The sequence below is a fragment of the Mytilus edulis genome, chromosome 3 (assembly GCF_963676685.1).
Source record: "Mytilus edulis chromosome 3, xbMytEdul2.2, whole genome shotgun sequence".
In the NCBI taxonomy this organism is placed as follows: Eukaryota; Metazoa; Mollusca; class Bivalvia; order Mytilida; family Mytilidae; genus Mytilus; species Mytilus edulis.
In genome coordinates, this window is record NC_092346.1 from 7,696,423 (window position 1) to 7,964,097 (window position 267,675).

The 267,675-nt window shown below is 32.2% G+C and overlaps 10 protein-coding genes across 17 annotated transcripts; 4 read left to right on the forward strand and 6 right to left on the reverse strand.

The window, feature by feature from the left end:
- Positions 1-8,914: 8,914 nt before the first annotated feature.
- LOC139515705 (lysoplasmalogenase TMEM86A-like) lies at positions 8,915-12,732 on the reverse strand. Of its 6 annotated transcripts, none has more exons than XM_071305360.1 (3): positions 12,503-12,732; positions 11,492-11,545; positions 8,915-9,744 (listed from the first exon to the last, which is right to left on the reverse strand). In XM_071305360.1, exons 2-3 carry the CDS (start codon positions 11,492-11,494, stop codon positions 9,046-9,048), a joined length of 702 nt encoding a protein of 233 aa, XP_071161461.1. In that variant the 5' UTR covers positions 11,495-11,545; positions 12,503-12,732; the 3' UTR covers positions 8,915-9,045. The 6 variants fall into 6 exon arrangements, with proteins under 6 accessions (XP_071161461.1, XP_071161466.1, XP_071161463.1 ...); XM_071305365.1 differs by having other exon boundaries at positions 11,463-11,545; XM_071305362.1 differs by lacking the exon at positions 11,492-11,545 and having other exon boundaries at positions 12,503-12,731.
- A 3,724-nt stretch (positions 12,733-16,456) lies between these two features.
- LOC139515706 (ADP-ribosylation factor-like protein 1) lies at positions 16,457-20,566 on the forward strand. Its single transcript, XM_071305367.1, has 4 exons — positions 16,457-16,610; positions 18,581-18,760; positions 19,311-19,445; positions 20,145-20,566. Exons 1-4 carry the CDS (start codon positions 16,526-16,528, stop codon positions 20,297-20,299), a joined length of 555 nt encoding a protein of 184 aa, XP_071161468.1. The 5' UTR covers positions 16,457-16,525; the 3' UTR covers positions 20,300-20,566.
- Positions 20,567-24,119: 3,553 nt separating this feature from the next.
- Positions 24,120-38,907, reverse strand: LOC139515707 (cyclin-K-like). Its single transcript, XM_071305368.1, has 9 exons — positions 38,806-38,907; positions 32,226-32,364; positions 31,569-31,650; positions 31,054-31,185; positions 30,164-30,269; positions 29,173-29,230; positions 28,316-28,491; positions 26,477-26,601; positions 24,120-25,476 (listed from the first exon to the last, which is right to left on the reverse strand). Exons 2-9 carry the CDS (start codon positions 32,360-32,362, stop codon positions 24,700-24,702), a joined length of 1,593 nt encoding a protein of 530 aa, XP_071161469.1. The 5' UTR covers positions 32,363-32,364; positions 38,806-38,907; the 3' UTR covers positions 24,120-24,699.
- A 179-nt stretch (positions 38,908-39,086) lies between these two features.
- LOC139515708 (actin-histidine N-methyltransferase-like) lies at positions 39,087-55,974 on the forward strand. Its single transcript, XM_071305369.1, has 16 exons — positions 39,087-39,215; positions 42,965-43,106; positions 44,548-44,643; positions 45,536-45,681; positions 46,454-46,526; positions 47,750-47,860; positions 48,593-48,673; positions 49,473-49,537; positions 50,001-50,059; positions 50,580-50,694; positions 51,312-51,386; positions 52,363-52,462; positions 52,821-52,887; positions 53,820-53,905; positions 54,162-54,322; positions 54,777-55,974. The coding sequence occupies exons 2-16, from the start codon at positions 42,992-42,994 to the stop codon at positions 54,963-54,965; spliced, it is 1,539 nt and encodes a 512-aa protein (XP_071161470.1). The 5' UTR covers positions 39,087-39,215; positions 42,965-42,991; the 3' UTR covers positions 54,966-55,974.
- A 10,877-nt stretch (positions 55,975-66,851) lies between these two features.
- LOC139514751 (homeobox protein unc-42-like) lies at positions 66,852-85,977 on the forward strand. The gene is made up of 4 exons (XM_071304391.1): positions 66,852-66,969; positions 69,069-69,325; positions 80,424-80,726; positions 84,962-85,977. The coding sequence occupies exons 1-4, from the start codon at positions 66,852-66,854 to the stop codon at positions 85,058-85,060; spliced, it is 777 nt and encodes a 258-aa protein (XP_071160492.1). The 3' UTR covers positions 85,061-85,977.
- A 2,141-nt stretch (positions 85,978-88,118) lies between these two features.
- Positions 88,119-102,590, reverse strand: LOC139515710 (lymphotoxin beta receptor inhibitor-like). Of its 2 annotated transcripts, XM_071305372.1 has the most exons (6): positions 102,488-102,590; positions 99,624-100,042; positions 98,975-99,132; positions 95,504-95,536; positions 92,258-93,142; positions 88,119-90,478 (listed from the first exon to the last, which is right to left on the reverse strand). In XM_071305372.1, the coding sequence occupies exons 2-5, from the start codon at positions 100,031-100,033 to the stop codon at positions 92,907-92,909; spliced, it is 837 nt and encodes a 278-aa protein (XP_071161473.1). In that variant the 5' UTR covers positions 100,034-100,042; positions 102,488-102,590; the 3' UTR covers positions 88,119-90,478; positions 92,258-92,906. The 2 variants fall into 2 exon arrangements, with proteins under 2 accessions (XP_071161473.1, XP_071161474.1); XM_071305373.1 differs by lacking the exon at positions 95,504-95,536.
- Positions 102,591-102,648: 58 nt separating this feature from the next.
- On the forward strand, positions 102,649-170,870 carry LOC139515709 (TATA box-binding protein-associated factor RNA polymerase I subunit A-like). Its single transcript, XM_071305370.1, has 12 exons — positions 102,649-102,776; positions 116,917-117,010; positions 118,069-118,223; positions 120,655-120,716; positions 121,524-121,629; positions 124,158-124,296; positions 130,352-130,473; positions 130,932-131,084; positions 131,527-131,590; positions 133,472-133,589; positions 169,844-169,998; positions 170,528-170,870. Exons 1-12 carry the CDS (start codon positions 102,738-102,740, stop codon positions 170,602-170,604), a joined length of 1,284 nt encoding a protein of 427 aa, XP_071161471.1. The 5' UTR covers positions 102,649-102,737; the 3' UTR covers positions 170,605-170,870.
- A 5,637-nt stretch (positions 170,871-176,507) lies between these two features.
- On the reverse strand, positions 176,508-177,020 carry LOC139514752 (carboxypeptidase O-like). Its single transcript, XM_071304392.1, has one exon. It carries the CDS (start codon positions 177,018-177,020, stop codon positions 176,508-176,510), a length of 513 nt encoding a protein of 170 aa, XP_071160493.1.
- A 7,892-nt stretch (positions 177,021-184,912) lies between these two features.
- On the reverse strand, positions 184,913-220,739 carry LOC139514775 (carboxypeptidase B-like). 2 transcript variants are annotated; one of them, XM_071304405.1, is made up of 2 exons: positions 220,693-220,739; positions 184,913-186,182 (listed from the first exon to the last, which is right to left on the reverse strand). In XM_071304405.1, exon 2 carries the CDS (start codon positions 186,168-186,170, stop codon positions 184,983-184,985), a length of 1,188 nt encoding a protein of 395 aa, XP_071160506.1. In that variant the 5' UTR covers positions 186,171-186,182; positions 220,693-220,739; the 3' UTR covers positions 184,913-184,982. The 2 variants fall into 2 exon arrangements, with proteins under 2 accessions (XP_071160506.1, XP_071160505.1); XM_071304404.1 differs by lacking the exon at positions 220,693-220,739 and adding an exon at positions 219,058-219,146.
- Positions 220,740-230,676: 9,937 nt separating this feature from the next.
- LOC139515711 (carboxypeptidase B-like) lies at positions 230,677-234,181 on the reverse strand. The gene is made up of 2 exons (XM_071305374.1): positions 234,160-234,181; positions 230,677-232,052 (listed from the first exon to the last, which is right to left on the reverse strand). Exon 2 carries the CDS (start codon positions 232,043-232,045, stop codon positions 230,825-230,827), a length of 1,221 nt encoding a protein of 406 aa, XP_071161475.1. The 5' UTR covers positions 232,046-232,052; positions 234,160-234,181; the 3' UTR covers positions 230,677-230,824.
- Between the last annotated feature and the right edge of the window lie 33,494 nt (positions 234,182-267,675).

Here is a 267,675-nt window from a genome sequence, read left to right on the forward strand (position 1 = left end):
CATAAGAAACGACACAAAAAAACTAAACACTGAACAACACGAATCACTACAAAAGCTGGTGGGGGATCCCAGGTGCTCCGGAAAGGTAATCGGATCCTGCTCCACATGTGGCATCCATCGTGTTGCTCATGCTATTACAAACTCTGTACATAGTCTCATTCGGAAGGTCACATTCATGAAAAGGAAAGCGGTGTGTAGTTCCGACGTAGTAAACATAACCGATATCATCTGTGAAACGTAAATTCCATAACGGTCAACCAACTCATGATAAAATTTATGAAGAGGTGATTTCAATTTGTTTTTGTTTAATAGCTTCCTTGTGAGCAGCAACCTCCATCGAGGAAATCATGATAGGAAATACTAGCGCGGGAATATCTTATCAATTGGCAGATATATACTCTGTATGCAGGTTCTGCTGGAATGTTGCTACATAACATAGAAATGGAAAGTTCACAATTGGGAAGCTGAAATCATCTCGTTTTTCGTAAAGTTTTGTTTTCAACCGACCCTCATTGTCAATTTTTTTTTGTTGTGTACTATTATTTGTATGTTTGTCTTTTTCATTTTTAGCCATGGCGTTGCCAGTTTATTTTCGATTTATGAGTTTGACTGTCCCTTTGGTATCTTTCGCCCCTCTTTTGGTCACCACTTCGGAGTTATCATGTATATCTATTATACAGTCATTTTTATAAATTTACTGTTTGCAAAAGTATGAATTATTCTTAATACTAAGGATTTTCTTATCCAAGGCAGAAAAACCTTAGCCGTATTAGGATTGGCACTTTTGGTCCTCAATGCTCTTCAACTTTGTACTTGTTTTGGCTTTCGAACTTTTTTTAGCTGAGTGTCACAATTAGTCTTGTGTAGACGAAACGCACGTCTGGCGTATTGAATTATAAACCTAGTACCTTTTGATAGTTATTATTTGTGTGTTTCTCTGTCCTATATGTTCTCCAATTTATTTGTATTGTAGTCCTTTCATGTAATGTTGTCATTTTAATGTTTTATTTAACATTGCTATAAAAGCGGGAGGTTTTTTTAGCCACAAAACCAGGTTCAACCAACCCTTTTTTTCTCAAAATTTCCTGTACCAAGTTAGGAAATGGGCCATTGTAATATTATGGTTCGTTTCTGTGTGTGTTACATTTTAGTGTTGTGTTTCTGTTGTTTCGTAGTGCTCCTTTTATATTTGATGTGTTTCCTTCAGTTTTAGTTTTTTTGTTTTTTTCTCAATCGATATATGAATTTCGAACAGCGGTATACTACTGTTGCCTTTATGTATCCTTGTACAACTTCCTCTAGCTTGCTGAATATTGACACAAATCATAATTCTTGAAATTGAGAATGGAAATGGGCACATGCCAAAGAGACAACAACCCGATCAAGGAGCAGAAACAGCCGTAACATATTAATGAAAAAATTCAAAGAGTGTCTGTTTATGATTAGATTTATGACTAGTTTACAATAGCGGTTTCTTCGTTTGTGTCAGGCGACCAATCGCAATTTAATATAGAAGTTGTAAAATATTAAGATGTAGCTCCACGAATTTGGGTATTCAAAAATTTCTAGAAAGCTTACAAATATCTAAATTATATGTACATGAAGTTCAAGACTGTTGGCAGGATCGGATAATATAATTAAGAATAACTCAAGAAAAGCACACGATTTGCTGTTACCCAGGCATGGATTACCTTAGCCGTATCTGGCACAACATTTTGGAATTTGGGTCCTCAAAGCTCTTTAACTTTTACTTGATTGGCTTTCTAGCTATTTCGATCTGAACGTCACGGAGTCTTCATGTAGCCAAAACGCGCGTCTGGCGTATTAAATTATTAACCTGGTACCTTTGATAACTATGTACACCACTGGGTCGATGGCACTGCTGATGGACGTTTCGTCCCCTAAGGTATCACCAGCCCAGTTGTCAGCACTTCGGTGTTGACATGAATATCAATTATATGGTCATATGGTCATTTTTATAAATTTACTGTTTTCAAAAGTATGAATTATTCGAAATAATACAGATTTCTTCTCCAAGGCATGGATTAACTTAGCCGTATTTGGCACAACTTTTAGGAATTTCGGTCCTCAATGCTCTTCAAATTTGTGCGTGTTTAACTTTCTAATATTTTTTTATTTAAGCGTCACTGATGAGTCTAATGTAGACGAAACGCGCGTCTGACGTATTAAATTATAAGTCTGGTACCTTCGATAACTTATTACCATTGCATCAAACAACGCGTTAAGCATAAAAGATTTATCTGAAACGACTATTTCTAATGTGGAAAAATTTCCTATGTGTCATATTAAGATATTGATTGGTTATTTAATTGCCAGGATAATTAAAAATGATGTAATCGGGTAGGTGCGGCAGATTTCTATGAAATCAAGGAACTCGAGATAGTTCGTTCTTTACATTCACACAAACGTATTTACAATTTGACATAAGATACGATAGAACAAAATATTGAAACACAATCTGATAAATAAATATGGAGAAATTCGTTACAGGATATATGGGGCTGATCTTGTCTTTGATTGCCACATAGTGATAGCAAAATAAAAAGTCAAACTAAAATGGTAGGAGGGAAAAAAAACAACAAATTACAAAATACAATATTGGGAGGTAAAGAGGCATTAGTCAAAGCAGAACTTTAAGCAGGGCTTTTTAAGGCTTGTTAAGCGGTTTGGCTTTCGTTTTTGTTGAAGGCCGAATGGAAAAGTTGCTGAATTTGTACGTCGTTTGGTCTTTGGTAGAGAGTTGTTTCATGAACATCATACCATATCTTCTCATTTTCATATTAAAGTAGTTACAATCTAGAAATTGTCAACGAGGGTCGGTTGAAAACAAAACTTTACGACAAAAGAGATGGTTTCAGCTTTTCAATTGTAAACTTTCCTTTTCTATGTAGCAACATTGCAGCAGCGCCTGTATACGGAGTATTTATCTCCCAATTGATAGTACGATATTCACGGGCTCGTATTTCCGATAATGATTTCCTTGATAGAGTATTTCTGATCACTAGGAAGCTATTAAACAAAGAGTTTCAAATGGTGAAGTTGAAATCTTCACTTGGTAAATTTTACGGACGCCATTACGAGTTGCTTGGCCGTAATGGAATATCCGTTCCACAGATGATAGCGGATACGTTCATATTGTCATAAATACAATCTCCTTTTCACAAATGTGACCTACCGAATTAACCGGGTTTGTACTAAATAGAGCACCACGACGGTTGCCCCATGTGGAGCAGGATCTGCTTACCCTAACAAAGCACATGAGATCATCCCAAGTTCTAAATGGGGTTCATGTTGCTCAGTATTTAGTTTTCTACGTTATGTTTTGTGTAGTATAGTTTTTCTGTTTTACTTGGCTAATAGTGAAAAAGATCAACAGACAACCAATAAGGGACTGTGATAGTTATGTTAATTTGATTTGGTCTGAAGTGATCTATAACAGTCTTGTTACATTCTCTAAATTGCGCAGTTCAATTTTTTTATTCCACCTCGGAAATATCATCATGATCAAAACGTTAATTCCCAAATAACAGACAGTCGCATCAATTCCATTATATTGACAACGATGTGTGGAAAAAAATCCAGACATAACAGGTAAAGTTTTAACAATGGGGATATCAGTTTGTTGTAATCTTAATCTTTAAACAAACACATATTTCAACAAAGAAATACAAATAATTATATAGACAAAGAACTTCAGCAAAATTGAAAGACAAGAATACAAAATATGACCACAACACAACAACACATTGGCGGGATGCATAAGTACAGAGCCACGCCAAAAGTATACATATATTACCAAATATTGACTAAACAGTAATGGTTTGTATATCAAATTTACTAGATTAATAAAGAACACCAATACCACATCTTCTTATTTCTAAAGATAGGGGTTGCCTTTTGACGATATTCAACTGGTGCCTATTGTGGTGAGACTGACTTTTTAACTGATCCGTTTGTAGCATATTGCAATACAATTATTTGTCACCGGTGAACTATTTTGTTAATGACAGTCTGTTTTTACACTTTTTCATTCGATCGACGCAATTTGAAGATCCTCTCTGTTGTAATGATTGTCAGTCTGTTCTCATTCCCACTATAAATGAAACATTTGCAACGTGATGTAAAGCAAAATATAATAAATCTTAAACAATTAAATTAACACCAATAATCTTTTTCGGCAGATGCACGTTTAGGCTAATTGGAGTAGCAATTTGGCTAAAAAAAATACGTTACGTTTGTGTCATAAAGGTATCATGCTATTTTAATTATAAATTAAAAAATGGGCAAACGATAACAGGGATTCAAACACATTAGTCGAAAATAAACTGACAAAGTCATGTCTTAAAGAGAAAAAACCACAGACAAACAATAGTACACAAAACACAACATGGAAGACTTAGCAATACGAACACCATCAAAAACATACAAAACTAAGCCTTGTAGCAACAACAATGGGGTTGGTATCAGGGAAGGGTAATCATATAGCTGCTCCAAATGTGACACCAGTCATGTTCTCATGTTAACACAAACCCTGTTTAATTTTGCAGGTAATAGTTGTGTCATGATTGTATTTTTAAATGATTTTTAAGGGATTAATATCAAATACTAGTATTCATATAAAATAAAATGTGTCATTAATTTGCCTGTTTATTAGGGAAACTTATTTCCTAGTAGCTTAAATGTAATTTTGACCCGACAATGACAGCATAGGCTCTATCATGATTAAATCCAAATATATTGTGCTCTTTTTCGGTATCTACTAGTTTACAGTCGTCATGTTCCTCCATTATAATTTTTCTGTGTAGTTTTGTCTTCATATTGCTTTGTAGTCGTCGTGTTGTCTATTTTTATTGGTCGTATAATTTGTTTATGCCTTCTCCTTTTTCTTCTAAATGCAATACTTGTTCGTCGTTTCAGTTCTATTTCTATTTTTATGAAAACCATGCGCTCTTCTCTCTCTCACACCGACATACTTAGTCAGTCCTCTCACTCACACACTATATCTGCTGTACCTATCACACACTATGTCTACTTTCTCACACACACTATCTCCTCTCACAACCACACACATGGACTCTTTCCTCTAACATACTTCATCCTCTTTACACTCTCTCCTCTAACACGCTCTCCTCTAACTCTGTCCTATCGGACACTCTCACCACTCCTCTCACACTCTGTCAACTCTCTACTCTCTCCTCTCACACTCTGGCCACTTTCTCCTCTTTCCTCTCACACGCTGTACACTCTCTCCTATCACACTCTGTTCACTCTTTGCTCTCATTCTCTGTCCACTCTCTCCTCTCACACTCTGTCCACTCTCCTCTCACATTCTGTCCACTCTCTCCTCTTACACTCTGTCCACTATCTTCTCTCACACTCTGTCCACTAGCTCTCCTCTTTCTTCTTACACTCTGTCCACTCTCTCCTTCCACACTTTCTCCTCTCACTATCTCTCCTCCCACAGTCTCTCCTTTCACACTCTCTCCTTTCACACTCTCTCATTTAGCCCTGCCCTTAGCACCCTTCGACCTTAATTAACTTACTTCACCCTTCACCATCTTTACCTTTAACCAACTTCACCATCATACCCATTATGCATAACCCTCTCAAACATTCGCATACCTACCCGAAAATACCCCTTACTATTTCTCTAAACAAAATTGGCAAAACAAAATAATAATAGAATTCTTTGTAAACGATCTTTTGTACAACAGCTCAAAGATCCTCCAATAGCCGACATTACGAATGGTTATATAAAATACGTGTATTTTAATTTTCAATTGAACCTGTAGCCATGTGAATTACGAAATTTTCAAAATGCAATGGTATCAAAACAGAAAGGGATTTTGTCGCTAATGAATCAAAGATTTTTGTAACAAATCCACCGACTTTATGAAAGAGATTTTTGTTATAAAATTTTAATCAATATCTAAATTTATAAACTTGTTTTAGGGAAATCATTGCTAGCGCTGCATGCAATAATCCTATATCTATCAAGAATCGAATTGCCAAATATGAGAGTAAAAGGGGAAAGTACTATGAAAGCTTATTTGGGTCATTCTATGCCCTAGAGAAAAAAATGTAAGTCAGGGCTACGACATACTTGTCCGTGGCCACGACTTATTTGTTAGTGGTCACGACTTACCTGTCCGCGGCCACGACTTATTTGTCGGTCGCCACGACTTATTTGTCCGTGGCCACGAATAACTTGTTCGTGGCCACGAATCACTTGTCCGTGGCCACGACTTACTTATTCGTGGCCATCGGTTAAAGGAAAATTTCGAAAATGTTTACAGAACTGACGAGAAAACCTATTGCTACTGATATTCAAAACTTTCCGCATATTTTTTATATAAACATTCCTTTGAAAGAATTAATGGTTCAATATAAATACACTGATGGAGATCTAATTCGATTGTCCAAGTGAGGGATGTAATGTGTACGAATCGTCTGCGTCAGGTAACGGAAAATTTCGAAAATTTTACCTAGATGGTCAAACGAATATTTCTTTTCTATATATTGTTGTTAATAATAACTAATACTTGGGTGGACGTATGAATAAATACACTAATAATTAGGTATTGACAATAATACTTTCAAATACATGTTTTTCACACAATCAGCTTTTCCTACGAAATTGAAAGCTACCGACCGTAAATGATACCTTGATTCTCTGTTATTTCCGTTAATGTTAGTGCCTTCCTTTGGGTTTATATATATATATATATATATTCACACTATTGATTTACTAATCTGATCAAGCAGTTTTATAATAATCTGGATATAAATATTAAGACTTCTGGTTTAAATATAGTCGTCATGGCATGATGTAACACTTCAGGTCATGGAAAGTTCATTTGTATTTACATTAAATATCCTAAGTCATATGTACATTGTTATATTTTCTGTTTTCGACCAGTATCATGATAGTCAAAATCTATAAATTCACAAGAGGGCAGGTGCTGCAGGAGGGTAAGCAGATCCTGTTCCATATGTGGCACCCGTCGTGTTGCTCATATTATTCTTACAAACCGGTTAATAGTCTAATTCAGAAGGTCACATTCGTGAAAAGGGAAGGGGATTGTAGTTACGACGTACGGAACATATCCGATAATCATCTGTGAAACAGATATACCATAACGGTCAACCAACTCAGTGATCAGTGGCGTCCGTAAAATTTACGAAGGAATGATTTCAACTTCATCATTTGGAAAAACAGTTCGTCATCATAATGCGTACCTATATGGCATTATAAAGGAAAGGCATTGTATTTTAAGTTCATTTTATTCTAAAATATAATTGAAATACATCAAGTTCTTAAAAGTGAAATTGCTCGAACATTTTGCTGCACGTTATTTTTAAAAATATTTAGTTAGAATTGGTTTCGTTCCGCCTTTTTTAGTTCCAAAATATGTTTTCGATCGGTATCACGAAACAAAGAAATACTTTAACATTTTGTCAAATCTTATAACGGTTGTTTGACTTCGTATAATATGTATTGTTTGAATTTATTTGTTGTTGCTTTTCTATTGTTCCAGAGTATATAATTAGAAAACTCCTTATTTTCTAACCTGCACAGATAGAAATGACAAATAAGTATGTGTTTGCTTTATAACATGTATGCATGTATAAATTAATTGTTCCCAAAACTTCAAATCTTCGGATATATTACTTTAGCTGAATTGGGCAAACACCTTTTAGAATTTTTGGTCCTCAATACCTCAATACTCTTCAGATTCATGCTTTATTTTGCAGTTTTAGCCTTTTTGATTCGAGCGTCACTGGTGAGTCTTTTTTAGACGAAAGTTTCAAACGGACGTCTGATACACTAGTATAATATGTTAATCGTGGTATCTATATAACTATCAAATCCATCAGTCACGTCTCAGTCATTACAGCTGAACGGACGTGCTGGGCCAGCTCTCCTTTACCCGCTATCTTCGATGAGGGTTTACAGTTAGATATCAACGACTTACTACTTAAGATGACAGAAACCGATCCATGCCGTACAGATAGACGTAGTAGTTGGCGTACCCGCGTTAACATGCACTCCAAAACCATTGTATTATGGGGAGTGTTATGCCGATTAACGTCCGAGGGCTGTATCCTAGGCTGTTGGGTGATACGACCTTCATTTCACTGCCTCACGGCTTTGGTCCTGATAATGCTTCCTGTCATCTTTCGAACTACGTCCGAGATCATCTACCAGTACTCCATCATCGAGGCTAGCGGGCTGCCAAGCTGACCAAACTGGCCCTGAAAGCAGCCGTTAGTGAAGAATAAACAACAAAATAGTCAAAAACCAAAAACAACTCACCAAAACCAAGATGGCGGCCTCCATATTGCAACCTCCACTACTTGTTCCTGACCCATGGCACCAGAATATTTAAAGCTCACCAAACGCCTTCGGGCACCGAGCCGACCGTGCGAGGGCTGAAAGGCCAGTCAAGGTCGTTAAACACCACCACATATATATATAACTATTTAGTCAATTGTCCATGGTCTGATTAACATCTGCATGTTAGGTAGCTACCATTTGATTTTTATTGGGGGGGGGGGGGGGGGGGGGGGGGCTAGGATGAAATTTGAAAAAAATATGCAGGACAGGAATTTTGATTTCAAGCCCCCCCCTCCCCCATAAAAATCAAATGGTAGCTCCCGTACTATTATTCGTCTATTATATGCATTTTAACGTTACGTGTATTATCTCGGTTTTTTTTTACCCAAATGTACTTAATAATGAAGGTTTTAACCAGAAGCACGTACCATAATCGGTATCATTTATTTACATTATACCTTCGAAGAACATATAAATCTGATAGCTTGTGCTTCTGTCGACTTTTTCCTTGTTATCTGCAAGACAAGTGTCTGCTGTCATAATGAATATAATGTTTTTCACTTGATTTTATTGTTATAACATGTATAAAGCTACATATGATGTACCAAAAAGCTAAAATTAAGGTATACGTATCATTTTGAAATTTGTTTTTGATTGTCTGTAGTTTAAGCTTTTATATTTTATAACTAACTATCTGTACTCAAAGCAAGAAAGAATTGTGCAGAATAATAAGTTATCATCACAAAAAACTGTGTACATGGTACGGAAAATTTCCATTTGTCAACTGCTATCAGGAAATCTGAGAGGATAAATAACATGCTACCAACACATGCAGCAAGTGCTGGAAATGTTTTTGTTCTTTCATATGTATTTGTCGCTCTCCAAGACATAACAAGAATCAATGTCATATATATCATCACAAGACAAAACATTATAAAGCTATCAATGTCTGCTTGCAATGTCACTGCAAGAGCTAAATATCCCAGAATATACAAATTCTGTAATCTGCTTTTGCCACTGGACGGTTCAAAGGCTAAGATATAGAACAAATGCGCAACACCAAAGACCAGCATACCTGGAATAAAGAGAGAGGTTCGAGCCACTAATAATGCGTCTCCAAGACTTGATGTTAGTAATCCAATGAAAATGAATTTCTTATAGTCATTGTCCATAAGTGCAGACAATTTTCCTTTAACGGTGGACCGCACAAAATATGCCAACGACAACACTGGCAGAATTTTAAAGAATGCCGCGAAGAATGTTATAGGGGGATACCCTATAAAGGGTTGGTATAACACGAAGTATAAAAGAAGTGTCCCATAGAAGGGATAGAGTGTTGGTTTAGGAAGATAACCTAACAGCTTTGTCTTCATCATATCCATGTCCTGAAAAAAAGAATAGCAATAAATTATTATTTATATTCCGATATGGTTTATCTAAAACATATGCAGATAATCACGAATTTGATTCGCTTATTTTAAATACCATGGGCCTGAGTGGATACTCCTTATCTTAGTTCGCCTTAGATTGTTGGTGGGTATTCCTTATCTAAGTTCGCCTTAGATTGTTGGTGGGGTTAATGTGCCGCTCAATCTGAAATTTCCTGTGTTGTGTTTTATTGACTGGGGATAACTGTGCATGATGTATAAATACGCAGCCTCATCAGTTAAAAATAGGGACGGAATGCCACGTTTTCTGTACGATAAGAACCCATGCAACAACTCTTTTAGGGTTCCGTTAATAGCCTGTTGCAATGGTAAATTTTTCCATATGCAATATACACTCATTTTTTAGTAGCCCTTTTCACAAAAAATCTTAAGTGTAAAATTAATCTTACGATAAAAATATTTAGTTGAACTGTGATGAATATTTTAGACTTACGATAAATTTTACACTTACATGTTGTACTTATCATTTATTAGTTCTCGTCCTGAATATGCAATCAGTCAATTTGAAACAAGCTCCGTATGTTCATTTCAAATGTTTGCTATTGGTCAATATGTAGATAAAATTTACACTTACCGATGACCATTGACTCTGATAATGTGTTAAAGTTATACACGAGAAATACATTAATCAAGATGTCTCAATAGGCATATTTTTAAAATCTGATTTGAATATAGACTTCATCTGAAAATTTAACCCTACTTGCAAGCAGCCAGGAATCAAACGCATTCGACTTTCGTGAACCATTTCTTGGAGTAATAATGGGTGACAGTGAAACCGCTTGTAGTTCTTTGAAGTTGCAATTGGAGCGATATCGGACTAATAAAAGGCTAACCGAAATATAAATGCATTAAAAAAGATTGAGATAAAAATTGCAACAGTTGCTTATTCTAAATAGTGAACCCGGAAATATAGCTTCGATTCTCTATAATATGACAATATCAATATGTGATACCACTTCATTGAAAACTATAAAGCTCGTCCTTTGACAACACGTAGGCAAATACGAGCGAATAAAACGCTTATTGACATAACATTTTCTGAGTGTTACACAATACCGAACAAGTACCATTTCACGCGGCAAAAGATCTTTAACGTTTGCACATTGTACAAATAATCAATCATCGATATTTTTTTTATGAATGTTTTTAAAAAACTGTTAAACTACAAAGATATAAAATTTCACCTACCATGTTTCAAGTACGGATATCCTTGATATAATGTGTACAATGGGGTGTGTCACACTCAGACAGACAAAGATAAAATTAATATTTACTCACCTTGAATATATTATCAGCGAATCTCTGCAGTAAACTTATAAATATATAGTCATGTGGTTGCAAATAAGGTACAAGCGAGATTTAAATACATAAATAGCTTTACCTTTCACTTTCAAATAAATTTAAACTAAATCAAACTTAAGTTCGAATTGTTATTAAGTCGACTTTCATTGTACAAAGCTTACATATTGCACAATTGCGTATTATAAATATTAAACAGGTGGCAACATATATTTGGCACTGTTTGATATTAAACTTATATAAAAGTATGATCTTCTGATCTTTATATCGTTCAAATTTTACAGTCGGTATATAAAATTATTAAATATACTATGTCATAAATATCCCAATAAAATAGTAAATATGGATTGTTTCACCTCTTAGTAACGCTGAACTGCATACGTACCATGTGGATAAAACCATTTAACGTTCAGCTTTAAAGGGCATTGCCGTTGAAAATCTGAATAATAAAAGTATACTTATTCTGAAATTTTCTTATTTAAATTTTTTGTATGCCTACTTAACCTTAACTGATAAATATTAAGTTCTTAACTTTGAAAAAGATAATATTAAAAGTCCATACAATAACCCTTTTATGTTTTACGCATGATAATGAACAGCAACCCAACACACAGAAAAACCAAAAGAAATCAAAGGTCAACACAATGCTAAGCGCCAGATATTTCCCTTTAAAAATAGTTACAGGCAGACGAAGTGAGTTAGTTTTCCCAATACCGGCATTCCCACTTTAAACCGAGTTTTTATCGATCGTTGGTTATCAATTGTCACGTGTTATATCGTCAATAATCGATTGTAACATGTGGATCGATGTTCAGTCAGAATGGGGAAGTTAAATCCGATGCCTCATATAAAGAGAATGTTGAGCTCTTAACACGTTCAGAACCCTTGCAACAACCCTTTTAGTGCTTCGTTGGTGGTATTTTGCGAGGCTAAATTTCTGTCCCTATCCAATTTAACCTCATTTTTCCATGGCAGTCAAAATTTCCAGAACTTATCCTGGAAGGTCTCTATCACAGGACCTTTTTTTTTTGCATGCATTGTTAAGTTGTTTTCTGCCTGAATATGTATGAAATATTTTCCACTGGATGTTAAGCAACCATCAATCAATCAATCGATGTAATACATGACAGTCAGTTGCCAAATGCAAATTATGACGAAAACATTTTCAATAAATCCATATCATTTTATGTAAATCTAATAAATACATGTATAATATCATCTCTCTTCGATTACCAACGTGACTTCAAAACATATATGATTCATTTTCCGTTAGATTTATAGATAAACTGTCATTCAAAAACATTTTAAAATAGTAAATATAACGCTCTGCAATTTCACTCGTTAACAAAAAAAAAATAATGTACGTAACAATTCTAATGCATTGCTAATGACTTACCTTTGAATGTCGCTATCAGGTACTATCATGACGGCTTCACTGTTCAAGGCTAGCATGGCTAGTGCAACAATGTCCTTGATTCTGACAACTAACCTGCGCAATGAAATTACATCAGGAACAATTATTGATTGTACTGGCAGTACTTAACTTTCTCAAATCACATGCTATTAAGCTTCACAAAGTAAGCTCATTTGTCAGCGGTTAAGTTACAGTTGTCTAGATTATTGATTGAGTATTTCTACATCTCATATAGATCTTAGAAAGATAAGAACGTGAATAAAATAGCACGTGGTTTTACTTGTATATGTTTCATGTTTTGCTGTCTTGTTAATCAATATGTAGTTATGTCTGTATTGTAATCATTTACATAAAGAAACTGGATATGTCTTTAAAACTGCATCCCATCAGAGGAGTGTGTCTCGCGTTTCAATTGAAATATTACATACATGTACTAAACTAATTCTCAAAGTAGTTAAATGGTATGTGCATACTTTTATCAACTATGGAAGGTCCTGATGACATGCTGTTGTATACAGGATCAGTTAAAAGGGTTATCAAAATTCAATATTTTTGGCAATTTGATGTTTTAGAGCGTTCAATGACACCAAACGCATAACGAATGATTGATGCTGGTCAAACATCTAGCGGCAAATATTACAAATTTTGGAAGCGATCAGATAAGCAAAATATGTAATATGTAGAATATTGATGAGTTGGCATGTAGGTAAAAAAAAGTTGGACTGCAATAGGAAAGCGACAATATACCGGTTCAGCTGCTTAAGCATTGTCATTTAAAAGACCACCGATAGACCTAACAAATAGTTTTAAACTTTTTAATGGGCTCTTAAACGCACATGTAGAGAATGTTGCACTCACTTACCCTATACATCGGATTTAACTTCCCTATTCTGACCGGACGTGGCTTCGTATATGTATCTCCATAGCCAAAACGGTGGTCTTTTTGTGGATTTGGCAGCCGTGCATGAAAACAGTACGAATGATCATCACCTTACCTCAGTCAATCCATGGAGTGCCAAAAGATTAATGAAAAATGTCGACTGTTTCTCATTGAATATGAACTTGTTGTGTAACTATACACAATTCATCAATTATTGAAAAAAAACGAAATTTATCTTAAACACCATAGCTAGGCAGTTCGGACGCCGATACGATTGTTCAGATGATTTTGCGGTGACTACCAGTTATTTTTCGGAGGTTTTTTTTACCATAGCGTTGTCGGTTTTTGGTTTGAATATCACTTTGGTCTTCCTTCCTTTTTCGATATCGTTAAAGCGCTACCGAATTTGTGTTTTTAAAATCTTCTGAAAAATTGCTAGAAAGCCAAATACCAAAAAAATATACGATTTGACGATTATTTAAAACGAAAAGAAAATTTAAGAAAAATAAATGGTGAATATATATACTAGTCAACAAAAGAAACGATACACGACTTTGGAATAAATTTTCTCAAAAAGTATTAAATATTAAACAAAATGAGATAGACTATTTTAAAAAACTTTCATTTGCAATGTATGCGCACATGAAAATCAAAATCAAAACCTGCCGGAAAGTAACTAAATTCTGTGTAAACGATAATAGGGTGCAAATTATTTTTGCGGAAAGTTGGATAAAAAATCGACACAAAATTTTCTATGTTTCCATGGCCGTCATTAAGTAGTACTACCTTCAATATTAATGGTCCTATAAACGAAAAACTTCATCTTTAATTTGAAAAAAAGTCGTGTATCGTTTCTTTTGTTGACTAGTATAGGTAAAAGGGTATAATCTGTTTATCTAGTGATGTATACAATGTATCTAAGGTATCATGGAAAAAACGGAAGATGATGTGACATCACACTCGACAATGTAATCCACAACGGTATCAGTCAGCTTTAAATTCTTAAACGTGCAAAAGATATGTATAATATGTACATGTATCATAAATTTTTATGAGGCAATCATAACAAAAACTTTGGGTTTTATCTAGTCTATATTTACTATACTATTCTGTATGTGCAATTGAAGGATTGACATATTGACAGAACGATGTAGCTTCTAGTTTAATCATGATTGCCCTTTTCTACTAAATTATTGATACCATTTTTTTATTTAAGTATAGAAAAAAAATTATATTTCGTGACAAACCACATTGATTCAACAATTAAACAGTTGATATTCCAATCGATACTAAATGTGACAACATACTAATGATTGACTTGTTAATTCACCTGGCCGGAACAGTGAGCTGTTGTTTTCACTTAGCGTCCGTCGTCCGTCCGTCTTAGTATACTTTTTTTTTTTAAATGTTCTCTAAAATTACTTTGCCAAATGTTACCATACTTTGCCTGAATTTTCATGAAGGAATATAGTTTATAAAGCATATCTAGGGATTTAATCCATCAACAAGGAGGTTGTTGTAGCAAAATAATGAAACACAGGGTGAAAGATTTGCCTATTATCTGAAAGACTATAGTCTGATCTCTAAATTAAGCGCGAGTATATTTGGACTGCCTGGATTCGCATTACGTCGAATGATGCATGTGGCAGTAAATTATTGACAAAACTCACGGTAAATCCAAAGGGGCACATCTCCCAGAAAAAAACATTGAATCATAATTTCCTGTGGAACACATATACATAATATGTCCTAAGTATCAACAAAGTTTCATGAAATTCAGTTGTCGTTTTCTTAGGAACTGCTATGGCAAATTGCTGCAGTAGAATATTTAGGTCAAAATTCTAAGTTCAAAGGGCATAACTAGACAAAAAATGAATCATAATTCCTGTTGATATGTACGTCTACATAGTATGTCCTTAGTATCTACAAAGTTTTGAGAACTTCTGTTGTGTGGTTTCAGAAAAGAGTTGCGATGTCAAAATGTTGCAGTAGTATCTTTTTGACTAAAATTTTAAAGTTAAGGGGTATAACTCAAAGAAAAAATAAACCATAATGTCCTGTCCGGCGATATGCGCATCTGCATAGTATAACTTTATTATCTAAAATGATCTACAATTTTTCGTGAAATTCTGTTGTTTGGTTTCAGAGCCTTGAGTTGCATGCGATGAGTTACACAGAATAGACGAATTGACAGCCAGATCAACGAAAACATAATACCGACTAACACAACTTGTGTATAGTTAGGTTATTCTGTTTCAGTGTAGTACCTTGATATACTATTATTAAATAAAAACTGATACCGTTAATCTAAGCAATCCGATTAAACAGACACAATTTGTAAATTGTAACAGTATAAGCCGAGACGGTTAATCAAACGCTTGTCATCGACAAATATAGAAATGCAATAAATAAAAACAATCCCGACATGATTTCTCTCAAAAATATCATCAGTGAAATGTATCCTTACTAGGTGTGGGTTCAACATTTAAGATACTCTGTTCTTGTGTTGACAAGTATAAGAATATCAATGACATTTCATCTAGTAAAAATTGCTTGAAAATGATGATAAAGAGGATATTTTTCCTTGCTCCTATTATTCATACGATTTCCCGTTTGTAACACTTTCTTCTCTATTGTTAATTTTCCTTTTCGTGTTGATGATGAAGTTACTATATGGCACTCAATTCAGTTCAAAATACTTTCCAAGAACATATCCGTTTTCTTCAATTGAATTCTTTGTGTTTGGAAATAAAAATAGTCTTCTTCTTTTTACCAAAGCTGATTTACACTTTTGAAAACGGTAAATATATAGTGATGTTTGTTTTTCACTGATTTATTCTGCACAAAGCAATCTTCATGAGTAAACTGTTAATGACATATTATATATCACAAAGTCTGAAATCGTACATTCAATGATGTGTGAGATATGTATCTGACACTGCATTTGCATATAAAATTGCCTGTTCATCGACTTTATATATGACTTTCTAGGACCGTGGCTATTCATCATAATAAACATTCTTTTGGGCTTTAGGTAGTATTGTAAATTCGGATTATCTCCCTTGCGTTTCCAACATAAACAAATTTTATCTGACATATAAAATTTAGTGGTTATTATAATGTAGATGGGACTGGCATGCACAAGACCTGATATTAACAATGCCATAGACTTCCCACAAAAAGTATTGTTGCTCGGGAAAAGCGGTGCAGGTACAATGAAAAATAATATGAGTCATACAGAACTCGCACCCCCCTTTTTATATTTTTAATATACAACATGTACGTTATTAACGTGGAAAAATTAATATAGAGGGGTATCATATTGTAATATGCTGTGTATTGATAAATAGTACAGATAAAAACAAGAACACATATGATAAGTTTAAATAATATTAATTATTCTATATTGGAATTATTTTAGTAGGTTTCTCTATATGAATTGGATTTTGAATAAAAAAGCATATTCACTTGAGAAAGTGTTATTCACCACGTTAAACGTCACGCGCTTTTACATGCAACGTTATGGTAAAATGTTTCGTGTAAAATTTGTTTTGGTATATGTTATTCATTAAATACATTTTTTTTCTCGGAATATGGAATAAAACAATTAGTAAATATTATACAATTACTGTCTTTTGTTTCGGTAAATATGGGGTTTAATTGACTTTTGAAAAACTGATATTCACTTCGGCCCTCGGCCTCAGTGAATATCATTTTTTCAAAAGTCAATAAAACCGCATGTTTACCTCATCAAAAGACAGTAATTGTATAATATTTACTAAAAAAATAATCGGCACTACAGTAGTGTCTGTGAGACACTGGCAACACAGCATGAGGGGAAGAATAGATAAATTTGCATTCATGGGCTACATGTACCAGCTTCCAATTTTATTTAAGGAATGACTGATATATTTTTTCTGTCTATGAAGAAATAACATAAAAAATTTGGTGCACACTGAATAACATGGTAACGGGTTATTTAACAGTGTGCACCAACTTTTTTATGTTATTTTGAATGAACAGAAAAAATATTACAGTCATTTCTTATAATTTAATTCTAAATTCCCTTTTAAACCGTAGAAAACCATGAAAAAACATTGATCACATGACTAAATTATGTCTATGGGCTGATAACAAAATAACGTCAGCTGCCAACCAAAAGACGTGTTACATGCAAAATTTAATTATTATTGAATGTCTTTAAATCGGGAATAAAATGTGAAATAAAGGCAAAACTATCACAATTAGTAAATAAATTGATTCGTTTAGCATGTTTTATTAGTTTTTAAATATTTTTAATATAAGTATTAACTTAAACTATAATAACTTATGATAGAATTCTGCTTCTGCCAGAAAATGGCCACAATCAAAAAACTGATTATATTGCCATGGATTTGGTAAGCATACTACATGTAGTCTACCGTACTATACCACCACCCTTCCCCCAAATTTGTTTTTTTAGTTTAGCTATGTCATCACGACTTTAAAGGCCTTAACTGACGATGCTGATATGATCCACAGAGGAAGAGCGTTCCACTCACGGATGGTTATTGGGAAGAATGAGTGTTTGCGATAATCAGAAGATGCTGATGGTACTTGAAAGCACATGTTGTGCATCTTTAGTGTCAGTCAGAGTCTTTTCGGTGAAATGAGATGACCTTCCTTTGACATGGCCACTTTGTGCGTCTCACTTCTTTCCTTCTTTGTTAAAAATTAAATTCTTGAAATAAGTTTATGATTAATAAAATAAATGAAAATAGATTTAGGTTAAAGTATAGATAAAAATATTTAAAAACTAACAAGGGAGATTTATTGTGTCGTTTCACGGTTTGACTGTGATGACATTCAAAATTGATTTAAATTATAAATCTAGATGCTGGTAGATATAGATTACAAATGCCAATTTGGATACTCATCCCTGCATCTGAGGAAGCAAATTAGACACTACCAAAATTAAACACACACAAAAATTACAGAAAAATGGAGATCCACTCCCCAAATACCTGTGACAGAAACCAGTAAGGACACTTGTCACTGATGTGTTAAAGGGAAGAGTTTGCGATTTTGGTTCCTTTGAATTGTTTCCATGTTGATTCATTGATCTTTGCATAAACATGTCAGATAAAGAAATCAATTTTTAATAATGAAGTTTATGAATATGAATATAAATTTATTCATAGGTAAGACAAGCTTGCTGTATGGTTGGAAGCTGGGATGTGAATCTGTCATAAAACCAATACCTACAGAGGATTTTAATGTTGAAAAGATTGAATATAATGGACAAATCTATATAGTATGGGATCTGAGTGGTGCTCCCAATTACCATCCAAGATGGAGACAGTTTTACCATGGAACAAATGGTATTTATTTACACCATAATGAATAATGAATGATACTTATACTAATAGTCTACCTACAGATTAAGAGGGACTATTGGCAGGTTTAGAATGAAGTTTGTAAATAGTCTGCCTTGATGTTTAGGAGATCATGTTATTTCTAGGACAATTACTTATCACCAAAAACTTGAATGTAAAATAATATAGTCGTAACATGATAACACATTACTTTAAGGATACACAGATCGTTGATTTAATACTTTTTTTGAGAGAGTTTTGATGAATCTTTGCTGATGTCTTGGCCATTGATTGCTCAAGGTTCAGTGGCAAATATTTCATGCATGTCAAGGACAACATAAACATATGGACAACTGATGTCTGAATGATGGGAGATTTTTGTATCCTGTAAATTTAGTCACAACTTTCATAAACTAGATGATTTAGAGCTTGACATATTGTATAGACATCTGTCTATTTTTAAGGACTGTATGTTGATTTTTTGGTGTCTTTAATTTATTTGTGTTGTTGGTTTGCTGTCTTATTTAATTTATATTTACCCTCCCTTGTTTTGCAGTGTTAGTTATAGTCGTAGACAGCAGTGATAAAGACATCATGAGATCATTGAGGGAAGATGTAAACTCCATTCTACAGGAGAGAGATTTAGATGACATTCCATGTGTACTAATACTCAACAAATCTGACATAGCTGGTAGGTATAATTTACTATATATATATTTAACCATACAAATAAAAACAGTGAGTCATTTTTATTAACAAATATGAAAATGGTGATTGCATCAAAGTGAATGCAAATTTGTGTGTTGTAAATATGACTATAAAAATGTTGAGTTGACTTTAATAAAGAGTCAGTACATAATCAGATGTATTTTGTCAAGCATCTTCACTATTGGGTCAGCAGTCATAGGACTCATTCATTCATAGCTTAGTAATTTGTGAACAAAGATAACACAAATAACTGAAGATCTGACTCAACACAAAATTACCACAATGACAAAAAAAAAAAAGAAAAAAGGAGGAACTATGAATCTTGGCCTAAAATAATATGTATAGTTTTTCAAGTACACATAGCTAAGGCAAAGTCGACATCACAAAAATGATAATTAAAACTTCTATTTAAATTTCTTTTTACATAAAATCACACACTTCTGCAAAATATATTCCCTGCACACATGAGGTCTAGGTTCAGTTTCAGTAAAAACAAAATATGTTTTGTGTTTGAATTCTTAACTTAATATTTACCCATTTATTTGCCACAGGGTTTCCTCTAGAAGCTCCAATTGGAACTTCTATTATCTAGTGAACAGTGATGATGACCACACATATTTCAGTCACAATTTTTCTTCAAAATATAGCACTTAATTATTTTTCAAAAAAATTCTATGTTTAGATGAGAAACCAGAGACAATGGAGAAGACTATAGACTTCCCAAGTTCACCAAATCTTCATGTGATCTCCTGTTGTGCCAAAGATGACAAAAGTTGTAAAGCTGCTTTAGAAAAAATATCTGATGTGTGTAGGAATTCAAAACGGCCAGAACAATAGATAACGTTTACGTTTGAATCAAAGTATTGTTTATTATATTGACAGTTCCTCACAATACTCAATGTAAAGATCTGTATTTTTTTTTTTTAATCAGTTTATATATTAAAACTTCTCAAAAAAAATAATTTAAGAGCTGTTCCTCAATTGATTAGGTATGGGCATTTGAAGGCATTTTTGTACATGAATGTAAAATTTTCATAATCCTTACAAAATTCTGAGGAATACGCAACCTCCAACAATTTATAAATTCACAAAAAAAAAAAAAAATCACCATCAAATTTAAACAGCTCTCAAATGATAGACAGAAGTAAGTTGAGTATAAATATTAAAGCATTTAATGTAATCTTTAAACTTAAAATGATTAAAGAATAAAAAGATTTTTGGTTAATGAAGTTCAAAATGAAGTCTTTTTCAACAGCTGATGTATATTTTTCAAGATAGGTTTGTGTGCTTATGTTTGTTTTTTTGAAATTTAGTTAGGTTTATTTTTAGATTTAGGTACTTTTTTAAATTAGAACTTTTGGCAGAAAAAAATGTCTTGATTGTCAGATATATGTTGAAGTGTATGCAAAAGTATTAGAAATAAACAGGACTAAATATTTTGCCAGAAGTGTTTTGAGATGTAGGGACAAAATTTGTTTCATTGCATTGCCTTAAAAAGATCTCTAACAAAGTAAGAGTTGAAAATATGAGAAACAAACACAATTTATATCATTAATAGAAGAAGCCTGGGTGCAAAAATGAAAGGGACAGCAACCCAATGGCACACATAAAAGACATCTTGAGTGATAATTCATGGTCTAATAACTTCAGTAGTCAAGTTCAAATCTTAAGTTAACAATGGTTTTGAACATTCAATTTATGTATAAAACAAATGAGACTGAATCAAACAGTTTTGTTGAACTTGCAATGGTATGTCAATTTGATAAATCTTGGTATCTAAGGTATCAATATTTAGGTTTAGTGTGGTTAAATATTTTAAAACATCAATAAAAGTCAGACCTTCATAATCAACAAAAAGCATCTTAAAAAATATTATTAAAAAAAATCCATAATGATAAATAGATTAAGATTATTGTTAAATCTTTTTTCTGACCACATGTGGCATATTTTTGTTTTTCACTGTATATTGATTGCAATTCAGCTTGTACTTTAATGTATGAAAAGCTTTACAGTTACGCAGCATTTTTATTCACATAAGACAAAGACTTATTATTATGTTTCTTACTTATTGAAATCAGGTTGTATTTTATTTTAGAGTTGTTTTGTTTTACTTTTTTTTTATATACATGATTTCATTTGTTGTTTTAGAGCTAATACACACATTGTTGTCTATTTACATGTATTGTGTAAACATTTTGCAAATTTTATATTAAAATTTTATTAATTTTGTGATGCCAATTACATAAAGCCATTAGAAATCACCAAATTTATTATAAGGTGTATATGTCTCTCAGAATGTTCATCTGACCTTGACCTCATTTTCTTGGTTTATTGGTCAATGTTTTCATAGAGTCTGAATATTATCTCAAGGTAAAGTATATTAGGTGTATGCAATGATTGTAAGTTATACAAGTCCGTCTTGCTAAGTTATTCTGACCTTGACCTCAGTTTTCAAGATTCATTGGTCTACCTTTAATACCTACCAGTAGCAAAACCTGGATCTTAAAGGCTTTCAACTTACTTCAATATTGACCAGTAAAGCAGCTAAGACATCTCAATGTGTGTACTTTTGTCTAGGAATTTTGGAGAATAAGATCTCATCTTACGGTTATGCCGGTCAGATTGGAATTCCTACATCTGATTGGTAAAACAAAAAAGTATGCAACACTCTAGTATATTTAATTTCCTTAAAATATCATGTTCTTGATAAAGGCAGTACAGTGACCTATAACTGCTATAATCCTTGCTTGTTTCAACTCAATTTTTAATCTAGTAGATATTTTCTGATTGACAAATATACCGGGTACCACATTTCCTTATGTTTGTAACATAACTTCTATGTCTCCACTATAATGAAAAGCTTCAGGATTTCATTTTTTCATGCACATCCTCAGATTTATGTTCTACAACTGTGTTAAAAAAGTTATTGATACTCCTGCAGGGTTTAAGATTTGTTCTTACAAGATACTATTAATTTGGAAAGAATGTTCCATTACTTCCCCTTTAACAGGAACAACTGATATATATTCCTTTATACACATATTCCGGTATTTAATTTTCTACACCCCTGTCAAGCTTCATCATTTCCAACAAACACCTTCAGAGGCTTTAGACTTGCAAGGCACATGGACAGACTGTATTACAGGGAAAGTTAGTTTCATAACTCCCCTAAAACAAGAAGGATTGGGAATATACTCCTAAATGCACATTCTTAAAAGTTCTGTTCAACAACTTTGTAAAGTTTCATAAATATCTCTCTAGCCTGTCAGGAGTTGGTTATTAGGTTCATGGACAGACAGATGAAGCAAGATTGATTATCTCCCCTTAAACAAGTTTAAACTGCATTGTATTCATGCAAACACATCATTAGTAAATAATTTTTTTAAACTGTGATAATTTTCATTAAATCCATCCAGGGTGTATTTTGGCTTTTAAGTCAAATAAGTAGACACTGATAGAGAAAGTAAGTTGGATAATCTCCCCTTTCACCAAAGGACCCGAAATTATATTTGTTGAGAATAGTACGAAGTAATAACGTTACGTTTCCCGTATTTACATTCGCATGTTTGTGAAGTTACTTTCACCTTGTATGGGCTTCGCCATTGTAAATATTATACCCAAAGTAAACATTATACCCAAAGTAAACACAATGCAAAGTACATATACAACTTACTTAGTTTATTCCACACAATATTGATGTACACTCATTGTTAGGTAGTAATCTACAACTGTGTAAAGTTCAAACAATATCAGGAGGAGTTGTGTTATAGGGTGCATGGACAGATAGATGGTACAAAAAAATAAAAAGTAAATGAACAATGCCTTTAAGCACTTGAAAAGTTTCTTTGAAAATACACCCAAACAATTACAAAACTACAATCCTCCAAGATCTCTCAGCTTAACCATCTGAAGAAGAAATATTTTATCACTCATTTGATTGGTAGACATAGGCGGATCCAGGGGGGGCCCGGGCCCCCCCTTTCGTGGGAAAAATTTGGTTGATTATATAGGGAATCACTGAAGCATGACTGGAGCGGGCCCCCCCTTAGGTCAGCCAGAGGGCCCCCCCCCCCTTATGAAAAGTTCTGGATCCGCCACTGGTAGAATATATATAAAGCCAACTAATCTTGAAGTTGTAATAAATAAAAAGCTGGTATCAGTAAGAGTGGTAACCATGTGCTGTTATACATGTGTTTAGGCATTACCTACTCTTTATTTGTCATAATTGTTTTTCCTCTGATACACATTATTAATATGGCTTTAACAAATGAAAGCTCCAATGGTGCTAATATATTTAGAGACAGTCTTTATTCTCTTTATTATAAATTGTAGTTTTAACATAATACTACAAGAATGTGTCCCCAGTACACGGATGTCCCATCCGCACTATCATTTTCTATGTTAAATGGACCGTGAAAATGGGGAAGAATCTCTGATTTGGCATTAAAATTAGAAAGATCGTATCATAAGGAACATGTGTACTAAGTTTCAAGTTGATTAGACTTTAACTTCATCAAAAACTTAAACCTGAAACAGGACAGACAGACGGACGGACAGACCACAAAACATAATGCCCATAAATGGGCATCATAAATGGGGCATAATAATCTCTTTAAACCACAGTTGAATTTGGCAAAAGGAGAAATCTTAAAAATATTATTTTATATTTTATATCAAGAACTTTAACGTACAATCATAATTGACTGACAGTCAATATTCAGTATAAACAATTTGTCAACTAAAAAAGTAAGACTGACTTTATTTTAAAAATGTGTTTTTCTAACAACTTCAACAGTACCATTCAAAGAAACATTACATTTCTTCAGTTTTAGTAAAATTGTAAACTACCGTATTTAGATGCTGGTTTATGCTTTCATATACACACACTTCAGAAACATAAAATTTCCAATTGATGTAAAATTAATCATGTTTTTACATCTACAGTTGGTATAAAATGTTATTATTTCATCTTTAAAATATGTATCATGTTTTCACATAAATAAAATGAATATTCAAGTTTTCCACTAAAAAATTAAGATGATTTTATTATTGCTGTACATTTATCCTTTTTTAGCACTTCATAAGTTCATTTAACATTCAATAAACTGTTTTGATTTCATTACATGAAATATCGTCACATTTAACTTTCCACCATTTAAAGAAGTGTTAAGTTTCTTCCATTCTTTTTTGAGTGCTTGATTTAATTATGTCACTTTATATCAAATGAATTTATCTGTTCATCTGCCCGTAATTCGTACCATTGCTAAATTCTGATTTTGACCTTGCTGTGATGATTGGGTCTGTGACTTTGATGAGCGTGGTGTACTTGTGCCACGAGGTACATTTGATGTGGCACCACGTTGTTGGTTTATCATTTGCTGCTGTTGTTGATAACCCTGTTGACCTCCTGCAGTGTTGTAAGGACTTGGAACTGATGATGTGGGAGGATATTGACCTGGGAACTGTTGTTGTCCCTGCTGGTACTGCTGATAATTAGCACCTTGAGGATAAACTTGCTGTTGACCAGGAACCTGTTGTGATGTAGGATAAGCTTGTTGTGGATATCCAGGATATTGGCCCTGGGCAGAATACTGTTGTTGAGCTGCCTGTGCATAATTTGCCTGTTGGTAGCCAGGAGGATATTGAGAGTAGTGGGCCATGCCCTGAGGTGTTTGTTGGCCTGGTGGATAATTCTCAGCAGAGTTTCCACCACCTCCACCACCCCCACTCATTAAATTCTGTATAGATTTACTACCCTCTCCTGACAAGAATGATGAACTGTACATGCTACGTGACATATAAGGATTATAGGATGAGAATTCTGTTGTTGGTGCAGCACCTACTGTCTGTATAGTTTGTATACTTGATTCATCTGAGGAATGTGATTTAGATGCAGCGTTTACCATGGCAGTTTGTCTGAGATCAGAACTAGAATTAGATTCTTTGACTTTTGGTGTTGTTCGACTATCTACTCTCGCTAATTTACTATCTGGTGCACCATCTGCTGGAGTGGTCTGTAATTATAACATTAAAACTACATTAATTTTCTTTTATAACTGGTAGAGAAAGAAACGGGTAAACATTTTCATTATCCCAGATCCTCATCTTAAGTATCAGTTTATCAGTAGAAGTCAGTTTAACACATACTATGCAATATTATAACTCAGTAAAGTACTTTTTTTTTTGTTTCTTAAAAATATCAACTCCTTTTAATACTTTACTTCCACTTAAAAAGCATGTTACCTAACTATGAATAAAAGGAAATGAAAGGTACATGTTTATGTAAATGAGACAATAACACAACCCCAAACAAAGAACATCTAGACTTTAACACCGTCATATACTGAATGTTCCAAAGTAGAAAGCTTGCAATTCAGTGGTTGTCATTTGTTGCTGTATATCATATTCGTTTTTCGTTCATTGTTTGTACATAAAAAATGCAGTTAGTTTTCTTGTTTGAATTATTTTACAATTGTCATTTCGGGGCCTTTTATAGCTGACTATGCTTTATCTCATTTTGAATGCTGTACAGTGACGGTGAGTGACCTATAGTAGTAAACTTCTATGAGAATTTGGTGTTGGTGGGGAGTTGTCTCGATTGGTAATATCATTGGCAATCATACCACATCTTCTTAATTTTTACGGTTAACCAGAGACAGGTGCATATACAATATGTCTTTCAGTTTCAGTTTCTATAATAATTTTTTTTAAATGTATAGTTTTTGTAAGCATAGTTATAAATAACATTAGCCTCATTAAAATATTGCTATGAATTTTGTTGTTGCCGAAAATATAACTAGATGTGATTGTCTGGAACTCACATTTTTATTTCACTTAGTTCATTTCCTTTTATGTATTTCTGCAATTACGAGGTACTAACAATTAAATTATTTCAATATATATTTAATAAAAGTTTAAATGTAGGTATAATTCAGCATTTCAGAAAAAAAAAATTAACGTCCATATCAGGTTGGGTATGTATAATTTTCCATATAGTCTGTAAATCATACTTACACTACGTTTCTGTGGAGGTGGTGGTGGGGGTGTTTGTCTGTGTGATTTACTAGGCGTGACTGGAGGAGAATCTTCATGTTGCTGGGGATTTTTACTGTACAGATCTAACACCTTATGACATATATCTGAAAACAAAAGGTTAATGTTAATAAACATATGTTTAGGGACCAGTTGAAGGACGCCTCCGTGTGCGGGAATTTCTCGCTACATTGAAGACCTGTTGGTGACCTTCTGCTGTTGTTTTTTTCTATGGTCGGGTTGTTGTCTCTTTGGCACATTCCCCATTTCCATTCTCAATTTTATGGATAATAAATACATAATTCTAAATGTTATACATCTTTGAAATGCAATTGATTTTTTTACAAATCATCTAACCATAAATCCTGGTTATAATTCCATTCATATTTGAGCAGAGTAATCTATTATTCAATATTTTTCTGTATATATTTATACACATTTTAGACACATTCTAAGAAACTAAAATCCAGTTTTGTATGGGAAGAGTTACATGAGAATAATTTTTTCTTAACATTTGTCTTGGTGCAAATGTCATAAGTACTTTAAAAAAAACTATTAAGTAAAGTAAAGTAAAATATTTTAAATTATTGTCTGGTTTTTTTTAGTTTCAATATTTTTTATAAATTTGGTTAGATTTGTTATGTAGCATTCCTAACAACACATGACAAAATTGAACCTCTCTTTTTTCTTATGTCAAATGAATAGATTTATGATATTTCTGTTTAGTAACTACCAAACAAATTTCATACTGTAAATTCAGAAATTATTGTGTGCATTTATTATTGCGATTTTTGTAAAATTGACAAATATGCGAGATTAATTATTGCGATGACAGAAAAATCTGCATACAGATATATGTATCGGATTATATAAGAATGTAGGTTCTTATTATTGCTATACTCACTCAGTCCCATTATTCCCATTAATAAAAACCTCGCAATAATTTCTGAATTTACAGTAGTAAAATGTTAAACGAGCTGACAACAGAAATATATTCAATATATATGTTGGCAAACAAACATGTCAGAATAAATGAAAATGTGGGGTATACCTAAATCTGATGACACAAGTATAAACCAGTCAGTGAGCCTCCCCCTTGAAAATTTCTGGATCCACCCATATAATGCTTACTTCTTCAAAAAGATCACAAATATTTACTTAGTTGATTTTGGTACAGTGCAATTTCTAACTTTTATGAAACTCTTCTATAAAGATTTTTATGCCCCCGCAACTGTAAGTTGGGGGGGTCATATTGTTTTACCCCTTTTTACCCATTATGGGTATATAGTTCTTCCGCATAACTCCTCCTACAGTTTAAACCCTAGGAAGTTTTCTCTTTGCTGTTTGTTTGTACATATATTGATGGTTTGCATGTGGCAAGGGTTTTAATTTTTATCAATATTTGCTCTTTTGGGAGAAAATTCAACTTTGTCATTTTTTGGAGTATTTACTTGCATAAGAGGAGGGTTTCCAGATTACTCCTCCTACAGTTTGAATAATAGGAAGTTTTCACTTTGCTGGCTGTTTTTACATATATTGAAGGTGTGCATGTGGTCAGGGTTTTGATTATTATTAGTATATGCTCTTTTGAGAGATAGCTGAACTTTGTAATTTTTAGGGTATAAATGGATAAATTTTATAGTCATGATACTTATTTTAAAATACACTTTGCATCTGCGAGGGCATCAATTGTGTCTCAGACACAATAATATCTCAAAGAAATTTCTACATTGACTTTTTTATAATACAGTTTCTTCAGAGTGAAGGGTGGAGGCATCACTTTGTCTAGTTTTCTATATTGTATATATAGCTCACTCTTACCCTCCATTAATTCCACTGTGATGTCTTCTACAATCCCTTCCCACCATTTTAATTTACTTCCCGGTGGCTTGCCTTGCCAGTCAGATATCTCAAACTTTGCCAGGCGTGTTGCCAGATACATCAGTGATATACCTATTACCTCTGGTTCCCATTGTAAACATAGAGTTGTGCATAAACTGAAATATATATTGAATAATGTTGTTTGTTGTAAACACACAAGATGGAGGAGTTTAAAGGTCCATACTAGCCCAATATTGGGTACAAAATTTGAAGTAACCATACATGATATGATCATAATATAGCCTCGATTTAGCAACATCGTTTTCAGAAATTAAATAATATGATGGTGTACAATTTGTAAATTTAATTATTTGAACGTATTGTTCCCACTTTTGAATATATAGTTTTGATGAAAAATATCGTCATATGATACCCAGAGAAAACAACTTTATATTTGGTGAGATTTAGTAAATATCTAAAAGAAATCTACTCTTAAATTATTGTGTTGTCTCTTGGTTTTTTTAAAACAATGTTTCAACAAGTTAATTTGGATCAAAATTGCATTAAATCAAAAAAAGTTCTAATGTTTGTTGTCAATTTGCAAAATATAATAATGTCATAACTTTGAAAATCTGGTCTTATTCATAACTTTTTATTAATTTCCTGCATTTCAATATATTTTGTGCAAATATGAAGTAAATCTCTTTATTGACTGTAAATTCAAATAAAGGTGAAAACCCATATATTATGTGCATGTGATAATTTTAATCTACAGATATAAATCTAACATATCCTTTTTAACATCTTTCATTGTCCTTTAGCAATATATATTTTGTAAACTCCTAAACTCAACTAACCTGTCATTTATAAACGTCCAAGCCATCTGTACAAGTTTTTGTGATTTCTCCTTTTCAACTGTAAAATAAAGTATTAATACAATACAAATAAAACCACTTGTACAAAGTATTAATACAATACAAATAAAACCACTTGTACAAAGTATTAATACAATACAAATAAAACCACTTGTACAAAGTATTAATATTTTTTGCAAAAACCATTGAATTTAGGAAAGATTTATATTCAAAATAATAAAAAGATCAAATTGAAAAGAATTTTGAGCAAATTGATAAACTGTGTTATTTACAAATACAAGTGTGAAACTTAATTATATTCAAAATCTTTTGAAAATATAAAAAATTCATTTGCACCATTTATCTTATATACATGTTAAATATTTGCTTAATAAAACTACTCAATCTCAATGTTCTTAGAAAAGAGAACACATGTGTTTCCTATTCTGTCTCTGTTCTGAACTTTATTGCCTTCAAGTCATCATATGGTATTCCTAGTATTAGAAAACAAGTATATTTTAAAGATGAAAGAAGAGTTTCTTATCAGTGTGTTATTGCATTAATAACAAGAATGTGTCCATAGTACAAGGATGCCCCACTCGCACTATAATTTTCCATGTTCAGTGGACCGTGAAATTGGGGTCAAAACTTTAATGTAAAATTAAAATTAGAAAGATCATATCATAGGGAACATGTGTACTAAGTTTCAAGTTGATGTGACTTTAACTTCATCAAAAACTACCTTGACCAAAAACTTGAACCTGAAGCGGGACAAACGAAGGACGAACAGAGGCACAGACCAGAAAACATAATGCCCCTCTACTATCATAGGTGGGGCATAAAAAGCATAGTGTGAAAGTCAGATTGTTGGTGTTGCACCCTTCAAGTTAAATGTACCTGTTTTCATATCAGCCTTTGCACTTTTATTACCCTTTGTTTCAAATGAAAAAAGAATATAAGCAATTTGTTGGAAGCAATGTGTAGAACAACTTACTTTTAACTTGTTTGGCAAATTTTAACAAGCAAGCATAAGGATGGTCCACTTGTAAATCAAATTTGATTGTCTGTAGAAGTATTCTTTCTAATGTCATTATTTCTTCCTGAAATATAAAATACCAGTTTTTATAAGAAATGGCATACAGCAATATATTCTGTTATGTATATAAAATTCATCTTTGTATCTGGTTTAAAGGCAAAATTAACAATGACACTTAGATCATAATTTAAACTAGAAACTGTCCAAAAGCTTCTTTACTTTTGTGCTACCATCAACTGGATTTGTTTAAATTTTAATTCATACACTCGAATTAACTGTATAATTATTTTGTCTATTCAGAAATTTTATCATTATACCGGTAGGTTTTACTAAAAAATTAGTATTGTAATTATTATAATTGGAAGATCCTTTCATTAAATTTTGAACATGCTAAAAATAAAAAGACTGTTTTTATCCTTAATAATTATCATGTCAGAACATCCTTTCTTTTCTTTTGATTAAGCTTATTTCCCAACAATATTTAAAAAAAAAATACAAGATGCTCATTCCATTCCAGTCAACAACAAAAACATTTTACAAGTTTACACAGAAAACATTTAACATTTTTTATTAAATCAACCACTCCATTCTCCATCACAAATTGTTAGAAAGGGTATATGTAAGAGAAGAATTTACAAATTTTAATAAAGTTGAGAATGGAATTGGGGAATGTGTCAAAGAGCCAACAACCCAACCAAAGAGCAGAAAACAGCCCAAGGCCACCAATGAGTCTTTATTACAAAGAGAAAATGTCTTCATAAAATTTAATAAAATGCAAATTATATAATCATTATTTAAGCAGCTAAATTAGTGTATATGTTTCAAATCTAAGTAATTTACAATCTTACCTTAGGGTCTTCAGAAAACACAGAAAATAATTGTGGAGACAGTATACTCTGTGTTATCTTTACAATGTCTTTACATTTCTTTGGTGTTTCTTCTACTTTACCAGCCAGAAATAAACAACCAGCAGCTGTAATCTGTAACAAAAATAAACAAGTTTAAGTCATTATATTTTTCAGGTGGTTGTAACTAGTAACAATAAAGAGAAGGATATCATTGCTTAAACTAATGAAGAAATGGTTGTATTTTGAAATTCACCAATAACTGCTAAGTAGTCTGACAATATTAAATTCAATTTTGATAATTTATTACGACAAAAGCACAGTCTGCACTGTTAGCCACAAGTCTGATGGCCCAGACTAGTAAATATAGATTTGGACTAGTAAAACTTTTCAAAATTAAATATAGGCATATAGGGAACAATCTGAATATTTTGTTTTCGGATTAGTAGATGAAAAAGATTTTAGCATAGACTGAAAGCAAAGAAGGTGTCCAAAAAAGAAGAAAAACAAATACTTACATATCTGTGGAAATCTTTGAAAGAATGGAAAAGATAAAATCTGTGAAAATATACTACACCAGTTGCACATGTATCATATCTCCTAAGGCTCTGTTAAGGAAAATAAGGATTTTTGTCTCTGATTTATATATTTTGTTGTCCTGTAAAATTGTGTTGCTAAATCTGAAAGGCTTACTGAAGTTTTGTCAAACATTACAAGGCAAGCAGATTAATTTTTCATCTGGTTCATGTGGTTACGTTTTTTTGAATATGAACATAGTAAAATGCTTTCTAAATTCTACATGTTTATATATATATATATATATCCACCACATTAACCTAGCAAAATGCTGTGTTTTGATTCTTTGATTTTTTGGTTTTCAATGCTCTTCAACTTTATTTGGCCTTTTTAACTTTTTTGGATTTGAGCGTCACTGATGAGTCTTTTGTAGACGAAACCCGCTTCTGGCGTATATACAAAATTTAGTCCTGATATCTATGATGAGTTTATTTAAAGTTATAGTCTGCAGAAAATCTTACACTTATTATTTGCAAGATTCACTAGAACTACCAGTATGTTATAAAAACGTAAAGTTTGTGGTCCTCTTCACAAAGAAAACAGACAAACATAAAATTGTATGACTTAATTAAAATATTAATATTTTTATACAAGGATACAGTCCCATCTTTGTTCCTGCATCAATGATAAATCTTGCCCCTTCTCTTCTGTACCTAGCTTCTGTTGTTGGATCAATTCCATCTCTGTGTGTTGGTGTGTTTCTTATCTCTTTCTTATCAAAATACCAGCAAGGCATATCTATAATTATAATAATAATAATAATAATAATAATAATAATAATAATAATAATAATACAAGTTATGCTGAAATCAACATAATAATATTGTAATTTACATATAACTGCAACTTAATTTAGAACCAGGTGCTCCGCAGGGCGCAGCTTTGGTATCTTTCGTCCCTCTTTTATACGACCGCAGAGGTCGATCCCTCAACAGTTGGGGCAGGTATGGACAAAACATTTAAGCGTGATACAGCTCTGAATTTGGATTGTGATCAAATTTTTGACATTATATGGGTTTTTTACACAACATAAATGTCAAGATTTTACAAATCAATTAAAGATTTCTTCTTCAAACTTATTTAAATCTAAAACTAAATAGTTGACACAGCATAGGTTTCTGACACAGAATGAATGTGGTCTAATGAACTTAAAATTTTTTTTGCCTTTGAGCAATTCAGTATGCTGTTGAATATTAATCCTGTCAAAAAAATGTTTGAAGAAATTTTCTTTTTATTTATGAAATCTGAAATTTATGAGGACAAGTATGGACACAACTTTTAAGCTAAAAATATTTTAGATAAGATAAGGAAAAAAAAACTTCATCAGCAACATTTTATATTGGCAAATTTCCAATGAAATTATTTACATAAAGTTATTGGCAAATAAAAATAGAAAATGACATCATAGTCATGTCTGGCAAATGTCCAACATACGTTATCTAAAAACATTTTAGATAAGATAAGGAAAAAAAGCTTCATCAGCAACATTTTATATTGGCAAATTTCCAATGAAGTTATTTACATAAAGTTATTGGCAAATAAAAATAGAAAATGACATCATAGTCATGTCTGGCAAATTTCCAACATATATTATCAACTACTATTCTATACAAAGAAAGATAACTCCAATTGAAAATTTCTTGCTATTGCACAATATTGTGCAATTAGATATTTCTTGCTATTGTGCAATACTGTGCAATTGAAAATTTCTTGCTATTGCACAATACTTGATATGGAATCCTGATTTGGTCAAATTGGTCTACATTAAGGTCCAAAGGGTCCAAAATTAAACTTAGTTTGATTTTGACAAAAATTGAATCCTAGGGGTTCTTTGATATGCTGAATTTAAAAATGTACTTAGATTTTTAATAATTGGCCTAGTTTTCAAGTTGGTCCAAATGGGGGTCCAAAATTAAACTTTGTTTGATTTCATCAAAAATTGGGACTCATAGTTTTCCATTTTTTTTTTTAATAATTGTCTAATTGTTAAAACAACAGCTTGGGTAAGGGCTTCGTTGTTTACCTTTATACACAACAACATAATTTCACTTTGGTTTCGTTGTTTACCTAAATACACAACAACATATTCACTATGTACTTGGTAACAGTTATTAATTAATTGAATAGAAAATATTATAACAAATATTATTGGATGCCGAATTGACGTCAAATAGGTGCCGATTTGACTAGATGCCAATTTAACCAGGTGCCGACTTGACTTGTACGTTTCAATTTCTCTGCGATCGTTTGCGGTATTTTCTTGAGAAAAACCTATTTTCCATCATCAAAGAGAAGAAGAAACTGCTTGAAAATGATTCTGGAACGCTTCATGATTGTTAAAATAAGTTAAATTCACTCAAAAAACAATTTTAAAACTTGCGATGTTTAAACAGGAAGTTTCAAAAGCACGTGTAAAAAAAGAAATTAACCGGTGAGAGTGGAAATCCGTACATAACAGATATCACTATAGTACGACTTTGAAAGCAAAACAGTTCCATCCTTTTGTAAAATAGTCTTTAATATACCTATCACATTAATGTTTGAAGGGTCTTAAGCTTATTCAAACCATAAAAGTCGGTATGAAACACCAAAACGGAATGAACAATAACCGATTACGTTTTGTAGTTTACAAATTCTAAACTGGTTCCCGTCAAACTACAACACTTTGTACGAGTGAAGTGGAATACAAGCAGAAACCAGTTAGTTTGTAAACTGGTTCCTGGCTGATTACTACACAATGACCTCTCATGCATAATTAATGATAACACAAGCAGATTCCAGTTTGTATAGAAAATAGTAAATACGAAACCAAGCGCGGTAGGCAGAGAAATGTAATGAAGTTCAGGTCGCCAGTAATAGAACAATGACTGCGTCATTTTCCAAAAATCAAAGTACATGTTTAGATAAAGCATATCAAATAAGCCCAATAATTTAATTTTTGTTAAAATCAAACTTAGTTTAATTTTGGACCCTTTGGACCTTAATGTAGACCAATTTGAAAACTGGACCAAAAATTAAGAATCTACATACACAGTTAGATTTGGCATATCAAAGAACCCATTTATTCAATTTTTGATGAAATCAAACAAAGTTTAATTTTGGACCCCCATTTGGACCAACTTGAAAACTAGGCCAATAATTAAAAATCTAAGTACATTTTTAAATTCAGCATATCAAAGAACCCCAAGGATTCAATTTTTGTCAAAATCTAACTAAGTTTAATTTTGGACCCTTTGGATCTTAATGTAGACCAATTTGAAAACGGGACTAAAAATTAAGAATCTACATACATAGTTAGATTCGGCATATCAAAGAACCCCAATTATTCAATTTTTGATGAAATCACACAAAGTTCAATTTTGGACCCTTTGGGCCCCTTATTCCTAAACTGTTGAGACCAAAACTCCCAAAATTAAACCCAACCTTCCTTTTATAGTCATAAATCTTGTGTTTAAATTTCATAGATTTCTATTTACTTAGACTAAAGTTATGGTGCAAAAACCAAAAATAATGCTTATTTGGGCCCCTTTTTGGCCCCTAATTCATAAACTGTTGTGACCTCAACTCCAAAAATCAATCCCAACCTTCCTTTTGTGGTCATAAACCTTGTGTTTAAATTTCATTGATTTCTATTTACTTATACTAAAGTTATTGTGCGAAAACCAAGAATAATGCTTATTTGGGCCCTTTTTTGGCCCTTAATTCCTAAACTGTTGGAACCAAAACTCCCAAAATCAATCCCAACCGCCCTTTAGTGGTCATAAACCTTGTGTCAAAATTTCATAGATTTCTATTCACTTAAACTAAAGTTATAGTGCGAAAACCAAGAAAATGCTTATTTGGGCCCTTTTTGGCCCTTAATTCCTAAAATGTTGGGACCAAAACTCCCAAAATCAATCCCAACCTTCCTTTTGTGGTCATAAACCTTGTGTTAAAATTTCATTGATTTCTATTCTCTTTTACTTAAGTTAAGAGTGCGAAAACTAAAAGTATTCGGACGACGACGACGCCAACGTGATAGCAATAAAATTTTTGCGGTCGTATAAAAAAAGACATGAATGAATTGCTATTTTTTAGTTAAATGTTTCTTCTGATTTTGTCATATCAGCAATGTACATTGTACATATGTATCATAAAGAAGGGGTCTCACTAATTAGCGACAAGAATCGACAAGAAGAATTATTTTAGCGACAAGAAAACATTTTTTTTATTAACAATTAAATATACAGAAATAAATTGATAATTTTTTTTATTATATTGATAGATGAAGAAATATAGTAAACATTTGAGAGGAAGAAAGGTATTGTATAGTTTTTTTTATTTATTAAATGTAAAGAATATGTTTAAGATAATGTATGTATCTGTTTTTAGCAAAGTCAGAGTATGAATAAACGAATGGAAATAAAAATGGAGTGGGATAATCTCTTTATTCATTTGCTTAATGCTGTGCTCTAACTGTACTCTTGTTATTTCAGTGCGATGCAGCTTTATTTGTAGAACTCTCAGCCACCCTAAATGCCATCTTTACTATAACAAGAGTGCACACGCTGAAATGTCTTGCCTTCTTTAATAATCATTGATATTATGTTGATAGTTCTTAATATAAAGCTATATTACAACTGTCACATAGACCAAACATTAACCAAGAAAACTATACATTGACCAATGAACCATTGAAAATGAGGTCAAGGTCAGATGAACCAAGCCAGGCATTCTTCCTGAGTTCCATACAACAAATATAGTTGACCTACAATGTATTGCTTATGGTTTAAGAAAAACAGACCAAAACACAAAAATTTAACACTGAGCAATGAACCTTGAAAATGAGGTCAAGGTCAAATAAAACCTGTGCGACTGACATATGATCACATATACATGTAGATCATAAAATATTTCAATACACCAAATAGAGTTGACCTATTGCATATAGTATTAGAAAAAAAGACCAAAACTCAAAAACTTAACTTTGACCACTGAACCATGAAAATGAGGTCAAGGTCAGATGACATCTGCCAGCCCGACATGTACACCTTACAATCATTCCATGCACCAAATATAGTAGACCTATTGCATACAGTAGAAGAAAAATAGACCAAAACACAAAAACTTAACTATAATCACTGAACCATGAAAATGAGGTCAAGGTCAGATGACACCTGCCAGTTGGACATGTACACCTTACAATCGTTCCATACACCAAATATACTAGACCTATTGCTTATAGTATCTGAGATATGGACTTGACCACCAAAACTTAACCTTGTTCACTGATCCATGAAATGAGGTCGAGGTCAAGTGAAAACTGTCGGACAGGCATGAGGACCTTGCAAGGTACGCACATACCAAATTTAGTTATCCTATTACTTATAATAAGAGAGAACTTAACATTACAAAAAATCTTAACTTATTTTTCAAGTAGTCACTGAACCATTAAAATGAGGTCAAGGACATTGGACATGTGACTGACGGAAACTTCGTAACATGAGGCATCCATATATAAAGTATGAAGCATCCAGGTCTTCTACTTTCTAAAATATACAGCTTTTAAGAAGTTAGCTAACGCTGCCGCCAGATCACTATCCCTATGTCCAGCTTTCTGCAACTAAAGTCGCAGGCTCGACAAAAATTTCCTGTTTTATTAAATCAAAGGTTAACCTAGCAATTGCGCAGAGCACGTACTTTTGCAAGAATAAGACTGAAATGCTAACAATTTACTTGATACATATACTATAACTAAACATAAAAGTTGAATGGATTCAGTCAGCTTGGTAGAGCAAAGGAAATGCACACGCTATAAAATGGAAAGATTTTTCAACTTTCCTTTGAAGGATATATTGAAACAAAAACATGAAATAAATATTTTCTTTTTAACAGTTCAATTCATTAGTCTTGATAGGAACATCAAATGAGATTAACGAGGCACGTGTTCCTTGTTTTATTGCTACAATAACATCCAATTAACACCTCCAACTTTGTACACGCGTCAGACTATACAATTACAGTGGTACACGCGCCAGAATATACAATCATTATTGTAAAAAGTGAACACCTGTTGAAAACTCAAGATTGTCATTAATTTCCTTTAATCTTCAATTAATATGCATATTGTTAAATGAGGCAATACACAAAATAAAATGATGAAAAATATTCCCCATTTTAATTCTGTTTTCTTCTTGTTTGATTTCAGTTCTTTGTTTTTCACAATTTAAAAAGACTAATTTTATGATAAATATATTATTGTTCTAAAACACAAGTAAAAGTAATATCATAATATGACAGGTTAAACGTGAACCGGTAAACGTAATACTTGCTGTCATACATAATAAATGATAAAAAATGTTTCAATCGTTTTCTATTAATATTAACTTTCTTGTCGCTAAAATTGTTTTCTTTTACATATTCTTTTAATATTTATTTGGAATATTAAAGTAATTTTAATAAAAAAAAATGCATATTTCTTTATATTTAATTTAAAAAAATGTTTTCTTGTCGCTAAATAGTTTCTTGTTGCTTCTTGTCGCTAAAATTCTTCTTCTTGTCTCTTCTTGACGCTTCTTGTCGCTAAAATCCTTCTTGTCGCTAATTAGTGAGACCGTAAAGAAGAATTGAAAGAGAAAGAGAAACTTTATCCTGTCCCCTTTACCATTTTTACCCTACATTGTGCCCTAAGGATGACCTACCGACTTGGACTTAATACCACGTTTTTCCTCACATCAGCAACTACACAGGTGTCGCATGATTTGCTTACCCTCCGGGAGCTCATGAGATCACCCCTAGTTTTCAGACTTTAGTTTAGGCAGTGGGGTTCATGATGTTGCTGAGTCTTTATTTTTCTATATTGTGTTTTGTGAACAATTGTTTGTCAGTTGGTCTTTTTTAGCCACTTTGATGTCAGTTTATTTTTTAACTTCTGAGTTAGAATTATTTTCCTCTGGTATCTTTTTACATTATCAAATAAATTTGGCAGTGTCAGACCAAGGATTTTTTGTATCACTATACAAATCCTTGATCAGACTCCAGAGTTATTGCGTCTTTTGCCAGTTTTGGGGATAATTTTAGTGGTTTTACGACTAACATACTCAGAGTCAGAAAATCTGTGTCATTATTCGACCCAAATCTTAAAAAATCTGGTAAACTACTTAAAATACCGTTAATAACTTAGTTTTCAATGAATCATACCTGTTTGAAACGTAATTAATCTGTTTTTACTGAAATATATCTTGTTTCTAAAAAAAAATACCAAACGTAACGGCTCAGACTAGTTTTCGGAATGTCGTAAATGTTTGTAATATTTTTTATCAGTAGTTTAAAATGATTTTTTCATATTTTTTTCACTCTTTTTTAATACTTTTCTAAACTAAATTATGGTGCATTATATTTTATTTGTATATAAAATGATCATCAGATTTTCACGACATACGAAATGTGGTGACGTAGAACACAGCGGAAGTTGAAATTAGTGAGATACTACTGAAATTGAAATTTAATATCACATTGTCAGCTTGTGGTAAAACCAACCATATCCTTTGCCAAAAACTTGTAGCATTCCAATCGTCCAGTTTCAGCTTTCATTCATTATTTCTTTACTGGTAGGTAAATTGTTTGTGAAGTCTCTTTTTTTACCCAACACAGGCTTTAAGGTTCATCATAACCTTTTGGCTAATATGGCCGTTTTTACACCCCAAATTTCACTCTGAGTACAGACTAACCTATGCACCTGCAACAGTTTTAAGGGATGGCAGGAACTAGATATATAAATTTTAAATGCATTTTATGTTTTAGAAAATTATAAACTTTTCTAGATTTTGACTTCCAGTTTTTTTCGTTCCTGCAGAAGGTGCAAAAATTAACTAAGTAGTGAAAACGATTGAGAAGCTCCCCTCATATAATCAATGTTGTGAGTAGTATTGATTTAAATGGACAATGGATGGACAATAGACACCTGTAAACAATAGGTGATTTAAACTGTGTAACTGAGTGGACCGTATCAAATGAAACTCGGGTGTTTGTTGATTTTGCTATCTTCTGCAGACTGAAAAAAACTGGACATGAAAATCCAGTTAAGTTTTTAATTTTCTGAAACGTAGACATCGTGTAACTTTTATATATCTAGTTCCTGCCATGCCTTAAAACTTTCCTGGATGTACCAGTTTGTTTGTACTCATAGTAATTTTTTAGGTGTAAACACGGCCATATTTTTCAATTCCTTATGATGAACCTTAAAAAGGGTATTGCCATTTATGGTAAATTTTAAGACCATTTACTTTGATTACAATAAGTGTACCAATGCTATTTTAAGAGATATTTTGTCATTTAAAGGAACAAGTCTTAACAAAATATGCTTATTCATGTTATATTTATGCCTGTAAAAAATAATGAACCGAGGAATTTATTTTCAAGCAAAGCAAATTCATAACTGGGGAAATGTAACACTTAAAGGTAAATTACCGTTTTGCCAAGATCTGTTTTTTTTAAGGATATACTTTAAACAAAAGGACAATTGCATGATCCTAAGCAAAGATTTATATTCAGGCAATTGTGACCACACCCTGCACTCTGCTGCTCTGGGCATCAAATAATTGGGGTCTCACTAATTAGCGACAAGAGGAATAATTTTAGCGACAAGAAGACTGTTTAGCCACAAGAAAACATTTTTTTTTATCAAGCATAAAGAAAATATATGCATTTATTTTTGTTTAATATACGGGCAGAAATAAATTGATAATTTTTTAATTATATTCATAGATGAAGAAATTAAACATTTGTAAGTAAAAAAGGGATTGTGTAGTTTTTTTAGTATTATTCTATTGATAGATGAAGAAATTAAACATTTTTAAAGAAAAAAGGGATTGAATAAACGAATGGAGATAAATATAGAGTGGGCGTTATAGAATATAATCTTGATTCATTTGCTTAATGCTACATGTATGTTCTAAGTGTACTCTTGTTATGTCAATGCAATGCTTTATTTGTAGAACTCTCAGCCACGCTTTTCCATCTTTATTATTTAACCCTTTCACCGATTGCTGCCCAGACAGAAGCTACTCTGAGACGATGGCTTCCCTGGCTACTATTGCTCAAGTGGGAGATCTTCATAATAAATGTCAATAAAAACTTGTTTGTAGTTATTTGTGTATTTATTTAATTCACTAACACCATGTTCACAGTTTTATTCATGTTTTGGTAATTTTTTCCTCATAAAATATTCAAATTTTCAAATTTTCGGCATTATCTAGGTGAAATTCTCAAAATTCTGCTCTTTGACCCCAAATCGTAATTTTTTAACCCAAAACGGCAAACTTTTTGAAAAATTTTATGAGGCTGTACAAATTCTTCACACTGAACGATGTCCATTCCAAGTGTTTTGTACATAAAACGACATTTTATGTCATAAAAGTATACTAGTTTGGCTTCAATTCTTCCATATCCTTTCAAAAAAAATGTTTCCTCATTTCAAATTCTCGTAAATTCCGTAAATTTCCTCTGATTTTGACACGGTTTTCAATAAACGGAAGCGCCATGTTTACACTTTCATCCGGGTATTCATCAAAGAAAAATAACTCTATGTTTGCACTGTTTTGAGCGGGAAATATAAAACATGTATTCTGATCCCAGTAAAACGGGACTCATCGTCAGCTGTCTGAAGCGTGAATCCCGGTAAACCGGGACTCATCGGCGAAAGGGTTAAGAGTGTCTCCAGACCCCACGACGAGGACGTCACAGTGGTTCTACCTTGGGGTAGGCATTTTTTTTTTAAAGAGGCGCATGTCCCTTGTTTTATTGCTACCATAACATCCAATTAACACCTTCAACTTTGTACATGAGTCAGACTATACAATTACACGCGCCAGAATATACAATCATTGTAAATAGTGAATACCTGTTGAAAACTCAAGATTGTCATTAATTTCCTTTAATCTACAATCAATATGCATAAACATGATAAATATCGCTAAATGAGGCAATACACCAAATAAAATGATGAAAAATATTCACATTTTAATTTTGTTTTTTTCTTGTTTGATTTCAGTTTTTTGTATTTCACAATTTGTGCCTGTATTTTCTGGACAATAATGCACAAGCAATGCATTTTGCAATTTTATTATATACATGTATGTCATATATTGTACAAAGAGAGTTTAAAAAAATTAAATATAAGATAAATATATTATTGTTCTAAAACACAAGTAAATGTAATATCATAATATGACAGGGTAAACGTAATACTTGCTGTTATACATAATAAAATATCATGTAAATAAATGTAGCAATTAGATCTATGTTTCAATTTTTTTTCTATCCATATTAACTTTCTTGTCGCTAAAATTGTTTTCTTTTGCATATTCTTTTAACATTTATTTGGAATAAGTAATTTTAATATAATAAAAATGTATTTGTGTCACTAAATAGTTTCTTGTCCCTAAAATTCTTCTTGTCGCTAATGAGTGAGACCGAATAATTGTTAATTTATCATCCACATCTTAGGTTTTTTGTTCTCTTTGAGCTTCAGTGTATGTGATGCTACAGCCCTCAAAGTAGCCTCTGAAATTAAGTAGCCAACTGGCCACCAGAGATGACAACTTAGTGGCCTACTCAAAATTATTGTGGCAAGTAAAAAATTTCAGGTCGCCTTCATATTTTTTTAATTTGTATAAATCAATTGTGTAAAATAACCACATGATTTATTTAATTTTATATTCATTGTACATGTTTTTAAACAGTTTGCGACTTTAACCGGTGGTTCAAAGCCCCAGTCTAGTAAAAATCTCTTCAGACTTGTACAGAAGCACTGGCGATTGCCCCATCGGTCAAGTAAACATCTGACATTGTTGCCAAATTGTAGCCTGTATTTTATTGAATCTTTAAAAACAAATTACAAATTGTGTCCGTCATTGTTTCTATTCGTTTACTGACGAAATCAAGCATGAGGTTCGACCATGTGCTTTCAATAAACCCTATCTAAAAATGACAATGGTTTTCTTTCAAACGACACGCAATAGTCATGTGACTGAGTGCGGAAATATGAAGATAGATACAATGCAAGTCTGTGCCATTTTCAGTCAACGACAACAAATTGCTTACAAATAAACTACAATTACATGATGCAATAAACATGATAAAGCTCTTTCAATATCAAGCATAAATCCAAAAGGCCCTTGTAAGATATATTTTGAATAAAAAAATTGTTGATTCTTTTGGTCAACCTTAAATGCCATCATAATTATGAGAAATGGAAATAAATGTCCTTGTACATGTATGTATATATGTAATTGAATTTATTTGATTAAACTAAGTTTATATCTAGTTTAAGTTATATATATTGTACATGTATCTATAGGTTTTAGAGGGAAGTGAATAATAAGCAATGGGAAAGAAAAGTAAAAAGAATAAAGAAAAGCCAGCAGCATCTCCTGAACATAAGGAATTATCAAAAGGTGAAAAGAAAGAAGTCTTGGATACAGTCAATCAGCTATTAGAAGGTAAAATATTCTGTAACATCATGTACAACATATATATACAGTCAATCAGCTGTTAGAAGGTAAATATTCTGTAACATCATGTACAACATATATATACATATAAATAGCTGTTGTGGTTGGGAGATCTAGAGAACTGAACATGAGGCTAAGCAATTGGTGCTGTAGTGTATCAAAGGTGTGAGTTCAAATTTCATTGAGGAAAACAAAATTGTCAGCTTAAAAATACAATTCTAACATTTTTGGGTTTAATTTTCAGACTTATATATATATAAAATAGGGCAATTGTTTTTGGCCAGAAAGATTGATGTCTAAAGCCATTTCCAGCACTGTTGGCTATTTCCTGGCGGCAAGTTTTTATGAGAATGAAAGAGAGAACCACAACCTTTGGTAGAAAACTGACAATCCTAGTCAACTAATATTGGAGTCAAAAGCACCTGTAACCAAGTCACAACCTCAGTGTTTTCAGGCTAGTGATACTAATTTGACCTCTTAGACCACTTGGCCATTTAGGCCTCTCAAATCAATGAAACCTGTTTACAAAAAAAACCCAGAATAAATGTACATGTAGAGTGACTAACTACTGACAAATGTAAAACTCAGGAGTGATATCAGATTCTCAAGAAAGGTTTATGACAAACTAACTACTGACAAACGTAAAACTCAGGGGTGATATCAGATTCTCAAGAAAGGTTGTATGACAAACTAACTACTGACAAACGTAAAACTCAGGGGTGATATCAGATTCTCAAGAAAGGTTGTATGACAAACTAACTACTGACAAACGTAAAACTCAGGGGTGATATCAGATTCTCAAGAAAGGTTGTATGACAAACTAACTACTGACAAATGTAAAACTCAGGGGTGATATCAGATTCTCAAGAAAGGTTGTATGACAAACTAACTACTGACAAATGTAAAACTCGGGGTGATATCAGATTCTCAAGAAAGGTTTATGACAAACTAACTACTGACAAATGTAAAACTCAGGGGTGATATCAGATTCTCAAGAAAGGTTGTATGACAAACTAACTACTTACAAACGTAAAACTCAGGGGTGATATCAGATTCTCAAGAAAGGTTGTATGACAAACTAACTACTGACAAACGTAAAACTCAGGGGTGATGTCAGATTCTCAAGAAAGGTTGTATGACAAACTAACTACTGACAAACGTAAAACTCAGGGGTGATGTCAGATTCTCAAGAAAGGTTGTATGACAAACTAACTACTGACAAACGTAAAACTCAGGGGTGATATCAGATTCTCAAGAAAGGTTGTATGACAAACTAACTACTGAGAAACGTAAAACTCAGGGATGATGTCAGATTCTCAAGAAAGGTTGTATGACAAAGAATTCAAATTTTTCATCCATTTTGAAACTGAATTTATCAAATATTTGTATTTAATCAGCAAGCTTTTCATGAATATTACATTCATTTCAGTTTGTTCTAATCCTGTGAATGCAGCTGGTCCTAAAGAGTTGGAGGAGTACATGAAGATCAAGGCTCTAGTTGAAAAAGTTATAAATTTACAATCAGGTTTGTTTAAATCTCTTCTCTCCATGCTCTCATTGGTTATAATTATAGTAGAACTAATCGCCGTATTTGAATATCAAAAATAAGACAACGCGTGACCGAACGACGCATGGATTAAACGATTGCGCAGCACGAGTTTAATCCATAGCGGCGTTCGGTCACAAGTTGTCTTATTTTTTATATTCAAATACGGCGATTAGTTATTCTTTTTATTACATTGGCAAATGGCTTTTTTTTTATGAAATTAATGTAGAAAATGTAAGGAACTATATCTTTTTCTTACGCATTGACAATTTGTTTTGATCCGACGTTATCGACGTCTTGACAACGCCTATTGTTGTTTGACGTCAGAGAGTGAAATAACCACGTTTATTTCACATGTGAAATTATTGGTTTTTATCTAACTGGGAAATCAATGTAATTCATTGCAACCAATGTAATAAATTACAGTAATATTGGTCCCAAAATTAGTTTCCTTTTTCTAACTTTGTTTGCCTGAACTAAATGTTTTGAAACTAATACACAATGCTTATTACCACAACAAAAATGATCAAGTTTGAATATAGGTTACGTCACTTTTACCATTTTGAGTTATACCTTTTATAAATGAAAAAAGTTCTGAATTTTTCGTTTCCATTCTTTGACTTTAGTTTGCCTCAACCAAATGTAAGGAGACTTATACACAATTTTCATTACAAATGTACCACAAAACTCAAATCAAATTCAAAAAATGGAAAAATTGATTCTCTAATAATGTCCCCTTATAACTTTATATGCAAGGTTTGGCATCATCTGTGTGCCATGGACACATTCTCCTTCTATGTTAATAGCAGTGAATCAGTACATATTTAATATTTATCCAGGCATGAAATAATGAGTTGTATTTTATTTCTAGGTCTATCTACTCCTGCAATAGACAGAGAGAAGAATTTCCCAGGATTTATAGAATGGTTACATAGTAATGGAGTAGAAACAAGCGTGGTAGATATAAAGAACTTCCCTGGTTGTGGATATGGCTTACAAGCAACAAAAGATCTCAAAGTTAGTGGTAAATTAATGAACAGATGATAAAATTAAATTGATAGTTTTTAGAACAATGGTAATTTATTAGCAATGATGATAAATTTAATAAAAATATTAAAACATTCAATAAAATAATAAGCAATCCATTAAAAAAATGTTAAAGAGCAGTAATCATGGTTGTAGCCAAATAAATATCATTTCAATCGGTTGATTTTTTGAATAAGAATGAAATTATTTTCTTCTGAATTGTCTCCCCATAGATGTCCTTAGGTTCAGTATATTGTGTGATTTGGTGATTAAATCATTCGCCACGACAGGGTCAGTGACTGTCAGTCACCGTCTACTTGATAGGTCACATTAATTTTTACAAAAAACATCCATGCTTATTGATATTTTATATCAATCATTCAAACAGATTGATTGATTTACAAATGATTGTGTTTATTGAAATATATATATATGATGAAATTTCGAGCTGATTCATAATTTGTATATGATGAATATTATTAAATGGTTATTATTAAACCAGCCCTCGGCTCTATCGTGTGGTATTGCACTTTACTCATTTTTGTTATTTATAAGTATGATTAATACTATGGTTGTGATATATGGGTGTTAACCGAAGAAGAAATGGCAAATTTTGCTTCAGGTAACAAAAAAAACCAATATGGATCATGGTGTCAATGCAATATTGAATAAATTTTCTCGTCTATATTAGGATTACACTCCTTCTTAAGTTTTGTGTGGAGCTATAAATGTGTACATTAACCAAATATATTTGTTTTTCCAGGAAGCTGATCCATTTTTAACCATACCTAGAAAAGTCATGATGACAACACAAACAGCCAGAGATTCAGTATTGGGTAATATTATTAATTCGTATATTTTAACAAATTTGATTCGTTTAGGGATAGTCACATGTTAAACTATATTTTCGAAGGTAGAGAGAAAACGGCGGATAGCAAAATGCATATTGACCTGCAAAAAGCATATTGCACGGTTATTTTTAGAATATCTAAAAACCAATATACTTTGTGACGTCATGTAATGAATTTCAGGATATTGCTTAACGTTTTGAAACACATGATATCTGTGATCGATTATTTGACTAAAAAAATCTTCAAATAACATAAGATGTCCAAAAAAAAAGTAAATGAAATAACAACTAATATGTTGTTATTGTCAAGGAGACAATGTAATATCTATAAAATTCCAACAAACCTAAAGGACGATTTTGATTCAAATATGGTCAGAAATGAATAATATAACAAATATAGCCTTTGTATGAGGTCAATACAGGATATATCGACCCAAAGAAGTATATCGACCTCGGACTTCGTCCTCAGTCAATATACTTCTTTCAGGTCAATATATTCTTGTATCGACCTCATACAAAGGCTATATTTGTATAATATAATTATAGGTTATCGCTGATCATTTCAACGAGATTGATTTTCTCGCTTGAGTCTGGACGGTGAAAGTGAGAAAAGTAATCGAGTTGAGATGACCAATGATAATCTGTTTATCACTATTTTACCTATGACGACATTGTCAATTTATGCCAAATTCATTAGAAAAGCCATGTGCCTCCTTAGTTTCTAAAGATAATTTTCCATCTCAAACGAGTAGCATGAAAAATTATCACCAAATAAAAGATGAAAGGAAAAATGCACAAAATAGCGATAAATATAATTAGAGGCTGTTCCTTTTAAACATGGTACCCAGGAAGGCACTTGGAGATACCTTCTGTAGATGCAAATTTAGAATGTCTCTTACACTTTCACTGTACAAAATTTTTATTTATGATATACATGTAGATCTGTCTGGCATTTTATGATAGAAATTTGACAACTAAAACATTGAACGGTTAAAAAAATGTTGTTAACAGTGCTTGTCAGCTCAATTTTGGGGAAATAAAATTGATCTGATTATAAATGAATGAATGGAAAGAGAAATATTAATGATGACACAATAAGCATAAACTTTTCTGATATTTTATATTTGTATTGATTAGTGTTTAATATTTTCAAATGATTTATTAAAGAACAAAATATGATAAAAAGGTATATGTCTATATTTTTTATAGGACCATTAATTGGGCAAGATAAAATGTTACAAGCCATGCCAAGTATACTACTAGCATTACACCTGCTCTGTGAGAAGAAGATACCTGAATCATTCTGGAAACCTTACATTGATATCCTTTTACATATTTTTCACTTAGCTGAAACCGTCTTACACATGGTGAATTATTCATATAAATAAAATTGAGAATGGAAATGGGGAATGTGTCAAAGAGACAACCACTCGACCATAGAACAGACAACAGGAGAAGGTCACCAACAGGTCTTCAATGCAGTGAGAAAATCTCGCACCCTGAGGCATCCTTCAGCTGGCCTCAGGATTATTATCTCATGGACCTTTCTCAAACATATACACTCTATTATGTCTGGTAATATTTCAGAAGCTACATAATTCCCGAAGCCTATTTCCACTTTTGATTGACTTTTTCATTGTATAAATAATACACGGGTTTGTCTCCCTTTTACCATGCCACACAAAAATCTTTTAATTTTAATCTTGCAGAAAAGATACTAAATACTTTGTATAGCATTTATAATACATTTATTCTAAGGGTTATGATTGACATAAGTGACAGAATTTCCTTTTGACTTTAAAATGCAATAAAATTGAAATTTTATACCTAATTTGCTTGGATATGTTAAGCTAAACTTTTTTATGTTGTTGTTCAGTTGAGATTTTTTTCATCCTAACCAAGATTGAAGAATAAATATATAGAAGACCTGATTCTCAGTAATTGAAAAAAAAAATTGGTCCTTACATTCAAAGGTCCCATTTCACTTGTAACTTGAGACATAATTCATAGACTGATTAATGGCTGTATACTTATAACCTTAACTTATGATAAATGTATTACCAGATTCCTATTGCACACCACTCTACTTTACAGAGGATGAAATTAAACTTCTGAAAGGTTCTCCTGTACAAAGTAAGTTATTATCTCCCTTGACACAGGTAGGGTTATCTCCTATTAGTGGCAAGGTACAATTTTAAGGTGGCATGGTAGTATTTCCTGGCCCATAAGGGATAATGATAGCCTTTTTAGAATTTTCAGCACTGCAAAAAATTCTACATTCACAGTTAACTGAAGTACTTTCATTTTACTATTCAGAAATGAATTTGAATATGTATCATGACCGTTTAGTTTTTTTGCTATTTTCAAAAACCTAAGGCCACTAGTACTTTTGGGTCTTTTATGGTGCAGTGAATACAACATTTAAAAAAATTCTCAAAAATCCATTTTCATCTGTATGTAAAATTATTTTATATTTTTCTACACCTGATTCATCCCTCAGTTTGGGAAAGTATGTTCAGTTGATACTGTATTTTTTTTCCAATCACACTGTTTAGATACATTAACCTAAGTAGGGTACACAAAAGAGCAACCTAAATTCTGGAATGCAAATACTACCGTGCCACCATCAATAGCCCTGTTTTGTTTTAAGAATCTGAATAACATTTTGTTAAGGGATTATTCCTTAGAAAATATGTTCAACCTTTATATCATGTAGCAGTTCTTGAGACAACAATACATGGAGAATGATTTGGGTTTATCTGATATTTGTATCTATTAAAATCAAGAAAAATAATTAAATGGACCAGGAAGATAAGCATAAAATGATTTCACATTAAACATTAAATACTTGAATTTTTTTTTTAATATTATGACTTTTTTATGAACTTAATGATATAATTCCTGTTGTCTTTATTATACATATCTTTTCTAGGTGATTGTTATAATCAATTGAAAAACATAGCAAGACAGTATGCCTACTTTTACAGATTATTTCAGGTAAAAAAATGAAGCTTCTATGAATATGTTATTTTTATATGGTAAAGTCATCATTGCAGTTAATCATTGTTGACTCACATCTTGAATTACAATTTTTAGCTGTTCCAAAGATCTGATGTTTATAATGGTTTGTGGGTGAAGAATGCAGATTCAAACTTTGAAATATAATTGACTTGCCTCCTCCTGGCTTGATAACAGAACTTTTCTTAAGAAATTTTTAGGTTAAACCCTGTGTTTAAACCTTGAATAAATCTTTTTTTTAAATTCCTTATATTTTTTTAACTTGCCACAAAAAAGTTAAATTGCAAACATAACTAGCATTATGTTAAGTCAAAATAGATACTTCTTGTACACGATAACAATTCTGTTATTAGTCTTAGTAAATTCCTTGGAAGTTTTAAAATTTAATGTCTAGGCAAGCAACATTACTTGCACATTTAATAATTGTGTTGTATTTTTGTAGAATTTGCCAACAACATCAAAGCTGCCAATCAAAGACTGTTTTACTTTTGAAGATTACAGGTGAGACCTTTTTATACTTACTTTTTATGCCCCACTTAGGGGCATTATGTTTTTCGGTCTGTGCGTCAGTTTGTTCGTCTGTCCCCCTTAAGGTTTAAGTTTTTGGTCAAGGAAGTTTTTGATGAAGTTGAAGTCCAATCAACTAGAAACTTAGTACCTATGTTCCCTACAATCTTTCTTATTGTAATGCCAAATTAGAGATTTGACCCAAATTTCTCGTTCCAGTGACCAATGAATATGATAGTGAGAGTGGGGCATCTGTGTACTATGGACATAATCACCGTCTATAAGTTTTTTCAAAATAGACTGTTATTAACTCAAGTTTAAAGCTATTAGCTATTTTTCTTTGTAAAAGATTATTCTTTGATATTTACATAGGGGAGACAACTAGTCTTTTACAATATATAAAATTTTGAGTTAGTCACAATGTGTTCATGGAATTACAAAATTATTAATTATTACCAGTTTACAATGTGATTTATTGATGATTTTAATCAACTTTTTCAATATTTTTTTGCAGATGGGCAGTTTCTACAGTAATGACCAGACAAAATCAGATTCCAACACCAGATGGCAGTAAGATCACATTTGGTCTGATACCTATGTGGGATATGTGTAATCATTGTAATGGAACAGTAAGTTTGACTGGACGCTCATTTATTTAAATAGATTAACTTTTACACATCCAAAATAATAAAAAAATATATTTTAAAACAAGGCTTTCATAGGGTTCTCACTAAGGGGAGTCCATAAGTCCTGGCCTCATCATTTTTAAAACTGGTGAGTCCAAAGATGCATTAAGATTGTAAAATGTTGAACATTGTATCAACTGAGCACAAATATCAGCATTTTATGGCTAAAATGATTTAGACTAGATGCCATTGCCTTGCTCTATTTTGTCATGGGACTGAAATAAGTAATGATATTGAAAAAAAAATTATTATCTAAATGTAGGACTAGCCATGGGGACAAAATGACAAGTCCCTGGACTTGCCTTCAAAAATCCTTATGAAATGAGAACCCTGGGTTTACTAGTAATCAACAATTAAATAAGTTTTTTCATAGGACAGGTCCATAAATATTGATTAAATTAAATTGAAAAAAAAAGTTATTCCTTATTAGGGGTAGTTTTTAAGCAGGCCACCATATACATTTCAAATTGTATTGAATTACAATGTTTCTCATTTGTACTTTGTATTTATTTTATATAATTGAAGAAAGAAATCAATAATTTCTAACAATCTACTTTTAGATAACAACAGATTATAATATGGAATCAGACTGCAGTGACTGTTTTGCCTTGAAGGAATTTAAACAAGGTGACCAGGTGAGTGAACTAGTATGTGGGAAGAAAGTGTTTATGAGGTCAGATCTTATATCATCTTTGATTTCTTTTACAGACAGGATGCATTGAAACAACTTGACAATGCTAAAGTAAAGGGGTTTCTTGTGGGGTTCTTCTTACTCAGTTCTTAGTTTTCTATTTTGTGTATTGTGCACTGTTTTTGTTTTGTTTTGCCATGGCATTGTCAGTTTGTCTTTAACTTATAAGTTTAAATATCAATTAGGCATTATTTTTCAAAATATTTATATAAGTTGATTATAAGTATCAGCCTAACTTAATCCTATTTTACTGCTATGTTGTTATTATAGTTCAAAGTGTCTGCATTGTTTATTTTCATTGTTTTATATATGTTAACTGTATATTATGTATAATGTTTTAAGCCATTGCCCCATATGGGCGTACAGTGCTTTTTAAAAGAAAATTATATTGATTCAGATAATGACATAATTTACTTATTGATGACATAGTGTATTTATTCATGACATAGTGTACTTATTCATGACATGGTGTACTTATGGATGACATGGTATTCTTTATATTGATGTTGATAAACACAAATAAAAATGAAACTATGATAGAAGATTCTTATTTGCCACTATAAAGTTATGTATAATGAAGCAAATTTTCAAATAACATTTTATTTTGTATATCTTCCTGTGTTATGTATGATAAGACTGTATAGTTATCAAAGGTACCAGGATTATAATTTAGTACGCCAGACGCGCGTTTCGGGATTTCGTCTACATAAGACTCATCGGTGACCTCATATCTAAATATTATAAAGCCAAGCAAGTACAAAGTTGATGAGTATTGAGGATAAAAAATTCCAAAAGTTGTGCCAAATACGGCTAAGGTTATCTTTGCCTGGGATAAGAAAATCCTTAGTTTTTTCGAAAAATTCAAGTTTTGTAAACAGGAAATTTATATAAATATAAATATAGGTCTTGTGGTTTTTCAGATCAGTATATTTTACGGGGCCAGATCTAATGCAGAGTTACTAGTACATAATGGATTTGTTTACCCAGAGAATGATATGGATAGAACAGCTATTAAATTAGGTATAATTTATTGGATAAAAATATTAAATAGGACTATAGTTTAAGTTAAATTTATAAACTGAATTATCTGAAACTGAAATTGATTGATTGGAAAATATCCACCAGAATTATTATATGTCTTTCTGGTAATGAGGAAAGTAATGAAGTTTTCATAAGAAAAATCCAGAGACATCTTTTCCCTACCTTAAATTCTAATTTTTTAAATGTCTGCACTTATTCTTATGTTACGATAATTTTGATGTTGAAGACATTACATATTGAGAAACACTTAATTTATAAGAACGTTATGATGATGAATTCAGCAGCTAACATCGTTAACATGTATGTATGATCATAATCAAATAAGGATTTTTTTCAGGAATTAGTAAAAGTGATAGCCTTATTGACAAAAAGACCAAATTATTAACAGCTCTTGGTTTAGCTCCGTAAGTAAAGATTAATTTTTTTATAGATGTCAAAAATTGAAGAATGCACTTTACTTTATTAACTGATTAAAACAACAGTAAAATTTTAAATTGGGAAGGAGGGTTAGGGGTCATGAATTTAGGAAGTACATATGTTCAATGGCCTAGAAAGGAGTTAACATAAAGTACCACAGGAAAAGAACTGTTCTACTACTCTTTTGAACTCGGGGGGGAAAAAAAATATCTAGTCGAAAACACAATTTAAATTTTTGCTTTCATGCTCTAATATGACTCATCTATCTCAAAACAGGATATGGATTTTGTCAATCATGAAAAAATTGATATAGTTTATAAATTCGTGACACAATATCAAAACACAAACAAATCGGACTTCTCTTGAACTGAATTTTAATGTGTGTATTGTTATGCGTTTACTTTTCTACATTGGTTAGAGGTATAGTGGGAGGGTTGAGATCTCACAAACATGTTTATTGTTTAACCCCGCCGCATTTTTGCGCCTGTCCCAAGTCAGGAACCTCTGGCCTTTGTTAGTCTTGTATTATTTTAATTTTAGTTTCTTGTGTACAATTTGGAAATTAGTATGGCGTTCATTATCACTGGACTAGTATATATTTGTTTAGGGGCCAGCTGAAGGATACCTCCGGGTGCGGGAATTTCTCGCTACATTGAAGACCTGTTGGTGACCCTCTGCTGTTGTTTTTTATTTGGTCGGGTTGTTGTCTCTTTGACACATTCCCCATTTCCATTCTCAATTTTATTTTAAGAAATTATAGAAAGAGGGCTTTTATTGCTGTTTTTCATCTCAAAGGCACAGTTAAGCTTTCAACAAGGAGCAAACACTCACAAGCTTAAAACAGCATGCAGAAAGTAAACTCTTTATACTAAAGTAAAATACTGATAAAAAAAATGACATTGTTATATATATTTTGTAGGTCCAGAATGTTCTTTATTTACTCAGGGGAAATCCCTGTAGATCCACACCTTGTGTCTTTTCTTAGAGTTTTTAATATGACTGAAGGTACGTATTTTATATCTATATTTAGAAAGTCTACCCACAATGCTTTATTCATTTGTTACTGGGTTATTTTAAAATTGAATATTGCTCTGATAATTTTGAATTTAAAAATACAGCAGTAGACTTTGTGCATATCTGCTTTATTATAAAGTATGACAAATTAAGCAATGCAATTGCAAAACTTAATACCACTGGAATTGTTTTTTTCATAAAATATGCAAGACATTTGACTGATACATTGTGATTAACTTGATTGTAGATGAAATCTCTTGTTATGACTGTGAGAACATGACCGAAGAAGACCTAGAAAAAATGGGGGACGTCAACACACCAATTAATGTAGAGAATGAGGAAAAACTGTGGAAATTCTTAGAAACAAGACTGGCATTGCTACTGAGGGCTTATGATACCACAGCAGAGGTATGATAGTGATTTTTTAGGTGTTTTTTTTATATTAAATAACTACATTTATATTCAAAACATTCTTTGGATCCATAATTGACCAAAGGGTTGCTAGAAATTTTAAATATGATGTTGATGATCTTCTGATTTTATCTGAAAACTTCAGGAAAAGAGCATATTTTGTATATTAAGTGATCTGTGATATGATCTTGTTGCTCAGCATTTCAGATATTCTTTATTATTTTTCAAATGTTTCCTTGATTTTTTTTGTGATAATTTTCAATATCATGCCACTCGTTTAATATTGGATTTTTCCTGACACTCTATGGAACATAGGAATAAATTAAACATATTCTCTGACTAAGAAGTTAAACCAATTTCCATAAAAAAGAAAGATATTAATGTTGCAGTATCATATTGTTTCATACACAGCTTTTTCTTCAGTATCTAATATATTCTTTCTCAATTGCAGGAGGATGAAAATCTATTAAAGGAAGCTGGTATTACAGACAATAAACTATTTATAATACAGTTAAGAAGATGTGAAAAAATTATCCTGCAAAATGCTGTTAAATTTGCTACAGAGAAAAAATGTGACATTGTTCAAAACTCAAAGGACAGCACACAGACTGAATCTAAAGAAATAGATGTGGAATCTTAATAATTATTATAAAGAAATGTACTGCATTTTGAAACATATATAATATGAAAACATTAGAAGATACAAATACTGTTAAAAGTGCTTTAATTTGCTGATTCCAATTTTCATTGTTAGTGGAAAATAACTTGATTTTCTGAAATTTGAAGAATCCATTTTGTCATATTTTGCAAAAGCAAAAATCATTTTAAGGGATAATATGTGTGATGATTGGGAACAAAATTTCTATTGACCACATAGTCTGAGAAGATTTGTATCACAAAAATTAAACTACTTTCAAATTACAGTGAAACCATCTTAATGGCTCGACTATGTCAGGACATGCTGTGAATATTATTTTGTATACATGTATATGTATTAACCTTTCTCAAGGGAACAAAATTATTTGAAACAGGTTTCTCTGTATTTGTTGGCTTTTTAATGTTTGTTTTTTTGTTTTTGTTTTACATCTGGAGATGATGATTGCTTATATCACGCTTAGGCAGCTCTTTTTTGTTGGCATTAAAATCATGATAAAAAAATATGTACAAAGAGTAGGTTAATTAGTATAAAACATGTAGTATGCATGAAAAAGTATGTACAGAAGATCTGTTAGACAAAATGATCTCTCAAATCTCGCATCGTATATCTGTCTAATTATTTTTTTTGGTCACAGTTGACATTTTTGTCCATTTATTCAAAATATTTCAATTTTCCAATGTCTAAAACTGTTAGATTAAACATAACTTCAGTAAATTTCATACATATGCAAATGTCACCTATATCAGGCCATATGCATTTAATAAAACTATATTTGAAGATGTAGAGGGCTTAAAGTTTGGCATCTCTTGACCAAACAACTTTTGGGTGCATTCAAAAACATATTTATGTCCAACAATATTTGAATTTTTCATTGATTGGTTCCAAAAATGAAAGTGTTTTAGAGTATTTCAATATTTGTGGCAAAGCGGATTGTTATAATGATTGTGCAATAATTTTTATGAAGAAATTGTATAATAAAATTTTGCTTCATTGTGTGTGTTTAAATTTGTTATTCTAAACTTTGACAAGGAACTGACTTTGTGAAGATTTTAACGGTTATTTGTGATGTAAGCCTGGTGAGCTTGTTATTCAACAGACAATCAATATACATCTGGTAAGGGCTATTCCATTAAAACGTTTGAGGGAGGGTAGGAAGAGACATTCAAAATATCCCTACAACCAAGAAACATTTTTTAGATAATTTTGCATAATGGTAATAGATGATGCATACTGAAAAAAGACCCATGACCCACATTCAATAATTAAACTTCCCTTTCTAACCTCCCACATACATTTTAATGGAATAGCCCTAATCAAATGTTCTCCTCTGGTATAACTAAAGACATTATTCAGATGGACCAGTCTTTCTTCTTTATGTTGTAAGCTACCCCACTACACAGTAGTGAATCCAAGCAGGGGGGGTGGGGGGTACCCCCTTTTTTGGGACGATCAAGGCATTTAAATGGGGACATATGGTTAGAATCCGGCCCTTTATCTTCAGTTGGGAACCACCATCCCCCTTTTTTTAAATGGCTGGATCCACCCCTGGACAACAAACCTATCTCACAATTGTACTCTCAAAGACATTTACCTTGTGTTTCAATTCATAACTGCTTATGAAGTATTTTGAAAACCCGCAAACACAATGGATCATGACTGAGGAAGAAAAGGGGACAGGGTTAAATAATATCTACGGAAATGTTTAAACAACTACATACCAAATTTAATGATTCTCCTTTGAATTACCATTTGTGGTTCCTCTTGACTCTAACTAATGTATGTCCTATGAACAGTCTAGGACTCTTCCTCTTGAATTGACTCTAACTTAATGTATGTCCTATGAACAGTCTATGACTCTTCCTCTTGAATTGACTCTAACTTAATGTATGTCCTATGAACAGTCTAGGACTCTTCCTCTTGAATTGACTCTAACTTAATGTATGTCCTATGAACAGTCTAGGACTCTTCCTCTTGAATTGACTCTAACTTAATGTATGTCCTATAAACAGTCTAGGACTCTTCCTCTTGAATTGACTCTAACTTAATGTATGTCCTATAAACAGTCTAGGACTTTTCCTCTTGAATTGACTCTAACTTAATGTATGTCCTATGAACAGTCTAGGACTTTGGTTCCTCTTGACTCTAACTTAACGTATGTCCTATGAACAGTCTAGGACTTTGGTTCCTCTTGACTCTAACTTAACGTATGTCCTATGAACAGTCTAGGACTTTGGTTCCTCTTGACTCTAACTTAACGTATGTCCTATGAACAGTCTAGGACTTAATGTACGTCCTATGAACAGTCTATGACTTAATGTACGTCCTATGAACAGTCTGTGACTTTTCAACCACTTATTTTGGAGAAGGCTCATACTAAAAGTCATCAAAAATGAATGAGGTCAAGGACAAATTATGTGTGCCTGACGGAAACGTCTTAGAGAACAGGATATTCCCAAACCATCAATGATTATTTGTTATGTCTACAATCCAAAAATCAAGCTTTGGATCCCAATGTCTTACTTTATAGAGGAAACAGCAAGCAAAACTCACAAATGATACCCTAGACCCAGATATTAATCTTTTATTAATAATGATATACAAATATTGACTAGATCTAGCTGACAATTATTTAAACCTAATCTCCCCCTTTTGTTTGATATTATGAAGCACCATCATGAATATCCTAGAAGTCATTCAATAGTCGAAAATGTGTATTCGCATATGGGGTGTAAAGTTGAATCATTTCCATGTGTAACCATGTATTTTTATCTCTACTGCTACAACTCTTCTCCATGTGCCTTTATGTCTTTCAGGCTTTCTTGTTTCTTGTGGTGTCCATGTCAGCACTTTTTTCACATGCCGGTTGTCATTCATTATCAATATATTTCCACCAACTTCTCATGATCTCATTCACTATACTCATCACACCTGTTATTTCTGATAGTTCACTGTTTGAAATTACATTTGGCCATCTGATGTTTTAACAATTGTCCCAAACAGCATCCTTCAAATCCTTTAATTCGACTTTCTAATTGTTTGGTTGTTTTCCATGTTTCTGAACGGTACAGCAGACCTTATTTAACATTGCTCACCTACCTTATTTTAGTCTTACTAGAAATTCTGCTGTTTTCCATATGTTTTGAAGTGTCCCTCATCTGTAATGAAGAAATGAAATATTTTACTAATACAATGTGTATTAAAAATTCCCCGCTGTAAAAAGATTGATTGGTTGCTGTTTGTTTAACGTCCAGTGGCAAATATTTAATGTAATATTGATACAATTGGTAGGTCTTATAATATTGATACAATTGGTAGGTCTTGTAATATTGATACAATTGGTAGGTCTTGTAATATTGATACAATTGGTAGGTCTTGTAATATTGATACAATTGGTAGGTCTTGTAATATTGATACAATTGGTAGGTCTTGTAATAGGAAATTTAGAGGCATAATGGCGGTAAATTTGGACTGACTGAAAAGTTGTGGTGGGACCAAAATTTAGCCTTACAACAAGCCACCTAAAAGAAATGTTGTTATGGATCCTAATGAATGGATTGATTGGCTCTCTTTACGGTTTACACGAGGCATCAGATCGATTTAACGTCTTAATTTTGACCGAGCTTGACTGCTTATTTATACATCCTGCACAGCTAAAACTGACGGTTGTAATAAGACCAAAAGTAAACATATTTCTATACCCCAGTCACACTTGGGGATAAGAGAATTTGAAGAACAGTCTCTTGTCGTAAAGAAAGATGTGCAGACCGCAATATACATATACACTTAACTTAAATTTTAACTAAATCGAAATATTTATTTTGGTAAACCTTATTTGGTATTTTAACCTATTTTCACTTATTTCATGTTTTCTTGTTCATATCCTTATGCTATTAAAATAACAGTAGTTTATATATGATGCCTCTCTATTTTTATTTTCCATGACCAAGAAGGCATTAAATAAGTGAACACAGGTTAAAGTATTAAAGAAAGTATTAGTACTTAAGTAATAAATAAACTTAAAAAACAAACAATTTTTTTTAGAAAAAGAAAATGGGGTATATCCCACAAGTTCCTTCCAATATACCACATATTCTTATTGTCGAGCCTTCGACTTTAGTCAAAAAGCGAGACTAAGCGATCCTACATTCTGTCGGCGTCGTCGTCGGCGGCGGCGGCGTCCTTAAATATTCACTCTGTGGTTATAGTTTTTGAAATTTAAATAACTTTCTTAAACTATCCTGGATTTCTACCAAACTTGGACTGAAGCTTGTTTATGATCATAAGATAGTATCCAGTTTTTCTGCCGGGAAATATTACATTCACTCTGTGGTTAAAGTTTTTAAAATTTTTATAACTTTCTTAAGGCTAAGCTGGGAACAATATATATGTTCCTGGGCTAAGCTATCCTGGGTTTGTACCAAACTTGGACAGAAGCTTGTTTATGATCATAAGATAGTAGCCAGAAGTAAAATTTGTAAAAAAATTAATCCATTTTTCCGTATTTTACTTATAAATGGACTTAGTTTTTCTGCCGGGAAATATTACATTCACTCTGTGGTTAAAGTTTTTAAAACTTTTATAACTTTCTTAAGCTATCCTGGGTTTGTACCAAACTTGGACAGAAGCTTGTTTGTGATCATAATATAGTAGCCAGAAGTAAAAAATTAAAAAAAATAAATCCATTTTTCCGTATTTTACTTTTAAATAGACTTAGATTTTCTGCCAGGAAACAACACATTCACTCTGTGGTTATTTTTTTTAAATTTTGATAACTTTCTTAAACTATTTTGGATTTGTACCAAACTTGGAAAGAAGCTTGTTATGATAAAATGCTAGTATCAAGAAGGAAATTTTGTTTTCTTCCAGTTAACAAATACATTCAGTATGCAGTTAAAGTTTTTAAACATTTATTAGATTCATAAACTGTCCTGGATTTTTACCAAACTTGGACAGAAGCTTCTTACAATCAGAGACATTATATGTCTCTGTTATAATGTCTCTGTTACAATCAAAAGATAGTATCAACCGGAATATTTTATTGATTTTTTTCTTTATTTTTGCTGAGCCTGCGATTAACAGAAAGAATAGGCGAGACACTGGGTTCCGCGGAACCCTTACGATTTATTTTGTATTTGGCCGGAAATACGCAGACGGAAACAACACACTAGTCTACGTTTGACCAATGTTCATATTGTTGCCTATTAACTTGAAAATTATAATTGATAGTAAAAAAAAACTATACATATAGTAAAATGATCTACATACAAGATCTACGATAATGTTAAATGACTGAAACCATAAAATGCCTGCTTGCAGAAATTATTGTCCTTGAATGGAAAGTTTCGCGAATTAAAGCAATTTTGTATATCATGCAATGCATCTTGTTAACGGAATAAAAGATAGAGAAAACGCTGTGAAGTTCACATTCAGTAAAGTTTTAGGATAATATAAGAGAATTGAGAAGACAGATGGTTTTTGTTATGGTTAAATAAAAGACATTTACGAATACGTTATTTCATGATGCCTATGCACTACATGAATATGAATCCTGGCCGTGATATCGCTAGTGGAAGAGAGACTATTGACTCTTTCTGAACACCTCATTTTATTGCATGGTTGTGACTCCTCGATGGATATTGCTAATGTAAGAGAGAGAATATTGACCCTTTAAGAGCACATTATTGTATACCAATATCTATGAATTGTTTTATTGACTATATATCGCCGTCTTTCTTTTTAGTCATCGTGTTGTTGTTCTCTACTAGTAGTCTTGCAACAAATGTCCGCCATGGCCTAGGAACCTGACCCAATCTCTGTTTCGAGTCAGCACTAACGAACAGAGATCTATTTGATTCTTGGCAGAAATATACGCATGTTTTACATTGATGTTATAAGCAGATAGTAATGTTGGTAAAAAACCGGTATCTAATTCTAATCATATTTAGGACTCTGTTCATATTTCAACATTCTAGATGCTATAAAACAGAGTGTTCTGCAAAATGTGGTGAGGTTGGTTTTTTTTTTTTTTTTTTTTTTTTGCATATTCACTTCAATTCTTACAGTGAGTGAACATTTTACACAATTCAGAGAGACAAAATCAAATTATTTTATACCAATATTAATAAATATGTTTCACCTACAAGTAGGCTAGCCAGTTGCAGAGTAGAGTCTTCGACTTCCCTGCACTGGACGGATATTCAATCCCTGTGGTAGTTTATATGTGATGCCTCTTTATTCTTATTCAACAAGCACCTTTCAATATACCACTTATTCTTATTTTATATTTGTTTTGCATATTCACCCCAATTCTTACAGTGAGTGAACATATTACATAAGTCAGAGAAACAAAATCAAATTATTTTATACCAATATTAATAAATATTTAAAATTAATTTTCAGTCAAATTTCCATTTCGAATTGCGTAAACAGTTTTGAATCTCATGATCAATGGTAGATTTATAGACAATCGTCACTTGATTTTGCAGAAGTGGATGTTTTCTTCATTTTTTTTAATTTTATTTGAACATAGAATATACCAATGTATTACTATTAAAGACATTTTGAAATTTAAATGCTTAAGTGGAACATTCAACTTCCGTGTTCTGTATATGACCTAATTTTAATGGTAGTGTTGTGGATTTTTAATCAAATTAAGCATTACGTATAAGGCCTTAAATTAATGGAATATTTTCAAATGTGCAGATTCCATTATAATTTGAAAACTTGTAGGAAAAGTTATTACATGAATGCATGTGTTCATCCAAAGATACTCAATGATAGAACTAAAACACTGAAAATGATATAATCATAGAAATTATAAAAAGACTCATCAGACTGATACAAATAGAAATACATCTAACAAAACAGAAATTGGACGCGGTCGGGTACTTGTACATCCCAATTACAAATATAAAATCGTATTTATTAAGATATAATTCAGTCAAATTTTCAACACTAAATCAACAACTGAAATGATTCCATATTTTGTTGAAACATCGTACAACCGGAGAACAGAAATCGCAGGTATGAAAATGCACTTTTTTCACTGGTGTTGAAAACCCAAAACTAATTTGACTAATTTATGCATGACGGAAATTTAAGCGATAACAATACATCGGAGTGACCTCAAGGTCATCCTCTGTAAAGGTCATCCTCTGTAAAAAGTACAGATCTGAGAGTACTCCCAGTGACTGGCAGCTTGTTTCAAACCAATAACAACTAATAAAAAATGCCTTTTATTTTTTTCAACAGCAAAGACTATTTAAGTGATATACTCATTAATTCAGTTAATTTTGTTTAGATGTGCAGATTCCATTATGATTTAAAAACTTGTAGGAAAAGCTAGGGCATGAATGTGTTCATTCAAATATCGTTTTTAGTAGGATTCTTACATGCTATATCTATGTATTTATATTAAGGAGGGCCCTCATGGGGTTTTTGATTATGTGATTACTTGGCCGTTTTTTTAATGATTATTTGATTATTAAGCCAAATATTTCATGATTATTTGATTACCTAGGACTGTATTTTTAGTTTATGATTATTTGATTACTGAAGATAAGCAAATATTTAATGATTATGTGATTATATTGGCAAAAAAATGGTGATTATGTGATTACTAGGACCCCCCCCCCCCATGAGGGGCCTCATGCTATATCTATGTATTTATATTAAGGATGTTCGCTCCTCTTGTTTTTTTAATTTTTGCCAGATTTTTGGAACCACTGATTTTGTCCATCCTTTGGCATAAAAAAAATGTCCACTAGCCCCTACTTTTCTTTTCACAATTTTATTTCATATTGTTTAAAAACCTTATTTGAAAATCTATCATTTATTCATTAAACTTTAGTTATTGTTAATCCTACAAAAGACTGTGTTAATTTTGGAACAAAGTTTCCCCTTTTGTAAGATAAATGCAACAGTCTTTAAAAAGAAATACAAAAAAAAGAATGATAAAAATTATCAGATAAATATGCTAGCAGTTTGTTCACACTACGCGAAGAACATAACTTTGAGTGACTTTTGCAGGGGCGGACCCAGCCATTTGTAAAAGGGGGCTCCCAACCCAAGATAAAATGAAGATCAATGAAGTGTTCCAACTATATTTCAAATTCAAATGCATTGATTGTCCAAAGGGGGGTTCCGACCCCCCCCCCCCCCCTAAACACAGCCCTGGATCCACCACTGCACTTTTTAAGTTGCATAAGCAGATGCCATGCACTAAGATTTCTGTTTCCTTATTGTGAGAGCAAATTGCACAGGAATTTGAACTTAATTCTTTTACAGGATTTTAAAAAGTATCCTTGTCATCAAATTTTGTGTACCTTAAACTAATGACCATAGTTAAGGTCTTTTTTACAATTTGACTACAGTGAGTGTGCTTTTTAATTGCTAACTAAAACACGGTATGTGTATTGCTCATTGCTAAAGGTCGCTGACCTGTAGTTTGTTTTAGTCCCTTGTTTATTTGGTCAGGTGGATGGCAATAATACAACTTTTGCCATTTTTAATATTATTTCTATAAAATATATTCTTTTCATAAAAACAGATGAAATTTTGTCCACACCTTTAACTAAAAAAGATGAAATCCTATAAAGTCAAACCAGAAAGTGCAAACCTCTTACAAGTTGTTTTTTTTTCGTAACCAGTTTAGAGACTATCTTGATGTACGACAACATATTTTAACTTTCTTTAACCGTAATTGATCGGTCTACGAATAGTTGTAAAATTATTCATTTCTTCAAATATGTTATAAATTGTATTATCTTTCGTCAGAGAACATCATTACAAGTTCGACTGTGGGGAAATTGATATTTTCACAAATCACAGATTTTCATCATACTTATCATAATTTCATTTCGAAACTTCGGTTTGTTTTTCTCTCTGTCATTTGCATTCAATTTTAAGAAAGTATTGCTTGAATGATCTTTGCTGACATAAAGCAGAGCTTGTTCATTCAGTTGGCAATATTTCTATAATTTCTACAAATAAACTGTTATACAGCTTAATTGACAATACAAAAATGGTAATTGAAATATTCTGACTAGTCCTGCTGCGTTTTAGGTTTTTGTTGACTTTTAACATTCTGTCCCAGTTGAATTTGTTTTGTTTCAGTTTTTAACGTGTCCCGCTTTTGTTTCCATTCATGCAAATGATCAGAATTTAAAAGAAAAAAATCTTTTGAATAAAACATGTTTAACCTCTGCATTTGGAATTCGCATGTTTATGCCTTTAAGTAGAAATTGTATTGCAATATTATTCAAAATGATTTAAACAACAAATGCAAGACTGTGTCAAAAGAAGAGGGTCATATCAATAATGGAAATGTGACGTAACCGTTTATGAGACAGCAACCTTACATCACAGTTAAGCTTTTGCAAAACCAGGCCAGCATACAAATAACGCAACTGTACATATACAGATGTAGGAAGATGTGGTGTGAGTGCCAATGAGACAACTCTCCATCCAAATAACAATACTAAAAAAGTAAACCATTATAGGTCAATGCACAGCCTTCAACACTGAGCCTTGGCTCACACCGAACAACAAGCTATAAAGGGCCCCAAAATTACTAGTGTAAAACCATTCAAACGGGGAAACCAACGGTCTAATCTATATAAAAAAAAAACGAGAAACACGTATAAATTACATATTATACTTATTCTCACAATTTCAAATATATTTTTTTTCCATTCACCCTCGGACGATTTCTGTTGACATAATGGATTGTAGAATTGATCTGATTTTCAAATGCATTTATCATTTAAATGTAGTGTTTCAAATTGAAGAAGACAAATTTAAAAAATATTTATCTTTTTAAACGTAAACTTTAAATTATAAGAACTGTTTTGATTGTGACAAATAAACTAATGCTGGTTGTCAAGAGTCTTCTCGGCTAAAGGAGATTCTAGGGAAAATGTAAAGGGGCAGGGGCGGATGCAGGAATTTTCGAAAGGGGGGTGCTAACCCAGGGCACCCAGGGCAAAAAGGGGGGGGGGGGGTGCAAAACATATGTCCCGATACAAATGCATTGATCGGCAAAAATAAAGGGGGGTCGGAACCCCCCCCCCCCCTGGATCCGCCACTGAAGGGGTAAACAAAGCTTTTATATTTGATGAGGTATCAAACATACATTTTTTACTGGATATGCCCTTACATAAAGCAGACCACGTACAGCAACATTGGATTGAGTATGAGTAGTTCAATCAGAGACATATAATATTATATGTCTCTGATTCAGCTATAATATTTTTAACTGTTATATTTCAAGGTACATTTTAAAAATGACTTACGTACAACTGTAAAACAATATATATCTAGATACAATTTTAAGGTTTTCTACATTTTCAGAATTTAAAATTGTTTTGATTGTTCTTTTACTAAATAATTACAAAAATCATTGTTTTCATAGAAGACCATATGGGTGTTTTGGTTTTATCGGTATATTTGTCTTTGATCATTGATTAATTAATTGAGGTGTTAAAGGTCAAATGTATACTACATACACCTTATAATAACACTGACCACGCTTACCAAATTTTGTGACAGATTGCTCCTTCTCAAACTCGAACGATTAAAAACAACAAATATAAAGAGATACAAAATTACAAAACTTTGCTTGAAAATTTTAAGGATGACCCTAACTTCTATTTTTGACCATTAAAGAAAGGATTGTCCCCTTAAGGTCATGGCATCGCTTTCATTAGACCCTCATCGAGGCTAATTACTCTGTAGTTACCTAATTGATAGTTGTGAAAGCTCATTACGTCCACTTCCCGGGGCACAAGAGTGACCAGAGATATCTATGCAACTTTCTTCACTGCCATCTGGTCTATAATTTTGTAAAACGTTTTTATTCTTGCTGTTTTGTTTAAAGTACCTGTTTGTGTTATTATTACTAGTAATAATGTTGTAAACTTTAAGGTTCCTATTAGCAACACCACAAAACTTGTCACTATATGTAGCAGAAAAAAACCTAAGCAGAGTGAGAGCTAGGGGAGATAGGGGGTTGGACACACTTTTATTCTTGTTTCTTTCAAAATGAACAATTGACTGTAAAACGTGTAATACTAGACCAACTAGCCATTTGTTTAAGTTTGTTTGAAAGAGAAAAGAAGCAGAAAAGAAGTCAAACGCAAACCTAAGCTATTGTTACTATAAATTTGTTTAGACAAGGAAAGTAAACCTAAAACATATTTTAGCGTTTTAAAAAAAAAAAAAGTAAAACGGAAATAAATATAGAAAATAGACAAAGGAGTCCAAAGGAGTATTCTAAACACAATGAATATGTCTAACGAAATAATAAAAAAAAAACAACACTTAGTATCTTAATGAATTGCTGACTTTTCTATTTATTCTACTTAACTAATAGCACTAGCTATATTCAAGCAGCATAGTCTATAGGACAAAAAAGTGAAGTATTTGCAAAGCTAGAGACATATACAATCATAGCTCTGGCAGTACCATCAGAGACATTTATTATTACTGAGTATGTCCCTGAAACTAAGCAGTTAAACATTGTAGATTTTATTATTAAGCCACAGCCAAATCTCGAAAACAATATTAAGAACCCGTTAACTTTTATTTTTTATTAAAATTATATCTGCTTCTCTATCGATATGCAGCAGTTCTGTGGTTAAACGCGGCATGATTGATCTTTTTGACCAATCAGCGAACGTCTTGGCACGCGACTACATAAGGTAGAAATAACTTAAGATAATACCAATCAAAAACACTTTTGATTGGTTAAGAAAATTCCGAAAACTTCTTTAGGCTTTGATATAAATGTAAACGAAAAGTAAATCTCATTATAGAGTTTTAATTTTTCTTAGAATCGGGCATATCTTTTTCCTTTTATTCTCATAAAAAATGGCTGATGAAAATAGGATTTCAGTTAGCGAAGAAAGAGTTGAAAAAAGAAAAGTGGATGATTTTGCAGCTTTATACAATCTCGACAGCAGCGCTAGAAACTTAACGGAAACTACCGGTAGGTCTCTAATTCACAAAATTCAATTTATTACGACGAATAATTCATTTTATTAATTAATCTCATTTCCAATTACCCAATAATTGAAGAATTGGAATAAAATTTATTAATTTATCAAGGTAGGGGGATGTAAAGGGATCGGAAATGTTATTACATACGGACAATAATTCTATTTTGTTTACAATGGTCGTAAATAACTAAATATATTATTCCTATTTATCTTCGACACGTATGGAATATGAAATAATGTTGCGAACGCTTCATACAATTGTACTAATTTACTATTGATAATGATTCTATCAACTTCCAGGTAATTTACACCAAGCGTAATTTTGTTTTCTGGTAACGAAATTTTGTACTCCGGGAAAATTTCATTTGTTATGTCTGCGGCAATAAAGTTAATATATATGATTAAAGGATGTTTCTATTAAATTACTCCAGTCTTAAACCTAATATAAAGGGAGAACGTTTTTATTTTATGCAACGTATAGGCAATCATATAGAAGTGATCATAAACAATACGGGATTACATATATGGTAAGAATTATTAGTAAAAAATAAATCTTTTTTTACTTCTTTTTCTTTTCAATGATATTAGTTTTCAGATTACATTTGTAAGATTATCAAAACATGTATCATGACATTCGACGAAGTTAACTTATTAGCAAAACTTAAATTTCGTAAACTTCTAACTACTAATTTATAAGTTTTCATGTTCAAAATATTTCAGCATCGTTTTCAGGGAAAGATTGAATTTAAACGCAAATCTTAAGGATCCTGTACTATCAAGAATTGTTTTGGAAAAAGATATGTTTTTCTTTCCCTATAAATGTTCAGCATCGCTTTTAGGATAAATAGAACTTTAATGCAAATCTATAGAATCTATTTTAAACAATTGTTTTGGGATTACATGAAAAAGATATGTTTTTCTTTGCCTACAAATTTCTAGTTGAAATAATCGGACTCAAATAAAATCGTTTTACCTTTTTTTGTAAGCTGTTTTTTTTTAAATGTTTTGGGTATTTAAAAGTAAAAACATCTTAAATTTCAAAAAGTAAAACTCAAGGATTTGTAAAAATTAATGGTAAGATACTAGTCAATTTCTCTTTCATGATTCCAAGAAAAGAAAAAAAAATTGAAATAATTCTATTTGAAGTACTATCAGCATCACAAACAGTGATCACAAATTCAATAGAAACGGCTATTGTCCTATTTCTAAAATTTAAATATAGTATATTTAATTTGAAAACTCTGTTTTTGTATCTTGAATTGGAACTAAATAAAATCATACGCAAATACAACACAAATTTAAATAAAATCATACGCAAATAGATTTTAAGTATTTTTAATAGTGCATGTGTTTTTTTTTTCTTCGCTCGTATTTAATACAAATTTAAGGGAAGAAGAGAAAAAAAAGAATTTTCTTAAAAAAGTTTATTTTTTTCTTATTATTACAATTTTAAAAGAAATTGTATGTGAAATTCTTATACATATCATGTATTTTCAACTACAAGCTAGTACCCTTTCCTAAATAAAATAAACCCGATTCCGTGACTCTAAACGATTAAAAAGGTGATAATTCGGATTGAAATATTTGTTCGCGTGTTGCTTCTAAAATGTGTGTAAATATAGAAGATAAGAAAATAGCAATCTTTTAACAAGCTTTCTGAAACGTCAAAGGTGGCAAAAGTAGGTGTCGAACAGAAATTCGGAATTGTTGTTATACCTGGCGTTAAAATGAAATTGTCCGAAGATGTGGCCGGACTTGGCCATCTGTTGACACCTTCTTGTTAACATGTGATTCTGTAAATAATTAATAAAATACAAATTACGTAAAAACATCATTGTTTGACCACCGATATTGACCACTGATTTGTTTTTCTATAATTTTTACATCTACACGGGGGTGTTTTGATTAAAAAAAAAAGTTATTTTTAAAATATGGAGTACTATGCAATGGATTCGGATTTCTACGGTAAAAAAAAAGTTTTAGTTTTTTTTTTTCAGAGGAAAATAAATCATAACAAAAAATCTACAATATGTATTGTATAAAATATAATTCATTGTTGCCTGTTAATATATAATATATGTATTTACAGTACAAGAGGGAGCTTTTAAAAAGATAAAACCTGAGCCTGGGAATGGCGGCTCAAGTTCCCTTTTGAGCGGAGGGTCTGGAAGTGGCAGTCACAACCCTAGTTCCTGTCCGACCCCCGCGCGGAGGAGACATCGGACAACATTTACGCAAGAACAACTACAAGAATTAGAATCTGCTTTTGCCAAGAGTCACTACCCAGATATATATTGTCGGGAAGAACTTGCGAGGATTACCAAATTAAATGAAGCCAGAATACAGGTAAGTTTTGTTTGTTTCTTTATTTTCTTATTAGTATATTTTCTTATAAATTTATTTTCTTATAAAAATAGGTTCTTATAAGTTTATGCTCTTATTAGATTATTTGGTTAATCATTATTTTTCATTTATCCAAGATGGAACTCAGCAGATTAAATAGAATTACAAAATTGTTTTACCACATCGGTAAATTGTTGCCGCCTCAAGATTCTGAAACGGAATTATTAATTTCCGTGAAGTAAAACGGACATTTGAATCTGTTTATATATTCATTGAGATATGTTCTTTATAAAAAAAAAAAAACACCATTATTTTCATTTGAAAATAGTGTATACAATTTGTACGCGTTGATATTTTATTTGTATATACAAAAAAAATAGTTCACTTTTATTTACTTAATCAAATCCGGAATTTATTTTCTTCAAATATGCTTCACTAAAGAAAGTATTTCATAAAATAAAATAATAAACAATCGAAGTTGAAATACTTGAGATATAATTTTATATGGTAATGAAAAAAATATATGTACTACCAAATGATAATGAGATATAACTTGTTGTGAAAAATGTGAAGAAATAAATAAAAAAAAAACTAATATTCATAACGCTATGATTGGTTAAACAAAATAGCGGTTTATTTTGATGAAAATACTTTTATCGGAAAATATATTCGAAATATGTCAAATGCTGATTTTAAAAAGAATGAAGAAAACGAAAGAAAAAAAAATCCCAAATATGCCCCATATGCGAACTTTACAATTTGAAATAAGTAAAAAAATACTAAACACTCGCGATGATTTTTAAAGGAAAGGGAGAGAAAAAAGAAACATGCCCCCCGATAAATAAAATTCGAAATAAGTAGAAGAGAATGAATGTAATATGCTTACTTTAAAAGCAGGAAATAGAAGATAAATTTGAAGTATGTCATCAATGCAATTTATCAATTTGAAATAAGTAAAAGATAGTTCATGCATACGTAAACTTTTGAAAAGAATATAGAGAGAACACATGTCCTCGATGCAAATTATCAATTCGAAATAAGTAAAAAAAAAGATAAGGGATGCATGCAATGAATTTAAAAAGAAAGGAAGAGAAAAGAAAAATATGCCCTCCGTGCAAATTATCAATTCAATTTAGAGATTTAAGGAACAGATGGAATATTAGCGATAGTAATGTCGCCGCGGGGGGGCACCAACTAAATACACTAAACTGAACTATTGGAATCATTATATTCACTTGAACAAGTCCGTTAGAATTCCTCAAAAGAAAACAGAAAATGCTTGTAGTTTTAAACATGAAATGTCCATATGTCTCCTTGTTTACAATGTCAATGAGAGATTCGTACAAACTGTCGCTGTAGTCTTAAGCAGCAGAACCAAGAGAGAGTTAACAGCATCCTTTCATAAATGTTAAAATTTATTTATTTATCCTAATTAAGGTTATCTGATGGTGTTTTTTTAATTATTATAATGTTGGTTTTTTTTAATTATTCGCAAATATATGTCATAAAGAGTTGAAACGTAATAGACAGATTCTTTTTTCAAATTGTGTTTAATTATTTTAAAACATAAAAGTAAAATAAAGCAAAAAGTTAAATTCCCCAAGTAGTTTCTCGAGCTCCAGGCTCTGAAGAATTCTTAATTTAGTAGAGTGTATAACCGTGAAAAGCTGTTTTATGTGACTATAGAAAGAAGAGTTAATGGTATAATTTCGAAATGCAATTTTAGAAGATAGCTCTGATGAAATGTGGTCAACATACTAGTTGTCTTGCTACATGACAAATTAGATATATTTTTATGCCCCACCTACGATAGTAGAGGGACATTATGTTTTCTGGTCTGTGCCTCCGTCCGTCTGTGCGTCATTTCGTCCGTTCGTCCCACTTCAGGTTAAAGTTTTTGGTCAAGGTAGTTTTTGATGAAGCTGAAGTCGAATCAACTTGAAACTTAGTACACATGTTCCTGATGATATGATTTTTCTGATTTTAAAACAAAATTAGACTTTTGACACCATTTTCATGGTCCACTGAACATAGAAATTAAAAGTGTGAGCTTCAGGTTAAAGTTTTTGGTCAAGGTAGTTTTTGATGAAGTAAAGTCCAATCAACTTGAAACTTAGTACACATGTTTCTTATGATATGATCTCACATATTTTTAAACTAAATTAGACTTTTGACCCCATTTTCATGGTCCACTGAACATAGAAATTAAAAGTGTGAGTTTCAGGTTAAAGTTTTAGGTCAAGGTAGTTTTTGATGAAGTTAAAGTCCAATCAACTTGAAACTTAGTACACATGTTCCTTATTAGTTGATCTTTTTACTTTTAAGGCCAAATTAGATTTTTTTACCCAATTTCACGGTCCATTGAACATGGAAAATGATAATGCGAGTAGGGCATCCGTGTACTTTGGACACATTCTTGTTTATAGCTTATTATCAACTGAGTTATCTCCCATTTTAAAGTAAAGAATTTAAAAATATCAACAAATCTGTTTTTGTACAAAAAGAGACATTTAAACATTATTAAAGATGCATAAAATAGTCTTCTTATAAACGAAAAATGTAACAGATTAATTGCATTTTCCTTTCAAATTTGCCAACTTAATTAAAAATCTAAACCAATCATTCGCGTTCGTTTCACTTTGCGTTCCGAAATGTCGGAATACCATCATGACTGCCCTAAATTCTAATTCTTTTAATTTGAACTGAATTTAATCGTGGATTACTCGGTGTACCACATCATTATCGAGAAGCAAGGTCAAGAGTACTGCAAATACTAATTAAATTCCATCATATATTCATATTCCTATTTCAAGTCAGGTTCTCTTTAGTTATATTTGATTTTTATTATCTTTTGTTCAGTTCAAACCAATGTGGATATTTTTTACTGAAAGTCGATTTATTGACTCCGTTGTATGTTTTTATTTCGAAACAAATACATGCCGTATGAAAGCAACCCATGCCGTATGCATGATGGAACCCAACTTTATAAAATTATTAGCACCGCCTGTCTAATTATTTGTCACTATTTTCGCATAGCCTTTAAAATTTACTTCGTGAAAACAATTATGTTTTTGAGTGAAAAAGAATGAATTTAATAAAAAAAAATATAACAATAAACTATATTCCTATTATATATATGTGTTCTGTAACAGTCTATTGATTGATATTTCAAAATATTTTAAGATTTATTACAGCCATGATTTGTTAAAATAAATTGCACGTTGAATGATTCGGTCTTCATCTCACGAGACAAGTTTTGCCAAAGTTTTGTGTTTACAGTTTTACTATCAAAGAACGTATATTTCATTTTAAAATCTATGAATACAAGAACTGAATGCTGTTATACGAAATGCAGCAAGTAAGAGGTCATCACATTTTTTGACAGTAGTGCTTCGTGCAAAAAGCGATGGTAACTTGCTTTCGTTTCGTATAAAAAAAAATGCATTCAATTCCATAGCAAACTTTGTATTGATGCAACATATCTCATAGTTTCTCGGCTAAATTTATCCTCAGCTTTTGTAGACTTGAAATAATTTGGAGATTGTCATATTTTACTGAGACGTTTTAGTTGAGAACTGTGTTTTGGTCTCTATGTTTGATGTCATTGGATTGCTGTCTTATTGACCCATATCTTGTATATAATTTTATCTGAACTTGAGGACAAAACTATTCCAATGGGTATATAGTTCAGCATTAAAAGGAGTATGTTCAGTAAGACCCCTTTTTGTCCCCAAAATATAGCAGTTTTAGAAAATTGTGAAAATGTAATCGTTACGATATTTATTGGAAAGTAAAATGCTTCCACTACAAAAATATGGGCTGTTTTTGACAAAACAATGCACATATATCGGGAAGTAGCATCATTAAGTCATGCTAAATTACCGAAATCTTCCCAATTTTAGCATTTTAGTTAAATTTTAGACGGTTTCCGTGTTAAATGAATGTGGCCGCATTAATTTTGTGTTCATTCATTATATTGAAATGTAAGTTGTGTTTGATGATAATACATAATATATATAAGGGTTGAGGATGAACACGGATGCGGCCACTTTCATTTTTGACAAAAACCATCTGAAAAGTGACGATTTTTGGCATATTTGATAGATTTTTCATATTTAAGCTTGAATCGGAGCGTTTTTAAAGACTTAATCAGTTAAAATCTTTCACAGAAAATAATTGAATCATTTGAAATAGACACTTCTAGTTTAAAAAGTGTCTAAAATCTTTCGTTAGATGAACTTGAAAATTGAGGCCGCAATCGGCCCTTACCGGGCCTACTCCTTTGCTCATGATATTTAAAGTTTTAGAAGTTACTTTTTATATCGTCTTCTTGTTCGTTTATTCTGTCCATCATAAAACGTTACTGACATACCTTCCTATTGACCTCGATTGATAAATGTTACTCTTTAAAGTAAACCAAACACAAACTAGTACCTTATAGTTTTCTTCAAATAATAAGGATTATATTCTACACCTTAAAATTGAAGAAAAAAAATACTTCAAATTTTCGTAAATGATGTGTCCTGTTGTTCTTTAAAGGTCCCCCGGGTCATAAAGCTCTTTGTGCATTTACAGATCCTTGTTTTACAACGTTTTGGTTTTTAGTGTTCCCGATGAAAAACCAGAACAGCCATTCGTATGCACAAATCACAAAGTACTATTGTCATATATCTGATAATTGGGAATATTTAATGTACTAGTTCATGCAGGTACTAGGTTTATAAAACAAAACCAATCTTTCAGACCGCAGGTTAAAAAAGACTATCGGCAAAATAAATCAGCCCTTTATTTTTGATTCACGGGTTAGATTAATGCACAATAGGCCAATAAGTCAATAGTGAACCAACAAAAGACTATATATATAATAAGAAAAAGAAAAAAAGAATCACTGACTTGTCTTTTTTGTTTCGTAGTGGTTAAAAATGTTTAAGTATTTCATTTATAAGAAGGGTTTGATTTCCAAATAACTGTATTTCACTTTTCCAATTATTAATACATATTTTCGAATTATTTGTCTCAATAGAAATGTTGTGCGGTTATCTCTTGAATTGTGTAGTGATGATTGTAACTTTAGCCCCTTTTCATCTTAAACTCCAATGTAATAAAAAAAATCTTTGTTAATAATTTTCAGCGCCTTTTCATCTTAAACAATTTTGTAATGTTTCTAAGGAATAAGACTGAATTATATTTGATAGCCGTTTTAGGATCAATCATCAGTTCAGGGAAAGTACGGTAAAAATTTATGAAACAGTCTGAAATTTCATTTACTTGTTAACATGCATGTGTATATATTAAATATAAATGATGATAAAAATGACATCGTTAATAAAATTCAGAATGGAAATAGGGAATATGTCAGACACAACGACCCGATCAAAAAGCAGACATTGAACAAAAACGAGAATGAAAATGCAACTTTATAATAGATCTAATGGCCTGTACTCTTTATGCCCTTTTATGTTTTTTGCCAAACGTTTTGATTTATTGCCTACTAAATTTTCGAATCGAAACTATTCTAAAAACAAGTGTTTTGTTCAAAGCAATAATAGCATAATATTGTAGTGTTTTAACTTTAGAAACTAAAGTAATTCAAACCCAAGAAGAGTTGTAAGATTGTGTGTAGGACTTTAATCTTCACTTATATTGTTGAAACAAATGAGATACTGTCAATTCAGAAATATTTGCATTCACTTAGGATTGAGTTTGTTGAACAATGGACAAAAATACGAGATAAATTATTGCGATTACTGCACATTCTGCGTATGAATAAGAATAGTAGAACCAAAACCCCCGTCGCATTTTCGCAACCAAAAAAATAAAATCGTAAACATTTCTGCATTTACAATAATTGATTTGTTATATTATTGTGTTGAGATTGGGAAGATTCAGAATTATTTTACAAACACAGCATTCAAAATCATATAATAAAAAAGTAATTTCTTGCTACATTTTATTTTAAAGAATGAATATGTCCCCTTATGGTCCGTATACATAGTTTATTGAATCAACACGGAAAATCCTATTTACCACAGCTTAATATTTCTGGAACAATTTTCAAAGACTCGACCCTAATTACCTATCAGAACTAATTCTATAATGCTCAAATGACTACCATTCTAATACTGCAATGTTTCGGTGTGTTTTCTTAGGCTTACAAAGTAACGAAGTTGCCATTTTCCTCCATGAAAAACATTAAAACTTAGCACTGCTTAAGGGAAAATCAAAATTGAATTTAGCAAATGAGTGAAGAACGATCAATGGTATTCTAACATCGATGTTGATGAATTTTTGCCTGCCGCTAATGCGTCGAATGTAAAGATGCTAGAGACTGCTCCATTAAAAGATATGTCAATCCTTATTACTGGCACCATTCTCACGAGACAGAATAACTTCGCTTAAAAACCTCCTGACTATTCTCTCTTATACCACGTCTCTTAATATAAAAATTCATAAGATGTATAGTCACGGGACAGACGAGAATATAGCGAGCTTCTCTCAGGGTAGTGACCATTGTGTCCAAATATTCACATTTTATATTCATCAAATAGTTTTGCGTCTTTGGTTTGTCAAAAAAAGTGTAGAATTCTGACTTGTTATGTTAATAATATTCAAAAGGGATGGAGAAAACTATGTTTCGATTCCCTGGATATATTTGCCTTTTGTCCCTTGAACTGTCAAAGCTGTTTGTGTTACATTAAGAGCGTAACAGTAATTCCCTTTTAGCAAAATTGCTGTATATATATCATGAACATGTGGGCTCATGTATTCAAATTCTTTTTCTCTTAAATTTTAAGAGAGAATTTTACAGGAATGAATACGTGTTTTTTTTTTAATTTACCTGTCGCCTCGGAATGCCTATTCAAAACGTTAACATTTTGAGATAGAAAAGGAGATCTTTTGCCAAAAAGTTTAGCATAATCTTTATCAATCTTTCATCTGTTTTTGTTGTTGCAATGTGATGTCGTCCTAATCTAAACCTATTTGACCATGAGGGAACGTAGAATTTCGGAAGTTTTGTTGTTAAAATATATTGTCATTCTTTCTTTTTATTAGCGCGACTCATGCCAGGTTTAAATCAGATCTTTACTAAAGATTGTCTACATAAAAAGGGAACTCATTTCAATTGAATTAAAACTATGCTTGCACACTTTGAATACTCCGTTGCCTTCTTTCACTTGATCCGTCCAGTGGTTGTGGGTTACATTCACAGCATGTCATTATTTTCTTTATTTTTCAATTTAGAAAAATACTATTTATTAAAAAGATGTGGCCACATTTTTACAAATTATTTTGTAGAGAGAATTCAGGGTTTTACCTTTATGTCTAATTCCTAACCGCAATTAAGCAAGAAAAGATAAATTCTGCAAGACAGTCACAAATACACTTTATTTTCGTCTTTTTGTTGTAAGGTGTCATCTCAATATACATTTTTCTGTTAATAGAAATGACCGGTCACAAGAGAAAACATCTCCATATTTAATAAAAAATACATGATATCAAATATATCTTTTTGTAACACAAATATACTTTTCTTCTTACTTTTTAAAGCGCAAATCAGTACTTTAAAATGTGTTGTCTAGCTTTCATAAAAACAAAATTCAAAAAAATCAAATTCAATTATCTCAACGGGTTTTATGAATGAGCCAAAATTATTCAAAAACATTCGACTGAATTTCAAATTGACAGTGGAGAAGACAGTATAGACATTTTCTATTGGTATCGGAAGCTGTTGGATTGTCATCACGATAGTCAACACAAAGACACTCTAATTGCTGTCCTCAAATTCGCATTCTTTATTCAAGACGCATTTTAAACCTTATTAAATTATAAGACCGCGGACTATGCTGATGAACACAAAATGGCATCTCTTTTGGTAGATTTTCTTCGATCAGGCGAGCGCTATTATGTCACTATAAAGACTTTGTTTGTGCTCATGCGATCACTGAAACGGCCTCATCTTGCATGTAGAATAGAGAACCAAATTCTTTCAATTTTACCAATGTTTAATGCATTGATCGGTGACGAGTTGTTCGTGCTAGATGCCGGTACTAATTGTAATCAATTCCGCTTCTTCGATTAAAATGCTACTTGGATTTTGTGCGGAGTAATTGACAAGGAACATTCTTGCTTCATTAGATGTTGTAAGAGTGTTTGCCCACTCGACTCATCAGGACCTATTTAATTTCAATTACATATTCACAATCAAGACTACCCAGCCCATACTTGAACGCACCGAAAGAGGACTTCCATTTCATCATTTTACAAATATTTTGTCGAAAAAGAAATTATTTCATTCGGTCAGTGAACATTAAAAGCATCCATTTGTTACAGTTAGGTTATTAAATAAAAGTAAGCATTACTATAAATGGGTGATAAAATACAGAAAACGAACTAAGATGACAACAATTTCAAGACGATTTGAAAAACACAAATACAAGAAAATGCTTATTTAGAATTGTTTATATATGAATAAAACCAGATGCTCCGCAGGGCGTAGCTTTATACGACCGCAGAGGTTGAACCCTGAACGGTTAGGGCAAGTATGGACACAACATTCAAGCTGGATTCAGCTCTAAATTTGGATTGTGATTAAATAGTTGACACAGCATAGGTTTCTGACACAGAATGAATGTGTTCTAATGAACTTAAAATTTTTGTTTCTCTTAAGAGCAATTCACTATGCTGTTGAATATTAATCCTCTCAAAAAAATGTTTGAAGAAATTTTCTTTTTTATTTATGAAATTTCAAATGAGAAAAATTGAACCCAATTTTTTTAATCACATCCCCCTTTCCCTTATTCCAAAACTAATCTCAATTAAAATTTCTAATGGAGTTTGCAACAATAACTACTCATTTAAATACATCATAAAATATTAAGATGTAAAAAAACTGCTTGTTATCACTGAATGGTAAAGATTATTTTAATTTATCAGTTGGTAGTAAAAAGTGAATATACATTGTATATTGTATATAACAAAGATTTAAGTTGATTCTGGACAAAGAAAGATAACTCCAATTAAAAAAAAATCTTGCTATTGCACAATATTTTGCAATTAGATATTTCTTGCTTACTATTCTGGACAAAGAAAGATAACTCTAATTAAAAAAAAATTTGATATTTCACAATATTGTGCAATTAGATATTTCTTGCCATTGCGCAATACTGTGCAATTGAAAAGACTTGCTATTGCACAATACTTAATATAATAATTTTAGATCCTGATTTGGACCAACTTGAAAACTGGGCCCATAATAAAAAATCTAAGTACATTTTTGGATTCAGCATATCAAAGAACTTCAAGATTTCAATTTTTGTTAAAATCAGACTAAGTTTAATTTTGGACCCTTTGGACTTTAGTGTAGACCAATTTGAAAACAGGACCAAAAATGAAGAATCTACATACACAGTTAGATTTGGTATATCAAAGAACCCCATTTATTCAATTTTTGATGAAATCAAACAAAGTTTAATTTTGGACCCCGATTTGGACCAACTTGAAAACTGGGCCAATAATCAAGAATCTAAGTACATTTTTAGATTCAGCATATCAAAGAACCTAACTGATTCATTTTTTGTCAAAATCAAACTCAGTTTAATTTTGGACCCTTTGGACCTTAATGTAGACCAATTTGAAAACGGGACCAAAAGTTAAGAATCTACATACACAGTCATGACAGTTAGATTCAGCATATCAAAGAACCCCAATTATTCAATTTTGATGAAATCAAACAAAAGTTTAATTTTGGACCCTTTGGGCCCCTTATTATGTTGGGACCAAAACTCCCAAAATCAAACCCAACCTTTCTTTTATGGTCATAAACCTTGTGTTTAAATTTCATAGATTTCTATTTACTTATACTAACGTTATGGTGCGAAAACCAAGAAAAATGCTTATTTGGGTCCCTTTTTGGCCCCTAATTCCTAAACTGTTGGGACCTAAACTCCCAAAATCAATACCAACCTTCCTTTTGTAGTCATTAACATTGTGTTTAAATTTCATTGATTTCTATTTACTTAAACTAATGTTATTGTGCGAAAACCAAGAATAATGCTTATTTGGGCCCTTTTTTGGCCCCTAATTCCTAAACTGTTGAGACCAAAACTCCCAAAATCAATCCCAACCGTTCTTTTGTGGTCATAAACCTTGTGTCAAAATTTCATAGATTTCTATTAACTTAAACTAAAGTTATAGTGCGAAAACCAAGAAAATGCTTATTTGGGCCTTTTTTGGCCCCTAATTCCTAAAATGTTGGGACCAAAACTCCCAAAATCAATACCAACCTTCCTTTTGTGGTCATAAACCTTGTGTTAAAATTTCATAGATTTCCATTCACTTTTACTAAAGTTAGAGTGCGAAAACTAAAAGTATTCGGACGCCGGACGACGACGACGACGACGACGACGACGACGACGACGACGCAGACGCCAACGTGATAGCAATATACGACGAAAATTTTTTCAAAATTTGCGGTCGTATAAAAATGTTTTTCAAAAAGCAATTACTTGTAAATTTTATTGAAAGGTTCTGCTGAATTTTAAATATTGGTGAAAGTTGATTACGTACAAGCAGTTAAACGATGCAAGTTAGTAGACCTGATAGCAGTGATCAGCAGTTGTGGCATCTAATATAGAATTGAGACGTATTTTTCTTCTCTTTTTTGGTTGGAATGGGGGTTGGTGGCGTATGGTGGCACTGACTACCATGTCACAACATGGATAATTTTAAAGGAACATTAGAATTTGAATTTTCAAGCAGTTAAGTTAGTGTTCGTACATATATATATCGATTTAATATTGTGCATATTTATGTGTACTTTTCCCTTCCCTTATTTCTACATATTGTAGATGTGCCTTAATTACATCTTGTGAGCCACGTAATATATTGAAAGAAAAAAAAATTGATGAACGGTTTTAGAAAATCTTGCCCTATTCCTTGCTGAATTACTGAAAGGTTTTCATTTAAATAAACTCGACGACTTTTTGGGGCTTTCTTTTTTTTTTTTACAAATAATCGTAGTTTTTTTAGTATGCCATTGGACATTTAGCAAATAGCAATCAATATAACTATCATTTGTAATAATTGTGTTTAATTTTTACAGGTTTGGTTTCAAAACAGAAGAGCAAAATACAGGAAGCATGAAAAACAACTCGCCAAGTCTTTGTCTCCAGTAATGAACCCAGCCTGCAACGGAATGATGAGGAACTTGTACCCTACCACATCTCGGCCCTATGCTGCTTACTCGCCACATACCAATATGAATTCCATGGCGAGATATCCACAGATGAACTCCTCGTACCCATCAATGGCTCAGTTTTCAGGGATGTCCAGTATGGCAACTTCTAACATGGCCAGTATGCCAAGACAAGTTCAACAATTCCCCATGTCTTCAGACTATAGTTTGGTAAGTGTTTTTTCAAAGATAAATTTTTTTTTGTAAAAACACCCACTCTTTATATAGCCACAATCATGGTTTTCGTTGAACATTTGTTGTTCACTGTTCTGCTTTTATTATTATTCTATATAAAGGGGGGGGGGGGGGCAATACCTTTTTATGTTAACCTGTTTTGGCCCTTTTCAAGGTGTTGTTAACTGTTAACTGAGATCAATTTCAGCTGTTAACTGTTTTTAACCCACTTTGTCAACTGTTATCAGCATTTTTGCATTTTTTGTTAACTGTTTTGGCAAAATCGAGGTGTTGTTAACATGTTAACGGACCCCTATTGTCCCCCTCTATATAGCGTTATCACCATCCTTTAAAGTTAGAATTTTAAATTGAACATACACATAACTACTACTTTGACTACCAAGGCAGGTCTCACACGGTCCATGGAACATTCAAAAAAAATATCAAATTAAAATAATCAAAAATACACGGACAGCAATTTTATAGACTCATTTGCATGAAAACACTTTTCCTTTTTTCAAAAATTCCAAATCTCAAATAGAATTCGATATTGATAATATACCAGGCGAATTTTTTGTACATGTGTATATCACCCCGTATAACCCCGATACAAATGAAACCGGACGTTGACGCGTTCGAAGCGATAATCAGGACAATATTTAGGATGACAACAATTTGGAATGCCTCTCTAGAACTTATTTGAGTATATATAAATATGTCAATGTGCATGATAGTTTATTTATTCAATTATACAATTGTTGTTAGTTTTAGATATTGCATAGAACGATTGATAAAACTGCTAGATGCACAGACATGGTGCAATTTCATACGTTTTATGAGATAAACAATGCTGAATATCTTTTCGTGCATACACCTTTGCGTGTTAATACCTTAAGCAATAACAAATAACTATACTTTGAATTACTACGTGCCTTCAAATGTTCCCTAGAACTAAGAATAAACGCAATATCACAGTAAATAAGTTTTCTCTTACTGTATTGTTCGTTCCACTAAATGTGTCGCGTTCGTTGTGCGTTTTAAAAAAATCACTGTACAGTTCGTTGACAAAAACCGTCACAAATCACTTTTTTGTCAAGGTATTCGAGATGATGTCGGCGTCCCTTTTTCTATATTTTGTTGTAAATGTTTATCCGTTAAATTAGTCAAAATAGTTGAACTTGAATCACCAGTCACCCAAAGCCAAAACTGCAGTGTTTAACCAGCGTAGGCCTACATCTGATAGAATGTTTCTATTGAAAATTGGGACTTTCAACGTTATTCCAGATGAAATAAACTGTTAATAAATATATTCCAGAGGAAATAAAGTTTCAAAAAGTATAGAACAGTCATTAAAACATTAATGACTTCCTTTTCACAATTTGAGGCTCTTCAAAATGCTGATGTTGGTCCAAATTCGCATAGACGAAAGCAGACATAGAAGCTCGTTGAACTTAGTTTGCCGAATGCCTTAGATTGCATTCCAACTGCTTTATCTATGGGTGGGTTTTTTTTCCTCTTTTTTTTTAACACATAAAGCTTTTTAGATGTGGTGTGATGGCCAGTGATACAACTTTCCACCAAAGTTTAAATGAAGTGGGTGAATAAAGCAATTATTATAGTCCAATGTACAACATTTAACAGTGAGGAAAACCTATACCATATAGTCGGCTATAAAAGACACCAATATAAAAAAAAATGTGAAAAAATAAAAACGAGAAAACTAACGGTTATTTATTTATAACTTATGGATTAATTATCAAAGAAAAAAATATGACAGATCTATATAACCTATGTTATACAGGCCCATGACGTAGGACCGACACGAAAAAAATGCGGCGGGATTAAATATGTGAGCCCCCAACCCTCTCCTTAACACCTGGGACACTGGTGTAACAGCACAACTTATAAAAAAACCCATAAAAAACCCTGTACAGTTGCAATTGGCTCAACTCAAAATGTCGGTACAAGGCACAAAAACCATATACATAAAATATCGACAAAGGAGTAATTGAAGTAACTGATAGTTATTTAAAAGCGAATTAAAACTAAGAGGTAAATCATGTGTATCTAAAGTATTAGTCAGTGATTATGTTCCAGAGCGTATGAGTATTTGGACCGTACGTGTACGGTCTGGGCCGTATGCGTACTTTTTCAAAATACTCATACGCGTACGGTCTGACTTATATTAAGAAGTATACATAAAATATCGACAAAGGACGAATGGGAATATACGATCCAATGTCTCGTGTACTTTACGAACCCTTGAAAAACTTTTTGAGAGGTCCATAAATGGCCTGTTGAAAGGCAACATTTGTGTCCTTATTCAATATACCTCATTTTATCCAGTAGCAGTAATTCCGGAGGGCCTCCTTCCAGGACCTACATGTAGTATATGTTGCTACTTTGTGCTTATCTTGAACGTTAAGCAGCCAACAATCAGCTATTACGTACGCGTGTCATTAACAAATAAAGGGGTCCAGAAATTGTTAAGTATCAACTGTGAAACGTTTCAATTTTTTATTGATATCTATTAAGACATGATAAAAGAAATAAAGCAAATGTCTATGGTTAGGTTGATGGTTGATGATTGATGCTTTGCTCAATTGCATAATTTACCGATGACGCCAAAGGTAACTAAGGAATATAAATATGGTCCCTTTGGTCTTCTCCGAAATAAGTCAAAATTTGAATGAAATGCATATGTGTGGGTATAGACTTCAAGGTGCTTAAAATACCAGAATTACCAATCATGTAGATTTTGGCATCACAGTAGAAAGACTGTAATGTTCGAGGAAACTAAACATAATCTTTATACCTTAAAAATTAAACAAACAAAAAAAACATATTCGAAGAAAGCAATTCAGTTAATATTAAGAAGTATCTCTTCATCTTTATATCTTTACATTAAAGAAACTGTATTACTATTGACGGTTATAAGTTACATGTTCATTGTATACACATATTATCTAGCCTTAATGTAACTCTGTTGTACTCTATGGATTAGGACCCTTGGACCCGCCTCTGAGATTCAGGCCAAAAGCCTATAATCCATTAATTGTTTTTGATTGCCGTCTACATCAAAAAGAAGATGTGGTATTGAAACAACTCTTCGCAAGAGACCAGACGACACAAAAATGAACAACTATAGGTCCCCGTACGGCCTTCAACAATGAACAAAGCCCATACCGCATAGTCAGCTAAAAAATCACACAGAAATGACAAATGTAAAACAATTCATAAGAGAAAACTAACAGCCTATTTTTTGCAAAAATAGTGAACACAAAAATATATATAACCACTGATTACAAGCTCCTGGCTTTAGACAGGCACATACAGAATATGGCGGGATTAAACATGTTAGCGGGCACCTAACCCACCCCTAACCGTACAATGACTGTCGTATGGTAAACATTTTCTAAAATGCTATCAAATTAGATATTCGGACGTGTGTATCTGTATGCTTAGTCATATTTGCATCTGTCGAATTAATGTATTTCTACCAATTCAACTTTCATAAGGATTTTTTTTACATGTACAAAATACCTCCAAGAGTGTTTCGACAATATAACGGATATTATGGGTTGCTGTCTCCATGTTATGTGGGTAAATTATTTATTTTTTAAACATGCATATTGGTTATAATCATATCAAAGCATTATTTCATACACGCAAAATTCATTGAAAAACGCAATATTGTGTCAACGAAGCGTACAGTATAAAAAGGTGTAATGACAACGAAGCGTACACAACATGAAAATAAAGACACTTTAAAACGTGTATTTTTTTGTTTCTAGACACAACACAAACATACGACCTTTATAAGTTTGTTAATTTTAACTATCAAATTTTCAAAAATGTATGTTATAAAAACTATGAGGTACAAGAAACGTTAAGTTTTGAATATTTAAAAATACCAAGCACGTTTTATCATTGATATCGTCGTGCGTTATTTGATGTTTGTATATAAAAATTCAACATATTTGAAAACCCTTTTAGTAACTTATGAGTATTATGGCAAAGAATATATTGGAGCAAAATATCCGAAGAATAGATATTGGATTTTCTTTAAAAGTATTAATTTCTTACTGTCTGAACTCAGTGTTACACGATGTGTTCGATTCGAACGCGTCAACGTCCGGTTTCATCTGTATCGGGGTTATACAGGGTGTATATAAAAAAACTGGATTATGTTTTGGAAACCAGTCTCATATTTACGTTTTTGTTTTTTACAGGACAACCACGAAGATGATTGGTATAACAAAAGTTTGACAGCACTGCGCATGAACAACAGCCACCACTTATCAAATCCGGTCCTACAGTACCAAGCATGACTAGAGTCAGAATCAGGAAAAATGGACCATTAAGGGCAACCATTGCTTCATCATCATTAAAAGTGCTGACATTTTAACTATGAAATGAACATGATTATCGTCTAGTCTGTATTATTTCTCTTAAATTATGAAGTTTCATCAATATTTGTAAGATATTCAAATCGATCTGGAAAATACTGCAACAGTTTGAAGTACTCAGCTGGTATATTTGTATTCAGGGATCATTGTCCAATTTCGAATGAAGCATTCATCTGTCGAGACGGGAGCCAGTGGAAAGGACCAGAACCTAGGAACTTGCTTTGAAATAGTTTGGCTTGCAAATGCTTTAAACTACCAAAAAAACCAAGACATTCCAAATAGAAATTAAGCTAGATATTTTATTTCACTCTCTCAACGTCTAGAGTAATTTGTTTGAAGCATATATACATTGGTTTAAATCAAAACCGATGATGCAACATTTTCCAAATTGATTCCGATATGTGTGAATTTTTGTTTAAATGAAAACTATAAGCTTTATACTTGAAGAAGTGAAATTTTCAGCTTCTTTATAGAAGCAACTTCGGAAAAAGAGAAATTCAGGACAAAACAACTTGGGCATTGCTATTCACAGTATATGATATATCCAGAGATTTCTGCTTGTTATTTATATTAAATGAACACCATTTTGCCATATGATGCTGGTGAAACTGGCTTTGTGCCATAATAACGGATTTTGTATATATAAATTATTGTAAATATTGATATTTATATTTCAGCTATTGGTAAAACCAAACTCAGTATTACTGTTGTGGTGCAGTCTGCACAACATAATAAAAAAATGTGAAAAAGACTTAAATTCTTTGTATCATTTGGCCAACAACTTTGCAAGTTGATAAAATGGCTAATAATTGCAGTCAATAAAATGTCTCATAAAATTCTGTCATAGTGACAACCAAAATTCTCTTATTGGAATAATTACAGAGTTTGTACTAAAGTACATGACATAACAGTTTTCACACAGGATACAGAATCTGCTTACCTCTGGGGCACATGAGATTACTATCTTTTTTTGTGATGGGGTTTGTGTTGCTCAGTCTTTAGTTTTATATGTTGTGTTCAGTAGGCTAAAGTTTGTTTTTGTAGTAATTTTTACAGAGGATGACCTTGAGGTCACTCCGATGTATTGTTATCGCTTAAATTTCCGTCATTCATAAATTCTAGTCAAATTAGTGTTGGGTTTTCAACACCAGTGAAAAAAGTGCATTTTCATACCTGCGATTTCTGTTCTCCGGTTGTACGATGTTTCAACAAAATATGGAATCATTTCAGTTGTTGATTTAGTGGTGAAAATTTGACTGAATTATATCTTAATAAATACGATTTTATATGTTTAATTGGTGTTTCAGAAAGAGGTCAGGTGCTCTTGTTCATTCATAAAATTATCGTTCATTCATAAATTTATCGTAAAATAAAAATCACTACACAGGTTATACGTGTAGTGTAAATGACCACCTGTAATCTAAAAATAGCGGTCTCACTAATAACGACAAGAAGAACTTTTAGCGACAAGTAGCGTCAAGAACGGTCAAGAAGAATAAATTAAGCGACAAGAAAACTATTTAGCGACATGAAAACTTCTCGTACCGCATGAGAATGACACATATCAAATGAACTATTATGTGTGGGACTTAGTAGAAATGATGTCAAAGTAACACTATGAAAATATTTTTAGTAAGCTGAAATATATATTTATTTTTTACATGTTTATGTCTTGTAAGTTATTTTATTTCTGTCCCATTTTTCAACATTAGCGTCTCGAAAGGTGAAATGTTTTAAATGAATATTTAATTTAAATTAATTATGAAAATTGTTAAAATTAAATAAATAAAAGTAATTATTGCCCAGTTACAAACACTACCAGGGGATAATCCATAATTACCCCAACTTTAGCCTGGTAAACTTGTTGTCTCCTTGTGAAATATAAAACATATTAAAAATGATTTCCTGCTTAAGTCTTTTATTGATATAAAGTCAAAACCTTCTTGCTTTTCACTAGACAACCATGTCCTGTCAGGTTTAATTCTTATATATGTAGATGAAAAATAAAAGTGTCCCAAAACATTAACATGGCAGCAATTGCTTTTACAGCCTTTAAGGCTTTGATTTTTTTTTTACAGAAGAGTGTCCACCATGCACTTGCACTGCACTATATTAATAGTAGAATAGAATTATCATATATACAAATAGATGAAAATGATATTTATCGGTCGTCCAACTGTCTATATCAATCTGCTCAGCTCTTAATAAAACTCCATAGCACGGCTTTGTGACGTCAAATACGTTGACCTGGCCTTAATAACTTTGACCCGGACATATCAGCGACGTCATAATGTTTGAACCGACGTTGATAAGTTTGACCTTGACCCAAACTTATCAAGTCAACTTCCGGTTGCTGGTGAAACTAAGACAATACTTGTCCAAAAGACGCAAATGCAGCCCGATAAATCGATTATCAGGTTATCGGCGTATTAATATTGTAAAATATCAGCTGCTCGACATAATATAAAGGCTTTTGATCTCGTTCGCTGCGCTTACTCGACAAAAAGCTTAATATTATGTCTCGCAGCTGATATTTTACGATATCAACATGCAGACAACCTGATAATCGGTACATACATGCAATCGTAATATTAATAATATATATAACAACAAACCAGTGTATTCTCTACGACTATTATTATACAAGTATAATAGTCCAAGGTATACTGATTTCTTGCACTACAATATAATAGTTATTACGGTGAGGTTGAATTTCCTGTCATTTATTCATCATCCAAGCACGAACTTGTATCAGAAAAACATATCTTTGTAAATTAACCCAAGTTTCAGGTATAGAGATGTGATCTGTTTCTGTGACATGTGCTTTTGACCATCCACAAGAACCTGCGGTCATCCGATGTTCAGTACTTCAGTACTTTGATTTACCATGGCATTGTCAGTCAACTGACGAGTTATGAGTTTGACGATCCCTGTGGTTTCTTCTGCATATCTTGATGTTATAAACAAGACAAAAGAAAAGTTTACAAATATATCTCTCCATTTATTAAAAACTTTTACAATATCATACTTCCACCACATATATATCAATTGCACAATGATTTGGTAAAATGAGCATAAAATGACAATAGCTAATAATTAGGTCAAACAATCAAATAAATAAGGCTATGTCTGGGAAATGTAGTGAATATGCTTAATTAACAAGCCCCTGTGAATCGTCTCTCATTAAGAACTCATCACAATGGTATTACTAATATTTGGGAGACAGATTTATCAAAGTTTTTCCAAACTTGTCTCAGAATCCAATATGTGAACTTCATGTAACATTGTAATTATCTTATTCTTGTAATTTTTCATTGATAAATACTGTTTTAATATTTTTAATTAAATAGCATCATATTGAAATTTGTATCTACAAAATCATCCAATAATAAACAATAAATTATTCATCTATTTGAAATATTGTTTTAAAATCATTAAAATTAAACACATTAAAGATTATATAATGAAGGGAATTATGGAAAAACAAAAATAAAAAAATTAAATTTTCCTTCTTTTTTTTTTATCAGAAAGAAGCTTCTGAACAATTTTCGACAAATTTAATGAGATTTTGACAAGTTTATAGATGTCTCAAAGAAGTTAACCACAAATTGAAACTAATTGTTAGGAAGTTGTCAATGGAATGTAGGATCACTTGGTTTTTCTACAACAATATTTGCCGCAGACAACACAAAAAGGGAATGTTCCTATAGAGACAAAAATAAATAAATATTTTAATTCATTAATTTCAATCATATAAAGATTGAAAAAGATAAAAATAAGAATTGAACTTTTCATTCATACATGACATATTTTCAATGCTTTGGTCATCATTTTCATTAGGTATTTGATGACAATCTTTATCAATGTTGATCTATCAATATAGGCATGGGAAATTGACAAATCTTCAAATAGGTCTGTTATAACATCCTTTTATTTTAATTTTAAAGCAAAGATCATTTAGAATGTAAATTTGACAAATCGATGAATAATTTTGCATTTAAAGTTTGAGATTTTGAATTTTTTTTTTTTATCTTTGAGCTTGGGACTATAATATTAAAAACAAAACTACTTTATTACTTATAAATTGTTATAAAAATAAGAAATCTACTGTTTTGAATCAACTTTTTATCTATGCTGCACTATAAAATCTATTGCAGGACTATGTCCCTAAACTTCCTACATTCTAAAACAGATACTGTCAATCTGAATGTTATTGTGGGTTTTTTTATAAATGCAAATAATGTGACTGGGTGATGAGAATTGCAATAATAAGTAATCACATTCTCATATCTTATGCATACATGACATAAATCTGTTTTCCAATAAACACAATTATTTATCTGCCATTTTTGTCAAATTCTTCAAAAAATTGCAATAATAAATGCACACAATGAGTTTACAGTACTACTAACTTACCAAATTTTGATTTTGATAAAGTTATGAAATTCTGCATCATTTTAATAGAAACATTTTGCATTTCACTGAAATTATAAACAAATCAGGCGGAAAAATAATAGATATTTTCTATATTTTTTCTACGGGTAATTTTGTTTATAAATTTTATAAGGTATAACTGATTGTTATAACTTGAGGTGAGTTGGTATACCTTTAATGTTATTTGTGAAGACTTTATGTATACAGTTTTATTTATGATGCACAAGAAATATACATTTTTCCAATATCCCCCTTTCTTACAAGGGGGGCATAAAGAGAGATTAAATTCATTGATTGTTGATTGCCGCACATCTAAGTGCTATTATTGCATGCACATATACACGATTAAAGCTTACATAGTAAAGAACAAAATTCAGCACAAAATAGCACTTCATTTATAAAAGAAGAATTTTATAAAAGATCTTTATAATTGTTTTAGTGGATTTCTTCAGATCACAAAACCAAAGATAATACATTTGTACTTCAATATAATACCATAATATAACATATGATCATTGCCTCATTGGACAGACTTTTCAATTGTCCAAGTAACAACTATAACATGAAATTTTCCAACAATTCATTCATGCAACTCACAAGTAAAATCATCAATGAATATTTTTTTAATTGCCCTATTAAAATAAAGTAACAATTAAAACATGAAATTATGCACAAACAATTTTTTTTTTAGCTGAGAAGTTATTTGTGCGACTTGTGTGTCAAATATAATGCAAATACTTCAACAAAGTCAGAAAATTGTGAAAAAAATCATTGTATGATCAGCCCTAAAAAGAACTAAGCATGAAAAATAGTACATGTACGTTGGTTATGAGTACATACATTTTATACAGTTTTCAGATCATGATAAAAAGTTTAAGAAAAAGCAGAATGTAAATAAAAATTTACCTCAGGCCACTTTTTTTTTATTAGTTGGTTTACGGATCCGCCGACCCTGTATTTCACGATATTGAAATAAAAATAAAAACGATTTTGAAGATTTTTTTTAATTCCGCCGACCCTTTTCTGTTTGAAGAAGTACAAATAAAAATAAAAACATGATAAAAAAAAGATCGGTCTTTCTTCTTCCAGTCGGAATACCCTCGGAGTCGATTCGAAAATCCCGTGCGGTTCCCTGTTCAGTCAACGTTTCATCATGATCTAATGTGGTGAAAAGGAACCAGTTGAAAGGCGGTTCCCTGTTCAGTCAACGTTTCATTATGATCTAATGGGGTGAAAAGGAACCAGTTGAAAATGGAGGACCAGATACGATTTTACAATACGTACTTGTAAAGACTAAAGACTACGTACTTAGATTTACCCATTAATTGTTGGAGATTTTCGGTGTAAATCTAGCGGTTGAACAAATTGAACATCGCAGTCATGAATAATAAAAATGAAAATTATTTTTGAGATCGTTTGGGTATTCTGGTTTAAAAGGTCGGACCATCGCTAGTTTGAACCCACAGGCACTTGTTTCTAGAAGTTCTATTTATATGGATAGTCGACCTTCCTATGGATAGAAACAAGTGCCCGTGTTTGAATCCCTGTTTCAGACAGTCAGTGAGGTTGACGGCGGGTCAACTTTGGTTCAAGTGTTGATCAGAAAGTCTGAGACCCGTTGAAAGGGGCTGTTTTAGTTCCATTACAGGTACTAGTCCAAATAATTATGACATCTGGCAAGGCTTCCTGGCATCCCAGATTTGCCAGACGTCACTAAAGGGAAGAATCTTTTAACTTGCTGCCAGGGATGGGTGTCATTAATTGGCCTTATTATATAAATACCTTCCCACGGTACCCATTAAGATTTAATGGAACAGAGATGGGGTATGGTGAACAATATCCCAACACAAAATCATTGTATTACTGTCATAGAATGCAGGACAATTAAAATCACTTCAACATTTATAAAAAGGGACAATCACAGGACACTTCGAGATATAAGCTAATACTTATAGCAGTGTAAAATAGCATAAAAAGCCTAAAAAGGGGGTCTCATTGGGGGGTTCCGATCCCGGATCCCGCTTACTGTTTTGTCAGATTCCCGTATCCCGCTTACACTATGTACGTAAGCAATTCTAATTTTTTTGTCATTTCCCGGGTCCCGCAAGACCTCATTTCCCGTTTTCACGACACAATAATTTGACTTTCACGTTTCACGCTTACGAAAAATCGGCAATCCCGCGTCACGCTTAGACCCCAATGAGACCCACTAAAAAGGACATGTTTTCATGTACCACATATGAAGGCATATGACCTGCAGAGCGCATATGGTATTTCCTCAATAAAATTATATTGTGTTATGAGGAATTTTGTCACTCCCTGATCTAAATTTGATAAATAAATACACAGAACAAAGAGAAATGCAATTGGAAAAGACACTTCCCTTTCATCAGGGACATTTAATATATATCTTCTTTCATTAATCTACATTGACATTTGACTCCTTGTAACACATTTAATTTAAAATAAACAGCAAGAATTAATACCAAATTATGAAACGATCTGCATACATTGTTAGTATAATACACTATTATATAGAGTAATGTCATTGTTTGTTGTTTCTCTCCATTGTTGTTAAAAAAAAAACAGCATTAATTCCAATTTTTATTTTTATTTTTTTTTCGACCTCCTACCCTTCCTTTTTTAAGAAGAATCCCGTAAACCAACTAATAAAAAAAAAGTGGCCTCACAGGTCTATGTGTCGAATCAACATACATTTTTTATAAAAAAAAATATCAAATATTGATTATAAAAACCCACATAAAGATTACATTTAAGTCCATACTTTAAAATATTCTTTGTGAATCTAATGCAAATAGCATTTGCTTTCAACCTCATATAGACATAAGAAAACAAATTTTATTTTTCAATTCAAAATGACGAAAGTTCATAATAAGTTAATTTTCTGTGACCTTTGAACAAGCAGTATAAAGAAAAATACTTTCCTGAAAACTACAATACTACATCCCTACCACCCTGTTAACAAATAAAAGAAAGGCCAGTGAAGTAAAATGTTCAATTAAAGAAAAGCCAGTGAACTGAAATATTCTATTAAAGAGAAGAAGCAGATATACTTTTCATTTTCTGTATTTCTCATATGAAATTAAAGGGGATGGATTTACAGGAGACAGGTATCATATAAAAATTCATCCTTAAATACAAGATAATTTCATTATAACAAACAAATATAAATCATCCATTTCCCCATTCTTTAACTTTGCGTATTTTAGTTCCCTAATTTTTTTATTAATTCAAAATTCTCCAAATCAGATCTCAAATGCCCATTTGGTCATAAATAAAGGGCCTAAGTAACAAAAACTTCATTAAGAAGTCTTTAAGCTGGTGGCTTATTCTCTCCCCCTTCTTTAGCTTTTCTCTGTGCCGTTACAAATTCAAAGTATTCTATATAGCCATCATCATTGAGATCATCTTCTTTCATCACCATGTCTATAATACTAGTCAATTCATCGTCCGAGTAAACTTTAGGTGGTGTTTTCTGATGATTTTCTTTTCCTTCTCCGGCCCCATGTTCTCCGGTCCCATGTTCACCTTCTCCCTTTCCTTCGTCTTCTGTAAATATACATTAATATAATATTTAACTAGATTTGCATTGCTCTCTTACTACTACAATGCCATTCCAATTTGAATTCTTATTTCTTGAAAGCACAGGTTACCAGTAGGTGACTTTTATGTTACTTTCTTATTAGATAATGTTACTTTTAGTGTTTTTTTTATATCTTTTAATGTTACTTTTTGGCTTTTTAATTTTGATTGTTATACTTTTTGATTTTTTATTTTTCAATGTTATTTTTTTTTTTTTTTTTTTGAAGTTTTAATGTTACTTTTAGACTTTATAAATTTTAAAGTAACTTAATAATGTAACCATGTGATTTTGATTCTTTTTCAAATTATTAATGTTGCTGTTTTTACTTTTTGAAGTTATTTTTTTATTTTGTTTTATTTTACCTCTATTACCAAAATACTAATCATGAAGAAGGTGTCATATACTAAGGGTAAAGTTGCTTATAATTTTAAATTTTGTATTTTTGTTTAATTAATGTAAACTTTTCGAAGCATTTTGCATATTCATTTAATTAGTATTTGATAAAAAAAAAAAAAAAAAAAGATGGGATTGTCAAATTGTTGTCTGCAACCTAAAGATTTTTTTAAATGTTTGATGAACAATTAATGAAATGCAGCCTGTCTTGGAATTTTACTTACATCAATCATTATTGTTTAATGTGCTGCAATTTATCTTGCATACAAATGTACTTCTCCTATTCAATGCCTTTCTTTCTTATGAAAATCAGTGTCTTAAATGTCAATTGCAATTAAAAAGTAAATCATGAACAATATTTAAATTTTCTCTCAAATGATTTTGTAGTCTTTAACCAACTGTTATTAACCGAATATATCTAAGTTTGAGAAACATCTGTTCAAATAAATGTGTTCTCAAAATTATCTTAAAAATTAAAGATTGAAAGAATAACGCAACTTCCAGCTTTAATCAATTTTATTGTGAAGGAATAAAATAAAAATTGAACAGAGTTTAATTTGAACCTTGAAAACAGAAGATAAGAATTTAAAACTTTATTTAAAGAACTTTAAAGAAGGGATTGCTTTTAAAAAATGTCTTACTTGTTAAATATTATAATGAAAAAAATAGTACTGATATTTTATTCACAAACAAAATTCAAAATTCAAACAAAAAAAATAAAGCTGTAAAACATTTTTGTTGTTGCTAGTAAAAATGAAATCAAAAACAAAAATTACCAACAATATTTTTTTATGTGGTTTTATATAAAACAAACATGTAAAGTAAAAAAATACTTGAGACGACTATAACACATAGTATAAATGGTATATGTAGTAATCTCAGAAAATACCAAATAACCCATTTCCATACATTTTTACATTGTACCTGTAGAAACACAGGAAAATCAGAAGAAAATACTGTCCACCTTGAACTACCATAAAAGCAATTAATGGGATAAAATGGGATAAAATGAAAAAGGCTTAGGGCAGTATAAGCAATACACACCAATAACATTTAACGGTAGGATTATATTGTAAAAGTTGACAGTAATCCGGGATGATAATTACCCCTTCTCTCGAGAATTATTCATGCATAACACGCTTTAAACAGCCATCCCATCAGGCCTGTAAGATTGCTGGCATTTACTCAACGAGCTCGCGATCGTCAATAATTAAAGAGTTACCACCTGGCTGTTTCAACGAGGAAGGCGGAGATTTTACACCTCTAGGGTCTTCTCAAGACAGTGACGGGTTAGAACAACATCAAAGTTTTCTATCCCAGAGGTTTTAATGAATTGTGTTAAAATCGATGGCTTACACGGAACTTAATGCAACGAAATATGTTCCTAAATTTTGATTGACTTTTATAAGGTCAAAATTTGCAATATGGCCATACAATATGACAATTAAGATAACAAATTGTAATTAATGAGTACACCACAATGTATAAATTTAAAGGAGAATTTGCATTCAACATCTTTTTACTGTGTAATTATTCATTTTAGACAAATTGTCAGAAATTTCAGTTTTTATTTAACACGTGAAAATTTTTAAATAGCTACAGATTTTTTATGGGAATAAGAAAACAATCTCTCATTTATATATAAGTGTCTCAAAAAGAAGACAATAAAATTGGATTCCTAAAAAAAAACTCTGACTAAAGTAAATGCAAGTAAAACTCAACCTTTTTTGTACCAAAAAGTGAAAGACTGAAAATTGAGAAAATAGCAAAATTGTAAAGGTTCAAAAGAAAAAAACGAAATAAAACTTTTGAAACTCCAATATAGAATTGAGATTCAAAATAAAATGGACCATTTACCAACATAAAATTTCCAAAACCAATCATAAATAATAGAAAATAAAAATATAAAGAATAAGCAATTGTAGGGCACTTACTCTCTGTGTTGTTATCATGGGTATGATTTTTGTCTACAGAATAGTAATCATATATAATAATGTGTGTTACATCAGTGGCAGATCCAAGGGGCGAGGGGTGGTTTCTGGGGGTTGGAAGTCTCCTTTTTTGAACATCAATGCATTTGAATGGGAAAATATTGTTAGGACCCCCCCCCCCCCCTCTTTTGAAAAAGCTCATTCATAAAATTGTTATCACAAGGAAATTATGTTCTCTTTTATTTATTAATATTCATACTATAAAATGATCCATTTTTCAGTCCTTCATTTTAATTCAAATTTTAACCTGAAAGAGAAGTAACCTAACTGTTCTTAAAACTTCTAACAGTTTTCTCCCAAGTACTTTTTATAGCGCCATGATAAAGAGTGTAAGATAACACTATGTTGCAAAGTGATGTTCAGTTGTAAGTAAATTGCATTCTGTATGTTGTGTTAGATTATTTTATCTTTTCTGCTTTACCTAACACGAGGTGATCCAGTTGAAAATAAATAGTGGTGAATGTTGATGATTTCGTGTAAAATTTCTCTCAATATATTCAACAAAAATATTAACAAATAGCTAGGGTCTTAATTTTTGGTGAAATACCTCCAAATCAAATATTATCTCGTTTTGCACACATTTTTTATGCTCTACTGTGAATATTAATGACATTTCATTGCAATATGCACTTTTTCATTTATTTATTTTTTAACTTCCCACTGCATTGAATTTGTATCAATGAAGTTGTCTATTTTTGTACAGTTTTATAGAATGTTAAAATACAAAAATCTTTCTTTTTCTTCCCTAAATTTAAAATATAAACACAGAATATAATGAAATTCATGTTCATTTTACCATTTCATGGGACGATAAATAACATACAATAATTTTCGTGATGTAAAGTTTCCAATAAAAAAGATATCCCCCATTCATATCAATTTTATTTATATATTTTTTTTCTTCTGAAGTATTACATGTACTTTAAATCATCACACTTTTAGAAATTATTTGGAAATTAAATGAAAAATTGACTATGTAAAATTTATCCGTATGAATGAAAAATTATGTCACATACGGAAGTCTTTAAATTTGGATTTCAAATGCACATACACTTGTATACTATCAGTAATAAGTTTTTCAATAAAGTTATAGATCTTTTATCCAATTAAACACCTACACTCAAGTTTTCAAACAAGTGCCACATAAATTGAACCCTAAAATGGGTATGGCTCAAACAAATCCAGAAATGAGCAAATGCTCAAGTTCTGAAAATAAAATATTTCATTTATATATAATGATATGAAATTCTAATAAAAAAATAAATATTCCAATAGTGAATACTACTGTTTCACTCAAAGAAAGTGAGTAGGGATTTTATATGTATTGTCCTCTTATACTGTTAACCAAATCAGTTTTGCACGAAATAAATTTTGCAACTTTTGAACAATTACCTGATGTGTGAAAAATAATTTGTTGCAACACAAGTAAAGGTTTTTTTCCCTTCATATAAATGTATCAAGAAAAAAATAATTTCTAAAAAAAGATATGCAATATTGGACAAAAAGATCTAAATGCAAAATATCAGCCAAAATAAGTTGGTTTACAGTTTATAGTTGTGTATGCCATGCTGACTTATGTTAAATTAACTTCTTGACAGAAACCCAACATGTTTAAAAAGTTCCCTCATATCTTTCTTACCTCCCTCGGATTCTGCAAGTTCTAATTATTTTCAGAAAAGCATTTTATAAATAAAGAATTCATTTCCACTTAAAAAATGCAGCATAAAGTTTTCAATAATATTCAATCAAGAATAAGAAATAATTCAGAGTTTACAAAGGCGCTGAATGATTTACTTGTCAACAATCATTTATTATAAAATGTAAATTCAGAAAGTTTTGCAGTGTTTTTATCATTTGGAAAATAAGATTTGAAAAGTTTCCCAAATACAAAAAAAATTGCATTTGAAATTTTGAAAACATTTCCTAAACTCATAATAACTAATCTCATATTTTGTCCATAGTACAACAATTGCAAGCAGCAATTTAAAAATTTACAGAAAATTCAAATGTTTCATTAGAAATTTAATTGGTCAATTTAAAATCTCAACATCAACCATTTTACTGATGTTGAACAAAGGTTTAAGCTTGGATTGATAGATATTTAACAGACAATGAAAGGGCTTAATTTGAAAGATAAGTTAAAAACACCTTATCACTATTTGTCCGCAATTTCTGGACATAACAAAGGTTCTTGTAAAAAATGATGTCATAGTGCAAAATATCTGATGCCACAAGTGGTGCAGATTCTCTGATCAACCAGAGCAGATTTTCAAATTGCAATAAGGTGTATCTATCAATACCACAATTGTATGGCAGGGGATAGACCGTTTGTACTCAAACAACTTGTCAATAAGACAGAAACCAAGCTACGAAAAAAAAAAGAGCTCAACATACAAATGTTTCAGTAAGTTTATCAAATATCTCAAGCTAAGCTTACAACAGTCATTTATCCAATCATACAAATAAAGGGAAGTAACTCAAAATGAAAAATAACATTTTCAGCATAAGAAATTTATCCAATACATTTTGAAACAAGGATTAAAATATTAAGGCATGTTTACAAGTAAAAACAATACACATTTACTTTTGATGAGATTTAAATAATTATCAAAATATATCTGGTACTGATTTTCCTCGTAGTATGAAACTTTTAAGAAAATCACTCCTTAATTTTGTGGAATTTTAATGGATAAAGGATTTTAGTGTTTAATGATCCAGTCAGGTCTCAGTCCTTACAGCTGAAAAGATGTGCTGGATCAGCTCCTATAAACTATCTGCTAAATACACAATGTTAAGCTGACGGTATGGTTCAAAGACACACTTATCCATGTTGTCAGCAAACTAACCTAATGCCCCTTTATTCTAGATACGCTAAGGATCATTAAGATTAAGTTTGGTTGGAATTAGTTCAGTAGTTTCAGGGCAGAAGATGTTTGAAATAGTTTACACTGGATGGATGACGAAGGAGGCCAAGTGACGTGATGATAATAGCTCACATTTCCTATGGCAAGGTGTGCTAAAAACGTGGTTAGCAGGCTGACCAAACTTACCTAAGTCAAAAAACCAAATCGATACACTTCAAGCAAAAAATGGCCAACTTTTTTCCAACTTGATGACCACAGCAGAAACAGTTTAATGTGTACAAATGCCGTAGGGCATAGAGCTGACCATGCAAGGGCTTCACAGCCAGTCAAGGTTGTTAAAAAGTAGATGTGTTGAAATCATAAAAAAAAAAATATACATTATAAATGAAAACAAAAATTATGAATTTCAATCTCTTGGTATGGTTCAACTTTGTGGCAGCTATTGAGTGCAAATAGACACAAATTTTTAACTACTAAAGATGATATCAACTTTAAAATAAATACAGGAACTATTCTACAATATATACTACTGGTGACTAGATAGACTTACCATCATGAAAGTGAGTTATAGCTTTGGTTACTTCTACACCATCAAGTTTATTGTTACCGTCATAATCATGTAATTTAAAGTAATGGAATTCTAACTCATCATCTGACATTTCTTTCTCTGGTTTGTCCACCACTTCTTTTAAATGCTCTTTTATATGTCTGTAAAAAGATAATTTGTTCTATCATGTCCTATTGGAACAAGCTTCATAGTCATTTAATAAATACATATTTATAAACAACTTCATCATGTTCATCAGAAATATTCATGGCAAACCGTTTCAAAAAGTGAAATATTCTATATTTCTAAAGGTTAAACATCTTTTTTTCTGCCAGAGTTTTAATTTACATATATCATATAATCCTTTTCAATCTAATTAAGATATCAAAGATTGTTCACGTACATGTGATGTGATATCTAAGAAATATATGAATAGGTTATGATTTTGTTGTGAAATATATATAGGAGCCTGTTGTTCAGTGGTTGAACTTAAAACTGTTATTTAATGCAAAATGTATAATGTATACAATTTCTCCTTCTTAATTAGATGCAGATTTTCTTAAAATGATTGTAATTTACAAAACCTTATGAACTTTAATCAAAATTTACTTTCTCCGTTCACAAACATGGTAAAGCTTTTAAACAAACTTACTCTTGATTATGTACATTTTCTCTCTGGTTGAAAGTATGTTGACCTTGATGACCTGCATGATGACCTCCTTGACCTTGATTTTGATTTGGTGGAGGCTGCTGTTGAAATTGCTGTGTATTTTGTTGTCCTTGAGGTGGTTGTTGATACTGTTGTTGTTGCTGACCTTGACCTTGTTGATACTGTAAATTTTGTTGTTGCTGGCCTTGACCTTGTTGATACTGTTGATTTTGCTGACCTTGACCTTGTTGATACTGTTGATTTTGTTGTTGTTGACCTTGATACTGTTGATTTCCAGGTGGTTGATGCATGTGTTGTTGCTGTGGAGGGACTCCAGGTGGGAAAGCTTGATTCTGATGTTGTGTTGTTATGGTAACACACAAAAAGAGAATGGACAATGATTGGAGAATCATCTTTGATATCTGTAATGTAAACAAAATTGTACAATGTATGTTTCAAGGACTACATGGTATACAGGTATATAGCACAATCTAAGAAGACACAATGTATAACAATTCTTTTTTTAAAGTACACATAATAGTAACCTACATTATTTTAAATAAAAATATCTTTAATGTAAAATAAATTGTATGTTTATAATTTAATCATGTTGATTAAGATAGGTTCGAAGTATATCACTATAACATTCATGCTTGTAACAAAACCATATTTCTCAACATGTGTTTTTCCCTAATGGTCATTGAAGTTAATGTGCTGGTCCTCACTATTATTTCTTTCCAAATCGTGTCAGTCATTTGCATAATTTTCGTGATCAAAAACTTTGATTTTTGAGCAATTTTTGAAATATAATTGTTTTCAGTTTTGATAAAACTACTGATGAGTGATCACTATAGATAAACTACTAATAGATATAGGAAGATGTGATGTGAGTGCCAATGAGACAACTCTCCATCCAAATAACAATTTATAAAAGTAAACCATTATAGGTCAATATACGGCCTTCAACCACTTGCCAGTCTAGGCCACTAAGATCCCAAAAATGTGTTGAAATATGCATTGTCAATATTTCTAAGACATTACAGGATATATATCAGTGAAGATTTATGGAGAAACACACAATTCTAATATGACGCGCTTCTTTCACTTTGTGAACAAACCCACGCTCTAAATCCAATAAAATTTGTTTGCACATGCATATGTTAACTTCCTCAAAATAATGAATTTCATCAAATTATCATGCACTTAATATATTTCCTTAACTTTAAAACACTTTCAAACTCTTAACATGATGTTACTAATTCATTTATTATGACTGATATGTGTTGCATTCCGAAATTGAGATATTTGACCTAGATACGACAACCGTTCATGCTGGCTGTTCAAACTCCTCCCTCTAAAAAATCACAGTGCCAGCCTTTTGCTTCTTTACAAACAAAATGGGAGGTTCATGGAAGAGCCTACACAAACGCTTTTACACTTATTATACTTAACGGACATAAAAATTACTTTAATTATCCTAATCAGAATCGAAATAATTGATCAAGCTATACTTTATTGTAGTTAAAACATGGGTAGGCAATATATTGGTGTTATTTTAGCCCTCACTTTTGCTTGGGCAAAAATAATCACAAATATAATACCTACCCATGTTAAAACTACAATAAAGTATAAAGCTTGCATCAATTATTTCCTATTTCATCTTTATAGATGTGTAAAGAATTTCAGATAACCTCTTCAAAATACTTCCAAGTTATATATATATATGTATTGTTCATATATGTATGATGTCATCATCATGTTATACTATTATTTGTTTGAATTTCAGGAATCTTATTATCATTATACATTGTACATACAATGTATATATTATACTGTAATTTGTAAATTGGTTTTCAAGTACATGTACATGTAGTAAACTTTAATTTAAAGGCTTATATATACAATTGTTGGCCAGAGAAATCAATGTTCCTTAAGTCAAAGGTTTAAATACTTTCAAAGTAAATAGAAATCTTGTCAGACTATACATTGTAGGTATGGTGAGGAAAATTAAAACAAGCAAAAAAGGTTTCCGTAGACCGTATTTAATTTTTTTTTTATTAAAACGGTTTAGTTGGCAGGTCTGAAAACCATCGTACCAGAAACAAGAACTTTTGGCCAAGGAGCTAGCTTTGGCGATGTACCATTTTGGCTATGTAATAAAAATTGTTTGGACCATACAATCATTTTTTATCATGGTGTTAATACTTTTTTTGAAGATTGATGAAACAAATACCGTCATGACAGTATGACAGTTTTCTGCAAGCATACTGAATAAAATTCACAAATAGGGTTTTCATTGGACATTTTCCGTACACTGCATCATACATGCAGTTATATTTGTCAATAAAACTATTATATTCCACCAACCTAGATGTATAAAATTTTTATTCTAACATTGATAAGCACATGCAGACATCATGTACATAAAGAAAAATGTATAATGGCATTAATGGACCCAAATGACCAGGACAGAACTAGTGTATGGACACAACGACAAACGGCTGAACTGGTTCATGGCCAAAACGTCAGGAAAGCATCCAACATTGCAGCTAGCCGATGCTGTAATCAATCTTTTTTTTCCAGCCTTTACCATGTTTACTGTGAATGACAGGTGTCTCTATAAAATTTCTTTTTAAAATAGCATGAGTCTGATGTCACAGTATGTTTGTCAATTTGTCAAGTGTTACAGAATCGGAAATAACATTTTTTAGCATTATATATTTTTTGTAACATATGTTGGGAGTGAAAAATGAACATACATTTGTAAAGAAGGTATTTAGCTATGTATTGCATAATTTAACAAATGTTTATAAGCTGTCTCTGAAAAGATTGAATAAACCTGTATTGAGTTTGAAGGTAGTGCATACCTAAATATTATAATAGACAAACGCTGTGGTGTTTATTGATGAGTTGGCCAAAGCCGAATGGAGATTAAATTTTTTCTTCAATGTCAATATTTACTTTGCTTCTAATCTAATTTTTACTTCGGATAAAACGTTTCAACGATTTTGCTGTTCAGAACACCTTTGTCTCAGTACAGATGTTTAAAGAAGAGGATAGAAAAGCTCGAAAAAATGTAAACAGGAAGTTGCACGTGTTTACGTGTTTAATTTTAAAATGCAGACCACAGAACCTAACCCTCTAATAGAGACATTGGTATTGGATGTTTTAATTAGAATGTTTAAATCAATTGTGTTATTAATATTGTAGGAAACCAGTGTTTCATGTGGAAGAGGATGTAAGACAACTCACCCCAGACCAACTCGCCCCACTTTTCAGTTTTCACTTTTTAAATAAAATTTCAGTCTTTTGAAATCCAACTTACCCCTCTATTCAAGAGGAGAAAGTTTCGAATAATTTAGTCCTACCAACTAGCCACACTTAGTCACTTGGGAAAAGGAGTCCCAAATTTAGCGGGATTTTACTCTTTTAATTATTAGCGGCTTAAATTTATTTGGATTCAAAACCCTTTTCATCACTGAAAAACAAACAAGATTTGGGCTCATGCATTGGTATGGACAGGAACATATATCATGTACATTTTGACAGGACTTGACACTACCTAATACACATTATCGCTATTTCCGGCTGACCCGATAATCTGACCAACAATCACCTTTCCATAATTTGTGGCTTCAGATATTTTGTATTATGATGTCAAATTTTTACAGGAACCTTTGTGATGTCCAATAATGGTGGTCAAATAGCAATAAGGTGTATTATCGCTATTTTGTGCATTTTTCTTTTGATCTTTTTTTGTGATAATTTTCATATCATGCTTCCCGCTTGAGATGGAAAAATTATCACTAGAAACTAAGGAGGCCACGTGGCGTTGCTAACGAAATTGACATGAAATTGACAACGTCCTCATAGGTAAAATAGCGATAAACAGATTATCATTGGTCATCTCAACTCGATTGCTTTTCTCACTTTCGCTGTACCAGCTCAAGCGAGAAAATCAATCTCGTTGAGATGACCAACGATAATCTATAATTGTAGACGATAAAACATGTGTAAAATATATGTACATTTGTACTTTCAATTATCTAAATAATTTAATAATATGTCATTTAAACCAATAATAAGCATTGATAAGTGATGCCAATGTATCGTACTTGTAATTTAGAATCCACTTAAAATCCACAATTTAAATTTGTTTGATTTCAACTGAAATTAATTTTTTTTTTTTTTTTTTTTTTTTTATCAAATGTTGAATTTAACCATGTTGTTAGATTTTGGATATCATATTTCTCATACATGTAGTAAAAATGTAAAATTCCAGTCTTTAAGATCTTTGATTACATTTATTTTATGTCAGAAACCTAAATTATGTCCAAAATATGATCACAATCCATATTCAGACATATTCTTTGCCAACCGTAGCCTGATTAGACCTCCCAGGTCTTACCCTGAAAGTTTGGACACAGTAGACAGTATCAATCTTGAATATTGTGTCCAAAGGAGTAGGTCCGGTAAGGACCGATTTTGGTCTCAAATTTCAGGTTCATCTTACGAAAGATTTTGACCACTTTTTAAACACTTAAGTGTCTATTTCATTTGAATCAATTAATTTATGTGAAAGATTTTAACTGATTTAGTCATTAAAAACAACCCGATTCAAGCTCAAATATGAAAAATCTACCAAATCTGCCGAAAAATGTCACTTTTCAGATGATTTTTGTCATAAATGAAAGTGGCCGCATCCGTGTTCATCCTCAACCTTTATATATGTTATGTATTATCATAAAATACAACTTACATTTCAATATTAAGGATGAACACGAATGCGGCCACTTTCGTTTCGCACGAAAACTGTCTAAAATTTAACTAAAATGCTAGAATTGTGAAGATTTCAGTAATTAAGCATGACTTAATGGTGCTAGTACCCGATATATGTGCATTGTATTGTCAAAAACAGCCCATATTTATGTAGCAGAAGCATTCTACTGTCCAATAAATAACTAAAAGTTTACATTTTAACAATTTTGTAAAACTGCTATATTTTGGGGCCAAAAAGGGGTCTTACTGGACCTACTCCTTTCCACAATTGTTCAGGGTTCGACCTCTGAGGTCTTATCATAATCAGACTGTGCTCAGCGAAGCATTTTATTTATAGTTTCTCATAAATATTCTCAGAACTGTTTTAGAACTTGGGGAAAAACACATGAATTGCCATGGCTCATTATACGACCCCAAAATTTGAAAATTTTTTGGTCGTATATTGGTATCACGTTGGCGTCGTCGTTGTCGTCATTGTCATCATCGTCCGAAGACATTTGGTTTTCATACTCTAACTTTAGTAAAAGTATATAGAAATCTATGAAATTTAAACACAAGGTTTATGACCATAAAAGGAGGGTTGGGATTGATTTTGAGTGTTTTTGTCCCAACAGTTTAGAAATTAAAGCCAAAAAGGGTCCAAATAAGCATTTTTCTTGGTTTTCACACAACAACTTTAGTATAAACAAACAGAAATCTATGAAATTTTAACATATAAGGTAAGGTCTATGATCACAAAAGGAAGGTTGGGATTGATTTTGGGAGTTTTAGTCCCAACAGTTAAAGTTAAGGAATTAGGGGCCAAAAACAGGTCCCAAATAAGCATTTATCTTGGTTTTTGCACAATAACTTTAGTATAAGTTAATAGAAATCTATGAACTTTTAACACAAGATTTATGACCACAAAAGGAAGGTTTGGATTGATTTTGGGAGTTTTGGTACCAATGAATTAGGGACCAAAATTAAACTTTGTTTGATTTCATAAAAAAATGAATTATTGGTGTTCTTTGATATGCTAAATCTAACCGTGTATTCAGATTCTTAATTTTTGGTCCTGTTTTCAAATTGGTCTACATTTAGGTCCAAAGGGTCAAAAATTAAAATTAGCTTGATTTTAACAAAAATTAAATTCTTGGGGTTCTTTGATATACTGAATCTAAACATGTACTTAGATTTTTGATAATGGGCCAAGTTTTCAAGTTGGTCCAAATTGGGGTCCAAAATTATTATATTAAGTATTGTGCAATAGCAAGAAATTTTCAATTGCACAGTATAAGGCTATTGGTACTTTACGGAACGGAACGGAATTTCATTTAAGGTATCCAAAGGGGGCATTTATCAAAATTTCGAAAAATCTTTAAAACAAAACAAACTTTAAAATTTCTGTGTTTTACGGTTTTCCATATACAAATAACACGAATGTATACTTAATCTCATCTTCACAGGTGAAATGTGTAATAATGTATAACATCGGGAAATATTCTGTAGATGAATATGTCGGATTGTCGTGATAAATTATCATGAAATTAACGCATTTGCAATCATGCATTATGATATCTAGACTGACCTCACTTCGTCCTTGATTAGAGACAGTGACCAAGTTGAATCTGATTTAAACTTTTTAATTTATTTTTCCATTCCGTTCCGTTCCGCAAAGTACCAATTGCTCTGAGGAATTGGTATTTAACGGAAAAAACGGAAACAGACTTCTTTAATGTAATTAAAGCAGTATGATAACAAAAATTGTCTGACACCTCTTTTTGCATGAGTGGTATGTGTTTTAGATAGCATTTTCGACTTGATCAATAATAAAAAATTTAACACAAAGGCAGGTTACACAAAAAGTCTTTTTCCTTCCATCGGTAATTATATTTTAAAAAAGAGGCCTTCAACAGCCCGTTCCGACGATGATTAGAGACAGTGATCAAGTTGAATCTGATTTAAACTTTTTAATTTATTTTTCCGTTCCGTTCCGTTCTGCAAAGTACCAATTGCTCTGAGGAATTGGTATTTAACGGAAAAAACGGAAACAGACATCTTTAATGTAATTAAAGCAGTATGATAACAATAATTGTCTGACACCTCTTTTTGCATGAGTGGTATGTGTTTTAGATAGCATTTTCGACTTGATCAATAATAAAAAATTTAACACAAAGGCAGGTTACACAAAAAGTCTTTTTCCTTCCATCGGTAATTATATTTTAAAAAAGAGGCCTTCAACAGCCCGTTCCGACGATGATTAGAGACAGTGATAAAGTTGAATCTGATTTAAACTTTTTAATTTATTTTTCCGTTCCGTTCCGTTCCGCGAAGTACCAATTGCTCTGAGGAATTGGTATTTAATGGAAAAAACGGAAACAGACATCTTTAATGTAATTAAAGCAGTATGATAACAAAAATGTCTGACACCTCTTTTTGCATGAGTGGTATGTGTTTTAGATAGCATTTTCGACTTAATCAATAATAAAAAATTTAACACAAAGGCAGGTTACACAAAAATTCTTTCTCCTTCCATCGGTAATTATATTTTAAAAAAGAGGCCTTCAACAGCCTGTTCCGACGATGATTAGAGACAGTGATCAAGTTGAATCTGATTTAAACTTTTTAATTTATTTTTCCGTTCCGTTCCGTTCCTCAAAGTACCAATTGCTCTGAGGAATTGGTATTTAACGGAAAAAACGGAAACAGACATCTTTAATGTAATAAAAGCAGTATGATAACAAAAATTGTCTGACACCTCTTTTTGCATGAGTGGTATGTGTTTTAGATAGCATTTTCGACTTGATCAATAATAAAAAATTTAACACAAAGGCAGGTTACACAAAAAGTCTTTTTCCTTCCATCGGTAATTATATTTTAAAAAAGAGGCCTTCAACAGCCCGTTCCGACGATGATTAGAGACAGTGATCAAGTTGAATCTGATTTAAACTTTTTAATTTATTTTTCCGTTCCGTTCCGCAAAGTACCAATTGCTCTGAGGAATTGGTATTTAACGGAAAAAACGGAAACAGACATCTTTAATGTAATTAAAGCAGTATGATAACAAAAATGTCTGACACCTCTTTTTGCATGAGTGGTATGTATTTTAGATAGCATTTTCGACTTGATCAATAATAAAAAATTTAACACAAAGGCAGGTTACACAAAAAGTCTTTCTCCTTCCATCGGTAGTTATATTTTAAAAAAGAGGCCTTCAACAGCCCGTTCCGACGATGATTAGAGACAGTGATCAAGTTGAATGTGATTTAAACTTTTTAATTTATTTTTCCGTTCCGTGCCGTTCCGCAAAGTACCAATTGCTCTGAGGAATTGGTATTTAACGGAAAAAACGGAAACAGACATCTTTTATGTAATTAAAGCAGTATGATAACAAAAATTGTCTGACACCTCTTTTTGCATGAGTGGTATGTGTTTTAGATAGCATTTTCGACTTGATCAATAATAAAAAATTTAACACAAAGGCAGGTTACACAAAAAGTCTTTCTCCTTCCATCGGTAGTTATATTTTAAAAAAGAGGCCTTCAACAGCCCGTTCCGACGATGATTAGAGACAGTGATCAAGTTGAATCTGATTTAAACTTTTTAATTTATTTTTCCGTTCTGTTCCGTTCTGCAAAGTACCAATTGCTCTGAGGAATTGGTATTTAACGGAAAAAACGGAAACAGACAACTTTAATGTAATTAAAGCAGTATGATAACAAAAATTGTCTGACACCTCTTTTTGCATGAGTGGTATGTGTTTTAGATAGCATTTTCGACTTGATCAATAATAAAAAATTTAACACAAAGGCAGGTTACACAAAAAGTCTTTCTCCTTCCATCGGTAATTATATTTTAAAAAAGAGGCCTTCAACAGCCCGTTCCGACGATGATTAGAGACAGTGATCAAGTTGAATGTGATTTAAACTTTTTAATTTATTTTTCCGTTCCGTTCCGTTCCGCAAAGTACCAATTGTTCTGAGGAATTGGTATTTAACGGAATCAACGGAAACAGACATCTATAATGTAATAAAAGCAGTATGATAAAAACAAGTCAGACCCTTCTTTTTTGAATGAGTGGTAAGTGTTTTAGATAGCATTTCGACTTGATCAATATTTAAATAAACAGCTGCGCCATGAGCGCATGATACGCCCGTCGTCTTGTGAAAAAACATTTTAATGTAAGTGAGGTTCTACCCACACATCAACCTATCTTAGAATGAAAATGACCTTTATTTTACACATGAGGAATGTCAGGGAATGAAACTGTACGTGTATTGCTTGGCCGCTCAAGTCCTCTTGATTTATAACGGATTAAGAAACAAATCGAAAACATGTAAGATTATTTGCAAAAGTAATTGCATACATTTATTTCACTGTCCGTGTCACTGCTAGTCATGATAGCCCTACGATACAAACATTTCACTAGATTTTTTCGGGACAAACTAACGTGTAAATCAAAGAATTTCAAAGAAAACGTTGTCGGATAAGTCCGAAAAGTAATAAGTGCGCTTAGACTAAGAATGTTTTAAGGGTTTTATCAAACAAAGTTATGGGAAAGAAAAGAACGAAAATAGAATGCTTTTTGATACACTCTTAAAAGGACCCTTAATGCATTCTTTGTGTAATCGTAAACTATGACTTACGAAGACTTTAAGAGAAGTTTCTTGTTACCGCGGGCCCCTGTATCATGAAAACCTATCTTAAGTTTCATTTAAGAGAAAACGCTTTACAAGAAGATTACGATGGTGATAAGAGAGTATCTGCAATCCCCTCGTGGGTTATCTTAACAATTTAACGGCTATCTTAGTATACACTTACGATAACTAGTTAAGATAGCCCTATTATCGACTTCGAAGTAACCGTCTTTGATTTCTAAGAGAATATTAGTATTTGCGGCAAAATCGGTATTAAAACTAAAGTCGTCTACTGTATGTGTTTAAAAGAATGCTAAAAATATACTATGATTCGTTTTTTGTTGCAGACTCTACATCGACTGTCAAGTAAAGCCCTGTTTAATGCTCCTTTCTGGCATAGATAATAAACGAATATTCAAGTTAATAAATTCTATTCTTCAAAAACACATCTACATGGAATGGTAACAATAAATCAAGAGAACAAATCAACTAACATATCATACAAATACGGAATGCAATCCGCAATACGAAAACCCCCATAACTCTCTTAAAAGGATGTTATCTTTACCAAACGTCTTGATCATACCAAACTGACATATAACACCTGTTCATTGATAATTTGTATTATTCTATGTATTTTTTGTGATTTTGTCCCATGTACATTTTACTTCATAACTCTTTATTAACATACTGTTTGTAGATTTTTTTTACTGACATGTAATAATACGTATCAGCATTACCACCGTAGGTATAGTGTCCGGTTGAGATCATGTTTTTTCGAGTGATTTGATCGTGTTTTTTCGAGAGCGTCCAGTTTTTTTCGAGAGATTATGACTAAAAATGTAAACAAACAGACATGTTTTCCTTTAACACGTAAAATAAATGCTTAAACAAAATTTACAAGATCAAACAAGTTAAGTAAGTATATGTGATGAAAGGATGTTGCCAACCATACTTACTTTGCTGTTAAAAAAGTTTGATTTGGCCTAATAATGCTTTATGCCAAAATATAGAAAAAAGCAATTTCTATACACATACCAATGCAAATTTCAACGAGCATGCACACATGATGTCTTTATATCCTTACATTTACATATGCTATAACAAAAGTTTTAGTTATTGTAATTAAAAGGCAATTTTAAGGGTATATTCATTTCCATCTGTCCAAGTTTTTTCGAGAGCAGTTCGGGTTTTTTCGAGAACAGTTCAGGTTTTTTCGAGAGATAAACCAATTTCTTACGGTTTAAAATGTGCTATTTAAGTACATTTGAGTTTAAAAACGAATGAAAAGTCATCGTTTCTTTCAAAGTTTATAACTAATGCATTACAGCAGTTTGATAATGTTGCATAAGCACATACATTTCATAAAAAAAACATAATTTATTTCTATATATTGTTGTTTTGCATTATGAATTGCATGGACACCGGTATGCTTTATACCTATATTATTTGGATTAATCAAATCTACCTATGTCTATAGAAAAAATGTTCACATCATGCATGATCACTGTATTCAAAGGACACTGGTTAACGTATGGTTAGATCAATCAAACATATTGCCATCCATGTTATTGAAATGACGGAACTAAGCTAGCATGCTGATGTCCAGATAAACATATTGCATAGATCCAAATACACCGTGTAGAACGCCACTTGCGGGGTGTCGGCTATGTTTGACATGGGGTGGCAATTTTGAAGCGACGAAAAAGTAAGAAGGTAAGTTCAAGCATCAAAATTTCTTATTTCTAGAACTCTCAGTACCATATAATGTATTGCACGGAAGGAACCGCAACATAATCTATTTCCTGAAAGCAGAAGCAGTCGTTTTCAGTGCTCAGTTTTCTCAAACACCTCGCCCTAGTTTTCCGTGTTGCAGATTTTGAGGCTTTATATGCAAATTTCGGTATAAAAAACTACTTTACACAGCTACCCTCCGTATCATTTATATAGAATTGCATTCCTCTCATTGACTTATACCAAATACCAGTTTCTTAGTTAAAATTAATTGGTTTTAAAACTGTTATTCATCAAAATATAAAGTGTCGCCCGGGGTGTCAGATTTTGCGTCGCAAGGGGTAGAGGCTTGTCATAAAAAAAGAATACATTTTCTTATAAATCGATCTCTATCTGATACTTTTTAATTCAAACACACCTACACAAATAGGAACAGAAATGTAACAGAAATTCAACCTAGAAAAACACAGATTACATCAAATTCTTCAAATTTTATTCAATTCCGGTTCGTTTAGAGATATGTATATAGTCATAGTAGACCTTCTAAGTAGATATGATATGATAGATGTGTAACAGAAAACGGATAGTTCTAGCTGGGCGATTACGAACGAAATAACTGTCTTGAATAATTTTTTCTTGTAAACCTGTTCCGTTGTATATTGTGTACAAGTCGTTGTTTTCTCATTGACAATTGTAGTATCATCGTCTTCAGGATTACTTGAAGTTGTGTTGTCATTCGCTGAAAAAGATGCCGGTGAGTGTTTCATTGGATAGAGTGTTCTAATTCTTTTAGGAGTAATGGATTTTTGCGGCGTGCACGAGTGTTAGATGAACCTGGTGATGAACTATGATGCATTTTGGCTGGTGGAGGCTTCAGGCATATCTTATATTGAGGACTATTTTGTGATGTTTTGGTTTATTGAGCCATTGCCTTGACTTTTTTTACCATGATAGTGACTGAAAAGGAGAAGAAATCGTTTACCAGCTTGAAAACTAAATATTTTAAGCCATTTTTTTTACTATGAATGAAATCAAAAGCACATTTTTTATAAGACCAAAAACAGGCAAAATGAAAAACCCTTATTTTGTCATTGTAAAGTAGATGTGAATGAAATCAAAAGCATATATTTTATAAGACCAAAAACAGGCAAAATGAAAAATCCTTGTTTTGTCATGGTAAAGTAGATGTGTTTGAAATAAAATGTACCATATGAAGACTAATTTACAAGCAAATATGTATTTTTTTTATGACAAGTCTCTACCCCTTGCGACGCAAAATCTGACATCCCGAGCGACACTTTATATTTTGATGAATAACAGTTTTAAAACCAATTAATTTTAACTAAGAAACTGGTATTTGGTATAAATCAATGAGAGGAATACAATTCTATATAAATGATACGGGAGATGGCTGTGTAAAGTAGTTTTTTATACCGAAATTTGCATATAAAGCCTCAAAATCTGCAACACGGAAAACTAGGGCGAGGTGTTTGAGAAAACTGAGCACTGAAAACGACTGCTTCTGCTTTCAGGAAATAGATTATGTTGCGGTTTCTTCCGTGCAATACATTATATGGTACTGAGAGTTCTAGAAATAAGAAATGTTAATGCTTGAACTTACCTTCTTACTTTTTCGTCGCTTCAAAATTGCCACCCCATGTCAAACATAGCCGACACCCCGCATGTGGCATTCTACATGGTGAAATATACGTATATCGATATGGAATTTATGTGATTTAAAAAATCTACATTTTAGAGTGCCATGGATTTTAAACTGAAACTATTCGTAATTTGAACAATCGTTTTGTGGGCACGGTCAAATTTGATTGATATTTAAGTACGCATTGCTTTTGCGCCAATTCTTAAAAGTTGTAGTTTTTCATTTGCGCCAAAAAATAAATATTGCTTCTGCGCCATTGTGCAGGTAAACTAATTAAAAAGTGAAAATATAGAAAATTTAAACAATATCTACGGACACACCAGCTGTCGTCAGGAGATAGGAGAAAAAAAAACAGATTAAATACGGAATGCACCTCTAGAACCGAAATTTCCCGCTGATATTATAGTAAGACCTTTGCCTATAGGTTTTGTAACAGAACAGACTTTTAGTTTTTATAAATACTTTGATTAACAGCAGTTATTATTGTGGTTTTATGACTTTTAAGGAGTTACCATTTTTTATAGTGCTTTGATAAATCCGAAAATGTTTTAACAATTTGCAAACATTTTTTTATTATAGTGTAAACCAGTGTTTAGTGCTCATATTTTTATGAAGATATATTTTAAACATATGTTTTAATATTTATGAGACCTTGTTTCTAATATAAAATTGAGAATGGAAATGGGGATCACTGTTCCTTATCATCTTCAGAAGGCCCCTTTTTTAATTTATAATTACCAATGGAAGTACAAAGACCTTTTGTCTAACCTGTCTTTGTGATATTTTTTATACGTCCGTCAATTTTGACGGGACGTATTATGGTATACAAATGTCCAGTGTCCGTCCGTCCGTCCGTCTGTCCGTCTGTCCGTATGTCCGGTGTAAACATGTCACACCGTAACTTGAGAACGACTTATCCAAATTTCATGAAACTTAACATAGTTGTTTCTTATGATGGTCAAATGATCTGTATACTTTTTTGTGAAAATAAGATTACAACTTTTTGAGTTATGGCACTTTGTAACTAAAACAGGGGTGTGTTTTTTTCACATGTCGCACCGTATCTCAAAAACGATTCTTGATTATGGCTTAAAACTTTAAATGCTTCTTAGTTATATTAATCTTAATATCTGTATACTTTTTGGTGATGATTCAAAATTTCATTTTTGAGTTATTGAGTATTTTGTAAAAAAAAAAGGGGGGGGGGTTTACATGTCGCACCATATCTCAAAAACGATTTATGATTATTGCTTAAAACTTTACACACTTCTTTGTTATATTAATCTAAAGATCTGTATACTTTTTGGTGATGATTCATTTTTATATTTTCGAGTTATTGAGTTTTTTGTTAAAAAAGAGGTTTTTTTTCACATGTTGCGCTGTATCTCTATTGCTTAAAACTTAACAGGCTAATGTTGCGTCGGGTTTCCAAATACATCTTGTACAATCTTCCTATTGAGCGGGAATAAGGAATGAGTCAGGATATACTAAGCATGACATCCTGTACAACCCTGTGTTATTCAAAAAAGATTTATGTTTTTTCACAAGACGACGGGCGTATCATGCGCTCATGGCGCAGCTGTTTATCTAAATATTGATCAAGTCGAAATGCTATCTAAAACACTTACCACTCATTCAAAAAAGAAGGGTCTGACTTGTTTTTATCATACTGCTTTTATTACATTATAGATGTCTGTTTCCGTTGATTCCGTTAAATACCAATTCCTCAGAACAATTGGTACTTTGCGGAACGGAACGGAAAAATAAATTAAAAAGTTTAAATCACATTCAACTTGATCACTGTCTCTAATCATCGTCGGAACGGGCTGTTGAAGGCCTCTTTTTTAAAATATAATTACCGATGGAAGGAGAAAGACTTTTTGTGTAACCTGCCTTTGTGTTAAATTTTTTATTATTGATCAAGTCGAAAATGCTATCTAAAACACATACCACTCATGCAAAAAGAGGTGTCAGACAATTTTTGTTATCATACTGCTTTAATTACATTAAAGTTGTCTGTTTCCGTTTTTTCCGTTAAATACCAATTCCTCAGAGCAATTGGTACTTTGCGGAACGGAACGGAACGGAAAAATAAATTAAAAAGTTTAAATCAGATTCAACTTGATCACTGTCTCTAATCATCGTCGGAACGGGCTGTTGAAGGCCTCTTTTTTAAAATATAATTACCGATGGAAGGAGAAAGACTTTTTGTGTAACCTGCCTTTGTGTTAAATTTTTTATTATTGATCAAGTCGAAAATGCTATCTAAAACACATACCACTCATGCAAAAAGAGGTGTCAGACAATTTTTGTTATCATACTGCTTTAATTACATTAAAGATGTCTGTTTCCGTTTTTTCCGTTAAATACCAATTCCTCAGAGCAATTGGTACTTTGCGGAACGGAACGGAACGGAAAAATAAATTAAAAAGTTTAAATCAGACTCAACTTGAGCACTGTCTCTAATCATCGTCGGAACGGGCTGTTGAAGGCCTCTTTTTTAAAATATAATTACCGATGGAAGGAGAAAGACATTTTGTGTAACCTGCCTTTGTGTTAAATTTTTTATTATTGATCAAGTCGAAAATGCTATCAAAAACACATACCACTCATGCAAAAAGAGGTGTCAGACAATTTTTGTTATCATACTGCTTTAATTACATTAAAGATGTCTGTTTCCGTTTTTTCCGTTAAAAACCAATTCCTCAGAGCAATTGGTACTTTGCGGAAGGGAACGGAACGGAAAAATAAATTAAAAAGTTTAAATCAGATTCAACTTGATCACTGTCTCTAATCATCGTCGGAACGGGCTGTTGAAGGCCTCTTTTTTTAAATATAACTACCGATGGAAGGAGAAAGACTTTTTGTGTAACCTGCCTTTGTGTTAAATTTTTTATTATTGATCAAGTCGAAAATGCTATCTAAAACACATACCACTCATGCAAAAAGAGGTGTCAGACAATTTTTGTTATCATACTGCTTTAATTACATTAAAGATGTCTGTTTCCGTTTTTTCCGTTAAATACCAATTCCTCAGAGCAATTGGTACTTTGCGGAACGGAACGGAACGGAAAAATAAATTAAAAAGTTTAAATCAGATTCAACTTGATCACTGTCTCTAATCATCGTCGGAACGGGCTGTTGAAGGCCTCTTTTTTAAAATATAATTACCGATGGAAGGAAAAAGACTTTTTGTGTAACCTGCCTTTGTGTTAAATTTTTTATTATTGATCAAGTCGAAAATGCTATCTAAAACACATACCACTCATGCAAAAAGAGGTGTCAGACAATTTTTGTTATCATACTGCTTTAATTACATTAAAGATGTCTGTTTCCGTTTTTTCCGTTAAATACCAATTCCTCAGAGCAATTGGTACTTTGCGGAACGGAACGGAACAGAAAAATAAATTAAAAAGTTTAAATCAGATTCAACTTGATCACTGTCTCTAATCAAGGACGACGTGAGGTCAGTCTAGATATCATAATGCATGACTTGCAAATGCGTTAATTTCATGATAATTTATCAGGACAATCCGACATATTCATCTACAGAATATTTCCCTATGTTATACATTATTACACATTTCACCTGTGAAGATGATATAAGTATACATTTGTGTTATTTGTATATGGAAAACCGTAAAACACAGAAATTTTAAAGTTTGTTTTGTTTTAAAGATTTTTCGAAATTTTGATAAATGCGCCCTTTGGATACCTTAAATGAAATTCCGTTCCGTTCCGTAAAGTACCAATAGCCCAGTATTCTGCAATAGCAAGAAATCTTCAATTGCACAGTATTGTGCAATAGCAAGAAATCTTCAATTGCACAGTATTGTGTAATGCAAGAAATCTTCAATTAATAGCAAGAAATATCTAATTGCACAATATTGCACAATAGCAAGAAATTTTCAATTGCCCAGTATTGTCCCGTTTTCAAATTGGTCTACATGTACATTAAGGTCCAAAGGGTCAAAAATTAAACTTTGTTTGCTTTCAACAAAAATTGAATATATGGGGTTTTTCAATATGCTGAATCTAACCATTTATTTAGATTTTAATATTTGGGCCCAGTTATATAATTGGTCCACATTGAGGTCTATAAAAAAGTCTAAAATTTAATGTTATTTGATTTCATCAAAAATTGAATTCTTGGGGTTCTATGATGTGCTGAATATAACCATGTATACAGATTTTGGATATTGGACCATAATAGGTAAATGTCCAATTTAAAATGTTTAAGCTTTTAAGTTTAAGTTCTTAGACCACATTCATTCTGTGTCAGAAACCTATGTTCGGTCAACTATTTAATCACAATTAAATTCAGAGCTGTATGAAGCTTAAATGTTGTGTCCATACTTGCCCCAACTTTTCAGGGTTCAACCTCTGCTGTCATATAAAGCTGCACCCTGCGGAGCATCTTGTTTGTTTATTTATTTTACATATACAGATATAGTTGTATGTCTGATCATCTGATGTATTTACAAGTTCTAATATTTTATTTTTGCAGAGGGACATTTGTGAAATTTTGTTTGATTCATCACCAGAGGATCCAAGTGCACCACTGATTTGGTTGAATAAGTTGAACACAGAACTGAAAACAGGCAAATACCATAAACTGATAATAATACATAACATGTATATATATATATATATATAAGAAAATTATTAAAAGATAATAACGGTTTCAATGCATCACTTTTTTACTAGTACTTTCACTGCTTCCGCAGATCTTCAGGTAATGTGACTTGTATATAAATAAAACAATTGATTGACGTTAACAATAGTATGACGTTAACAAATACAAGGGAGACTACATATATATAAGTACGTCTGAGTCAGTGACAACCCTACAACAGATGTATCCATCGGATCGCCATCAATGATGGTGATACATGGCTGTGTACATAATGTATATACAACTCGTCTAAACATCAACCCAACAATGTTAGATCTGTAAATTTGCTTTCGCAAATTTTTGGTTCTTCCATATATATACATATAAACAATATGAGTCATAATATCTCCCTTGACCATTTTTGTGGTGTAAATGATATACATGTGTAAGTATATCAGATACACTTTCATTGGAGGATGTTTAACACAACACAAATACTGTAAATTCAGAAATTATTGCGATGTTTTTAATATTGCAAAATGTGCGAATGAATGAATAAATACACACAATAATCTCTGAATATACATATTCATGATGAGAGGTGTGTTCATTTATGTGATAAATCTAAACTGATTTTTATTAGACGACACATCAAAGTTAATCTATAAGGCAAATAGAAAACCACTGACTTAGGGTATTTAGCGTTAGATTAAGTATTTTGCACTCTGATTGATGTACAATATTTGTTTTTCATGCTTTAATAGAGTAAGATATATTAACACTTTTAGTATATAGCAGAATTATGACCCAGATGACTAGATCTGTCTCCTGATAAACTTCTGACATCAAAGTGAAGCAACAAATCACTTTTTAATTATGATGTCAAAATTTTAAGGGAACTTGTTTGACTTTACATCATAGCCAACAAATTTGCATATAGCAATGTTGATTTGTCTGTTTTTATCCAGATAATTCAATTATTCATACAACTTAAATCTTGTTACTAATCTTGAATGTTGTAAGGATTATTTTTTTTTGACACAGATGATCCATTGTGTACCAAGGGAGATAATAATGTTGATATGGTAATACCCAAACTATTGGATGTTCTCAGAGAATGTTTGTCCTCCCATAGATGGTCTCAAGTGGTACCAGTCATAAGACAGATATCTAAACATGAACTTACAACATTCTGGAAGGTACAGTATTATAATTAATAATTTTTTTATTTTGTGGCTTTTTGTCGAGTGAGTGCAGCGAAAAAGCCTTCATATTGTGTAGAGCAGCTGATATTTTACATATTTTGCAGATAATTGATCTATTTGGATGTGCTTGCGCCTTTGGAAGTATACTGTTATTTTCACCAGCAACTGGAAATTGACAAGTTGGTGTCAAACTTATCAATGTCAGTTCAAACATTATGATGTCGCTGACATGTCCACAGTCAAAGTTGTTAAGGACGGGTCAACATATTTGACATCACAAAGCCGTGATATGGAATAAAATTAAGAAATGAGCAGAGTGATATAGACTGTTCATCCATCCATTCATATATCAGTATGTCAACCAATCAAATTTGCTTTAAGGATGTTTGCTCCTCTACTTTTTTAATTTTTGCCAAATTTTCGGAATCCTCTGGTTTTATCCATGTATTACATGTATTAACATTAAAACATTTGCCCACTAACCCCTACTTTTCTTTTCATAGTTTTATAACATATTATTTAAAAAGCCATAATTCAAAATCTTATGGAATCCCTGTTATTTTTTTCATAGTTTTTAAACAAAAAAGGTGCCAATGTTAAGTGAAAGAAAAATCTAGAGAAAATTATTTAAGTGAAAGAAAAATCTAGAGAAAATTATTTCCCGCCAAATTTTCAACAGCTTATATCTCAAAAACAAGCACACTGACCCTCCAATTTTTTCTGTTTTTTAGCTCACCTGGCCCGAAGGGCCAAGTGAGCTTTTCTCATCACTTGGCGTCCAGCGTCCGGCGTCGTTAACTTTTACAAAAATCTTCTCCTCTGAAACTACTGGGCCAAATTTAACCAAACTTGGTCACAATCATCATTGGGGTATCTAGTTTAATAAATGTGTTCGGTTACCCGGCCAACCAACCAAGATGGCTGCCATGACTAAAAATAGAACATAGGGGTCAAATGCAGTTTTTGGCTTATAACTAAAAAACCAAAGCATTTAGAGCAAATCTGACATGAATAAAATTGTTTATCAGGTGAAGATCTATCTGCCCTGAAATTTTCAGATGAATCGGACAACCCCTTGTTGCGTTGCTGCCCCTAAATTGGTAATTTTAAGGGAATTTTACTGTTTTGGGTTATTATCTTGAATATTATTATAGATAGAGATAAACTTTAAACAGCAATAATGTACAGCAAAGTAAGATTTACAAATAAGTCAACATGACTGAAATGGTCAATTGACCCCCTAAGGAGTTATTGTCCTTTATAGTCAATTTTTAACAATTTTTATAAAATTTGTAAATTTTTACTAACATTTTCCACTGAAACTACTGGGCAAAGTTCATTATAGATAGACATAACTGTAAGCAGCAAGAATGTTCAGTAAAGTAAGACGTACAAACACATCACCATCACCAAAACACAATTTTGTCATGAATCCATCTGCTTCCTTTGTTTAATATTCACATAGACCAAGGTGAGCGACACAGGCTCTTTAGAGCCTCTAGTTTAGTTTCTTTATTTATATACAGTACTTTCAATTTATAAAGGTCTTTTAAAAAGCTTGTTATTTTTAAACAGAGTAGCGAACATCCTTAATAATAATTTTATGAAATTTTATAACATTATAAGAATTGACAGATGAAAGCATATTTGAAAATTTGAAAATTATTTGGTCTGTCCTTCAACAATTACAGGAATTTGATTATCTGATTTTGGTCATTTTTCAAATAACATAAACTTGAGTTTGCTTAGCTCAATATATACTTAAAACTATAGATAAAAAAAGAAGATGTGGCATGAATTTCCATGAGACAACTCTTCGCAAGAGACCAAATGACACAGAAATTAACATCTATAAGTCACTGTACTGCAGTCAACAATGAGCAAAGTTTGGTTTGAACAAAACTTTCTCTAATTTGTTTGCTATTTTCACATTTCCTGACCAGTGTGAGAAAACTATTTCTCTAATTTTTGTGCTATTTTCATATTTCATGACTGGTGTGAGAAAAATATATCTCCTCACTAGTGAAAAATCTGTTCTCGGCAAATGATTAGTCGAAATTTGATTATGACGTCAAAATGTTTTGTTGTCTTCTCAATTTTTCTATTGTGACGTCATGAAAAAAGGCGACCTTACCTGATGACGTCCCATATAAAGAACACAAGTTTCTAAAAATCTTTGAAAAAGAATGATTAAAATCATCAGAGAAACAGATTCCTACACTATAACTCATATATTACGATATTTCTCTACTATCGACAGTTAAAGTTTAATTATTTCAAAAGCTTGTCAAGCCTCGCGCTTTAAATAATAAAATTTAACTGTCAAGAGTGGAGAAATATTGTAATACACTTGTTGCATTGTAGGAATCTATATGTTTTACATGGTCTGTAGAATTCATTGTACTATGCTTTATTGTATTTCCAGACAAGTATGGAAGCTCTGTATGTATCTGAGTCTTCAGTCCCATTGGTGCAGCAACTTGTCAAGTAAGTTAGAATGATTTATCCTAGACAATATTTGCGAAATTTAAAACTGTTAGAATTGTTCTTCATAAACATACATTGTAATATTCAAGTAGAACAGTTTTAGGTTTTTTAATAATTACCCATTAGCTATTTGAACTGAACATAGGACAAAGTATATATATTTTTTGATCTGACAGGAATAGTTGGACTTAGCTCATACTAGCCTTTGATTTTTAGAAAAAAATATAATATAAAAAAGAAGATGTGGTATGATTGCCAATGAGACAACTATCCGCAAAAGACCAAAATGACACAGACATAAACAACTATAGGGACCGTACGGCCTTCAACAATGAGCAAAGTATATAAGTATACTTGTAATCAAGCAAGAGGAAAGAAACAATATTTGATGTGTGAAACAAGTCATGTTGTATATGATAAACAAATAATAAAGGTTGAACAATTTGCACCTATCATTTTTCTTCCCAGCTGCTAGCGCAAATGTTTTTAACTTTTTTTATTTAAAATTTTTTAAATATATATTGCATATACATGTACAATAAAATGAACATTAAAGTGTGCAACTGTTTGATGTTAAATGCTGTTTTTTGTGTTCCTTTGATAAAAATCACAATAATAACTCATATAATAACCTCTATTATCAATCTTGTGTATGATAACTGCTGACTTAAATTGGGGACCATTCACATTCAATATAATTCAAACCTAATAAAGACTTTTCATTTTATTGTTGATGAACTCTTTGTAAAGCTTGATTGCATAATGCGTATCTATAAGCTGTTTAATTGATATGTACTTGATTTGTAGGGAATTGAAGACTGTACGTCATCTCAGTTGTCAGGAAGTTTTGTTGGAGTACCTCATGTTTTTACTTCATCATGGTAAAATTGATGATGCAAAACAGATTTCACAGGTCAGAATGATATTTATTGTATAATATTTTTCCACATGCATATCTTTATGTATACATTTATAAAACATCAATGAACCAAAGTAATGTGAAAATATTGAAATTGAGTAATTTTTGCCTATTATCTACGTTGAACACTTGAATAACAGAATAAGGGAGACAACTAAAACTTAAGAGCTGTGCATTCAGAAAATAATGGGATGATTTAATGAATGGAAAATGTGTGACAGGATGTACCATCAAAAAATAATCAAACAATTGCAGAAATCATTATGTTTAAATAAATGATTGGATTAAAGAGATCTGCATAAATTATAAGTTATGAGGGATTTTACTTTAAAGATTTTTTTCATAGATAGCTTAAAGTCAATTTTTTTTTAACTGTTTTTATTTATGGATAGCATTCAGTCCATTTTTCTTTTAACTGTAGGATTTTTTTAATAGATAATGTAGGTACAGTTGTATTTCCTTTTTGTTTGTAATCATCATATCTGAAGGATTGTATAAGAGAGAGATCTTGGTTGCTAATCCAGTGGTAGAGCAGACATAGCAGTGGACATTTCAGTGTTTTCACTCATGATTTAAGATAATCTAAATGCTTTAAAAAGTCTTAAAATAAAGAAGAAAGGAGTAGGTCTGGTAAGGGGGGATTTTGGCCTCAAATTTCAAGTTCATCTGACAAAAGATTTTAGACACTTTTTAAACACTTAAGTGTCTATTTTCGTTGATTCAATAAGTAAATGTAAAAGATTTTGAATGATTTACTCATGAAAAATGCCTCGATTCTAGCTTAAATATGAAAAATCTATCAAATATGCCAAAAATTGTCACTTTTCAGATGGTTTTTGTCAAAAATGAAAGTGGCCGCATCCGTGTTCCTCCTCAACCTTTATATATGTTATGTATTATCATCAAATACAACTTACCAGGGTTTCCGCTGGCGGTCGCCATTTTCGCCATTTGCGAAAAAATAATAATTGTGGCGATAAAAATTCCTCATTTGCGAAAGAATTTGGCGAAAGAAATATGTATAGCGATTTATTTTACTCCACTCTTGTTCATTTACTTTTTTCGAGTTTCTCGGATTTAAGCCGATCAGACAATACTCGGAATTCACCTTCACCTCATTAAGATTTGGACAGAAAATCAATAATCAGCTGATTGCATTTTATAGCTATCTACAACAAAGAACTAATTAATAAAGGCGTTGATTGAATTGTTTGACAAAATGACATGGTTAAATGGCTTCCGCTAAATGTCACATATAGAATTTATTTACTACTTTGTGACGCACGTGTTTGAAGCAAACTTTTGAGGTCTCCTCTCCTTTTAAAGATAGTTTAGAAAAGAAAACTGTTGTGACGAAAAATGTTCAAAAGCAAGAAAAATCTCCGATTTAAAACTTTAATTATCCTTTGACTTTAATATAGGTAATTGATTAGGGAGACTACTTTAAAGTCGTTTGAGTGACACTCGTGTTTCAAGCATAGTTATACGTCTCAACTTTTTCATTTACGATGGTCAAGAAAAGAAAACTGTTTTTATGAAGAAATCTATCCAAAAGGTTGTGAACAACCCCTCGAATGAGAGTAACCCTTCAATGTAATGACTCAACAGGAAACGAGGGATTAATTTCATGTGATAAAAGCTTTTGTTTTGTTGTAAAAAACAATAGTATTATTCTTTTAAAGAAACTTTCCCTACGAACTATACTGGTATTATATGAAAAAAGCATGTCCATTAATTTTGTTATATTCCAGGACTTACATCTTCTTTATTATTAAAAGTATAGTGGCCCCCTCAGTTGTTTAAAATACAATGAATATTTTTCCCTTTTAAGTTAAAAAATAATATGTTGTTTTAAAGTTAATGTTTAGAGTTTATTCATTAAAATGTAGACTCTAAAATAAGTTTGAGAGAATAATCATAGACACAATAGGGCAAAATCGTCTTATTTAAAGGAAAAGGGGGGGAGGGTTAGAAAAAAAGGTAAATTTTAAACGAAAAATATTTTTATGTTACTTGGTGAAAAAAATTATGAAGTGGCGAAAAATATATTGTTTTGGCGAAAGAGGTGGTGAAGAAAAAAAATTGACCCAGGGGAAACCCTGCAACTTACATTTCAATATTAAGAATGAACATGAATGCGGCCACTTTCGTTTAAGACGGAAACCGTCTAAAATATAACTAAAATGCTAAAATTGTGAAGATTTCAGTAATTTTGCATGACTTAATAATGCTAGTACCCGATATATGTGCATTGTATTGTCAAACACAATATATTTATTTAGCATTCTACTGTCCAATAAATAACTAAAAGTATACATTTTAACAATTTTGTAAAACTGCTATATTTTGGGGCCAACAAGGGGTCTTACTGAACCTACTCCTTTGATTTTATTTTTGATAAATTAAAATCTAAAATTAACATTGAATTACAGTTTTGACACCTTATATTGTAATATTTTCGCTATATAATATTTATAGTCAATAATGAATAGAGAGTTGACAATTTTGTTTTTTTTTCTTAGGAAAAAATAAAACCGACAAGATTCCAAAAGAGTACTCGAGATCATCACACAGAGATTTTATACAAATCGTATTTAGGTTTGGTATGGTATGTGGAATGGAAGTTTCTCAAGATGAAAATTAAAGATTTGGATGAAAATAGTAAGTCAACAATTTAATAACGTTTATTGTCGCTATTTTGTGCATTTTTCCTTTGATCTTTTTTTGTGATAATTTTTCATATCATGCTTCTCGCTTGAGATGGAACATTATTGCTAGAAACTAAGGACCCATGTGGCGTTGCTAATGAAATTGACATGAAATTGACAAAATTGTCATAGGTAAAATAGCAATAAACAGATTATCATTGGTCATCTCAACTTGATTGCTTTTCTCACTTTCCCAGTACTGGCTCAAGTGAGAAAATCAATCTCGTTGAGATGATCAACCATAATCTATAAACATTCAAATTATGGCTTTAGAATTTACAATTGTTTATGTTATGTAAACAGTTTTATATAACTTGAGATTTCTTTGACATGGTTTCAATGTTTAAAGGCATTCTTTTGGAGACAAAAGTGAGATAAGACTTTTCAAGAACATTTTTTATCATATGTATTAGGCATCTTAAAGTATTTTTTCTTAACCTTTACCTTTTTTGTTATGTGTTTTCTCCCTGCTGTTCAAATTATTTACCTGTTCTAGGTTGCAGTCTTGTAATTGACTGCTCCATATGCTAACATGGAAAACAGTTGATTTTTGAAAATAATAAAATGAAAAAAGCTACTTAGAAAAAAAATTCATGTTCATATCGTGTATGCACTAATGTGAAATTGTATTTTAATTGAGAAAAAAAAGTGGGTCATGCTACAAAGAATAAAAAGTTACGTAACCCTAAAGTCAAAACAATTTTTTCTACTTTCTGTTTGCTGTTTTTACTATGCCCCACCACTTCCAGTAAACAAAATATCCTTCCACTTTCCTGGATTGATATCCCCCAAAAGATGCAAGATTTTTTTTAAATCTATATTTATGTTTCAATTCAGCATAAACTTTCAATCAAACAGAAAAAATTGAGCCCAGGCCCCGGCGCCATAAAACTATTTGAGTAAAGTTTTTGTACTCAGCCTGAGAATTTTCTCAATTTTTTTATTCTCAGCAAAATGCACCGCCATAAAAAAATTCTCAGATATTTTCTTACTCAAAGTTAAGAATATTCTTAAATATTTGAGTATAGCCAAAACCATACTTAAGTATATAAAAAAAATCTTAAATGTTTTTTTTAAGGTAATTTGATAAAAAAATTACAAATGTTGATAGTGTTTTTGTTAAAATTTGCAATGAAGAACTTCACTTGTCACCTCAAATCCAATTCTATCCAAAGGAACATACACATCTTTATTCCTTAACATATTTTTTTTCATACATTTTTTAGGATGAATACTCAAAATCAATGTTGTCTAAAAAAGCTGATTAATGTGGTGCTTAAATGTGCATTTTTTTTACATAAAAGATAAGAGTAAGGTAAAACGACTGAAATAGTCTCATAATTCTGTAAAAGCATATGAAAATTAAAAATGTAAGTTGATAACCCCACATTTGTTAGTTGGTTGTACCATATTAATCTTACCAAATTTTAAAAGATACTACAAAAAAAGCGACCAATTAAACAGCTTCTCATTGTATATACTTCTTCCTTTTAAACATATCCCGCTTGACGCTTGAATATCTGATCTTTCTTAGAAATAACCCAAATAAACGAGGCGATTAACAGAAAAGAAAATACCCCCCCCCCCCAAAAAAAAAGAAGAAAAAATGTGCAAAAAAAAAATGAAGAAAAAAGACTGAAAAATGGGGTGCTAAAATGTACAATTTTCTTATTAACCGGATTTTTGTGACAAAAATGTCGGTTATTGATTTGGGGATGTACGGCCGGCGGGCGGGCGGGCGGGCGGGCGGGCGGGCGGCAATCAAATGTTGTCCGTGCATTAACTCATGAACCGTTCAACCAAAGCTTTTAAAATTTTAATATGTTGTTACTGACAACTAAATGAAGGTCAAGTTCAATAATGGCGATTTTGACTTTTACCGTTCAGGAGTTATGGTTCTTGAAAGATTGAAAAATGGAGTTTCCAGTCGTGTCCGTGCATTTACGCATGAACTGTTCTACCTAAGCTTCCCAAATTTTAATATGTTGTTACTGATGACAAAATGGAGGTGAAGTTTAATAATGGCGATTTTGACTTTTACCGTTCAGGAGTTATGGTTCTTGAAAGATTGAAAAATGGTGTTTCCAGTCGTGTCCGTGCATTTACGCATGAACTGTTTTACCAAAGCTTCCCAAATTTTAATATGTTGTTACTGATGACAAAATAGAGGTCAAGTTCAATAATGACGATTTTGACTTTTACCGTTCAGGAGTTATGGTTCTTGAAAGATGGAAAAATGGTGTTTCCAGTCGTGTCCGTGCATTTTCTCATGAACCATTCAACCAAAGCTTTTGAAATTTTTATATGTTGTTACTGATGGCAAATTAGAGGTCAAGTTCAATAAGGACGATTTTGACTTTTACCGTTCAGGAGTTATGGTTCTTGAAAGATTGTGAAATGGCGTTTCTATTCACGTTGTTGCATTTACTCATGAACCATCAAATCTAAGCTTTTCAAACTTTAAGATGTTGATACTGATGACAAAATGGAGGTCAAATTTGATATTGACGATATTCACTTTCACCATTCATCAGTACTGGTTCTTGTGATATTACCAGGACACAAGTAAATATTAATAAATCCGGTTTGCTGTCGTTGTGACAGCCTCTTGTATAAAAATTAAGATAAGGTAAAACGAGTGAAATATTGAACTGGTCGTAATCGGAATTGGTCAATTGATGTACGTAGTCATTGCAATTTCTGTACATCCATAACCATCAGTATTTTGCTCAAAAATCACGATCTTGCATCAGGAGTTAACAAATCTTGACGTTTTATTTCGTCCACTATTACAGACAAAGTCAACCTAACATCCTTCTCCTGCATTGTGTCAGAAATTACACAAACATTACACCATAATAAAACAGTTCGTGTCAGAGATCAGACCAATATGATCATTGACAAAAACGCTGCAATAGTGGAAAACAAATTGAAAACAACAAATCAGAAATATGGCAAAGAGACGAAGGTCAACTTTGTCCGAGTTGAAATCTCAGTTTCCTTAGATTTTTCAAAATTTAAAAATGAACAACTAACGGTAATTAAATTCATAAGAAACCTCAAATTAAAAAAAAAAAATGCATATGTTTTTTTATATCTCAATGGATAGTTTTCATTATAAAACTTATGTACATATACTTTTTTCTGAAGAAAATTCTTTAATTTGTTCATATTAAGAAGATGTTTACATTATTCTAATTGTTTCCTTCCAGAAAGCAATTCCCCGACATATTTTCCGTATGCAAAGTAACCTCCGTGTGACCGATCTCGTAAGAATTAGGTGATCGCAATACGCATGGATGTCCTTAAAATAAACTATTATCTGATTGTACATGTTAAACACGTGCTCAATATCCATGCTTTTTGGTGGATTGTTGACAAACAGGTGACAATCGTTAAACTTCGGCTTCAAAACACGAACTTTAATTACCTGTTTATTTTCCTAACACTGACCGATTGAAAAAAAAAATGACGATTATACGAAATTTATGCGAAAAAAATGATAAAATCGTGCACAGAATACTTAGTTTATGATGTTTGTATGCATTGGTTCAAAAATTGGAATAACATTATTTTTCACCGGTCACTTGTATATTATGACTTTAAATAGAATTACAGAATCAAAAAAGTCTGAGCTCACGTTCGCCAGCATGCTTACTACATCTTATGTTCCAGTTTTGCAAGATCCATAATTCAATAGTTACATTAGATGTATGTTTCATTATAATACGTTATTCTGATTGGCTACCTGCACATCACGTGCTATTCCTGAAACAATTGCTTTAGACAATACAATTTATTATTCCTGATGACACGAGTTCCCACAATAAAGTGCACAGGTGAATTAAATGAAAACTTGATAAAAATCGTGTTTTCATGATTCTATCTAAAAAAAATGTAATTATAAGTATTGAATGCTTCTTTTTGTTACTTTATAGGGTTGTAAAAGCGTTGACCGTGCGCACATTTTTAGTATGAAACGCTTCCGCGCTTCATACAAAATGTACTTCGGTCAACGCTTTTACACCCCAATAAATTTACAAAAAGCAGCATTCAATACTTAATTGCAATTTAATACAACATTTTTTGGTAAGGGCTGTTTGACTGATACTCCAGGACGGATAATTACATTGTTTTCGATTTTTTTTTGTTTTTTTTTTGTTTGTTCATTTCCAATAAATTTTAAATATATGCTCCAAAATAGATGATAGATAGGCATTTTTTTTATATTTTGTTGGACAGTTGGGCTTATCAATGTCTTTTCTCTCTTAAATCTATTTTTACAATTTACTACTTGTACATCAATTAGATTTCAGTACCGGTACCTCATATCTGCTAAACCAAAGACATGTATAAATCAAATATACCTTTGGTTTAAAACAGATATTAGTTAAAATATTGATATTCAGGAATGTATCATTTGTGCAGTACAGTAGTACAGTGACAGATTCGGGGTGGGGTGGGGTGGGGGTATTGTTGTCATACATATGTCGTTGATCTAGACAAATCATTATCATGTCAAAATCATGATACAGAAGGATATTTCCATATGCACGATCAGAATTTTACAGAAAATATTTCTTTCTGAATAGAGAAAAATAGAACATCTTCCCCTACTCCCCTTTGCATGACCCTCATAAATCGGATAGTTTTGTTTGTTTTATTAAACTGTTTTTATTTTCGAAAATAATATTTGTACAAGGTGTTGTTAATAACTGTAATGGACATTAAATACATGCCATGCCTTCTCACACGACGTCGTACTTTTATTTTCTCTTCCTGTGCAATATGATATTAAACTCATTACGCAGAGCAATTTTTATGACTACTTGCATAATTGTTAAATCGTATTAAACATGTTAAATTCTGTATCAGATTTATATTAATATTAAAGTTACGTATATCTTGAATATTGAAAACGGATTCAAATTATTTACTGGGCTTTCATATTGATTTCAAAATATTTGGTTTGTCGTTTTTTGGGGTTTTTTCCCCCATTATAGATGTGAGAAAAAAGCAGCTCTGTTTCTCTTAAAATTGTCACATGGTGTCTTATGTCGTCTGAATACATAATGTATGTTATTGATCCGTAATAATTATCTTTTCAAAATGTTTATTTGGCACGCCATACTCGATAGAAGTGCGGACGTGAAAGAAAGCACTCTTCACGTAAACGTCAACGAAGATTGCATTTTATCTTTAAAAAAAAATACAAAATATAGATCTAAATAAAGAAATATAAAAAAATATATATGCATATTTATAAGAAGCTACGGGTAAATAACTCAAGTATTTCAAGATCATTCTTTTATAATATCCATTAGGTTCTATATTTCTTATAATAACACAAATTATTTGCCGACTTTATATTCTGTGACTTTTTGTCAGGACTGTGGTTGCAGATGCTTACTAAATGCTACTTGTCATCTTATCTATCATAGATTCTTTTTATGTTTTATATTATTTCTCATGAGATAAAACTGCGTTTTAGAGAAGTTTGGTATACGTTTTAGTTTTCAAACAACTATTTTACCACTTACATCACTGAGAAAAAAATACTCAGCTGAGAAAAAAAAATCTCAGCTGAGAATATTCTCAACGTTGAGAATATTTTTTTATGGCGGATAAAAAAGTTCTCATTCTTAGCTGAGTAAAATAATTCATTCTGAGAATATTTTTTTACTCAGCAAAAAAAAGTTTTATGGCGCCGGGGCCAGAATTTATTTTAGAAAAAAATGGAAGATTTTATTTCCCTCCATGCTTTGACATGCATCGGAAACTGGAGTTGTAATACAAGACTGGTACCTCTATATCTTTAACTGTCACATGCATATCAAGTTAAGTGTCTCTCCTTACCAAGATCTAGCCTGTGTTTATTTTGAACTATAACTTAAGATTACATTTACTAATACCACTTTCACTTTTTGTGACTAAGACCAAGGTCATACAGATATAAGTATGTAACAAGGACTATCATACAATACCATAATTCTACCCGTAATTTATAGGTGACCTTGTATCTAACTATGAAGAAATAATGGCTGTTTATGCACAGAAAGCTATGATTGGTTTCCAGCAAGTCTCTGGAGAGATTGGAGTTTGGGATATATTTGTTACTAAACATGTAGAGGTATTTATAAAAATTTACTCAAATGCTAACAAATTCTTCATGTCAGTCCTGGTAGAGAATGTTTTGGAATGGGTATCAGGATATAATGTTTTATGTTAAGAATTCTTGTTTGTGATAGTAAAAAAAAAGATACACTTGAGGTGTGAATATGCCAATTGGTGTCCTGGATGTCAAATGGATTTCAAAAGTCAATCCCTAGTCATTCAGTTGTTATGTCCCTGCTATCACCAGAGGGGACATTAAGTATCAGCCTGTCCATCTGTGTAAATCCCAAAAATTGTAATTGGTTCTCTAACTTTAATTTGGTTCAACCATTTGCTTCAACAAAATGTTATTTTTGTGCTATTTTCACATTTCTTGATCAGTGAAAAGAACCTTCTCTATTTGATAAAAAAAATAATAAACAAAAAGTTTTTTTAAATCTATATTTATTATTTTAAATTATTTTTCTGTTTCAGATTTTAGAACACTATGACAAAATAGATGAAGCAAAAGATATCCTGACAGAGTACAGAGACAGAAACACAGAAAATCTAAATGCTCACAAATATGTCTACAATTTCTGTGTAAGAAATGGTTTCTCTGCAAATGAGGAGATTCAATTATTACAGGTAATAATGTATTATTTTTCAATTCATGTTAAATTTATTTGATTCATATTTAATGATGCGTACATGTTTTTAAAAATAGAATTTGGTTTGAAATCTCGCTTATTATTGTTGACTGAATGGAATATGGTTTATGTCAATATCTTTTATACTCTCCACTGAAGACATGGGAAGCGGTAGGGGGAGAAAACCTAATAGAGAGATTAATTCATGCTTTAATTGAAATTTTACCAATGAAAATAAAACAAGCAAACCCAATTGATTGTCAAAAATATGCAACCAGATACAAAAAGATTATTGAGCTACGAAACAGAGAAATAACTGTTCTTGGTATCCTAGCATTTAATGTTTTTTGGAATAGTATCAATTTTTAAACATTATTTCAACCTAAATTGATTTAATTGATTCACCATTAATGTCAGATTCAATGTAATTTTTATTTCAGAATGTAGCAGAAAAATGTCCTTCAGATTCTTTGGTGTTACAGTTATGTAACAAACTGGTTGAAGGTTGGTATTTATTTAAACAAATTTGCATTTTCAAATCTGTATAGGGAACTGTTACTTTTTAAACATCCTCAATTTTAAGAAAAAGTTAAAAATAATAAATAAAATTGAGAATGGAAATGGAAATGGGGAAATAAACAGATACTTTTTAATTAAACATCCTCAATTTTAAGAAAAAGTTAAAAATAATAAATAAAGAGATAGACAGATGGAATGAATCAATAATAAATGAAAAATAGATAAATTTATTACATTGGATGTAATGAATAACCGAACATGTGGATTCATGTATTTTCGTGGGTACCAAATTTTGATGGATGAAGAAAAACTTACATGTTCGTGGATATTTGATATTGGGTTTTGCGAAAGTCTTCATACAAGCTGATAGAAAATTTGTCATTTGGTTGAACATTTAATTTTTAGATTCACCTTTACCTACCAAATCCACGAAAAATTAGTATCCAACGAATAATAACGAATCTAGAGTAACTTGATCTCCAAGTTGAATAAAAACAGACAATTTTACATGTAAGATGACTGTTTGTACTGACATGAATTATCATTTTTAACCTGATTTTTGGGACAAAAATGTCGGTTATTGATTTGGGGATGTACGGCGGGCAGGCAGGCTGGCGGGCGTCAATCAAAAGTTGTCCGTGCATTAACTCATGAACCGTTCAACCAAAACTTTTAAAATTTTAATATGTTGTAACTGACAACTAAATGAAGGTCAAGTTTAATAATGGCGATTTTGACTTTTACTGTTCAGGAGTTATGGTTCTTGAAAGATTGAAAAATGGAGTTTCCAGTCGTGTCCGTGCATTTATGCATGAACTGTTCTACCAAAGCTTCCCAAATTTTAATATGTTGTTACCAATGACAAAATGGAGGTCAAGTTCAATAATGACGATTTTGACTTTTACGGTTCAGGAGTTATGGTTCTTGAAAGATTGAAAAATGGAGTTTCCAGTCGTGTCCGTGCATTTATGCATGAACTGTTCTACCAAAGCTTCCCAAATTTTAATATGTTGTTACCGATGACAAAATAGAGGTCAAGTTCGTTTATGATGATTTTGACTTTTACCGTTCAGGAGTTATGGTTCTTGAAAGATCGTAAAATGGCGTTTCCATTCACGTTGTTGCATTTACTAATGAACAATTCAATCTAAGCTTTTCAAATTTTAATATGTTGATACTGACTACAAAATGGAGGTCAAATTTAATATTGACGATTTTCACTTTCAGCATTCATCAGTTATGGTTCTTGTGATATTGCCAGGACACAAATAAATGTTAATAAATCCGGTTTGCTGTCGTTGTGACAGCCTCTTGTTATTGTTATGTTTATAAATTAACTGTTGACAAAAGTTTGAAGTTTTTGAAATACTAAGGCTTTTCTACCTCAAGCATAGATTACCTGAGCTGTATTTGGCAAAACTTTTAGAAATTTTGGTCCTTAATGCTCTTCAACTTTGGCCTTTTTAACTTTTTTGAATTCGAGCGTCACTGATGAGTCTTTTGAAGATGAAACGCACGTCTGGCGTATATATAAAATTTAGTCCTGGTATCTATGATGAGTTTATTCACTCATCGAACATGATGAATTAATGGGATTTTGTTCAGTCTCTCTTACTCATTTTTTATTAAATCAAATTGGAAACATGTAGAAAACGATATAGATCTTTGTATTTTATACTTCATTTCCATTTAAAATGGTCAATGCAATAAAAAAGAACAACTTATAAAAAAATATTCAACTTGTGACCAAAAACCACAGATAATTCACTTGCGGCCTATTCAGATTTGTGAATTAATCTGTTGTTCAGTCACTTTCTAAATGTTCTTTGTTTAGTTTATATTCTAAGAATAATTTTTCTGTTACAGATAATAAGATAGCAGATGCCTTGAATTTCCTGTTTGATTTGCTGGATTACAGTTGTTGGCAGCAAGAATTAAAACCTTGGAAACTACTGTTAGATTTGATTGATACAAGAAACAAAAGGTTGGTAAGAATGATTGATGCACATACTTAAAAGATTGTTTTGAAAAGAAAAAAAAGTTTGTTCAATTTACAACCTAAGCCCATAACCAAATTGTTGTAAAATAAATAAACGTATGTTAAAGCAAAACAACATGTATCATTTGTAGTTTGATGACTGATGACTTATATTCCTTGTAAATAAATTACTAGGAAAGTGAGGTATTTAAAAAATCTCCAGCAATGTTGACATAAGATGAATTTAACTTCAATTAGGCCAAATAAAATGTGTGGTTCCAGTTACATCTGAAAAAAAAGTTAGGGTAGGTAGGTAGGGATTTTTTTATTTTATGGTTTTTTTTGCATTGAGTCTATGGGAGCAACATTCTGACTTTCACAGTGCTTAATGAAAAATGAGAATAAAATCTTTAGGGTAGGCTATTTTTAAGCCGAAAAAGTAGGGACGGTAGGGTTACTGGAACCGCACATATATATTTTTATTTGGCCTAAGATCCCTTTTATTCACATTGCTCTTTATATTTCTACATATTTACACATTCCTGTTTTTTTAATGTTTTGATTTGAGCCTTCTTAACCCTTTAACGTTCCTACCGGTCAATTTGACCGATAAGCAAAATTTGTGGCGGAGTAGTTTGCATGAAGTTTTTTTGTATCGTTGACAATTTTTAACGTACATATGTGGTTGTGGGCTCAAATTGAAGATCAGTATACCACCAACTTGATTTTTGGTGTCTGAAACCAACAAAATGCAATGCATCATGTCAATTTGCCCTATATTGACAAGATTTTTTTGGGGGAAAACTGTTTTATTTCTATTTTTAAATAGAATATTTTCACAAAATGTCACAAGACAAATTGTTGCTGTTTTTTGTTTTAAAATGACAATTTTGATAACTGTGCAGTGATCATTTACAAGAATACTATCAAAACTGTAAGTAAAACTCATACACATACAAAAAATCTGATTCATAGAGTATCAACACTGAAACAAACTCAAATTACAATGAATTTTCATGTTTTGTTTTGTCAGTTTTTATAGCAAAAGAGATGAGAACATCCAAAATGTGTTAAAAATTGTTAGCCAAGTCGAAATAGCAATAACAAATCTTTGTTTCTTTAGTGTCTGGTTATGAGGGTGTTGGATATCGTATCGCTAAGGAATAGAAATAGTGACATATAGACGAAAAAACGAACATTTCTGAATAACTTTCTTACAAATTTGCTTCAAAAAATAATAATTTTCAAAAAATAGCTTCTTAAGAAAACGAAGTTTGATTATGTTCTCCCAACATTAATTTCTAGTCTTACAGAGAAGGTGACTTATGTGCTTAAATTTCATAAGTTTTCCAATGGTTTCTGTGGCTCAGTGGAAAGATGCACAGTCTAACACACGGATGATCGCGGGTTCAAACCTCACTGCCGGAGGATGAAAAAATTAATTCCTATATTAAATGTAACTTAACTTAACTTTACTTTCAATTTCAATTAAGACAACTGAAATACATGATTTACATCAAAAAGAAAAATCCCCCCCCCCCTTTTTCTCCCCTCTCTCTGTTTTTGTTACATTCTTAGCCTGGGCACTTAAAAATACCAGATTTTCATTCAATATTTACTCAAAATTCTATCCTAAAGGCTTATTCTGTAAGCAGTTATGAATTGAACATCTTTAACATAAACTTGGGCCATTTATTTGACTATGACAAAAATTCTCAAAAAAATCCACTATTTTTCGGTGTTTCGAGTCTTGATATTTCTACCAATCAGACAAGTTTTGCATCTTTCTGTATAAAGTTTTCACCGATAACGTTTCCGAAAGTCTTCTTGCATTAATTTAACACTAAAACTATGTTCTATTTTTGTCACTAAATGTCTGTAAAACCGCTTTTCCGCTTGAATTGTACATTTTTGTCACTTTAATTCAGCATGTCACGTGACTTTTGAGGGATATCACGTGACCAACGTAAGAAATTATTTTCCTTAAATCAAGTTTTCCTGAAACCTTGGTCAATTATCTATCAGATGAGTCTAACTTGTCCTTTGAGTGAGCTTTTTATCGAAATGTGCAATTGATTGAAAACAGATATCCTTTATTCGGGAAGAAAAGGTAAAAAAATCCTTGAATGTTAAAGGGTTAAGTACGATTCTTAACCCTTTAACGTTCCTACCGGTCAATTTGACCGATAAGCAAAATTTGTGGCGGAGTAGTTTGCATGAAGTTTTTTTGTATCGTTGACAATTTTTAACGTACATATGTGGTTGTGGGCTCAAATTGAAGATCAGTATACCACCAACTTGATTTTTGGTGTCTGAAACCAACAAAATGCAATGCATCATGTCAATTTGCCCTATATTGACAAGATTTTTTTGGGGGAAAACTGTTTTATTTCTATTTTTAAATAGAATATTTTCACAAAATGTCACAAGACAAATTGTTGCTGTTTTTTGTTTTAAAATGACAATTTTGATAACTGTGCAGTGATCATTTACAAGAATACTATCAAAACTGTAAGTAAAACTCATACACATACAAAAAATCTGATTCATAGAGTATCAACACTGAAACAAACTCAAATTACAATGAATTTTCATGTTTTGTTTTGTCAGTTTTTATAGCAAAAGAGATGAGAACATCCAAAATGTGTTAAAAATTGTTAGCCAAGTCGAAATAGCAATAACAAATCTTTGTTTCTTTAGTGTCTGGTTATGAGGGTGTTGGATATCGTATCGCTAAGGAATAGAAATAGTGACATATAGACGAAAAAACGAACATTTCTGAATAACTTTCTTACAAATTTGCTTCAAAAAATAATAATTTTCAAAAAATAGCTTCTTAAGAAAACGAAGTTTGATTATGTTCTCCCAACATTAATTTCTAGTCTTACAGAGAAGGTGACTTATGTGCTTAAATTTCATAAGTTTTCCAATGGTTTCTGTGGCTCAGTGGAAAGATGCACAGTCTAACACACGGATGATCGCGGGTTCAAACCTCACTGCCGGAGGATGAAAAAATTAATTCCTATATTAAATGTAACTTAACTTAACTTTACTTTCAATTTCAATTAAGACAACTGAAATACATGATTTACATCAAAAAGAAAAATCCCCCCCCCCCTTTTTCTCCCCTCTCTCTGTTTTTGTTACATTCTTAGCCTGGGCACTTAAAAATACCAGATTTTCATTCAATATTTACTCAAAATTCTATCCTAAAGGCTTATTCTGTAAGCAGTTATGAATTGAACATCTTTAACATAAACTTGGGCCATTTATTTGACTATGACAAAAATTCTCAAAAAAATCCACTATTTTTCGGTGTTTCGAGTCTTGATATTTCTACCAATCAGACAAGTTTTGCATCTTTCTGTATAAAGTTTTCACCGATAACGTTTCCGAAAGTCTTCTTGCATTAATTTAACACTAAAACTATGTTCTATTTTTGTCACTAAATGTCTGTAAAACCGCTTTTCCGCTTGAATTGTACATTTTTGTCACTTTAATTCAGCATGTCACGTGACTTTTGAGGGATATCACGTGACCAACGTAAGAAATTATTTTCCTTAAATCAAGTTTTCCTGAAACCTTGGTCAATTATCTATCAGATGAGTCTAACTTGTCCTTTGAGTGAGCTTTTTATCGAAATGTGCAATTGATTGAAAACAGATATCCTTTATTCGGGAAGAAAAGGTAAAAAAATCCTTGAATGTTAAAGGGTTAAGTACGATTCTTAACCCTTTAACGTTCCTACCGGTCAATTTGACCGATAAGCAAAATTTGTGGCGGAGTAGTTTGCATGAAGTTTTTTTGTATCGTTGACAATTTTTAACGTACATATGTGGTTGTGGGCTCAAATTGAAGATCAGTATACCACCAACTTGATTTTTGGTGACTGAAACCAACAAAATGCAATGCATCATGTCAATTTGCCCTATATTGACAAGATTTTTTTGGGGGAAAACTGTTTTATTTCTATTTTTAAATAGAATATTTTCACAAAATGTCACAAGACAAATTGTTGCTGTTTTTTGTTTTAAAATGACAATTTTGATAACTGTGCAGTGATCATTTACAAGAATACTATCAAAACTGTAAGTAAAACTCATACACATACAAAAAATCTGATTCATAGAGTATCAACACTGAAACAAACTCAAATTACAATGAATTTTCATGTTTTGTTTTGTCAGTTTTTATAGCAAAAGAGATGAGAACATCCAAAATGTGTTAAAAATTGTTAGCCAAGTCGAAATAGCAATAACAAATCTTTGTTTCTTTAGTGTCTGGTTATGAGGGTGTTGGATATCGTATCGCTAAGGAATAGAAATAGTGACATATAGACGAAAAAACGAACATTTCTGAATAACTTTCTTACAAATTTGCTTCAAAAAATAATAATTTTCAAAAAATAGCTTCTTAAGAAAACGAAGTTTGATTATGTTCTCCCAACATTAATTTCTAGTCTTACAGAGAAGGTGACTTATGTGCTTAAATTTCATAAGTTTTACAATGGTTTCTGTGGCTCAGTGGAAAGATGCACAGTCTAACACACGGATGATCGCGGGTTCAAACCTCACTGCCGGAGGATGAAAAAATTAATTCCTATATTAAATGTAACTTAACTTAACTTTACTTTCAATTTCAATTAAGACAACTGAAATACATGATTTACATCAAAAAGAAAAATCCCCCCCCCCCCTTTTTCTCCCCTCTCTCTGTTTTTGTTACATTCTTAGCCTGGGCACTTAAAAATACCAGATTTTCATTCAATATTTACTCAAAATTCTATCCTAAAGGCTTATTCTGTAAGCAGTTATGAATTGAACATCTTTAACATAAACTTGGGCCATTTATTTGACTATGACAAAAATTCTCAAAAAAATCCACTATTTTTCGGTGTTTCGAGTCTTGATATTTCTACCAATCAGACAAGTTTTGCATCTTTCTGTATAAAGTTTTCACCGATAACGTTTCCGAAAGTCTTCTTGCATTAATTTAACACTAAAACTATGTTCTATTTTTGTCACTAAATGTCTGTAAAACCGCTTTTCCGCTTGAATTGTACATTTTTGTCACTTTAATTCAGCATGTCACGTGACTTTTGAGGGATATCACGTGACCAACGTAAGAAATTATTTTCCTTAAATCAAGTTTTCCTGAAACCTTGGTCAATTATCTATCAGATGAGTCTAACTTGTCCTTTGAGTGAGCTTTTTATCGAAATGTGCAATTGATTGAAAACAGATATCCTTTATTCGGGAAGAAAAGGTAAAAAAATCCTTGAATGTTAAAGGGTTAAGTACGATTCTTAACCCTTTAACGTTCCTACCGGTCAATTTGACCGATAAGCAAAATTTGTGGCGGAGTAGTTTGCATGAAGTTTTTTTGTATCGTTGACAATTTTTAACGTACATATGTGGTTGTGGGCTCAAATTGAAGATCAGTATACCACCAACTTGATTTTTGGTGTCTGAAACCAACAAAATGCAATGCATCATGTCAATTTGCCCTATATTGACAAGATTTTTTTGGGGGAAAACTGTTTTATTTCTATTTTTAAATAGAATATTTTCACAAAATGTCACAAGACAAATTGTTGCTGTTTTTTGTTTTAAAATGACAATTTTGATAACTGTGCAGTGATCATTTACAAGAATACTATCAAAACTGTAAGTAAAACTCATACACATACAAAAAATCTGATTCATAGAGTATCAACACTGAAACAAACTCAAATTACAATGAATTTTCATGTTTTGTTTTGTCAGTTTTTATAGCAAAAGAGATGAGAACATCCAAAATGTGTTAAAAATTGTTAGCCAAGTCGAAATAGCAATAACAAATCTTTGTTTCTTTAGTGTCTGGTTATGAGGGTGTTGGATATCGTATCGCTAAGGAATAGAAATAGTGACATATAGACGAAAAAACGAACATTTCTGAATAACTTTCTTACAAATTTGCTTCAAAAAATAATAATTTTCAAAAAATAGCTTCTTAAGAAAACGAAGTTTGATTATGTTCTCCCAACATTAATTTCTAGTCTTACAGAGAAGGTGACTTATGTGCTTAAATTTCATAAGTTTTCCAATGGTTTCTGTGGCTCAGTGGAAAGATGCACAGTCTAACACACGGATGATCGCGGGTTCAAACCTCACTGCCGGAGGATGAAAAAATTAATTCCTATATTAAATGTAACTTAACTTAACTTTACTTTCAATTTCAATTAAGACAACTGAAATACATGATTTACATCAAAAAGAAAAATCCCCCCCCCCCCCTTTTTCTCCCCTCTCTCTGTTTTTGTTACATTCTTAGCCTGGGCACTTAAAAATACCAGATTTTCATTCAATATTTACTCAAAATTCTATCCTAAAGGCTTATTCTGTAAGCAGTTATGAATTGAACATCTTTAACATAAACTTGGGCCATTTATTTGACTATGACAAAAATTCTCAAAAAAATCCACTATTTTTCGGTGTTTCGAGTCTTGATATTTCTACCAATCAGACAAGTTTTGCATCTTTCTGTATAAAGTTTTCACCGATAACGTTTCCGAAAGTCTTCTTGCATTAATTTAACACTAAAACTATGTTCTATTTTTGTCACTAAATGTCTGTAAAACCGCTTTTCCGCTTGAATTGTACATTTTTGTCACTTTAATTCAGCATGTCACGTGACTTTTGAGGGATATCACGTGACCAACGTAAGAAATTATTTTCCTTAAATCAAGTTTTCCTGAAACCTTGGTCAATTATCTATCAGATGAGTCTAACTTGTCCTTTGAGTGAGCTTTTTATCGAAATGTGCAATTGATTGAAAACAGATATCCTTTATTCGGGAAGAAAAGGTAAAAAAATCCTTGAATGTTAAAGGGTTAAGTACGATTCTTAACCCTTTAACGTTCCTACCGGTCAATTTGACCGATAAGCAAAATTTGTGGCGGAGTAGTTTGCATGAAGTTTTTTTGTATCGTTGACAATTTTTAACGTACATATGTGGTTGTGGGCTCAAATTGAAGATCAGTATACCACCAACTTGATTTTTGGTGTCTGAAACCAACAAAATGCAATGCATCATGTCAATTTGCCCTATATTGACAAGATTTTTTTGGGGGAAAACTGTTTTATTTCTATTTTTAAATAGAATATTTTCACAAAATGTCACAAGACAAATTGTTGCTGTTTTTTGTTTTAAAATGACAATTTTGATAACTGTGCAGTGATCATTTACAAGAATACTATCAAAACTGTAAGTAAAACTCATACACATACAAAAAATCTGATTCATAGAGTATCAACACTGAAACAAACTCAAATTACAATGAATTTTCATGTTTTGTTTTGTCAGTTTTTATAGCAAAAGAGATGAGAACATCCAAAATGTGTTAAAAATTGTTAGCCAAGTCGAAATAGCAATAACAAATCTTTGTTTCTTTAGTGTCTGGTTATGAGGGTGTTGGATATCGTATCGCTAAGGAATAGAAATAGTGACATATAGACGAAAAAACGAACATTTCTGAATAACTTTCTTACAAATTTGCTTCAAAAAATAATAATTTTCAAAAAATAGCTTCTTAAGAAAACGAAGTTTGATTATGTTCTCCCAACATTAATTTCTAGTCTTACAGAGAAGGTGACTTATGTGCTTAAATTTCATAAGTTTTCCAATGGTTTCTGTGGCTCAGTGGAAAGATGCACAGTCTAACACACGGATGATCGCGGGTTCAAACCTCACTGCCGGAGGATGAAAAAATTAATTCCTATATTAAATGTAACTTAACTTAACTTTACTTTCAATTTCAATTAAGACAACTGAAATACATGATTTACATCAAAAAGAAAAATCCCCCCCCCCTTTTTCTCCCCTCTCTCTGTTTTTGTTACATTCTTAGCCTGGGCACTTAAAAATACCAGATTTTCATTCAATATTTACTCAAAATTCTATCCTAAAGGCTTATTCTGTAAGCAGTTATGAATTGAACATCTTTAACATAAACTTGGGCCATTTATTTGACTATGACAAAAATTCTCAAAAAAATCCACTATTTTTCGGTGTTTCGAGTCTTGATATTTCTACCAATCAGACAAGTTTTGCATCTTTCTGTATAAAGTTTTCACCGATAACGTTTCCGAAAGTCTTCTTGCATTAATTTAACACTAAAACTATGTTCTATTTTTGTCACTAAATGTCTGTAAAACCGCTTTTCCGCTTGAATTGTACATTTTTGTCACTTTAATTCAGCATGTCACGTGACTTTTGAGGGATATCACGTGACCAACGTAAGAAATTATTTTCCTTAAATCAAGTTTTCCTGAAACCTTGGTCAATTATCTATCAGATGAGTCTAACTTGTCCTTTGAGTGAGCTTTTTATCGAAATGTGCAATTGATTGAAAACAGATATCCTTTATTCGGGAAGAAAAGGTAAAAAAATCCTTGAATGTTAAAGGGTTAAGTACGATTCTTAACCCTTTAACGTTCCTACCGGTCAATTTGACCGATAAGCAAAATTTGTGGCGGAGTAGTTTGCATGAAGTTTTTTTGTATCGTTGACAATTTTTAACGTACATATGTGGTTGTGGGCTCAAATTGAAGATCAGTATACCACCAACTTGATTTTTGGTGTCTGAAACCAACAAAATGCAATGCATCATGTCAATTTGCCCTATATTGACAAGATTTTTTTGGGGGAAAACTGTTTTATTTCTATTTTTAAATAGAATATTTTCACAAAATGTCACAAGACAAATTGTTGCTGTTTTTTGTTTTAAAATGACAATTTTGATAACTGTGCAGTGATCATTTACAAGAATACTATCAAAACTGTAAGTAAAACTCATACACATACAAAAAATCTGATTCATAGAGTATCAACACTGAAACAAACTCAAATTACAATGAATTTTCATGTTTTGTTTTGTCAGTTTTTATAGCAAAAGAGATAAGAACATCCAAAATGTGTTAAAAATTGTTAGCCAAGTCGAAATAGCAATAACAAATCTTTGTTTCTTTAGTGTCTGGTTATGAGGGTGTTGGATATCGTATCGCTAAGGAATAGAAATAGTGACATATAGACGAAAAAACGAACATTTCTGAATAACTTTCTTACAAATTTGCTTCAAAAAATAATAATTTTCAAAAAATAGCTTCTTAAGAAAACGAAGTTTGATTATGTTCTCCCAACATTAATTTCTAGTCTTACAGAGAAGGTGACTTATGTGCTTAAATTTCATAAGTTTTCCAATGGTTTCTGTGGCTCAGTGGAAAGATGCACAGTCTAACACACGGATGATCGCGGGTTCAAACCTCACTGCCGGAGGATGAAAAAATTAATTCCTATATTAAATGTAACTTAACTTAACTTTACTTTCAATTTCAATTAAGACAACTGAAATACATGATTTACATCAAAAAGAAAAATCCCCCCCCCCCCCTTTTTCTCCCCTCTCTCTGTTTTTGTTACATTCTTAGCCTGGGCACTTAAAAATACCAGATTTTCATTCAATATTTACTCAAAATTCTATCCTAAAGGCTTATTCTGTAAGCAGTTATGAATTGAACATCTTTAACATAAACTTGGGCCATTTATTTGACTATGACAAAAATTCTCAAAAAAATCCACTATTTTTCGGTGTTTCGAGTCTTGATATTTCTACCAATCAGACAAGTTTTGCATCTTTCTGTATAAAGTTTTCACCGATAACGTTTCCGAAAGTCTTCTTGCATTAATTTAACACTAAAACTATGTTCTATTTTTGTCACTAAATGTCTGTAAAACCGCTTTTCCGCTTGAATTGTACATTTTTGTCACTTTAATTCAGCATGTCACGTGACTTTTGAGGGATATCACGTGACCAACGTAAGAAATTATTTTCCTTAAATCAAGTTTTCCTGAAACCTTGGTCAATTATCTATCAGATGAGTCTAACTTGTCCTTTGAGTGAGCTTTTTATCGAAATGTGCAATTGATTGAAAACAGATATCCTTTATTCGGGAAGAAAAGGTAAAAAAATCCTTGAATGTTAAAGGGTTAAGTACGATTCTTAACCCTTTAACGTTCCTACCGGTCAATTTGACCGATAAGCAAAATTTGTGGCGGAGTAGTTTGCATGAAGTTTTTTTGTATCGTTGACAATTTTTAACGTACATATGTGGTTGTGGGCTCAAATTGAAGATCAGTATACCACCAACTTGATTTTTGGTGTCTGAAACCAACAAAATGCAATGCATCATGTCAATTTGCCCTATATTGACAAGATTTTTTTGGGGGAAAACTGTTTTATTTCTATTTTTAAATAGAATATTTTCACAAAATGTCACAAGACAAATTGTTGCTGTTTTTTGTTTTAAAATGACAATTTTGATAACTGTGCAGTGATCATTTACAAGAATACTATCAAAACTGTAAGTAAAACTCATACACATACAAAAAATCTGATTCATAGAGTATCAACACTGAAACAAACTCAAATTACAATGAATTTTCATGTTTTGTTTTGTCAGTTTTTATAGCAAAAGAGATGAGAACATCCAAAATGTGTTAAAAATTGTTAGCCAAGTCGAAATAGCAATAACAAATCTTTGTTTCTTTAGTGTCTGGTTATGAGGGTGTTGGATATCGTATCGCTAAGGAATAGAAATAGTGACATATAGACGAAAAAACGAACATTTCTGAATAACTTTCTTACAAATTTGCTTCAAAAAATAATAATTTTCAAAAAATAGCTTCTTAAGAAAACGAAGTTTGATTATGTTCTCCCAACATTAATTTCTAGTCTTACAGAGAAGGTGACTTATGTGCTTAAATTTCATAAGTTTTCCAATGGTTTCTGTGGCTCAGTGGAAAGATGCACAGTCTAACACACGGATGATCGCGGGTTCAAACCTCACTGCCGGAGGATGAAAAAATTAATTCCTATATTAAATGTAACTTAACTTAACTTTACTTTCAATTTCAATTAAGACAACTGAAATACATGATTTACATCAAAAAGAAAAATCCCCCCCCCCCCCTTTTTCTCCCCTCTCTCTGTTTTTGTTACATTCTTAGCCTGGGCACTTAAAAATACCAGATTTTCATTCAATATTTACTCAAAATTCTATCCTAAAGGCTTATTCTGTAAGCAGTTATGAATTGAACATCTTTAACATAAACTTGGGCCATTTATTTGACTATGACAAAAATTCTCAAAAAAATCCACTATTTTTCGGTGTTTCGAGTCTTGATATTTCTACCAATCAGACAAGTTTTGCATCTTTCTGTATAAAGTTTTCACCGATAACGTTTCCGAAAGTCTTCTTGCATTAATTTAACACTAAAACTATGTTCTATTTTTGTCACTAAATGTCTGTAAAACCGCTTTTCCGCTTGAATTGTACATTTTTGTCACTTTAATTCAGCATGTCACGTGACTTTTGAGGGATATCACGTGACCAACGTAAGAAATTATTTTCCTTAAATCAAGTTTTCCTGAAACCTTGGTCAATTATCTATCAGATGAGTCTAACTTGTCCTTTGAGTGAGCTTTTTATCGAAATGTGCAATTGATTGAAAACAGATATCCTTTATTCGGGAAGAAAAGGTAAAAAAATCCTTGAATGTTAAAGGGTTAAGTACGATTCTTAACCCTTTAACGTTCCTACCGGTCAATTTGACCGATAAGCAAAATTTGTGGCGGAGTAGTTTGCATGAAGTTTTTTTGTATCGTTGACAATTTTTAACGTACATATGTGGTTGTGGGCTCAAATTGAAGATCAGTATACCACCAACTTGATTTTTGGTGTCTGAAACCAACAAAATGCAATGCATCATGTCAATTTGCCCTATATTGACAAGATTTTTTTGGGGGAAAACTGTTTTATTTCTATTTTTAAATAGAATATTTTCACAAAATGTCACAAGACAAATTGTTGCTGTTTTTTGTTTTAAAATGACAATTTTGATAACTGTGCAGTGATCATTTACAAGAATACTATCAAAACTGTAAGTAAAACTCATACACATACAAAAAATCTGATTCATAGAGTATCAACACTGAAACAAACTCAAATTACAATGAATTTTCATGTTTTGTTTTGTCAGTTTTTATAGCAAAAGAGATGAGAACATCCAAAATGTGTTAAAAATTGTTAGCCAAGTCGAAATAGCAATAACAAATCTTTGTTTCTTTAGTGTCTGGTTATGAGGGTGTTGGATATCGTATCGCTAAGGAATAGAAATAGTGACATATAGACGAAAAAACGAACATTTCTGAATAACTTTCTTACAAATTTGCTTCAAAAAATAATAATTTTCAAAAAATAGCTTCTTAAGAAAACGAAGTTTGATTATGTTCTCCCAACATTAATTTCTAGTCTTACAGAGAAGGTGACTTATGTGCTTAAATTTCATAAGTTTTCCAATGGTTTCTGTGGCTCAGTGGAAAGATGCACAGTCTAACACACGGATGATCGCGGGTTCAAACCTCACTGCCGGAGGATGAAAAAATTAATTCCTATATTAAATGTAACTTAACTTAACTTTACTTTCAATTTCAATTAAGACAACTGAAATACATGATTTACATCAAAAAGAAAAATCCCCCCCCCCCTTTTTCTCCCCTCTCTCTGTTTTTGTTACATTCTTAGCCTGGGCACTTAAAAATACCAGATTTTCATTCAATATTTACTCAAAATTCTATCCTAAAGGCTTATTCTGTAAGCAGTTATGAATTGAACATCTTTAACATAAACTTGGGCCATTTATTTGACTATGACAAAAATTCTCAAAAAAATCCACTATTTTTCGGTGTTTCGAGTCTTGATATTTCTACCAATCAGACAAGTTTTGCATCTTTCTGTATAAAGTTTTCACCGATAACGTTTCCGAAAGTCTTCTTGCATTAATTTAACACTAAAACTATGTTCTATTTTTGTCACTAAATGTCTGTAAAACCGCTTTTCCGCTTGAATTGTACATTTTTGTCACTTTAATTCAGCATGTCACGTGACTTTTGAGGGATATCACGTGACCAACGTAAGAAATTATTTTCCTTAAATCAAGTTTTCCTGAAACCTTGGTCAATTATCTATCAGATGAGTCTAACTTGTCCTTTGAGTGAGCTTTTTATCGAAATGTGCAATTGATTGAAAACAGATATCCTTTATTCGGGAAGAAAAGGTAAAAAAATCCTTGAATGTTAAAGGGTTAAGTACGATTCTTAACCCTTTAACGTTCCTACCGGTCAATTTGACCGATAAGCAAAATTTGTGGCGGAGTAGTTTGCATGAAGTTTTTTTGTATCGTTGACAATTTTTAACGTACATATGTGGTTGTGGGCTCAAATTGAAGATCAGTATACCACCAACTTGATTTTTGGTGTCTGAAACCAACAAAATGCAATGCATCATGTCAATTTGCCCTATATTGACAAGATTTTTTTGGGGGAAAACTGTTTTATTTCTATTTTTAAATAGAATATTTTCACAAAATGTCACAAGACAAATTGTTGCTGTTTTTTGTTTTAAAATGACAATTTTGATAACTGTGCAGTGATCATTTACAAGAATACTATCAAAACTGTAAGTAAAACTCATACACATACAAAAAATCTGATTCATAGAGTATCAACACTGAAACAAACTCAAATTACAATGAATTTTCATGTTTTGTTTTGTCAGTTTTTATAGCAAAAGAGATAAGAACATCCAAAATGTGTTAAAAATTGTTAGCCAAGTCGAAATAGCAATAACAAATCTTTGTTTCTTTAGTGTCTGGTTATGAGGGTGTTGGATATCGTATCGCTAAGGAATAGAAATAGTGACATATAGACGAAAAAACGAACATTTCTGAATAACTTTCTTACAAATTTGCTTCAAAAAATAATAATTTTCAAAAAATAGCTTCTTAAGAAAACGAAGTTTGATTATGTTCTCCCAACATTAATTTCTAGTCTTACAGAGAAGGTGACTTATGTGCTTAAATTTCATAAGTTTTCCAATGGTTTCTGTGGCTCAGTGGAAAGATGCACAGTCTAACCCACGGATGATCGCGGGTTCAAACCTCACTGCCGGAGGATGAAAAAATTAATTCCTATATTAAATGTAACTTAACTTAACTTTACTTTCAATTTCAATTAAGACAACTGAAATACATGATTTACATCAAAAAGAAAAATCCCCCCCCCCTTTTTCTCCCCTCTCTCTGTTTTTGTTACATTCTTAGCCTGGGCACTTAAAAATACCAGATTTTCATTCAATATTTACTCAAAATTCTATCCTAAAGGCTTATTCTGTAAGCAGTTATGAATTGAACATCTTTAACATAAACTTGGGCCATTTATTTGACTATGACAAAAATTCTCAAAAAAATCCACTATTTTTCGGTGTTTCGAGTCTTGATATTTCTACCAATCAGACAAGTTTTGCATCTTTCTGTATAAAGTTTTCACCGATAACGTTTCCGAAAGTCTTCTTGCATTAATTTAACACTAAAACTATGTTCTATTTTTGTCACTAAATGTCTGTAAAACCGCTTTTCCGCTTGAATTGTACATTTTTGTCACTTTAATTCAGCATGTCACGTGACTTTTGAGGGATATCACGTGACCAACGTAAGAAATTATTTTCCTTAAATCAAGTTTTCCTGAAACCTTGGTCAATTATCTATCAGATGAGTCTAACTTGTCCTTTGAGTGAGCTTTTTATTGAAATGTGCAATTGATTGAAAACAGATATCCTTTATTCGGGAAGAAAAGGTAAAAAAATCCTTGAATGTTAAAGGGTTAAGTACGATTCTTAACCCTTTAACGTTCCTACCGGTCAATTTGACCGATAAGCAAAATTTGTGGCGGAGTAGTTTGCATGAAGTTTTTTTGTATCGTTGACAATTTTTAACGTACATATGTGGTTGTGGGCTCAAATTGAAGATCAGTATACCACCAACTTGATTTTTGGTGTCTGAAACCAACAAAATGCAATGCATCATGTCAATTTGCCCTATATTGACAAGATTTTTTTGGGGGAAAACTGTTTTATTTCTATTTTTAAATAGAATATTTTCACAAAATGTCACAAGACAAATTGTTGCTGTTTTTTGTTTTAAAATGACAATTTTGATAACTGTGCAGTGATCATTTACAAGAATACTATCAAAACTGTAAGTAAAACTCATACACATACAAAAAATCTGATTCATAGAGTATCAACACTGAAACAAACTCAAATTACAATGAATTTTCATGTTTTGTTTTGTCAGTTTTTATAGCAAAAGAGATGAGAACATCCAAAATGTGTTAAAAATTGTTAGCCAAGTCGAAATAGCAATAACAAATCTTTGTTTCTTTAGTGTCTGGTTATGAGGGTGTTGGATATCGTATCGCTAAGGAATAGAAATAGTGACATATAGACGAAAAAACGAACATTTCTGAATAACTTTCTTACAAATTTGCTTCAAAAAATAATAATTTTCAAAAAATAGCTTCTTAAGAAAACGAAGTTTGATTATGTTCTCCCAACATTAATTTCTAGTCTTACAGAGAAGGTGACTTATGTGCTTAAATTTCATAAGTTTTCCAATGGTTTCTGTGGCTCAGTGGAAAGATGCACAGTCTAACACACGGATGATCGCGGGTTCAAACCTCACTGCCGGAGGATGAAAAAATTAATTCCTATATTAAATGTAACTTAACTTAACTTTACTTTCAATTTCAATTAAGACAACTGAAATACATGATTTACATCAAAAAGAAAAATCCCCCCCCCTTTTTCTCCCCTCTCTCTGTTTTTGTTACATTCTTAGCCTGGGCACTTAAAAATACCAGATTTTCATTCAATATTTACTCAAAATTCTATCCTAAAGGCTTATTCTGTAAGCAGTTATGAATTGAACATCTTTAACATAAACTTGGGCCATTTATTTGACTATGACAAAAATTCTCAAAAAAATCCACTATTTTTCGGTGTTTCGAGTCTTGATATTTCTACCAATCAGACAAGTTTTGCATCTTTCTGTATAAAGTTTTCACCGATAACGTTTCCGAAAGTCTTCTTGCATTAATTTAACACTAAAACTATGTTCTATTTTTGTCACTAAATGTCTGTAAAACCGCTTTTCCGCTTGAATTGTACATTTTTGTCACTTTAATTCAGCATGTCACGTGACTTTTGAGGGATATCACGTGACCAACGTAAGAAATTATTTTCCTTAAATCAAGTTTTCCTGAAACCTTGGTCAATTATCTATCAGATGAGTCTAACTTGTCCTTTGAGTGAGCTTTTTATTGAAATGTGCAATTGATTGAAAACAGATATCCTTTATTCGGGAAGAAAAGGTAAAAAAATCCTTGAATGTTAAAGGGTTAAGTACGATTCTTAACCCTTTAACGTTCCTACCGGTCAATTTGACCGATAAGCAAAATTTGTGGCGGAGTAGTTTGCATGAAGTTTTTTTGTATCGTTGACAATTTTTAACGTACATATGTGGTTGTGGGCTCAAATTGAAGATCAGTATACCACCAACTTGATTTTTGGTGTCTGAAACCAACAAAATGCAATGCATCATGTCAATTTGCCCTATATTGACAAGATTTTTTTGGGGGAAAACTGTTTTATTTCTATTTTTAAATAGAATATTTTCACAAAATGTCACAAGACAAATTGTTGCTTTTTTTTGTTTTAAAATGACAATTTTGATAACTGTGCAGTGATCATTTACAAGAATACTATCAAAACTGTAAGTAAAACTCATACACATACAAAAAATCTGATTCATAGAGTATCAACACTGAAACAAACTCAAATTACAATGAATTTTCATGTTTTGTTTTGTCAGTTTTTATAGCAAAAGAGATGAGAACATCCAAAATGTGTTAAAAATTGTTAGCCAAGTCGAAATAGCAATAACAAATCTTTGTTTCTTTAGTGTCTGGTTATGAGGGTGTTGGATATCGTATCGCTAAGGAATAGAAATAGTGACATATAGACGAAAAAACGAACATTTCTGAATAACTTTCTTACAAATTTGCTTCAAAAAATAATAATTTTCAAAAAATAGCTTCTTAAGAAAACGAAGTTTGATTATGTTCTCCCAACATTAATTTCTAGTCTTACAGAGAAGGTGACTTATGTGCTTAAATTTCATAAGTTTTCCAATGGTTTCTGTGGCTCAGTGGAAAGATGCACAGTCTAACCCACGGATGATCGCGGGTTCAAACCTCACTGCCGGAGGATGAAAAAATTAATTCCTATATTAAATGTAACTTAACTTAACTTTACTTTCAATTTCAATTAAGACAACTGAAATACATGATTTACATCAAAAAGAAAAATCCCCCCCCCCTTTTTCTCCCCTCTCTCTGTTTTTGTTACATTCTTAGCCTGGGCACTTAAAAATACCAGATTTTCATTCAATATTTACTCAAAATTCTATCCTAAAGGCTTATTCTGTAAGCAGTTATGAATTGAACATCTTTAACATAAACTTGGGCCATTTATTTGACTATGACAAAAATTCTCAAAAAAATCCACTATTTTTCGGTGTTTCGAGTCTTGATATTTCTACCAATCAGACAAGTTTTGCATCTTTCTGTATAAAGTTTTCACCGATAACGTTTCCGAAAGTCTTCTTGCATTAATTTAACACTAAAACTATGTTCTATTTTTGTCACTAAATGTCTGTAAAACCGCTTTTCCGCTTGAATTGTACATTTTTGTCACTTTAATTCAGCATGTCACGTGACTTTTGAGGGATATCACGTGACCAACGTAAGAAATTATTTTCCTTAAATCAAGTTTTCCTGAAACCTTGGTCAATTATCTATCAGATGAGTCTAACTTGTCCTTTGAGTGAGCTTTTTATTGAAATGTGCAATTGATTGAAAACAGATATCCTTTATTCGGGAAGAAAAGGTAAAAAAATCCTTGAATGTTAAAGGGTTAAGTACGATTCTTAACCCTTTAACGTTCCTACCGGTCAATTTGACCGATAAGCAAAATTTGTGGCGGAGTAGTTTGCATGAAGTTTTTTTGTATCGTTGACAATTTTTAACGTACATATGTGGTTGTGGGCTCAAATTGAAGATCAGTATACCACCAACTTGATTTTTGGTGTCTGAAACCAACAAAATGCAATGCATCATGTCAATTTGCCCTATATTGACAAGATTTTTTTGGGGGAAAACTGTTTTATTTCTATTTTTAAATAGAATATTTTCACAAAATGTCACAAGACAAATTGTTGCTGTTTTTTGTTTTAAAATGACAATTTTGATAACTGTGCAGTGATCATTTACAAGAATACTATCAAAACTGTAAGTAAAACTCATACACATACAAAAAATCTGATTCATAGAGTATCAACACTGAAACAAACTCAAATTACAATGAATTTTCATGTTTTGTTTTGTCAGTTTTTATAGCAAAAGAGATGAGAACATCCAAAATGTGTTAAAAATTGTTAGCCAAGTCGAAATAGCAATAACAAATCTTTGTTTCTTTAGTGTCTGGTTATGAGGGTGTTGGATATCGTATCGCTAAGGAATAGAAATAGTGACATATAGACGAAAAAACGAACATTTCTGAATAACTTTCTTACAAATTTGCTTCAAAAAATAATAATTTTCAAAAAATAGCTTCTTAAGAAAACGAAGTTTGATTATGTTCTCCCAACATTAATTTCTAGTCTTACAGAGAAGGTGACTTATGTGCTTAAATTTCATAAGTTTTCCAATGGTTTCTGTGGCTCAGTGGAAAGATGCACAGTCTAACACACGGATGATCGCGGGTTCAAACCTCACTGCCGGAGGATGAAAAAATTAATTCCTATATTAAATGTAACTTAACTTAACTTTACTTTCAATTTCAATTAAGACAACTGAAATACATGATTTACATCAAAAAGAAAAATCCCCCCCCCTTTTTCTCCCCTCTCTCTGTTTTTGTTACATTCTTAGCCTGGGCACTTAAAAATACCAGATTTTCATTCAATATTTACTCAAAATTCTATCCTAAAGGCTTATTCTGTAAGCAGTTATGAATTGAACATCTTTAACATAAACTTGGGCCATTTATTTGACTATGACAAAAATTCTCAAAAAAATCCACTATTTTTCGGTGTTTCGAGTCTTGATATTTCTACCAATCAGACAAGTTTTGCATCTTTCTGTATAAAGTTTTCACCGATAACGTTTCCGAAAGTCTTCTTGCATTAATTTAACACTAAAACTATGTTCTATTTTTGTCACTAAATGTCTGTAAAACCGCTTTTCCGCTTGAATTGTACATTTTTGTCACTTTAATTCAGCATGTCACGTGACTTTTGAGGGATATCACGTGACCAACGTAAGAAATTATTTTCCTTAAATCAAGTTTTCCTGAAACCTTGGTCAATTATCTATCAGATGAGTCTAACTTGTCCTTTGAGTGAGCTTTTTATTGAAATGTGCAATTGATTGAAAACAGATATCCTTTATTCGGGAAGAAAAGGTAAAAAAATCCTTGAATGTTAAAGGGTTAAGTACGATTCTTAACCCTTTAACGTTCCTACCGGTCAATTTGACCGATAAGCAAAATTTGTGGCGGAGTAGTTTGCATGAAGTTTTTTTGTATCGTTGACAATTTTTAACGTACATATGTGGTTGTGGGCTCAAATTGAAGATCAGTATACCACCAACTTGATTTTTGGTGTCTGAAACCAACAAAATGCAATGCATCATGTCAATTTGCCCTATATTGACAAGATTTTTTTGGGGGAAAACTGTTTTATTTCTATTTTTAAATAGAATATTTTCACAAAATGTCACAAGACAAATTGTTGCTTTTTTTTGTTTTAAAATGACAATTTTGATAACTGTGCAGTGATCATTTACAAGAATACTATCAAAACTGTAAGTAAAACTCATACACATACAAAAAATCTGATTCATAGAGTATCAACACTGAAACAAACTCAAATTACAATGAATTTTCATGTTTTGTTTTGTCAGTTTTTATAGCAAAAGAGATGAGAACATCCAAAATGTGTTAAAAATTGTTAGCCAAGTCGAAATAGCAATAACAAATCTTTGTTTCTTTAGTGTCTGGTTATGAGGGTGTTGGATATCGTATCGCTAAGGAATAGAAATAGTGACATATAGACGAAAAAACGAACATTTCTGAATAACTTTCTTACAAATTTGCTTCAAAAAATAATAATTTTCAAAAAATAGCTTCTTAAGAAAACGAAGTTTGATTATGTTCTCCCAACATTAATTTCTAGTCTTACAGAGAAGGTGACTTATGTGCTTAAATTTCATAAGTTTTCCAATGGTTTCTGTGGCTCAGTGGAAAGATGCACAGTCTAACCCACGGATGATCGCGGGTTCAAACCTCACTGCCGGAGGATGAAAAAATTAATTCCTATATTAAATGTAACTTAACTTAACTTTACTTTCAATTTCAATTAAGACAACTGAAATACATGATTTACATCAAAAAGAAAAATCCCCCCCCCCTTTTTCTCCCCTCTCTCTGTTTTTGTTACATTCTTAGCCTGGGCACTTAAAAATACCAGATTTTCATTCAATATTTACTCAAAATTCTATCCTAAAGGCTTATTCTGTAAGCAGTTATGAATTGAACATCTTTAACATAAACTTGGGCCATTTATTTGACTATGACAAAAATTCTCAAAAAAATCCACTATTTTTCGGTGTTTCGAGTCTTGATATTTCTACCAATCAGACAAGTTTTGCATCTTTCTGTATAAAGTTTTCACCGATAACGTTTCCGAAAGTCTTCTTGCATTAATTTAACACTAAAACTATGTTCTATTTTTGTCACTAAATGTCTGTAAAACCGCTTTTCCGCTTGAATTGTACATTTTTGTCACTTTAATTCAGCATGTCACGTGACTTTTGAGGGATATCACGTGACCAACGTAAGAAATTATTTTCCTTAAATCAAGTTTTCCTGAAACCTTGGTCAATTATCTATCAGATGAGTCTAACTTGTCCTTTGAGTGAGCTTTTTATTGAAATGTGCAATTGATTGAAAACAGATATCCTTTATTCGGGAAGAAAAGGTAAAAAAATCCTTGAATGTTAAAGGGTTAAGTACGATTCTTAACCCTTTAACGTTCCTACCGGTCAATTTGACCGATAAGCAAAATTTGTGGCGGAGTAGTTTGCATGAAGTTTTTTTGTATCGTTGACAATTTTTAACGTACATATGTGGTTGTGGGCTCAAATTGAAGATCAGTATACCACCAACTTGATTTTTGGTGTCTGAAACCAACAAAATGCAATGCATCATGTCAATTTGCCCTATATTGACAAGATTTTTTTGGGGGAAAACTGTTTTATTTCTATTTTTAAATAGAATATTTTCACAAAATGTCACAAGACAAATTGTTGCTGTTTTTTGTTTTAAAATGACAATTTTGATAACTGTGCAGTGATCATTTACAAGAATACTATCAAAACTGTAAGTAAAACTCATACACATACAAAAAATCTGATTCATAGAGTATCAACACTGAAACAAACTCAAATTACAATGAATTTTCATGTTTTGTTTTGTCAGTTTTTATAGCAAAAGAGATGAGAACATCCAAAATGTGTTAAAAATTGTTAGCCAAGTCGAAATAGCAATAACAAATCTTTGTTTCTTTAGTGTCTGGTTATGAGGGTGTTGGATATCGTATCGCTAAGGAATAGAAATAGTGACATATAGACGAAAAAACGAACATTTCTGAATAACTTTCTTACAAATTTGCTTCAAAAAATAATAATTTTCAAAAAATAGCTTCTTAAGAAAACGAAGTTTGATTATGTTCTCCCAACATTAATTTCTAGTCTTACAGAGAAGGTGACTTATGTGCTTAAATTTCATAAGTTTTCCAATGGTTTCTGTGGCTCAGTGGAAAGATGCACAGTCTAACACACGGATGATCGCGGGTTCAAACCTCACTGCCGGAGGATGAAAAAATTAATTCCTATATTAAATGTAACTTAACTTAACTTTACTTTCAATTTCAATTAAGACAACTGAAATACATGATTTACATCAAAAAGAAAAATCCCCCCCCCTTTTTCTCCCCTCTCTCTGTTTTTGTTACATTCTTAGCCTGGGCACTTAAAAATACCAGATTTTCATTCAATATTTACTCAAAATTCTATCCTAAAGGCTTATTCTGTAAGCAGTTATGAATTGAACATCTTTAACATAAACTTGGGCCATTTATTTGACTATGACAAAAATTCTCAAAAAAATCCACTATTTTTCGGTGTTTCGAGTCTTGATATTTCTACCAATCAGACAAGTTTTGCATCTTTCTGTATAAAGTTTTCACCGATAACGTTTCCGAAAGTCTTCTTGCATTAATTTAACACTAAAACTATGTTCTATTTTTGTCACTAAATGTCTGTAAAACCGCTTTTCCGCTTGAATTGTACATTTTTGTCACTTTAATTCAGCATGTCACGTGACTTTTGAGGGATATCACGTGACCAACGTAAGAAATTATTTTCCTTAAATCAAGTTTTCCTGAAACCTTGGTCAATTATCTATCAGATGAGTCTAACTTGTCCTTTGAGTGAGCTTTTTATTGAAATGTGCAATTGATTGAAAACAGATATCCTTTATTCGGGAAGAAAAGGTAAAAAAATCCTTGAATGTTAAAGGGTTAAGTACGATTCTTAACCCTTTAACGTTCCTACCGGTCAATTTGACCGATAAGCAAAATTTGTGGCGGAGTAGTTTGCATGAAGTTTTTTTGTATCGTTGACAATTTTTAACGTACATATGTGGTTGTGGGCTCAAATTGAAGATCAGTATACCACCAACTTGATTTTTGGTGTCTGAAACCAACAAAATGCAATGCATCATGTCAATTTGCCCTATATTGACAAGATTTTTTTGGGGGAAAACTGTTTTATTTCTATTTTTAAATAGAATATTTTCACAAAATGTCACAAGACAAATTGTTGCTTTTTTTTGTTTTAAAATGACAATTTTGATAACTGTGCAGTGATCATTTACAAGAATACTATCAAAACTGTAAGTAAAACTCATACACATACAAAAAATCTGATTCATAGAGTATCAACACTGAAACAAACTCAAATTACAATGAATTTTCATGTTTTGTTTTGTCAGTTTTTATAGCAAAAGAGATGAGAACATCCAAAATGTGTTAAAAATTGTTAGCCAAGTCGAAATAGCAATAACAAATCTTTGTTTCTTTAGTGTCTGGTTATGAGGGTGTTGGATATCGTATCGCTAAGGAATAGAAATAGTGACATATAGACGAAAAAACGAACATTTCTGAATAACTTTCTTACAAATTTGCTTCAAAAAATAATAATTTTCAAAAAATAGCTTCTTAAGAAAACGAAGTTTGATTATGTTCTCCCAACATTAATTTCTAGTCTTACAGAGAAGGTGACTTATGTGCTTAAATTTCATAAGTTTTCCAATGGTTTCTGTGGCTCAGTGGAAAGATGCACAGTCTAACCCACGGATGATCGCGGGTTCAAACCTCACTGCCGGAGGATGAAAAAATTAATTCCTATATTAAATGTAACTTAACTTAACTTTACTTTCAATTTCAATTAAGACAACTGAAATACATGATTTACATCAAAAAGAAAAATCCCCCCCCCCTTTTTCTCCCCTCTCTCTGTTTTTGTTACATTCTTAGCCTGGGCACTTAAAAATACCAGATTTTCATTCAATATTTACTCAAAATTCTATCCTAAAGGCTTATTCTGTAAGCAGTTATGAATTGAACATCTTTAACATAAACTTGGGCCATTTATTTGACTATGACAAAAATTCTCAAAAAAATCCACTATTTTTCGGTGTTTCGAGTCTTGATATTTCTACCAATCAGACAAGTTTTGCATCTTTCTGTATAAAGTTTTCACCGATAACGTTTCCGAAAGTCTTCTTGCATTAATTTAACACTAAAACTATGTTCTATTTTTGTCACTAAATGTCTGTAAAACCGCTTTTCCGCTTGAATTGTACATTTTTGTCACTTTAATTCAGCATGTCACGTGACTTTTGAGGGATATCACGTGACCAACGTAAGAAATTATTTTCCTTAAATCAAGTTTTCCTGAAACCTTGGTCAATTATCTATCAGATGAGTCTAACTTGTCCTTTGAGTGAGCTTTTTATTGAAATGTGCAATTGATTGAAAACAGATATCCTTTATTCGGGAAGAAAAGGTAAAAAAATCCTTGAATGTTAAAGGGTTAAGTACGATTCTTAACCCTTTAACGTTCCTACCGGTCAATTTGACCGATAAGCAAAATTTGTGGCGGAGTAGTTTGCATGAAGTTTTTTTGTATCGTTGACAATTTTTAACGTACATATGTGGTTGTGGGCTCAAATTGAAGATCAGTATACCACCAACTTGATTTTTGGTGTCTGAAACCAACAAAATGCAATGCATCATGTCAATTTGCCCTATATTGACAAGATTTTTTTGGGGGAAAACTGTTTTATTTCTATTTTTAAATAGAATATTTTCACAAAATGTCACAAGACAAATTGTTGCTGTTTTTTGTTTTAAAATGACAATTTTGATAACTGTGCAGTGATCATTTACAAGAATACTATCAAAACTGTAAGTAAAACTCATACACATACAAAAAATCTGATTCATAGAGTATCAACACTGAAACAAACTCAAATTACAATGAATTTTCATGTTTTGTTTTGTCAGTTTTTATAGCAAAAGAGATGAGAACATCCAAAATGTGTTAAAAATTGTTAGCCAAGTCGAAATAGCAATAACAAATCTTTGTTTCTTTAGTGTCTGGTTATGAGGGTGTTGGATATCGTATCGCTAAGGAATAGAAATAGTGACATATAGACGAAAAAACGAACATTTCTGAATAACTTTCTTACAAATTTGCTTCAAAAAATAATAATTTTCAAAAAATAGCTTCTTAAGAAAACGAAGTTTGATTATGTTCTCCCAACATTAATTTCTAGTCTTACAGAGAAGGTGACTTATGTGCTTAAATTTCATAAGTTTTCCAATGGTTTCTGTGGCTCAGTGGAAAGATGCACAGTCTAACACACGGATGATCGCGGGTTCAAACCTCACTGCCGGAGGATGAAAAAATTAATTCCTATATTAAATGTAACTTAACTTAACTTTACTTTCAATTTCAATTAAGACAACTGAAATACATGATTTACATCAAAAAGAAAAATCCCCCCCCCTTTTTCTCCCCTCTCTCTGTTTTTGTTACATTCTTAGCCTGGGCACTTAAAAATACCAGATTTTCATTCAATATTTACTCAAAATTCTATCCTAAAGGCTTATTCTGTAAGCAGTTATGAATTGAACATCTTTAACATAAACTTGGGCCATTTATTTGACTATGACAAAAATTCTCAAAAAAATCCACTATTTTTCGGTGTTTCGAGTCTTGATATTTCTACCAATCAGACAAGTTTTGCATCTTTCTGTATAAAGTTTTCACCGATAACGTTTCCGAAAGTCTTCTTGCATTAATTTAACACTAAAACTATGTTCTATTTTTGTCACTAAATGTCTGTAAAACCGCTTTTCCGCTTGAATTGTACATTTTTGTCACTTTAATTCAGCATGTCACGTGACTTTTGAGGGATATCACGTGACCAACGTAAGAAATTATTTTCCTTAAATCAAGTTTTCCTGAAACCTTGGTCAATTATCTATCAGATGAGTCTAACTTGTCCTTTGAGTGAGCTTTTTATTGAAATGTGCAATTGATTGAAAACAGATATCCTTTATTCGGGAAGAAAAGGTAAAAAAATCCTTGAATGTTAAAGGGTTAAGTACGATTCTTAACCCTTTAACGTTCCTACCGGTCAATTTGACCGATAAGCAAAATTTGTGGCGGAGTAGTTTGCATGAAGTTTTTTTGTATCGTTGACAATTTTTAACGTACATATGTGGTTGTGGGCTCAAATTGAAGATCAGTATACCACCAACTTGATTTTTGGTGTCTGAAACCAACAAAATGCAATGCATCATGTCAATTTGCCCTATATTGACAAGATTTTTTTGGGGGAAAACTGTTTTATTTCTATTTTTAAATAGAATATTTTCACAAAATGTCACAAGACAAATTGTTGCTTTTTTTTGTTTTAAAATGACAATTTTGATAACTGTGCAGTGATCATTTACAAGAATACTATCAAAACTGTAAGTAAAACTCATACACATACAAAAAATCTGATTCATAGAGTATCAACACTGAAACAAACTCAAATTACAATGAATTTTCATGTTTTGTTTTGTCAGTTTTTATAGCAAAAGAGATGAGAACATCCAAAATGTGTTAAAAATTGTTAGCCAAGTCGAAATAGCAATAACAAATCTTTGTTTCTTTAGTGTCTGGTTATGAGGGTGTTGGATATCGTATCGCTAAGGAATAGAAATAGTGACATATAGACGAAAAAACGAACATTTCTGAATAACTTTCTTACAAATTTGCTTCAAAAAATAATAATTTTCAAAAAATAGCTTCTTAAGAAAACGAAGTTTGATTATGTTCTCCCAACATTAATTTCTAGTCTTACAGAGAAGGTGACTTATGTGCTTAAATTTCATAAGTTTTCCAATGGTTTCTGTGGCTCAGTGGAAAGATGCACAGTCTAACACACGGATGATCGCGGGTTCAAACCTCACTGCCGGAGGATGAAAAAATTAATTCCTATATTAAATGTAACTTAACTTAACTTTACTTTCAATTTCAATTAAGACAACTGAAATACATGATTTACATCAAAAAGAAAAATCCCCCCCCCCTTTTTCTCCCCTCTCTCTGTTTTTGTTACATTCTTAGCCTGGGCACTTAAAAATACCAGATTTTCATTCAATATTTACTCAAAATTCTATCCTAAAGGCTTATTCTGTAAGCAGTTATGAATTGAACATCTTTAACATAAACTTGGGCCATTTATTTGACTATGACAAAAATTCTCAAAAAAATCCACTATTTTTCGGTGTTTCGAGTCTTGATATTTCTACCAATCAGACAAGTTTTGCATCTTTCTGTATAAAGTTTTCACCGATAACGTTTCCGAAAGTCTTCTTGCATTAATTTAACACTAAAACTATGTTCTATTTTTGTCACTAAATGTCTGTAAAACCGCTTTTCCGCTTGAATTGTACATTTTTGTCACTTTAATTCAGCATGTCACGTGACTTTTGAGGGATATCACGTGACCAACGTAAGAAATTATTTTCCTTAAATCAAGTTTTCCTGAAACCTTGGTCAATTATCTATCAGATGAGTCTAACTTGTCCTTTGAGTGAGCTTTTTATCGAAATGTGCAATTGATTGAAAACAGATATCCTTTATTCGGGAAGAAAAGGTAAAAAAATCCTTGAATGTTAAAGGGTTAAGTACGATTCTTAACCCTTTAACGTTCCTACCGGTCAATTTGACCGATAAGCAAAATTTGTGGCGGAGTAGTTTGCATGAAGTTTTTTTGTATCGTTGACAATTTTTAACGTACATATGTGGTTGTGGGCTCAAATTGAAGATCAGTATACCACCAACTTGATTTTTGGTGTCTGAAACCAACAAAATGCAATGCATCATGTCAATTTGCCCTATATTGACAAGATTTTTTTGGGGGAAAACTGTTTTATTTCTATTTTTAAATAGAATATTTTCACAAAATGTCACAAGACAAATTGTTGCTTTTTTTTGTTTTAAAATGACAATTTTGATAACTGTGCAGTGATCATTTACAAGAATACTATCAAAACTGTAAGTAAAACTCATACACATACAAAAAATCTGATTCATAGAGTATCAACACTGAAACAAACTCAAATTACAATGAATTTTCATGTTTTGTTTTGTCAGTTTTTATAGCAAAAGAGATGAGAACATCCAAAATGTGTTAAAAATTGTTAGCCAAGTCGAAATAGCAATAACAAATCTTTGTTTCTTTAGTGTCTGGTTATGAGGGTGTTGGATATCGTATCGCTAAGGAATAGAAATAGTGACATATAGACGAAAAAACGAACATTTCTGAATAACTTTCTTACAAATTTGCTTCAAAAAATAATAATTTTCAAAAAATAGCTTCTTAAGAAAACGAAGTTTGATTATGTTCTCCCAACATTAATTTCTAGTCTTACAGAGAAGGTGACTTATGTGCTTAAATTTCATAAGTTTTCCAATGGTTTCTGTGGCTCAGTGGAAAGATGCACAGTCTAACACACGGATGATCGCGGGTTCAAACCTCACTGCCGGAGGATGAAAAAATTAATTCCTATATTAAATGTAACTTAACTTAACTTTACTTTCAATTTCAATTAAGACAACTGAAATACATGATTTACATCAAAAAGAAAAATCCCCCCCCCCTTTTTCTCCCCTCTCTCTGTTTTTGTTACATTCTTAGCCTGGGCACTTAAAAATACCAGATTTTCATTCAATATTTACTCAAAATTCTATCCTAAAGGCTTATTCTGTAAGCAGTTATGAATTGAACATCTTTAACATAAACTTGGGCCATTTATTTGACTATGACAAAAATTCTCAAAAAAATCCACTATTTTTCGGTGTTTCGAGTCTTGATATTTCTACCAATCAGACAAGTTTTGCATCTTTCTGTATAAAGTTTTCACCGATAACGTTTCCGAAAGTCTTCTTGCATTAATTTAACACTAAAACTATGTTCTATTTTTGTCACTAAATGTCTGTAAAACCGCTTTTCCGCTTGAATTGTACATTTTTGTCACTTTAATTCAGCATGTCACGTGACTTTTGAGGGATATCACGTGACCAACGTAAGAAATTATTTTCCTTAAATCAAGTTTTCCTGAAACCTTGGTCAATTATCTATCAGATGAGTCTAACTTGTCCTTTGAGTGAGCTTTTTATCGAAATGTGCAATTGATTGAAAACAGATATCCTTTATTCGGGAAGAAAAGGTAAAAAAATCCTTGAATGTTAAAGGGTTAAGTACGATTCTTAACCCTTTAACGTTCCTACCGGTCAATTTGACCGATAAGCAAAATTTGTGGCGGAGTAGTTTGCATGAAGTTTTTTTGTATCGTTGACAATTTTTAACGTACATATGTGGTTGTGGGCTCAAATTGAAGATCAGTATACCACCAACTTGATTTTTGGTGTCTGAAACCAACAAAATGCAATGCATCATGTCAATTTGCCCTATATTGACAAGATTTTTTTGGGGGAAAACTGTTTTATTTCTATTTTTAAATAGAATATTTTCACAAAATGTCACAAGACAAATTGTTGCTGTTTTTTGTTTTAAAATGACAATTTTGATAACTGTGCAGTGATCATTTACAAGAATACTATCAAAACTGTAAGTAAAACTCATACACATACAAAAAATCTGATTCATAGAGTATCAACACTGAAACAAACTCAAATTACAATGAATTTTCATGTTTTGTTTTGTCAGTTTTTATAGCAAAAGAGATGAGAACATCCAAAATGTGTTAAAAATTGTTAGCCAAGTCGAAATAGCAATAACAAATCTTTGTTTCTTTAGTGTCTGGTTATGAGGGTGTTGGATATCGTATCGCTAAGGAATAGAAATAGTGACATATAGACGAAAAAACGAACATTTCTGAATAACTTTCTTACAAATTTGCTTCAAAAAATAATAATTTTCAAAAAATAGCTTCTTAAGAAAACGAAGTTTGATTATGTTCTCCCAACATTAATTTCTAGTCTTACAGAGAAGGTGACTTATGTGCTTAAATTTCATAAGTTTTCCAATGGTTTCTGTGGCTCAGTGGAAAGATGCACAGTCTAACACACGGATGATCGCGGGTTCAAACCTCACTGCCGGAGGATGAAAAAATTAATTCCTATATTAAATGTAACTTAACTTAACTTTACTTTCAATTTCAATTAAGACAACTGAAATACATGATTTACATCAAAAAGAAAAATCCCCCCCCCTTTTTCTCCCCTCTCTCTGTTTTTGTTACATTCTTAGCCTGGGCACTTAAAAATACCAGATTTTCATTCAATATTTACTCAAAATTCTATCCTAAAGGCTTATTCTGTAAGCAGTTATGAATTGAACATCTTTAACATAAACTTGGGCCATTTATTTGACTATGACAAAAATTCTCAAAAAAATCCACTATTTTTCGGTGTTTCGAGTCTTGATATTTCTACCAATCAGACAAGTTTTGCATCTTTCTGTATAAAGTTTTCACCGATAACGTTTCCGAAAGTCTTCTTGCATTAATTTAACACTAAAACTATGTTCTATTTTTGTCACTAAATGTCTGTAAAACCGCTTTTCCGCTTGAATTGTACATTTTTGTCACTTTAATTCAGCATGTCACGTGACTTTTGAGGGATATCACGTGACCAACGTAAGAAATTATTTTCCTTAAATCAAGTTTTCCTGAAACCTTGGTCAATTATCTATCAGATGAGTCTAACTTGTCCTTTGAGTGAGCTTTTTATCGAAATGTGCAATTGATTGAAAACAGATATCCTTTATTCGGGAAGAAAAGGTAAAAAAATCCTTGAATGTTAAAGGGTTAAGTACGATTCTTAACCCTTTAACGTTCCTACCGGTCAATTTGACCGATAAGCAAAATTTGTGGCGGAGTAGTTTGCATGAAGTTTTTTTGTATCGTTGACAATTTTTAACGTACATATGTGGTTGTGGGCTCAAATTGAAGATCAGTATACCACCAACTTGATTTTTGGTGTCTGAAACCAACAAAATGCAATGCATCATGTCAATTTGCCCTATATTGACAAGATTTTTTTGGGGGAAAACTGTTTTATTTCTATTTTTAAATAGAATATTTTCACAAAATGTCACAAGACAAATTGTTGCTGTTTTTTGTTTTAAAATGACAATTTTGATAACTGTGCAGTGATCATTTACAAGAATACTATCAAAACTGTAAGTAAAACTCATACACATACAAAAAATCTGATTCATAGAGTATCAACACTGAAACAAACTCAAATTACAATGAATTTTCATGTTTTGTTTTGTCAGTTTTTATAGCAAAAGAGATGAGAACATCCAAAATGTGTTAAAAATTGTTAGCCAAGTCGAAATAGCAATAACAAATCTTTGTTTCTTTAGTGTCTGGTTATGAGGGTGTTGGATATCGTATCGCTAAGGAATAGAAATAGTGACATATAGACGAAAAAACGAACATTTCTGAATAACTTTCTTACAAATTTGCTTCAAAAAATAATAATTTTCAAAAAATAGCTTCTTAAGAAAACGAAGTTTGATTATGTTCTCCCAACATTAATTTCTAGTCTTACAGAGAAGGTGACTTATGTGCTTAAATTTCATAAGTTTTCCAATGGTTTCTGTGGCTCAGTGGAAAGATGCACAGTCTAACACACGGATGATCGCGGGTTCAAACCTCACTGCCGGAGGATGAAAAAATTAATTCCTATATTAAATGTAACTTAACTTAACTTTACTTTCAATTTCAATTAAGACAACTGAAATACATGATTTACATCAAAAAGAAAAATCCCCCCCCCCCCTTTTTCTCCCCTCTCTCTGTTTTTGTTACATTCTTAGCCTGGGCACTTAAAAATACCAGATTTTCATTCAATATTTACTCAAAATTCTATCCTAAAGGCTTATTCTGTAAGCAGTTATGAATTGAACATCTTTAACATAAACTTGGGCCATTTATTTGACTATGACAAAAATTCTCAAAAAAATCCACTATTTTTCGGTGTTTCGAGTCTTGATATTTCTACCAATCAGACAAGTTTTGCATCTTTCTGTATAAAGTTTTCACCGATAACGTTTCCGAAAGTCTTCTTGCATTAATTTAACACTAAAACTATGTTCTATTTTTGTCACTAAATGTCTGTAAAACCGCTTTTCCGCTTGAATTGTACATTTTTGTCACTTTAATTCAGCATGTCACGTGACTTTTGAGGGATATCACGTGACCAACGTAAGAAATTATTTTCCTTAAATCAAGTTTTCCTGAAACCTTGGTCAATTATCTATCAGATGAGTCTAACTTGTCCTTTGAGTGAGCTTTTTATCGAAATGTGCAATTGATTGAAAACAGATATCCTTTATTCGGGAAGAAAAGGTAAAAAAATCCTTGAATGTTAAAGGGTTAAGTACGATTCTTAACCCTTTAACGTTCCTACCGGTCAATTTGACCGATAAGCAAAATTTGTGGCGGAGTAGTTTGCATGAAGTTTTTTTGTATCGTTGACAATTTTTAACGTACATATGTGGTTGTGGGCTCAAATTGAAGATCAGTATACCACCAACTTGATTTTTGGTGTCTGAAACCAACAAAATGCAATGCATCATGTCAATTTGCCCTATATTGACAAGATTTTTTTGGGGGAAAACTGTTTTATTTCTATTTTTAAATAGAATATTTTCACAAAATGTCACAAGACAAATTGTTGCTGTTTTTTGTTTTAAAATGACAATTTTGATAACTGTGCAGTGATCATTTACAAGAATACTATCAAAACTGTAAGTAAAACTCATACACATACAAAAAATCTGATTCATAGAGTATCAACACTGAAACAAACTCAAATTACAATGAATTTTCATGTTTTGTTTTGTCAGTTTTTATAGCAAAAGAGATGAGAACATCCAAAATGTGTTAAAAATTGTTAGCCAAGTCGAAATAGCAATAACAAATCTTTGTTTCTTTAGTGTCTGGTTATGAGGGTGTTGGATATCGTATCGCTAAGGAATAGAAATAGTGACATATAGACGAAAAAACGAACATTTCTGAATAACTTTCTTACAAATTTGCTTCAAAAAATAATAATTTTCAAAAAATAGCTTCTTAAGAAAACGAAGTTTGATTATGTTCTCCCAACATTAATTTCTAGTCTTACAGAGAAGGTGACTTATGTGCTTAAATTTCATAAGTTTTCCAATGGTTTCTGTGGCTCAGTGGAAAGATGCACAGTCTAACACACGGATGATCGCGGGTTCAAACCTCACTGCCGGAGGATGAAAAAATTAATTCCTATATTAAATGTAACTTAACTTAACTTTACTTTCAATTTCAATTAAGACAACTGAAATACATGATTTACATCAAAAAGAAAAATCCCCCCCCCCTTTTTCTCCCCTCTCTCTGTTTTTGTTACATTCTTAGCCTGGGCACTTAAAAATACCAGATTTTCATTCAATATTTACTCAAAATTCTATCCTAAAGGCTTATTCTGTAAGCAGTTATGAATTGAACATCTTTAACATAAACTTGGGCCATTTATTTGACTATGACAAAAATTCTCAAAAAAATCCACTATTTTTCGGTGTTTCGAGTCTTGATATTTCTACCAATCAGACAAGTTTTGCATCTTTCTGTATAAAGTTTTCACCGATAACGTTTCCGAAAGTCTTCTTGCATTAATTTAACACTAAAACTATGTTCTATTTTTGTCACTAAATGTCTGTAAAACCGCTTTTCCGCTTGAATTGTACATTTTTGTCACTTTAATTCAGCATGTCACGTGACTTTTGAGGGATATCACGTGACCAACGTAAGAAATTATTTTCCTTAAATCAAGTTTTCCTGAAACCTTGGTCAATTATCTATCAGATGAGTCTAACTTGTCCTTTGAGTGAGCTTTTTATCGAAATGTGCAATTGATTGAAAACAGATATCCTTTATTCGGGAAGAAAAGGTAAAAAAATCCTTGAATGTTAAAGGGTTAAGTACGATTCTTAACCCTTTAACGTTCCTACCGGTCAATTTGACCGATAAGCAAAATTTGTGGCGGAGTAGTTTGCATGAAGTTTTTTTGTATCGTTGACAATTTTTAACGTACATATGTGGTTGTGGGCTCAAATTGAAGATCAGTATACCACCAACTTGATTTTTGGTGTCTGAAACCAACAAAATGCAATGCATCATGTCAATTTGCCCTATATTGACAAGATTTTTTTGGGGGAAAACTGTTTTATTTCTATTTTTAAATAGAATATTTTCACAAAATGTCACAAGACAAATTGTTGCTGTTTTTTGTTTTAAAATGACAATTTTGATAACTGTGCAGTGATCATTTACAAGAATACTATCAAAACTGTAAGTAAAACTCATACACATACAAAAAATCTGATTCATAGAGTATCAACACTGAAACAAACTCAAATTACAATGAATTTTCATGTTTTGTTTTGTCAGTTTTTATAGCAAAAGAGATGAGAACATCCAAAATGTGTTAAAAATTGTTAGCCAAGTCGAAATAGCAATAACAAATCTTTGTTTCTTTAGTGTCTGGTTATGAGGGTGTTGGATATCGTATCGCTAAGGAATAGAAATAGTGACATATAGACGAAAAAACGAACATTTCTGAATAACTTTCTTACAAATTTGCTTCAAAAAATAATAATTTTCAAAAAATAGCTTCTTAAGAAAACGAAGTTTGATTATGTTCTCCCAACATTAATTTCTAGTCTTACAGAGAAGGTGACTTATGTGCTTAAATTTCATAAGTTTTCCAATGGTTTCTGTGGCTCAGTGGAAAGATGCACAGTCTAACACACGGATGATCGCGGGTTCAAACCTCACTGCCGGAGGATGAAAAAATTAATTCCTATATTAAATGTAACTTAACTTAACTTTACTTTCAATTTCAATTAAGACAACTGAAATACATGATTTACATCAAAAAGAAAAATCCCCCCCCCCCCTTTTTCTCCCCTCTCTCTGTTTTTGTTACATTCTTAGCCTGGGCACTTAAAAATACCAGATTTTCATTCAATATTTACTCAAAATTCTATCCTAAAGGCTTATTCTGTAAGCAGTTATGAATTGAACATCTTTAACATAAACTTGGGCCATTTATTTGACTATGACAAAAATTCTCAAAAAAATCCACTATTTTTCGGTGTTTCGAGTCTTGATATTTCTACCAATCAGACAAGTTTTGCATCTTTCTGTATAAAGTTTTCACCGATAACGTTTCCGAAAGTCTTCTTGCATTAATTTAACACTAAAACTATGTTCTATTTTTGTCACTAAATGTCTGTAAAACCGCTTTTCCGCTTGAATTGTACATTTTTGTCACTTTAATTCAGCATGTCACGTGACTTTTGAGGGATATCACGTGACCAACGTAAGAAATTATTTTCCTTAAATCAAGTTTTCCTGAAACCTTGGTCAATTATCTATCAGATGAGTCTAACTTGTCCTTTGAGTGAGCTTTTTATCGAAATGTGCAATTGATTGAAAACAGATATCCTTTATTCGGGAAGAAAAGGTAAAAAAATCCTTGAATGTTAAAGGGTTAATGATAGTCCAAATAATTATGACATCTTGAAAGGCTATTTTATATTTTTGCTTTGACTTCTTACCTTAACTAAGAAAAAAATAAAATAACCTTTCAAGACCCCATAATTACTTGGGTTATCCTGATAAAAGTATATCCAGGAAAACGCTCAGAACACATGCAAATTTATAAAGTATTATTCTCATTTATAGTAGATTCTGTCGCAATGGTTATAAATTTTCATTTCAGTTATTATTCTCATTTATAATAGATTCTGTCGCAATGGTTATAAATTTTCATTTCAGTTATTATTCTCATTTATAATAGATTCTGTCGCAATGGTTATAAATTTTCATTTCAGTTATTATTCTCATTTATAGTAGATTCTGTCGCAATGGTTATAAATTTTCATTTCAGTTATTATTCTCATTTATAATAGATTCTGTCGCAATGGTTATAAATTTTCATTTCAGTTATTATTCTCATTTATAGTAGATTCTGTCGCAATGGTTATAAATTTTCATTTCAGTTATTATTCTCATTTATAATAGATTCTGTCGCAATGGTTATAAATTTTCATTTCAGTTATTATTCTCATTTATAATAGATTCTGTCGCAATGGTTATAAATTTTCATTTCAGTTATTATTCTCATTTATAGTAGATTCTGTCGCAATGGTTATAAATTTTCATTTCAGTTATTATTCTCATTTATAGTAGATTCTGTCGCAATGGTTATAAATTTTCATTTCAGTTATTATTCTCATTTATAGTAGATTCTGTCGCAATGGTTATAAATTTTCATTTCAGTTATTATTCTCATTTATAATAGATTCTGTCGCAATGGTTATAAATTTTCATTTCAGTTATTATTCTCATTTATAATAGATTCTGTCGCAATGGTTATAAATTTTCATTTCAGTTATTATTCTCATTTATAATAGATTCTGTCGCAATGGTTATAAATTTTCATTTCAGTTATTATTCTCATTTATAGTAGATTCTGTCGCAATGGTTATAAATTTTCATTTCAGTTTAAAGGCGATTAATACTTTAGAAGAAATTTGGAAGATAAGGCAATCGTGGTGGCCTCAGTATCATTTTACCAGCTATGACTGTCCAGAAAAAGAGGAAGAATGTGAATTATGTTTATGTAAAGCTAGATATGCAGTATTTGTTTTAGGTCAAGGTCAGTGTCACTTACATATTTGTTTATTCTATATGCATACACATGTTATTCTATTTTAAGCTTTCAAATGTTTTGGTGTGAGGAATCTGGACGAAGATAAATCCAGGAAAGGATTTTTTTTCCAACTGTCCCAAGTCAGCTTGTATGGTTTTTAATATTAGTTCATTTATATGTTTTAAAGTTTAGTATAACATCCATTTTCACTGAACTGGTTCACATTTTGGTTAAGAGACCATCTGAAGGGTCAAAGTAAACATTTTGTCAAAATTTTATGAAAATTAAAGGATCCAAATAAATTTTAGTTAAGGTGTTGGGTACAACCTTAAGTTTAACAGAGACTACTGATGATTCATGTATTTTAGTGGGTACCAATCTTCATGGATTGAGAAAAACTTACATTTTTGTGGATATTTGATTTCATGATTTTTGCCAATGTGTCTTACAACTGTATAAAGAAATTGTAATTCATTATACATTAAATTTCCTGGTCTATCTGTACCCTGTACCTGTAATTTTGTTTATTTTTCAGATTTTCAAAATATACATAACGACTTTCAACATTTGAGTAAGACACAAATACAAGTGTTAATGTCCTCAGTGACTTGATTATAAAAGTAAGGCCTTCCTGAATGGTGCCATACTGATGGAATGATGAAATCTACCGAAGAGATTTCAAAACAGATACCTGTTCCCATGACTACAGGTAAAAGGATTGAATGTTGGAATTCCTCGAAAGACCAAAACAGAAAGAAGTTGTTTTGTGAACAAAAAAGTTCTGATTGAACAAAGTGTGTTTATCTGGAGTGTTATACTGGTACCTGACCAATTTAACACTAGTTTGATACAGTATAATAAATTATACATAAAGTGAACCAGTTTGTTTTTATTTTTGTGTTTTTAATGCCACTTTTTTGGAATTTTGGATCCTCAATGCTCTTCAACTTTTTACTTGTTTGGCTTTATAAATATTTTGATTTGAGCGTCACTGATGAGTCTTATGTAGACGAAACGGGTGTCTGGCGTACTAAATTATAATCCTGGTACCTTTGATAACTATTAAGCTCTGCTTTTTTGCCCGACTTGTTTGTTGTCAAGTACCCCTGCACAGGTGGGATTTGAACTCGTAATTACAGTGTTTGTTGGCTAGTATTTAAAGTAATGTAGTAACTATTTAGACCACTCAGTGACTGGGGAACCTGGATTGAAACAAGGGCATATACAGGTATTGAAAAAGATTGCCAAAATAACATGATCAAAGTGTTAATATTATTGGATGGGGTATTAACATTACTATTTATTTTTTAAGTGATGAGCACTGACAAAACAGCAATTAGTGACATTTTCATAAAGCTTGCAACTTGTGGATGAACCATTGATTGTTATCAAAACCCATAATAGTCTAATTTTGTAGGTCACATTCATGAAAAGGGAAGGGGATTGTAGTTCGACTAAAGAATTCCGATATCATCTGTGAAACAGTTATTCCATAATGGTCAATAAACTCATGATAGATTCCATAAAATTTATAAAGGGATGATTTCAACTTCACCATTTGGAACTCTTGGTTGAATACAACCCCAATTGGGAGATATATACTCTGTATGCAGGCTCTGCTGAAATGTTGCTACATAGAAATGGAAAGTTCACAATTGGGAAGCTGAAATCATCTCTTATGTTGTAAAGTTTTGTTTTCTACAGACCCCCATCGTCAATTTCTAGATTAAGTCAAGATATGATCTGTTGCATCCTTTATCTCTAGTTCGATGGGATAGATGCGTTCAACATAGTCACCAAAGATTGAATTATTTAGTGAGAGAAAGTCATCTATGTAGCGGAAAGTAAAGTTTAAGAATATTGCTAACTTCTTATCTTTCTTCCTAAGAAGATCCTTTATGAAGTCAGCCCCATAATAATAAAGAAAAAAGTCTGCCAGAAGAGGTGCACAATTTGTTCCCATTGAAATGTCGACATTCTGTTGAAAAACACATCCTCCAAATAAAAAAAATCAAGAAATCAAGCATCTTGATAATGTTAGTTTCAGAGAATTTTTTGTTTGAATTAAAGGAATTACAAAGTAGTATTTGATACTTGTATCTATATTGGTCATTCTTTTTTATGAAACAAAGCAAAACCAACTTTTTCAATTTGTCTTTTTACCTTGGAATGGGAAATACCTGTGTGAAGTGTAGAAAGTCAAATGTTTTAATACTATTGCAAGATGAAAGAGTCTTAGAAGATTAGAGTCTTCAAATCATGTGTATTTAAATTTGCAGGAAGCAGATATAGCAAGGTGTAAGATATCAGCAGAAAAGAACAAGCCATGGTAAAATAATATAAATTCACGTTCCGATGATTGATTACTATTCTAATTGGACAAAGCAGCCATTCTGTTGTTTCAAAGTCATAATTCGATTGAGAGAAAGCAAACCCGGGTTACAAACTAAAACCAATGGAAACACATCATCTATAAGAGGAAAACAACAAAACAACAGAAACATAAAAGTGCAACAAAAAGCCAAAGCGACAATGTAACACACACAGAAACGAACTACAAGATAACAACTGTCATATGCTAATAATGTATATCTCTGGGATACCATACTCCAGATTTTGTTATTAATAAACAAAAATGTATAACATGCTACACATAGAAACAAGTGATCAGTTTGCTGGAGTTACTGATTGACAAACTATTTGTTGAATTTTGAGATCGATTTTTTGAACAGATTATCGGCATTCCTATAAGAAAGAACTTTGTGCATCCCATTGTCGACCTCTTATTTTGATACGAATTGGAGTTCCTTCAGACCCTTGTTAAAACAACAAAAAAGATCAAATAGATATAGGAAGATGTGGTATGAGACAATTCTCCATCCAAATAACAATTTAAAAAAGTAAACCATTATAGGTCAATGTACGGCCTTCAACACAGAGCCTTGGCTCACACCGAACAACAAGCTATAAAGGGCCCCAAAATTACTAGTGTAAAACTATTCAAACCTGAAAACCAAAAATTTAGATTATTTAATTTCACATTCAGATATATCAATGATGTTTTTTCCTTTAACAATCAAAACCTTTTGATTTGGTTCCATTAATATATCTTGCAAAACTAGAAATTAAGGGAAAAGGGGGGGGGGTTGAGAGAAAAGACACGGCTCATTTTTAAACGTGTACCTCGAATTTGATATAAGCAGTCACTCAGTACCAAAATCTATGACAAACTAAAATCATTTTTATTTTGAAAAGATAATTTTCTCCCACTTTAGTATCAATATACTAATTTCACCTGCATATGGGATATACATTTCTCAACTCATTTAGAATTCAAGATCTTGCAGTTGCTACGCAGACTTTAGAACACGACAATTAGCAGATGAACCAGTCTTTTTTCAAAGAGCGTCTCGTCTTTATCTGTAAAAATAAGGTTCATCGGAAGATACCAGGACCTCGTTGATAAATATTCCCTATCGACTTCACAAATAATACATAGCTGTCTTAACCATTATATTCTAGGTACTGACACGTTTCATCATCTAAATTACGTATTATAGTTTCTTTTATTTGTCTTTGTAATTTATTACGTTTACTTTTTTGTCCTTATTTTGGTAATATACCTTTGGTGTTGCTCGGTACTTATACTTTCCGTCATTTTGTTATTGTGCTGTTGTCAATTTTTGAATTCTTGTCTTTTATTTTTGCTTATGTGCTATGTCTTTGTGCCACTTTTGAATTCTTGTCTTTTATTTTTGCTTATGTGCTATGTCTTTGTGCCACTATGTTTTTCTTTGTTGACATATTTGTTTCTTAATTATGATGATTAAAATCATATGAAACGAGTTAGTGGTGAAAAATAATATTTATCCAATTCTTGAACCAATGAATGTATATATCATAAACTTAGTCCTCTGTGCACGATTTTATCTTTTTTTACGCAAATATATTGTATAATCGTCAATTTTTTTTCTCTGTCTGTTATGATTTAACAAATATTGCTGCTCATTTAATGCCGCGTTTTGAAGCCGAAGTTGTTTACCGATTGTCACCTTATAGTAAACAAATAACAAAAAGCATGGGTATTGAGCACGTGTTAAACATGTACAATCAGGTAATTGTTTATTTTAATGAAAGATCCATGCGTATTGCGATCACCGGATTTTTACGAAGAGGGTTACGCTCAGGTCACTATGCATGCGGAAAATTTGTCAGCGAATTGCTTCCTAGAAGCAAGCAATTACAAATAAGTAAACTTCTAAATGTGGACAAATTAAAGAATTTTCCTCAGAAAAAAGTATATGTGCATAAGTTTTATAATGAAAACATTCCATTTTGTTATAAATAACATAATTTTATTTAATTTGAGGTTTCTTATGACTTTAAGATTATAACACAATACTGACTGCTGCACCCTTTTTTTACATTTTCCCCTGCTTTGGATATAAGAAGATATGAGTGACAATGAGACATCTCTCCATCCAAGTCTCAATTTTTAAAAGTAAACCATGATATGTCAAAGTACAGTCTTCGACACGGAGCATTGGCTCAACCCGAACAGCAAACTATAGACTTTTATGTCTGTTGGTTTTGTTCACACCTTGTTGTTAATATAAATGAGTTTTATGTGGCTGTCGTACAAGTTAGAATTGTCCGTTATTAATCAGTTCCCAACTCAATTAATTAGTTAGGGACGACCATTTAAAATTCTAGGGGGGGGGGGATTTTTAAAATAAATAAATAAGCCTTGATAATCAAATAAATAAATGGTTTGTTCAGTGCTAGGTTGAAAAAAAAATTACCTGGCTTGCAATGTATTGAAAATAAATTACTCAGCAGGTGTAATTGAAAGTATGAGATGGCACCAGAAAAATCGGGAAACACTTCCAAATCTTTAAATAATAAAAGTATAAATATTATTTAAATATACTTGAAATGTCTTAAAATTGGTTTCATTTAACTTTTCTCAGGAACCCTTACCACACTTTTATTACAGGGCCGTATTAACTACATTGATGCAAATGCCTCATGTAGGAAGTTTCAAAACAAAACGCTTGTCTCCGTATCAAATTGTGTTCACAGCGAGTGCCTTGCAAGAAGCAAGTTCTGTTCTCCCTCTTACGTAGCTCCTGTTTTTATTGGGATCCTTAATGTTTCTTATTTATTTGTCTTATATTCATTGATTGTCCTTCTGTATTCTGTTAGTGTTGCATTGCTTTTGTAATTTAGTATTTTTTTTTAACTTGATCATGAGTTTAAAAAAAACACCAGCCACAGACTTAACTATGTGAATTACATTTTTGCTTTATCATGTATATTGGTCTTTTGATGTTATCCCTAGAAACGTAAGTCTTACACTGAATCTATACATTTTGCTTTCAGACCAAAATATTGTCAATAGATTATTTGAAGAAAACTTGCATTTTCAGATTGAGAAAGGGTTTGGGGAACACACATAAATCATGATTTTGCATCATTTGGTCTATAGCTTCTTCGGTCTTCAATGGCTCCAAAACCCTTAAAAAAAACATTTGACGAACTCCGCTCGGCAAAAACATATTTGCCATTACTTTTAAAAAAGGCTAGATACAAATCAAACTTTAATACTCTGTCTGTATGCAATACATGTATATGCAGTTGGGAATATAGAAGATTCATTTCTGCAGAGGATGATGAATAATTCTGATTAAATGGTACATAATGACTTGACAATACATATATTATTTATAATAAACAAATAATTAATCAGTCCTTTGCTTGAATGAAAATGAAAAATCTTACTGCAATAGTGCAGAAAATAGATAACCTGTCATCTTAGTTTACAAAAATAAATAGCCGATCCAAAACAAATCCTCCTCCCGCGCCCCCTCCCAGATTATCAAATGGTCGTCCCCTTATAACGTAACAATAATTTTTCGTTTGTTACATTTTCAATGTAGTCCGAGCTCTTGCCCATCTTGTTCTGTTATCTCTTCATTTACATTTTGTTCAAAAATTCAAATTACAACTAAAAGATTAGATTCTTTTAAGATAATATTCACTTGAATATTTAATTCTTTATTCTTTTAATGTTATGAAAATGGAGACAAGCTATTTTTTATAAAACCTCTTGTAATAATGAGGCTTTCTCAAATATCGATCTGGTAATTTATGCGAGGCAGTTGTTAGGTGGTATGCAAAGGCTTTTAATCCTTTCATTATTTCTTCGCTTGTAGAAGTAATTTCTGATGCAGGTAGAAAGAATGTGTTATCTCCTTCATCTCTAATTAGTTATCAAAGGTACCAGGATTATAATTTAGTACGCCAGACGCGCGTTTCGTCTACATAAGACTCATCAGTGACGCTCAAATAAGTTCAACTGTATATGAGTACTTAATTCTCGCTCCACCTCTTGTATACTCATCTGACGCTCCGGCAATTGATCCAAATTCGGGTATAAGGGAATTTTGGTTCACTCTGTATTTCGTTTGATGCTTAGTAAATATCGCAGCTGCTGCAACTTTACCAGCGTCTTGTTAATCTTGTTTATCTGCTAATTGTTCCAATGAATAACCTATAGGATATGACATTATATGTCCATAATTATGGAAAGTCCAGTCAGCAAGGAAGTTAATGTTCTTTTTATTTCTACCCATCACTCTCTGCAGGGCTTTACTTTCCTCCTCTGTGAAAGGACTTGTACCAGAAAATCTCTCATAGTCACAAGAGTCTGTTGAGCCACCAACAGCAGGATTCCAAGATTCGTCGTCAAAACCAAAATTTCTATTCAAATCAACCCCGAAACATTTAGGATCCTGGGAAGTCAGTCTTCGATTTTTCCTCCAGCAAGGGTCTGTTGTATAGCTATAAACGTAACCATCTAGGTTGAGTACTGGGATGATATACCAGTCAAACATGTCGACCAATTTTTCTATGGCAGGATCCTTTGTAGGGTTATTCTGAAGTTGGTTAATAATATTCAGCACTACCGCTGCTGAGATCCATTCACGTGCATGTATTCCGCCATCTATCAAAATCGCAGGTTTCATTTGCGTCTTCTTTTTCCTTACATCCCAGCTCCTTTGTTCTAAAAGGGTGATCTGAGCCGGATCACCCCTACCAGATCACCCCAGTTTAAGTTTCTTTGTTATGCATGCTTTCTTTTGTAACATTTTGGCGGGAATGTCAAATCCAGTATAAAACTTATAAGGAGAAGACTATCTATCAAAATTCACGTATCCAGTGTATATGCTGGGATTCGAACTCAAGACCTTTAGCATATCAAGCCACGACAGATACCACTTCACCAGGACGACTGCATACGAACTATCAGAAATTTAACATACTTAAAGAAAGCAAGATATTTTTTAAAACTGGGGCGAGATGGCAGACCTTTACTTAGTGGGGTTTAAACCCTTTTCGTTAAATAAATGAGTTGTCAGACTAATTGTTCAATTTGATTTTACACTTTTTTAAAGTTGGGCGAGTCGGTTACAAGAGTGGGGCGATTTTGTCATAAAGTGGCGATATTGTATGGGCCGATTGGCTAGTGGGGCGAGTTGACATTGTTTGATATCTACTCATCGTGTTAGGGGGTCATACAGGTTATACATCATATAGTAATATATAAAGTATATTATAATGATTGTGTGGCGTTCTAATCTAGATTTTATGAATTGTAAATGGTTTTTCGTCTAATCTAAAACAGCTGGGATGTAAAATAGTTATCCCATTCGGACTTGGTGTGTCAGTATAAGATCACCATCTGGCCTCCGGCCATCGGGATGATCTTACACTGACACACCGCGTCCTTATGGGATAACTATTATAAACATCCCCCATTTTTCTTTTTGAATATCTTGATTAAATGTACTTTTCGATTTTCTGCTGTTTTGCCTAATACTTCTCTATAAGCAAATATCTTCCCCTTACCTGATGGTCCGACGGATGGTTGATAACTTTTTCTATTACTGGATAGTTGTTAAAGTCTATATGTCGAGCGTTTGAAAGGCCCTGGTGTCATTCTTTTATATGGTACTTGATGGCCGGACTTTTTTTCGATAGCCGCTAATATTCCCGGAGACTTGCATTCTGGGACGCATTCTGAGGCGGTGTTGACAATCCGGAATGACAACACAAGAAAACTCTTTATTTTGAGGTTATTCTGAAATTTAAATAAATCTATATGGTTACTCTAATTGAAAGTAGTTCTTACCCTCTTCTCTACAATTAAGCTCAGATAATTTAATTTTGGATGTAACGCGTTTTCTGATTGACTGACAGTGTTTTGTCTATCAGCTCATAGACATAATTTTGTCATCAACGTATTTTCATGATTTACTCCGGCTTAAATGGAATTTAGAATTTAATTACGTTAGTTATTCAGTCTCCCCAATTTTTATTTTTTTTCTTCATAGACAGAAAAAACTATTAGAGTAATTCCTTATATAACATACACAAGGGGGCAAATGCCAACATAACAACTACACATACAATTTGAAAGAACACCATCATAATGACATGAATATCAACTGAAATACCAAACTCACAGCAAATAACCTCAATTGCCCTAGTCCTCTGTTTCATAAACTGTTATTGGATGGATGTATTATTTTCGAGGAAGGAAAGTGGGATTGCTCCTGAATCGTTAATAAAATGAATTGGCAATATAAATATGCATCCCTCTAAAGAGTTTTCTTGACGATAAGGTTATAATAGTCCCAATGTCCTAAGCATCAATACCTAAAATTTATTTTCGTCTGTGAAAAGGACATTGTACGAAAACCAATATACGTTTTTTTTTCTCTTACTTAGATATATTGCAAATCTTTCTCATACACCATGGTTTTATAATTATTTTTCTTTGATATAAACGTATGTACACACTAAGTATATAGCTTACATTTGATACGATATTCCAGAGCTTGAATTTTCTTTCGTTATTTCCTTGATAGAAAGTTGCCGAGCACAAGGAAACTATTAAACCCAGAATTTCCAAGTGGTGAAGATGTAGTCACTTCTTGGAACCTTTTACGGACGCCATTAAAAGCTGGCACACTGTTCTTATATATATATATCTTTTTCACAGATGAATATGTTTCTTGCAATTGCTACTAGGGATTTTTCTGGGAGGAAGAAATATTTTTAAATGAATATCCTTGCCTTTTAAGAGTTCGAAATGAATACACTTTGTCAAACAGAACAAAAATAAATAGTTTACCCTACAACATGCAGAATATGAAAATTGAAATAACAAAACCGAATTCAGAAGAAAATTAAATACGGAAAGTCCCTATTCAAATGGCAAAACCAAAAGCTGAAACACGTCAAACGAATGGATAACAACGTGTACGCAAGCGTAGTAAATAAGCGAGACTCAGAAAAAGATAAAAATGAATATTCTGCCTAAAACAAATTCCACTTCCTCTCAAGAGTATCGAATGGCTGTCCCTTAAACATAAACCCAACCAAATTTACCTCGATGTTTAATTACCGGATCGAGAGTATATAATGGAAGTTTAGTGTGCAACTGAGGCCACTTTTAAGATACAATATTCAATATTTAGGTAAGCAGATGTTATTTTTATTTTTATTTCGGTTTTCTTTTCTTGCATCCAAATTTTAAAAGTAATATTCATTATTGGTTCTTTGTAGTACGTAAATACTTGCACGGTAAATAATGGCAACAGTAGTCATACATCGAGATTGAGAGAAAACAAATCCGGGTTACAAACTAAAATTGAGGTAAACACATTAAATATATAAGCGAAATAGATTACCAATAAAAACGAAATAGATTACCAATAAAAACGAAATAGATTACCAATAAGATTATTTGTTCCAATTGTCGAAACTATAACCCTGTCCCGTTTTCCCTGAATTTGACTTGCTGTAAAGGACTAATTCCCGGGTCTGTAATTAAATGGGCAAGAAGACGGCTGTCACGTGTGGAGCAGAATCTGTTCACCCTTCCGGAGCACATGAGATAATATCCAGGTTTTTTGTATGGCTCGTGTTGCTTTGTCATTCGCTTTCTATGTTTAGTTTTACTTAAAGTGTGAACTGTTGTTTGTCTAATTGTCGTTTTTCTTTTTAAGCCATCTTGTTGTCAGTTTATTTTCAACTTGTTAGTTTGAAAGTACTATTTGTATATTTCGCCTACCTTTTATTTTACTATGTGCCATTTTTACATATAAACTACATCAAATCAATACATAGACCTTTCAAATAAAAATTTTAAAGATATTTTTCGTATATAAATACTGTTTATTGTTAAAAAAAAAGTCAAATCACAAAAATACAGGGGCCGTGTCATCGAAGGGGTCTTAGGACTAAGATATGTCATAAGACCATCTTAGGAATTTTACTCTTAGCCGTGTTATCGAAAAGATCTTATCTTAGGATATGTCCTAATTTTGTTCCCAACTTTAGGACTTCTTATAAGCTGTCTTAGGATAGTCATAATTAGATATAGGAAGATGTGGTGTGAGTGCCAATGAGACAACTCTCCATCCAAAAAAACAATTTAAAAAGTATAGGTCAATGTACGGCCTTCATATAAACGGAGCCTTAAGAAAGATCTTTGACATTGAAATAAGTACTTTTCAACAGCAGAGCAATGTTGTTCCGATGCATATTGTTGCAGTCAAACATGTCCAACGAATGCACAGCTGAAAAAGTACTGAAACCTACTTTATCAAATGATCTATGTAATATCGATTGTATAAATACGTAAGAGTTATGTTTCCTTACATTGAATGATGCTGAGTGCTTCTGTAATATAATCTGGAAGACAGGAGATGTTTGATTAAAGATGGTACTTTCAAAAGAGGGGCGAAATATACCAGAAGGACAGTCAAACTCATAGACAGAAGACGAATAATAGTACACATGACACCGCATAGAAAACTCAAGACTAAGCAACACGAACCCCACCAAAAACTAGAGGTGATCTCATGTGCTCCGGTAGGTAAGCAGATCCTGCTTCACATATTGCACTCGTAGTGGCATGAATTTGTTTAATCAAGTATAATTTATGATAAAGACATTATACTCTCAAATTTCATTTCACAAATAATTTTAAGGCCAACATGAAGTCTTCTTTGAAGCCCAAATAAAACAAATTTTGTCAGTTAAATTCACAAAAAAAGTTATTTCCAGATGTATGTTTATCTATATTTTTAAGTCTTAGATTTTACCTTTTCAACTGAAAGTCATCGCACGACTTGAAGGCAGTCAGAAAAGACCGTAAAGAGAGTTATTTATTGATGCAGTTTGAACTGGCTGTCAGTAGATAGTTATCAAAGGTACCAGGATTATAATTTAGTACGCCAGACGCACGTTTCGTCTACATAAGACTCATCAGTGACGCTCATATCAAAATATTTATAAAGCCAAACAAGTAAAAAGTTGAAGAGCAATGAGGATCCAAAATTCCAAAAAGTTGTGCCAAATACGGCTAAGGTAATCTACGCCTGGGTTAAGAAAGTCCTTAGTTTTTCGAAAAACTCAAAGTATTGAAAACGGGAAATTTATAAAAATGACCACATTATTGATATTCATGACAACACCGAAATGTTGACTACTGGGCTGGTGATACCCTCGGGGACGAAACGTCCACCAGCAGTGGCATCGACCCGGTGGTGTAAATAGTTATCAAAGGTACCAGGATTATAATTAAGTACGCCAGACGCGCGTTTCGTCTACATAACCTCATCAGTGACGCTCATATCAAAATATTTATAAAGCGAAACAAGTAAAAAGTTGAAGAGCAATGAGGATCCAAAATTCCAAAAAGTTGTGCCAAATACGGCTAAGGTAATCTATGCCTGGGTTAAGAAAATCCTTAGTTTTTCGAAAAATTCAAAGTAACTGCGAGTACTCTCAGATCTGTACTAAGTTTCTTTTTGTTGTTGGTATGTACAAGTACTCGGCCACGTCCACTCGTCTTTGTAGTATTTGTATTTTTATCCATCTAATGAGTTTAGCCTTTTTCAACTGATTTTTATAGTTCGTTCTAATGGTGTACTTTTACATCACTGTCTCTGGTTAGGGGAGGTTTGGGATCCCGCTAATTTGTTTAACCCCACCACATTCTCTTTGTATGTGCCTGTCCCAAGTCAGGAGCCTCTCGTTTAAATTGTTTTACATTTTCATTTCGGGGTCTTTTATAGCTGACTAGGCGGTATGGGCTTTACTCATTACTGAAGGGTTTACGGTGACATATAGTTGTTAACTTCTATGTCATTTTGGTCTTTTGTGGAGAGTTGTCTCATTGGTTTTACGTGTTCGTTTTATTCTGTAGTAAGTCACCACTTCGTTATTTACATGAACATCAATAATATTGTCATTTTTATAAATTAACTGTTTTCAAAGGTAAGAATTATTCTAAATACTAAGGATTTTCTTATCCCTTGCATAGATAACATTAAGGGCATACGATACAGTTACAGGGGAGGTAATGACGTTGCTAACGTAAAATGTTATTTTCGCGACGTCAAACTGTGACATATCGGGAAAAGATGCATTTTTCGACTGATTTTGATCATTCAAATTGATTTTGATTTGATAACGAGTGCATGGAGCTCTATTTTTTAAAACTACATTTTGTTTCATTTTGCAGGGAGATTATGTGGACTAAATTTTATATAACTGTAAATAGTGCAATTTTTTTAATTTTGATAAATATACAGCAAAAAAAAATCGTTTTTTCTCAATTCATGACCATTTGATAAATATGAGTTATTTCTGAATAAAAAATGCATAAATTTTTATGATACTTATAAAATACAGAAATTACAAATTATTTAACAAAAAAACAGTTTGTGTTTATCGTTTACAACAAAACATGTATGGCTTTCTTTCGAAAGGGAAAATACGACCACAAATCTGAATATTGAGCAAATATACAAAATTTTGACCTCATTTAACTAAAAAAGTAGCACATGAAGGTATATTTTTTATTACATATTTGATTTAATCAGGCAAAAATAGTCTATATGGAAATTTTCATCAAACTGTAAATACGGGATCAAAACTGTATCGTATGCCCTTAACCGTATTTGGCACCACTTTTATAATTTTGGGTCACTGTTTGACTTTCTTTATTATTTTGACCTGAGCGTCATTGGTGAATCTTATGTATACGAAACGCACGCATGTTTAAAAAAAAATTAGAAGCCTGCATTGTTCCTTTAGACAACTATTAGCATGCCATATTTTAATGTTGATTTGTGTATTTCTCTGTCCTGAATGTTCTTCCATTTATTTGTACTGTAGTCCTGTCATGTAATGTTGTCATTTTAGTGTTATATTTAACATTGCCACAAAAGCGCGAGGTTTGGCTAGCCGCAAAACTAGGTTCAACCCACCATTTTATTTTCTTAAAATGTCCTTTAAGTATAATTAAGTTCATAAACAGTTACTGTCAGAAGAAAATATAAGATCGCGACAGAATGCAGATAATCAGAATTTGAAGAAATAAGTAGATGGCGAAAATGACAGCCTGCTGATATGCTTAAATATTACAGAAAACAACGTTTTTAAGTATCGGCGGAAAATTGTTTGCTGATCTAGGGATGTCTCAGATATGGGGTACAATACAAATGTTAAAACACGATCTACAAAGGTGCTATGGTTTGCTGCGACTTATAATTGACACTAAAAATCTTAGTTCGGAGACGCGTGTTAAGAGAACAATCAGAAATGCAATCCCAAAAATCACGTGAAAGATATCTCTTGTCTTTTGACTATCCAAAATTTCAAGAAATGTAGAAAATAGAAACAGAGATAAAAAAAAAGTTCAAGACGGACGCATTCTTGAAATTAGGAGAGAAATTGACAATGCAATAGAAGATAGATTTGGTGATGTTCCTAACAGTGAGAATAAAGGTACCAAACGGTGGCAGTTAGCCGAATGTCGAATTATGTTGTGATGTATTTTACAATGCTAGACGACGATACATGCCTTTTCTCTTTAAAGACCATTTAATTATGAAAACAGACATTCTTCATCGAACAAGCTATATTCCGACCTACGATATGATTAGAAACCGCGAGGATTAAATCGAGGCTCTATTTTTTAGCATTGACCTGAAATTCATACAATTATGCCTGGGTTTCAGAAGTGCATTGTCAAGGGTGTAAAACAAATTGATAAAGTCACTTTAATTTTCCAGTCCTTGAACTATAATCATTTACACGAATACCTTCTAAACATTTCAGAAATAAAAATAATATTAAAGTAAGAACAACAAATCACATTTTGTCGTAAATAACTCAACCATTATACATTCGTTGAGACGAATTATATTTGACGAGTATAGTTTCCTAAATGGGATAGGTGATGCTGCAGGTTTAAATGATAGAGCCACAGGAGTAGTTAATACAACATACATGGTTCATAGTATGGGATGGAGTTTCCTTAAACGTTAGGATAGAAAAACCTTTTTTAAATTGGAAATGACACGAAGAAAATTAAAAAAAGATTTACAGAAAAGTTTTTTTCGGTATAGAAAACAATATCCACAGCCAAACGTTGAGATTATAGAATGAATTTTCCTCCGTTTTACGATTAGTCACGCCCGTGCTGTTCAACTCAAAACACAAAAAATTGTAATTAAATATGTGTAAAAAGTAGGCAACTGACTTTTTGGAAATCTTGAATGAATGCCATTTGTGGTTTTTTGTGGAAAAAGTTATTTGATTTTGTAGTTATTATGATTGCATTACAATGTTGTCTGCTGTACCCCGATTGTTGACGTTTTTTATGTCTGTTTGTATTTCTCACATATTTTTTTTAATCTAATTGAATTCTATGCAACTGCCATACACGTTTAACTAGCTTTTTTGATTTTTTATATCCTCACAACTCTGTACTCTTGCATTATGTTCATCGAGAATACATTATATTCGTAAATGTTGAAAAAAAGTAAGGATATAATACAATTTTTTTTTCTTTATTCTTTCAATTTTCAAGCAATTATGTAAACTTCCTTTTAATAAACGTGGTTTTACCGTTTATTATAATAATAGTATTTTCTTCGATGCTTGTAGATGTGGTTTGCAAAAGCTTTTACTCCCTCCAATATTTCTTCGCCATTAGGAATGATTTCTGTTGCAGGTAGAAAGAATTTTTTCGCTCCAGTATCCCTAAGTTCAATTGTGTACGAGTACTTAATGTTTGCTCCACCTCTTGCATAATCATCTGAAGCTCCAGCAATTAAACCAAATTCTTTTATAAAGGAACTTTGGTCCACTCTGTATTTCTTTTGATGCTTCTTAAATATCGCAGCTGCTGCAACATTACCAGCGTCCTGTAGATCTTTTTTATCTGCTAATTCTTTTAATTTATCATAACCTATAGGATATGCTATTATCTGTAAATAATTATGGAAAGTCCAATAAGCAAGGAAGTTCACGATCTTTTTTTTATTTCTATCCATCACTCTCCTCAGTGCTTTACTTTCATCCTCTGTGAAAGGACCGTTACCAGCAAATCTCTGATAGTCACAAGGGTCTCTTGAGCCACCAACAGCAGGATTCCAAGATTCGTTGTCAAAACCAAAATTTCTATTCAAATCAACCCCGAAACATTTAGGATCATTGGAAGTCTGTCTTCGATTTTTCCTCCAGCAAGGGTCTGTTGTATAGCTATAAACGTAACCATCGGGATTGAGTACAGGGATGATATACCAGTCATACATGACGACCAATTTTTCTATGGCAGGATCCTTTGTAGGGTTATTCTTTAGTTGGTTAATAATATACAGCACTACCGCTGGTGAGATCCATTCACGTGCGTGTATTCCGCCATCTATCAAAATCGCAGGTTTCATTTTGCGTCTTCTTTTTCCACGTTCCCCATTTTTTTTTTGGAATATCTTGATTAAATGTATTTCTCGATTTTCTGCTGTTTTGCCTATTACTTCTCTATAAGCAAATATCTTCCCCTTACCTGATGGCCCGACAGATGGATGATTACTTAGTGATATCAGAAAATTTTCTATTACTGGGTATTTGTTATATTTCTTAAAGTCAATTTGTCGAGCGTTCGAAAGGCCCTGGTGTCGTTCTATTATATGGTTCTTGATTGCCGGATTTTTTTTCATAGCCGCTAATATTCCCGGAGACTTGCATTCTGGGACGATTTGTGAGATAGTGTTGACAAGCAGGAATGACAAAACAAGAACACTCTTCATTTTGAGGTTATTCTGAAATTCAAATAAATCTATATGGTTACTCTTATTGAAACGGTTATTACCCTATTCTCTATACAATTAACCTCAAATAATTTAATTTTGGATGTAACAAGTCTTCTGATTGGCTGACAGTGTTTTGTCTATCATCTCATAGAATTAATTTTTTCATGGGACCTGACGTCATCAACATTTTTTCATGATTTACTCAGGCTCAAAATGAAATTTTGAATTAAATTACGATGGTAATTTATTGTGCAACACTTTTTTTTATGTTATTTCTTAAAAGGCAAAAAAAAAACCATTAGAGTCATTCCTTTAATGACACACACAAAGGGTCCAAATGCCAACATAACAACTTAACATACAATTTGAAAGAACACCATCATTATGACATTAATATCAATTAAAATATTAAACTCAAAGCAAATGATAAAATTGAGAATGGAAATGGGGAATGTGCCAAAGAGACAACAACCCGACCATAGAAAAAAACCAACAGCAGAAGGTCACCAACAGGTCTTCAATGTAGCGAGAAATTCCCGCACCCGGAGGCGTCCTTCAACTGGCCCCTAAACAAATATATACTAGTTCAGTGATAATGAACGCCACACAAGAAACTAAAATTAAAATAATACAAGACTAACAAAGGCCAGAGGCTCCTGACTTGGGACAGGCGCAAAAATGCGGCGGGGTTAAACATGTTTGTGAGATCTCAACCCTCCCCCTATACCTCTAGCCAATGTAGAAAAGTAAACGCATAACAATACGCACATTAAAATTCAGTTCAAGAGAAGTTCGAGTCTGATGTCAGAATATGTAACCAAAGAACATAAACAAAATGACAATAATACATAAATAACAACAGACTACTAGCAGTTAACTGACATGCCAGCTCCAGACTTCAATTAAACTGACTGAAAGATTATGATTTCATCATATGAACATCAGGCACAATCCTTCCCGTCAGGGGTTTATTATCATACCATCATAACATATATGAGAAGAACATAACCCGTGTCATGCCAACAACTGGTTTTTTAATAAATGTGTTTAGTTCCGATGCAAAGACCCTATAAGTGAATCAATATTAACGCCAAAATGACCTCAATTGCCCCAGTCCTCCTTTTCATTAACTGTTATTAGATTGATATATTTTTTTCGAGGAAGGAAGGTGGAATTGATACTCAATCGTTTATAAAACTGAATTTGCTATATTAATGTGCATCCAACTGGAGGGGTTCTACACGATAATTTTTTCTAATAGTCTCAATGTACAACTCAACCCAAATCTCGTCGTTACATTTTAAATGTAAAAGAAACCAAATATGCCCGACAAAAAGTACACATTAATTTGTATATCGGATTGTTTCCTGTGGTGAGGGCGGCTTTTAATATATTAGTTTTGTGAGAACGTACGCTTAAGGGAAGCCACACGTAGATAGGCAATGTAATTTGATTTCAATGGAGATTGTTTGTCAATCTCAGTTATAACCTTTCAACTTTGAAACTTTTACTTAAAGTGTGTGCTTAAGTCAGTTGATAGGACCATGATACAACTTGTAGCATAATAGGTATATCTTATTTTTATCAGTCGTGGTCAAATATCATGGGAACTTTGGCGTAATGTACATGTTAATATTAGTGCTTATAGCAGATAAAGGGAACCCCTAGTGGTATACCAATCATATATGGTATGCAGTTGTGATAGTATTGGCACAGCCAATTTCCATAGAGATTAGTTCGTTCCACTTCCCCAGTCATCGTCTACTGAGTGAAACTTTTGCTAAGCTTACATGTTAAAATTTGTGATTACGTTATTCTAAGGAGAACCTACCTGGTACTCAAAAACAACAAACTAGACAAATCCGTAGACGCAACTCTATCGGTGATATTAGTGAGACATTGAAAAAAAAAACCTGCAAGTCTGAACAAAAGTGTTGCTAACAAAGTTCTTGAAGCCCTGTCCAGCCCCGAGGTTCTAGACACCATAATACCAGTTCTGACGCAAAAGCTAAGTGAAGTTTTGAGTCCAATTATTGAAGCAGAAGTCAAAAATTGTACCGAGGAACAAATAAAACCCATGTCTGAAAAAATAATCAATCAAGAAAAACAAATTAGAAATAACTATCAAAATATTTGTAAACTGCTTATACAAGTACACCGCCTAGAACAGTGTTGCAAAGATGAACAAATCAAGGAACAGGACAAGGAGCTCGATGCACAATGTAATACAATAAAAGATCTCGAGACTCGACTTGAAAATCAGGAGCAACACTCCAGACGAACCAGCGTCAGATTCCATAATGTTCCAGTCCCTATTGATGAACAAGGTCAAATCCAACACCATGTTAACACTGACCATTTGATACTTGATATCTGCCAAAACAAAATGAATCTTGACACCAACATCAATGATATTGGCAGGACCCATGTAATAGGGAAGGCACGAAATGGTAAATCGCAAATAATCGCAAGATTTGTTTCGTTCAGGAAGATGCATCTGGTTTATTCGAATAAAAAACTACTAGAATATAATGAAAATGGTACATTTATCACGGAAAATTTGACCAAGTTTAGAACCACATTGGTACAAACATTAGCCAAGATGAAATATAATGGTAACATAATTGCCTACTGGACTGCTGATGGAAAAATATTTGCTAAAAGAACAGAAAATAGCAAGAAAAAAATAATAACTGAGTGGGAGGACATTAATGCTTTCCGCCGTCCATTGAGAGACCAAGATGATCAAACTGTGACACAAGCTAGCGAACCTATACCTGGTGAAAGACCATAAGTTCATATTTACTTTCTCTGACAATGTCGAGATTGTGACTAGATTGGCTACAACTTTTTATTTTGTATTTGTTTGTGAATTTGTGGTTTCAGTCTTAATATAGTAAGTCAATATTTGAGCTAAATATCATCCCATTCGTTGTATATTCAATCGGCATAATACTATTTGATTATAAGACAGTAGATGTTAAAGCGTTCAAAAATATTTTAAACAGTCAGTGTCAGTTTCTCTCCAGGACAGCATTTTTTTTATTTTATATATTTATAACCAATCATATCAATCAATGGGTTATTTCCCAAAAAATTCTATAAAGCATAAAGTTTATGAGTTTCCATGATAAATTAAAAAAAATCACCTATAAGTAAATCGCATACAAAAACTTTAAAAAAAAAAATGTACATATACATACTCATGCATGTGAATCTGACAACAAAATTGTATATTATGTAACTTATTGACAACAGTTATTATGGTCCAAATATGTTCTCTATTGTGGGTTGTTTTGGTTGAAAGGTTATTGTCTCAATAATATATATATATATATATCAAAACGTGTTCCTTTGAATGCGAATATTAACCAAAGTTATTTCCTAAACATGTTATATTATATTTCATGTAATGTTATACCTGTCCTGTGAAAAAAGTAATTCCAGACTAATTATTGCATGCTTGGTAGTAGCATCCATGTACACATATCAGTAATGCTATCACACCAAAAATGTCCTGTTTTACTTACTATTATTCCAATTGTTCTTTTTTTCAAGTCTAAATTTATAATGTAGTTTTCGTTTTATCCCATCTTGTAAAAACCTAATTAAAGAAGGACAATTGATTAATCTTGTTAATTCAAACTACTATTTAGGATTTTTTTTTTTTGGGGGGGGGGGGGGGGGGGGGGTAGAACCTGTACCTTACGTTAAATATATCATTCTATAATTTCAGAGTAAAATCATGTTGAGGTATTAGTAACGTTAGTATTTCTATCTCCATCGTATTTCGCTTTAATAACATAATGTCAAAATTATTTATATATCCAAAATTTACCACAAGTTTAAAGTAAGAATGTTGTAAACATATCTCCATCATCCCTATTTATGTAATTGGAATATAAATCCCATAGCCAACAAAAATGACTTTCCATATCTATTTGTTTTTTTCTCCTTCAATTTTGTTTATACTTTGTGTTATTTTGTATATATTTTTTTCATTTTGTTTCTATGATGATGATGATGCTGCTGTATGTGTATTTACATGTATGCTTGGATCGTGTGGCTGCCCTCTACTGTAACTTATTTGCTATACTGAATCAAAATGTGTAACAGTATAGAAGACTACAGGGCAGCTATAGGTTCATTTCATATGACAAGAAAAAAGACTTTTCAAATTTTTCGACTGTCGGTCAAGTTCATATTACGAAATATTGATAACCATCTTACGGTGCACTTGTTTGATCTTCTCACTTTTTCTTCTACAATCAGTAAATCCAAACATCGACAAAGTTTTTCTGTTTTTTTACTTCACTTAATCCTAATTATAAATATTGGGAATATTGAAACAAATCCTGGTCCTTGTAAAATGCAGGAATCGAATACACCTATAAGGGTCAATGAAAAAGCTATTTCACTATGCACTTTAAATATCCGTAGTATAAGGAATAAACTAGAGTTCCTAGACAATTTCAGCGATGAATTTGATATTTTAGCTCTCACAGAGACTCACTTAGATCCAAATATATGCGACAAAGACATCGAACTTAATTCATTTTCAAACTAAATCATCAGAAAAGATCGTAAAATTGGCGGCGGACTCCTTATTTATGTAAAAGACGATATTGGTATTCTCCGTAGAAATGATCTTGAAAATCAATCAGATGAAACTCTCTGGGTTGAAATCCGTGCGAAGGGTCAAACATTCTTACTTGGTAATACCAATCGCACGACGGTCATTATTGACACGCTTAAATCATGCAATAGGATTGGCTTATCAATTCAATGAAAATATTGTAATTACGGATGACTTGAATAATGATTTATTCAAGACGCAAAACAACAAACTAATTGAAATCTTAAATATATTTAATTTACGAAATGTTATTGATAAACCAACTAGAATGACAAATCACAGTAGCACACTACTTGATCCAATTATTTTAAGTGACACTTTGTCGTACTTTATCGTACTTTGGAAGTCGGCTTCATATCTTGACTTACATCTAGAAATTGACAATGAGGGTCGGTTGAAAACAAAACTTTACGACAAAAGAGATGATTTCAGCTTTCCAATTGTGAACTTTCCATTTCTAAGTAGCAACATTCCAGCAGCACCTGCATACGGGGTATATATCTCCCAATTGATACGATATTCCCGTGCTTGCATTTCCTATCATGATTTTCTTGATAGAGGTTTGCTGCTCACAAGGAAGCTATTAAACCAAGATTTCCAAATGGTAAAGTTGAAATCATCCCTTCGTAAATTTTACGGACGCCATCACGAGTTGGTTGACCGTTATGGAATAACCGTTTCACAAATGATATCGGATATGTTCCTTACGTCGTAACTACAATCCCCTTCCCTTTCATGAATATGACCTACCGAATTAGACTATTTACCGGATTTGTAATCACTTAAGCAACACGACGGGTGCCACATGTGGAGCAGGATCTGCTTACCCTTCCGGAGCACCTGAGATCACCCCTAGTTTTTGGTGGGGTTCGTGTTGTTTATTCTTTAGTTTTCTATGTTGTGTCGTGTGTACTATTGTTTTTCTGTTTGTCTTTTTTATTTTTAGCCATGGCGTTGTCAGTTTGTTTTAGATTTATGAGTTTGACTGTCCCTTTGGTATCTTTCGTCCCTCTTTTATCTCAGATGTTTTACCCACGCCTACTAATTTAAGTGACCACGATGCACCAATAATTATTACACATTCGTATAAAAGAGAAATTTGGATTAATGAAAAAGTTGACAAAGTTAAATTCTCTGAAAAAATGGACGACGTTGACTGGAATGAACTGCTTCCTGATAATAAAGACGTGGATGAACTATCTGGAATATTTACTGAAACATTCTTAAATATCGCGAGGGAGTGCATTCCCACTAAATTAATTACTATACGTAGTTCTGATAAACCATGGTTTAATGGTAAATTAAAAAGAGAAATTCGAAAACGAGACCGTTTTAGAAAATATGCCCTGAAATCTAACATGTCTAAATGAGAATCGGATATTGCGAAGTACAAGAAACAGAGAAACAGAGTTATCAATTTAAAAAAAACTTGCTAAGGAAAGATTTGAAACTAATTTAGATAACATCATATTGAGTAATGCCCCAAATTAAAAAAAACTATTGGAAAATAATGAAAATGCTGACAAAGTCGAACAAGAGTTCAAATAATATTCCTCCTCTACAAAACGTAATAAAAGATGAGGATTTCAGTGACATAGTTTATGAGGATAGCGAGAAGTGCGACTTGTTGAACAAATACTTTGATATGATATCCAAACTCGAGGAAGAAAATGTTCCTATTCCAGAGTTTAAAGAAAAAAATAATACTTATATTATATTATATACATAAATCAAAATGAAATAATTGATATTATCAAAACTATTGATCCGAATAAGGCATCGGGACCAGATTTGATTAGTCACAGAATGCTGAAATTTGCCCTAAGCAAGTGCCGCTACCTTTACAAATAATATTAAATAAATCTCTTCAACAATGTAAGTATCCTTCTAGCTGGAAGATCGCAAATGTTATTGCTATTTTTTTAAAAGGTGATTCGTCATTACCTTCAAACTATAGACCAATTTCGTTAATAAGCTGTGTAGGTAAAATCATGGAACGAATTGTTTTTAAACAAGTATATAATCATTTACATATGAATAAACTAATTTATGAATATCAACTTGATTTTTGGCAAAAAAATCAACTGTACATCAGCTTCTAGAAATGTATATTTGTATTCTTAACTCACAAGAAAAGAAGGAAATAAATTGTTTTGTCTTTTGTGATTTTTCGAGAGCTTTTGACAAGGTTTGGCATAGAGGACTCTTGCATAAAATGAAAGCTTACGGAATACATGGTAATTTACTTAACTGGTTTGAGAGTTATCTTTGTGATAGGCAACACAAAGTTGTGATTAATACATCATCATCCTCATTTTGCAGTCTTTCAACTGGAGTACCTCAAGGCTCAGTACTTGATCCCTTGTCTTTTAATCCAGACAAAACAGAAATAATGATTTTTTCAAATAAAGATGCACCCGTTCTAAAATTCTGCTTAAATGATAAAGAAATCCCTATAACAAAATGTCACAAACACCTTGGGGTAACGTTTTGCTCTGATGCTCGGTAGAACAGTCATAATTATAGACAGTCTGATTATCAGTGTTACGAAACATTTAAATATCCTGAGAAAACTCAAGTATCAACATTGTAGGAAAAACTTAGAAAAAGTCTATTTAGTATTTATAAGACCAATTTTTGAATATGCAACTAAAATTTGGGATAATTTCGGGATAGGATATGTTAATAGACTTGAAAGTTTGCAGCTAGAAGCTGCTAGAATAGTTACTGGTTTGCCTATATTTACAAAATCTGAAATTCTGTATGAGGAAATTGGGTGGGAAACTTTAGCTGACAGGAGGAAAAGACAAAAATTACAAATAATTTATAATATTTAACAAAACCAAGCTCCTGATTATCTATGCAAACTATGCATATCCCTTGAGGATTGGCAATGATAGTATTGTTCCTTTTTGTAGATTATTTCTTACTAAAGAATCTTTTATACCATCAACTATTAACCTATGGAATCATACTGATTTGTCCCTTCGAAAATCAGACTCTATATTAAAGTTTAAAATCCAATTAAAAAGGCTAAATACCACAAATAAAGATGTACCTAAGCACTATCTATATGGACCGAGGAAACTAAATATGATTCTTAAACAATTCAGATGCTACTCATCTTGTTTTAACTATGACTTGTTTAGAGTCAATATAATTGCTGATCCATCTTGCTTTTGTGGATGTAACATTGAGACTGTACACCATTTCCTTTTCGACTGTTCTTTATTTACACACCAGAGAGAAATTCTGATGAACAATCTAAGATGGCTTCCTGATTACCTTATACTGAATGTTAAGTTACTAACATCTGGTAATCCGAATCTCTCATATGATCAAAACGTGAATATATTCAAACACGTATTCGAATTTATCAAAAGGTCTGAGAGATTTCTTGTTATGTAGAAAAATGTATTTACGGTACATCCACGTCATCATTATCATCATCATCATCATCATCGTTTTCAATTTTACATTTATTTCTGTTTCACTTTTTTTTTCTCAATTGATAGACTCGTAAAATATTGTTTATTTTGATATTGCATGCTCATATTAATATTGTATTGTAAATTATTGTCATTCGGAGCGGACTTCATAAGTATGGCTTACTTGTGTCAAATCCATTTTACTTTGAGTAAATAAAATATGTTTAAACTAAGGAGAACCACTTGTACTAAGTCAATCATGTTTGACAATGCAATTTAACTTTACAAACAGCTTGATAAATGATGTAAAGTACCAGACTTGTTACATTCTTAAATCAAAATATTTATAGCCCTCAATATTCTTCTCAACTTTGAAGTTTATTTTTGCCTTTCATTTTTTTATTTGAAGGTTAATGTTGCAGTTACTGGTAATTGATGCATATACATTACTCATTATCATTTGTAGCCATGACATTAAAGATCTTATGCATTTGTATTGATTGACCAGTTTAGTTACCGACACTGTAAACAATCTCAATCTATCCGTCAGTATTTTTAGTTGGGAATTCTTCGATAATTTTAAAACAAACTTGTCACATTATTAAATACAAACTTCCTGTTGACAAATTGTATTCCAATTTGGAGTGTACATGAAGACTTATTTTTTTCCGTTCAAGATTGACAGATTGAGTCTATCTTTGATGTCAAACTGTTAAATTACCAAAGAAAAGAACAAAATTGCGCAGATTGGCTGTCTCCTAAACGCAATCCCGTCCAATTTATCTCGATGTATAAATACTCGGGAGTATATAAAATTTAAGTTCAGTGTGCAACTGACACCAGTTTTAAAATATGAATTCAAAAATAACAAAAAAAATAACAAAAAAGTTTCAAATAAATGAATATAATGTCCTCAACATATAAAGATCTACACTAACTTTTAGTTGTGTAGATTGGCAAAGCCAATAATTAGAAGTTACACACAACTTAAATCGCTTATTTGGTAAAAATTCAGGATTTGTTTACAGATCATGCATTACTGATATTTTTTGATCATTTTTTAAAATGATGTATATTTTCAAAATAAATCTAGGCCAATGATCTTATAAATTCTTCTTTAGATCTTTATAAAAGTAAGAAACTACTAAATAATTATAATATACCACCTCCCTCTGCTTTTCCTTTTCTCTCGGGTTTAAAATTCTACGGTGTAGTTTACGAAAAAAATAAGGGTTTTCTTATCCCCTGAATAGATTAGCTTAGCCGTATTTGGCACACCTTTTTTGGGAATTTCAGGTCCTCGAAGCTCTTCAACTTTGAACTTGTTTGGTTTTATAGCTATTTTGATTTGAGCGTCACTTATGAGTCGTACATAGACGAAACGCGCGTCTGGCGTACTAAATTATAATCATTTGCACCACTGGGTCGATGCCACTGCTGGTGGACGTTTCGTCCCCGAGGGTATCACCAGCCCAGTAGTCAGCACTCTGGTGTTGACATGAATATCAATTGTATGGTCATTTCATAAATTTTCTGTTACAAAACAATGAACTTTACGAAAAAAATAAGGATTTTCTTATCCAAGGAATAGATTACTTTAGCCGTATTTAGCACAACTTTTTGGAATTTTGGGTCCTCAATGTATGACGCGGAATAAGGGTCATAAACATCGAATTTAGCATAAGCTTAAATCATTTTAGCATATGCCGTATTATAATTTAGCATATGCTAAAATGATTTTAGCATAAGCTAAATTCGTTTTAGCTTAAGCTAAATTCATTTTAGCATAAGCTGAATTCATTTTTGCATAAGCTAAAATCAATTTAGCATATGCTGAATTGTTTAGCTTATACATAAATGTTAGCGCGGAATCAAGGTCATAAATATTAAAATTGAAGTTTATTTTAGCATATGCTTAATGAATTTAGCTTATGCTTAAATGAATTTAGCTTATGCTAAAATGATTTAAGCTTATGCTAAAATGAATTAAGCTTATGCTTAATTAATTGTTTTATCCAATCAAAATCTCGCTTTCTTAACTACTTTTATACTTTTCTCTGGTATCAATAAATAACCACTTTCTTAAATTAATAAATGTTTTTTCTTAGTGTTAATACATATATAAACAGTGGGGACTATGGCCCTCTGTCATCCCACTTAATCAGTCTCTGCTACCAATTAAGCCGATTTTGTATGAAAATTTAGGTCTCACATGTTGGAAAACTTTCAAATTCTTGACATGTGTTTGTTGTTTAAATAAAATAATAGATCTAGTTATTCTATTTTTAATTTATGCATTCCCCTTTTTAGCGATATATTAGGGGAGGGGATAAATCGAGTCGAATTCAATTAAATGTACATTTTTGTACGTGTGAATGAGGCATTAGACAATGACTGGATTTCCTGTGAATTCAGCTTAGGCTTAATTATTTATGTTATCCAATCAAAATCTTTCTTAACCACTTTTATACTTATCTCCGGTATAAATAAATAACCACTTTTCTCAAATTAATAAAATTCTCCGTTGCTGATCCAGAGATGGGCGTAGAGGGCGTACGCCCTCTCCCCTTTGTTTGGACTTTTTTTTATATTATTAAATGATAAATCAGACTATACTTCGTGAACTTTGCCATTTCCCGTGTACTCCAGTAGTTATTTTTTTGGTGGAGTTGACCAGTGCGTCGAACAAACGTCACTCAGTCATTTTAAAATTCAAATAACAGTAATAAATTGCTTAGGCTGGGGATGACAATCATAACACCTTTAAAGCGAAAAGGGATTGAGAAAGAACGTATTAACTTCTATTTCACTATTCCACCAAACAGACAGTAATACTCTATAGACTATTACACACTCTTGAGAAAAAAAAGTTCCATAAAAATATTATTTACCTACGAAAACATGTTGAACTCAAAACGCTCAGCCTATTTTAAAATAATATAGCCGAATAATGAGCCAAAGTATGTATAAGCTCTAGATAGATTTAAAGTCTAAGGTACGATTTGAGGAGGCAGTCTTAGATATTTGAGAGAATACAAATGACTCTGATTTTTGCCTTAAACAAGTTCTGTCCGAATTCGAAAGTTGACTGAAAACGATAGATTTGTCCACTTTTTATGCTATTAGAAACAAAAATTTCTAACAAAATTATTTAGCATTAAATGAACATGCATGATGAATAAATACGGGCGTATTTTTTTTGTGGCCGGGGTTTGCATGTCTGACCGGAATGACTGTTTCGCCGAACTGATATGTTGAATACTTTTTCAAGACCAGACTGCAACCTGCCTGCTGGGTGTGGACTTTCTGTCTCCATTTGTCGACCGTCATTCATAAATTGTAAAATTAACTTACAACACGTACAAACCGGCGAACATTCTACTTATCTATGTTTTACTGAGAAGTCCCACATTAAATTTATAAGTACATAGCTTTGGATCCATGCTATCATTTTATGAAAGACAATTAATAGGTAGAATACATGATCGAAAATGTCCAACCCTTACGATTTACAGCAACTACAAAATAAACATGCCCCACGACAGAAACCGTTTAAAAATTGCATGTTACACTTATTTTTATGTTTTTTAGCCCCAAAAGGGTCCCAATATGTTGTTTCTCGCTTTGCTTGCCGATCTTTAAAAACATAGCTGCCTTTCCAGCTGCTCATTTCAAAGCTATTGGGTAGCAATACACAGTTAGGAAAAAAACTTAAAATTGACACTCATAATTTTTAAATTAAACACCCTCTTTCCCCTCCTCTCTAATAAAGAAGGCTTTATATGTGTGCTATGCATGTATATACTTATAGAAATAGAATCTTCCATAGATTTGATTTCTAATGGTCATAAGGGTGAAATATTATCCCTTTTGTGTGTAACCATGGCAACAATCTGCATTTCTTAGATACAAAATATAGCAAAAAAGGGGGTGAACATGTCACAAAAGTCTCCAAAATTTGGTATAAAGGAAAATTTCAATCAATTACAGTGAAACCTTTCCTGAATCCATAGGTTTATATCTATCAAGTGGTCCAAAAAAAATCATATGCATTTCTGCTCGTTTTTCCATAAAATTGAATTGAAAAGATCCTTGATAAACACTACAATAATTTATGGACCTATGGACGGTACGGATAGACAAATACGGACTGTCAATCATATAAATGGCCTATAAAACATGTTAAAAACAATCTAAATGATCATATAAACCCATTAAGAAGGCTAAATTATTCTCAATTATCTAAAAATCAATTTTATTGTACAAAAACTTTCATATTTAAAAAATTCACAGGGGCCATAATGCGAAACTAAACTTCTAACTGTGTATTGCTACCTTGACCCAGGCTATTCGCCACTTAAATATTTTTCTGGGATCCGGGCCCGTCTGGCCACCATAGAGGTTTAAAGTTGCCCTTATAGTGAATTTTACATATTTACCACACATTCGGTACTCTTCAGCATATCTCTACGACAAGGTTCCAAACCGGACCAAGCTCATTTCAAAGGTATTGGCCCAGGCTATTTCCCACTCAAATATTTTTCTGGGATCCGGGCCTGTCTGGCCACTACAGAGGTTGAAAGTTGCCCCTATAGCGATTTTTTTTTTATATTTACCACATTCGGTACTTCTCGGCATGTCTCTACGGCAAAGTTCCGAACAGGACCTAGCTCATTTCAAAGGTATTGACCAAGGCTATTCGGGACTTACATATTTTTCTGGGATCCTGGCCCGTCTGGCCACCAAAGAGGTTTAAAGTCGCCCATTTACGTATTTTCCATGCCAACCACGTGCACACATTCGGTACTTTTCCGAATCGGCATATCCACACGGCAAAGTTACGAACCAAACCTAGCTTATTTTAAAGGTATTGACCCAGGCTATCCCTACTCAAATATTTTTCTGGGATCCGGGCCCGTCTGGCCACCACAGAGGTTTAAATTCGCCAGTGGATGACCCGTCACAACGTCATTTAATATACAATCATCTAGGTTTTTTTCTGGCTTTCCATAAATATTTTTCTATCTATATTTTTAAATGTTTCTGGAGTGATGGTTTTTGGTTTTGTTTGATATATTATATATTGTATTACATCTTTTTGAATCTTTCGCGCCGTTTTATTGATAAAAATCTTTATTACATAGACATAAAGACAAATATGCACGTTATATAAGAATTTACGACAGCTTGAAAGGGTTATAAAACGACGTATCTTTCCCTGCATGCTTTTTAATGATTTTCAACTAAATTTGAATATTGAATCGACTGCTAACAGCCTGTTGTATATTGAATATCAATTTTAGAAAATTTAATAACGAACAGACCTCTAGCTACACATACATATTTAAAACGGAATGAAATGATTTAAAAAAAAATACAAGCCTTGAAATTGTCGATTTCCACTGATAAATTGCATTTAACTAAGATTGAACGATTTTCGGAACGATTGGGTCTCATGCAGTTTTGGGGTTTCTATACATATCATCAAAATTGGCTGCTGGAAAAAAGTGGCTGCTATCTTGATTGGCCGATAAAAGTGGCTGCCAGCTCTAGTCTGGTTCAGTATTCTCCTGTTCCCACAAAACCCAATTGTCCTATTCTTAATATTGAACGATCCTTAGTTTAAACATATTTATTTATAGTGGATTGGGAAACAAGTTTTGTCTTTCCACTTTGCGGGTGCGAGTGCTGCCTTGTAGCGGCATTAGCCTACTCTTTTTCGAAATCTACAAGGGTGTCTTTAACGTGCAAGAGATATGGCTCTCTCTGAACACGGGTCAGCCATTCATCGTCCCCTTCCGACGGACTATCATCGTTTCCTCAAGACCATACTCGCAGATGGTGTCAAGGGAGAGCCTTAAAAAGTTTATTTAGATTTCTTTTATAAAAAAAGTACATTTTTTGCTACATTTCGATTTCAGACTTATAAGATGTCGAATTATTGGACGTCGGACTATTTGGGTGTCGGACTACTTGGGTGTCGGACCAAAAGGGTGTCGGAATATATAGGCTGCCCATAAAGGTTTACTTTAACAAACTTTGACTTGGATGAAAAAGTCGAGAAAATCAGCGGACATAAAGCAAAACAGACAAAAAGCAACGGACAAAAAGCAAAAGTGTCGAAAAAAAAAATTATAGACAAAAAGCAAAAGTGTCGGACAAAAAGCACCGTATCGTTCGTTTTAAAAATATACTGGGCATAAAAATGAAAAATAAAATTATTGATACAAAATAAAATAATCTTACATTTGTATTTATAGAAATAAAAGTTATAAAGGTGAGATAAATAGACTGATATTGCTATAATTCACGGCCGACACTCGGCTAACCGAGAGATTGGTCGGTTAATCTATATTGAGTATGCGGCTATATGGGCGATCGGTCTGTTAATCGGGTTGGTTATACGTCTGTTAAGAGTAAAACGCACAATTTAATGTTAAACTCTATTAAATATACAGATTTTTGGCATATTATAAGAACCAAATCAAAAAAAGAAAAGTGTCTGACAAAATGATATCTATCATAGAACATTTTCCACCTGTAAAAACATTTCATAGTCTGTGCAGTTTTCAGTAAAACTAAAAGGCGTCGCGCAAGTATGTAGTATTTATGCTTATACGCATAGCAATTTTTTTAATAAAAGGCTAAAAACAATTTTAGATATCATTTAAAGGACACAAAATAGTACTTTGGTTCTAAAAAATGAATTGACATTAGTAAATATTTCATAATTGTAATATAACGTGAATAATACCACGTTTTAGTGAAAATTATGGGAATAAAGTCTGTTAATGGGTTGGACAATTGAAATTGTGTCAGTTAAGAGTTATTTAGCCACGATAATAGTTATGCTACCTTCCCCTATATATTTCCCATTGAAAAAGTTAAAAATGAGATCTTCTTGAGTAAAAAAAATGACAATACGGTGCAACAGTATCCTTCTAGTAAAAGCATTTTTATTTTGACTGTCTTTGCATTTTATTGAAGGGTGTGTCACTTCAATATAAAACGTGTTATCGGACCACAGATGAATTATCACGTTGTGATTGGTTAAATGCCGTCACGTGGTGACCACCCATGAGACCGTATGGGGTTAGTAAGTTTCATATGGGGTTCATGACGCGTTAAAGGCGACGTCATCTATTAATGTTGTTGTGTTTCGTTGTTTATTTTTCAACAAAACGCCGCAGAAAAAGTCCAGCGTCCGATAAATTCGTTATACGGTTAACTACTGACCCCCTACGGATCCATAGAGGGTGAATAAAATTCATAGGGGACTCAGCCTCCGGCCTCACCTCCTATGGATTTTACTAACCCTCTATGGATCCGTATAGGGTCAGTAGCGAACCATATAACTTATAATATGGATTGGCCGCTGGAATATGCATAAATTTATTATTAACATTTTCAATCAGCCTTAATTTTTGTGTCTGTTCAAAGTAGCACGTTTTCAAATCCGACTGAATGTGTCTTTCTAATACAACACAGGGTACATATCATAAGTTATATGGTTCGCTACTGACCCCCTACGGATCCATAGAGGGTTAGAAAAATCCATAGGGGTTGAGGCCGGAGGTCGAGTCCCCTATGGATTTTATTCACCCTCTATGGATTCATAGGGGGTCAGTAGTTAACCGTATAACGAATTTATCGCACGCTAGACTTTTTCTGCTGCGTTTTGTTGAAAAATATACAATAAAACACAACAACATTAATAGATGACGTCACCATTAACGCGTCATGAACCCCCTATGTTTCCTAACCCCTACGGTTTCATAGGGGTCACCACTTGACGGCGTTAAACCAATCACAACGTGATAATTTATCCGCGGTGCTGTAAAACGTGTTGTCGTTCTCATATGCACACGATATTTGTCAATTGGTTCTTTTCTTCTATTACTTAATCATTTGTCGTTTACAAATCATTCTAAAGAGGTAAATGGAAAGGAGCGAATGCAGCTACATTTGATTATCTTAAGGTTTAAATCATTTTATTCCGTTTAGTTACTTTCTACATAAGTGCAGAGGGGAACTGCATGTAAACTTCTAGATTTAATATTGCTGTTCGAACAGGGCCAATACGAAAAAAACCAGGGCCAATACAGAAAAAAGCATGAAACAAACTTTATTGGCCCTGTAATGATAACGTTTTTTTTTTAAACAGAGCCAATACAGAAAAAAGCGGAAAAAAGCCGTATTGGCCCTGTATTGATAACGGTTTTTATGCCCCACCTACGATAGTAGAGGGGCATTATGTTTTCTGGTCTGTGCGTCCGTTCGTCCGTCCGTCTGTTCGTTCGTCCGTCTGTCCAGCTTCAGGTTATAGTTTTTGGTCAAGGTAGTTTTTGATGAAGCTGAAGTCCAGTCAACTTGAAACTTACATATGTTCCTTATGATATCATCTTTCTAATTTTAAAGACAAATTAAACTTTTGACCCCAATTTCACGGACCACTGAACGTAGAAAATGACAAGTGCGAGTTTCAGGTTAAAGTGTTGTTGGTCTAGGTAGTTTTTGATGAAGTTGAAGTCCAATCAACTTGAAACTTAGTACAAATGTTCCCTATGATATGATCTTTCTAATTTTAATGCCTAATTATATTTTTTACCCATTTTCACGGTCCATTGAACATGGAAAATGATAGTGCGAGTGGGGCATCCGTGTACTTTGGACACATTCTTGTTAATTTTCTTTTATTAACCAACTAAGTACATTATTGCCAAAAATGACTGTTTATTATAAACCCTAACTGGGCTTAATACAGAGAAACTGGGCATTAATACATGGCCATTACAGAAAAATAGGGCCATTACAGAAAAACAGGGCAATTACAGAAAAAAAGGGCCATTACAGAAAAACAGGGCCATTACAGAAAAACAGTGTAAATATCAAATATAATCAATTTAACATGGCCGCCGATTTTCAAATATAGGGATCACTGTTCATCCTGTTTTTCAACACAAAACTTCTGTGTTCTGTCAACTCAATATTTTGGATATTTGGTATATTATAAGCTTTATGATGATGAAGTACAAACATTTTTTTTCCAAACTAAACTGTCATTAAAAGAGTAGAGTACATCAAGTTGGCAGTAACACATACACTTTTGTTCAGTTGGTTAATAAATGTATTAAGAAATGGATGTTTTTATAATGGCCCTGTTATATGTCCTAGGTCAGTAATAATGGCCTCGGCGTTGCCTCGGGTCATAACAGACTTCCTGGACCATTATTACAGACCTTGCACATATAACAGGGCCATTATAAGAACACCCATTCATTAATACTATAATAATCATTTAATAAAAGTGTTATGAACTGGATATACCAGTGCTAATACAGAAACAGCCAGTTAATAACACTATAGTATTCTTAAACAATTATATTTTTCTCTCTCTTTTTTTAGCAATGCATCACTCTCTACTGTACTTATCTATTATTCTATATTCTGCGTCTCCATCCAGATTCTCGTGTATACAATGAGGGTCCGGATTGGGGGTGTTGTTTATTTCTGTATTCTTTAAATTGTTATGTCACTTTTCTCTACATTTTATTTATCTTACTCATTTTACTTTCTCTATTCTTTATATTTTAGCATCCCAATATATTTTACTTACTGATGCTTAGTTACATTACGACGTTTATCTCTGATTTATATACTGATTACCAATGTAGATGACAAATTGGTGTCATTCATTACAATTAAACAGAATCCACATGATATATGCGAGTGCGACCATTCTTAGATGAAATCAATATTACTTTCATATTACACTTTTTGAAACCACTTTTATTAATTTTCAATTTCCATTGTCTAATTTGTTCATTGTTCGTGTGTTGTTTCCGTATGTTTTATGTTTCATTGCTCATGTTTGGTTTCCGTATATTTTAGTCGCTCGTCTTGAGCCTACCCATTTGTTCCAATAACACACCATATTGGAATAAAATTATACTTTTAGAATGAAATTCAAAACAGTGTGGCTGTGTCCATTGATTGACACATTAAATTCATCCATTGACTGGGAAAATTTAGGTGAACGTTTGTATGTAACAACCACTGCTCACTATGTACTTTTTAAAGACACTTAAACTATGGGGTCACCAAAGGTTCTCAACACCTTAATAAAGTAATTCGAAAAATTAATCAGAAATAACACGATGTTTTGATTTATTTAAATTATATAAATCAAAACATAAAGGTTATTCCTGATTAATTTTTCGAATTATTTTATAATTAAAGGCGTCAAGAAACCTTTGGTGACCCCACAGTTTTAATGTCTATTGTAGGTACGTCGTGAACAGTGGTCGTTACAGACAAACGTTCACGTAAATTGTCCCAGTCAATGGATGAATTCAATGTGTCAATCAATGGCCACAGCCACACTGTTTTGAATTTCATTCTATTACCATTCATAACTCTTAACAGACCAATTAACAGACCGGGTTTTATACATCCGACCCATTAACAGACCACGTTTTTAAAAAATATTGATTTATGTCACCAAAATACAGATTTTCGTGTAGATTTTTCACACAATGATATCAATATGGTTAACAAACATAATGCCGGTCTTTTTTCGATGTTCAAAATATTGTATGCAAGTAAACTCAACCAACGTGTCATTTTGTGTACATTTTGTGTGTGTAAAATGTGTATAAATTTATTGATGAGTAACCCGCCTTTTCATTTTATAGATCGTGCATCGAAGCTAGAAAAATAATAATTACACCACTGGATTCAGTACATTGAATTGTTTTGTTAGACATGAATAATTTTTTTGATAAACATATATTTAAAAAGTTAAACAATGAAACATGCTGAACTTTCAATGATTTTCTCGATAACACCTGATTAACAGACTTTAGCCAACCCGATTAACAGACCAACCGCCGATATAGCCGCATACTCACTATAGATTAACCGACCAATCTCTCGGTTAGCCGAGTGTCGGCCGTGTAATTCACCTAGTCTGTGTACGTGGTATTATAAGATATTTAGATTCAATGGCATTGCACGATTTTATCCCTATTCACCAACAAAAGAGACCCAGCTTAGACATGAAAATCTATTTTTTCATGACCTATAACAAATATAAATAATCGACATGTAATTGAAGAATGATTTTAAGTCTTCGTATCATCAGATCTTTCACGATGTTCGAAAAATGGTCTTCAAAAAGCGGTATTCTGATTGACTAACTGTACATTACGTGTTATTCCTTAAGCAATTGCATTACTCAATAAAACTTATCCTTCATGATAACAAGAGGTCCCACAATAAAGTGCACAGGTAAATTGAAAATGAAACAATAATAAAATTCGTGTTTTCATGATCATTGCTGAAAACATGTAATTATAAGTATTGAATGCTTCTTTTAGTAACTTCATAGGGTTGTAAAAGCGTTGAACGTACGCTCATTTTCAGAATGAAGCGCTTCTTAAATATCATGATAAATTGAAATGTGACCAGTATAGGTACAAAAAACGTGGATTTTTTTTTAATGAATGTGTGGACTTGAACGGCGTTTTTTGTCGACTTAAGCAGAACTTATTATTGTGAACTTTAACGGTGCCACAAAGGTGTCATGAGAACTACTTAATGTTCCAGAACAGGATCCGCTCCTGTCTGGCCACTACAGAGGTTCAAAGTTGCCCTTATAGCGATTTTTTTTTTATATTTACCACACATTCGGTACTCCTCGGCATATCTCTACGGCAAAGTTCCGAACAGGACCTAGCTCATTTCAAACGTATTGACCCAGGCTATTCGGGACTTAAAACATGTAATTATAAGTATTGAATGCTTCTTTTAGTAACTTCATAGGGTTGAAAAAGCGTTGAACGTACGCACATTTTCAGAATGAAGCGCTTCTTAAATATCATGATAAATTGAAATGTGACCAGTATAGGTACAAAAAACGTGGATTTTTTTTTAATGAAAAAAAATGTGTGGACTTGAACGGCGTTTTTTGTCGACTTAAGCAGAACTTATTATTGTGAACTTTAACGGTGCCACAAAGGTGTCATGAGAACTATCTAATGTTCCAGAACAGGATCCGGGCCTGTCTGGCCACTACAGAGGTTCAAAGTTGCCCTTATAGCGATTTTTTTATATTTACCACACATTCGGTACTCCTCGGCATATCTCTACGGCAAAGTTCCGAACAGCAACTAGCTCATTTCAAAGGTATTGACCCAGGCTATTCGGGACTTAAATATTTTTCTGGGATCCTGTCCCGTCTGGCCACCAAAGAGGTTTAAAGTCGCCCATTTACGTATTTTCCATGCCAACCACGTGTACACATTCGGTACTTTTCGGCATATCCACACGGCAAAGTTCCGAACCGGACCTAGCTTATTTCAAAGGTATTGACCCAGGCTATTCCCCACTCAAATATTTTTCTGGGATCCGGGCCCGTCTGGCCACCACAGAGGTTTAAATTCGCCAGTGGGTGACCCGTCACAACGTCATTTAAGCAGTCTCCGGTACGTTTTCAGTATACAATCATCTGGGTTTTTTTCTGGCTTTCCATAAATATTTTTCTATTTATATTTTTAAATGTTTCTGGAGTGATGGTTTTTGGTTTTGTTTGATATATTATATATTGTATTACATCTTTTTGAATCTTTCGTGCCGTTTTATTGATAAAAATCTTTATTACATAGACATAAAGACAAATATGCACGTTATATAAAAATTTACGACAGCTTGAAAGGGTTATAAAACGACGTATCTTTCCCTGCATGCTTTTTAATGATTTTCAACTAAATTTGAATATTGAATCGACTGCTAACAGCCTGTTGTATATTGAATATCAATTTTAGAAAATTTAATAACGAACAGACCTCTAGCTACACATACATATTTAAAACGGAATGAAATGATTTAAATAAATACAAGCCGTGAAATTGTCGATTTCCACTGATAAATTGCATTTAACTAAGATTGAACGATTTTCGGAACGATTGGGTCTCATGCAGTTTTGGGGTTTCTAGACATATCATCAAAATTGGCTGCTGGAAAAAAGTAGCTGCTATCTTGATTGGCCGATAAAAGTGGCTGCCAGCTCGAGTCTGGTTCAGTATTCTCCTGTTCCCACAAAACCCAATTGTCCTATTCTTAATATTGAACGATCCTTAGTTTAAACATATTTATTTATAGTGGATTGGGAAACAAGTTTTGTCTTTCCACTTTGCGGGTGCGAGTGCTGCCTTGTAGCGGCATTAGCCTACTCTTTTTCGAAATCTACAAGGGTGTCTTTAACGTGCAAGAGATATGGCTCTCTCTGAACACGGGTCAGCCATTTATCGTCCCCTTCCGACGGACTATCATCGTTTCCTCAAGACCATACTCGCAGATGGTGTCAAGGGAGAGCCTTAAAAAGTTTATTTAGATTTCTTTTATAAAAAAAAGTACATTTTTTGCTACATTTCGATTTCAGACTTATAAGATGTCGAATTATTGGACGTCGGACTATTTGGGTGTCGGACTACTTGGGTGTCGGACCAAAAGGGTGTCGGAATATATAGGCTGCCCATAAAGGTTTACTTTAACAAACTTTGACTTGGATGAAAAAGTCGAGAAAATCAGCGGACATAAAGCAAAACAGACAAAAAGCAACGGACAAAAAGCAAAAGTGTCGAAAAAAAAAATTATAGACAAAAAGCAAAAGTGTCGGACAAAAAGCACCGTATCGTTCGTTTTAAAAATATACTGGGCATGAAAATGAAAAATGAAAATTATTGATACAAAATAAAACAATCTTATATTTGTATTTATAGAAATAAAAGTTATAAAGGTGAGATAAATGGACTGATATTGCTATAATTCACCTAGTCTGTGTACGTGGTATTATAAGATATTTAGATTCAATGGCATTGCACGATTTTATCCCTATTCACCAACAAAAGAGACCCAGCTTAGACATGAAAATCTATTTTTTCATGACCTATAACAAATATAAATAATCGACATGTAATTGAAGAATGATTTTAAGTCTTCGTATCATCAGATCTTTCACGATGTTCGAAAAATGGTCTTCAAAAAGCGGTATTCTGATTGACTAACTGTACATTACGTGTTATTCCTTAAGCAATTGCATTACTCAATAAAACTTATCCTTCATGATAACAAGAGGTCCCACAATAAAGTGCACAGGTAAATTGAAAATAAAACAATAATAAAATTCGTGTTTTCATGATCATTGCTGAAAACATGTAATTATAAGTCTTGAATGCTTCTTTTAGTAACTTCATAGGGTTGTAAAAGCGTTGAACGTACGCTCATTTTCAGAATGAAGCGCTTCTTAAATATCATGATAAATTGAAATGTGACCAGTATAGGTACAAAAAACGTGGATTTTTTTTAATGAATGTGTGGACTTGAACGGCGTTTTTTGTCGACTTAAGCAGAACTTATTATTGTGAACTTTAACGGTGCCACAAAGGTGTCATGAGAACTACTTAATGTTCCAGAACAGGATCCGCTCCTGTCTGGCCACTACAGAGGTTCAAAGTTGCCCTTATAGCGATTTTTTTTTATATTTACCACACATTCGGTACTCCTCGGCATATCTCTACGGCAAAGTTCCGAACAGGACCTAGCTCATTTCAAACGTATTGACCCAGGCTATTCGGGACTTAAAACATGTAATTATAAGTATTGAATGCTTCTTTTAGTAACTTCATAGGGTTGAAAAAGCGTTGAACGTACGCACATTTTCAGAATGAAGCGCTTCTTAAATATCATGATAAATTGAAATGTGACCAGTATAGGTACAAAAATCGTGGATTTTTTTTTGATGAAAAAAAATGTGTGGACTTGAACGGCGTTTTTTGTCGACTTAAGCAGAACTTATTATTGTGAACTTTAACGGTGCCACAAAGAAGTCATGAGAACTACTTAATGTTCCAGAACAGGATCCGGGCCTGTCTGGCCACTACAGAGGTTCAAAGTTGCCCTTATAGCGATTTTTTTATATTTACCACACATTCGGTACTCCTCGGCATATCTCTACGGCAAAGTTCCGAACAGCAACTAGCTCATTTCAAAGGTATTGACCCAGGCTATTCGGGACTTAAATATTTTTCTGGGATCCTGTCCCGTCTGGCCACCAAAGAGGTTTAAAGTCGCCCATTTACGTATTTTCCATGCCAACCACGTGCACACATTCGGTACTTTTCGGCATATCCACACTGCAAAGTTCCGAACCGGACCTAGCTTATTTCAAAGGTATTGACCCAGGCTATTCCCCACTCAAATATTTTTCTGGGATCCGGGCCCGTCTGGCCACCACAGAGGTTTAAATTCGCCAGTGGGTGACCCGTCACAACGTCATTTAAGCAGTCTCCGGTACGTTTTCAGTATACAATCATCTGGGTTTTTTCTGGCTTTCCATAAATATTTTTCTATCTATATTTTTAAATGTTTCTGGAGTGATTGTTTTTGGTTTTGTTTGATATATTATATATTGTATTACATCTTTTTGAATCTTTCGTGCCGTTTTATTGATAAAAATCTGTATTACATACATAAAGACAAATATGCACGTTATATAAAAATTTACGACAGCTTGAAAGGGTTATAAAACGACGTATCTTTCCCTGCATGCTTTTTAATGATTTTCAACTAAATTTGAATATTGAATCGACTGCTAACAGCCTGTTGTATATTGAATATCAATTTTAGAATATCTAATAACGAACAGACCTCTAGCTACACATACATATTTAAAACGGAATGAAATGATTTAAAAAAAATACAAGCCGTGAAATTGTCGATTTCCACTGATAAATTGCATTTAACTAAGATTGAACGATTTTCGGAACGATTGGGTCTCATGCAGTTTTGGGGTTTCTATACATATCATCAAAATTGGCTGCTGGAAAAAAGTGGCTGCTATCTTGATTGGCCGATAAAAGTGGCTGCCAGCTCAAGTCTGGTTCAGTATTCTCCTGTTCCCACGAAACCCAATTGTCCGGACTGTGCACATTTGACTTACTCTTGTTCTCTTGACTTACTGATTTAAAGAGAGGTTAGAAGTTATCTCTACTGTATACTACTAAAGCATATTACATTCGTTAACAATAAAAAATGTCACCAGAATTTTTTGGGATGTTTCAGAAAAAATATGTTTAGTGTTTGCGTTTCTCGGATAACAATATAATGATTGGTTCCCGGCTATATCCATGCGACTCCTGGGCTCTTCTAAAGATATTTTGTAGAAGAATCATTAAAATGAAAATAAAATCTGCCGTCGAATATTGTAGATTTTTTTTTTTATATTGGATAACATTAATGAAGTTTACGATGATTATTAGAAAATTAAGACACGCCAGTTCCAACTGTTAAAGGAGTCTATTTTCAGATGAGTCTATAAACACAAAGGTTGAATAAGATTCAAACGTATTTAACAGACTTATAAAAATTAGGGGCAGGAATGTTAGACTCTTTAGACCTAAACTCTGACCTTTAGTGAAAACAGACCATAAGTTGTCCAACCTGGGCCTTTTGGCCCATTAAGACATTTGACCATTGCCAATAAAATGCACCTAGTAGGTAAAAAAGTATTGACGAAGGGAAGTTTTGACACTCTTTAAAAAATGTGGGTTAGGCATGTTAGACCATTTAGACCCAAGTTCGGACCTTTTGAAGACAAACAATAGAATATGTATCTTTGGAGCTATAGTGAAGACAAACCATGAAATATCCCACCATGGCCTTTAGGCCCATTGAACCTTATACCATTACCTATCATTTGTCCCTAGTGGGTAAACATGATTTACCTAGGGGAATGTTTGTCAGTTTTTTTTCAAAAATTAGAGGTAGCATGTTAGACCCTGTAGACATAAGTTTGGACATATGGTGAGGACAAAATATGTGTTGCACCACCTGGGCCTTTATGACCATTGGAACTGTGCTCTGGTTTTTTGCATTTGGTGTAATTATACAATGAGTGTAAAAACAAAGTCAATTGGTAGGAAAAAATCGCTGTGTTCGTGACATTTTTTCTTTCTGCTTTCCTAACTCAATTTTGCTTAAGCAGTCGGACTTAAAGCCTGGACATTTTGATTTTTTTAGTTATCTATACTATTAAACGAGAAGACCTCATTTTGTGTGTCGCTTCTCTTCTTTCCACAATAAATTGATCATCATGCCTCTATGATTCTATAGGTACATGGCATAGTCGCATTTGTCATCCATTCATATGATTATTCAGATTGAGTTATTTTGGGAGAAAAACGAGAAAAAAAGCGTCCGGATAATATTCCGACATTGGACGAAATTGTAAGTCAGATTAGACTTCCGGTTTGGCTTTTCTTTATACTTTGAACATACATTTACTACGAATAAAGAGTATTTTCTATCTGATATCATTTTCAAATTAACTATCCACGGCGGTCACAGAGTTGATTAATTAATAGAGTCTGTATAATATATAAATGACCGCTGACCCGATTAGTAAAGTGAGAATTGAAAGTAAAAAACAAATACACTTTATTTATAGTAATGAATAAACTCATCATAGATACCAGGATAAAATTTTGTATATACGCCAGACGCGCGTTTCGTCTACAAAAGACTCATCAGTGAGTATCCAAAAAAGTTAAAAAGGCCAAATAAAGTACGAAGTTGAAGAGCATTGAGGACCAAAATTACTAAAAGTTTTGCCAAATACAGCTAAGGTAATCTATGCCTGAGGTGGAAAAGCCTTAGTGTTTCAAAAATTTTAAAATTTTGTAGGCAGGTAATTTATAAATATAACCATATCAATGATAATTCATGTCAGCACAAAAAAGTGCTGACTACTGGGCTGGTGATACCCTCGGGGAAATAAATCTCCACCAGCAGTGGCATCGACCCAGTGATTGTAAATAAATTCATCATAGATACCAGGACAAAACTTTGTATATACGCCAGACGCGCGTTTCGTCTACAAAAGACTAATCAGTGACGCTCGAATCCAAAAAAGTTAAAAAGGCCAATGTACATACTATACAGATAAGCGCTAAAATTATCCATGTGTTATTAGAATTAATAGAAACCAAAGGGGAATTTTTTGGGGGGAAAGGAGGAGCCGGGTTAGAAAAAGAACTGTCATGTCCCAATGTACCTATGACTTTTGATACCTTTTCTGAAATTCATTAAATCTTTTACAAAAATTTATTGATTTCAATAAAAGAAGATGTGGTATGTTTGCCAAAGAGACAGCTCTCCACAAGAGACAAAACTGACACAGAAATTAACAACTATAGGTCACCGTACGGCCCTAAACAATGAGCAAAGCCCATACCCCATAGTCAGCTATAAAAGGCCCCGAAATGACCACTTAAAACAATTAAAACGAGAAAACTAACGGCCTTATCTATATGTACAAAATATAAACGAAAAACAAATATGCAATTTATAGTAATGAATGTACATAATGTACATTTAAGCACTAAAATTATCCATGTGTTATTAAAATTAACAGAAAATGAAAAAGGGGGAATTTTGGGGGAAAAAGGATGAGCCGGGCTAGAAAACAAGTGTCCTGTTCCAAGGTACCTTTGACTTTTGATACCTTTTCTGAAATTTTCCAGTCATTAAATCTTTTACAAAATTTCATTGATTACAAAAAAAAGAAGATGTGGTAGGATTGCCAAAAAGACAGTTCTCCACAAGAGACAAAAATGACACAGAAATTAACAACTATAGGTCACCGAATGGCCTTCAACAATGAGCAAAGCCAATGTCACATTATCAGCTATAAAAGGCCCCGAAATTACAGTGTAAAACAATTCAAACAAGAAAACTAACGGCCTTATTTATATTCAAAATATGAACGAAAAACAAATATGTAACACATTAACAAACGACAACCACTATTTACAGGCTCCTGACTTGCATGTTCATAATATACTAAATATATGTTCATACTGTAATTAATAGAAAAAAAATGGGAATTTTTTAAATAAAGAAGAAGGAATAAAAAAGACATTTTCCTGTCCCCAAATATTTATTCCTGAAATTCTCAAGTCATTAAATCTTCCTACAACACTTTACACACTTTCAACCACGCTCTGAATGCCCGTGATTTCGCGGGTGTGTTCTAGTAGTCTTAAACTATACAATAATTTTGTCGATGTTTGTCTTGTATATGATATGTAGATGATAGTGAACCTTAAACAAACTCTGCTAGTCCTAACTTTTATTTTTATTGCAAATTTCCGATGGTGAAAAACCTTTGGATCTCAACTTTTCAAAAACCTGAATTGTAGAATATAAGGCCATTGCGTTTCTCATAAAAATGAGAATGGAAATTGGGAATGTGTCAAAGAGAAAACAACTCGACCAGAGAACAGACAATAGCAGGTCACCAAAAGGTCTTCAACGCAGAGCGAGAAATTCCCGCACCGGAGGCGTCCTTTAGACTGTTAATGACTAAATATGTTGGTTATGTAGTGATTGATACTTGAGTTTTAGAGAACAAGATTTATTTCAGTCTTAGTGAAATGCTTTGGACAAACTTTCAGTCATTGTACATATTCTTATTTCGATGCTTTGTGTCTATAGCTATTGGCTTAAACTAATGCTAGTGTGGCTTTCTTTAGTGGTTTCGTACCGATCTTTTAGGTTAATCTATTTTCAATTGATTTAACAGTTTGTTCTAATTTTTAAACAAATCAATTGATCAGTGTTTGATTGAAAGGGAAAAATTCTTGCTACGCTCAATATAATAGGAACGTTTTTCGCCATTTACCCAGTTAAACAACGGGATCCAAAGTTTTTCGTGGCCGAAAAGTCAATTTTGCTATTCTCTCATGCACCGCTTGCTTGGATGCATTTATTCTTCTCGAGTGATTTTGCGACTAAGGCAGCAACCATTTGATTTGGGAGGGGGGGGCGGTAAACTGTATGGATTCTTATTCCGGACAGTGTACAATGTATAAACAATTACACAAAGAAGTTTATTTAAATAACAAAAACGTGTCAGGAATTTGAAATAAATTTTCCAACATGGGAAACCTTTTTTAAAATTGTTATACAAAATCGGCTTAATTGGTAGCAGAGGCGGATTTAGCTGGATGGCAGAGAGCCATATTTTTACATTAAGAAAATCTTTTATTTATTTGAGAAAAGTGGTTATTTATTTATACAAGAGCAAAGTATAAAAGTAATTAAGAAAGCGAGATTTTGATTGGCTAAAATAATTCATTAAGCATAAGCTGAGTTCATTTGAGCATAAGCTAAAATCATTTAAGCATAAGCTAAAATCATTTTACCATAAGCTAAAATCATTTTATCATAAGCTAAAATCATTTTATCATAAGCTAAAATCATTTTATCATAAGCTAAAATCATTTTACCATACGCTAAATTCATTAAGTATATGCTAAAATAAACTTTAGTTTTAATATTTATGACCTTGATTCCGCGCCAACATTTATGTATAAGCTAAACAATTAAGCATATGCTAAAATGATTTTAGCTTATGCAGAACTGATTTTAGCTTATGCAAAAATGAATTCAACTTATGCTAAAATGAATTCAGCTTATGCTAAAATGAATTCATTTTAAGCTAAAATGAATTTAGCTTATGCTAAAATCATTTTAGCATATGCTAAAATCATTTTAGCATATGCTAAATTATAATATAGCTAATGCTAAAATTATTTAAGCATATGCTAAATTCCATGTTTATGACCCTAATTCCGCGTCATATCAATGCTCTCCAAATTTGTACTTGTTTGGTTTTTTGGTTTTATAACTATTTTGATTTGAGCGTCACTGATGAGTCATATATAGACAAAACGCGCGTCTATTGTACTAAATTATAATCCTGGTACCTGTGATAACTATTTGCCCCACTGGGTCGATGTCACTGCTGGTGGACGTTTCGTCCCCGAGGGTATCACCAGCCCAGTAGTCAGCACTCTGGTGTTGACATGAATATCAATTGTATGGTCATTTTCATAAATTTTTTGTTACAAAACAATGAATTTTACGAAAACAATAAGGATTTTCTTATCCCATGGATAGATTACTTTAGCCGTATTTCGCACAACTTTTTGGAATTTTGGGTCCTCAATGCTCTTCAACTTTGTACTTGTTTGGTTTGATAACTATTTTGATTTGAGCGTAACTGATGAGTCATAAATAGACGAAACGCGCGTCTGGCGTACTAAATTATAACACCAGGTTGAAAGAAATTAAAAACATTATAAAAACTTGGAATAATCAAATACTCTCACCAATTGGAAAAATAACAGTGATAAAAACACTTATAATATCAAAATTAAACCATCTATTCCTGTCCATACCTAGTCCAAAACGCACAAAGCTTAAACATTTTACTGAAAATGATGATTTTATCTGGGATAACAAACCAGACAAAGTCAATAGAGACACCTTATCCAAACTGCACTGTGTAGGAGGACTAAAAATGATAAATATTGAAAACTACATAAAAGGTTTTAAATTAACCTGGATAAGAAGAATCAATAGAAATAATTCAAAACTAGTGAAACTATTCCTCTTTTCAGAAAATTTTAATTTTATGGAAATGCAATTTCGTGGTCCTTATAAAAAGTTGAATAATCTATTTTGGAAAGAAGTATTTGCTGCTTGGCAAGATCTTCAAAATGTATAAAATAACTCTCAAATTGAAACATGCCCTTTATGGAAGAATGATGGAATAAAGATTGGTAACCATTCAGTATTATATAAAGATTGGAAAAAAAAGAGGTTTGGCTGATCAAAGACTTTTTACAGAAAGGTGGACATTTTATGACTTTTGATCACTTTAAAATTGTATACAATATAAAAACTAATTTCCTCGCATATCTAGGCATAATTTCGGCAATAAAAAAGTATTTAAAAGAATATCAATTATGTCCAAATGACTTAAAGAGAGAAAACGGTCCAGTTTTGCCCTTAGTGCTAACGGTTGTTTTTTTAATCCCAGAAAGGTTCAAAAGATATGTATAATATTTTGAATGGTAAAAAGTCAAGTCCTAAACAAAAATGTGAACAAAAATGGTCACTAATTCTCAATGCAAACTTCAATTAGAAAAATATCCATGTATTGCCTTTTATATTACAAGAAATTCACAATTGCAGTGGTTTCAATACAAAATAATACATCGAACTTTAGGCACGAATGAACTTATCCTTAAAATAAAAATTAAAGATACAAATATTTGTAGTTTTGGGTGCGGAGGGGCCGAAACAATAGAACATATATTCTGGACGTGTCCATATATATCAAAATTATGGGAAGACCTTAATTCCTGGATATTTGAGAAGACAGAAATAGAACTAACTTTAAATATTGATTTGGTTTTATTTGGTATTTCAACAAAAACAGATAAAAATGATATAAGAAACTTAATACTTCTGTTAACAAAATTCTACATATATAGAAGTCAATATCTATGGAACAAACCAATATGATAGCACTTAAAAAATATTTAAAGGAAAACTTTTTAATAGAAAAAAATATATTCTATAAAAATAAATTACTCAGTAGGGCAGAAAACTGCTGGAACCCCTGGACTCATTTACTATCATAAAAACAAAAAACAAAACCCAAATAGACTCGACATATAATGTATATATATTTCATATCCAAACAGCCTCTGTCTTAAAATCATTATCTGCAATGTATCAAACTAAAACAGCTGTGTCTATTAAATATATTATGTATTTTCTGTTTAGTGTATATGTGAATTTTTTATACAGATAATTATGTATGAAAATCCAAATGGTAAACTTCTTTCTTTTTGGAATTACTGACATGGTAGTTCGGTGTTGACATGAATATCAATAATGTGGTCATTTTAATAAATTTCTCGTTACAAAACTTTGAATTTTTCGAAAAACTAAGGATTTTCTTATCCCAGGCATAGATTACCTTAGCCGTACTGGCACAACTTTTTGGAATTTTGAATCCTCAATGCTCTTCAACTTTGTACTTGTTTGGCTTTATAAATATTTTGATATGAGCGTCACTGATGAGTCTTATGTAGACGAAACGCGCGTCTGGTGTACTAAATTATAATCCTGGTACCTTTGATAACTATTTACACCACTGGGTCGATGCCACTGCTGGTGGACGTTTCGTCCCCGAGGGTATCACCAACCCAGTAGTCAACACTTCGGTGTTGACATGAATATCAATAATGTGGTCATTTTAATAAATTTCTCGTTACAAAACTTTGAATTTTTCGAAAAACTAAGGATTTTCTTATCCCAGGCATAGATTACCTTAGCCGTATTGGCACAACTTTTTTGAATTTTGAATCCTCAATGCTCTTCAACTTTGTACTTGTTTGGCTTTATAAATATTTTGATATGAGCGTCACTGATGAGTCTTATGTAGACGAAACGCGCGTCTGGTGTACTAAATTATAATCCTGGTACCTTTGATAACTATGGTATAATTTTTTTTTTCAAATATTGCAAACTGAATGTATAATACAAAAAATACTAACAACTGTATAAATATGTTATTTACTAATGTTAACGAGGCCGGGATAAGGCACAAGTACTTGATGTTATAAAGTAACAAATGTACAGATTTCAATAATAGTTATCAAAGGTACCAGGATTATAATTTAGTATGCCAGACGCGCGTTTCGTCTACACTAGATTCACCAGTGACGCTCATATCAAAATTTTTATCAAGCGAAACAAGTACAAAGTTGAAGAGCAATGAGGATCCAATTCCAAAAAGTTGTGCCAAATACGGCTAAGGTAATCTATGCCTGGGATAAGAAAATCCTTAGTTTTTCTACAAATTCAAAGTTTTGTAAACAGGAAATTTATAAAAATGACCACATTATTGATATTCATGTCAACACCGAAATGTTGACTACTGGGCTGGTGATACCCTCGGGGACGAAACGTCCACCAGCAGTGGCATCGACCCGGTGGTGTAAATAGTTATCAAAGGTACCAGGATTATAATTAAGTACGCCAGACGCGCGTTTCGTCTACATAACCTCGTCAGTGACGCTCATATCAAAATATTTATAAAGCCAAACAAGTACAAAGTTAAAGAGCAATGAGGATCCAAATTCCAAAAAGTTGTGCCAAATACGGCTAAGGTAACCTATGCCTGGGATAAGAAAATCATTAGTCACGACAAATTCAAAGTTTTGTAAACAGGAAATTTATAAACAAAAATGACCACATTATTGATATTCATGTCAACACCGAAGTGTTGACTACTGGGCTGGTGGTACCCTCGGGGACAACACGTCCACCAACAGTGGCATCGACCCAGTGGTGTAAATAGTTATCAAAGGTACCAGGATTATAATTTAGTCAGGCAGACGCGCGTTTCGTCTATATATGACTCATCAGTGACACTCCTATCAAAATACTTATAAAATAAAATATGATAAATTTAAAAAAAAAAAAAGAAAATCAACACTGGTATTAAACTGATAACCGTAACTAGAATTACGACAATCCCAATATGGCGACTGCAGATATAGGTAAAATATTTCCAGTCAATTGTCTCTGATTTAACATGTTTGTGTCAATAGTTACTCATCTGCAAGGATTTTCTATACCATTACGTCATATTTGAATCGTAACGTTGCACTGGAATTGTCAAAGCGCTTTGAAAATTGCCGTTGAAAAATTCGGGTTGATAATCGTAATTCTATGGTATTTTTCTTATTTGATAATCTTTATCTTTATCGGATAATAGTAACTAAACAATGATAAATGTGTCTTTAAGCATTTCAATGGTATTTTGTGTGTTGAAATGCAAATGTCCAGTTAAACGATGAAATTAACGCAAAAAAATTAAATAAATGCAGAAACTTACATGTTAATATCTAGGATAGATTTACTTATACATCTCGATTTATAACTGACAATAATATGCATAACGTTTTAATATATACATGCACCTGTTAAAGATATGGAAAATGAAGCAGCTGTCGAGTCAGTTATTGTGAAAAGTAGATATTTTAATTTCTTTCAACGTTTCAATGTTGTGTGCACGTTTTAGGGTTTTTTTTGGGAGAAAAAGAGGGGGTTAACAATATCCAATATCCCAAAAGTGCAACCCACTCAATTCATTGCTCAAAATGAATGAGAGTCCCGTATACCACATTTTAGTATTGCCTCCAATATCACGTTAATACTAATATTCTGCGCGAAATGAACAAAATTTTCCATCAATAACTTTATAACTGCATTATCGGATTTAACAGTTGATACTTTTATCGGTGGATATGCGTGTTCATATTGCCCTTTTCCTTATATTTGTATAAGAATGCATATAGTTTAATTTTGTAGTGAAATGTATAGTTCCTGTTAAAATAGCCGTATATACTAGTCAACCAAAGAAACGATACACAACTTTGAAATAAAATTGATAAAAAAATATTAAATATAAAACAAAATGAGATACGCTATTTTAAAAAGCTTTCATTTGCAATGTATGCACATATGACAATGAAAATCAAAACCTGTCAAAAAGTTTCTAAATTCTGTGTAAACAATCACAGGGTGCACATTTTGTTTACGGAAAGTTGGATAGAAAATCGACAAACAATTTTCTAAGTACTAAATGAATTTTCAAATTTGTTTAAAATTATCCAATATGCTAATCAAGTTAAGTTCATGTTGTAAATAATAGGTTCAAATAGTGTTTTTTTAAATTTATGTTAAAAAAAGTGTTTTTTGAAATCTCAAAAAATGCCAAAAAAAAAATTATTCGTTTGAAATCAATGCTTTAGATATGGAAACAACACACTGTAAATTTGGAACCTTTCGGATAAGTTTTAAGATTGTTACCGTTTTTTTTTTAATTCACTTCACACAGACTGTCTATGGCAAATCAATTGATAATGTATATATGTTTACGATTTTTTTGTGGGGCCGAACTTTGCTTTACAAATAAACGAAGAAACTGTATGATTTTTTTAAAAAGAATTGATGGCAAACATTGTCTTTTCCTCTAAATGAGAGGTTGGCATCATTAGTTGGAACTTCTGTTTTTAAAATTGTCGTTTTATTTTGTCAAAAAAGTTAAATTTCGCCAAATGACGTCATGAAAGCAGAATTTTTTTTTGTTTAAACGGATTTACATTTCCATGGTCATTAAGTATAACTACCTTCATTATTGGTCGTAAAAACGGATAACTTCATCTTTAATTTGAAAAAAAAGTCGTGTATCGTTTCTTTTGTTGACTAGTTTTTATTTTTTTCCGTGGTTTCCCTTTTTTCTGTTTTATACTGATATAATATATGATTTAAAAAAATAATTTCAAATGTTTTCATCAAACACCTATGTATTTTAGGACGTTTCTTTAAACAGTGTGGATGGTAAAGGATCTAGAATACTTACCAGTTTATTGTAACTATTGTTTATTGTTACTTTTGATTATTATTACTTTTGTTTATTGTTACTTTTGATTATTATTACTTTTGTTTATTGTTTTATTAGCCTTACCTAAATGGCGCGTATAGTCTTACGAAGCATATGACGGACTGAAAAAAAACCCAGAAATATATATTATATATATGTATATTGATAAATTACATCAGAAGGCATGATATGTAGATTATCACAGTCGAAACTGGTTTAATTACAAAAATTATTATAGATTATGAAACAAATACTTTGTGCTTCAGGAAATATGCATGACAATTAGGTAATGCAAAATTAAATTGGTGTTGTTTAGTTTATAGTTATTTTCTGAGATATCGAAATGTCAGTGACGGTTATAAAGTGGCTAAGCATATTATAGTATGTATGGGCTATACAAGAAGCAGCATCTTGCAGTAAATTGTATAGGTCAGTATCAAGTAAAGTTGTCTGACTGGATTCATCATTTATTCGTGTTTGAGTTAAACCATTTCTTTTTGTTACATTCTTGTGTGTGGATGTCAACCTGTTTTCGATTGAAAGTAATCTGTTTGTCGATTGTGTCAATTTTCAAATCGTCCCTTGTTCTTTATAACTTTTTAGTTGTGAAATAAACCAAAAAAATGATGTGTCATGAAAACTGTAGTTCCTAATTTCTCTTCAAACTGTTTCTGGCGAATACTTAACGTTTTTCCTACTTCATTATGGCATAAAAGGGTATGGGCTAGAATTGAATCAGCAGTGGCTTCCCGGGGGCAAAAATAGAACATAGCCACCGGCAATAAATGAATTAAAACGATTTTTACTATATTTTCTATGTTTTTATTCAGAATAAATCAATGTTTATTAACAGTCTTAATCCCAAATCTGATGTAGGGTGACACATGCGTTTCGCTCGACAATAATTGCCATATATCATAATTCCTTTAAAATTGCCTCTTCGCTCATTTTGTGACATTACTAGTTCTTGGAGTTTTCTGTATTTTAGAATAGTTCGTGTTTCCCCCATTTTCAAATTTCTTGAAACTTGTTTACCCTTCCAATTTTATATACTAGTATGTAGCTGTTTTCATTAGAACTATTAATATTAATATATGCACAAAAAGAAATGTCATAAAATGTTGGAACATTTTCTTGATAAATTCATCACCTTAATTTCATCATATGCTATCCGATATACTTGTTAAGTGTCAATATCAATAAAACTCTATCCAGTTCCGATTATCTTCTAATTTTTTGATACCATAATTACGATGATCTTTTTTCCGGGCTACGATTATCATCCCGAATTTTTTATCGGCAATTTTCAAAGCGCTTTCACAATACCAGTGCACCGTTACGATTCAAATATGATGCAATGGTATAGAAAAACATTGCAGCTGAGTAACTATTGACACAAACATTCTACATTTGAGAAAACTGACTGTAAAGATTTTACAGATCCCCAATGCTCTTCAACTTTGTATTTGTTTGGCTTTATAAATATTTTGATATGAGCGTCACTGATGAGTCTAATGTAGACGAAACGCGCGTCTGGCGTACTAAATTATAATCCTGGTGCCTTTGATAACTATTTACCTATATCTACCGTCGCCATATTGGAAAACAGTACTATATATTCTGCCATAGGCGACAATATTAACATTTTGTGAATTTACCACTTTTTATGATAAAACCTTGATAAAACAGTTATAGGTGGTGTTAGTACTTTATTATTGTGTTTTAAAAAATAAAGCTAAATAGTATCATCACCAACTTCCAACGGAGCTGATTTATGTTATTCATGCCCACCGTCATTTTGCACCAAATTTATCAAATTTTGGAAGTCTTTTCGAATAATTCTCTAGAAAATATTTCAATAGGTTTCAAAATTCATATTGTAAATATACACACTGCGGTTATTCGTAAGTAAATAAAAAAAATATATTGTACCCTTACATCCAATCACAGCGCTACTAATTTGACTTCCTTCACCTGCCTTGGGTTCAAAAAAGGCCAACCTAATTCTGGGAATATCACTGGGGTAAAGCTGATGACCGTAACTGCATTCACGGTCATCCCAAGATGTCGGATGAAAAATTATGTCAGTATCTCTTTTGTCTGTTACAGTGTTTCTATATCATTTTCTTTACAAAGTATACAATGCACATATGATAATGAAAATCAAAACCTGTCGAAAAGTTACTAAATTCTGTGTAAACGATCACAGGGTGTAAATTTTTTTTGTGGAAAGTTGGATAGAAAATCGACACGCATAAATGTCTATATAAATCAAAATTATGGGAAGACCTTAACTCCTGGATATTTGAGAAGACAGAAATAGAACTAACTTTAAATATTGATTTGGTTTTATTTAGTATTTTAACAAAAAGAGATAAAAATGATATAAGAAACTTAATACTTCTGTTAACAAAATTCTACATCTTTAGAAGCCAATTATCTATGGAACAAACCAATATAATAGCACTTAAAAATTATTTAAAGGAAAACTTATTTATAGAAAAAAATATATTCTATAAAAATAAATTACTCAGTAGGGCAGAAAACTGCTGGAACCCTTGGACACCTTTACTATCATAAAAACCAAAAACAAAAACCAAATAGACTCTACATATAATGTTTATATATTTCATATCCAAGCAGTCTCTGTCTTGACATCATTATCTGCAATGTATCAAACTAAAACAGCTGTGTCTATTAAATATGGCATATATCTTCTTTTTAGTGTATATAACTATTATGCATACAAATGTGTGTAACTTATTATGTTCATGTCCAAATAAGAAAAAAAGAAATTTGATATAAAAAACAATATATATATATATATATATATATACATTTTTTTTTCAAAACCTGTGCATTTGTTATACAGATAATTATATTTGAAAATCTAAATGGTAAACTTCTTTCTTTTTGAAATTACTGAAAAAAAATTAAAAAATTATATCATGTCAGTAATTTTTTAATTTTTTTTCAAATATTGAAAATTGAATGTATAATACTAACAAATACTCACAACTGTATAAATATGTTATTTACTTATGTTAACGAGGCCGGGATAAGGTACCGGTACTTGATGTTTTAAACTAACAAATGTACAGATTTCAATAAAATTTGATAAATTAAAAAAAAAAATCACCACTGGTTTTAAACTGATAACCGTAACTAGAATAACGACTATCCCAATATGGCGACTGCGGATAAAGGTAAAATATTTACAGTCCTTTGTCTCTAATGTAGCATGTTTTTGTCAATAGTTACTCATCTGCAAGGTTTTTCTATACCGTTACGTAATATTTGAATCGTCACGTTGCACTGGAATTGTCAAAGCGCTTTGAAAATTGCCGTTGAAAAATTCGGGATGATAATCGTTACTCTATGGTATTTTTCTTGTTTGATAATCGTAACTACTTAATCGGAAAATAGTAATTGAAAAATAATAAATGTGCCTTTCAGCATTTCAATGGTATTTTGTGTGTTGAAATGCTAATGTCCAGTTAAACGATGAAATTAACGCAAAACAATAATAAATGCAAAAACTTACATGTTAGTATCTAGGATAACTTTACTTATATATCTCGATTTATAACTGACAATGATATGCATAACGTTTTAATATATACATGCACCTGTTAAAAATATGGAAAATGAAGCAGCTGTTGAGTCAGTTATTGTGGTAAGTAGATATTTTAATTTCTTTCAAAGTTTCAATGTTTTGTTCACGTTTAAGGGTTTTTTTCAGGAGAAAAAGGGGGAGGGGGGTTTAGCAATATCCAATATCCCAAAAGTGCAATACTTTCAATTCCTGGCTCAAAATGAATGAAAGTCCCGTATACCAAATAATTGTTTAACATCTCACAAAGATATACTACTCTTGCCTTTATTTATTCACCCATTATTTTATTGATTTTGTAATTACATTTTTGAAGCATAGATCAAATTTATTCATTTAGTGTATGGTCACTAGTGTTAATATATCTTTTGATTGAGTTAAGCTTTTAAAATACTGTATTATTTGTGTTATTATGTTTTCTTTTTTTTTCAATTATGTATGCCAGTCCATACGCTCTGAGTTTGTCTAGACTCAGTACCATTTTTTATGTGAAATCTTTTTCAATTGGCGATTCAAACCTTTTCTAGTATAATTAATGGTGTTGACCTTGTTATAATATTTGTTTATTCAATATATTAGGAAGCAGATTTTATTTTTTATTTGGATTTCGGTTTTTCTTTCTTGCATCCAAATTTAGTAAAGTGAATACTTACACTGTAAAAACGAAAAGATTACCAATGATATTATTTGTTCCAATTGTCGAAACTATAATCCCTTCCCGTTTTCCCCGAATTCTACTTGCTTTATTGGACTCATTTGCGGGTTTGTAATTAAATGGGCAACCCGATGGCTGCCACATGTGGAGCAGGATCTGTTCACCCTTCCAGAGCACATGAGATATGTATGGCTTGTGTTGCTTTGTCTTTAGTTTTCTATTTTAAGTTTTGTGTACTGTTGTTTGTCTTTTTCGCGTTTTTTTTTGTCGTTGTCAGTTTATTATCAAGTTATAAGTTTGAAAGTCCTATTTGTATATTTCGCCTACCTTTTATTTTACTTTGTGGCATTTTTGCATATAAACTACATCAAATTAATACATTGATTTTTCAATTAACTATTTTAAAGATATTTTTTGTAAGTAAAATCACAAAAAATAAATTGAACTCCGATGAAAATTTAAAACGGATAGTCAATAATCAAATGGCAAAATCAAAAGCTAAAACATCTCAAACAAATGGAAAACAACTGTTATATTCCTGACTTGGTACCGGCATTTCCTTATGTAGAAAAATATGGATTAAAAATGTGAACGATTTTGAAAAATGCCCACTGTACAAGAACTGTTACTACAAACTGAACGCCAGCGGACGTGGAGGGAAAATTTCATTCCGTGTACAATCAATCACAGACCACAAATGAAAAGTTATATTTCAGAAAAATATACTTGGTTGATGAAAGCTATGCACGTCGAGACATTTAGGATGATCTCTGGAACTTTAATATAGATTTTTCAACAACTATAGTAGACAGCAGAGCAATTTTATTCAGTTACTTTCGATACATAGTGTTGCAGTCCAACATGTCCAACGAATTCGCAGCTAACTGCAAATATTACTTGAAAAAGCATTGAAACCTTCTTTATCGAATGATCTTTGTAATATTGATTGTATAAATACGTTAGAGTTATCGTTCCTTACATCGAAAGTTGCTGTGTGCTTCTGTAATATAATCTGGAAGACCGGAGAAGTTTGATTAAAGATAGTACCTTCAAAACAGGGGCGAAAGATACCAGAGGGAAAGTCAAACTCATAGGTCGAAAATAAACTGACAAAGCCATGGCTAAAAAATAAAAAGACAGACAAACAAATAATAGTATATAAGACACAACATAGGAAATTAAAGACTAACCAACACGAACCCCACAAAACATTGGGTGATCTCATGTGCTCCGGACGGGTAAGCAGACCCTCTCCACATGTGGCACCGTAGTGGCAAGAATTGGTACATGCCTTTTGGTTTTATCTAGTTTAATCTCTGATAAGGACATTCTACTCTCTATTTTCATTTCATAACGAATTTTAGGCCAAGATGAAATCTTATTTGAAGCCCCAAAATAAAACAAATTTCATCAGTTAAATTCACTAAAAAATTATTTTCATATCTCTTTTGTCCTTTATTTTTGTTTTCAACCTGCCCCCACTGTCAATTTTCAGATGTAGGTCAAGATATGAGGCAGACTTACCTGAATCAGTTGTATCCTTTGTCCCTATTTCGATGGGATAAATGCGTTCAACATAGTCACCAAATGTTCAATTATTTAGTGAGAGAACACATTCAATATAGCGGAAAGTAAAGATAAAGGATATTGCTAACTTCTTTAGTTTCTTCTTTTGAAGTTCATCATGAAGTCAACTTCAAAAGAATAAAGGAACATGTCGGTTAGAAGAGGGGCACAATTGGTTCCCATGGGAATGCCGATAGTTTGTTGAAAACACATCCCCCAAACGTTACTACAAACTGAACAAAAGCGGAAGTGGAGTAAAAATTGCAGTTCCGTGAACAATAAAACACTGACCAAACAAGAAAAGTTAATATTTCAGAAAAAGACACCTTGATGATGCAAACTATGCACGTTGACCCATTTATTATAAATTAAGGAATGTATCTCCCTCATGCAAAGCTCTGATTCCTTTCACGAATTTGGCTATACTTTTTTGACCTTTTGGATTATAGCTCTTCATCTTTTATATAAGCTTTGGATTTCAAATATTTTGGCCACGAGCATCACTGAAGAGACATATATTGTCGAAATGCGCATCTGGTGCAACAAAATTGGTACCGTTGATTTTATTACTACCACTGGGTCGATGCCTCTGCTGGTGGACTATTAGTCCCCGAGGGTATCACCAGCCCAGTAGCCAGTACTTCGGTACTGGCATGAAAATACGGATTTTTTGTGTTATTAAAATTTGCTGTTACAAAATATTAGAAATTATTATAAATTAAGGAATGTATCTCCCTCATGCAAAGCTCTGATTCCTTTCACGAATTTGGCTATACTTTTTTGACCTTTTGGATTATAGCTCTTCATCTTTTATATAAGCTTTGGATTTCAAATATTTTGGCCACGAGCATCACTGAAGAGACATATATTGTCGAAATGCGCATCTGGTGCAACAAAATTGGTACCGTTGATTTTATTAGGATGATCTCTGGTACTAAAATAATGATTTTTCAACAACTATAGTAGAGAGCAGAGCAATTTGGTTCAGCTGCTTCCGATGAATATTGTTGCAGTCCAACATGTCCAGTTAATTCACAGCTGACTGCAAAATCTTACTAGAAAAAGTATTGAAACCTACTTTATCAAACGATCACTGTAATATTGGTTGTATAAATACATAAGAGTTATCTTTCCTTACATTGAATGTTGCTGTGTGCTTCTGTAATATAACCAAGAATGTTTGATTAAAGATGGTACCTTCAAAACAGTGGCAAAAGATACCAGAGGGACAGTTAAACTCATAGATCGGAAATAAACTGACAACACCATGGCTAAAAAATAAAAAGACAGACAGACAAATAAAAGTATATAATAAACTCATCACAGATACCAGGATTAAAGTTTGTACATAGAAACTTAAAGACTTAGCAACACGAATCCCACCAGAAACAGGGGTGATCTCAGGTGCTTCGGAAGGGTAAGCAGATCCTGCTACACATGTGTCAACCGTAGTGGCATGACCTTGAACATGGCTTTAGTTTAATCAAGTATGTACTCTCTAATGTCATTTCATAACGAATTTTTAAGCCAAGATGAAATCTTCTTTAAACCCCAAATAAAACAAATTTTATCAGTTAAATTCACAAAACATAAGTTATTTTCAGATGCATGTACATTTATATCTATATTTATAATTCTCCAAACAGGTGCAAAAAGTGAGAATAAAGAAATCAGGGGGTCGAAGTAAACCGAATGTCGAATTATGTTGTATTGTATTTTACAATGCAACGAACTTTGGCGATCTCAAATAGACCATATAATTATGAAAACATTGAAACCGCTGTAAAATAACACCAAAAAGCTATATTCCTACGTACGATATGGTTAGAGACGCAAGAATGAAATCGTTTTTTTTTTAGTATTGACCATTATTCCTGGATTTCAGTAGTGCACAGTCAAAGGTGTCAAATAATTCATGAAGTCTTTTTTCCTGTCCTAGAATTATAATCATTTACACGAACACCGTTGAAACATTTTAGAAATAAAAGAAATATTAAAGTAAGAACAATTAACAAATAAGACTTTGGCGTAGATAACCCAATTATCATACCTTCGTTGAGACGAATTTTATTTGATGATTATAGTTTCCGAAAAGGGATAGGTGATGCTACAGGGATGAATGCTACAGCCGCAGTAGAAGTTAAAAAAAACCTTCCTATTCATATATATGGTTCATAGTATAAGATGAAACGGAGTTTTTCAACATTTGGATAAAAATTCTTCTTTCAAAGGGAAATGACACGAAGAAAATCAAAAATAAGATTTACAGAAAACTTATTTTTTACGGTATAGAAAACAATATCCACAACCAAGCGTTGAGATTATAGAATGAATTTTCCACCGTTGAACGATTAGTCACGCCTGTGATGGCCAACTCAAAACACATCACTTCTTTTTATCAAATACGTGTAAAAAAAAAAAGCAACTGACTTTTTTGAAATCTTGAATGAATGCCATTTGTGGTTCTTTGTCGAAAAGGTAATCTGATTTTTTAGTGATTGAGATTGCATTACAATGTTAAAATTGAGAAATGAAACGGGGAATGTGTCAAAGCGACACCAACCCGGACATAGAGCAGACAACAGCCGAAGGCCACCATGAGTCTTCAATGTAGCGAGAAACCCCCGCACTCGGAGGCGTCCTTCAGCTGGCCCCTTAAAAAATATGTATACTAGTTCAGTGATAATAGAGTTCATACTAAACACCGAATTATACACAAGAAACTAAAATTAAAAATCAAAAGACTAACAAAGGCCAGAGGCTCCTGACTCGGGACAGGCGCAAAATTGCGGCGGGGTTCAACATGTTTATGAGATCTCAACCCTGCCCCTATACCTCTAGCCAATGTAGAAAAGTAAACGCATAACAATACGCACATTAAAATTCAGTTCAAGAGAAGGCAAGGGAAATGACACGAAGATGTCTGCTGTACCCCGATTGTTGACGTTGGTTTTTTTCATATCTATTATGTCTGTTTGATTTTCACATATTTTTTAATATAATTGAATTCTATGCAACTGTCATACACGTTTAACTATCTATTTTGATTTTCTATATCCTCACAACTCTCTACTCTTGCATTAAGTTTATCGAGAATACAATATATTCGTAAATGTTGTGAAAAAAATGTAAGGATACAGTACATTTTTTTTACTTTATTCTTTAAATTTTCTTAATGCTATGTTAAGCAATTATGTAAACTTTCTTTTAATAAACGTGGCTTTACCATTTATTATAATAATACGAAGAATATTAAAAAAAGATTGACAGAAATGTCATTTTTCGGTATAAAAAACAATATCCACAATCAAATGTTGAGATTCTATATATATATTATTAAACGAGCAGACTTCATTTTGTGTGTCGCTTCTCTTCTTTCCACAATAAACTGATCATCATTCCTCTGTGTCCTATAGGTACAGTGCATAGTCTCATTTGTCACCCATTCATATGAGTATTCAGATTCAGTTATTTTGGTAGAAAAACGAGAAAAACCAAAAGGTGTCAGACCACCAATTACTCCCTCCAATTTAGAAAGTATGTAAAAGGAAGAATATTACTTTTCACCGGTCACTTGTTTCTTATGACTTTAAGAAAAGATAAAGAAAAAATAGTGTCACAGAACATGTTTTCTTGCTACAAGTGAAAATTAAAAAAATCCCTATCATTACAGTATAAAATTTTCGCTAAATGAGTTATCTCCCCTTAAATGGCTTATTTTAATAAATTGATTGTTATACTCAAATGTTTGGTATTTGATAAAATATTTTGAAGAAAATCAATAAATCAGCGAGTTTTCTTTATATTAAAAAAAACATTAACAAATGAAATTGCACTCTGTCTACTAATTTGCAGATTTGGGCAAAATAACTAGACTGATTGTGTACTACAATAGTTCAGTCTAAGATGGTGGTATACCATGAATCTACCTTACCGACCGTGCAAGGTCTGTAGAACCAGTTAAGTCTTAAAACTTAAGAAGGCAACTGACATTTTTGTAATCTTGAATGAATGCCATTTGTGTTTCTCTGTTGAAATAGTAATTTGTTTTTATAGTGATTAAGATTGTAATACAATGTTGTCTGCTTTACCCCGATTGTAGACGTTTTTTTTTACCTATTATGTCTTTTTGTTTTTATTACACATTTTTTTCAATTTATTGAATTCTATGCAACTGTCATACAATTGAGATGTATAACTAGCTATTGTGATTTTCTTCATCCTCAAAACTCTCTAATTTGCATTAAGTTTATTGAGAATACATTATATTCGTAAATGTTGAAAAGAATGTAAGAACACAGTACAATTTTTTTTCTTTATCTTTGAATTTTCTAAATGCTATGTTAAGCAATTATTTGAATTTCCTTTAAACAAACGTGGCTTTACCACTTATTATAATAATAGTATTTTCTTCGAGGCTTGTAGATGTAGTTTGCAAAAGCTTTTACTCCCTCCAGCATTTCTTCGCCATTAGGAGTGATTTCTGATGCAGGTAGAAAGAATTTTTTCTCTCCTGTATCCCTGAGTGCAATTGTATACGAGTATTTGATGTTTGCTCCACCTCTTGCATAATCATCTGAAGCTCCAGCAATTAGTCCAAATTCTGGAATACGGGCAGATTGGTTCACTCTGTATATCCTTTTGCTCTTAGCAAATATTGCATCTGCTCCTACTTGAGCAGCCTTCCTGAGATCTTTTGCGTCTGGTAGTGCTTCCTTTTTGTATCCCCAAGGATATGCCCATATTTGACTATAACTTTGGAAAGAAAAGTAAGCAACGAAGTTTACACCCTTTCTGTTCATCACTTTCATCACGGCTTTAGTTTCCTCCTCAGTAAATGGACCGGTACCAGCATAACCGTTATAATTACAAGGATCTGTTGATCCACCAACAGAAGGATCCCACGTTTTGTCATCGTAACCAAAATTTCTATTTAAATCAACACCAAAACAAACGGGGTCTGACGAAGTCTGTCGTCGATTTTTCCTCCAGCAAGGATCTGTTGTATAAGTATAAACGTAGCCATCAGGATTGGCTACAGGGATGAAATACCAGTCATACATGTCGACTAATTTTTCTATGGCAGGATCCTGTTGAGGATTATTCTTAAGTTGGTTAATGAAATACAGCACTACCGCTGGTGAGATCCATTCACGTGCCTTTAATGTACCATCTATCAAAATTGCAGGTTTCCTCATACGTTTTGAATATCTGGTTCGTTTATGCATATCTTTTTTGAATATCTTTACTAAATATATTTTTCGATTTTCTACAGTTGTGCCTATTACTTCGTCAGGAGCAAAGATTTCCTGTCCTGATGGCCCAATCGATGGTTCATTACCTAGTGACTTAAGAAAGTTTTCTATTGCTGGATATTTGTTATATTTCTTAAAGTTTATTCTTGCAGAGTTTGAAAGGCCTTTGTGTCGTTCTATTATATATTCCTTTAGTTTCGGATTGTCTTCAAATTGCGCAACGAGGCCTGGACTCATACATTCTGGGACGTCTCGTGGTTTCCATTTTGAATATCTGTAATAGCGGTAGCGGTATGCGAAGGCTTCGACTATCATAAGAGACAAAACAAGAAAAACCCTCATTCTCATTTTTTTTCTGCAAATAAAAAGGATTATAAATGTTTAATCTAATTTAAGCCGATTATTCAATGAATATTAGGAGACGCGCTTCGGGACTGCTATTTAATTGTTTATCAGATAACTTCAAGTTGATGAAAATTATAATAATAAAATGTACGTCACTCTAAAAAATTTTGTCGATAAGGTTCCAATATCCTCGATATTCGGCCCATCTCAAATCTCGTGTTACATTGTCAATGTAAAATAGAAACCAACCAAATATAATGATACCTCTAGGGTAGTTATCTATGATGTTTTAGATAATGATACCTCTAGGATAGTTATCTATGATGTTTTAGATAATGATACATCTAGGGTAGTTATCTATGATGTTTTAGATAATGATACCTCTAGGGTAGTTATCTATGATGTTTTAGATAATGATACCTCTAGGGTAGTTATCTATGATGTTTTAGATAATGATACCTCTAGGGTAGTTATCTATGATGTTTTAGATAATGATACCTCTAGGGTAGTTATCTATGATGTTTTAGATAATGATACCCACTCCTTTTAACATCACGGACAATGGCCTTTCCGATTCTTTAAAGTTTGTGGAACTTTACTAGCAGATAAAATGTAAATTTGGAAAGCTGGCTCATCATTAAACTTTTGACTATTTACAATCCTAGGTTACTAAAATGGTATAGATAAATAGTGTTTAATTTGGGTTCTGTAGTCCGATCTTTGAAAGCAGTAACACTTACTTTTTCCTTGAAAATTGAGTTGCAGTTATAATGTATTTAAATAGGGAAATCATAATTGAAAAGTATTTAAAGAAGTCAAGGTTTCTCGGATTTTTTATGATATAAAACTAATGCTAAATATACTGGTGCAGGATTACGCAAGATTCAAATTATATGAAATCTTTATCTGGTATAAAGTAGCGAGCAAATATTTATTCATTAGGATTAGTATTACGGTGAAGTATACAAACCGGCCATTGTAACTATATAGAACGAACAGCTGTAACATTTGTTTCTGTGAATGAAGATATTCAATAAAAATGAGGTGTAAAACGCGGGGTATATAAAAAGTCTAGTACACCACATATTTTTAAAATTATTTCGAATAGACAGACACAAATACAGTTATTCATAATATTTGAATTCCAAACTCTATTTTTAAGGATTAAATCATTTTAAAAAAGTTTATGACGTCACGGTCACATGTAAAGCTGTTAATTGTAAAATATGTGTTTAGTTCATCAGGATTGAAAATAAAGTTGAAAGTGATGAATTATTTCACATGCACAAAATACATTATTTCTAACGCCTTCACCTTATTGAATTCATTAGTAAAGGATGTAAGAAAATTATGACTTTAAAACAAAATAGAAACGCTTTGATTTTGAATTTGGATATAAAATATGAGTGACCTTGGTTTTCAAATCCCCCTTCATGTTTCCGATATTATAATGACAATTATTCCTTAAGTCACCAATACTGAAACAGTATAAATTATGCTAGAATAATATATGAACACCTATATTCCTTAGAGTGTCTTCGGTAATGAGAGAAAAAAAACTAAATTGAAAAGTACTAAATAAAATTAAAATTAAAAAAAAACAGCTTACGAAAATAAAATCTGTTTGTTGTTAAAAATGAAGTTTCTGACTGAATTGCTTCATCAAAAAATTTCCGGAACTCTAAAAATCTTTTTTTCAAAAACAAACATTGATGTACTATTGTCAAAATTTGTCTCAAAAATGAGAAAAAAATAAAAGTATTACTTGAAAATACACATACACTTCTTTGCTAGAATCTCATCAAAGTTACCTGGAGCGCGTTTTGTCTACTCAAAGATCGAGCAGTGACGCTCGAATCAAATCACGTAGAAAACCAAATCATATGGGGATTAAAAACCAAAAAGTTCAAAAAATTTTACCAAAAAAAAACAACAACCGGGAAATAATAAATATACCGAATTCCGTGGATATATGACTAAGTCAATCTGTGACTTAGCTAGATTTGTTTTGAGTAATTGCGCATTTAATTAACAATAAATGTACAGAAAATGAACACATCGATTAAAAAAAGTGCTGACTGTATATGCCATAAGGAAATTATGATAGTAAAACATACCTTTGTTAAGAGTGTCTTTAGTAAAGAAAGAAATTTGACTCTATTTATATATACTGAAATAATGTAAATTAAGAAACAGCTTGTGAAAAGTTGCTAATTGCATAATCACTTATGTTAATTTTGTAAACGTGTTAAAATTAATTTGAATTGGCGCTAGACACAAACAATTTCATACTTAAAAGATTAGAAAATAATCAACCTAATTTTTTTTTCTGCGAAATTCTGATGTCGTTTTTATTGCAATAACGAAACTTTGGACAATATCTGTAGTTTCTTTATATCAAACAACGGGAAATTTAACATTATCTACAAAGATGAAGAATGATACCCTTGAGAACAAAAAATAGTATCGACAAAGTTTAAGAAAAAATAAATAATAAAACAGCTCACTATCAATAAAAGAGACATTTAAAAAAATATTACTATACTTATAAACTGCAAGCATTTGAGAAACATTTTACACGGAGCAACAACCTTAAAGATACTTAAGCTATAAATAAAATAGAACATGATTTTTTATTAGGTTTTATCATTAATGAAATAGTGAAATAATAATTTGTTTTTAACAACCATTTTGGTTCCGTTTTGTCAAAATAAGCAAATGAACCTCCCTAATGAATTATTCACTTGCATGTGAATAATTTGACATTAAGGAATCCATATTCATGTGAATATTAATTGACTTCTATAGATAAGGATAGATTACGCGGGAACTAGGCTTGTTTGGTCATTAAATCGAAAAGAATGTAACATTGGAAGTTAAACAAGGTAAAACCCATTTGGATTACAGTTTAAAACGATTATTAAGATAATTTCAATCTAAGATATTAATCAAACAGACATAGAAAAATTTAATTGCACGAGTTCGCAATCTATTTATATTTTTGCTAAACTTATATGGGGTTATATGACCGTAATTGGATGGCGTCTAGATTTAATAGTTTGTTACATGTCGAATGTAAGAATTTTAGACAAATCGGTGAACACGAATTTCATATGCATATACAATGCCTTGAACCTTGTTAGTTGCTGTCTTATGTCAGATGATCTAATATGTGTAATGATTTGAACAGTTTGGTGTTGTTGACAGATCCATGCTGTTTTCTACCTTAAATAATTTATAACTCGGTTAATTGTATATGGACGATTAAAAACTTGACGTATGGTTCAACAAATGTCGATTGTTATGCCTCCGACGTAGGCAACCAGGACACTAAGTGTTTTCCTTTACCGTCCTTCCGTCCCTTTGTCCGTCCAATTTTCGTTTTCGCATTTTAACTTTCCTCATCTAAATTTTATGGAGCTCATGCATATTGATAGGAACCAGCACTAGAAGACAGGGTTCGAATGTTGGCAGTGGTTCACATACCGTTCTAGAGTTATGCCCCTTTTTAACATTCAAAATTGCAAAGGGGCAGGAGCATTTGTGTCCTCAGACATATTTTACTTTTATTTACTGTCTACTGTCCGCTAGATATCGTTTCACGCGTTGTGTTGTTGTCTCCATTGACGTTTATACCACAGCCCCCTTTTATTTTTTAAAAGAAAACATAATTTTAACAAAAACACTTTGTTGATTATTATACATCTAATAATATTCAAACATCATAGCAGATGTTTCTCATGTTCTTTACTTCCTTTAAAATCTAAACACTTTTTTCAATAAAGATGTTTAACCACGCAATTACCGATTTAATAAAAATAGATTTGAATATGAATAATTTTTAGTTTTTTTCAGTATCTAAGTACATACAGGTTCTCAAATAATTAATTGTAAGTACTCTTTAAGTCTTTGGCAGTTATTATAAATTTCATGCTTGATACATTATCTAGATTCAATGAGGTACATAGAGCAAAGTTAGAAAAGTTATTTTAGTTTAATTTACTTTCAAATTAAAAACGAATGAATTGGGTTTCATAGCTAATTCTATTATCATTGATATTGTCACTTCCACTGTCTTTTGAATGGGCATACCGAGAAAAAACATATAATAAGAGATTCAAACTCTCTTACAAAACCGAGCTAGGTTTATTTGCTGGTCATATAACTCCCTAGTCTATGTATATATGCATCGAAGGTTTATATTTTTTGTTTGTTTGAGTGTTGAATGTATACCAGGAAAAAAACCATCAATTTTGTTTAGATTCAACATGGAATTTGACCGGGATTACTATCTTAATTTTTTCTTACCATCTGTAAAGAATTATCACAATTGATGTTTACTCTTTTCCCTAAAGTCGCCTCATTATAACCTTTATAGTATCTGACGACTTTAACATGTTTAACATTCAAAGAAAAAGACACATTTTAGGCAACAACCATTTTCTTATCTGGGGTGGGGGCGTATTTTGATGGCCTAGCTGACACAAAAAAAAATATTTTGCACTGTAGCTAAAAACCATTTATGCTGTCACCTGCTTGAAAAAAAATTTGCACTGCTAAATAAAATTTGAGAATGGTGAAACTAACAACAATTGAAACAGCAGAGTATAAACATCTGTCCAGTCTACAGATTAAGCTAAGATTTCTATTTATACATTGTACCTTATCACTCTTTGTATGTTCCTGTAATAGTGTTTGATCCATAAATATTTAAGCATTCCAAATCTCCCGCATATATGTGACTACATTAAGACCATACTTAAAACTGCAACTATTATAAACATGAAATGGCCATTTTATAACAGGAATAGATATTGTATCATAAGCAGTCTTTTAAGGTAGCCCTGATTGTGTATGACTCAGACTTGTATACCCGTAGTATTTTCCGTTTGTATCATTCTTTATACCTCTTAAATTTTCAATGGAATGTCAATTATCATAGTTAGAAACAGTGGATGTTTATAATTTGGAGCTACTCACTCTTTGCCATTACATATGGCAATGGTGGCCACTTCAATTGCAGTATTAAAATTTAAGGACTCTGGTACCTGTATGACGGACTCAGAGAATATCATAATGTAGCATTGGAGTCGACCCAGTGGTGTAAATAGCTATTAACCGTTATTCATTCTGCATGAATCGAAGCGACATTTGCAGATATCTTATGAAACTACATACACAAATAGCGCTAGACATACACAAATTCAAATTATACTTTAAATTAGAAATTAATCAACTTATTTTTTTAGCGAAATTCTAATGTTATTTCATTGCAAAAACAAATCATTGAACAATAACCGTAATTTGTTTATATTTAACTAGTATGGAGAATTTAACACGATCTGCAAAGATGAAGATACACTTGGGAACAAACAGTGGTATCGACAAAGTTTAAGAAAAAAATAAATGATAATAAAGCTCACTGTCATATTAAAAAAAAGATATTTAAAATCAAATAATACACTTATATACTGCAAGCGTTTGAGACACATTTTACACTGAGCAACAACCTTAAAGATGCTTTAGCAACGAGTTATAAATACAATACAATATGATTTTTTTCTTGGTTCATTCATTTATGAAAGTTAAATATTGAAATATCCTATAATAATTCGTTTTTAACAACCAATTTGGTTCAGTTTTGTCAAAAGCAATGAAAATGTGAATTTTAATTGACTTCTATAGATACAGATGGATTACGCATGAACTAGGCTTGTTTAGTTATTAAATGGGAAAGAATGTAATATTGGAAATTATACAAGGTAACAACCACTTGGTTGACTGATCAGATCTGGAAAACGATTATTAACATATTTTCAACCTAAGATATCAAATCAAACAGGCATAAAAAAATCAAATTGCACGAGTTCGCATTCTATTTATATCTATATTAAACTTATTTGGGGTAATATGACCGTCGACAGTCTTCGGCGGTCACCTCAATTATTAAATGGATGGCGTCTAGATTTGATACACACAAAGAACTGATAGATGCTGTCGAGTCTATGTATCGTAAATTGATTATTTTAAACTTTTTATAATTAGGATATGCATTTTAGTGTGTTACAAGTCGAATGTAAAATTTAACTTTCAAAATTGCAAAGCTTCAGCAGAAGCATTCGTGTCCTCGGACACAATTTTCTTTAATATACACTGTCTACTGTTCGCTATATATCGTTTCACGCGTTGTGTTGTTGTCTCATTGACGTTTATACCACAGCCCCTTTTATTTCTTTTCAAAAGAAAACATAATTCTAACAAAAAAAACACTTTGTTGATTATTATACAACAAATTGCCATAATATTTAAACATCATGGCAGATGTTACTCATGTTTATTACTTCCTTTAAACTTTAAACACTTTTTACTATAAATATGTTTAACAACGCAATTGCTGATTTTATAAAAATAGATTTGAATATGTACTATGTTCTGTTTTTGTTAGTTTCTAAGTACATACATGTTCTCAAATAATTGTAAGTACTCTTTAAGTCTTTGGAAGTAATTATAAATTTCATGCTTAATACATTATCTAGATTAAATGAGGTTCATAGAGCATCGGTGTGTTATGCTCGGCAGCAAAGTTTGGGAGTAATTTCAATTTACTTTCAAACTAAACATGAATGAATTGGGTTTCATAGCTAATTCTATTATCACTGATATTAGTCAATTTTAACTGTCTTTTGAATGGGCATACCAAAAAAAAAAGATTCAAACTCTCAAATAAAACCGAGCAAGGTTTATTTGCAGGTCATATAATTCCCTAGTCTATGTATATACGTATCGGCGGTTTTCAAGTTTTATGGTTAGAGCGTTGTATGTATACTTGCAAAAAAACACCAGTCGCTTATAAATGAGAAATTGATATATTAACACATTTTGCTTTAGATACAACATGGAATTTGACCGGGATTACTATCTTTATTTTTTCTTAAATCTGTAAAGAATTATCACAATTGATGTTTACTCTTTCCCCTAAAGTCGCCTCATTATATCCTTTATAGTATCTGACCTAAAGTCGCCTCATTATATCCTTTAAAGTATCCGACGTCTTAACCATGCTTAACCATCAAAGAAATAGACACATTTTATATGTATCTGGTCAGTTGTAAGGTACATAAATATAAAAGTACGTATTCGGTGTTATCTCCCTTTCAAAGAAAAGATGATTCACTTGTGGCACCCGTCGTATTGCTCATGTATTAAAACTCGCTGATAAATCCTATACAAAATGCCTATTCCAGGGCAGTTGTGTTATAGTGTGTAAAACGTTGTCCATAAAATGATCAGTGCTTTTAGAGATGTGCTGGCTTAAATGCTAATTTTTGGAGCTAGCTTCATATGGAATGATTCATCAACAAACATTAAGAAAGCAAAAAAAAATCCTTTATCTCTAGTTCGATTGGATAGATGCGTTCAACATAATCACCACATTTTCAATTATTTAGTGAGAGAACAAATTCAATAGAGCGGAAAGTAAAGTTGAAGGATATGGCTTACTTCTTTAGTTTCTTCCTCAGAAGTTCCTGTATGACGTTAGCCTTATAAAAACAAAGGAACAAGTCGGCAAGAAGAGGGGCACAATTGGTTCCAATGAGAATACCGATAGCTTGTAGAAATACACGTCCTCCAAACGTAACAAATGTGTTGTCAATAAAGAAATCAAGCATCTTGATAATTTTTTGTTTGAATCAGAGTGATTCTTTACAAAGAAGGATTTATCTCCCCTAAGACAAGATAATCGATTTGTCTCTTTTTGGAACAATAAAATATGTTTAAACTAAACTTGTATCTACATTTGCCGGTTTTTTTATGAAACAAATCAATGCCAACTCTTTCAATAATTTTTTTTAGTAAAATTGCTCTTGCATTGACCATGATGACGTATCTTCCTCAATCCCTTTATTCATTCGAAAAGAAAACATATCATTATAACAAAATTATCTCTGTTGAAGACCTTGTTGATTAATATTCCATTTCAACTTCACAAATAAAACATGATGGTCTTGGTGTATAGATTCTGCGTACTGACGTTGTTTATCATCTTAATAACGTGTTATATTGTTCTTTTATGTGTTGTTGTTCTATTATTAATATTACTTTTACTGTTTGGTCTTTTTTAATGATATTCATTTGATGTGGCTCGGTACTTATGTATTCCGTCTATTATAATGCCATTATGTTATTTTCTATTTTAATTTGAAAAATATTTGAACGACAAAAATCATTTAATATCTCTACCTGTGTGACGTTTACATTCTGACGTCAAATCCGCGATATTTGAAGTCCTGTGACTGAATGACTAGGTTCACAGAGTTGATGTGAACCTAGCCATTCAGTCACAGGACTTCAAATATTTCAATCCTGTATGGGTTGATTTAAAAAACAAAAATAAGTAAGCAATGAACGTGCATGTTAAATTTGATATATGTCTTTTTGTGCTTCTTTGTTAAATATTGGTTTGTTTTTATTAGATTGAGATTGTGACACGGTGATGACTGCTGTACCCCTATTTTAACAATTTTACCTATTATTTCCTTTTTGTTCATGCATCGTTGTAAATATAGTGGAATTTGATGCGACTGTCATACAAGTTAGAGGTTTAGCGCTATGAAACCAGGTTCAATCCACCATTTTCTACATTTGAAAATGCCTGTACTAAGTCAAAATATGACAGTTGTTGTCCATTTGTTTGATGTGTTTTATAATTTCATTTTATCATTTGATTAGGGACTTTCCGTTTTGAATTTTCCTCGGAGTTCAGTATTTTTGAAATTATACTTTTTGATTTATAACATCTCGTCATAACTTTCCAACATAATGACATTTAAGCAGATGTTTCATATGTTCATTTAATTCCTGTTTACTTCTAAAACTTTCTTATAAAAACATATTCAATTACGCAATTGCAAATGTTACAAAAGCACTTTTGAACATGTTTAAGGTGGTACCTAACACCCGAACTAAAATTAATTTGGCTCGTTTAATTTTCTTTAAATTTTGACAAAGTATTTAGTTTGACCCTTTGACAAAAATATAAAAATTGCAAAAACTTTGAACCAACCGTTTAATCAGAAAAATTACACTGGTTATATAGCAGTTTGACAAAGACTTATTTTGATCATTGAGAAGCTTAATACTCCCTTAACAACACAACGTCATTAAAACGTTCTGCTGAATTTACAGAGTTATCTCCCTGTAGTGTTAGGTACCACCTTAAGTACTTAAATTTTTATGTACTTTCACAGTACTATTAGATTACATAATTTACGTGGCTCGTACTACATTAACGTATTACAAACGTACTGTAAATAATGTTAGTTATATAGTACAATTGTAAAAATGAAAGTATTTCATCATTGTAACGTTTTTTAATTATACTTACAATATTAAAAAAAACACATATGAGGAAGTAGCTGAGCAAATTAAGCTGACGCCTATTGGCCAATGAAGATAGTGTGTAAAACATCAATTCAACAATAAAATGGCTATCTAAATAAAGGAAACCCCAATTCAACAATCCAGAAAGCTTTAAAAATGAGGAAATTCGAATTTAAGAATGCAGAAAGCTTTAAGAATAAAGGGAACCCAAATTTAATAATGCAGAAAGCTTTTAGAAATAATGGAAACCCCAATTCAACATTGCAGAATGTTTTAGAATTAAGGAAAACCCATTTCAACAACGCAGAAGGCTTTAAGAATTAAAAAAAAAAATCAATGCAGAAAGTTTTTAGAATAAAAGGTAATCCCATTCAATAATGCAGAAAGCTTTTAGAATAAAGGGAACCCCAATTCAATAATGAAGAAAGCTTTTAGAATAAAGGCAATCCCTGAATTCAACAGTGCAGAATGTTTAAGAATTAAAGAAAACCCAATTCAACAATGCCGATGGCTTTAAAAATTAAGGAAAAGCCAATTCAACAATGCAAAAGGCTTTAAGAATAAAAGTCAACACAATCCAACAACCCAGTGTTTTATTTGGAACAATGACATATGAATTCAACGATATTCACATATCTGAAGAAACAATTATTCACAATAAATGAACACATATGATAACACGCACTTGAAACAGAGCTCCAGTCACTGATTGAATCTAAACGTTAAGGATAAAAATAAAGAATAAGAGTCTTATATAAACAAATGAAAAAACATACAAGATGCAATATATTAATTTGTCTTAAACATCTAATTACACTCTACTATTTCATTTTAAAAGTGCGTGTACCGAGTCACTACTGACAACATTTTCGAGTTCTAATGACAATTAAAAGACGATTTTTGCTACCGGAAGTGGGAGGTTGTGTGTAAGAAACCAAAATTAAGTATGACCGTTGGTTAGTGTAAACATATTTTATTAATTAAATTCAGGTAAAGTAATGTACATAATTTTGCATGTACATATTAATACAAGTGAATAATTTATAGAATCCAGAAACAAGCTATTGGTTAATCAAGGTACATGAGCAGGATGTAATACACATTTCTTGAGGTTATCGTCTCCATCTGACCAAAATTTTAGAAATCCCCCCCCCCCCCCCCCCCCCCCCAAAAACAACTTTTTTTGTAAGTAGTATCAGTTAAAAATATAAAAAAAACGTTCTTTTTTTACTCTGCCAAAACTGTGCCTATCTAAATCGATTTTTTTATTGGGATATCTTTTTTTCTTTATGATACTGGTTGAATTTTGCACATTTGTAGCATTTTCTATACAAGCGTAAAAAAGTTAAAAAAAAACGAAAATACTGAACTCCGAGGAAAATTCACATCGGAAAGTCCCTAATCAAATGGCAAAATGGTAAACAGTACTAGGGATTTTGAAAACAATTAACACACACGTACCATAGAAAACAATTGACACACACGTATCATAGAAAATAATTGACACACACGTATCATAGAAAACAATTGACACAAACGTATCATAGAAAACAATTGACACACACGTATCATACTCAGAAGTTAAAAACTCTCCAACTCTCTCAGGCAAAGTTGAACATAGATGAATTTGGATATTCTTTCATGTCTCATTTATTTCTATAGATGATGTGTCCGTGTTCATTTCTTATACATCATTGAGAAGAAGTGGGAGATGTTAAAGGGATATTTTAACTCGAGCGTCGACAGCAAATTGAGCCAACGCTTAGTGTTGAATATCGCTCTTTGACCTATACTATTTTACATTTTACACATTATGAACAACCATAAATTATCGCCGCAACTACTCGCATAGAAATATTGTTTTAAAACTTTAAATACAATGTTAGATTCAAATGTATCTAAACAAAAACAAATTCGTCTAATAAATAAAAGGAAAGGGTTCAAAACCTCTATTTTCGTTATTTAATTTTTTTTTAGTTTGTCGCCAATACATTTCTCAAACTCCAAAACAGATATGATGTTGCTTCGCTAAACTATCATCACGTGATTAAAGTCAACATCGCGAAGCAAGAATGACGTAACTAATTTTTCTGTCTCATAGTTGGCATAATTTTTTGTTTATTCTTTATTTAACGTCGATCGTGACATGACCAAATGAGACTCATCGCTGTATTTGCACTCACCATGAACAACACCACGTTATATAATGCCATTTGTAGAGCTTGATCTATTTACCCTACCAGAACGCATGAAATCATCAATTATTGGTGATATTCATGTAGAAAGTAAAACAATCAAAATACCGACCTGCGAGTAAATTCAAAACGGAAAGTCTTTTGTAAAATTGCGAAATCAAAAGCTTGAACATATCAAACGGATGGAAAACAACTGTTATATAATTTCTGAACTTGGCACAGTCATTTCAGTTTCCTATTTACAAAATGGCGTAATAAATCTATTTGAAAAGACAACAAAAATTCTTACTCGTATGAAAGTTGCATTTGGTAGCTCAGTCTTATTTTTGGTGTAGTTTAATGAAAAATCATCAAAAGAACAAGGTTCATAATATGGTCCGCCAGACGGCGTTTCGTCTTCTTTAAGTCATCAGTGGCGCTCGAATAAAAATATACAAAGGCCTAATCATATAAAAGTTGAAGAGCATTTACACAGAAACTAAAACGTAATTTACAATGTGCCAAAAAAAGGCTCACATCTAAAAATTGACATTAAAGGTGACTTGACAAAAAATAAATGTGACAAAAAAGAGGATACAGTCTTCTCATTGTTAACTTGCAATCAATATGTACATGTCAAACACTTAAAATAGCTTGGTCATACTATAATACTGTATAATTTCAGCTGACAGCCCTTAAACAAATCTTAGGATTAATACGTTAAGACTAATTGTTGATACACACGAAGACTTTCTTAATAGTCAGCTCGTACGTTAAGGCCTACTTTACCATGTATACTACAAATAGAGAATATTATTATGACGAATCAAATTTATTATTTTACAACAAAGTTTTATAATATTCAAACCTGATGACATTCAGGCAATGTTACAAAACACTTTGGTATATGACAATGTTACACAACAGTTTGTTATACGGCAATGCTACACAACACTTTGATATACGGCAATGTTACACAACACTTTAATATACGGCAATGTTCCACAACACTTTGATATACGGCAATGTTACACAACACTTTGATATACTGCAATGTTCCACAACACTTTATTATACGGCAATGTTCCACAACACTTTGAGATACGGCAATGTTACACAACACTTGGATGTACGGCAATGTTACACAACACTTTGATATACGGCGATGTTACACAACACTTAGATGTACGGTAATGTTACACAACACTTTGATATACGGCAATGTTATACAACACTTTGATATACGGCAATTTTATAAAACACTTTGATATACGCAATATTATACAACACTTTGATATACGGCAATGTTACACAACACTTTAATATACGGCAATGTTATACAACATTTTGATATACGGCTTAATATACGGCAATGTTATACAACACTTTGATATACGGCAATGTAACACAACACTTTGAGATACGGCAATGTAACACAATACTTGGATGTAAGGCAATATTACACAACATTTTGATATACGACAATTTTGCACAACACTATGAAATACGGCAATGTTACACAACACTTTGATGTACAGCGATGTTACACAACACTTTGATAAACGGCATGGTTACACAACACTTCGATATACGGTAATTTTACACAACACTTTGATAAACGGCAATGTTACACAACACTTTGATATACGGCAATGTTACACACCACTTTGATGTACGGTAATGTTACACAACACTTTGATGTACGGCAATGTTACACAACACTTGTATGTACGGCAATGTTACACAACAGTTTGATATACGGCAGTGTTGCACAACACTTTAAAGTACGGCAATGTTACACAACACTATGATGTACGGCGATGTTACACAACACTTTGATATACGGCAATGCTATAAAACACTTTGATATACGGCGAGGTTACACAACAATTTGATATACGGCAATGCTATAAAACACTATGATGTACGGCAATGTTACACAACACTTTGATATACGGCAATGCTATACAACACTTTCATATACGGCAATGTTACACACCACTTTGATATACGGCAATGTTACACAACACTTTGATAAACCAGTACAAAAAATATCAAACATATATTAAATCAGATATAAAAATAAAAAATAAAAATTAACAACAGTAAGGGACGACATGAAAAAAAATCAATGAAGGATACAAAAACTTAATTCAAATAGTTTTGGGGTGGGGGCTCAAAATTGTTGCAAGTTTTGTTTAATTGACATCGATTTTATATATATCCTTATTGGTCAATAAATTTTTCCCAAATTAAGTTAAAAGGGGGTAGGGGGTCAGTGAAAACACTATATGAATTAAGTTTTTTTTTATCCTAAATTGAACTTTTAATGTTATCCCTAAGCAATGAAGATATCGATGGAAATAACAATATATACAAATCTGAACAAGCAATAATTCACTCGCCACAGACTCGCATACAACTTTTAAAACTTTTATTCAGTTTGGTAAACAGAGTAGTTGTGCTGCCGAATGATTAACAGATTTAGGTTACTCAGCGAATTTTATAACTTTTCAAAAGTTAAATTAAGAAGTAAATTAATCCGGATCTTTGAGAAATCTGAATATTTACTTCCAGACTGGTAAAGTTATAAATGAAGGTTTTCTTTAACAAGCAACTTACAACTAAAGGCATATTATACTACAAAAAGACAATATTATTGTGTTCCTTTCATAAATTTACTGCAAACTTCCATGCTTTTAAAACATTCAGATATTGGTTTTCAACACAGTTATTGAAGAAATCGCACACATACTCAGATTTAAAAGTCGAATTAATAAATATAGCATCAATATGCCGGACAGGATGCCTTCTGGGTAATTCATTGAACCCGGTAGGCTTTAGATTCTAAAATGGTAAATTGAGCCATGTTGATAATGTAATTGACCAGATACTATCCCAACAATTTACTTATAAGTTGAAAGGAGCAACGTATCAACAATGCAAACAAAAATTGAAATAAAGCAAACTCATATTAGACCATTAAGTTACCTATTGGAATTTTGACATATGGACTGACAGAAATACAAATCAAAAACCTTAACCAACAAGCATTTATTCACGATAAATTTAAACCAGAAAACAATATCATTTATTTACAAGCAACCATTCCCTGGTTTGAATGGAGCAAACAAAACTCAACAGAGAGTTTTGTTCTACAAAAAAGAGTAATCATAGCATTTCATTTTTTCTCATGCCAGGACTTTCTTACTCTATCAATTCAAATTGTAGGACGATGCCGGAGTTCTTCTAAATGTAGATTTTATATTACCATACATATATCTTGTTGTCAAGTTAGCTATAGAAAAGAATAAGCCTTGCAGTCCACACAGTAATATGAATATGTATTCTAGCCATTCAGACTTCAAAATACCAGATAAAAAGCCCGTCACCCAAAAGATTCCAGATAAAAGGACAAGTCGCATAAACAGTTTTGCATGCTGAAAATTTGAAGATTGGATGATATGTTTGGTTTTAATATGCCGCAAGCAAATCTTGACTATAACTCTCATCAGAATAGCGTAACTTATCACTGCGCAAAAAACAACTGGTCCACTGAAGAAAATAATATTTGCTGGATACCTGTTTGGGAAGCAACCTGGGTTTCCATATCCTGCAGATAAATTCTCAACATCAAATTGATCCAGTATGACAGCAGGAACAACAAATACAACTGGAATCAACAAGGCGCTAACCATCAAAACTCTCCTTGTGAAGGTACCTGTCTGTTTAATTGTTTTGTTGCCGGACTTCATTGATGTAAGATTCTTGGCTATATATAGAACTGATATCCACATGAACGAAAACACAGACAGCCACAAGTAATGAAGAAATATGCCAACAGTGTAACACAGGATGGTTGGTTTGGTGATAAAACTTCCAATCATGAACAAAATGTTTGCACAAATTAGTGAAATGGAAATGTTTTCCATGTTGGAACCTGCAATACTTGAAGAGATGTTAAACTGTCTGCTCAAAATTAAAGAGAAAACTAATGCCACAACTGAGACTGAAAAGCAAAAATATGTCAGGATAGCTTTTATAGAGGAGGTAAAGTCTCCGCTTTTATTGGAGTCTTGTTGTCCAAAGTATTCGTGACAGACTATATCCATAACTTGTATTTTGAACAACTCAATTTGACCAGCAAGCACTGAAATCCTCTTACAACCAATATGTTCAGATTTTGATAAGTTTACACTATTTCTTGAAAGATCCTTAACTATATCCTTTATTTCCAAACCCCTGAATATCCTACTAAACGATTCGTTTTGCATTGTCAATGGTAAATTCTGCTCTTTAATTATTTCAATAGTGTTATTGTCATAAGTCAAGAACATATTCCACATTAAATTACTTAGATTCTGCTCCATTGACTTTATTTCATGAATGAAAGATGGTTTGGTGATCGTAACATCCAGTCTGACTTCTACAACGTTACTTGTATCTCCCTGCGGAAGAAAAACCGAGGTTCGAGTTACTTTAACAAATTCAATCATCTAGGTCAAAGTCCATTGGAAACACGCAGTAGCTGATGAAATATGTTCTTTTGTCAGCGTAACACTCGATACAAGGTAAAAACTCCATGTTTGCATAGCAAAATTTGTGAAGATTTCTAAATCACATGGATTGCTCGCATTTATCTGAAAGTAAAATGTGAGTACCATTTACAAATATATTTACAAATCAAACTATTACAAGTCGTAACCTTGTTTTTATTTGAAATAACTATTTAATCATCTGCTTAACTTTGCAGTTTTTGTAGGATTGTTTTTGTTGCTCAGTCTTTAGTTTAATATGTTGAGTTTTGTGTACTTTTGATTGTCTGATGGTCTTTTTACTTTTTAGCAATGGTGTTGTCAGTTTCTTTTCGACTTATTAGTTTAAATGCCCCTCTGGTAACTTTCGCCTCTTTTACTTCAGCTATATGTATTAGCAGTGATATAGCATATCAAATGAGATTGACTTTATTTAAAAGACATTTAAGATTCACGTGTATTTTGTGTTTGTTTGAACATATCTTAAAGACGTTCAATCGTAAAGTTGATAAATAATTGACCACTGGAAAACAAATTATTTGTGTGACATTTTTTTAACGGTTCTTAAAGTTTTTTTATGCTTTCAAACTTTGTCTTTTGTACATTAATTCATGTTTATAGTTAAAGTATTTGTGTTAAATCATATTTAGTTTTGTTTGCAGACATTGACAAAAAACGATATCAAATACTTACGAAAATGCAAGCTTTCCTCAATACACTACAATTGATACTCACGAAAAAATGGATCCACATTACTTTAAATTAATTCGGTATCATAACTTTTGGGGCTCATGCTATTCACTTTCGCTTTTTTTTTTTTTTTTTTTTTATCACAGACTTAATGATATTTAAATATCTGTAAACTATTTTCACGCTTGTTTCACTCATGGTTTAATATTTCGGCTTACGAAACACTAACATATATTTGAAAGGTTACAGTAAAAGAAAAAGACAAATAGACAAACACAAGTGCACAAAATGCAACATGGGAACTAAAAACGAGCAACAAGAACCCCACCGAAAACTGGGGATGATCTCAAGTTCCGAAAGTGTAAGCAGATCTTGCTCTACATATGGTACCCGTTGTGTTGATCATGTTTGTCAATTTTTATATAATAGATAAATTTCAAGTTACCTGGTAATTCAAATTGGTACAATACGCTGTATGTTGTTTCCTTTCTTCAAATGAAAATAATATGGTCATTGGGTAAATTTTAAATCGATCAAAATTATCATACAGTGGACCAAGGCATTTGACTAAGTCACGTGATGGTACTGGAACACAGAACCGATTTCTGTATATCTGTAACTCTCTGTGGATAAATTGGTAAACTGGATTGATGAACATTTGGCAAAGTGTGTCATTGTTGTCTTCTAGTTTCAACATACATGGACGGATGGTTATACCATTTGGTGCCAATAATCGAAAGCCTTTTCCGTTTTGTAAACAATAATCCATTCTTTCCAAACTCGATATGTTTTCCTGAAGTATTGATGGGTCTACCCGAACAAGTTGAATTCTAAGATCAAATGTATCATACAAAGTGATATTATGACAAAAAGCACAGTACTTATTTTTAAATATAATATTGTTATTAACAACACATGGTCTTACATTCAGCAAATCATTACTTTGACAAAGAAGTGCAACAGTGGTATTCACTTCCGTATCCGGGCATTCAGCCACAGCTACCAGTCCAGTATATTCGGTACTGGAATATTTGTAGCATTGGTAATATGGTGTGTATACAGAGTTTTGATTTTCGTTATACTTAATACCATGACAACAGTCTTTAAATTGATGACATTGTTCATCACAATTACAGTACTGTTTTTCCATTGCCTGTGTAAACTCGCAGGTCCCATATAGATAACATGGTTCGGATAGAATTAAAGCGCCTTCTGGGGAAATACTCGTTTGGTAGCTAAACCGGTGACTTTCGGACAAACTAGTTGTTTGTCTAAGCATAGAATTTTCTTCCACCCGAGTAAAATCAGTTGTTCGATAGTTCTGGCTTGTGTTATTACCAGAGTCAACATCTCTTCGTTCCTCCGATCTTACTTTGATTTCCGATGTGTGAACAAAATCGTGTTTGAAAACAATGAAAAGCAAAAACATTATTATAACAGTATATAAAATCCTGATAGACATGTTTCAGTGTTTAAGCTATACTGTGTGCTTTGCATCTTATATTAATCATTATATATAGTCATTCAATCTCTAATTAATTTTGAAAAGATATATTTACTTATAAATAAGCAGTAAATTATTAACATCTCTGTTGATGTATTAACTATTGACCGGTGCTAATTGTTAGTATGCAATAAGATTGAATTAATTTCTGTGTAAGTATCAGATTAAAAAACAAATTGTAAAGGCTGAAGATCAGGATCCTTTGAAAACAATATTTATTTCTGTACTATTTCCGATAATTGAAGAAAACGATTATACTTAAAAAGTCATCTGTGGTCATTTGAAAACTGGGAGTGAAGGCCAGAACATACAATACAAATTATATTTAGTGATAAAAGTCATAAGATTTTTTTTTTAAATAACGTTCGTATAATGTTATCATCGTGTCGTCGTCGTCGTTGGATAATCGTCGTTCGAAGACACAAGTCATTTGGTTTTCTGACAATAACGTTAGTTTAAGTGAATTGATTTCTATGAAATTCCACCAGAAGGTTAAATACCGCAAAAGAAGGTTAGGGTTGATTTTGGAGGTTTTGGTATCCACAGTTTAGGAATTCGGGGCAGAAAGGGAAGAAGAAAAGTCTTTTTTTAGTTCCTTACAATAACTCGTATGTAAGTTTATGGATCTCTCTGAAATTGTAGTACACGGTACAAAAGGAAGGCTGTGATTATGTTTGAGAGAAAAAAATGGCCAAACACAAGCATTAAACAAGATTATGTTTTTCTCTAAATGTTTTTGACGTCTTTATACTAAATCCATTGGATGTTGGATGTGTATTGATTAATAATTTAGTGGTATGCATGTACAGGTACCCAGTCACGTCCACGTGTTTTTGTTGTATGTATTTCTATTTGTATCAATCTGAAGAGTATCTAGCCTTTTTCATGATTTTTATAGTTCGTTCAATTGTTGTACTATTACACCACTGTCTCATATAAGGGGAGGGTTAGGATCCTGCTAACATGTTTAACCCCGCCACATTATGTATGTATATTCCAGGAGCTTGTAATTCAGTGGTTTGTTGCTGTGTAACATATTTCGTTCACTTTTTTGTGTATTAATAAGGCCGTTAGTTTTCCCGTTTGGGTTGTTTTACATATGTGATTTCTGGACCTTTTATACTGACTATGCGGTATGAGTTTTGCTTATCCGTACGGTGACCTAAAGCTATTAATTTCTTAGTCGTTTGGTCTCTTGTGGAGAGTTTTCTCATTCGCATTTTTTTTTCATTTAGAGCTCTATTTATTAGTTCATATTAAGGGTTGAAGGGTCCAAAATTAAATTTTGCTTGATTTCAACAAAAATATTTTTTTGTGATTTTTGATATGCATATGCTGAAATTAACCATATTGTTAGAATTTTGGAAAACAGATCATACTAGGTATATTAAATGTCCTATTTCAAAGTTTTATTATCTTTGACTACATTTATTTTATGTCAGAAACATATATAATGTTCAATATTTTATTATAATTCCAATTCAAACAGTATCCAGCTTGAATATTGTTTCCAAACTTGCCCAACTGTTCTGGGTTCGATCTCTGCGGTCATGTCAGGCTGCGCTAGGCAAAGTATTTAATTGTCTTATAAAACCCTCTTGCACAAAGACATAGATTAATCTTGCAAGATTGTGAACTAAAAATAAACCTTTTTTGTTAATTGTCCATATGAGGATAAATCATATCTAGTAGTCTCATTTTTTTCTGTTATGATGTTTTTTTGAAAAAATAAGGGAAAGTTAGAAAAAAAACAAGGGAAAGCTAGAAAAAATAAAGGAAAAGCTCAAAGTAAATATTGGACAAGAAATTTTATCAAATGGATTAATACAATATTTTTTTTTAATGATATCGTATACAATAAGTTGAAAAGGAAGATCAAAGTAGCTGTCAATCGTTTTACGGTAATTTGTGCCATCTTCCCCCAAACAAAGTTTTATAATATTCAAACCGACATTCAGGCAATGTTACAAACACTTTGGTATATGGCAATGTTACACAACAGTTTGTTATACGGCAATGTTACACAACACTTTGATATACGGCAATGTTACACAACACTTTGATATACGGCAATGTTCCACAACACTTTAATATACGGCAATGTTCCATAACACTTTGATATACGGCAATGTTACACAACACTTTGATATACGGCAATGTTCCACAACACTTTAATATACGGCAATGTTCCACAACACTTTGATATACGGCAATGTTACACAACACTTTGATATACTGCAATGTTCAACAACACTTTGATATACGGCAATGTTCCACAACACTTTGAGATACGGCAATGTTACACAACACTTGATGTACGGCAATGTTCCACAACACTTTGATTTACGGCGATCTTACACAACACTTAGATATACGGCAATGTTCCACAACACTTTGAGATACGGCAATGTTACACAACACTTGATGTACGGCAATGTTCCACAACACTTTAATTTACGGCGATCTTACACAACACTTAGATATACGGCAATGTTATATAACACTTTGATATACGGCAATTTTATAAAACACTTTGATATACGCAATGTTATACAACACTTTGATATACGGCAATGTTACACAACACTTTGATATACGGCAATGTTATACAACACTTTGATATACGGCAATGTAACACAAGACTTTGAGATACGGCAATGTTACACAACACTTGGATGTACGGCAATGTTACACAACACTTTGATAAACAGCAATGTTGCACAACACTTTGATATACGGCAATGTTACACAACACTTTGATGTACGGCAATGTTACACAACATTTTGATGTACGGCAATGTTACAGAACACTTCGATATACGGCAATGTTACACAACACATTGATATACTGCAATGTTACACAACACTTGTATGTACGGCAATGTTACACAACAGTTTGATATACGGCAGTGTTGAACAACACTTTAAAATACGGCAAAGTTATACAACACTATGATGTACGACGATGTTACGCAACACTTTGATAAACGGCAATGCTATAAAACACTTTGATATACGGCGAGGTTACACAACACTTTGATATACGGCAATGCTATAAAACACTATGATGTACGGCAATGTCACACAACACTTTGATATACGGCAATGTTACACACCACTTTGATATACGGCAATGTTACACAACACTTTGATATACGGCAATGTTACAGACCACTTTGATATACGGCAATGTTACACAACACTTTGATAAACCAGTACAAAAAATATCAAACATATATTAAATCAGATATAAAAATACAAAATTAAAATTAACAACAGTAAGGAACGACATTAAAAAAAATCAATGAAGGATACAAAAACTTAATTCAAATAGTTTTGGGGTGGGGGCTCAAAATTGCTGCAAGTTTTGTTTAATTGACATCGATTTTATATATATCCTTATTGGTCAATAAATTTTTCCCAAATTAAGTTAAGAGGGGGTAGGGTGTCAGTGCAAACACTATATGAATTAAGTTTTTTTTTATCCTAAATTGAACTTTTAATGTTATCCCTAAGCAATGAAGATATCGATGGAAATAACAATATATACAAATCTAAACAAGCAATAATTCACAATAACTCACCACAGACTCGCATACAACTTTTAAAACTTTTATTCAGTTACGTAAACAGAGTAGTTATGCTGCCGAATGATTAACAAATTTAGGTTACTCAGCGAACTTTTCAAAAGGTAAATTAAGAAGTAAATTAATCCGGATCTTTGAGAAATCTGAATATTTACTTCCAGACTGGTAAAGTTATAAATGAAGGTTTTCCTTAACAAGCAACTTACAACTAAAGGCATATTATACTACAAAAAGACAATATTATTGTTTTCCTTTCATAAATTTACTGCAAACTTCCATGCTTTTAAAACATTCAGACATTGGTTTTCAACACCGTTATTCAAGAAATCACACACATAATCAGATTTAAAAATCGAATTAATAAAGATAGCATCAATATGCCGGACAGGATGCCTTCTGTGTAATTCATTGAACCCGGTAGGCTTAGATTCTGGAATGGTAAATTGAGTCATGTTGATAATGTAATTGACCAGATACTATCCCAACAGTTTACTTATAAGTTGAAAGGAGCAACGTATCAACAATGCAAACAAAAATTGAAATTAAGCAAACTCATATTAGACCATTGAGTTACCTATTGGAATTTTGACATATGGACTGACAGAAATACAAATCACAAACCTAAACCAACAAGCATTTATTCACGATAAATTTAAACCAGAAAACAATATCATTTATTTACAAGCAACCATTCCCTGGTTTGAATGGAGCAAACAAAACTCAACAGAGAGTTTTGTTCTACAAAAAAGAGTAATCATAGCATTTCATTTTTTCTCATGCCAGGACTTTCTTACTCTATCAATTCAAATTGTAGGACGATGCCGGAGTTCTTCTAAATGTAGATTTTATATTACCATACATATATCTTGTTGTCAAGTTAGCTATAGAAAAGAATAAGCCTTGCAGTCCACACAGTAATATGAATATGTATTCTAGCCATTCAGACTTCAAAATACCAGATAAAAAGCCCGTCACCCAAAAGATTGCAGATAAAAGGACAAGTCGTATAAATAGTTTTGCATGCTGAAAATTTGAAGATTGGATGATATGTTTGGTTTTAATATGCCGCAAGCAAATCTTGACTATAACTCTCATCAGAATAGCGTAACTAATCACTGTGCAAAAAACAACTGGTTCACTGAAGAAAATAAGATTTGCTGGATACCTGTTTGGGAAACAACCTGGGTTTCCATATCCTGCAGATAAATTCTCAACATCAAATGGATCCAGTATGACAGCAGGAACAACAAATACAACTGGAATCAACAAGGCGCTAACCATCAAAACTCTCCTTGTGAAGGTACCTGTCTGTTTAATTGTTTTGTTGCCGGACTTCATTGATGTAAGATTCTTGGCTATATATAGAACTGATATCCACATGAACGAAAACACAGACAACCACAAGTAATGAAGAAATATGTCAACAGTGTAACACAGGATGGTTGGTTTGGTGATAAAACTACCAATCATGAACAAAATGTTTGCATAAATTAGTGAAATGGAAATGTTTTCCATGTTGGAACCTGCAATACTTGAAGAGATGTTAAACTGTCTGCTCAAAATTAAAGAGAAAACTAATGCCACAACTGAGACTGAAAAGCAAAAATATGTCAGGATAGCTTTTATAGAGGAGGTAAAGTCTCCGCTTTTATTGGAGTCTTGTTGTCCAAAGTATTCGTGACAGACTATATCCATAACTTGTATTTTGAACAACTCAATTTGACCAGCAAGCACTGAAATCCTCTTACAACCAATATGTTCAGATTTTGATAAGTTTACACTATTTCTTGAAAGATCCTTAACTATATCATTTATTTTCAAACCCCTTAATATCCTACCAAACGATTCGTTTTGCATTGTCAATGGTAAATTCTGCTCTTTAATTATTTCAATAGTGTTATTGTCATAAGTCAAGAACATATTCCACATTAAATTACTTAGATTCTGCTCCATTGACTTTATTTCATGAATGAAAGATGGTTTGGTGATCGTAACATCCAGTCTGACTTCTGCAACGTTACTTGTATCTCCCTGTGGAAGAAAAACCGAAGTTCGAGTTACTTTAACAAATTCAATCATCTTGGTCAAAGTCCATTGGAAACACGCAGTAGCTGATGAAATATGTTCTTTTGTCAGCGTAACACTCGATACAAGGTAAAAACTCCATGTTTGCATAGCAAAATTTGTGAAGATTTCTAAATCACATGGATTGCTCGCATTTATCTGAAAGTAAAATGTGAGTACCATTTACAAATATATTTACAAATCAAACTATTACAAGTCGTAACCTTGTTTTTATTTGAAATAACTATTTAATCATCTGCTTAACTTTGCAGTTTTTGTAGGATTGTTTTTGTTGCTCAGTCTTTAGTTTAATATGTTGAGTTTTGTGTACTTTTGATTGTCTGATGGTCTTTTTATTTTTTCAGCAATGGCGTTATCAGTTTCTTTTCGACTTATTAGTTTAAATGTCCCTCTGGTAACTTTCGCCTCTTTTACTTCAGCTATATGTATTAGCAGTGATATAGCATATCAAATGAGATTGACTTTATTTAAAAGACATTTAAGATTCACGTGTATTTTGTGTTTGTTTGAACATATCTTAAAGACGTTCAATCGTAAAGTTGATAAATAATTGACCACTGGAAAAAAAAATTTTGTGTGACAATTTTTTAACGGTTCTTAAAGTTTTTTTTATGCTTTCAAACTTTGTCTTTTGTACATTAATTCATGTTTATAGTTAAAGTATTTGTGTGAAATCATATTTAGTTTTGTTTGCAGACATTGACAAAAAACGATATCAAATACTTACGAAAATGCAAGCTTTCCTCAATACACTACAATTGATACTCACGAAAAAATGGATCCACATTACTTTAAATTAATTCGGTATCATAACTTTTGGGGCTCATGCTATTCACTTTCGCTTCTTTTTTTTTTTATCACAGACTTAATGATATTTAAATATCTGTAAACTATTTTAACGCTTGTTTCACTCATGGTTTAATATTTCGGCTTACGAAACACTAACATATATTTGAAAGGTTACAGTAAAAGAAAAAGACAAATAGACAAACAAAAGTGCACAAAATGCAACATGGGAACTAAAAACGAGCAACAAGAACCCCACCGAAAACTGGGGATGATCTCAAGTTCCGAAAGTGTAAGCAGATCTTGCTCTACATATGGTACCCGTTGTGTTGATCATGTTTGTCAATTTTTATATAATAGATAAATTTCAAGTTACCTGGTAATTCAAATTGGTACAATACGCTGTATGTTGTTTCCTTTCTTCAAATGAAAATAATATGGTCATTGGGTAAATTTTAAATCGATCAAAATTATCATACAGTGGACCAAGGCATTTGACTAAGTCACGTGATGGTACTGGAACACAGAACCGATTTCTGTATATCTGTAACTCTCTGTGGATAAATTGGTAAACTGGATTGATGAACATTTGGCAAAGTGTTTCATTGTTGTCTTCTAGTTTCAGCATACATGGACGGATGGTTATACCATTTGGTGCCAATAATCGAAAGCCTTTTCCGTTTTGTAAACAATAATCCATTCTTTCCAAACTCGATATGTTTTCCTGAAGTATTGATGGGTCTACCCGAACAAGTTGAATTCTAAGATCAAAAGTATCATACAAAGTGATATTATGACAAAAAGCACAGTACTTATTTTTAAATATAATATTGTTATTAACAACACATGGTCCTACATTCAGCAAATCATTACTTTGACAAAGAAGTGCAACAGTGGTATTCACTTCTGTATCCGGGCATTCAGCCACAGCAACCAGTCCTGTATATTCGGCACTGGAATATTTGTAGCATTGGTAATATGGTGTGTATACAGAGTTTTGATTTTCGTTATACTTAATACCATGACAACAGTCTTTAAATTGATGACATTGTTCATCACAATTACAGTACTGTTTTTCCATTGCCTGTGTAAACTCGCAGGTCCCATATAGATAACATGGGTCGGATAAAATTAAAGCGCCTTCTGGGGAAATACTAGTTTGGTAGCTAAACCGGTGACTTTCGGACAAACTAGTTGTTTGTCTAAGTATAGAATTTTCTTCCACCCGAGTAAAATCAGTTGTTCGATAGTTCTGGCTTGTGTTATTACCAGAGTCAACATCTCTTCGTTCCTCCGATCTTACTTTGAATTCCGATGTGTGAACAAAATCGTGTTTGAAAACAATGAAAAGCAAAAACATTATTATAACAGTATATAAAATCCTGATAGACATGTTTCAGTGTTTAAGCTATACTGTGTGCTTTGCATCTTATATTAATCATTATATATAGTCATTCAATCTCTAATTAATTTTGAAAAGATATATTTACTTATAAATAAGCAGTAAATTATTAACATCTCTGTTGATGTATTAACTATTGACCCTTGCTAATTGTTAGTATGCAATAAGATTGAATTAATGTCTGTGTAAGTATCAGATTAAAAAAAACAAATTGTAAAGGCTGAAGATCAGGATCCTTTGAAAACAATATTTATTTCTGTACAATTTACGATAATTGAAGAAAATGATTATACTTAAAAAGTCATTCTGTGGTCATTTGAAAACTGGGAGTGAAGGCCAGAACATACAATACAAATTATATTTAATGATAAAAGCTGAGTCATAAGATTTTTTTTTTAAATAACGTTCGTATAATGTTATCATCGTGTCGTCGTCGTCGTTGGATAATCGTCGTTCGAAGACACAAGTCATTTGATTTTCTGAGAATAACGTTAGTTTAAGTGAATGGATTTCTATGAAATTCCACCAGAAGGTTAAATACCGCAATGGAAGGGTAGGGTTGATTTTGGAGGTTTTGGTATCCATAGTTTAGGAATTCGGGGCAGAAAGGGAAGAAGAAAAATCATTTTTTAGTTCCTTACAATAACTCGTATGTAAGTTTATGGATCTCTCTGAAATTGTAGTACACGGTACAAAAGGACGGCTGTGATTATGTTTGAGAAAAAAAATGGCCAAACACAAGCATTGAACAAGATTATGTTTTTCTCTAAATGTTTATGACGTCTTTATACTAAATCCATTGGATGTTGGATGTGTATTGATTAATAATTTAGTGGTAGGCATGTACAGGTACCCAGTCACGTCCACGTGTTTTTGTTGTATGTATTTCTATTTGTATCCATCTGAAGAGTATCTAGCCTTTTTCATGATTTTTATAGTTCGTTCAATTGTTGTACTTTTACACCACTGTCTCATATAAGGGGAGGGTTAGGATCCCGCTAACATGTTTAACCCCGCCACATTATGTATGTATATTCCAGGAGCTTGTAATTCAGTGGTTTGTTGCTGTGTAACATATTTTTTCGTTCACTTTTTTGTATATTAATAAGGCCGTTAGTTTTCCCGTTTGGGTTGTTTTACATATGTGATTTCTGGACCTTTTATACTGACTATGCGGTATGAGTTTTGCTTATCCGTACGGTGACCTAAAGCTATTAATTCCTTAGTCGTTTGGTCTCTTGTGGAGAGTTTTCTCGTTCGCATTTTTTTTTTTTCATTTAGAGCTCTATTTATTAGTTCATATTAAGGGTTGAAGGGTCCAAAATTAAATTTTGCTTGATTTCAACAAAAATATTTTTTTGTGATTTTTGATATGCATATGCTGAAATTAACCATATTGTTAAAATTTTGGAAAACAGATCATGCTAGGTATATTAAATGTCCTATTTCAAAGTTTTTATGATCTTTGACTACATTTATTTTATGTCAGAAACATATATAATGTTCAATATTTTATTATAATTCCAATTCAAACAGTATCCAGCTTGACTATTGTTTCCAAACTTGCCCAACTGTTCTGGGTTCGATCTCTGTGGTCATGTCAGGCTGCGCTAGACAAAGTATTTAATTGTCTTATAAAACTCTCTTGCACAAAGACATAGATTAATCTTGCAAGATTGTGAACAAAAAATAAACCTTTTTTGTTAATTGTCCATATGAGGATGAATCATATCTAGTAGTCTCATTTTTTTCTGTTATGATGTTTTTTTGAAAAAATAAGGGAAAGTTAGAAAAAAAACAAGGGAAAGCTAGAAAAGATAAAGGAAAAGCTCAAAGTAAATATTGGACAAGAAATTTTATCAAATGGATTAATACAATATTTTTTTTAATGATATCGTATACAATAAGTTGAAAAGGAAGATCAAAGTAGCTGTCAATCGTTTACGGTAATTTGTGCCATCTTCCCCCAAACAAAGTTTTATAATATTCAAACCTGATGACATTCAGGCAATGTTACAAAACACTTTGGTATATGGCAATGTTACACAACAGTTTGTTATACGGCAATGTTACACAACACTTTGATATACGGCAATGTTACACAACACTTTGATATACGGCAATGTTCCACAACACTTTAATATACGGCAATGTTCCACAACACTTTGATATACAGCAATGTTACACAACACTTTGATATACGGCAATGTTCCACAACACTTTAATATACGGCAATGTTCCACAACACTTTGATATACGGCAATGTTACACAACACTTTGATATACTGCAATGTTCAACAACACTTTGATATACGGCAATGTTCCACAACACTTTGAGATACGGCAATGTTACACAACACTTGATGTACGGCAATGTACCACAACACTTTGATTTACGGCGATCTTACACAACACTTAGATATACGGCAATGTTATACAACACTTTGATATACGGCAATTTTATAAAACACTTTGATAGACGCAATGTTATACAACACTTTGATATACGGCAATGTTACACAACACTTTGATATACGGCAATGTTATACAACACTTTGATATACGGCAATGTAACACAAGACTTTGAGATACGGCAATGTTACACAACACTTGGATGTACGGCAATGTTACACAACATTTTGATATACGGCAATGTTGCACAACACTTTGAAATACGGCAATGTTACACAACACTTTGATGTACAGCGATGTTACACAACACTTTGATAAACGGCATGGTTACACAACACTTCGATATACAGTAATTTTACACAACACTTTGATAAACAGCAATATTGCACAACACCTTGATATACGGCAATGTTACACAACACTTTGATATACGGCAATGTTACACAACATTTTTATGTACGGCAATGTTACAGAACACTTTGATGTACAGCAATGTTACACAACACATTGATATACGGCAATGTTACACAACACTTGTATGTACGGCAATGTTACACAACACTTTGATATACGGCAATGTTACACAACACTTTGATATACGGCAATGTTCCACAACACTTTAATATACGGCAATGTTCCACAACACTTTGATATACGGCAATGTTGCACAACACTTTGATATACTGCAATGTTCAACAACACTTTGATATACGGCAATGTTCCACAACACTTTGAGATACGGCAATGTTACACAACACTTGATGTACGGCAATGTTCCACAACACTTTGATTTACGGCGATCTTACACAACACTTAGATGTACGGCAATGTTACACAACAGTTTGATATACGGCAGTGTTGAACAACACTTTAAAATACGGCAAAGTTATACAACACTATGATGTACGACGATGTTACGCAACACTTTGATAAACGGCAATGCTATAAAACACTTTGATATACGGCGAGGTTACACAACACTTTGATATACGGCAATGCTATAAAACACTATGATGTACGGCAATGTTACACAACACTTTGATATACGGCAATGTTACACACCACTTTGATATACGAAAATGTTACACAACACTTTGATATACGGCAATGTTACACACCACTTTGATATACGGCAATGTTACACAACACTTTGATAAACCAGTACAAAAAATATCAAACATATATTAAATCAGATATAAAAATACAAAATATAAAATTAACAACAGTAAGGAACGACATAAAAAAAATCAATGAAGGATAGGATGCAAAAACTTAATTCAAATAGGTTTGGGGTGGGGGCTCAAAATTGCTGCAAGTTTTGTTTAATTGACATCGATTTTATATATATCCTTATTGGTCAATAAATTTTTCCCAAATTAAGTTAAGAGGGGGTAGGGTGTCAGTGCAAACACTATATGAATTAAGTTTTTTTTTATCCTAAATTGAACTTTTAATGTTATCCCTAAGCAATGAAGATATCGATGGAAATAACAATATATACAAATCTAAACAAGCAATAATTCACAATAACTCACCACAGACTCGCATACAACTTTTAAAACTTTTATTCAGTTAGGTAAACAGAGTAGTTATGCTGCCGAATGATTAACAGATTTAGGTTACTCAACGAATTTTAACTTTTCAAAAGGTAAATTAAGAAGTAAATTAATCCGGATCTTTGAGAAATCTGAATATTTACTTCCAGACTGGTAAAGTTATAAATGAAGGTTTTCCTTAACAAGCAACTTACAACTAAAGGCATATTATACTACAAAAAGACAATATTATTGTTTTCCTTTCATAAATTTCCTGCAAACTTCCATGCTTTTAAAACATTCAGACGTTGGTTTTCAACACCGTTATTCAAGAAATCACACACATAATCAGATTTAAAAATCGAATTAATAAAGATAGCATCAATATGCCGGACAGGATGCCTTCTGTGTAATTCATTGAACCCGGTAGGCTTAGATTCTGGAATGGTAAATTGAGTCATGTTGATAATGTAATTGACCAGATACTATCCCAACAATTTACTTATAAGTTGAAAGGAGCAACGTATCAACAATGCAAACAAAAATTGAAATTAAGCAAACTCATATTAGACCATTGAGTTACCTATTGGAATTTTGACATATGGACTGACAGAAATACAAATCACAAACCTAAACCAACAAGCATTTATTCACGATAAATTTAAACCAGAAAACAATATCATTTATTTACAAGCAACCATTCCCTGGTTTGAATGGAGCAAACAAAACTCAACAGAGAGTTTTGTTCTACAAAAAAGAGTAATCATAGCATTTCATTTTTTCTCATGCCAGGACTTTCTTACTCTATCAATTCAAATTGTAGGACGATGCCGGAGTTCTTCTAAATGTAGATTTTAGATTACCATACATATATCTTGTTGTCAAGTTAGCTATAGAAAAGAATAAGCCTTGCAGTCCACACAGTAATATGAATATGTATTCTAGCCATTCAGACTTCAAAATACCAGATAAAAAGCCCGTCACCCAAAAGATTCCAGATAAAAGGACAAGTCGCATAAATAGTTTTGCATGCTGAAAATTTGAAGATTGGATGATATGTTTGGTTTTAATATGACGCAAGCAAATCTTGACTATAACTCTCATCAGAATAGCGTAACTAATCACTGCGCAAAAAACAACTGGTTCACTGAAGAAAATAAGATTTGCTGGATACCTGTTTGGGAAGCAACCTGGGTTTCCATATCCTGCAGATAAATTCTCAACATCAAATTGATCCAGTATGACAGCAGGAACAACAAATACAACTGGAATCAACAAGGCGCTAACCATCAAAACTCTCCTTGTGAAGGTACCTGTCTGTTTAATTGTTTTGTTGCCGGACTTCATTGATGTAAGATTCTTGGCTATATATAGAACTGATATCCACATGAACGAAAACACAGACAACCACAAGTAATGAAGAAATATGTCAACAGTGTAACACAGGATGGTTGGTTTGGTGATAAAACTACCAATCATGAACAAAATGTTTGCATAAATTAGTGAAATGGAAATGTTTTCCATGTTGGAACCTGCAATACTTGAAGAGATGTTAAACTGTCTGCTCAAAATTAAAGAGAAAACTAATGCCACAACGGAGACTGAAAAGCAAAAATATGTCAGGATAGCTTTTATAGAGGAGGTAAAGTCTCCGCTTTTATTGGAGTCTTGTTGTCCAAAGTATTCGTGACAGACTATATCCATAACTTGTATTTTGAACAACTCAATTTGACCAACAAACACTGAAATCCTCTTACCACCAATATGTTCAGATTTTGATAAGTTTACACTATTTCTTGAAAGATCCTTAACTATATCATTTATTTTCAAACCACTTAATATCCTACCCAACGATTCGTTTTGCATTGTCAATGGTAAATTCTGCTCTTTAATTATTTCAATATTGTTATTGTCATAAGTCAAGAACATATTCCACATTAAATTACTTAGATTCTGCTCCATTGACTTTATTTCATGAATGAAAGATGGTTTGGTGATCGTAACATCCAGTCTGACTTCTGCAACGTTACTTGTATCTCCCTGTGGAAGACGAACCGCAGTTCGAGTTACTTTAACAAATTCAATCATCTTGGTCAAAGTCCATTGGAAACACGCAGTAGCTGATGAAATATGTTCTTTTGTCAGCGTAACACTCGATACAAGGTAAAAACTCCATGTTTGCATAGCAAAATTTGTGAAGATTTCTAAATCACATGGATTGCTCGCATTTATCTGAAAGTAAAATGTGAGTACCATTTACAAATATATTTACATATCAAACTATTACAAGTCGTAATCTTGTTTTTATTTGAAATAACTATTTAATAATCTGCTTACCTTTACAGTTTTTGTAGGATTGTTTTTGTTGATGAATCTTTAGTTTAATATGTTGAGTTTTGTGTACTTTTGTTTGTCTGGTGGTCTTTTATTTTTTTCAGCAATGGCGTTATCAGTTTCTTTTTACCACTTATTAGTTTAAATGTCCCTCTGGTAACTTTCGCCTCTTTTACTTCAGCTATATGTATTGGCAGTGATATAGCATATCAAATGAGCTTGACTTTATTTAAGATGTATTTTAGATTCACGTTTAATTTGTGTTTGTTTGAACATATTTTAAAGAGTACTTAGACGTTCAATCGAAAAGTTGATATATAATTGACCACTGAAAAAAAATATTTGTGTGACATTTTTTTAACGGTTCTTAAAGTTTTTTTGTGCTTTTAAACTTTGTCTTTTAGTACTTTTTAAAATTCATGTTTATAGTTATAGTATTTGTGTTAAATCATATTAAGGTTCTTTTGCAGACATTGGCAAAAAACGAAATCAAATACTTACGAAAATGCAAGCTTTCCTGAATACACGAAAATTGATTCGTACGAAAAAATGAATCCACACATTGATTAACTCGGTATCTTAACTTTTTGAGCTCATGCTATTCACTTTCGATCCTTTTTTTATCACAGACTTCATGATATTTAAATATCTGTAAACTATTCCACTCTTGTTACACTCATGTTTTCATACTCAGGCTTACGAAATACTAAAATATATTTGAAAGGGTTAAAGTAAAAGACAAAGACAAATAGACAAACAAAAGTGCACAAAATGCAACATTGAAACTAAAAACGAGCAACAAAAACCCCACCGAAAACTGGGGATGATCTCAAGTTCCGAAAGTGTAAGCAGATCTTGCTCTTCATATGGTACCCGTTGTGTTGCTCATGTTTGTCAATTTTTATATAATAAATAAATTAGTACACTACTCTGTATTTTGTTTCATTTCTTCAAATGAAAATAATATGGTCATTGGGTAAATTTTATATCGATCAAAATTATCATACAGTGGACCAATCGTTTGACTAAGTCACGTGATGGTACTGGAACACAGAACCGATTTCTGTATAGTTGAAATTGTCGGCTTATATATTGGTAAACTGGATTTATGAACATTTGGCAAAGTGTGTCATTGTTGTCATCTAGTTCAAGCATACATGGACAAATAGTAATACCATTTGGTGCCAATAATCGCAAGCCTTTTCCGTTTTGTAAAAAATAATCCATTCTTTCCGAACTCGATCTGTTTTCCTGAATTATTGATGGGTCTACCCCAACAAGTTGAATTTGAAGATCAAATGTATCATACAAAGTAATATTATAACAAAAAGCACAGTACTTATTTTTAAATATAATATTGTTATTAACAACACATGGTCCTATATTCAGCAAATCATTACTTTGACAAAGAAGTGCAACAGTGGTATTCACTTCCGTATCCGGGCCTTCGGCCACAGCAACTAGTCCTGTATATTTGGCACTGGAATATTTGTAGCATTGGTAATATGGTGTGTATACAGAGTTTTGATTTTCGTTATACTTGATACCATGACAACAGTCTTTAAATTGATGACATTGTTTATCACAATTACAGTATTGTTTCTTCATTGCCTGTGTAAACTCGCAGGTCCCATATAGATAACATGGTTCTGATAAGATTAAAGCGCCTTCTGGGGAAATACTCGTTTGGTAGCTAAACCGGTGACTTTCGGACAAAATAGTTGTTTGGCTAATCCTGGAATTTTCTTCTACCCGAGTGAAATCAGTTGTTCGGTAGTTCTGGCTTGCGTTATTACCAGAGTCAACATCTCTTCGTTCCTCCGATCTTACTTTGATGTCAGATGCGTGAACAAAATCGTGTTTGAAAACAATGAAAAGCAAAATCATTATTATAACAGTATTATAAATCCTGATAGACATGTTTCATTGTTTAAGCTATACTGTGTGTTTTGCATCGTATATTATTCGTTATATATAGTCATTTAATCTATAATTAATTTTGAAAAGACAAATTAAATGATGAATAAGCAGTAAGTTATTTAAAAATATTTACCGTTGCTAATTATAAGTATGCATTAAGATTTAATTAATTTCCGTGTAAGTATCACATTAACAGTCAGCTAATGTTACCATAAAAACAAATTGTAAAGGCTGCAGATCAAGATCTTTTGAATACAATATTTATTGCTGTAAAATTTGCGATGAAGAAAATGATTACTTACGGTGGTATAAAAAGTCATCCGTGGTCATTTTAAAACTGGGAGTGAAGGACGGAACATTCAATACAAATTATATTTAATGATAAGAGTTGAGACATAAGATTTTTTTTAGAAATTTGCGTTCGTATAATGTTATCATCTTCGTCGTGGTCGGATAATCGTTGTCCGAAGACACAAGTCATTTGATTTTCTAACAATAACGATATTTTAAGTGAATGGGTCTCTATCAAATTCCACCAGAAGGTTCAATACCGCAAATAAAGGGTAGGGTTGAATTTGGAGGTTTTGGTATCCACAGTTTAGGAATTACGGGCAGAAAGAGAAGCAGAAAAATATTTTTTGTAGTTCCTGACAATAACTCGTATGTAAGTTTACGGATCTCTCTGAAATTGTAGTACACGGTTCTATATCACAAAGGGAAGGCTGAGATTATGTTTGAGAGTAATTATCCCAAATGTTCAGGAATTCAGGGCAAACGAAAGGGCCAAAAACAAGCATTGCACAAGATCATGTTTTTCTCTGAATGTCTATGACGTCTTTACACTAAATCCATTAGATGTTGGGTGTGTATTGGTTGATAATTTAGTGGTTGGCATGTACAGGTACCCAGTCACGTCCACGTGTTTTCGTTGTATGTAATTCTATTTGTATCCATCTGAAGGTTTGAAATTTTTTCAACTGATTTTTATAGTTCGTACTTATGTTGTACTGTTACACCACTGTCTCAGATTAGGGGATGGTTAGGATCCTGCTAACAAATTTAATCCCGCCACATTCTTTAAGTTTGTTGCAGGAACCTGTAATTTGGTGGTTTGTTGATGTGTAACATAATTTTTTTTTTCTTTCATTTTTAAGGCCGTTATAGTTTTCCCGTTTGGATTGGTTTACATATGCTGTATGGGCTTTGCTAATCGTTGAACGCCGTACGGTGACCTAAAGCTGTTAATTTCCTGTGTCTTTGCATTCATACCACTTCTTGTTTTCTTTTC

Excerpts from the sequence above, each read along its gene's own strand:
- LOC139515706 (XM_071305367.1), top strand. The coding sequence starts at position 16,526 with ATGGGACTGGCATGCACAAGACCTGATATTAACAATGCCATAGACTTC. Across the intron at positions 18,761-19,310 it reads GTTTTACCATGGAACAAATG|TGTTAGTTATAGTCGTAGAC; the intron begins GTATTTATTTAC and ends CTTGTTTTGCAG. Across the intron at positions 19,446-20,144 it reads CAACAAATCTGACATAGCTG|ATGAGAAACCAGAGACAATG; the intron begins GTAGGTATAATT and ends TTCTATGTTTAG.
- LOC139515707 (XM_071305368.1), bottom strand. The coding sequence starts at position 32,362 with ATGCCTTGCTGGTATTTTGATAAGAAAGAGATAAGAAACACACCAACA. Across the intron at positions 30,270-31,053 it reads TGTTTTCTGAAGACCCTAAG|GAAGAAATAATGACATTAGA; the intron begins GTAAGATTGTAA and ends TTTATATTTCAG. Across the intron at positions 25,477-26,476 it reads CACCTCCACAGAAACGTAGT|ACCACTCCAGCAGATGGTGC; the intron begins GTAAGTATGATT and ends TTATAATTACAG.
- LOC139515708 (XM_071305369.1), top strand. The coding sequence starts at position 42,992 with ATGGGAAAGAAAAGTAAAAAGAATAAAGAAAAGCCAGCAGCATCTCCT. Across the intron at positions 46,527-47,749 it reads AGCCAGAGATTCAGTATTGG|GACCATTAATTGGGCAAGAT; the intron begins GTAATATTATTA and ends TATTTTTTATAG. Across the intron at positions 49,538-50,000 it reads ACTTTTACAGATTATTTCAG|AATTTGCCAACAACATCAAA; the intron begins GTAAAAAAATGA and ends GTATTTTTGTAG.
- LOC139514751 (XM_071304391.1), top strand. The coding sequence starts at position 66,852 with ATGGCTGATGAAAATAGGATTTCAGTTAGCGAAGAAAGAGTTGAAAAA. Across the intron at positions 66,970-69,068 it reads AAACTTAACGGAAACTACCG|TACAAGAGGGAGCTTTTAAA; the intron begins GTAGGTCTCTAA and ends ATGTATTTACAG. Across the intron at positions 80,727-84,961 it reads TGTCTTCAGACTATAGTTTG|GACAACCACGAAGATGATTG; the intron begins GTAAGTGTTTTT and ends TGTTTTTTACAG.
- LOC139515710 (XM_071305372.1), bottom strand. The coding sequence starts at position 100,033 with ATGATTCTCCAATCATTGTCCATTCTCTTTTTGTGTGTTACCATAACA. Across the intron at positions 99,133-99,623 it reads GAAAATGTACATAATCAAGA|ACATATAAAAGAGCATTTAA; the intron begins GTAAGTTTGTTT and ends ATCTTTTTACAG. Across the intron at positions 95,537-98,974 it reads TATAACTCACTTTCATGATG|ACAAAAATCATACCCATGAT; the intron begins GTAAGTCTATCT and ends ACTATTCTGTAG.
- LOC139515709 (XM_071305370.1), top strand. The coding sequence starts at position 102,738 with ATGCAGACCACAGAACCTAACCCTCTAATAGAGACATTG. Across the intron at positions 121,630-124,157 it reads ATGCAAAACAGATTTCACAG|GAAAAAATAAAACCGACAAG; the intron begins GTCAGAATGATA and ends TTTTTTTCTTAG. Across the intron at positions 131,591-133,471 it reads ATGTAACAAACTGGTTGAAG|ATAATAAGATAGCAGATGCC; the intron begins GTTGGTATTTAT and ends TTTCTGTTACAG.
- LOC139514752 (XM_071304392.1), bottom strand. The coding sequence starts at position 177,020 with ATGAAACCTGCGATTTTGATAGATGGCGGAATACATGCACGTGAATGG.
- LOC139514775 (XM_071304405.1), bottom strand. The coding sequence starts at position 186,170 with ATGAAGAGTGTTCTTGTTTTGTCATTCCTGCTTGTCAACACTATCTCA.
- LOC139515711 (XM_071305374.1), bottom strand. The coding sequence starts at position 232,045 with ATGAGAATGAGGGTTTTTCTTGTTTTGTCTCTTATGATAGTCGAAGCC.